Source organism: Mastigoproctus giganteus, chromosome 1 (assembly GCF_048544385.1).
Source record: "Mastigoproctus giganteus isolate SK-2022 chromosome 1, ASM4854438v1, whole genome shotgun sequence".
NCBI classification, from domain to species: Eukaryota; Metazoa; Arthropoda; class Arachnida; order Uropygi; family Thelyphonidae; genus Mastigoproctus; species Mastigoproctus giganteus.
This window is the reverse complement of record NC_143575.1, coordinates 6,469,184-6,757,541: the sequence shown is the minus strand read 5'-3', so window position 1 is coordinate 6,757,541 and position 288,358 is coordinate 6,469,184. Positions and strand designations below refer to the sequence as shown.

At 37.4% G+C, this 288,358-nt stretch overlaps 2 protein-coding genes, 1 non-coding gene and 1 pseudogene across 3 annotated transcripts; 2 read left to right on the top strand and 2 right to left on the bottom strand.

Moving 5' to 3' along the window:
• The window catches only part of LOC150090517 (zinc finger BED domain-containing protein 5-like), a 78,166-nt pseudogene extending 6,268 nt beyond the window's left edge, over positions 1-71,898 (bottom strand).
• TRNAT-UGU (transfer RNA threonine (anticodon UGU)) lies at positions 62,518-62,590 on the top strand. The gene has a single exon. It is a non-coding gene; the product is annotated as a tRNA-Thr (tRNA).
• Positions 71,899-184,129: 112,231 nt separating the features above from the next.
• On the bottom strand, positions 184,130-283,767 carry Dus3 (Dihydrouridine synthase 3). Its single transcript, XM_090378281.1, has 12 exons — positions 283,563-283,767; positions 260,522-261,305; positions 257,059-257,100; positions 254,293-254,445; positions 253,692-253,808; positions 241,153-241,335; positions 231,189-231,285; positions 224,003-224,081; positions 218,644-218,779; positions 209,211-209,263; positions 196,980-197,108; positions 184,130-184,202 (listed from the first exon to the last, which is right to left on the bottom strand). Exons 1-12 carry the CDS (start codon positions 283,625-283,627, stop codon positions 184,130-184,132), a joined length of 1,911 nt encoding a protein of 636 aa, XP_090234407.1. The 5' UTR covers positions 283,628-283,767.
• Positions 283,768-284,003: 236 nt separating this feature from the next.
• On the top strand, positions 284,004-287,220 carry LOC150090515 (GPI ethanolamine phosphate transferase 2, catalytic subunit-like). The gene has a single exon (XM_090378271.1). The coding sequence runs from the start codon at positions 284,128-284,130 to the stop codon at positions 287,218-287,220; it is 3,093 nt and encodes a 1,030-aa protein (XP_090234397.1). The 5' UTR covers positions 284,004-284,127.
• Positions 287,221-288,358: the final 1,138 nt, after the last annotated feature.

The window sequence follows — 288,358 nt, the reverse complement described above, 5'->3', positions numbered from 1 at the left end:
CTTTTGTTTTAAAAGTCTGGAATGTAAGGAGGTAGAGGTACTGCCTATGTGAATACTATTATGTCTTTGACTAAGTGTAGTGAAGACAAGATTGGTGATCTGGGATTGTTCTTTTTTTTTTTGCTTTTCATAAATAAATTGAAGGGAAAGGTTTGAATGTAAGGAAGATCTATCCATGGTTGACTTCTTTTGGTTTGTAGCCTATCGTTATCATATTTTTTATAGCTATTTGTAAAGTTATTTAACAACCATGAGGAGGAGTCGTTATTTCAAAATTTTGTTAATAGTACTATTTCTTCATCCATGCCTTCCCTGAGGAGAGAGTATTTAACTGCATTGGTTAGTTGGACAGTAACCATCGATTTTTGTGCATGAGAGAGAGAGAGAGAGAGGTCTGTAACTATTAAAATACAGGTAATTGCCTTTGTGGTTTTATGACAAATCTTGGTTAATATTCTGTTTTCACATCAGGCTAAAGTTAAATTTAAGAAATTCAGTTTGCCATTAGCGATATTATGTTGTTGTTTTTCATTGACACTTAAAACTGCCAGATGTCTCCAAATATTGCTCTGCCAGTTGGAAGCTAGAAGGATGTCCAACGTGCTAATTATATCACTTACTGATATATGCAAGTGCTGACAATGTGCTATTTATATCAGTAAGTGATATAAATAGCACATTGTCATTCTTAGAAAAAAAAGTGCTGTATTCTTTAATAGATTTTTAGTAGCTTGTAATGCTTTCTGTAGATGAATGTTTGTGTGTGATTTAATATCAGTGGAGAACAATCTGTCATGGGTGTCTATTATAAGTCTTTGACCAAAAGATGTTCACTGTTTCCTATTCTGTAATCAAATCGGTCTATCAATAGCTTTAAAATTTGTGTAATGCATTTGTCTAAGTTAGCTGTAGCAGTATTTCTAATACTCACTATGGATCTTAATAATTTCTCAAGTTTATGTAAGTGATAATAATAAAAATGTTTGGGGGACTTCTTGAATGACCTAGTAAATCATACTGGAATTTTCATGTATTTTACATTTCTGATTTAGCTGTTTTATGCACTTTCAATGTGAAAATATTTTTGGGACAGGGTTAAATTTCACACTGATGTACATATTATTGCCTTGAAAACTTTTATTCAATTTATCAACATTTTGTTCATTTTGGATGACCATAAAATCATTTTTGTCCACTCTGTGTTATACTATTATTTTCTCATTTTTTGAAACTAGCCATTTTTTTTATATTAGTTAAATTTGCTGCCAAACTTAATTTATTAGTAGCAGTACCCCTTTGCAATCGGTAGCAGAGTTTTTCTCTAGCTGTCATAAAGAAATGTAGTCTGTGTTTGTTGGTCGTGAGCAGGTAAGCCAGTACATGCTTTCTCATTTCTATTTCTATAAAATAAAACTATTCTTTATTTTACGGTAGGCACTGCTAGTAGAGAAAATTAGCCCGTTCTGTAAAATAAAACTATTCGGATTTTTTACTATTCGAAATTTTTATATTTTCCCATGTTTCTGCACACCTAGGAAGAAATATCTTAAATTTGAGACCAAATCAGTTAGGCCTATTGAACGCAATGACTACAGCCAGCTGTACCCATTGCGAAAATTTTGCAATTGGTATCAGAGTTTTATTATTTATTTATTTATTATTATTTTATTATTTTATTTTTTTCGGAACAACAGACATGATTGTGCGAACATGAAAATTGTTAATCAGAAAAAAATGCCTTATCAACTTTGACAACTGTTTGTTTAACAGTTAAAAATCTTCATGTGGCTCCATCTATGAAGTGAATGTTAAACTATTCTCATTTGTACTCCAAAACTGGCCAGTTCTGTAAAATAAAACTATTCGGAATTTTTAAATTTTAACAACTTTCTGCACACCTAGAAAGAAATATTTTCAATTTGAGACCACTTCCAGCCTGATTGGTTAAGCCTATTAGCATTAGCATTAGTAGAGGCATTTGATGCAAGAAAGCAAGCTTATGCAGCATCAGCCAAAAAAAAAAAAAAAAAAAAAAAACCACTTCCACTTCACCCCCCCTCTGTTCGTTCAAAATACCTGTCCAGCTGAGCCTTAAACTTATTTAGGCTATCAACCTCCACCACAAGGGATGGAAGTCTGTTCCACCAACCAACCACCCGCTGGCTAAAGGCAGATTTCCGCACGTCTATCCTACAGCTGTCTTTCCTCAATTTGAATTTATGCCCTCTCAGGTGATTATTCTGAGCTAGAGGAAGAATCCCATCAGCATTGAGCATGCTTAAACCATTCAAGGCTTTATACACCTCTATCAGATCACCTCGCTGGTGCCTAGTCTCCAGACACTGTAATTTGCAAAACTTAAGCCTTTCTTCGTAAGAGCACCCCTTTGTTCCATTCACTAATCTTGTTGCCCTTCTCTGTACTCGTTCCAGCAGCTCTACATCCTTCTTGAAATGAGGCCTCCAGACCTGTATACAGTACTCTAGGTGTGGCCTGACCATCGCCTTATACAATGGAATAATCACCTCCTTATCCCTGCTGGAAAAATTCCTGTATATCATTGACAGTACTCCATGAGCTACTCTTGCAGCCCGTCTGCACTGCTCAGAGAACTTCATATCTGCCTGCACAATCACCCCCAAGTCCCTTTCATTCTCTACCACTGTCAGTGTTGTACCATAGAGTTGATACGTTGCTCTGGGGTTGCTGTTTCCCATGTGTAGTACTTTACATTTGTCAATGTTAAACTTCATTTGCCACCTCTCAGCCCATCTGCTCAACCTTTCCAGATCCTGTTGCAGAAGCATAGTGTCAGTAGTGTCCTTGACAACCCTGCCAACCTTTGTATCGTCTGCAAACTTGGACATTAATCCCGATATACCATCATCAATATCATTTATAAATACAGAAAACAATAATGGACCCAACACTGAGCCCTGAGGGACTCCACTAATAACATCAGTCCACGATGAGCAGTGTCCATTGATTACCACTCTCTGTCTTCTCCCCCTCAACCACCCCTTTATCCATAGCAGCAATTTGCCTCCAATGTCACACTGCTCCAATTTGTGTAGCAGTCTTCCATGTGCAACAGTATCAAAAGCCTTTCTAAGATCCAAGTATATAATATCAAAGTTATTCCCTGCATCCAGTTCTTTTGTGACTGCATCATAGTATCCAATCAAGTTGGTCAGGCAAGACTTCCCCTTAACAAAACCATGCTGTCTGAGCTATAACTGAAGTCTTGTCTAAATGATCCTGCAGTGCGTCTTTAACCAGTGCCTCCATTAATTTTCCTGGAACAGAAGTCAAGCTCACAGGTCTATAATTACTTGTGTCAGCCCTTGATCCTCCTTTGTGAATTGGGGTCACATTTGCACATTTCCAGTCTATGGGTACCTCCCCTGAGTCCAAGGAAGCTCTCATAATTATGGCTAAGGGTTTGCTTACTTCCTTTGCTGCCTCCTTTAATATAACTGGATAGATCCCATCCACCCCGGGTGCCTTTCTTGTGTTTATCTTCAACAGTTTCTCCTCCACTTTACTCCCAGTTATTTCAAGATTCTGTAACTTACTGCTAGAGTTGAATACACCTCTGGCATTCCCCTCGCTGAATAACTCCTCATGTGTGAATGTCGATGCAAAATATTCATTTAGTTTGTTAGCCACCTGAGCAGGATCATCAACACTTGACCCATCAATATCAAGTGGACCAATCTGATTCATCCCTTTCCTTCTAGAGTTTACATAAGTAAAGAACTCTTTGCTGTTTTTCTTTGCATCCCTTGCCAAGGATTTCTCGTAATCTGCCTTCGCCTGCCTAACCTCCTTTGTAACTTGGTTGCATATCAACTTGTATCTATCATAGGCTTCTGTGTCATGTGTTAATTTGTAAGTATCCCATGCATTTTTCTTCTCTGCCATATGCCTCATTAGTTCATCTGACATCCATTTTGGCCTAAACCTTGAACAATATTTCTTAGTTGGTATGTAAAGCCTAGTAGCTTCCAAGATAAGTTCTTTGAATGCTTCCCATTTTGAATTTGCTGTTGGTAACATCATCAGTTGGTCCCACTGTATAGAATTTAAATACTGTCTCAGTCCATCGTAGTCGCCTTTACGAAAGCAATAACCCTTCCCTTTACCCCTAATGGTAGTTACCTCTTTGAGTAAATCCCACTTCAGCACACTGTGATCACTGCCACCTAGTGGTTCATTTATCTGCAGATTCTTGATGCATGAAGAATCACTGCTGATAATCAAATCAAGAGTATTACTCCCTCTAGTTGCCTCCCGAACATGCTGATGTAGAAAACAATCATCCAATAAATCCACAAAAGCCCTGCTAGTGTGTGAGTATCCAGCCCCCAAATTCCAGTCAATATCTGGGAAATTAAAATCTCCCATTATAAGACACTCTGATTTACTGGCCCACTCTATTTCCCTATTGTTCACACTGACTGTTGAAAGAAAACAGCTTCCATATTATAGTTTATTATTGATAACATTCTTAATTATTTTTTTAAATAATAGTTTCCTGTTTGGGTATTATACAATCTTATATCAGTATTAATGATGATGTCTCTGTGTGAATTTTGTTTTGGGATAATGCTTTAAATGCTTATTTAAAACTGAATATTAAGAGGTGTATAGGGGGATAAATTGACAAATTGCATCACTTTGAGAAAAAGTTGTTGTAACACAAGTCCTCATAGCCAACATTTTACTGATTTCCAGTTTAAACTCTGTTTCTCTATTATGTATGTGTGCAGCATAAACAACACTGAAAATCTGTTTATTGCCAATGAGTTTAGTGTTTTTTGGGTTTAATCTATATAGTGTTTTATTGGTTGCTGAAAATGGTAAATTATCTTTTTTTCTTAAATAAATTGAAGAGAAGTTTGTGAAAAGGTTGACTGTAAGGAAGACCTGTCTGTGGCTGACTATTTTTGCCTTGTGTCCTCTCATTATCACATTTTTTTCTATTTGTGAGGCATTATTTAACGACCATAAGGGTTATTTCCTGTTTTGAAATATGTTCATTAATAGAGCTATTTCTTCATCTCTGTCTTTTTTAAGGGAAGTGTATTTAACTGCATTGGTCAGCTGGGCAATGTTAATTTTCCTTAGGAAGACAGTGATAATCTGATGATTATCACTGTCTTCCTGGGGGAACAGAAAGTGGGATGCCAATTCATAGATTTTCTTGATGAAAGAACCCTTAAATGGGTAGAGGAGAGATTTGGCTACAAGAACTTATATCTGATTTATGTATATATTCCATTAAGGGAAGAGTTATATGCTTCTGTATGTTGCAACAGAAATGGAGAAATTTCAATACATATAGGTGAATTATCCTCATCTTCATTATCCAATGAAGGTGCAGTCTGGGTGTGAATTCCTTACTAGAGACTGATAATTGTAGTCATTGTAGTGTTCTGATTATTGTTAGATTCATTATTAGGGATGGGATCATTTCTCAATAAATTGGGAATGGTGTCTCCTCTGACTAAGAAATATCTCCTTTATTTGACCAAATGTGCCATTTAATTAATGAACGGAGTGTGAATTTCCAAGATTCTAAAATTTATGGTGATAAATTTATGGTTACTTCATAATTCAGAATTTACTTTTTTGCTTTAATTTATCTTTCACCTTGGTTATTAAGGTATTATTCAGTGAGACAAAATAACCTATTCTAAGGGGTTTGAACCTTTAAAAATGTAGTACTTGTTAATTTGGCCTACCTGATCTAAGCAGGTTGAACTTTGTAGCAATGTCATCAGGAATTTGGCATCTGCCTAAACCCTGTGTCCACATTTGTGGAGTATAGATAATCTGAAAGCCTATTTGTACATAAAAGATGATGTAGTTTCTCCTTGCTATTATGAATAGTAGTATTGAAAGTGAACAACACCTGAAAATGATAAATGTTCCATTTCTTGTGTTGGAAATAGGAACATAAATGTACCTATTTATGTTCAACACAAAGATTTGGATAGGATATCTTTCTGTATCTGTTCATCTTTTCTATTACACTGTGGATAGAATGGTGTGAAAAGAGTTTTTTTTCACCTTTAAAATCTTAGAGCTGCAGGATGAACTCAGACTGAGCTGACAGCTTTGGTCCCTTATTACAAAGCAGGATCTCAGGCACAAAATCCAGTCTGTTACGACCTTGGCAATTGTCTCAGGCTTTTGATTTTGTTGACTATTCCATTGAAATAACTTGGCACTAGGTGTTGTCAAAACACCTGGTGCTGAAATAGAGAGGGAACACTTTTCAAAGGAGCTTTGCTTTGAAAACCATCTTATTTGGTTGTCATTATAGGTCTTCATGAATTCTTAAACATGTTATTTAATAGTGTTCCAAAAAAAAATCTCTTTTATTCTATTGTGATATATCTATCACAAGATGACCCAAATGGTTCCTGACATAATAATTATTAAAATATATGAAATCATTTATGGTATAATGACCACAATAGGTCATCACTTCTAGAATCTCACTTCTTTTTAAAGATTCCTTGATTGTCAAGATAGAACCTGTGAAATAGAATCATTTTGTAGGGATTGATAAATGTCTTCAGGTTGAATCAGTTCTCTGAGAATCCATCCTCCTTAGCTAAATGAATTACTTTATACCACTACAGAATGAGAGTTTGATGTTGGTGGGGATAATTGTGATATTAAGTACCTGAGAAGAAATCATGCTAGGCACTAACTTTGTAGAAATCCCAACTTGACATTCCTTGACATTCCTCCTCTGGTGTGACCACACTTAGGAGGCATAATTTGCTTGTATCAAATAGTACCACCATTGGGATCTGATATCCTGCAATACTGATGAAATCCTTTCTGTAGTTAAGTTTAACAACAGGCTTCTTAAAAAAAGGCTCATCTACAATAACATTAAATTTTAGAGCAGTGGTTCTCATCCTATGACCAATGGGTCAGCTAGTGACCCTCAAGAACATTTTGTTGACCCACTTGAGAAATTACAATTTCTTTCTAAAAATCAAATCATGTAACATTCCATTGTTACAATAGTTTGAGAAATTTGTTTGCATTGAATGATACTTTTGTCTAAATTATATTAGATAATTTAGCCATATAAAAAAATGAGAAAGTGTTTATTATAAACACTTTTCTCATTTTCAATGATAATTCAAGTTGAATATCTATGCAAAATTTAATATTTATGAATCAGTGAAAAGATAGTTCTCACCAATATATTTATACTCTTATTTTATTTCTGCTGGAGTACCTCAACTCTGTGGTCAGAATTAGGGCTGCACCGACTATTTAGCACCTACCAGGCATCGGTACATCCAAATGTAAAAATTTGTCATAGTTGTAGGCTCTAAGAAAATCATGTTTTTTGAAGATAGGGAAATTGTAACAATTATTCAGTATTTGAATGCTTATTAATTTGTAAAGATAGAAATATTTTCATTATTTTATTGATGATAAGGAGATGTAGCTTTAATAAATTTAGAAATGGTTGTGAATGCATCTGAGAGAAATTTTCGTGGTTTTCCTTATTCTTTTTTATAATTGGAGCATGAGTGTAAAAAATTATTTCATTTAGATTTTCAAGCTACAAATGTGAGCAAGTATTTTCACAAATGAATTTTGTTGTGACTTCTTGAAACAGGTTAACTATTGGAAATTTAAATTCTTACGTTTTGCTGAAATCATCTAATTATACTCCAAATATTTCAAAGGAAAAGAATCAGCAGTAAGTCTATTTTACTAAAAAGTCCCCTTTTTTTTATTTTATAGATATAAGGTTATTACAGTGCATATATGTATGTAATTTGTACAAATTCTGTAATATCATAATATAAGAATTGTTAAATGTACAGATAAAAATTTCTTTGAATACTGACTCAGCTTAAAACCCAGGATCAAACTGACAAAAGTTACTCACTATAAAAAAGTTGATGACCACCGTTTGAGCATTCTGGTTAGAAGTAATGTAAAAATCTGTCCTAATTCTGTTCACACAGGCAGTGGCATTAGTATTAGTAGTGGCATATGATGCAATAAAGCAAATTTATAAAGCACCAGAAAAAGAAAAAAACTTCCCCATATCACACATGTCAATCCTCTCTGATATTTTGTCTAGTTCTTCCTTGAATTTATTGAAACTACCCACTTCAATAACAACAAATGGAAGTTTGGTCCAATAGTTAACCACCAACTCGCTGAAGTTGATGGTTGATTATTGGAATAGATTATCATAAAATGTGCAGAACGTAAACTTCTGCACATCTATCCTGCAACCATCCTTTGTCAGTTTGAATTTATATCCCATCATGTGTGTAATCTGAGCAAGAAGAAGAATGTCATCAGCATTGAGCTTGCTCGATCCATTCAATGCCTTAAACCCCTCAATCAGAACGCTTTGTGGGTGCCTAATCTCTAGACTGCTGTTTGCAGAATTGAAGCCTTTCTTTGTAAGCCAACCCTTTTGTTCCCTTTACCAATCTCATTACCTTTCTTTGCACCCGTTCCAGCAGATCTACATCCTAACGAGTCCTCCTGGCCTGTATGCAGTACCTCAAGATGTGGCCTAATCATTTCCTTGTACAATGGGATAATCAAGTCTAGCAAAGTTCCTGTATATCACTGACAAAATCCTGTGAGCTCTCCTGGCAGCCTGTCTGCATTGATCAGAGAACTTCACATCTGATTACACAATTACCCCCCCCCCCAGTTATTTTTCATTTTCCACTACCATAAGTGTAGTATCACACACTATGTATGCACATTTGTTCACATTTGATGTGACTAACTAGCCTTGAATTTGCCAATGTTAAACTGTTATTTCTCAGCCCATCTGCCTAAGTTTTCTTGACAAGTTTTTGACAGTTAGTATATGTGAATTAATTTATCACATTTAAACTAGTTTGATTGTTGCTGTTGGCTCTTATTTGAAGAGTTCCTTGAAATATTACCAGGTTCATAGAATATATTATTGTCACTGAGGCATAACTGAATTGATTATTTTGAAAAGTGTAGGTACAAGTCATGAAAACAATTTTTCAGAACCTGAAAATAAATTTCTTCTTGCCCAGTGAATTAAGATTTCTGCCAAGTTTTAAAAATGAATCTCTCAACTTATTGTCATTTAGTGAAGTATTTCTTTAATTTATTATACTCTTTGTGGTCATAGTAATTTTTTAAAAACAACTTATACAATTTTCAAAATAAAATGGTTTCATTTAGATAGGGATATACTGAAACAATAACTAAATTGTATTTTTATAAATAAAAAACAACAGTATTGATAGATTCAAACACAATAATTTAGACACAGCATGCGTTTGTTAAGGGAAAGTCTTGTCTGACAAATTTTATTGGTTATTATGATGTGGTTACAAAGGAACTGGATGCAAAAAATAATTTTGATATCATATACTTGGATTTCAGGAAAGCTTTTGACACTGTTGCGCATGGAAGACTACTGTACAAATTGGAGCAGAATGGTATTAAGGGTAAGTTGCTACAATGGAAAAAAGGATGGTTGAGTGGGAGAAGACAGAGGGTGGTAATCAATGGGTGCTGCTCTTCGTGGACTAATGTTATTAGTGGAGTCCCACAGGGTTCGGCGTTGGGTCCACTGTTGTTTTGTATATTTATCAATGATATTGATGACGGTATATCAGGCTTAGTATCGAAGTTTGCAGATGATACAAAGGTTGGCAGGGTTGTTAATGACAGTAATGGCAGTGTGTTACTGCAACAGGAACTAGAAAATTTGGGCAGTGGGCTGAGAAGTGGCAACTGAAGTTTTAACATTGAAAAATGCAAAGTACTTCATATGGGTAGAAGTAATCCCAGAGAAACGTACCAACTGTGTGGTACTACACTTAAGGAGGTAGAAAATGAAAAAGATCTGGGAGTAATTGTGCAGTCAGATATGCAGTTTTCTGAGCAATACAGACAGGCTGCCAGGGCAGGTCGTGGGGTTTTGTCAATGATATATAGGAATTTTGCTAGCAGGGAAAAGGAGGTGATTGTCCCTCTGTATAAGGCAATGGTCAGGTCAGGCCACGCCTTGAGTACTGCGTACAGGTCTGGAGGCCTCATTTTCGGAAGGATATAGATTTGCTTGAGCGTGTACAGAGGAAGGCAACAAGATTGGTGAGGGGAATGAAGGGATCCTCTTACCAAGAGGCTTAAGTTCTGCAAATTGCAGTGGCTGGAGACTAGGCACCTGCAAGGTGATATGATTGAGGTGTATAAGGCCTTGAATGGGTTGAGCACGCCGATTTCTGATGGGATTCTTCCACTTGTTCAGATTACGAACCTAAGGGGGCATAAATTGAAACTGAGGAAGGACAGATGTAGAATAGATGTGCGGAAATTTGCCTTTAGCCAGCGGGTGGTTAATTGCTGGAACAAACTTCCATCTGTCGTTGTGGAAGTTGATAGATTAAATAAATTTAAGGAAGAAGTGGGCAAATATTTAGAGGGGATTGTTTTGTAATTTTATTTTATTTTTTTCTTTTGGCTGATGCTGCATAAGCTCATGCTTGCTTTCTTGCATCACATGCCACTACTACTAGTGCTAGATGTAAAGCAATCAAATTTACATTTTATAGATTCGGTGTACTTTTAGCAATGTACTTTCCAGTTCACAATCTTGTAAAATTCTGTGTGCTTCTAAGACTCATAATGTAGTAGTTTTTTAATAGCAATAGTATTAATTAGTAATATAATGGCTAAATAATGCAAGGAAGTGGGCTTTGTTTGGATCTGCCAAAAAAACCCTATCATTCATACCTTCCTTGTTGCTAAACAGTGCCTATCCAGTTCTGCATTGAATTTAATCAAACTACCAACTTCAGTAACAGATATTCATTCCAGCGGTCTACAACAGCTGCCCAAAAGTCAGCTTCATGAGTTCGGCCTTCTATTACTTCCCAAAATTTTGTATTTGTGCTCCATGGTTTACTCTCTTCTGCCAGTAAAAATGCCCCTCTTGTTCACTTTACTGATTCCCTGTCTTTTAGCCAGCCCTTGATTAAACAAAGGGTCTTGCCATTGATCCCAATTTGCTTCAGTTTTTATAATAGCCTTTCAAAGGGATCCATACCAAAAGCTTTAATGCTTCAAAAGGTTTAAAGCTTTAATGAAGTCAAGCAAAATAATGTCGAAGTTGTAATGTTCTTGTTTATACTCTGGCATGACCACCAGGTCAGTGGAGTTTACAATAAATCATCAATACAAATGTTAATCATATTTAGATTGAACCCCAGTCCACTCAAAGAGCACGTGCTACTGCACTCATGCTCCTGACCACTCGGTTACATCAGGCTTCTTGCTTCCAACTGTTTTCTGACTTTGTCATAATAATTAACTAGGTTTGTCAGAGACGACTTTCCCCTCATGAACCCATGCTATGATCCATTAATGATACCATTCCTATTCAGATGGTTTATTTGTGCGAACAGTCAGCCAGGAAAGCCCATGGTGTTTTATTGATGATTTATGAAACGCTATCCTGTAGAGATGGGAAGGTCATAATCCAACTGTATAAGTAATTGTAAGTCCACATTTGGAATACTGTGTTCAAGTATGAAGCCTCATCTGAAAAAAGACATTGAGCTTCTTGAAAGGGGCCAAAGATGGGCAATTCAAATGGTGAGATTGACAGAAGGACAACCATATTAGGAAAGACTGATTATGTGGTCTACAGAGCTTTGCAACCAGGCACCTGAGGTTATCTGATTGAGGTTTATAAGTGTCTGAGGGATTAGTAAAATGAATGAAGGAATTCTCACTGGGTGGAGTTGGGGAAACCTCCTGGAGCCACTTTACAATTAACACTATGTTCTATAGAATTCCAGAACTAGGGGTCATAAATTCAAATTACAGGGTTTGAGGTTAAGATTAGATTGGAAGAAGTTTTCTTTTAGCCAGTGAGTCATTGATAGCTGGAACAAGTTGTCTTCGCAAGTAGTTGAGCTGACAGGTTGAATGAATTCAAAAGGTCAACTGGATACTTACCTGTGTGAGGAGGGAAGCATATAATTTGTGTTTTCTTATCTACTTGGTTTTTTTTTTTTTTTTTTTTTTTTTTTTTTGCTAGTGCAGAAAAAGCCTGTGGCTTCCTTGCACTATATAGTTATTACTATTACTCACCTTAATAAAATTCATCACCTATCTCTGGATCGCATTAGGCCTCTCAGCCCTATTATAACAGCACTGATGACTTCATCAAAAACTCAAATTTGTTTAGTTTATTTATACTATACCTGGCACTACTACATAAAAAACAAATAAAATTTCATATCTTTTGCCTTATTACAACCCTGATGCATCTTGAATGGTTGCTTAAACATGATTTCCTTTTGGTTTATGGCTGCTGATGGTTTTGAACTTGTGTTTCTTTTTGTGTAGAGGTAATTACAGGTTTGATACAAGAATATAAGAAGGGTACACGCGTGAATTTGGCCTATGTCACTAACCTTTGCCATTCCAGTGGCTCCTCTCCCAAATTCGATTATCTGAATCCTTAAGGTTTCCTTAATGATACTAGCAAAAAAACTCTTGCACCTGTTCTTCAAGCGAATTGCATCTCTGCAAAACAAATTTCTTTTATTAATCAGAGTAGACCACACAGAAAAAATCACCTTATAAGCCTTACACAGTCTCTCAAGTCTAAAATTAATCCGCACGACTTTCATCATGCAAAATACTCATTCAGTTTATCAGCTACCTGAGCATGATCATCAATAGTCAGCCCATCTATGTTAAGTGGTCCAATCTGATTCATCCTTTCCTTCTAGAATTTACATAATTAAAGAACTCTTTGCTGTTTTTCTTTACATCCTTTGCCAAGGATTTCTTGTAATCTGCCTTCGCCTGCCTAACCTCCTTTGTGACTTGATTATAGACTAGTTTATATCTGCCATAAGCTTCTGTGTCACCTGATACTTTATATGCATCCCATACATTTTTCTTCTCTGCCACAAGCCTGATTAGTTCATCTGACATCCATTTAGGCCTAAACCTTGAACAGTATTTCTTAGTTGGAATGAAAAGCCTAGTAGCCCCCAAAATTAAGTCCCTGAAGGCTTCCTATTCAGAATTCAACATTGGTAACATCATCAGTTGATACCACTGTACAGAATTTAAAAACTGTCTGAGACCCCAGTAGTCACCTTTAGGAAAGCAAAAGCCCTTCCTTTTAGTCTTGATGGTAGTTACATCTTTAAGTAATTACCACTTCAGTACATTTTAATCACTGCTGATAATCAGATCAAGAGTATTACTCCCTCTGGTTGCGTCTCGAACATGATGCTATAGAAAACAGTCATCCAATAAATTCACAAAGGTTTTGCTAGTGTGCGAGTGACCAATCCACAAGTTCCAGTCAATATCTGGAAATTTAAAATCCTGGGGGATTTTAAATTTCCAGATATTGACTGGAATTCTGATTTACTGGCCCACTCTATTCCTCTGCACAACTGCTCATTGTGCAGAGTCCAAACAGACTCAAATTGCATTGTGTGTTTCTTAACTAACATCATAACCCCTCCTCCCTTCCTGTCCTGTCTATCCTTTTTGTACACATTGCACTCCCCAAATTCCAATTCTGCACTGCTTATGTCTGTATGACACCACATCTCTGATATTCCAACAATATCTGTCTTTGATGTCTTGACTAGCAATTCAAGCTCATCAAATTTATTAACTATATTCCTAGCATTGGTGTACATGCAAGTATACATGCACCTGTTTCTGCTCTTAATTACCCTAACACAGCCCATGTATTTATTTATTATTCCACTATGACTCCCAGCAGTCGTGGAAATCTCCATTGCCTTGCTTTCCAGACTGGTGCTCACTCTAATAGAAACGCAACATGCTACAGTGAGTACAAGTAAAAAGGCTGTAACTTACAGGTGAATTGTCAGTGACAATTCTCTTGTCAGTCATGACATCCAGTGACATATTATACATACCTTTCTCAGTTGAAACCATAATTTAGTGAACATAAAGTAAATATTTTAAAAAAATAATCAAAGTATGCATTGGTGAATTACCTTTAAAAGTTTTCTCCTTAAAAATTACTGAAATTATCATAATATTCTGGAATAAGGCTTAAAAATATTTTGTGATAAAATTGTTTACACTGTTTACTGAACAAGGCTTGTAATATCTTCAGTCTTCTTAACCTGGCAGCAGTGGCATCACAATTGTAAAATAAACATCATGTGCTCCTGAACAGGTGGCTGACCTTATAATTCCTTGAAAAAGTTTTTGGATTTTTTTATTATGCTTACAGTATATCAGTATTTCATCCTTTCTTAGTGGATTACAATACTTATTATAATTTTTAATAAAAAAATTTAATTATATAAAAAACATTACATTCATGAAATATAAACATGAAATTATTAGTCCTATTTTCCAGTTTATAAAACTGTTAAACACATGAAATTTCAAACATGCACTTACACATAAATTTCTGTTTGATATGTATAATAAATACATTGAAAAAAATATATATATATACAGGCATACCTCGAATAACGAATAGGATGCGTTCCACGAAATTACTTCATTAACCGAATCTTCGTTTTCAGAGGTAAAAATACTATGGCCAGAATAGGGATACGTTCCTACGTAAAGAAAATGAAAAGCTTTTTTTTCGAACAAAGAAAAGTTTTATTAAATAAACAGTCAACTTACATACAAAGTGAAACCACATTTTAAAATAAGAGTCTAAAGTTGATTGTTTATGCTCTTTTTCTCTTTCATTTAACAATTGCCTATACGGAGTTATTGCATTTAACACTGATCGCTTAACAATAAAACTTCTTCCTAAATCAGGATCATTTTCACTAAAAAAATTTAAAACGTTTTCATTTAAGCATGTCATTTAAGCACCTTTTTAAATCTTTGGTTGTTAACACTTTTTCGGCAGGAACTTCTTTAACTTCGTCATCATTATCTTTGTCTTCGTTGCTAACAAGGTTTTCTAAATCTTCCACTGAAAAACCATCATCTTCTGCATTCAATAAATTTCTAACATCCTCTTCATCGACATTTTCGAAACCTATTGATTGAGCCATCTGGATAACTTCATTTCTAATTTCTTGGATGATGTTATTTTCTTCTTCTAGTACAACTTCTGGCCATATTTTGCGCCAAACTCGATTTAAGCATTTCTTAGTGACTTTTTCCAAGAACTATCAATGTTTTCAATTGCGTTTTTAATGGTGTAGTTTTTCCAAAAAGTTTTAACTGTCATTTCCTCTTTATCCTCTAGTTCAGTTAAATTGCTTAATGTTCGACGCAGATAATAAGCTTTAAATGATGCTATTACTCCCTGATCCAATGGTTGAATCAGGGAAGTTGTGTTTGCTGGAAGAAACACAACTTTGACAGGAATGCATGTGTCCAACGTGTTAAGATCAGTAGGATGTCCCGGAGCAACAACAAAAGAGCTTTTTCTTCAAAGTTGTTTTTTTGACAATACCGTTTTACTTCAGGACAAAAGTGGTTAACAAACCAATCAGTAAATAACTCCTTGGTAACCCACGCTTTTCTATTTGCTTTCCATATTACAGGTAAATTCATTTTTATGTTACCTTTTAATGCCCTTGAATTTTCTGAATGGTAAACTAATAACAATTTTAATTTATAATCGCCAGAGGCATTTGATCCAAAGAGTAACGTTAAACGGTCTCTGGCTGCTTTGAACCCAGCAGCTGATTTTTCTTCAATAGAAATGAAGCTTTTTGTTGGTAGCCGTTTCCAGAACAAACCGCTTTCATCAACACTGAACACCAAATTTGGAAAATTTTCACGTTCAATTGTTTCCTTTAGTTTTTTTGGAAACTTATTTGCAGCTTCTCCTGTTAATTTTACACTATGAATCCTGGCCCGTTTTTTAAATTTCTCGAACCAACCACGAGAAGCCCCAAAGGTTTCCGTAATTTCTTCAGTTTGTTTAGATTTCAGGTGATTAAACTGGAATATTTTTTATGTTAAATGGGGCTTGAAATTGCCGACTTCGTTATATCGAAGCTTCGTTATCAGAGGTTACGTTAAGCGAGGTATGCCTGTATATATATATTTTTATTTATTATTATTTTTTTTCAGTACTTTTAATCACTTCCATTTCAAAATTTCTTTAAAATTTGGTGCACTATGTAACCTTTGGTGTTCAAGTAACCTTGAACTGTAAACAAATAATTTAAAATTTAATAGTGTCAGCAATAGTCTGGTCTCATGCCACTTTTCAGGAAAAATAGTTACAAAGAGTTAAAGGTCTGGGATAGAAATGGATGGCTGATGCAAGTGAATGATTGATTGTGTAGGTATTTGGTTTAGCACACTGCACCATCTACATGTACAAGAAAAATGAGATTGTCATCTATTATTGATATGAAAATGGCAGTGGATAAGAGTGCTCAGAGTTATCCTTCATGAAGAATTCCATTCCAACTTCTTTGGTGATGCTACTGTTGTACAATGACAATTAAAAAATCTTTTGGTCAGCATATTTTTTAATGAAGCAGTGTAATAACCAGATATTTAAGATTGAGTAGTAGTAAGAGGGTGCAATCTGAATAGAGTAAAATACAGCCTTGAGGTCTAGAAAACCATGTTTTTATTCCCTGCATGAAGAATTTCATTGGCAACACCTGAAGACATGATTGTTAATCGTTGTAGGGTAAAAATCTCTGATTCTGACGACCCGGAAAATATAATTAACTGTTATGTATTTATATAATTATTTGTCTGAAGTTTGATTCCTATCATAAGATTGCAAATTCTCTATAATGGCTTTTTTTTTTTTTTTTTTTTTTTCACACAGGGCTTTAGTATGCCACTGATGTAGGCCTTTCCTTATGTAAATACGCATATTTTTTGAGAATGCATTCAATGTTTGCACAAAACAGACATTTTCCAACTCATAAATTCTTCAGAACAACTTAAACAGCCAGTCTCTCAAATAACCATATTAGTTGATTGGTTGACTGGATCGAGGGATGCTAGTACTAGGAGAGCATTAATAAGTAATTATTATTTTGTGTTCATGTGGGAAAGCCATGTGAGAAGTGTTTCTCAATTGCATACAAAATTTTGTTTGTTTGTTGGTAAAATTGTTGCAGTTGCTGGTGTGCTTTGAACATGTCTGTGTGTTTCTAAAAAGGTCATTTTTTTTTTTAGTTTAGTCTCATTTAAAAAAAATTAAATTGAAATCAGCAAGAATCATAGTAGTAATATTTTACCGCATATTTCCATTTTGAGACATGATAGTACAATAGATGTCCGCCTCATATTCCATCTCTAGTATTATGGTGAAAATTTACGTTTTTGTTTTTGCTATCTTTTTCCCCATTGTTTTGTTAATAATTAAAACATAAAGACAAATCATAACTTAAACTTGCGAAAATTAACCAGTTTTAGTGTTAGGAAGATTTCAAATTTTTAGTTATGGCAAACTTATGTTACTTGCACAGTATCAAGTTATTTTTTGTAGATATGCATAAAAATAAAATAATTTTCAGTTGTGAAAATTATTTGGTATCATTTTGACAATAAGAATCAATTTAGGAATCATTCCATAAAAGAAAAATCGAATGAAGTCCATAAGTAGTAGTACAAGTAAAAAAGTATATTGAAATTCTAAGTAGTAAAAAAAAAAAGGAAATCAATGCAGCCTCCAAGCAGAGTTTAAAAGGTGTTATTCAAGTCACTGTTTTTTTTGCATAATTCAAATGGTTTAAGAGATTACCGATTACATGCATGTGAAATAACTGTGTATAAGTTCCTAATTTTTACTGCTAGGCTGACTTTCAGTAGGTTAATAAAAACAAAAACTGTGTAATCATTATTGAATAAGTGGATCTGATGTTAAGATTATTGTAATTTTTCTTCACTGTGTTATTGTAGCCTTTTATAGCTAATACATTTTATGAACAACTAATGTGATAATTAACCTTTGATTTAAAAAATAGGTGACTGATGCTCAATGAATTGTTTTAAAATGTGTTAAAATTTGCAGAATCGAAAGTTAATACAAATTAACGTTGCATGTTGAAGATTGTAATTAGTCATGCAAGTCATTTAAAGTTCACATAGGATGAAACCATGCATTGAGAAATGTGAATTTTCTTAGGTATACAATTGGTAAGATATATTTAGCATTGAATACTATTCATCCATTTATTTGAAGGCTAGCTAAATTATTAAAAAATTTCATGCACATCTTATGTTTATAATACTATTTGTTTAGGTGTGGAGACTTTTAGAACTACACAGTTGGCATTGAATTATTACTGACCAGAGCAATTAATATCTTATGATTATCTGATATTGTTTCAGAAAGGAATATTTTCACAGTATAGTTCTGATATTGTACCTACCATGCTTCCTTTCCACTCATCCCATATTTGCATACACTTCAAAACCAATTAAGAACTAAATGTCATACTGTGCAGCTGAGTCACTTGGGTACAGTTGTACCTAATTTTCAGAGCTTTGGAAACAGCTAGAAAATATGCAAAAGCACTGAAGAATACATGCTGTTACAGATGCAACATACTGACCTTATAGCTTTAGTTATTTTCATGCTGAACGCATACCTAACCTTTCAAAACAGTCAATTAAGTCACATTGATGTGTGCCTTAACTGATATAATGTCAATAAATGCATAAGATGTGTATCTATGGATATTACATAGTTGGTGATTGGTTTAAGCATGCATGCTCAATTAGTTTTTCAAATGGTAGATGAACACCCTTCATTGCAACAAGTTGTGTTCATACTATGTTCTATGAAGTTGTAATTCAAACAGCAAAGAAAGATCAAATTTTGTGTGCATCTGGGAAGTCATGTGAAGTCTTTCCCAAATGCACCTAAAATTTTATATTTACTTGTTCAAATTGCAGTATGCACATGTGCCTACCACACACCCCTTCATTTCATGGACAAACCTACTGAGATGCATGCCCAAACCAGTTAATTGCATACATATCTCCTTCATATGCAATCATAAAGTTTTGCACACCACCACCACTACACCTTTCAGCAGTCATTTCTAACTTTTTTTTTTTACTCTGCTCTGTGTGCCAAAGTGCTTTTGCAAATTTGATATTTATGTCATAGAAACCAATTTGTAGTTTAAATATTTTGCCAGTAATATTTAAAAATGGATGATTCTTTCTCTGCTGGAGAAATATTCATTTTGTGAAATTAATTTTTTCTCTCCTAAAATTCTCCATCCTCCTGTTTAAGAAAGACTACAAATTTTATTCCAAAATTTCTAGCAGTGGAATAAAATTGGGTAGTCTTCCTGTGTGGTTTTTTTTTTTTTTTTTTTTTTTATGAAAAGGGCTTTTTGTCACAGGTTTATGACTGTAAAAGCTGTTATGCTCAAGATATCTTTTGTAGTAGAGTAAGCTGTCCACAAATGCTTATTACTCAGTGTGAATACATCTAAATATAATACATGTCATTCTACATTGATTATGTACAATTAAATTAATTTTTATTCTACTTTTAGCATTTGTTATATGCCAACTTGGACTTTATGGACATTTATTTTATATATTGAACTATCTATTGGTGGATTTTACTTAAATTCAGTTCACTGTAGTGGCTATGCCATTCAGTAGCTGATTATATGGTTTGTGCATTTTATAGAAGTCACATAATATTTCATACTATCCAGACATTTTTTTAAACGTATATGTTCGTGCATAAGCATGTTTTTATTTGAAAAATTACCTGATAATGTACTTTTATAAAATTGGACCCAATGTTTTTAAAAATTCATGAATGTTTTTAAGGAGAAACATGACCTCATGTTTAGGATTTATAAATATTTTTGTGTAGATTGTATTAAAGGGTATAATGGCCACAAAGTATTCCTGTATAATGTTTAGATATTAAACTGAATGCTTTTAGAGTAACTTTTTTCCTTGTTATTTATTTAGAGCAATTAATATATGACCAAGTTTCTCTACAACAGTAAATCTGAGTCAAATTGAAATTAAAATTCATCTGCCCTTATCGGCGGAATGGTAAATCTGCCCTTATCGGTGGAATGGTGGTTATAATCACAGTCTTTGCATAAATGGTGGAAAAGGCTAGAATTTAATTCCTTCAGTCACGTGAGGAATTTTTATTGGCTTTATTTCACAATGTGGAATATTCACATTGTGAAATTCACAATGAGTTAATTGGTCTCAGGCAAGGGTCACATGTTCTTTTCTCCCAGAAACTTGAGTTTTCGTCTCGCTAACTGACTTTGAAATACACACAATTACAGACAAAATACTGGTGCCTTAACTTCAGTTGTTTTGGTGCTTAACACACATATCTAACCTAAATAATGTGGTAAATATTTGGTGGATAAATGACCCTCAACCCTGTATTGCTGCTATTATGTTAAAATAGTGTTGTTTTTTTTTTTTTTTTTTTTTTTTTTTTTATGAAATCTTTAAAATATTAAGTTTAGTGAAATTCAAACAGAACCTAAAATTAAAAAAAAAACATTTCCCATAACTAATAAATATATACACACACATACAGTTCCATTTCCTAAACACAGTTTTATAACTGAAAAGCTTGTGAAAGAAATCAAGTTTCAGTGTGTATTTATTTTTTGTGGTTTTTTTCAATCTGTAAATTTGAATCGAAATATTTCTCTTAAGATCTTGATTTAGAAATTTCATTTATTAGATCCAGAATTTAAAGGCCCTGCATTACCATCAAAGCTACCCTCTGCCATGAATTCTTAAAGATTGCAGCTGATTTTTGAGTTCAGAGACAAAATGAGATTATGCACTGCTATTTGGATATTGAGGGGGGGAAGCCCACTGTGCACAATAAAAACACTCCTCACACCATTGCACTGTCTGTCGGTTGCATTGACACTAGCAGAATGAATCCATGGACTCTTGCTGTTCTCAACATATTTGTTACTTTCACTGTTGGATTCAACATGTTTTTTCCCCATTACCATGAAACTGCAGGAAGTGGGATTTGCCAGACTGGGCAATGTTTTTTTCAGTCCTTCACTTTTGTTGTCTCTGAACCCACTGTAACCATATGTTGTATTTTGCTGACAGGAGTGAAATCATTTGGGTTTTCGCTGTGATACTCCATTTTTGACATTTGGGTTGTGCATTCTGAAATGCCTCTTTGGTACAATACCAATTGGTTGTCATTTGACTGACTATCCATTCTCTTTTACCTTGCACAATTCTTGTTGGCTTCTTGCATCAAAAAGCTATTTCTGACTACAGGATCACCATTGGTTTAAAGTTATTGTTATTTGGTTTTGAACCAATCTCCATACACATGAGACAGTCTTATGTTTTGCATTTTCCAAGATATTCATATGAGTAAGTCTGGTGCTGACAACCATTCCACATTCAAAGTCACTTAGGTCTTTTATCCTGCATTGAACTGTACTGTACACATACAGCATCTTGTATATTCCCCACCTGCTCTGCTGTGCATGCTACAAACACATGATGCTGTTATTAAAGGAGCACTTCATTTCTTAAATGGGTAGATGTACCTAATAAAGTGGCCACTTGGTGTATGGTAAACTGTGGCAAACCAGAAGTTTGCACAAGAAGGAAAAGATGGCTTTTCATATGTGGCATTTGAACTTTCAAATTGTAATCCTGTCATTATAATTTGTGCTGTCACCCACATAATTTGGGGCTGGTTTCACGATTTAGAAAAACTGGGACATGGCAAGACAGTAGTAAATTGCCCTCCACATTGGACAGGTATTTACTAGGTCATGAAAAAACTGGGAAATGGTCATTTGAGAAAAAAAAAACACTGGGAAATGGTCATGCCATTTCCCAGTGTTTTTTTTTTCTCAAATTTGAACAACTCCAGGATTTAGTTAAAATTATTATTAGCCATATGGTTAAGGAAGTCTGAGGCTTTTGCTGCACCAGCCAAAAAAAAAAAAAAAATTTCTGAGTTACCCTGAGAGAGAGAAAAACAGTCAGAAGTAGAGGGGAATCACCAAGAAAGAGAAGAATTATGATATGCAGCTCAGGATCCTGGGCATGCCAAGCATGTACTCACCAGAAGTGGCAACTGAAGTTTAACCTTGACAAATGCAAAGTACTGCATATGGGTAGAAGAAACCCCAGAGAAACGTACCAACTGTGTGGTACTACACTTAAGGTGGTAGAAAATGAAAAAGATCTGGGAGTAATTGTGCAGTCAGATATGCAGTTTTCTGAGCAATACAGACAGGCTGCCAGGGCAGGTCGTGGGGTTTTGTCAATGATATATAGGAATTTTGCTAGCAGGGAAAAGGAGGTGATTGTCCCTCTATATAAGGCAATGGTCAGGCCACGCCTTGAGTACTGCGTACAGGACTGGAGGCCTCATTTTCGGAAGGATGTAGATTTGCTTGAGCGTGTACAGAGGAAAGCAACAAGATTGGTGAGGGGAATGAAGGGATCCTCTTACCAAGAGGCTTAAGTTCTGCAAATTGCAGTGGCTGGAGACTAGGCACCTGCTTGGTGATCTGATTGAGGTGTATAAGGCCTTGAATGGGTTGAGCACGCTGAATTCTGATGGGATCCTTCCACTTGTTCAGATTACGAACCTAAGGGGGTATAAATTAAAATTAAGAAAAGACTGATGTAGAATAGATATGTGGAAATTTGCCTTTAGCCAGCAGATGGTTAATTGCTGGAACAAACTTCCATCTGTCGTGAAAGTTGATAAGTTAAATAAATTTAAGGAGGAACTGGACAGGCATTTGGAGGGAATAGTGTGATGTTTTTTTTTTTTTTTTTTTGGCTGATACTGCATAAGCTCATACACTTGCTTTCTTGCATCACATGCCACTACTACTACCACCAGATGTGAGTCTGTGGGGTTAAATTATATTATGGAAAACTGAATATAGAAAGAAACAGTCAATGAAATTAACGTTTATTTATGTTTATAAAAGTTTAACGATTTATTTATGTATAAAATTTAAACATGTTTAAATTTAGCCAAATGGTGCAAGGAAACCTGATGCTTTTGCTTTGCCAACAAAAAAATAAAAAAATAATTGAAGTTACCCCTGAGAGAGAGAGAGAGAGAGAAAGAAAAAACAAGAGTCAGAAATAGTAGTGGCATGTGATGCAAGAAAGCAAGTGTATGAGCTTATGCAGCATCAGCCAAAAAAAAAAAAAAAAAATCACACCATTCCCTCCAAATTTGAGGTTTTCACAGACATTCTCTCAGATATGACAGACGAGTTGTACTTGCTACCTGGGAATCTAAAACGCCGATGGAACTGATATTCGGGTGATACTCAAGTCAAGTCGACCCCATATCGGCGAAGTCCGAACAGTCTGTGACAGCCAAATCCTCTGCTTGCACCTTCACGATGGTAGTAATCCTGGGTATAACCTCCATGCACAAGTACATGGTGGGTGACCACCCGGGTGTGAACCAAGGTAAGCAGGGGTCGAGGTGTGGCACCCACACCACATGGAGGAACGCTGCTCCTCTATGTTATCAGGCAGTACTAGGTGGTAGATGACTCTCATCAACCGGTGAAATACCACCACTTTGCTTATTGGAGGCTTGAAGTGGTGGAACCCATGTTTAGTCTCTAGAGATAAGTTATGGTCAACCCTTTCCTATCTCTTCCATCATGGAGTATGATTGATGACTTTGGAGATTATGATGAACGTTGTGGCGAGATCCAATATTCCTTACATTTCGAGGGTACAGCTCTAAAACGGTGTTCGCAGGCCGGCTGCTAGTTAGTACACTAGACCGAACCTATTGGTAACTCTCTAGGAGGCTTCTGGATCAGCTAGTGTATAATCTTGCTAAAGATCTAAACCTCCCAAGCACTTCCTAATTCATTTCACAAATATACGTGGTCTCAATTCTAATCTCAACGATGTCCATTTCCACTTGAAGTCTGCCAAACCCCGTGTACTTTTTCTGACAGAATCTCAGTTATCGGTTGATTCAACTACTCATCTCAGATGCCCAAATTGTTTGCTGTATGATTCCTTTTGCCTCAAAGGTGGTACTTGTGCATATGTCCATTCTGATATTCCCCCTCAGAGACTTGGCAATTTGGAATCTCCTCTCTTTGATTCTTCTCTGGTTTAAAATCTCTCTACCTCATTGTGTTAAATTCACCTGTTGTCTCTACCGTTCTCCCAACTCCACTAATCACTTGGAGCTCTTTGACTTCATCTCTTTGCAACTTGACTTACTCCAGTCCAACTTTCCTAACAGTGAGGTAATTTTCCTTGGTGATTTTAATGTTCACAACTCCAGCTGGCTTCTGTTTTCTAGTCACACCGACCCAGCTGGTCGAGATTCTGAGGTTTTTGCAATTACTAATGACCTTGCACAGATTGCTCATCTACCTACAAGAATACCGGCCAATCCTAATCATACAGCCAATACATATTTGATCCTTTTCTTTTTCTCACAAACAACCCTTCTAAGAACACGGTCGAAGTGAGAGGTCCTTTAGGCACTTAAGATCACAACTTCGTGATTGTCTCTTCTCCAATGGAACCTTTATCTCATGGCTATTCCCAATCTCGTGTTGTTTGGCATTACAAGAATGCTAAATGGGATGACCTGCGAGACTTCTTTTCCTTGGTCGGATTACTGTTTCAAAACTTCTGATGTCAACGTTTGCTCAGATCGTGTCAGTGAAGTTATTCTTGCAGGAATGGAATCCTTTATCCCACACTCCACTTTAAAATCTCGTCCTTTATATAAACCTTGGTTTTCCAATAAATGTGCTAAGGCTGTTCAAGAGAAAAATGTTGCATATCGTAATTGGCTTGTTTCTAGTTCTTCAGTTTCATTTTCTGCCTACACCAAAGCTCACAACAATTGTAAAGCAGTTATTAATCAATCCAAACTAGAGTTTGAACAGGCTAAGAGTAGAAAACTTGCTTCTTGCCCTAATGGTAGCCGAGCATTCTGGTCTCTTGCCTAAGCTATTGGCTGCAACTTTTGCCCATTTCTGCTCCCACCTCTGTCCAAACCAGATGGTTCTGTTGTTGCTTCAGCCAAGAATAAAGCTGACCTGCTAGCTTCCCATTTTTCTTCCAGCTCATGTATTAATGATCTTGGTAAAATACCTCCCACCATTCCCAACACGCTCCATTCAATGCCTCCTGTGGTCTTCCGTCAAAAGGATATCAGAAGGATTTTGATGAATCTTGATGCTAAGAAAGCTCCAAGTCCTGATTGTATTTCTCCACTTGTTCTCAAAACCTGTGCTCCTGAACTTACTCCTATTCTTTGCCGCCTTTTTTCACTTTCCTATTTCAAAGGTGTTTTTCCTTCTGCTTGGAAATTTTCTCATATCCAGCCAGTTCCTAAAAAGGGTGCAAATCCCTCCCATCCAATTATCGTCCCATTGCAATTACTTCTACTCTTTCTAAAGTAATGGAGAAATCAATTAACCGCCAACTCTTAAACTACCTAGAAACGTTCCGTCTGATCAACGATCGCCAGTATGGATTCCATCAGTGTCGATCCACTGGTGATATTCTGGCTTTTGTTACCCATTTATGGACAAATTGGAGTGAAATACAATTTCACCAAATACAATGTTTGGTGAAATACAAGCAGTTGCTCTTGACATCTCAAAAGCTTTCGATCGTGTTTGGCATAAAGTTCTTCTAAACAAGCCTCCACCTTATGGTTTGCCAACTGTTTTTAGTAATTGGTTATCCAGTTTTCTCTCTGATCGCTCACTGAGGGTGATTGTAGATGGCTCTCTGTCTTCTAACTTCTCCACTAATGCCGGTGTCCCCCAAGGTTCAGTTCTTTCCCCCATCTTTTCCTCTTGTATATTAATGACCTTCTTCCATTGATTGGAAATCCTCTCCATAGTTTTGCTGATGATAGCACATTGCATTCCACTTTCTATTTTGAGAAACCTTGTCCTGCTCAATCAGCTTCAACTTCTCGAAAATCTGCTCCCAATTCCCTAAATGCCGATCTTCAGGTAATTCTCCAGTGGGTCAAAGACAACTTAGTTGATTTCAATCCTTTTAAAACTTAGTCTTGTCTTATATCTCGCAAAAAAGGATTCTTCTGCTCCTATGCTTATCTTTAGTGACACTCCGATTTCTAGGCAAAATGATATATCTCTTTTGGGGATTACTCTGACTTCTAATCTCTCTTGACACAAGCACATTACAAATATTGCTTCCTCTGCATCTGAAAAACTTGGTTTTCTCTTTCGCTCTCGGCGTTACTTTTCTTCCAAACAGCTGCTGACTCTGTATAAATCGCCAATTCGCCCTGCCATGGAATATTGTTCCCTCATCTGGGGTGGTTTCCCCAAAACCTCTCTCTCAGGCTTCTTGATTCCATTCAGAAGAGGGCAGTTAGGTTAATTAATGATTCATCCCTAACAGAGTCTCTCCACTCACTTTCTCATAGACATACTGTTTCTGCTGCATGCCTCTTCTACAGATACCTCCATGGGCACTGTTCTTCTGAATTGGCTTCTATAATTCCCGCTCTCTCTTTCAAAACAGTCCGAACATGTGCCGCCATCAGCCACCATCCATTTACTGTCCAACTTCAAACCCACCAGAACCAACTTTACATCTTTCTCATTTATTCATTCAACTGCCGTTTTCTGGAACAACCTTCCTTCATACATATTTCCTGAAAATTACAATCTACAGAAGTTCAAGTCCAATGTCAACAAATATCTTCTTTCGTCTTCTCAACCTCCAACCAAAGCACGTTACTAAGTGCTATAGGTTCTAATACCTCTCGTGTTTGGGGTTCACATAAAAAAAAAAAGAAAAAAAAAGTGATTTTTAAAATGTTTAAAAGTGACAGACTAAGAATTGTAAATGACGTCTCTCATATGGAGTCAATTTTTTTTTCTCTCCCTTTCTTTTAATGGATAACTCCAGCTTCACTTTAGTTATCTAAAGTGAAGCTGGAGTTATAGAAAAAAATATTTTTTTTCTTCTATAAATGGCACAGCTTTGCATATGCCAGCTTTGTAATGTCACTTGTGACTTTTCAATCTTCAATATTTGAAAAATTTTGTTAATCATAGACCAATTTTCAAGGGTGGCTGAGATGGTGCATGTAGAATGTCCAAATTTTCAAATAGCGATAAGACAGGACTCAAAATTAGCTTGCATGGTGTTCCTTAACCAGTGTCCTGTCAAATATTTTTGTATACTCATAACTACCACAATAACTGCTGTCCTTTGACAACACTGCAGAAAAGGTGTCTATAAGATAGACTAACTCAGTTATTACCATAACTGTGTTAGTCTGTCTTTTGCAATAATTGTAGGGGTTTATATATATCATACAAAACTTCAAGCTGATAATCAAATACACAATATATAAACATGATATACTGATCAGTCTTTATTGCAATTGCTATGTCAGCCATTGCAGAAATGCTGGTAACTGACATTTGAACAGTCCTCCATTACAGTGTTTCACTGCTTGTTACTCATTCGGAGAGGCCTTGGTTCAAATCTCATCAGACTTTCAGGAATCTTCAATTGGCGCTGTAGTTAGCTGAACTCTTTTAGAAAGAATAGTGTTTTTAATCCCATATAACAAATAGGCCTGTGAATGCACAATATATTTACTGGGCACTAGGGTGCTCTATATAAATAAGCCATTTGTCTACATGTAAAGAAAGGAACAACATTATTTACAATTTCTATATTTTCTCCAAATGAGTAACAAGTAGTGAAACACTAATGGAGGACTGTCCAGATGTCAGTTGCCAGCATTTGTGCAATGGCTGAAATAGCAAGGACAATAAAGGCTGGTCAGTATATCATGTCTATACACAGGGTCATCGAAAAAGGTGTCCGTGATTTCCCTTTTAGCATTAGCATTAGTAGAGGCATTTGATGCAAGAAAGGAAGCTTATGCAGCATCAGCAAAAAAAAAATAATAATAATAAATATAAATAAATAAAAAATAACCACTTTCACTTCACCCCCTGTTTGTTCGAAATACCTGTCCAGCTGAGCCTTAAACTTATTTAGTCTATCAGCTTCCACGACAAGGAATGGAAGTCTGTTCCACCAACCAACCACCCGCTGGCTAAAGGCAAATTTACGCACGTCTATCCTACATCTGTCTTTCCTCAATTTGAATTTATGCCCTCTCAGGTGATTATTCTGAGCAAGAGGAAGAATCCCATCAGCATTGAGAATGCTCAAACCATTTAAGGCTTTATACATCTCTATCAGATCACCTCGCTGGTGCCTAGTCTCCAGACACTGTAATTTGCAAAATTTAAGCCTTTCTTCGTAAGAGCACCCCTTTGTTCCATTCACTAATCTTGTTGCCGTTCTCTGTGCTCGTTCCAGCAGCTCTACATCCTTCTTGAAATGAGGCCTCCAGGCCTGTATACAGTACTCTAGGTGTGGTCTGACCATTGCCTTATACAAGGGAATAATCACCTCCTTATCCCTGCTAGAAAAATTCCTATATATCATTGACAATACACCATGAGCTACTCTTGCAGCCCGTCTGCACTGCTCAGAGAACTTCATATCTGCCTACACAACCACCCCAAGGTCCCTGTCATTCTCTACTACTGCCAGTGGAGTACAACAGAGTTGATACTTTCCTCTGGGGTTGCTGTTTCCCATATGTAGTACTTTACATTTGTCAATGTTAAACTTCATTTGCCAACTCTCAACCCATCTGCCCAACCTTTCCAGATCCTGTTGCAGCAGCATAGCGTCAGTAGTGTCCTTGACAACCCTGCCAACCTTCGTATCGTCTGCAGACTTGGACACTAAGCTTGATATACCATCACCAATATCATTTATAAATACAGAAAACAATAACGGACCCAATACTGAACCCTGAGGGACTCCATTAATAACATTAGTCCACGATGAGCAGTGTCCATTGATTACCACTCTCTGTCTTCTCCCCCTCAACCACCCCTTTATTTATTATCCAAAGCAGCAATTTGCCTCCAATGCCACACTGCTCCAATTTGTGCAGCAGTCTTCCATGTGCCACAGTATCAAAAGCCTTTCTTAGATCCAAGTATATAATATCAAAGTTATTCCCTGCATCCAGTTCTTTTGTGACTGCATCATAGTATCCAATCAAATTGGTCAGGCAAGACTTCCCCTTAACAAAACCATGCTGTGTCCGAGCTATAACTGAAGTCTTGTCTATATGATCCTGCAGTGCTTCTTTAACCAGTGCCTCCATTAATTTTCCGGGAACAGAAGTTAAACTCACAGGTCTATAATTACTTGTGTCAGCCTTTGATCCTCCTTTGTGAATTGGGGGTCACATTTGCACATCTCCAGTCCGTGGGTACCTCCCCTGAGTCCAAGGAAGCTCTAATAATTATGGCTAAGGGTTTGCTTACTTCCTTTGCTGCCTCCTTTAATATAACTGGATAGATCCCATCCACCCCAGGTGCCTTTCTTGTATTTATCTTCAACAATTTCTCCTCCACTTTACTCTCAGTTATTACAAGATTCTCTAGCTTACTGCCAGAGTTGAATACACCTCTGGCATTCCCCTCGCTGAATAACTCCTCATGTGTGAATGTCGATGCAAATATTCATTTAGTTTGTTAGCTACCTGAGCAGGATCATCAACAGTTGACCCATCGATATCAAGTGGACCAATCTGATTCATCTCCTTACTTCTAGAGTTTACATAAGTAAAGAACTCTTTGCTGTTTTTTTGCATCCCTTGCTAAAGATTTCTCGTAATCTGCGTTCTCCTGCCTAACGTCCTTTGTAACTTGGTTACAGATCAACTTATATCTATCATAATCTTCTGTGTCAAGTGTTAATTTGTATGTATCCCATGCATTTTTCTTCTCTGCCAGATGTCTCATTAGTTCATCTGACATCCATTTAGGCTTAAACCTTGAACAATATTTGTTAGTTGGTATGTAAAGCCTAATAGCTTCCAAGATAAGTTCTTTGAATGCTTCCCATTTTGAATTTGCTGTGGGTAACATCATCAGTTGGTCCCAATGTATAGAATTTAAATACAGTCTCAGTCCATTGTAGTCGCCTTTACGAAAGCAATAACCCTTCCCTTTACCCCTAATGGTAGTTACCTCTTTGAGTAAATCCCACTTCAGCACACACTGTGATCACTGCCACCTAGTGGTTCACTACTGATAATCAAATCAAGAGTATTACTCCCTCTAGTTGCCCCCCGAACATGCTGATGTAGAAAACAATCATCCAATAAATCCGCAAAAGCCTTACTAGTGTGTGAGTGACCAGCCCCCAAATTCCAGTCAATATCTGGGAAATTAAAATTCCCCATTATAATACTCTCTGATTTACTGGCCCACTCTATTTCCCTGTACAGTTTCTTATTATACTCATCGGAGTCATTAGGCCTATAGCACACTCCTACTCTCAATTTTGTTCTCCCAATGCTTATGTCACACCAAACTGACTCGACACTGCACTGTCCAGCGATGTACTGGCTTCACTTCCTTGTATTTTATGTGTTTCTTAACTAATAGCATAACCCCTCCTCCCTTCCTATCCCGTCTATCCTTTCTGTAGACATTGTACTCCCCATATTCCAGTTCTGCATTCCTTATATCTGTGTGACACCACGTCTCTGAAATCCCAACAATATCTGCCTTTGATGTTTTGAGCAATACCTCAAATTCATCAAAGCTATTTAGTAAGCTCCTAGCATTGGTGTACACGCAAGTATACATGCACCTGTTCTTTTTCTTAGCTACCCTAACACAACCCATGTGTTTACTTGTACCCCAATGATTCCCAGCAGTCTCTGAAATATCTTGCATCTTATTTTCCAGGCTGCTGCTCATTCCAATAGAAGCAGTGCAAGAATCACTTTCACCTCTGCCAGTGGCTACTGTTAATCTATTAGTCCTTGTATCCCCCCAATCTAGCAGTTTTCCCACCCACCTAACACTGCCCCGATAGCATCAGCAAACCTTCTTGCACCCTTTCTATTTAAGTGTATCCCATCCCTGTAGAAGCAGTCTCTCCTGTTAACAAGTACAGACCAGACTGAAAAAAATTCTACCCCTTGAGCCTTGCACAATCTTTCCAGGGCCAAATTGATCGACAGGGCTCTCATCATATACTCCCTCCTATCGTGTCTGGGCAGAATTGTAGACACTTTCAAATTCAACCCTCATTACCATTAGCATTAGCTTTAGTAGAGGCATTTGATGCAAGAAAGGAAGCTTATGCAGCATCAGCCAAAAAAAAAAAAAAAAACCACTTCTACTTCACCCCTATGTTCGTTCAAAATACCTGTCCAGCTGAGCCTTAAACTTATTTAGGCTATCAACTTCCACGACAAGGGATGGAAGTGTATTCGACCAACGAATCACCCGCTGGCTAAAGGCAAATTTCCACACGTCTAACCTACATCTGTCTTTCCTCAATTTGAATTTATGCCCTCTCAGGTGATTATTCTGAGCGAGAGGAAGAATCCCACAGCATTGAGCATGCTCAAACCATTCAAGGCTTTATACACCTCTATCAGATCATCTCGCAGGTGCCTTTTTGGCTTTTTTCATGGCTTTTTTTCAACAGTGCCCTGTACTTGTTAAGTAATCCCGCCGGTCTCCTACTCTTAATATCATTAGTGCCAACGTGTACAACTATATCACCTTTTGTGCCCTTTAAAGATGATATACGCTCTACAACCTCATCAACCTTTGCCCCTGGCAGACATACCCTGGTCCTGTTCCACCTATCCTTTTTACAAAGCATGTTTCCCTGACAATAGAGTCACCAACAACTACTAGTTCCTTTGGGACCAGCGCATTCTGCCTTGGGGGTTGCCGCTGTGTTGCATGATGACCAAGTGCAAGCTCTGGCATTGGTGTGGCAGCTGAGTGCTTGATGGGCCCCTCACTTTTAATCCTTTGAGAGCATCCACCCTGTCCTTCATGCTCTCATATAGGCCCATAACAACGCTGAGTTGTCGCCCGATTTCATTACACTCCTTGCATCGCGCGCACACACAAAGACATCCCCCATGGCAGTATCATGTCCTGTACCGGACTGCCCAACAAACATCAAGCAAGTAGTGCATTTTAAAAGGCTGTGATTCAGAGGGCAAACGCCCCCCCCCCCCCTCAGTTCTCCCCTGATCCACAGCACTCCCATTAGCTTGAGCCTTTTGCTTTGCTGCTCTGGTCTGAGTCATGAATTCGATTTAATTTCAATAAAATTTCAATTTGAGTACAAAATTAAAAACCCTAAACTTGTATCCCAACACAGTTATAACGCTATATTTATGTTTCAGTATCGAGTGTTATCTACGAAATCCCTTTGTATAACTTCCGTATCAAGTTAAGTATTAATTATTTATTTTTACTAATTATTTATGTTACATAACCTAAGTCGTTATATGCATAGTTAAAAGTACAATTTAATTGACAATGAAGTTCAACAAGATTAATAGATTTTACTGATTAATTGACAATATTATGTACTATACTATAGTATATTAAGCTTATGCTATCTAGTTCGAGATATTTTGTATCGCGTAACAATGGCGGCAAAGTACGAACGGTAAACACGTGGATTTGATACCCTTTCCGATACTAAGTAATACCTAAAAAATCTCTAAGTTACTTTAAACTAAGTAACTTTATATTCGTAAATAGGAATATAAAGCTACTCTAGAAAATAAGTGAATATGCCAATTTAAGCTAATAAAACAGAAAAAACTTCTCTGTTCCAGGAGCGGCAAAAAGCTACGTCCGCACAGGTTACCCTCGTTCTCAAAAACCCTTTTAATTATCTTCGGAAACATTTGATCGATTGCTGTGATTGTAGCAGCAAATAATGTAATTCACTAAGTTTTATTTGATACCTCAGCAATGACCTTGGCAGCCCGTGAGTGTGAACAGAATGACTCCTACACGCTGCCTCAGTCAGTGTCGGTAAGATGGCTGCCATGCAACAGAAAGCTTAGTGTGTTGTGGTAGGCTGAATTTAAATCTGTCATAACGGTGCAGCATCAATACCGACGTCGGTTTTGTGTGTTTGATTATCACTTGAAGTTTTGCAGGATGAAAAAAAAACCCTTACAACCTATGTACAAGACAGACAGTTGGTCCTTGAGGGTGTTGCAGACATTCTCTCAGATATGTCAAACTGTGCTTGCTACCTGTGAGTCTAAAACACTGATATCTGGGTGACACTGAAGTCAAGTGGACCTAATTTCGGTGAAGTCCAGTCAGTCTGTTGCAGCTAAATCCTCTGCTTGCACATTCATGATGGTGGGACTTAATAACCCTGGGTATAACCCCCTGAAATGCGACACCTAGCACGCTGTGGGTGACACCCAGGTGCAAACCAATGTACGCATGCCTTGAGATGTCGCACCCACCACAGAGAAATGCCGTCCAACTGTGTTACTAGGCAATACTAGGTGGTAGATGATTCATCAACCAGTGTAATACCACCGCTTTGCTTATTGGAGGCTTGAAGTGGTGGAATCCATGCTTAGCCTCCAGAGCTTTGCTCTGGAGGCTAAGCATGGATTCCATGCATATAACGTCGAGGCCACGTTATGCCAACGAGCTGGGTATATACTTACCATGTTTAGTATAAGACAGCTACAATGCTCAATAAGTTCTATGTTGTATTTCAATATTTGTTGAAGAATAAGAGAAATTTAGGTCAATATGATATTTAGAACACTTCCTAATGACACTCCAGCAAATAAACGAAAATAAAATTAACAAATTAATTACAGTAAAAATTAATTAAAAAACAAATTAAAACAATTTATCTAAAGCAGAATCCTTTATTGAATATTTATAGGCATTGAGAAATTTATTTAAAATAATAGACCTCTTGTGGGCGAACGGCTGATAGCTGTTTAATGCAGCAACATACTGGTGTTTGTCAGTTTAATTTAAGTTAAATCTATGTTTAATTTGACATAAATTGGACATAACAAATTCCAATTTAACATCTAACGTAACCCAACAAACACCAGTATGTTGCTACATTATAACAAGTTATCACCCGTTCACCTACAAGAGGTCTATTATTTTTTATCAATTTCCCATTACCCATAAATATACAACGATGGAATCTGCTTTCGACTCAGATCTAATCTGCTTTAGACTCAGACTCATTAAGGAACCCATGTCCCGTTCTTAAAATCAAGAATTCCAAACTTGGTGTAAACCATTTTGTAATCTGTCACTGTTTAAATGTGTGACTTCGGGTATAAACTGCAGGCCATCCATCCTCAATGTCTGGTCTATTTGCCTGTTTTGCTGGATGAAAAACCCCAGTTTCTGAGATAAAAAAAAAACCCTTGCTATCCGACTAACTCACCAACGAGTGAAAAAAAGCCCCTGAAAGTTTTTCGCATCGGGATAAAATCCTAACTAGGAGTGCAGATAGCGAGAGCTGGGCATAATCTTTGTTTAAAATATATAACTACTTGAATACAAATAAAACTCACCTCATCAATCCTCACATGCAGATGATAACTTCGTACTTCCCTCTAAACCAAACTAAATTCACATCCAATGAACAAAAATTACATTCACGGTAATCACCCAATCACAGAACTCGACCGTACTATATCTCCAGTGGTTTAAGACCATGCCCACTGCGCAGAGAAAATTTGTACCAAAATTCTGGAGTATAGCCCAAGGTACGATTAAAGAGTTATACTCTAGTAGGCTATGTATGATCTTATTGTGACGTGACTGTAGCTTTAGTGACGTCAGTGCATTTATTTCCGGTTAGCTCCACTGCGGTCTGGAATGGTTCATTTTCTTTTTAAGCGATACACTTCAACTATAATTGTAATTACCATTTAACGAATATTAATGTCTAAACGTCAAGTTTCCAATTTCTTGAGGTATGCCATTTTTTAATATCAATTAATTCGTTTGGACACTTGTAATAAAACTGCGATAAGCCTAATGCATTCCCATCGTGAATGCATTAGGCTTATCGCGCAAATGTATTATAACATTTCGAATATATAATTAAGTTAACAGATTGTATTTTATAGAGTTCTTAATCCAATCTAATTATAAAAGAAACTTAAAGTAAATAAGGACATACTTACATTAATACGATCGCCCGAATGTTATGCAGCAAGATAAAATTAATTTATTTTTCCAAAAAATATATATCTATATATTAAAAAAGTTTTCCTGCTAGTGATATTTATTCGAACCAATGGGAGAAGAGGGCGAGGCAATTACGTCACTACAAATGCAATTAATTATTGACAACTGCCTCCATAAAGATCACCAACCTTGTGCTTCTCTGTCTAACATTTGATGTTCCATTGTAACTTTTTTTTGTATATTAATGAATATTCTATATTTGCAAATATAGAATATTCATTAATATAGTTTAGTATTCTGTAAATGTTTCGGATGCAACAATATTCCTCATTTATATTATGGAATCCAAAGCAAAAAGCCTTTTCCTAAGTGACCTATGTAAACGCAGGTAAATAATTAAAAAATTTGTACATAGTAATATTGGCTGAAGTCCAGTATAGTATACACCGGCAGGTACTTCGATGTAAGCGAGGAAGACGGCGATAATTGACAGGTGAAGGCAACTTCCTTTTCTGATTGTTTTGTGTCGTCGAGGAGGGGGATTTAGCTTAGGTAGGGTGTTTATCCTCCATCCAGCTGTTTTAAAATGGGAAAACGAGTTCCCGATTTAAAAACAGCGGCAATGTGGGGGAAAAACACCCTAAGAATATCAGCCTAGGAGGACAGTGGGTGGGGAAAGCAGTGGCATCTGCCAATCACTGCTTTGTTCTTGTCCGTTTGTCGAAATATGAGTCCCAACTTGTCAATCACTGTTTTGCTTGCCGCCATGTTGGAGGGTGTACACCGTTCTGGAATTTTACCGTGATATTTATTCGACCGTGAGAATGCCGCGCACTACAAATGCACAGGTAAATAATTACATAGGTAACTATGATTAGATATCGACAAGTGTGCCTTTTACGTAGAAAAGATTTGACTTACTCCGTATGCTTCTACATTTTACGTAGAAAAGCGTGCGCGGGGATGGGCGAACCCCCCTAATAGATATAAAAAAAAAAGGCTTTTGGTGTCGGGAATCATGACATGATGTTTCTTTTGACAACCGGCAAATACTAATACTAGAATTAAAATCAAAACTTTAATAAAAATAAAAGTATAATAGTTGCATACACAAGTAAAGGCACTAAGATAAAATATATTTAGTAAAATTAAAACTAATTGATTTAATCTCATTAATGAAGATGAGGTTAGAACAAATTAAGGTTAAGATAAATGAAAATTAAGTAAGATTAAAATAAAAGTTTAATTTTAAATTAAGTAAAATTTATAGTTTGACATAAGGGGTCCATCAGGAAAGTAATGAGATTAAATCAATTGTTTTGAATTTTATGCAGAATAACAATGGTCACCCTCAAAATGACTTTCCTTTGCAACTATGCAGCATCTCCAACGGTTTTCCCAGTCGATGGAAATTCCGTTGGAGCCATTGCAAGAGTGGTAGTCTTTATATGTCATCTTCTTTATAATGTCGATTACTGCCTTTTGAATTGCCTCTATCGACTTTTAAGTTTTGGAAACGAAAAGTAATCACGTGGAACGAAGTCCGGAATATACGGCGGTTGTGAGAGGACTGGAATGTTCTTCTACTCTAGAAATTCTGTAATGGAGAAGGCAGAATGGGATGGTGCATTGTCGTGGTGGAGGATTCAATTCTCACTATCTCTGATCGCTCATGAAGGATTCTTTTCCGTAACCGTTCTAGAATTTCTCTGTTGTAATTTTGGTTCATTGTTTGTCCTTGTAGCAGAAACTTTGTGAATGATTCTTCGATAATCAAAAATAAAATACACAATCATCGTTTTCACTTTTGATTTAGTCATTCAAGATTTCTTCGGATGTGATGTGTTTGTGCGCCACTCCTCATTAGCGTTTGATTCTTGATCGTACTGGAAAAACCAGCTTTCGTCACCAGTAACGACTCATTTCAATATGTTTGGATCTATTTCTAACCTTTCTAGCAAATCATGACCTGCGGAACCATTTTCGTGTATACTTTTCGCATGGCCAAATCTTCACTTAAAATTTTGTGAACAGCGTCTCGATTTAAATTCAGTTCGTCGGCTGTCATTCTGATTGCTAACCTTCGATCTCGACAAATTAATGCAGTGACTCTTTGGACATCTTCAATTCGAATGATTACTGTCTGTCCGGCACTTGTCTCATCTTCCACTGTTACACGTTCCTCCGAAAACATCTTGTGCCAAAGGAACACTTGCGATCTTGACGTGGTATCCTCTCCAATATGCCGTTCTCAATTTTTCGTACACATCAGTTGCACTTTCTTTCAGTTTCACACAAAGCTTGATCGCGTATCGTTGTTCAATATTTTGTTGTTCCATAATTATAACACACTTAACAAACACGCGATTACTATAACTGCACTGGCGTCAGATGTACTGCCTCTAACGAGTTCAAACACACAGTGAGGTTAGGGGAAGAAGGACAACGCTACATGTTGCTGCACCACTACACTTGTTACAAAAATCTTATTACTTTCTGGCAGGCCTCATAAATAGAAGAGATATATACACCTATAAATAGCTTGTTACAAATAGAAGAGCTATGTGAACTTGTATCTTGAAATTTCTGCATCGCAACGAGTTGAGACTTGTCTCAACGTGTTCATCTAAACGTCAGTAACGCATGAATCACCCGCTTATCTGCAGTCAGTCTGAATTAGAGCACTTTGAATATAAAGGTCTTTTATGCGGTATCATCGCATTTTATGAAGATCACCTAGGAACAATCTGGGAAACCAAGAATTTATAGTTTACTCAGGAAAAGTGAAAAGAAAGCAAAGGATTGAAAAATAGCTTTCTGAGAAGGTGTGACTTGTCATCCGAAGGCATTTCAGTGGTTCGTAATGTTTAAAGAGAGCCGCTTGTCTGTCGAAGATGATTCTCTCTCCGGCACCCTCTCACTTCAAAACTAGCGATTCAACGCTTGTTTGTGATCTGATCTGATCAGGAGTGATCAACGTTTAACTGGCCGCAAAGTTGTTAGTGAATTAGTATTTTCTTTTATGAGACATGTCAGTGAACACAAGATTTAGAAATGCGACGCATTTCAGCTGCGCTCACGGTATCACAGTTAGAAGAATTGTCGTCTTCCCCACACTGAGTGGAAAAGATCTAAGTTCGAATCCCGTCGATGACATGAGGAAGTTTTATGGGCCTTTTTCACAAGGTAACTGAGTTCGTCCAGCAAACATAAAAATGGACCACAGAACACAATTTACAGACATAATGTATAGGGTTCAATATGGCCTAAGTCGCTGATGCATCTAAAACCCTATAACAAACAAACAAGCGCTTCAGCCAAGTTTCTGCCTGGCATTCTTCAGTTATAACTCGGACACAGCATGGTTTTGTTAAGGGAAAGCCTTGCCTGAACAATTTGATTTGATACTATGATGTGGTCACAAAGGAACTGAATGCAGGGAATAACTTTGATATCATATATTTGGATTTTAAAAAGGCTTTTGATACTGTTGCACATGGAAGACTGCTGAACAAATTGGAGCAGTGTGGCATTGGAGGCAAATTGCTGCTATGGATAAAGGGGTGGTTGAGGGGGAGAAGACAGAGTGGTAATCAGTGAACACTGCTCATCGTGGACTAATGTTATTAGTGGAGTCCCTCAGGGCTCAGTGTTGGGTTCATTATTGTTTTCTGTATTTATAAATGATATTGATGGTATACCAAGCTTAATGTCCAAGTTTGCAGACGATACAAAGGTTGGCAGGGTTGTTAAGGACACTAATGACAGTACGCTGCTGCAACAGGATCTAGAAAAGTTGAGCAGATGGACTGAGAGGTGGCCAGTGAAGTTTAACATTGATAGATGAAAAGTACTACGTATGGGAAGCAGTAACCCCAGAGTGATGTATCAATTCTGTGGTACTACACTGACAATGGTGGAGAACGAAAAGGACCTGGGGGTAATTGTGCAGGCAGATATGAAGTTTTCTGAGCAGTGCAGACGGTCTGCAAGAGTAGCTCATAGTGTCTTGTCAATGATATACAGGAATTTTTCTAGCAGGGATAAGGAGATGATTATCCTCTTGTATAAGGCAATGGTCAGGCCACACCTTGAGTACTGTATACAGGTCTGGAGGCCTCATTTTAATAAGGATGTAAAAAGTTGAGCAGATGGACTGAGAGGTGGCCAGTGAAGTTTAACATTGATAGATGAAAAGTACTACGTATGGGAAGCAGTAACCCCAGAGTGATGTATCAATTCTGTGGTACTACACTGACAATGGTGGAAAAGAGTACAGAGAAGGGCAACAAGATTAGTGAATGGAACAAAGGGTTGCTCTTACGAAGAAAGGCTTAAATTTTGCAAATTACAGTGTCTGGAGTCACCTGCGAGGTGATCTGATTGAGGCGTATAAAGTCTTGAATGGTTTGAGCATGCTCAATGCCGATGGGATTCTTCCTGTTGCTCAGAATAATCACCTGAGAGGGCATAAATTGAAATTGAGGAAAGACAGATGTAGAATAGATGTGCGGAAGTTTGCGTTTAGCCAGCGGGTGGGTAGTTGGCTGGTGGAACAGACTTCCATCCTTTGTTGTGGAAGTTGATCGCTTAAATAAATTTAAGGCTGAGCTGGACAGGTATTTGGAACGAGTGGAGGGGTGAAATGGGAGGGTTTTTTTTTTTTTTTTTTTGGCTGATGCTGCATAAACTTGCTTTCTTGCATCATATGCCTCTAGTAAGGCTAATGCTAATTCTTCAAGATGATCACAGAGAGCGATGAGTTCTTAAGTGTCAGGATCTTTGTCAAGGTGCTGCTGCAGACCCACACTTTGTTTCTTCTGTCATTAATGATGACGAATTGACTGTATGGCTATGACCTGTAAACAAAGACCCAGTCCTCAATGAAAGACACTCTTTTCTCCGAGACCCCAAAAAAGCCAGACAGTCTTCATAAAATGTAAAGGTCGTGTTTGTCGTATTTTTTGACTCTCAGGGCATTGTTCACTATGACTTTGTCCCGCATGGTTAAACAGTGAACCAGGAACACTAAAATGCAATTCTTCGAAGAGTAATGCTGTTCGGAATAAACGAACAGAAGGGTGGGTTTCGGGTATTTGGTGCTGGGATCATAACAACGCTTCTGCACACATGCCGCTTTTCAGTCAAGAATTTCTTGCGAAGCACTCCATCACTGTGGTCCTCAATCCGCTGTACTCACTGGGTTTAATCCCTGTGAATCTCTCTTTGTTTGTATCCCACGCTTAAATCTCTCTTTAAAGATCATAATCGAGGGAAATTATTTGAACGCGACACAAGAACTATTAGAAATACCAAAAGAAACTGATCAGGAATGCTTCCAGAAGTTGTAAATTGTTCAAATCGACGTTACAATGCCAAGGAGACTACTTCGAAAGAGATCCATCCGAATCGCCGCTAATTTTCATCATTTCCCAAATATTAGTTCAGTTTCCGAACTTTTTGATCACACCTCGTATATATATTAAATGTTTAAAAAACCAAGGAAACTAATTTCTTTAGGAAGTACAAAATATACTGAGAGTACTAAACCTTTACGAAATCCTTACTGGAAACCCTCACGGAAAGCAAGCAAGTTAAATTCCTCAGAACTTTTGGAAGAAGCATGTGATAAATAAAGTAATCTTGAGTCAAGATTTGACCATCACAGTTTTCATGCTGAATGTATTATATCTTGGTTGTTTGTTCCAGCTGATCTTTTATTGATGTACCAGCCATCTGGTATATCATCGATAATACGAATAGACTCGATAATCCGCAGTATACATTGAAAAACAATTCCGAATCATCGGATGGTGTAAGATCTGCTGACAAAAAACCAGATGCCATAAACTCCTGATTGAAACACTTGGATCCATAACTCGATAACGGTGCTTCAAATCCGTATTTCCGCCAGACATTTATTTCTGTTTTCCTTTGCAACATTTACGGACCTATATTTCTGAATAATTGGCATAAAAAGAATGAATAACAATTATTTGTAATTGCTCTATCACCTGATATAACAATTACATCGGTTCATCGCGCATGGCATTATTGCAGTTTTATTTTCACTGGTTACCTGTTGCACAAAATTGCATTTTCAGTTAAGTAGTCAGATTTTTCCTCACATTTTTCAGGACTTGGTCGTCTGCCCTTGCTCTCATGCCCCAACTCCCGTAAGTAGTATCCAAATAAATAAAATTTATTTCTAAATCATATCCCGAAATTTTTGCGAAATTCCGGTATTGATTTGTTACGTCTGTTCCACATTTCTGTAGTACGGGGAGAAGGAAGGAAGGACAGTCACCAAAAGAAATGACTACTAGCGATGTGTGTTGTCGCTTCCAGTTATTATACGAAGAATGTAGATGGTATCATAACGGCGACATCGTATTGTGTGCGTGACCTTGTGAATTCCGAAGCTAATATCTCATAAATTTCTACCGTTTGGCATTCGCCATTGAATTTCTTCAGTAAATTGACTTGACAGGGAAGTCTTAACATCGTTTGACTTCATTGAAAGCTCAACAGGTCACACGAAACTTAATGATGTGACCGGCAGCAGGTACGAACGGCATTCCGCTTCTTTTTTCATCTAATCTTTCTCCGCAAGGCATATCAGGTTTTATTCCGTAAACAGGTAACGCATCTCTTGATACGACAGTTGTCGCAATCATATCTATATTAGGAACATACTCTTAGCAACAGTGATCGAAGTTAAACAGCACTCGTGTGTCTGGAAATTTGCCTCTCGCTTCGCTGTCGTATATTGCTTTTAGCGAAGGTCTAGCCGGGGAGGGGGTGGTGGACGTCACAAGACACAAATAAAATAGCTTTCATGAATCGTGTTTCTGATTGTTCCATAATGAAGTAGTTTCCACCAGAGATTCGCTGCTGTTGTTATGGCAACGCGAAATCCGCAGAAGTACAGAAACATGGGCAGACGAGAAAAATTATGGCTAGATATGTTCCTCCCCCTGCTTTTTTTTTTTTTTTTTTTTTGGATTTTGTTATGTACATATTGTAATTAATTTATTTAAATAATAAGTTTATTATTTAAAAATAACACATTTTAAATTAGAAACATGAATTTGATTATACATGGAATAATAGTGACGTAATTTTCCATGCAATATTATCCATGCGTAGATGATTACCTCTAAGTGGTTTCCTTTTATACATTAATCCATAAAAGCAGAGCAGAAGTTATGTTTTTATCCTTTGCTATATTTGACTTAGGACTTTGAATTCGGACGCATTCTGGATTCCAAAATAAGAAAAAAGTCACATAAACGTGTATCCGATTCAGTTGGACTGAAATCATTGTTAATGGCAGTACATATTTTTATGTATTCCTTGAAGGAACTCTCACGGCTGTAAGGTATCAAGAGATTTCCATATGTTCCCGCCAGATCCCGCACCTCAGTTCAACAGATTATGAGATGCTCTAGGAAGGGAGGTCGTCAGTCAGGTCTTCTTCCAGAGACTTCACTGGAAGAAAGCCTGTGATTGGTACATGAATGTTGATATCAGCATTTAGTTTACTCAATCCATTGAAAGCCTTAAACGCTTCAATCAGGTCTCCTCGCAAATGTCTAGTTTCAAGTGCTGCAATTTGCAGAACAGAAATCTTTCTTGGTAAGAAAACTCTTTGTGTCCTTTCATTAATCTTGTTGCTTTTCTCCGCATCCGTTCCAATAGATCAGCATCCTTCTGTACGGCCTAAGATGTTGCCTAAAGATTGCATTATACAAGTGATTATTATATAAGCATGTATTTCTATATACACTGAGTGGCTAGTTTATAAGATACACCCCCGTCATCCAAGGAATCGACTACTCTTTTAGAGGTAGTGTTATGTGTTCTTACAGGCAGTAACAATGGTGTGTTCAAAGGAGTATATCGGCACACAGTGCGTGAAACAAACCCTCGTGGATAGGGATATGGCAATGACACCGCCGAGTTCCACCCTCTTGTCAGATAAAACACGCTGCTGGTACAGTAGGAGGAGAGGAAGATGGTCGTCTGGACCGATCCCAACGCAGTTGTTCCATGTTGATGGTAGATTGTCATATCTTAGTCCCGCCATCAATTACATATTGATGGCGGGACTAATTGAATAACACGAAATAACAGCGAAATGAGTTGTTATTGTTGTTGTGGTTTTGTGGCGCAAAAGCTGCTTCGGCTATATTGCGCCTAGCGGAATGATTCAATAGATCCATCGTGGCAGACATCAACGCTGCAGGTGGTGGAAGTGTGATGTTGCGGTAGTACTTTTGTGGCACACGTTGGCTTCCCTGATACCGGTGGATTAACGTCTGACTTTCACGTACACTGCTTGACAAAATTAACAGAAAATGTTTTTCATTAATATTTTACTGTGAACAGTGCCACCGAAGGTGAATATTTGATATAATAAGCATTCTGGCATGCAAATTTGGAGTATCCAATAGAAATCGATCTACCATCTTACAAAGCCGAACATTATGCGAATTACTTATGCCGATAAAAACACGGGTTTCTACCACATTACTTCATTCCTGTTTTTTGGCTTGCTCAGTGGGACAGCCACATCTCCAGTACTCAGGATGGCAATTCATCATCGTTTAGATGATTCTTTGAGATGGCGGGCCGTTGGACGACTTTAAGCCGGACAGTCACAGGCGGAGGTGGCACGTTGGAACCATTCCAACGGGACCATTCTTCAGGAACCATTACAAGAAGAGCTGGCCAAGGAAACCTCCTTTCTGGTCACTGGACACTATTCCCTCAACCAGAAACTCCACAACTAAGTATACTAAACACCGATCTCTGTTTCTGTGGGTCTGGCGAGAGTTCGGCACATCTACTCTTTGAATGTACTACCTACGAGGACCATAGACAACTCCAGGCAGCAATTTCGGGATTTTCTCCTGACTAAGTAAAACTCCTGATACAATCGTAAAAGAACTTAGGTGCGCTACAGCACTTTGCGGCAGAGGTATTCAAACGTAGAAGGAAGATCGTCCTAGCAGCTTCTGCAAATCAATAAACTAGTGGCTGCTTGGCTTAACGCCGAATCACTACTTCTTTCGTCTCGCATGGGAAGAAATTCCTTCTGCAGGAAGAAATGAATTTTTTTTTTCCCCTGTCTCTCTCCTCCCCGTCTCGCGATCTGCTCTGCGTGTGGGGATGTTCTCTGACCTGGAGTAGCCATAGCACTCACCTGCTAGTTTTTCTCTATCCGTCCCGTGCCGGATGAAAAGCTTTTTTTTCCCTCTCTCTATCATTCTGTCTGTTGGCATCCTAGCCGACGCTTTCTTCCTTTCCTTGACCAGGTTGCGGGATTTAACTTTCTCTCTTTTTTTTTTTTTTTTTTTTTTTTCTCGCGTTCAGCTCTGGGCTGGGGCTGCTCAACCAGGCCAGCTCCTCCCTCTCTCATCCTATATGTTTTAATTTTATTTTTTAAATTTTATTTATTATTATTTTTTATTATCTATTTATTATTTTTTTTTTTTCTGTTGTTCTAGCAATCCATCATGGATTGGGGCTTCCCTGGACCGGGGAAGTCCTTCTCCTCGTTTCTCCTTCCCTCTCTTCATCTTTTCTTTCCTCGCCGGGGAACGAACGAGTTTCCCAGGGAGGAAAGCGTGCAGATAGAAAGGGAGGCTTTGTCCTCCCGCTGCTAGGGACGAGTATCTGGGGGCGATCGTCCAGGTGATCATTGCTTCCAGATAGCCAAAAGGCCAAAACATCACACTACAGAACACACACATAAGCTCACAGTTTTTCTTTCCTGTCACTTTCTCCTGTGAGGGATGAAAACTTCTTTTCTTTTTTCTCTCTCTCGCCTTCCTTCTCATCTATCTTCATCCAGCATGGGACATTCTTATGCAATGATTTTTTTTTTTTTACAAGACACACACTGCCCTTACCTTGACAGACTATAAAAACTGAACAGAGCAACAAGGCGGAGATGAACTTTTGTTCTAGGAGCCACCCATACAAAAACACACACAAAAAAAAAATATATATATATAAATAAAAAAATAATAATAACAAAAAAAAGGTCGCCCGAGAGTTACGTCAACCAGAAGGGGCTGCTATCTGAGTCCAGCAGCAAGACGGAACCCTATGATATTGTATCATCAGCTGTCTGTTGAGGTTGCTGTGGTCACAGGTGAAAATATTTCCATGGACTGTGTTAAGAAGGCTCAATTCAAGTGGACTCTATTCAAGGAAGCCAATGGTTTGTTTCCCATTAATCCCAAACCACCCCAGAGCTCGTCGAAAATGGTGCCGTGAACATGTAACTTGGATTCCCTGACAAATGGGGTACAGTTCTATTCTCTGATGAGCCCCGTTTTAGCCTGCAAAAACGTTTTAGATTCATTGCGCTTTCTGTTGCACGGCCATCTTACTGACACTGACTGAGGTGGTGTGCGTAGGAGTCATTGTGCGAAGCAGCAAGGTCATTGTTGAGGTGTCAAATAAAACTTAGTGAGTTTCCACACTGTTTGCTGTTCGTCCTAATCGAAGAGGACATCTACAAAGCATTTACCCAGTTCGCCCAGGACCTCTTCACAAGAAGACCGACATACCTACAGCCACAACTGCAACAATAATCAATCAATTGTGCATCCTGCATCACTGACTGAACCACTGGACCCTGGCAAATCACCAGCGAACAGCAAGCCTCTCCCTGCCTACAAATCGTCCCCGATCTCACACCTCAACAGAAACAAGCCCACGGACTTACACCATGGACAGGAGTCAACCCCATGCACGTACATAAATCCTGGAGGAGATATCATCCCATGAATGACTATCGACAAATCCTGGACGGGACACCATCCCATGAAGGAAGCATACCAATCCCAGACAACACTATCAATCCTGGAGGGGACACCATCCCATGAAAGACTTCACATCAACCCTGGATGGGACATCAGTCGTGGACGGGACATCGACCAAAGAACTATTGTCCTAAAATCCTGGACGGGACATCATCCCACAAAAGATTATCCATGATTCTGGACGGGACACTATCCCATGATGACTTCTGCAGCTCGCTATACGCCTCTTGGCAATCTGAGCTGGGTGCCCTTGCCTGGCTCACTTTCCCTCCTTTTCCCTGGCGGTGGGGGGGGGAGGAGACGTCCTCTACGTCTCCTCCCCTCGCCGCCGCCCCTCTTTATCCTCCCCGTAGCGCATGGGCTGCACCACAGGCCACTTCTGGGGATGCCTTCTCTATTGTCCTCATATTTCTGACTTTTCCCCCCAGTCTTCAGTCTCTCTCCCCCTGGCACCTCCGTAGCCAGGTGGGAAGGAGCAGCAGTGCGTAGCACACTCTTCTTGATTAGACCGGGGTTCGAGCCCGTGACCACCAAATACGGAGGATGCGGAAAGGTCAGGGAATGACCACTGCATATTCCCGGAGCAATATGGCCTTAGTTGCTAATGCTCCTAAACAACAAACAAACTCTCCCCCCCCCACTCTACCTTCACACAAGCGTACGTCCCACACAGTGGAAATTAGAAATATCCAAATTCAAATCGCTCACGACCCTTTCGGCCTAGCAAAATTCTAGCGTAATTCTCCCCCCCCCCCTTTTTTTTCTCACATTGGCCCTAGCCACTGAAATCGCAGGAAATTAGCTGGCAGTGCCTGCCAGAGTACCTTTTAAAATACGAGTGTACCTGGTCTACCTCCACGGGGCCAAGTGTGGGCAACGGTGGGCCCCCAATAGGGGTCCAACGGCTAAATGACCAGATGAACAACGGTACACGACACTACACATATACAAACTCCATACACTTTTAAACCTCTGGCATTGACAGTGTTCTGTTTCACACCCACAATGTATACTACACGGAGATGGGGGAACCCCTGGTGCCGTTTGACCCTAAACACACTTTGCTGCTACGATCATAGCAATCGATCAAATATTTCCGAAGATAATTAAAAGGGAAATCGCGGACACCTTTTTCGATGACCCTGTATAAAGCAGCCTTCCTCCCTGTAATTACCTCTGGTGTTGGCAGTGGGTGCCCCACAGCAGCCATAGTCAGCAATAAACAAAATATAGATTACATCAACATTATCCTACTGCTAAAAATAAACCAAGAATGCGCCGTACTGAGCACGCCTACCCTGCAAGTACTCGCCAGGATCTAGAGATAATCAAAACTGGACTTTATTACAAGTTAAAAAGACAAATACCCACTGATTTCATAGGTATTAATCTAAATTTTGACAATCCTATTAAGCAGGAAAGAAAAATAGACACGAAATTACTTCAAACGTGGCAGGACAACCGGGACCAGACAACCAATACGTTTATCTCCCCAACTTGACTTAGTATACCCGAAATCCTCAACTTGGTATGCACCTGAAATGTAAACTTTATTTTGATCGGGCATGGCTCTTTCAGGGGCTAAACTTTTTGGATTAGGTGAGATTGCTGACGCCTTTCCAGAAGTAATGTCGACTGCAATGTTCTCGCCAACTGTTTGGTTTGTGTAATGCGGATGTTGAGAACCCTTTTGATTGGTTGGTGACAAATGACGAATGTTGGGTGTACCAGTATGATCCGCTTTGATTCGTCTCAGGAAGTCATCAATGAAGTGGAATCGTGGTTTCAAGCAAAAAGTTCGGATTTCTATAATCAAGGCATTAAACAAGTGATCCATAGATGGGAGAAATGTGTTACTATTAATGGAGAGTACATAGAAAAGGATTAAAGTTCCTGTGAAGTTTCGCCTTTCTAGGTACGAACTTTTTGATACCCCCTCGTAATCCTTTATGACTACCCCCTCTATGATGACCATAGAAACAGGCATATCACTAAATTTGCCTGCCCGTTACCCAGAAATCAAGAACATGTCTTCATAACCGAAGAGCCATATTACAAAGCAATGACTGAGAATTCTTGGGCAGTCTTTGAAGCTCAGATGGAATGTGACTTACCGGCACAAACAGTGCCCTTGGAACAGTATAGTATGAATCCCCATAGTTTCCTGCTATTCGTATATGTATTTTTTTTTCTGACACCCTTCTGTTTGGGGGCAGAATGATGATAGATGACTTTGGTTGGTTGAAGCTAACGAAAATATAGAAATATTTGCAATAACCCACTAGAACTTAACTGCCAAGCCGATCACACCAAAGGATATCAGTATTTAATCAAAATAAGTCCCTCATTCTGAATCATAACATTCAACACTTTATGCTGTAAATGCTTTGAAATATTAGTGTTAAAATAGACTACAGTGATCAAAGGAACTCTTACTAGAAGACGAAATTGTAATTAGTGAGAGTATAACCTTTTAGGTTACACGCAAGAAGCCATTCCCTATGTGTTGAAGGACATTCTACGTTCCGTGCTTAGCTTTTAATTACTACATCTTTAAATAACTACAACCATTGCAAAGTCAATTGTTAATTACTTTCTTTTCAGGTCATGCAGGTAGAGGCGATCGGTAAGAGCATGCCAGTAGTACTTCTCTCTTTCACTCTCCTTCTCTCTTTGATGTAATAGCATATCATTTCAGGTGAACTTAACGATGTTTTGGAATCCCCTCGAATCTTCAAATACTCACAGCAGCAGGTGGCAGAAAGAACATTTTCCTCTGACTTCACGCTCAGGTTTCATCTATAATTTTATTTTCTTTGCGATTATTCCACGACTTTTTTTCTTTTCTTTCTTTTTATGATTTGTATATTTTTTGGTGCTGATTTTCATTTCTTAAATAAGCAAAAATTTTCCATCTTTTTGCGATTAACAGAAGTAAAAAGTAAATGAATAATTAACCTTTCGGCAATTAATTGCTATTTTATTAACTAATGACATATATAAAAGCAGTTTACTTCACTTCACTTCAAAGTAATATGCTGTCAACATTTATATAATGAACTTTACTTGTTTCCCCCTTTAATGAACCATTTCCTCTATAAATATCGACGTCGATTTAAAGTACACCCTGCATAATTTCAGGAAAATCTGTTCATTGGGAGTTGAGTTATTACATTCGGACGGACAAACGGACATGCTGAAGTTAATGGGCGCCCTTCCACATTTGCAAGGGCGCCTAAAGTCCAAAGTAGCCTGAATAACGTGTTCACTTTTTCACTGGAATATAGAAGGTTGATTCAGTTTTCATGTTCTTTTGTTATAAAAGTCTTTTATTTCGTTTTCCAAAAGTTTTTCATGCCTTTGGTTTCTCAGAAAGTGCATAAATGAGAACAGTGTGTTGTTTCACAGTAAATGTTTGCCAACAAAATTAATTTTTCTTTTGTTGAACTCTGTGGTCCATTATTTGTGATCACTGGCTTTCTTCTTTTAGCTATTACATTATAAAAATGCAGTAATATTTTTTTATCTGACGACCACTCCCAGCTATACACTCGTTAGCAATTTGCAATCTAAATTACAATACAGAGAGAGAATTTACTGTTGGCATTGAGCTTTAGTAGTAAAGGCCAAGGGTCTGGTTTCATTGAGATGCTAGAATTTACATCACAGTGTTTCTGAAAATGTAAACAATTATAAGGCATGACGAAATGCAATTAAAAGATACTGCAGTTGTCTAAACAACGGGGCGCACAACTAAATGTCATATAGAACTTTAAATATTTCACTCAGTCATTTTCCCAGAGAGACAAAGTGTAGTGTAATCTACCCCACATGATTTTTGCTTTTTCCACCACCTGAGAAAATTTTTGTTCTCTCTAAGGCAATAAAGGGGATTAGAACAGACTTTTTCTATTTCATGAAATCGTTAATAATTTTCTAATGGCATGTATTGCTATTTGTTTTGCATAAGATCTGATCAAAAAAGTGCTTTTGAGAAAAGAATGCTGCTGCAAGGTCACCATCATCTTGGAAAACTACCTATTGATATTCACCATCACCCTCGTCGGTAGTACAGTTGGTAGGATCGCCGACCTCCACACACCGAGTGGAAAAAAACCTGAGTTCGAGTCCCGTCGATGACATGAAGAACTTATATGGTCCTTTTCGCAACGTGGCTGAGTTAGTCTGTCTCAGGCGAGTGTAGCATGGTTTTTTCTCCCGAAAACTCGGATTTTTCGTCCAGAAAATCGACCACAGAACACACGCAATTTACAGACAATATAGAAGGAGTAATATGATCTTAGTTTCTGATGCTCCTAAAAGCTCTATTACAACAACAATATTCACCATCAACTGGACACATTGTGTCATCTCTTGTAGAAGTTTTAAACCATAAGTTCCGCCAAAATGAGTGTAGTGATTTTGTATTTTCTAAACTAATAACTTTTTTAGATCAAACATTGAATATGTATACTGTCCCTAGTTCTTTTTTCTCCTACTAGTAAAAATATATCTACCCGTTTCATTTTACTGAACCTCTTCAGGATCTTATAGACCTCAATCCCCCCCTCTCCAAGATGTCTAGTTGTTAGGCTTTGAAGTCCGCACCATCTAGCTAGTCTCAGTCTTCGTATAGGTAGCGATTTGGACCTCCAGACCTCAACACAATGTTTCTAAATACGAATATTGCATTGAGATCTCACAATCTCACCATTGTCTTTTATAAATGATGGTAATGGTACTTGTAATGAAATTTCCATGACAGTTCGTTAATGACATCAAAAATTTGTGTGGTCAGCATCACTGCTGCTTCAATATTACGGCTTTGGACCCCGTATTTGCTTAATTTTTTGAACTCTGATAATTCAAAAGGTGTACGTAGATTGCAGGTTTATTAAACTGGTTTCTCTTGAAACGAAGATGCAAAAATTTTGAATTTATTAATTTCAGAGACTCCAAATTATGCTTGCAGGAGTAGTAACTAATATCAACCGTGGCGTCGTGCTGTTGAACACGCTGGAAGTGCTTCTGAACAAGTGACTGGCGATGTCATTACCTTTCTAAGTTATACATTTTATGTTAACTGTAATCAAAGATTCATTTTAATGGGCAAGGAAAGAACTTTCGGAAAAAATAACGTGTAGCGTTCATAAACAACATCAACAATACATTAAAAATTACTTCTTAAGTTTATGAATAAATAATAGAATTGTAAGTGCAAATAAGAAGTTAATTTGCAAAGAATATCGAATAATTAAAGACAAGGAGACACGAGATATTCTAGCAAAGGATGAAAAGAAAACAAGGGATTTTTTTTCACAGATGTTTTTTGGATGCTGATACAGTGTATAATTATCGAAATAAATTAATTAAATTAGCATGAAATATTGATTTAGACTTTTTATTTTGACAATACAACTGCTTAGGTTAATTCTTGGAATTAAGTGATGATTCAGTATGCACTCATGAACCAAAAATAATATGACCACAAAAATAATAGAGTTTTCGGCCGCGTTTCGCCATGATATCCCATTCCATCTGGGGGCATCGACTCCACGAAACCGCGGATGATGTCCTCAGATATCCTGGACCAGCTAGACAGTAGGACATCGCGGAGCGAAGCATCCTACAAATGTTCACTAGGATTGATGGGGAAATTTGGCGGCCAAGGGAATACACGAAATGCTTGTATATGATGCTCGATCATTCCTGCACAATGTGGGCCTTGTGACACTGGGCGTTGTCTTGTTGAAAGAATCCAGTGGCATCTGGATACATGATCACCATGTAGGGCAAAACTTGGTCTGAAACAATTCCGAGGTAGGATATAGCGGTGAGGGTGTGTTCAGTGAGGTAAGGGGACTCAGTGATGTCCATAAAAACATCCCCCAAACCAAGATACCACCACCGCCGCCGGCCTGTTTTCGTCTAACCGCGAAGTGAGGTTACAGTTGTACACCTGCTCGCCGTCGAATACGCATCGCCACGTCCATCGGCGTGATGGAGCTGAAACCTTGATTCATGAGACCAGGCGTTTCTTTGCCAGTCGTCCAATATCCAGAAACAGTGCTCCCGTGCTTACTGCAAGCGGAGATGTCGATAATCGTTGGGCACATGAACAGGTCACCTATTCTGTAGGCCTATTTACAAGAGCGTCATCTGGATGGCGATTTCTTTTTGCGTCCGAGTCGTAGTCTGCCGTTAATTAAGGGATCGTGAGCCGTATCTTGTCCCGGATAGCACTTGAAAACCGACGTTCACCTCGACTGTCAGCCAGTTGTGGTGGTGGTCTCAAACCATTCTCCATTCAAACTCCGCCAGGTCCTTCCCTTTCCCCATTGCATGGGCTTTACTGACGGGCACTACCGTGCTGGCACTATATATGCTCCATCGGTCGGTGACGTCAATCCTAGGTGTGCTGTAGGATGCGTCCACTAATGGAGACAGCGGTAGTCGTATGTTTTGGCTCATAAGTATATACTGTTTATTTTAACTTTTTTTACTTAGTACTTAGTACCGTGCATGGGTTGAAGGTTGAGAAGATGAAAGAAGACACTTATTAACATTATACGTGAATTTCTGTAGATTATAATTTTCAAGAAATACATATGAAGGGAGGTTGTTGGAATAAATGAAGAAGAATAGTTGGTTCTGTGAGTTTGAAGTTGGACTGTAAAAAGATGTTGACCGGTTGCGGCACGTGGTCGGACTGCTTTGGAAGAGAGAGCGAGAATTATAAAAGCCAATTCAGAAGAAAAGTGCTCATGGAAGTATTATAGAAAAGGCATGCAACAAATAATTTTAACTTAATTTTGCGCAACAGGTCGACAACCGGTTAGAATGTACAACAAAATACAGAGTTATCAAAAAGCTTTTCCTGCTTTGAATTTCTTATTCTGATATCACACAACACTCATAATGCACGAATTTGTTACTATTATTTATTTTTTTTCTTCTCCTAATGGGTTTTTTTCCCATCCTACGACGGGTAATGGTACCAGGTCCGTGGGGCGGTTATGTCTGGTTACTATTGGTCAAGAAATGACTAGCCTTCAGGTGTTCAGGATCGCGATTTTCTGGAGTTCCACGTAAGTGTTCTCTGCGAGGGTAATTGCTGCTGGGTTCTTATGGAGGCTCTTTGGCACCATGCCGGTGGTTGACACGGTGATCGGGATGATCATTGCTTGTTTTATATGCCACATTTATTTGACTTCCTGTTTGGGTCTGTGTACTTCCTGATATTTCCTGGAAGGTTTTCTGGAGGTAGGTAGTCATTTCCTTCCTGTCGATGGGGGTTATGTTTGGTCTGTTGTGCGCGGTCCTGGTATAGTTTGCGATAGGGGATTCTGGTATGGCCTGAGGTTCCTACTTGTAATACGGTACACTTTCTTTGATAAACTGGTATGTCTTCGCTGGCTTCCGATGTATTATCTTAGCGACCTGGTCATGTCTATGAGTGTACTCTGTCTGGGTTGATAACCCTGCATCCCGCGGTGATGCGCTGGATTGTTTATGGGCCTAGGTGACATCGTCGACATGTGTCATCTGTCACTCCGGGGTCCTTGGCGTTGTTTATTATTATTATTGTCTATTTAGTAAATACATTACATTGTCCCCGCAGTACTCATACACTAGGAGGGCTTTCGCTTGAATTTTTATTCATGCGAAAATATTTTTAGTATGTAACTTTAATGCCTCCAATGGCATATTCAGAGAGCGACATAAATTTTTCATATTCTTCTGTGAAATTTGCTGTCTTTAAGAAATATCGTACGGATTCAAATCTGGCGATTATGGTAGCTAGCCCTATTCCTCTCACTCCAAAGAATTCTGAACATTGATTTCAAGTTGACTCCATAATAAAAATATTTATGTACTCTATGAAAATATGAACCGTATTTGATGTGCCCACCTTGATGCATATTGTTTGAAAAATCTTTAATTGTTGATGCTTTTTTGCTGTCAGATCCAACTGGAAACTCAACAACTCCCAGTCCAAAAGACATACATTTACATGTCCTGCATTAGGTGGCACTAGTCTGCTATCTTTAGAATTTTTTGAATTATAACTTTTAATTTATTAGCCCGTTCTATATTTACTTCGATTTATTTTAATACATGACAATTCCACTGCAATGTTAGATTACGAAAAATAGAATTATAAATAAAATTATTAGTAATCATAGCAAAACCAAAATTTTGCAAAATTTCCTTAAATTTTCAGAGATAGAGAAATTTAAACTAAAATAAATAGAATTATCTATTTTTATTGATGTCGTTTGAATAACGAAGAGGTAGCGCCACCATAAAAGTTTAAGAAATGTGCCATCTGCCGTTAAAATTTAATAGTAATAAAAATAGAATTTATGGAAAATGTACTGTTAAGAAATTATTACAAATTGAATTACAGCAAAATTTAAAAATTTTCAAATATCCATTACAAAACGAACGTCATAATTTCTTCTATTGATATTGAAGGTCACACTGAAGAACTTTTAACAAGAAAGAAGTGTAATTGCCAACCAGACGCCAATGTTTACTTTCTCCTGTCTGTCTTTTGGTCATGCCGACGTTGGATTAACAATTGTTTCCCCATCTTCGCTGTTGAATGGTGGCCCGTGTTTGCCGACATTGTAAAGTTTACAGTGCCGTTCTCTCAAACAATGACTAGTCGGAAGAGTGCATTACCAAGAACACACTGCGGTGGAAAGAGAAACTGGCGTTTGTAAGTACGATTTGGAGACTCGATCTGCTGGTATCGACCTTACGCTGGCAAACAAGAGTGTCTATTATAGAATCATTTCAAGCATATATCCCATTACAGCATCCACGGGGCACTACGGGTAGTTGTTTACATTTTGATGAGACATCCCTTTTGCTCAGGAGCACAGAGCGAAACCCGGATGTCGGTATCTCCCTGAGCACACACCGAATTCATTTTACCCCATCTTTGTTTTGATAAATGTTTCTAAACTGTAAACTTTGTGTAGGTTGCTAGGGAAAGAGGACTGATGGAAACATTTATGTAATTGTAAGCTTTGTTGCTTCTGTAAAAGGGCACTTCAAAAAAAAGAAAAAGAAAAAAAAAAAGGAAATAGGTGAGAGTCGTAATGAACTGTTACTTTTAACTTTGAAAACAAACATAAGGGCATTTAGTAAATAGATTTTTAGCTCCTTATAATTTTTATCATTGAAAAGTTTTCCACGGTAACCGCTTATACTGTGAACGATAACATAGTCTGAATGTTGATAAATAATTTACAAATGTAGACAGAAATGTGATGATTTATACTGTTGCATCAACAAACCATTTGTTGGCGTTAGTAGTAGTAATAGTAGAAGGTTTTAGAGGCATCAGTAACTAAGGCCATACTGCTCCGTGTATATTGTCTGTAAATTGCATTTGCTGGACGAAAAACCCTAGTTTCCGGGAGAAAAAACCATGCGACCCTTGCCTGAGACTTGACTAGCGATGTGTCAAAAAAGTAGAAATTCAAAAGGACTGAATCGCACTTGAAGCTTCATTAGCATAATCATGGGTTATTCGAAATCAGAAAATTTTAATTTAATCGAAAAGACTTTGGCAATATGAATCTTAACCTGAGCCACCAATATGTAACCGTTTAGGGTTATGTGATGAGTTTTGGGTAGATTGGACAAAGAATGGTAAGCGTATCTCAAACTGTCGCGAAATTTTTGAAAAAGTACAAGGCTATCTATAAAAATAAAATATAATAGGTAATAATAAATAAGTACTCTTAATTTTAAATTATGTTTATAATTTACACATGGAAATTTGAATTTAAATAACGTGAAAATACGGACCATGGGCCAGGTCCGACTCTCAACAACTCTTTATTTGGCCCACGAAAGAATTTTGAACATTATTGCTAGTCAAATTAGATATCCTGGAGTCAAAATAGAACTATTCTCGTAGCTTCTCACGATATCAGTCATTCTTGGAACAAGTAAACTTCAAGGCTGGCACAAATACGCATGTATCCCAACGTTTTGATATATTCATTTGAATAGTTACGAGTGCCTCTAATTGATTTCTGAAAGTTTAAATAGTAAAGGTTTTTCTACTTTAAAAAGTAGAAATTTTCTATTAAAAATGTCTAAGTACAGACTCGATTGAAGAGGACTTCAGAAATTCTTCCACTCATTGACTGGAATCGAACTAGGATCTCTCCAAACAAGCGGCAGACTGCGATGTATAGTCTTCCACGAAGGACAATTATGCTAGGACTATACCACCGCCATTGATGTGAGGATAATGTGGATATCCATTTACTCGGAAGATGGGGAAAACGAATATGTGCATATGATGTAGCATACTAATCTTGGAAATGCAAGAAGTTAATGAAAAAAAAAAAAAAATTGAACACTTGCTTCCTTATGCTACTTGCTGAAATATTCTGACATAATTTTAAGTACAAATAAATATATCTCATTCTTCAAAGTGATTTCTAGTCTCCTTTACAAACGGACCTGAATGTGCTGATAGACGAAGCCTTTATTTACTGAATAGTGGTGAGGGAGCGATTGATTGCTCGCAGTTTGTCTTGTATTCTTCGAAAACGTTGACATCTGTTTGACTTCGTATGGAATAAATCAAACCACAAGGATCACGTCGGGAAAGTAAAGAGGTTACTTAAGGATTTCCCATTGCCACTACTACAATTACGCCTTCACAGACAGCTGCATGATATCCTGTATTGTCATGGAATATGACTAGCGATCTCCAAGAAATAGCAGCGCTTTCATCTTATTACGGCGTCTTTCTCTAGGAAAGGAGCGTCTCCGAATGGTAGGACGCGGCATTTACAGCATTCGCTTCTCGAAGAACATGATGCAAAATTATGTCATCCCAGTCGTACGCAATGATCAGCTTCTTTTTCACTTTTCCTGGTTTATGTCTGGATTTTTTGGATTGGGAAAACTTAGATGCCACCATTCATTACATGCCCCCTACAAACCTTTTGCGTTTCTTCCCCATGCAACTTCGATCTCTATCAAAGAGCACTAGGTGGGAACATCTGGAGCACACTTACGTTTTCTTAAATACAGTTGCGAGAACTTTTAGTGTAAATGCCTATATTCTTATAAGCCACGTGAGCTTCCAAAGCTTTCACCCAAATCGAATTTGGATGATCTTATAAGAGAAAGAAAACTGCAAACATAACTCATTGTATAATATTCGAAAGCAGTTACTTCACTTATCTTAAATGAGAATAAAAGCAAAAGCACTTAAAGTGAGGCAACATTTTTTTTGGAATAGGCTATATTGCTATGCTGATTGCAAGCTCTCGGGTTTGAAGTTCTTGGAATTCAATGTCCATATTTGAGATTTGTATATTGTACTGTTTAATAATTTGAGTTGCTGATGGTAAAATGGAAATTCCGAAGAGGAGCCGAGTTCATACGATCTGGATCGTGTTTCAGATCATTTTCTGAAGAAAGAGAAAAGGCAGCGCATCACTGCACTATATATTTTCATCGTAGTAATATCTGCCTTTAAAATGCAGCTTTTAATATAGGATTGAGTGCAACCGAACACCACGAGCTGGGATCAGCTCGTGGCCTATTAACTGAGGTTACAAATTGCTCCTCTCTGTTGCTGTCGACTCCCTTCTCTGCGCTGCACAAACACTTGTTAACTCTCCTTAATGAAACATTTCCCGTGCCGTATTGTTAACTAATCTCTGCATAATGGAGGCGTAATGGAAGTAGCAATAATCGCAACCTAATGAATATCCTGCAGAGAGGTCGAACTACTGACGTGCCGTAACTCAAATCCAACCCTTGAGAAGTTACCAAAGAGCGGACGGTGTTGCGTTACTTCGCTATTCATCTCGCGCAGAAACTTGACACCACGTTCTGTTCGACAGAGCTTCTCTCGGCGATTCTGCACTTCAAGTAAGGTTTCATCAGTCCTCTTCCCAAAATAGGATGCCAAGAAAGCGCAAACTGTGAGATCCGGAGAGCGGAAATAACCTAGGGGAATATGAAAGAACATTTTGAAATTAAAAGGCATTCATTACATGGCAAAGTGCTCGTTTCTGACCTTGGATCAAGGACTGGCGACTTTTATTACAAAGCAAAAGCTAATTATTTATTGTATGGCGAAACTTGCTTTTAAATAGGAAAGGAACTACGCCGTAAGGAACGAACATTGCCAATGCGCTGTTGTAACTAGAAAAATAGCCATTTACAAAAATAAAATGCTAGCAGAGTATCTAAAGAGATAGATACAAGGTAAAGGTGTGTATTTTGTGCCAATGAAGATAGGGCTATGAGGTGTCAATATACACTGGTGTTCAAAGTGCATCATCCCTTAAAATTGTAGGCGCCTCCGTAGCCAGTGGGCAGGAGCAGCAGTGCGTAGCACACGCTTCTTGATTAGACCGGGGTTCGAGCTCGTGCCCACCAAATACGGAGGATGCGGAAAGGTCAGGGAATGACCATCGCATATCCCCGGAGCAATATGGCCTTAGTTGCTAATGCTCCAAATAACAAACCACAACCACAATCCTTAAAATTGTAATTGTCGTCCGAATAACATAAGTATATGGCAATATTTCTTACAGATTGCATCAGATAAGATTGACACGCGTAGGTGATGACGTAATATTCCATCGGCTGTTACTTTCAGCTATATAAGCACGCTCTGCAAGAGTTGCAGTCATTCCTTGCTTGTGTCAGGATGGCGAGTTACGTGTAGTTGACGCCACGAAGAAAGAGTGCTATTGCTGCTTTACGTGAGGATGTTCTTCCCGTCATATTACTTTTAGAGTGTTTTGTAATCAGTCGACAGTGAGTAGATTTCTTTGCAAACTCAAGAATACTGGTTCTGCTGATAGGAAAAAAGGAACTGGACACAAACGAATCTCTACGCCAGAACAGGACCGCGTTTTGAAGCGCTTATGCCTTAAAAACGAGAATGGGAAGAACATACAGGAGCGGTAGCAAGTGCAGTAACAGTCATAAGACGCCTCTTCAAAAATGGACTTGTAGCCCGTCGTCCTAAGAAGAAGCCCTTCCTCACACAAAAAGTAATGTGTGAGTAAAGGCCCGATTAATTTGGTGTAAGGAGCATGTCAAATTTTTTCCATTTTTCCATTTATTTACACACACAATTTTATGTACATTCTCATGATATAAACAATTTATATACAAGATTATATACAGTTTTATGGACATTATCATATATATATATCCATTCTATATAATGTTAATCAAGGTACTGTGTGTGTGTTTGCATGTGTGTTCTTATATCGGGGTGGCTCCTAGGCCTTAGCCCATCTCCACCTTTCTACTCTGTTATGGTGCAGAAACTCTGCATAATGGGCCTGAAAAGTGTCAGTGTATGTGTGTTGTTTTGTTTGTGACAGGCTATTATGCCACCAGGGTGGGTGCAGCCAACGTATGGGCAGCTGCTGCCTGGTGCCCATCCCTAGCACCGGGCCTGGGTCAACAATCCTTCTATACCGGTGTTATTACCACCGAAAATCTCGCACCCGCCAGAGGGAGTGCAATACTGGCGAGTGCCTGCAATCCCGCTCCCAGGTTGCCCTTACCGGAGAGCCAGCTAAAAAAAAAAAAAAACTAGTAGTTATATACATGATGTTCTAGCAAAACAATTGTAACAATTATATTAACATATATACATGATTTCCTAGTCTTAGTCTTTTTCACCACAGTTCATTTATTCTCAGTACATTTTCCTATTTTCAAATGAAGTCACAAGTTGAACTGTCCAGTTTGATTTCATTCAAGAAAAAGAAGTCAGTTCCAGTAGTCTTCCCCGGATCTCAGCTGGTTGGAAGTCGCAGATTGGATGCCTCGATAGAACTCAAATGGGAGGATATACAGGGACCCTCGGGTGTTAACAAGATTTTCATAAGAATGTTGATTGATTCTGGGGCATGACACCTGAAATCAAAAACTAAGGAACTAGATGGAAACATAGTTTACAAGCACAACCTCCTCTGAAACTTTTGGAGTTATACCTTGTGTGGTCTTAAGTGACATCTAGATCTGTGACCATATAGATATGAACTACATTCTCTTACCCATGGACTGTCACTGGAATTCCAAATCATACACAAGTTAGGACTCTCGAGAAAAAGAATAATTAGAAGTCTTCAGCAACTAGAAGAGAACCACCTAAAGAAGAGTTTTAAGACATGCTGGCACAGAACGGAGAAAACCACCGTGACTATTAATTAATCTGTACATCCTACATCTAATTTCCTCGAGGGTGAAGGGATCTTATTTCTAGTCTTCTTTTAAAAACAGTCGCTGAAAATGTCTGTAAAGCATTAAAATTCCTACAGCTTTCTACTAAGGGACTTACGTTATCTTCTGTCAGATCCGATACACTGCTAAACAACACTAAACGTGCCTGAAGATACTGTGGGCAGTCAAATAAAACATGAGACCAAGTTTCCACACCCCCACAAGTGCAGTAAGGGTCTGGCTCAAGTCCACGTTCGTGTAACTTGGCTCTAAGGGATCCATGTCACGTTAATAAGTAAGGAGCATGTCAAATGGAACCCCGAGCAGTGGAAGTCAGTTATTTACTCGGATGAGAAGAAATTCAACCTGCATGGCTCTGATGGGAGACAAACGATTCCCCGTAGAAGTGGTGAAGAATACCATCCAGACTGTATGGTGTCTACAGTGAAATTCTCTACCAATTGATATGGGGATGCATTTCGTATCCCGGGCGGAGTAGGTCACTTTCAGTTTATAAAAGGTTCCGTAACTGCCAATGGATACCTGGCTATATTGGAAGGCAATATAGCCAGGAAGCTGCCAACCATCAGAAACCATTTCAACCTGCCAAGTAATCTTTCAGGACGACTCTGCTCCTTGTGATCGGGCAAAAAGTGTAAGTAGGCGCTTCTGTAATTTCATTTCTGCATTAGAGGTTCGACTGTAATGTGTTTACATTTGTTACAGGTGAAAAAATGGTTGGAAGAACGGTCCATTACAACTGTTAGCTGGCCAGGAAACAGTCCGGACCTGAATTCTATAGAGAACTGTTGGCATCGTGTGGAATCTGCAGTTCCTAGAAAGAAACCAAAGACCCTTCGTGAACTTCAGGAAGCCATAATTCGTGTTTGGAACCACGAGCTATCAGTTGATTATCTTCAGAAATTGATTTTGTCAATGTCTCGACGGTGTGCTGCTGTCATCAGGGCTTGAGGCGGTTCAACTAAATATTAGTTTGCACCTGGTGAACTTTTCATTTTATTTTCCATTTAAAATGATAAACTGAAGTAAATTGAGGGCTTCTGATAACATTTCAGCCATAATTGTCGTGTTTACCAAAACTGTTGTATTAAGGTTGCAAATGCTCATTTTGGAATATTTTGAGAGAACCTGCCAAGTGTTACTTAGCTTTGCATTAACTATTAATAAATATCTTTTGTTTATATTCCTATTTGTGATGCTAGTCATTAATGTAACATACCGTCGCGAAAAAGGGGTAGAAATGTGAAATTCCTAGGTGATGCACTTTCTTTGAACACCAGTGTATTCTGCTTGTAATTGCATACATTGTTCTGTCGGTTTGCTGGATAAGTTTCCGGGAGAAAAAAAACTCATAAAACTTGCCTGAGACCAACTACCTGAATGGTATTTTTTCTAACCACGTTAGGAAAAAATACCATAAAAGTTCCTCGCGTCATTGACGAGATAGATTCGAACTGAGGTGTAAAAGGACAGTGATTATAGCTACTGCTTTGCTACTCACGAGGGCTCACTTTGCTGAACTCATCACATAACCCTAAATCGGTTACATATTAGTGGCTCAGGTTAGGATTCATATTGCCCACGTCTTTTCGATTAAATTAAAATTTTCCGATTTCAAATTATCCATGATTATGCTAATGAAGCTTCAAGTGGGTTCGGCCCTCTCGAATTTCTACTTTTTTACACTATACTGTACGTATAGTGTTTGTATAGTTCAACGACACATAGGAAGACAATAAAATTAAACATGTGAGGTAACTTAGTTATGAAGTAGCAGGACCCCTAATTCTCCAACAAAAATTTTGTGTGTGTAAGGAAGAACATGATTCCATTTTTACTATAAAAGTATCTACTTAAATTATTTATTAAATACATGAAAATCATATAAATATTACAATATATGTATTACTGACGATAAAAAAAACACAGTACAATAAAATTATTTATATAATATATGTGTGGATATATTATATCCACACATAGTTAACTCACAAAATTAAACTATATACGTAGAGTAAAGGCATCGTTTTAAATATATCTCATATTGTGGCTACCTTCACAACGAGATACCAGGTATTGCACTACTTCGAACAAGTAATGCTTCTCTAGTAGAGAAGACTACTGTTACTTATTCTCAGTGGGCATCACCATCCAGACGGCACCGGTTCAAGGCCTATCATCGGTGGGTGGGCAAGTACCTGGTAATGCAAACAATGTCATCACAGTTACGAAGTTAATTGCACAATATGAGAGATGCCAAATGTCGATAGACAATAGTGACAAACCATATAACATTTATCGCCTCCATAGCTCAGTGGTAAGAGCACTGGTCTTGTAAACCAGGAGTCGTGAGTTCGATTCTCACTGGGGGCTGAAGTAAGTTTTTTTTTTTTTTTTTAACTTTATTAAGCGAGTATTTCAAAAATTTTGAGGCCTCCGTAGCAGAGTGGTCAGTTGCGAGGGTGCATAAGTACACGTGCTTTGAGTGACCGGGGTTTAAGCCCATGGCTGCTAAATACGGTGCTGTTTCTTGTAAAATTTCATCTTGTGGACTCCTCTGACCGTGTGATCGTCCCGGAGTATAAAACAGAAAAAATATTATTATTATTTTCCTGCAGCATCGAAGATCGTAAGTAATTATATACCGGCGCATTAGACCTAAACGTCCGCCCGCGGACGTCTAGGTCTAATGCGCCCCTGTCATGCTCGGCGCTTGTGTGCAGTCACACACGACCGGCCCTGTGAAGTAGCTTACAGCGAAAATATATAGGTGATACATACTTTAACATTCAAATCGCTAAAAGGGTTGTAACTTTTCATCGGATTGTTGCAGAATCCCTGAGGATACTCAGTTATGTTACATAGAAGTCCAATTGCGTTGGTGTATACCGTAAGAGGACAACTTTGATATATTATCATTCCTAAGGCCGAGAAATTTCATCGCACTGCCATGCATCAGCAATTAACAATTCCAGAGGATGTAGGGAAAGTGAGCGGTTTGTAAGCTAACAGTTGTAGCGGAGAAACAAATGCCCAAGGTTACTGACGATAGCCGCGAAACAGGCTTTCAGTCCATATTTACATTCTAAGAGCAAGACAGGCAGCTGATCGTTATCATCACAACAAACATTTGCTATCCTTCTAGGTCACTGACTTTCATTGAGCTGTATTAGTTAATCTGTAATAGGTGTAAACACTTAGACTGATTTTTTTTCGGCTCTTCTGCATATTTGCATTAAATGGTTTTACAATAGCATAAAGTGGATACATTATGTTACTAAAATATTGGGACACTAGGAGAAAATACAACCGTTTACAGAACCGATTGTAATGCTGAGATGGCGCTTATTTGGCGTTCACCCTATTAAAATATGATACAACATGTAACTTTCATGGAACACTTTCCAGTTTATGACACGTGCTCACAGCAATATTTTTATATTTCCCCCACTAGCCACTGAAATCTCAGGAAATTGGGCGGCAGGACCTGCCAGAGCAAATAACTATAATACTGGTGTACCTGGTCTGCCTCCACTGGGCGGAGTGTGGGCAACGTTGGATCCCTTTAGGGGCCCAGCGGCTAAATGACCAGAGGAACAACGGTACACGACACTACATATACAAGATCCATACACCTTTAAACCTCTAGCATTGACAGTGTTCTGTTTCACACCTACAATTTATACTGTGCAGAGATGGGGGGAACCCCTGGTGCCGTGTGACACTAAACACACTCTACACACTGCACACATTCCTCCATTAGACAGATTTTCATTAGCAAGTGATAGTGGCCTCTTGTGACAGGGATGATTGAGGATATCACAATCTCGCTCCTTCTGCAAATCATATCAACCACTAAAACTACTGGTTCAACCTTGATGTATTGCTTTGTATGATTCGCTGGCAACTTTTTTCTCGGGTCTTCCGCACTACAGGATCATGCTACCAACTGTCCGGAGAGCTGTTTTGGTACTCTAGCATCCACTCAGGCAGAGTACGGTATTCTTTGTTTTCAGTCCGCACAACATGCAAATCGATCAGTGAACTTGTGCAGGCATATGCAATGACGGATAATTGGATTAGGATCAGGAGTGTGTTAAGCACCAAAATAACACAGGGTATGAGATGTCAGTACGTCTGTAACTGCGTGTTTGTTTTTCGGTGGGTTTGCTGTTTTCTGAACGAAAACCCCAGTTTCTGGAGGTAAAAAACGATGTGACTCTAGTTTGAGGCAGACTAACAGCCAAGTTGCACAAAAAGCCCATAAAAATGCAGTGAGAAATTCGAACTCAGGCCTTTTCTACCTACTTTGGTGTTAGCGGTAATCGATGTAATCGCATCCATTGTGCTACCTGCGAGGGCAAAATGACGCATTATGGTCTTAGTCACTGATGTGCCTAAAACAATGACAATTTTCACCCTGGTCGATTTTTAACTTCTATAATTTAATGTAAAAATGGTGTACCACGTTACCAAATATACTGGGCCTTAATCAATAAGCACATATGAAAATTATTGATATGTCAATATTTTAGACAGCTGCAAACCAGACCTTATTTACATTAAATTACGTAAATTTTTTGAACAATATTCCTCTTTGCTTTTAGTAGCAACGTGAATATTTTAGTTATATCTGAAATACTGAAAGTGTGCGATATTTAAAATTTTAAGAATTTTAATTAAAATTCATAATACGATATCCTTATACAAAATTCTTCATTATTAATTATTAAAATTAATGTGGCAAAATATATTTTAACTTCTCTTTTAGCTGGAGGGCGCTTATTTATTTAGTTATTATTCACGCCGCCATTTATAGTGGAAGGTATGCGTTGTAGCGTGAAATTTTAAGTGTACCTTTTTATCTGGTTAATTTTTTAATCCTAGCATGTACTTCTCTCAATATCAGTAAAGATAGTTATGTAATTTTAATCATGAGATAATAAATGAGGCATATATTCAGTATTTAACGGAATTCGAAAAGTGATAGCTGCATACGTCGGCTGCTGCTTTGGACAATTCATGAAGCTGTTAAGAAACGTAATTATTAATTAATTTCAGAGCAGACCTAAAGATGGCGTGTTGAAGGTGATCAATACATTTAAAAGAAAACAGACAAGGTAAAGTAAGTTTATATTAAAGTGATATTTCCTCTTTTAATCGTAACTTCAACCACTGTGGTTAAATGGCAATTAGCTCAGCGCAAAAAGCTTTCCACTTTGTAGTAATTTTGAATAAAAGTTATGCTATGAGTAAATCGTAATATAGTATTGTAACAGATGGAATAATGGAATATTTTCCTTACTTAAAATCTGAAGCCGGCGAAAAAAAGACTGATAAATGTGAACACCACAAATTAAGGGGGGGGGGGGAAATAAATAAATAAAAAATCGCATTCATACAGTTGCGAAAAGGAAATTTAACCTTTTCTCTTTTTAATTTATTTCATCCATTTTATTTTTTTCCTCCAAATGGATAGAATGGTCCCAGACGAAAATATTTAATACATCTCTGTTTTATTAACTGAAGTCCTAAATTTCAAATTTTGACGCTATTCATCCCTGAGGTGAATGATTTTAGTTTATTCCTTTTCCATCGATTATTGTGATTTCATTACTCAGTATTTGGATTGTCAACTAACTATTGTAAACGCGAACCCACTCCTTGGTCTCTTTTAATAGACGGTGATTGTAACCAGGAAGCACACTGATTACTATTGCCATCCTTCCACATTGTGTGTGGAAAAGGGTTCGATTCCCTCAGAGACGGAAAGAACTGTTATTCGATTTTTTTTTACGCACTGTATCCGAGTTGGTTTCAGACGAGGTTAACATGGTTCCCTCCTCCTCCCGAAACTCGGATTTTTTGCCCTACAAAACAGGCAAAATGCATTGATTTAATTCGTAGAAAGGAGGGTAGAAAACTTAATTTACCGTGTATGGTACAGTCTAACTTCGACACAGGATCACAAGAAGCAATTAAATATAAACGATGCTTGTTGAAGTCAACCTTCGCAACCAACCAGCACAGTAATTGTGATTGTCATTCCGCGTTGGTAGAAGAGTCATAGTTCCAGGAACACGAGTGTGAATTCAGCCTACTGCGGTGGCCTCTCCAATCACGAGATCCAGCTCAATGTAATTGAGCATCTGTCCCAGCGGTTCTCAGACTTCTTTCTTCTGAGTAGAGATCCGCAACTATCCAATTTGCGACAACTGGGAAGCATTTGAGTCAACGCGGACCAGCATCCTGATTGATTACACAACCCTATTACTCCTGGCTTTTCTGAGCGCTAATGGGGAACCTGCTCGCTATTTGGTATGTGTACCTAATAAAGTGACCACTCAGTTTTTATAAAGAAGTTTATAGAGACAAACTAATATTTGTATGCTTTATTGTATATATTAGCGTCATACTGCTTAGTAAAAGCCTTTGGGGATAAAGAAACGTGCACATAGGAATGTATCAACTAACTTTAGAAGATACTTTTTAAACTATTATAGATTAAATTGATTTCATATAGAGTTTAAAAAATCTAAATGTAATCTAGATATGAAAAAGTTCGTTTTTATAATCATTTAAAGTGATCTAGCGTCGTCTTTTTTCTTTTTTTTTCCTGGTATAACAAAAAAAAAAAAAAAAGAAAAAGACACATTCTAAGAAATATCGTTTGATCAACCAGAAGGCTGAAGTGCCTATACGTAGATATGAAAGGCCACGAATTGTTTTTTATTAATTTGATACTGAGTTGAGAAAAATACCTGCATTTTTATTGCAGAACGTATTCTATCGATTTGGAATTAAATCTCAGCTCTCTGTAGTTGCTGATAGGACAATGGCGACTGATTGACTTGAGTTTTATTTGATACAGATTTACTTATTTCAAACAAACAACGTACAGAAAACAATTCCAACGTAGGTGGAAATTATATACAAATATGAAGGAAAATATACTTCTTTCAAGAGTAAAGGGAGATGTTTTGCTTTCATAAAGGTGGCTACAGTGGTCTCAAACAGTTTTTTAATTCTGTACAGTGGGACTAACTGATGATGTTACCATCAGCAAATTCTAAATGGAAAGTGTTCAAGGAATTAATCGTAGAAGCCACTAGACTTTTCATACCAAGAAATACTCTTCAAGGTATGGGTGTCATATGAACTGATGAAACTAGTTGTAGAGAAGAAAAGTGCATGGGATGCATATAAATTATCGGGTCACACATATGGTAGATATAAACTAGTCCGTAATCAAATCTTTTGCATCCTTTGGCAAATAAAACAGCAAAGACTTCTTTATATATGTAAACACTAGAAGGAAGGGGATAAATCAAATTGGTCCATTCGATATCGACAATTTGATTGTTCATGATCCTACTCAGGTTGCTGACAAACTGAATGAGTATTTTGAATCTACATTCGCATATAAGGAATTCTTTAGGGAAGGGGTAGACAGCAGTTGATCAAGCTCTAACAGAGAGCTAAATAATTTTGCAATAACTGAGAGGAAAGCGGAAGAGAAATTGTCAAAGTTAAACATAAGAAAAACACCTAAGGTTAATGGGATCTATCCAGTTATACAGAGGGCCTCTGTAGCCGAGTGGTTAAAAGCGGGAGTGTAGTAGCATACGCTCTTTAAGTAGACCGGGGTTCAGGACCCTGACTGCTAAATACTGTCGATGTGTCAACCTGCACTAGACCAGCATGGTAGATTATGGTCCATTTCCCTCAACACGAATCGTTCAGGAGGCTTCCATCCTGCAATGGGTTGATAATAGCTGCAGTTTACCTTTTTTGACGTGAATACGTCTTTAAATTCGGTCCGGTATAGGGAAGGGGTGTCTACGAAAACTCTAGCGACCAAAAAAATGGCAAGATTTGTCGCGCTTATATCTCGTAAACTATAAATGATAATCTAATGATTTAAATTTTGTTGGATAGAGGGTTTATGTTCTTATCTAAAATGGTGGGTAGTGGGGGTGCAGCGGTGAGGGAGGGAGGGAGGGGTAGCGCTTGCCCGTGAACACTGAAAATGGTGATGCCGCGCGGCGTTTGGGCAGTGTAACTTTGTATTACGAAGAGCTAGGATGTTGAAATTGGTGTAGACATGTAGAGAATAACAGGATCTACAATATTATTTAGCAATAATAACCAATAAAATAAAATTTGTAAAGTTATAAGCCGATAAGTGTGCTGAGTTGAAGAAAATTTTCATAATGTCGAAAAAATTGCAAAGGAAATATGAACAGAAATGTAAGAAACGTATATCATTGGAAAGAAAAATTCAAAAGTTCAACGTGAGTTCAACTTGAGTACATTTCTACATCGCCCACTACTCTGGGCAACACTTGTATAGCTTTAACCTTTGTAAGAAACATCGATGTAAATACTATGCCATATGAATCTTACTTCTATCACCGGCCTTTGATAAATAAAATTACACTTCACTTATAACCCCCAAGACTTTATTCATTTACATCTTACCCTTCCTCTAATAACACAAAGACGGATTCGCGCCTTAAATTATTGCGGTTGTGTTCCCGTACACAACCCACCCCCTTTTTTTTTTTTTTTTTTTTTTTTCAGTCAACCTGTATCCTGTCAACCCGCACTAGACCAGCGTGGCAGATTATGGTCCATTTCCCTCAACATGAATCGTTCAAGAGGTTTCTGCAGTTTACCTCTTTTTTTTTATCCAGTTATATTAAGGATGGCAGCGAAGAAAGTAAGCAAACCCTTAGTCATGATTATGAGAGCATCCTTGAATTCAAGGGAGGTTCCCGAGGACTGGAGATGTGCGAATATATCCCCAACTCACAAAGGGAGATCACAGTAATTACAGACCTGTTAGTTTAACTTCTCTTCCAGGGAAAATAATGGAGACACTGGTTAAAGAAGCATTGCAGGATCATCTAGACAAGGCCGCAGTTATACTTCAAACACAGCATGGGGAAATCTTGTTTAACCAATTTGATTGGATGCTATGATGCAGTGACAAAGGATCTAGATGAAAAAAAAATAATTTGATATCATATACTTGGATTTCAGGAAAACGTTTGATAATATTGCACATAAAAGAATGCTGTACAAATTGGAGCAGTGTGACATTAAGGGCAAGTCGCTACTATGGATAAAGATGGTTAAGTGGGAGAAGACAGAGAGTGAAATCAATTGATTCTTCATGGACTAATGTTATTAGTGGAGTCCAACTTATTAATGATATTGATTAAGGCATATCAGGTTTAATGTTCAAGTTTGCAGATGACATAAAAAAATTGGGGTATTAGTTAATGACAGGAATGACGGTATGCTACTGCAACAGAATCTAGAAAAGTTAGATAGATGGGCTAAGAAATGGCAACTGAAGTTTAATACTGAAATACTAAATAAGAAATACAAAGTACTAAATATGTGTAGCAGTAACCCCATAGTAACGCACCAACTGTGTGGTACTAAACTCAGAGTATTGGAGAATGAAAAAGACCATGGTGATAATCATATATGAAGTTCTCTGAGCGATGCAGACAGGCTGCCAGGACAGCTCATGGGGTTTTGTCAATGATAAACAGTAATTTTGGTAGCAGGAATGAGGATATGATTATCCTTGTGTTAGGCAATGGTCATGCCACATCTTGAGTACTGCTTATAGGTTTGGAGGCTTCATTTTACGAAGGATGTCGAGCTGCTGGAAGGAGTATAGAGAAGGGAAATGAGATTGCTGAAGGAAACAAAGGGAGGCTCTTACCTAGAAAGTCTTCAGTTCTTCAAATTGTAGCGTCTAGACTAGGCACCTTCCAGGTGACGTGATTTAGGCGTTTAAGAATTTGAATGGATTGAGCAAGCTCAATGCTGATGAGATTCTTCTTGCTCAGACCACACACACATATGAGGGGGCACAAATTCAAATTGAAGAAGGACGGTTGCTCAATAGATGTGCAGAAGCTTACCTTTAGCCAGCGGGTGGTTGATTGCTGGAACAAACTTCCATCTGTTGTTGTTGTTGTGGAAGTTGATAGTTTAAATAAATTAATGGAAGAACTAGATAAACTGTTGGAGGGAATGAATAGGTGAAATCGGAGGTGTCGTGTTTTTTTTTTGTTTTTTTTTTATGGCTGATGCTGTATAAGCTTATTTTCTTGCATCATTTGCTACTGCTATGCTAATACTAATGATAAAATGAAAAATACTGGAAATCTATCAGTGTGCCCAATACTAAATAAGCATATTTTAAATTTCTAAATTAGCGTGTAGAATGTCATATATATGACCACATACTGCAGTCTAAGCAATACTTATCAAAATTAATTATTAATTACACTTACAATTTATTTTTTCAATTTGAAATTGGTAAAGAATACGTCCCAATCATTAGCTAATCGCATAACTCTCTTAAAAATTATGAGTCAATCATTAGCTAATCGCATAACTCTTAAAAAGTATGAGTTTAAATACCCAATTTTAGTAAATATAGGCTTGAATGATTTATGTACCCAACTGGTTTACGTTGATCGAGTCTTGAATATTTTCCATTATTAAGTTATTCAGCAAACTCGGTTATAGTAACTTTCGCCTAGAAAATGCGTGCACCGATCCTAATGACGTCTAGATACCCTTGTCTGAAAGCATAACCATATTCTTTCGAACATTTTTCAATAATTAGAAAACCCACGCTGCCACGCAATCAGTTTGCTTATGTGTAGCTCAATTGTTCCTTGGCTCCATGCCCAAACTGCTTTTCGGATGGTGGATAGATGGTGGATTGATCTCCTTCCCTGCATCAAACGGCTGCAGATCGCTCACTGAACCCGTCATTGTACTCTTTGATGAATCTTTCCCGAAACGGATGTTTTTAGTTTTCTGACTCAGTAGAGTTTGCGCCAATTTTTCGGATTGTTATCGTTGGTCTTTGCTATTTGATACCTGTCTTGCGTTCCTGATTCATAATTATGTGGTTCATTAGATTTCATATCTAAAAATTGGAGCATACATACACTGAGTGATCACTGAATTATGGCCACCTACCTAAGGCCACTTTTACGTGGCCTTAGGTAGGTGGTCATAATTTTTCGCCAATGAATTAATCGCTTCGTTGAATGACTTTATTAGTTACAGACTCATTGAATCTTTCATAGATTCAGCTGGCCTACAAACGTTCAAAAATGAATATAAAATTTAAAAAAATAATTGCAGATTTCTAACTGAAATTATTTGTTGATAATTATTCATTTCAGTTTTCACATTGAAAATACTGTTATGTGAATCGTTTCAATGGATCCATTAAATCCTTTCTCTTTCATTCCAGTCATTATCAATCTGTCAATTCCTTTTGAATATTTTCGGACGGATTGTGAAAGCTAAGCGTAGTAACCAGCGAACTACATTGAGCAAACCAAGATTATCCATATATATATATTTCTGTAGGGCCTTTCCAGCCCACAAATTTGTGATCGATAACGAATAGATGGGGAAAACATTAGTTCAGAGAAGTTCATTTCTTCAATAATTTATAAAAAAAGTGCAGAATAATTTCTGCTCTTTAAAAAAAAAATTAAAAACCAGAAACTTGCAGCAAGATCGTGATGCTGAAGGGAACGGGCAAAATATTTCAATGCAAGCTCAGAGCCGTCAGATAATGTGTCAGTAATCAGCACGCGATGTAACCTACCTCTGTGATACATCCCCATATTCTATGACTGTGTCGGTATTTTCAGATGGTAGAGGTACCCTTCTCGTAAGTAAATCATATCTGTGTCGGAAGTGGTAGCAGATTCTCTATGATTACGAAACTGAAGATTAGTTTTATATTCTGACACGAAGGATACTGACTGGGGTTATTGACTTTATCAGATCTTCTTCCTCGAAGAACTCTGCCTACAAGCGACTCGCCTTCCAGATCTCCCATCATGCTTTGGCGACATAGCTAAACAAGATTAGAAATTAGAGACGTCTCGTTAAAGGTGAGCAGCAGGCCTAGACTGAATTGGATTGCGTTCATCCACTTATCGCTAGACTGGATAGTTAATGACCTCCTGCCCTGCATCAAACGGCTGCAGATCACTCATTGAACCCGTCATTGTACTCTTTGGTGAACCTTTCCCGAAACGGATGTTTTTAGATTTCTGACTCTGTAGAGTTTGCGCCAATTTTTCGGATTGTTATCGTTGGTCTTTGCTATTTGATACCTCAGTCTTGGGTTCCTGATTCATAAATATGTGGTTCATTAGATTTCATAACGAAGAAATGGAGCATACATATATAAAAGGAAGAGACTCTTTAATACATTACATAGTGTCATTACAGATGTATTAAGTGATGTCCTGAACAGAGAATAACTTACTAGTTGTATATCTCTATTTATAACATAAATTACAATTAATTTGTTACATAACAAGTATAAAATTACTTTATGTATCAGGTAAAGATTTCTTTTTATTTCGAATACGAACCAAAATTAAAAATACTCGAAAATCATAAGTTCTAGTCGGGTAGCCATTATGCTAATTGATAACTAGTGGGTACAGTAGTGGATATAATCACCTTCCTCCCACAGTGAGTGCAAAAGGCCTAAATTCGAATTCCGTCAATAACTCGAGGAATTTTTATAGGCTTTTTATCACAATGTGGCTGTTAGTTGGCCTCAGGCGAGGATTGCATAGTTTTATCTCCCGGAAGGTCTGATTTTTTGTTTAGCAAACATGAAACTCGACCATGGGCAGTTCTACAGACAAAATTTATTGACACCTCATAGCCTTAGTTCACGGAGAAGTACCCGGCGTAGCTCAGAGAAATTCAAAACTATATTGAAGTAAAATGTTTTTAATGGAGAGAAAAGTACCGTTCGGGATTGAGAAAACTTGATGAATAGAGCTGCTCGATTCTTTCGATCATATATGTATATGTATAATTTTGTCGTTGGTGGCACCCAGGCTTACGCCTATCTCCACCTGTGTTCACTATATACAAAAGAAAATTCTCAACCGTATTGACCTGGCCTGTAAGGGTATTAGGCCTCTCTACCACCAGGGAACAGCCAGCAAATAGACAAACGCAACCCGGCTCCCGTCCCTGGCACAAGGAGCCGGGCCTGGGTTCACTATCTCATTCTGTGCAGTTAAACACAATCATCCTGGACCCACCAGTGAAGTGCAAGACTGGTGGGTGCCAGCACTTCCGCACCCAGGCTGCCCGAACCCGAAAGCCCTCAAACAAAAAAACCAAAAAAACCCACAAACATAACAAAAAAAAAAAGAAAAAAAACCACACGCGGAGACATACACATACAAACATAAAAAAACACACACAGACACACATGCGCGCGCACACGAAGACATACACATACAAACATAAAAAAATAATAAAAATAAAAAATACAATAAAAAAAAACACACGGAGACAATACACATGCAAATATAAAAAAAAACACAACGTATACATACACTTACAATATAACATAAAATATATATATATATAATAATCAACCCCAACCAAAACAATGTAACAAAAAAAACAGCGTTTATCCCCTACAGTAAGAAACAGTAACCTTCATTATTAACCCTTAATGTGTAATTGTAAGGAAATCCAGTGTCTTCTCCTCTTGAACACGGCAACACAATTGTTGCAATGCTTCGAATGTAAATTTACTAGCCAAGTAAGTACTTTCATTACCATGGTTAAAATCCTCAATTTGAGACATCAAACTTTCTCTTTGCACAGTATATAAATTACAGTCATAAAGAACATGGCTCCAAGTTTCAGGCAATCCACAAATACATAATGGAGAACTTGCCAAATTAAAATAATATGTAGATGCAAAATACCCGTTTAGTTTGTTAGCCACCTGAGCAGGATCCTCAACTGTTGAACCATCAATATCCAGTGGACCAATCTGATTCATCCCTTTCCTTCTAGAGTTTACATAGGTAAAGAACTCGTTTTTTTTTGTGTTCCTTTGCCTCCTTTGCCAAAGAAAGTTTAGTGAGCCATGGCCAGGAAGGACATATGATGTTTACATTGCCGTGAAAAACCATTTATTAATTGTATTAGAAAAAGTAATAGTGACACTGGGGACAAATAACCTAGTTACCTCTCCAGTGTCACTAGAATCCCATCTTTCTTGCCATTTACGTATCAACTGCTGTAATATATCCTTCCTGGCCATGGCCAAATCACTAGTTGGATCACAAGTAATGTTCATGAACGAGACAGTCACACCTTTCTTAATAAAATAACAATAAGCCCGATAAACTATACACAAATCCAGTGGTAAATGGCCAGCAAGCACCTGCATAGCATTGGTTGAAACCGTCTGCATACATTCATAATAGCATAAAGCATAGACCTCTGAACTGACCACAATTTCTGTTTAATCTTTACGATAATTACTCTGTGATACCACACAGACGCTCCATATGTTACAATTGGTAATAAAAAACAGCTTTAGTATAAATTGAGTACCCTTCTTTTCGAGCCCATTCCGACCTTGTTATTCTGGTTATAGCAGAGGTAAACATTTTAACTTTATCATGTAAATGATTTAAGTGTGACAAAAATGAAAGCTGTCGTCTGTTCTTAAACCCAAGTACGTACTTAATCTCTGCTACCAAGGGACTCTGTACCCCAATTAATTCTGGCTTTATGTTGCCTTAGGGGGACGCTGATAATTTAACTTCCCTTTTAAAAGCATCATTACTGTTTTAGTTCTGGAAATTACTAGTTTATCCAAATTAGCTCACTTGGCTAAACTGTCTAACCCTTGAGACAACCTGTTCTCTAACATTGACCTAGAATTACCCTTAACACATTACACCAAATCATCAGCATATGCAATTTTATGTACGTTTGGAACCTGTAACTGTAACCATAGGTTAAGCACCAGGTTCCAAAATAGTGGTCCCAATACAGATCCTTGTGGGCGGCCTCTCCCAAGACTTCTCTCATATTTTAAATGCTTTTCCTTAAGTATAATTTTTCCTTCAGTTAAATAGCTTGGTATAGTTTGATACAATAGTATTGGACATTGCATTTCCCTAAGTGGCATTAGAATACTGTCATGCCAGACAGTGTCAAAAGCACCAGTAAAATCTATAAATACAGCCAGAACATATTTTTCTGTAGCCTCCCTAGTAAAAGACATTAAATCATCCTCAGCAGAGTGTGCTTTCTTAAAACCATATTAACATGGCAACCCTTGTATCCATTACCTGATTAATCCTTAAAAACAACAGTCTTTCAAATACTTTGCCAAGATTAAGCAAAAGAGAGAAATAGGCCTATAGCTCCTTAGATCATTCAGTGCCTTGCCTGGTTTCTGAAAAAGCTTTACCAGTTCCATCTTCCAGATTCCAGAATTCTTTCGATCAAGTTTCTCTTTCACAGGGATGAAAAGTTTGTATCCATTTAGTCTTCGACTTTTCCCTTAAAAGAGGATATGCAAATTTTGTTTCGCTGCTATCTGTAGGATAGGATTCAAGTAGATAATGAACAGAGAAAGATTTGGCCAACGTTCACCAGATTAACTTCTCTAAGCAGCGAAATGTTAGTGTGCTACCATGTCATATGAAAAACGACCTGTAAAATTAGTGTCTGTGATTTTCATTATTTTCAAACAGTTTTTAGCTACAAAGTTTTTAATATTTTTGGATTTACTGTTTTAAAAACATCAGTAAAGAATCAATAAAGACTTCGCGGTAATTAAGCAATACGTATGAGCCCTCTGAACAGTGCAGACAGGCGGCTAGAACAGCTCATGGAGGTTTTGTCAATGACATATAGGAATTTTGGCAACAGGGATAAGGAAGTGATTATCCCTTTGTGTAAAACAATGGTTACGCCACTCGTTGAGTACTGCATACAGGTCTGGAAGCCTCATTTTAGGAAGGATGTGGGTCTGTAGAAACGGATGCAGAGAAGAGCAGCGAGATTAGTGAGGGGGGAAAAGGGTACTTTTACCAAGAAAGCTTTTAGTTTATGGAAACTAGGCTCCAGCGAGGGATCTCATTGAGCGTTGAAGGCTTTGAATGGATTGAGTGAGGTAAATGCTGATGTAATTCTCCTCTTGCTCAGACTACACGCGAGAGGGCATAAATTTAAATTGGGGAAGGATGTTTGCAAGATAGAGGTGCGAATACATGAGGGTAGATCATTGTTGGAACAAAACTCCATCTGATGTTGTGGAAGTGGGTAGTTTGAATAAGTTTGAGGAAGAACTAGAGAAACTATTGGAGGAGAAGAATTCACTCGATACTATAAATGATTATGTAGCAAATGCTATTTACTATAATAACATTTTGAAATTTTTATCGAAGCTATTGATATATAAGATATTTTTTTAATTTAAACATTTGTAAATAATACTGTCAACAACTAAAATGTTTGGTAATAAAATTAGTCAATTTCGACCAATATTAATATGCTAACTACGAAGATGACAGTTAAAATGGATATTAGCTCTATAGTTTTGACGATACTGTGCATGTCACCTTCAGCGCGTGTTATCTTGATACTTAGGGAAATTTGGCCTTGGGGCACAGTTTGTGTGGCAACATTGCAGCCATTGGTGTTGAGGCACAGTCAGTCTGAGACAGGCATCTGTCCGTGCTACACTTGTTTCCGACTAAGCAAAAACTTACAATTTAGCATGCCGCGTAAGTGTGTAAATAATGCAGGTCATTTTTGTTATGTTTGTAGTGAAGTGATATTTGCATCGCAGAAGATTGCCATTCCTCCGATAATAATAATAATAATAATAAAAAAAAAAAACATACAACTGTTATTTTTCCTGCAAGGTTGGGGACCAAGACAAAAAAAAAATTATGATATTAGGGTTCCCTGTAAATGACTACATCTACCCGTAGATTTATTTTGTCTCTGTAAATTGCATGTGTTCTCTGGTCGAATTGCCTATTTGCTGGACAAAGAAACCTTGCTATCTACGCCTGAGACAGAGTGAAAAAAGCCCATTAAAGTTCCTCGCGTCATCGATGGGATCCGAATCCGGGCCTTTTTCACTCGGTGTGGGTGAAAACGATACCACTCTGCTACCCCTGCAGACAGTCCAAGACAAAAGCTGGGCGCCTCATATTTGTTTCAATACTTATGCTTCTTCTAATCTCTGCAGCTGGTTAAATCAGAAAGGCCGCTTAATGCCTTTCGCCGTGCCTATGATATGGAAAGCGCTTTTAGATCGTATAATGGCCTGTTATTTTTATTCGGTACCACCTTTTCAGCAGGAGATTTCCAAGAAGAAAAAGTGGACCTTAAGTTACCCGAATATACCATCTGCTATTCGACCGGTACCCCACAGAGAAAGACTTCCCGTTCGTGAGCACACCAGCTGAATATGTTTTAGAATCTGATGAAGAGTGAGGTGATGGCCGAGATAAAACACCTGAACCCTCCACATCAAGAGATCCAGATTTTATTTCCAATTTATCCTCTGTAGAAGTACACAAAAATATGCAAAATGAATTAAATGATCTTATCAGAGGCCTTTATTTACCAAAAAAAATCAAAAATTATTATATTAGGGCCGTAATTTCTTACATATACCCGTATATGTATTATGTTATAAATTGCGTGTGTTCTGTGGTCGATTTGCCTGTTTTGCTGTACGAAAAACCCCAGTTTCTGGAAAAAACCTTGCTATCTACGCCTGAGACCGACTAACTCAGCCACGGAGTGAAAAAAGCCCATTAAAGGTGGGCGACAGGATTCAAAACCGGGCCTTTTCCACCCGGTGTGAGGAGGACGATGACGATACCACTGTGCTACTGCGCAGACACCAAAAAAATACGGCAGAACTTTTAGGCTCAAGACTGCAATAGTGAAATATCCTTCAAGGTAATGATAAAGTGTCTGTTTACCGTGCCGCCAAGTGGGTTTTACCCAGTTTTTAAAATGGAAAATAACTTTCTTACCTGCACTGACATCAATGATTTGATGAACTCATTTAATATTGACCACAACCCTCAAGACTAGAGGCTCTTTATAGATTCTTCTAAATATTGTATTATTGCAAGTAGTATTGCTTTGAGTTTAAAAGCAATACTACATAATGGCAATGCACTACCACTAATTCCAATAGGCCATGCAGTATATATGAAAGAACCATAGGAGATGATAACATGAAGCTTCTTATTGAATCCATCAACTACAATGAGTACCAATGGCAGATCTGCCGTGAATTTAAAGTTATTGCTATCTTGTTAGGAATTCAGCAGGGAAACAAAACTTTGCCGTTTTCTTTGCGAATGGGACAGTAAAGCATTGTCTTTTCTTGCGTAATCAATTACTTCAATTACTCGATGCAGGTGTAAAAAAGACCCAGATGTGGGGTACAAACGACAGGCGAAGAAGAAGAAGAATCGTAAAGTGTGAATCAAGTAATATTATGTATTTTTCTGATCAATGTGATTTGCCTTTTTTTTTCAACAACTAAAAATGCAGATATTTTCAAAACTTAAGCAAAATAATTTTTTTAATGCTGATTTCTCAACTCAGCACATGCAAAACAATACAGAAAAAATACTTTCATCAAAGAAACAAAAAAATATTGAAAATTTGTTGACCAGTGTTATCAACAGAGATTTATTGCAACTATTTTCTTTATGCATGGTCGGATGATAACTACAATGTCTCATGGTAAATATTTTCAGAATTTATATTCTCGTGTTTCATTTCTTAAAAAAAAGATTTAAGTCTATCATTTTCCATGCCATTATTGGAATACACTTTCAAGAACTTTCCCGGGTAATTGAATCCACACTCATCATTTTGTGTTTCATGATTTTGATAGATGGAGAGAAAGCTGCTCATGGAGTTGCGCAGTCTTCTTTGACCACAAGATGTATTAAAGAAAAAAAGGAATGTCTCGCCTGCTAATTCACAATCCGATTAACTAGAAGCCAAGCTTAATTTTATATTCCGTTTTTCTCAAGAAAAGTACATTGTATCCAAGGAAATTTGCTTTTTTATTCAGAAAAAAGCCGGGAGTATCTAAGCAAGTTGTGGTAAAGGTATTTGGCTTTGTCAGCTCCACAATTATTTCTGAAAAGTGTTTAATGAAAGTTGACAGCAGACGGCGCTACATGTGCAAGCGAATATCTTCTAACGCTCTCCTAGGAACGAGAACTTTTGATGTTCAAGTCGGAATTTTTGTAGCCACAGGCGATGTGTGATGCTTTCAATTACATTAGCTGAATGTATTCATTCCCTACCTCTTTCTCTCCCCGTTATCGTTCTTTCTTCCTTTCTTGTCTAATGCTAATGTCGGCTCTCTTTTTCATTCCCCACTCACTGTATTAAGGAAAAAAATGAAATTACGGTCAGCTACATGCCGTATGTTCTGCAGACAGATTGTTCTCCGTGCTTGAGGTGAACACAGTTTATAACATGCGTGCTGTTCTGTGACACACTGGTCTCAGCTTCAACAACAAATGAATATCATTCCGAATGGTGTACATTGTATCATAGAGGGGCGTGAACCTGTATGGTTGCCTCCACTGTGTTCCATGCTGCTCATGCAGCAACGCTATCCATGGTAGTAATGTATATCCCTGGTTTGACCTTTCTGCTCCATACTGCATCACTTCATAGAACTCAGGTTGCAGCCGGAGCGATGATCCGTTTCCATAGAAACGGCATGAGGTGTTCTCCTTACTGTTGCACACGGGAAGTCTGGCAGACCGGAGGGCTGCTCACGCACGTGTGAATCACTAAGGGTTCAGAGAACATGAGAGAGAGAGAGAGAGGGAGAGAGAGAAAATTGGCAGCAATGGTATCTTAGTTGAGTTTAGAGGCAATTGCCAGAAAATTTCGCCGTCTAGCTTCCACTGTTTCAAATGCACCACAGACGTCTGTCCATTCATCGGTAGGTTATCCTCGGAAGACAAACGTTGTCAATAGTCTCTACTGGCTGTAGAAATATGTGATCGCTTTACTTTTCACAAGTTCGGTCCTTACTGAAAGGCTGCAAAGCTTTCAGATGAACAACGGATTGGCTAAAACTCGCTGCTGAAAATGAGAATCACTTTGCGCACTGATTTTCCGTTTGATATTGAAAACAAATTGGACATTTAGTTATATAACCTTAACACCTGAAATTTGCTATCAGCTTAATGAAACGTTCCTCTATGTTTAAATCATTATCAACCTAATTATCTTAAACTGTTCCTAATTATCTTTTACTTCTACCAAAATTATGAAATCATTAATGATCCTTATTATTAAACATCTTTGAGTTATCCTTAAACGGTTGTTAAGTATAGTTAACATTTTATTGAGTTATCTTTAAATTGTAGTTAAAGTTTCTTGAATTATCTTTAAAATGTTCTTTTTGTATCCATAAACAATCTTTTTAATTAATCCTAAGTTATTTACCCGTGCTGAATTTTTCATCATTAAATAAACTCTCAGTTATCTTTTAAATTTTACTAAAATTATCCTTAAATTTCGAAATAATAAAATAACTGATGCTGTTTTGTCCTTTTCGCCACGAGTTGCCTTCGTATTGCTACTACTGTCGCACCGCTTTTAACAAATGCCATCGTCAAATGATCAATCTGCAATTTATTTAAAAGGCGAGATACTATTACGAATTCGGCAAAAGGTAATTTAAATTATCCTTTACTTAGCCTTTGTCTTCTGGAATAGCATAATGGTTATACTCGTAATCGTCGTCCTCGCATCGGGTGGACAAGGCCATGGTTCTTCGTCAGTGACGCGAGGAACTTTTATGGAGTTAATGTGTATCAGGCGTGGATGGAAAAGTCCCTTTCCCCGGAAACTCGGGTTTTCTACCAGAAAAATAGACAAATCGGCCTGGGAACACGCACAATTTAACAACATTAATAGATGAGGTAATCCTTGGGTGGCCCTAATATGACAGATTTTTTTTTTAAATTAACCTCTGATGTGTTTACTGCAAGTTGGATACAATAACGGCCTACGTGCCGAAGAAATCGGTAGCTCACTCTTGCTCTATGAAAAATGCAGAATACCAAACATCCTGTAAATCAACATTTTTTCAAAATGTTTGGCTTTTATACTTTCCTATCTTATTCATCACTCAAATTAAATTCACGTTTTCTGCGTACTTTCCTTGTTTATAGATCTGTTATGTAGTTTTTTTATAATAATCTAAGTCCTTCATTTAAAAGGTAATTTGTATCATTTTGTTATTGTTTGAGTTGTTGTTGTTGTTGAAGGTTTTGGCATAAGGGCTATAGTGGCCATATTATGTCTTTCAAATTATTAATATAATAGTTTCAACTGTGTAAGTTTTTAGAGGTGAGAGAACATCCTTATCTTATACATCTAGGTTTGCTTCATTTTCCAAGATGTGCTTCATTGTAATAGGAAACTTCTGTCAGATGGGAATGTTTCTAACCTTTCTGCTGATAATAGGAGCAGTCAATTAAAATATGTTTTACTCTGAGAACATTAGTCAGTGAATACACCATGAAGGGCCTTCGCTTCTGATAAGGTAAAGATTAGTTAAACGAGAGTGTCCAAAGCTCTTGCAAGAACCACTTCTCTTCTTGCTTTTCTGGTGCTGGAGGTCCAGAAGGATGGCTGGATCTTAATTTCCATAAATTTATTGTTGCTACGTCTCCATATATTTTTACATTTGGAGGTTTTTTTTTTTTTTTTTTTTTTGTTAGTTGTTGGCACATCGGCTTCTGTAGCCATATTGTACCTCCCAAGGTTTTTGCATTTTCTACTCTGATCCAAGCCCGAGGTGGGATTCGAACCCGCGACCTTTGGTTTGCCAGGCAGGCACTTTACCCATCCGGCTAGCCTGGTCGGCTCCATTGGGAGTAGTAGGCCTTTCGTATAATGGTTTTGCAGTCGTGGACAGGAATCTACATATCAGTTATATTTGAATTTATTGGTTGTTTTGCTGCCTGATCTGCGTTTTCATTTCCGAGTATTCCACAATGAGCTGGGATCTAGCAGAATACCACTGTATGTTGTTTGTCTTCAGCTGGATCAGTTCTGATTTGTTTCAGCAGGGGTGGTAATTGTGTGTTTCATCCTGAGAGCTAAGCAGATGGAAAAAAGAGCTAGGTTTCATTAAGAGCTAGGTAGATGGCAAAAGGTTCTGTTGAGAAATTGCTGAACTCTGCTGGTAGAGAAGGAAAACAATGAAAGCAGGTAAGACTTGTTTGCGATATGCAGAACACTAATTTAGTGTTGTCTACGTATTGCTTTGAATTTATAAAGTTTTCAGAGTAGTTTTGTTGTGTTTAACATAAGAAAGCTACCAAAAAAAAAAAAAAAACATAAGAAAGTTTGAAATATGAAACACCATTAATAAAAATGGAGTTTTTTTAATACTAACAGTTTGCATTCCCTAAATTATTACTCGCTATCCTAAGGAGGGCGCTTGTAGTTTATCAAACTTCCTCATGAGAAACGCTGATAACAAACGGCGAAATGGATTTCTTCATTATATTTTTTAGGTATTTTATCGAAAGCTATTTACATTATTGGACCTATTATGGTTTTCTTTTCCTCGATGAATAAAATATATCCGCTTTCTTCTTCTTCTTCTACTTGAACGGTACTATAGATAACTCAGCTGCAATAGACGGGTAGGTTTTCGCTTCGAAATGTTTCTCTTTTAAGTTAGCTTGAAGCAATCTTAAAAAAAAAACAAGTTGGAGTTTAATCATTGATGCATTTACGTATCCATTATAATGATTAAAAAAATAGGCTTTTTTTTTGTGACGAGGCGAAGCATTCTCAGCGAGCACAGTGGTTACCCTTGCTGTCCTTCCATATCATTTGAAAAAGGTTTAGGTTCGAATTCCATCCAGATGAGAGAAGAGGAATGTTTTTGGCCTTTTCACACACACAGTGGCCCAGTTAGTCGGTCTCGGAATAAGGTTGCATGATCATAGAATATTCATAACTTCACAATCACAGTCCTTATCTCCTTGTCATTTTGGTTTGGTACATAAGCAGAAAAACAATTGACATCGGTTTTTCATAGCATTTCGCTTCGTTCCATCGCGACTTTCCATAACGAACTGCCCAACCCGATCTATTATAACAAAGAGGTGTTGTTACCAAGAAGGATTCGGTTCTGCAAATTGCAGCGTCTTGAGACCAGGCACCTGTGAGATGATCTGATTGAAGTGTTTAAGGTTTTGAATGGCTTGAGCAAACTCAGTGCTGACGGGATTCTCCCTTTTGCTCAGACTATGCACATGAGGGAGCATAAATTCAAATTGAGGAAGGATGGGTGCAGAATAAATGTGTAGAAGTTTGTGTTCAGCCAACGGGTGGTTGATTGCTGGAACAAGCTTCCATCCTTTGTCACGGAAATGGATGGTTTGAATAAATTCAAGGAAGAACTAGAAAAACTATTGAAGTGATAGATTGGAGTGATTTAATACTAATATTAAATATTATTCTCAGGTACAACGGTTTCTAAAGGTACAGTTGAGTTCACATTCATGCTTTGATTCCATCTATCAGGAAGTGATCGCCCAGAGCCCGTCACGTTTAGCGGGGAGGGAGATTACAACCTTGGTACGCAGCTGTGTGCTTGTCGACTGTATCGTTAAAAAAGTAGGACACAACACGGTGCTGTCCACATCATAATGTGTGGAGTTGCTGTCTGCTTCAAAAAATACCAATCAATTTCTTTGAAAATAGCGCATTCGTGTCCGAAACAAGTGTACACACTAAGGCAAAAAATAAACAACTCTGATAGCTACCAATCTTCCATTGGCCTGATCCACTTAAGAACTGACGGTTAGTTTACCCTATTATTGCCACATTACGTATGAAACGCATGTAAAGGATTGTTTTCTAACGCGGAGGAAGCAAAAATTTTAACTGAACCCTTCTTAACTGCTATGTCCACAGCGACTAACTAGAACAGCTTTTCAAGGCTGCCACTCTGAACTTTTTTTTTTTTTTTGACAAAAACTCTGCTGGTGAAAATACTTCCAATACACTGATTAAAGTGAATAAAGGGATAACATATTACACCCGAAGTCGTACGATTCATCCAATCACTGGCTGCTGTTTTCGCTCCTATTCATTCCATCCTTCATTAATTTTTCCTTTTCTTTACTCATCTAATCCCAATATAACTAACTGGAAAATATTTTTCATTTCTACTTTCTTTGGCTTCTAACCAAGTATTTTTTCTTAAGAGAGCTCTCAGAGAAAGTCACTTGGCCGTTCTTAATCAGCTCGATTTTTCGAACCTCTCTCTCTCTCTCTCTCTCTCTCTCTCTCTCTCTCTCTCTCTCTCTCTCTGGCGCCTCCGTAGCCAGGTGGGAAGGAGCAGCAGTGCGTACCACACGCTTCTTGATTAGACCGGGGTTCGAGCCCGTCACCACCAAATACGGAGTATGCGGAAAGGTCAAGGAATGACCACCGCACCGGAGCAATATGGCCTTAGTTGCTAATGCTCCTAAAAACCAAATAACAATAACAAATAACAATAACTCTCTCTCTCTCTCTCTCAATACAACAGGCCAATAAAATGAGAAAAAAAAAATGAGGCAAAGTCACACGATTACTATTCACGACGATGAACATTAGAATTTTTAGCGAATCTAAGATTTGTAAAAAGGGCAACGACAGCGATCTATGCAATTTAATTGTGATCTGAAATCGGATTTTTAGGAGAGGGAGGGTGAAAAAAATATGTATCTATTCAACATTTTAAATGTACTCATCGATGTAAAGGGGTTAGATTAAGTCTCAGGCTTTATTTACACTCGTCTGGTTGCAAAATATGATCACATGTTGCTTGTAGTCCTACAATTCTTACAAATTGTAGAAATCTGCGTCAAGAATATTTGTAATTAGAAATCTTGACAGTTGTAGGCATTACTTGATAGGGCAGAGGGCAGGCTTTGCTCTAAGAACTCGATGAACTCTCTGTAGCATCTCCATTCAGTGGTTTCCGAGCGTTACTCTCCTGGGTTTTTTTCCACACCATGGCTGTGTTAGTTTATTTCAGGCGTGGGCTGCAAAGATTTCCCCTCCAAAAACTTGGATTATTTTCGTCCAGAAAAAAGCTGGCAAACCGACTAAAGAACACACGCAATTTACAGAAATTACACTTGATGATGTAGGAGCTACTGCTGGAGTAATTCATAACTTAAAAATTATTTTGTTTGGCCATTTTAATGATCTCTATGAACCGTGCTCTATCAATATGTGTAGTTTAATTAAAATAACCCTGGATGTCTGCAATTCTGAATGACTCCAACGTTCGTAGGCAATCAACTTCAAAAGCCAAAGTTCGTCTGCGAAGGTGTTACAGATGATGCTCATATTCATATCATATATGTGGTGGATAATTATTTTGATATTGTATATTTAATAGTGGTATTCATATCCGAGATGTGTAGTCAGTGCTTTGTCTTATTGTAGAATCTCTGCATGCAGTTTGGCCCTATGAAAAATTAGCTTGGGATCATAAGCTAACTTCACATCAGACAGAGAGCGCCTACACCGATGAGCTAAAACATTATTACTACCTACCTCCTAATATGCTGTTGGTCCTCCATGTGCAGCCAAAACAGCTCGTACCCGGCGAGGCATGGACGCTACAAGATTTCTGAATGTGTTTTGTGATATTTGGTACCAACACGTAACCAGCAGATCCTCTAACTGCTAGGTCCGTGGTTGAGACGCCGCTGATCGGAGTTCCTGTTTCAACACAAACCACAGATGCGCGATGGGATTGATGTCTGGGGAATTTGGAGTCCAGGGCAATACCTAGAAGTCTTCCTTATGTTCCACGAACCAATTTCGAACAAAATCCGGGCGGTGTGGCATGGCGCATTATCCTGCTGAAAGGCGGCACCGCCAGAGAGGAAGACCGTTGCCATGAAAGGTGTACCTGGTCAGCAATGATGTTTAGGTAGGTGGTAGACGTCAGAGTTCCCGGCACCTGGATGACCTGGTATCCCAGCAGAACATCGCCCGAAGCATGAAACCGCCGCCACCGGCTTTTCGTCCCATGATGCATCCAGGCGCCATCACTTCCCCAGGTAAACGACGCACATGTACCCGGCCGTCCACATGGTCCAATAGGAAACGTGATTCATCGGACCAGACGACCTTCTTCCAATCACTCAAGATCCAGTTTCGATGCTCGCGTGTCTATTGTAGACACTGTCACCGGTGAACCGTGGTTTCATGGGCACTTGTAGCGGCTACGCAGCCCAATTTTTAGCAGGGTTTGATGTACTCTGTGTTGTGACACGTTACTCCCGTCACCAACATTCCAATTACCGGCTAGTTGTGCCACAGTCGTCCTTCTGTTGCCACCTACCATCCGGGAGAGTCTTTCCTCACCTCGAGCATCGATGAGCCGTGGTCGTCCAACACCTCGCCGGCGGTTCGTGTGTTTCCCCTCTTCGGACCACTTTCGGTAGGTACTAACCACGGCTGACCATGAGCATCCCACGAGCCGTGCCGTTTCAGTTATGCTCTGACCCAGTCGTCTGGCCATTACAATTTGGCCATTGTCAAACTCGGTTAAGTCCGCTACCTTTGCCATCTGAAGAACAAAAGTAACATTGATTAACGGAGCTCAATATCGAGTGTTTGCACAAAGGTACCTCCAGCATATTTGACACAATAAACACGTCACATCTGCCACCCTTTTGGAAAGGTCTGGCCGTCTATGAAGCAGGAATTTCTAAAGTCCTCTGTAATCATGTAATGAAACTGTAGCAGCCGATCTCTAGCAGAGGGTGAGAGGTTCCCTCCGTAAGTTATTCCGGTTTTCCAGCCGACAACCTGCAACTTCTGCAGACAAATATACCCTCGCAGATTGCACAGTAAATATATTCAGTATGCTCTCCACATCGAATGAAAAAGGCCTGAATCCGTTAAGGACGCGAGGAAATTTTATGTCCCTTTTTTTTTTTTTTTTTTTTTTCATAACGTGGCCGAGTTAGTCGGTCTTCAGCAAGGTGTCATGGTTTATCTTCCAGAAGTTTGGGTTTTCGTCTGGAGAAAAACAGAGAGTGAAGATAACTAATAAAATATGCATAATAATTACATAAAAATTGATCAAATGAGGATGTTGCCACACAGCTTGCAAAACCGGCCTCTCATCAGGTGCCAACGGCCGGAACTGTAAACAAAATAACAACGTCGTGTCTTCATTTCTGATGTAAACCACAAGCCAATGGAAAAAAGCATAAACCTAAATGAAAATGAAATATTTTCAGTTATCAATATAAATGAAAGTGGGGATAAAAATTTTTAGTTGCCAAATTAAAGAAAGATGTAAAATAACTAGAATTAAAAGGGGAATATTTTAGAAAATGGCTTCTGAAATTTACAGTTGACACAATGAAGACGCAAAATTAAAACCGGAAATAATAATAACTGAAATTTCTAGAAACATTTTAGCCTAATACGAGTTAAACTAAAGAGATTTTAAAACAAAAATAGAAGTAAATATAGAGATAAATATAGAGATATTACAAATATAGCAATGTGAATTTATAATAACTGAAACAGAATTTTGGCCAATGAAATTATACATAGGCAAAACTGTAAACAAGAGTTTGCAGCAAAAATAAAAGGAAATAATAGCGGCACCTGAAAATAAATTTTTTATCAGAATCTAGAAATTTCGAAGAGTAAATAGCATGTTATGTATTTTTTCAGGGAGAGAGGGAGATATGTTATAATTGTTATGTCGTTTACTGTATTTTTTGCATATACAAATATTTGGATATTCCAAGTTTATTTTATTAGTGTTTCTTTTCTGAATTTTAATATTGCGTTATTTTACTTTGTTTTTGCGAACTGTGCACAAAAAAGTTTTAACCATTAAGTTGTAAGGGTTTTTGCTGGAAGTATAAAATAATAATTATTAATTTTCTATTTTTATGTTTTTCAAATACGAATAGATATATTCGTATTTGTATCTGGAATAGATATGGATATGAAAAAATATGTTTATTTGTAACCCCTAATACATAGATACACTTAACGAATTCTGCAGTTTCTGTTGTCGTATAATTTATACATTAATAACAGTAATCCTTTATTTGCAAATATGAAATAACCTTAAAATAAATTCGCTTGTATCTGCACCCCTTGACATAAGATTGGTTTACAAGACAATTGAGATTAAATATAAAGTAAACAATTAAATAAAATTTTTAAAAGTTTAAAAATTCAAACCCAGAGTAAGAATGGTTTCGATTTTAATGATGAACTAGATATTCGCGAAGGATGGATAAGTTGATCATTTAATTCTCGGAATGGACCTACCGTAATTTTAATCTTCCTCGTGAGATCTGCTGGTGCTTCCTGCTTTCGAAATAATCTCCTTCGAAGTAGGGATATTTGCGCCATCGATGAACCCACTCCTAGAAGCACTCTCGGAAGCCATTGCTTGATAAGCCTTTGAGTGGTCGTTGTGGCCACAGTTCTCGACCTTCCATGCCACTTGAAAATCGCATTTTCTTCAAACACTTGTTTTCGTAAACCTCTGACATTTCTCTCGTAGTCTCTTTAGCATTCATATAAAAAGAACACAATGGCGAATAACAAACATTGCTCACTCTTCAAGCCTTCCATTATGCAGCTCACAAAACGGTTTGCATTAATATCATGTGATGTAAAGCCATTTTGCAACCAAACAAGGTGTCAGAACTTGCAGCTCTGTAGCATATTCCTGGACATAGTCTCCTGCCCTATATTAACATTTCGTCGATACTTGAGTGTTTGTACGGTGGCGCTGTCATTCCGCATATTAAATGATCAACCTTTAATCTATATAGTTTCAAATATACAAATAATCAGTAATACCAGTAAAAATTTAATTTCACAAAAGTTGAATAATTAATTACTATCTACGATTCATATGTCAAGGCATTTCAGTTGTCTCGAGTGCACAATTTTTCATTTCATTTCAGATTTTTTTTTGTTTTTTTTAAATTTAATCTGATGATTTTGTATATAAAATTGTGCAACTTCCTATTGAGCAACATAAGTCTTCTCCTGGATTTTTATGCATCCTAGAATTTTCGAGGAATCTTCCGCAATAGAAATTGAAAAAGCTTACAAGACAGCAATAGAGCTGGTTATGTCTTTCCTGAAATATTTGCCACTCAAAGTAATCCAGAAGGATTTTAAAAGCAGAGATGTTTAAGTAAGAAAAACAAATCACCAAAAAGAGATGACTGAGTGTAACATGTTCAAATAATAAAGTTAAAGGAACCTTATTTTAGATTTTGCTCACTTTGATGCAAAATTTTCAATTTGTTTTTGTTATCAAGGTTTCTTTTATATAAAAAGTGAATATTTACGTATTATAATCCTTTTCATAATCCACATTTCATATTTATGTTTTATGTTTTTATTTATAATTAGTTGAGTTCAAAGAAATACTGTGAATATTTTTAAAAAATTTTTGACTGTTAGGTTAATATCTCTTTTTAAGTGCATTAGCATACATTCCAGTCACATAGTTCCTTGAGGAGCTGTTGTGGCCACCAACAAATTTCTCCAACAACACCTAGTGGATGAATTTTCATGACTTTTTTTTTTATATTTGGATCTTTTACAAAGATTTGTAAAGCCATCCCAAATTTAATTAAAATCCAACAATTATTATTGTATTTCTTTGTCCGTCCTCATGTAACAATTCGACTCCTAGTGAATGAATTTTCATGAAATTTTATATTTCGCTCTTTAGAACGTTGTATGTTGACCCTTTCCAGATTTCATTAAAATCGAACCAATAGAAATCTGACAATTATTTTTTTATACGTATCCCATAGGCTATCCATATATTGTATATTGGAATTAACTATATGATGTAAGGAAGCCTGAGGCTTATACTCCACCAGCCAAAAAAAAAATTCTCAATTACCCTGAGAGAGAAAGAGAGAGAGAGAAGTAGAAGGGAATCACCAAGAAAGAGAAGAATGATGATATCCACCTCAGGACCCTGGGTGTGCCAATCCCATACTCACCAGATGTGAGCCCCTGGAATTGAATCACTGGATGTTACATTTGTTGCTATGTGCTGGTTGGAAGAATCAATCGACAATGTAGCGGATACGCCGGAAACGAAATTTTCTCGTTTCGAAAAAAGTCACTACTTTTTACTTTTTTTTGTTATAAATCATGGTTTGATTTGATTCTGGCGCAACAGCAACCTAGGTTATAATGCGCCAACCATATAAATCATGAATAATTACTATTTGCTACCCTGCCTGAAATGTCTCACATATGATTTATAATGTGGTTTTTTTTTTTTATTTCTTTTAGAATAAAATTTAAAATCGCGAATTAAATATTTCTTCGATTTTTTTTCTTGAAAACGTTACATAAAATACTCTTTGCTATTTAGTAAATATCTACTCCTGAAAATCATAAAATATTTACTGTCCTATCTAAAAATTTATGAACTTTCGGCGTTATTAATCTAAACGATTAAAATTCGAAAATAGTATTTCCATTTGGATCATAAAAACTGAAATGATATTTTAAGTTTTAATACAGCAGTTTGTGTTACTTGTCGGGGGAAATATTTCGGAAAAATTAAGGAAAACGATCAGTTACCGTACAATCATTAGAGATCCACTTTCTAATAGTCTATATAGTCTTTATGAATTATTTAAATGCTTAATGATTATCTACCATGAATCATTATACTAATACATGATCTCAAGTAAATCTGAAAATCTTATTTGAATTTTACTTTTACTTCTTTAATTACCGGTAGCTTATAATGTCTTAGACAATCGAACATGCATATATTTTAGTTTTATGTTTAAGGCATTTCGCTGAATTTTAATACCCTAATGTTTAGCGACGTGCTTATTTTGTTTATTACACAAACAGAAGTTATTCCTTTCAGGCACTCGACAGACATTTAGGTTTACATTTGGGACACGTGAAATTTTGGGTTCGTCTTCATCTTGGACAAAGTGAAAAAAGTGCAGTTTCGTAAGAAGTGGGTGCAGTGGGACATCCATTAATTGTTTATAGTAGGGTTTTAGGAGCATCAGCGACTAAGGCCATATTGCTCCCTGTATATTGTCTGTAAATTGCGTGTTCTCTGGTAGATTTTCGGTTTTTTGGACGAAAACCTGGAGTTTCCGGGAAAAAAAACCGTGCTACACTCGCCTGAGACGAGTGTAGCTCAGCCACTTTGCGAAAAAGGTCCTAAGAGTTCCTCACGTCATCGATGGAACTCGAACTGAAGTATTTTCCACCTGGTGTGGGGAGGACGGCGATCCTACCAACTGTCCTACCCACGAGGGCATCCATTAATTATCTGATTTCTTCATACAGAAAGGATTTTAGGGATTAACAAAATACGTCAAAGACAGTAAAGAGATTAAGCTCGGGTGATATCCTAGCAGAAACTGCAAATCCCAACCATTCAGGCATCTAGAGCAGCCATTCTCAACGGGGGCCACAGGACATTTAAAGGGGATCACAAACGGAAAACTGTAATATGGGGCCAAGGTTTATGGGGGGGCGAGTCATGGAAACTGAATGGATTAAACATTTTTAGAGGGAGGAAAAAGTCTTTGCTGCTAGGATAATTTTTTCTTTCTCCCAGTTTTATGTAGGGGACAGGAGGAGAGACATTGAACTAACTCTTGTAAGAAGTGCATTCGTTCTGTAATAGTTAATTTTTATTACTTTCAGCAATAATTTTACCCCTGAGTTCCTCGGCAAAAAAAGAAGTGTCGGCAGTATTCAATGGAACACAGCGTATGGTTTTATTACATCTCTGCAAAACCCTTCGCTGCCCATGTGTTTGACTTGTATGAATACACTTTCAAATGAAAGCATGAGGCCAGGCAAGCTAAAACAACATGTAGAGACTTGACATAAGGGGAAGAAAGATAAACCCTTGGATTACTTCAAAAACATTCGAGAGAAGGCCAACGCTCAAACAGATATTTACTCAAACGTCACAGAAATTAGAAAACGGTCTTCTTCCATCATACAAGATTAGTAAATTTATTGCTAAAAGTGGAAATGCTCATAAGATCGCTGAGTCACTTATTTTGCCTTCAGTGTCCATAATAATATCTGACATCATTAACTTAAATGCCAAAGAAGCTATTCAGGCCATATTTTATTTGGCAGATATGTTTGACAAACTTAATTCATTAAACAAGACCTTACAGGGTAAACACAGTAACCTCATAGATAGAAAGAAGGCATTGTTTCATTCCTTAAAAAGCTTGAAGTCTATTGGAACAATATCGGACGTCGGGAATTTTTACAATCGCAGAGGCACTGTAGGACGACGACATTAATGTTTATGTGAAACACCTAAAGCAAATACACACAGATCTGCAGGAAAGATTTAATGACCTGTTAAACTTCAATATCCCGTATTGGATTTTAGATCCATTTGAGGAACAACCCACCAATGTTGAGGCAGAAATTCATGAGAGTTTAATTGATCTTCAGAGTGATATAATTGCACGCCGTAAGTTCAATCAATTTAAAAAAGATTTTTGGGTCAAGAGTGATGTGCTGAATAGATTCCCAAAACTATTGGAAAAGGCCCAAATATTTTTAATTGCCTTTCCCCCAAAAAATTTGGTTGAATGGGGATTCAGCAAGGTAGTTTCCTTGACAAAATCTAGGAACAGACTTGATATCACAATAAGAGGTGACCTTCGACTATCACTTTCCAATTTTGTGCCGGACATCAAAAAACTTGCACAGGAACATCAAGCTCTAGGATCTCATTAAAATTTTCATTTAATAAAAATCTCATTTAATTTTTTGTAATATGTTTGTTTATGTTTTCTTCTTTTCTACATGTTCAACAAAAATTATTTCCTATTTGTTTGTTTTTTCCGGAGTCACTTACAAGCCACAGTGCACGTATCCTTTAAATATTCCGTAAAAATCCAATATTCACGGGTAATATTAATGACTTCTTGCTTCTTATTAGTTAATTTTCAATAGTCTTGAACAGAACTGCTTTGATTTTGATGCAAAACATGTTTCGACTAAAACCTTAATATGAAGTGATTACATAAATAAGCTTTTTTTGAACAACTGAAACGTATTGTAATCGGTAGGAGAGAAGTACAGAAGAAACTTATCAACTAAACTTGACTGCTTCACAGGAGATCCATAGAATTTGAGAAGAGCCCTGAGGGGGGGGAGTGATTGGCAAAAAAAGATTGAGAATGGCTGATCTAGAGGACCTCTTGAAAGTTATAGGACAAGGGGAATATCTACAGTAGTGACACTACATCAACGGGATTTATTTCAGAATGGGGCATACTGCACACTTCAGAAGAAACTCATACTGAATTGCAAAACCAAAAAGTGACTGCTGCTAAGCTCATTTTGATACCACGAAAAGGAAATGCAGTCCCAATTAGAAATATTATCCTGGTGTTTAATATCTCCAAAACGCCAAATATCAAAGCTCGACATTTGAGATGCCCAGTTCAAGCATATATCTCCAATCCTCTAAGACGCTTCTAATGTCAGAAATACGGACGCTCGGCCTACAGAAGCACAGCTACATGCCCGCAGGGCGGCTATAAAGACAATAAAGATTATTCACTTTCAAAGCCAACATATCTAAACTGCAGAGAACATTCTAGAAACACTGAAAACATGTGAAGTATATGAACTGAAACTGTGTGGCAATCTCGCCGTTAGAATCCTCTGGTTTCTAAACTTTGTCAGTCATTAATGCCATGGAACAAACCAGGACAAATAACGGTTACTTCCATCTCTATTCTCCCAAATAATGATATAGGTTAAGCCAATCAAAACTCAAATAAAATGGAAATAGACCGAAAAGCGAAGACCGATGAATCAGTTTTCAGGATCTTTGGTGAAGAAGATATAGATTTAGGACATCCATCTATTTTCCAAAGGATAGATCTAATTCAGAACAACAAAAGAATGCAATCAGAACTGTACTAGTTTTCGTCACAACCTAGATATAATCAGTTAGGGTTAGGCAGGTCAAATGTGTGTTAAGCGCCAAAGCAACTAAGGATGTGAGATATCAATATGTGTGTGTAATTTCGTGAATTCTTCAGTCGGTTTGCTATTTGCTTGACGAAGAACTTGAGTTCTATGAGAAAAAGCTATGCTATCCTCGTCTGAAACTAAATCAGTCACGTTGGGGTGGGGGACATAAAAATTCCTTGCATTATTGATGCGATTCGAGCTCAGATTTTTTTCGCCCATTGTGGTGGACGATGATTATAACCACTGTGCTATGTGAATGCTTTTAACCTAGAATATGTAAAAGTTCCCATCCATAATTATGAATCGGTCCTTGTTTGCTTGCAAAAAGCATTTTTAAAACTGCATGTTTTAGAGATACAAATTATCTAAAGATCTAATCTATACATCGAGGAGTAACGCTAGTCTTGTTCAACAAATTATAATCACACCTCTATGCAAGTTTTAGCTGTACGTTTACCAGTAGGCTTTTTTTCATAAAAATATGATGGTTTTACTTTCGACCTGAAATTAATATTCTCCCTAGTGACTTTTATAAAATTCTGTACCAGCTCCCACCTCCTCTTCACCTACCAAGGCCCCCGTAGGTAGCACAGTTAGTAGAATCTTCGTCCTTCTTACACTTGATAGAAAAGACCTGAGTTCGAATCCCGTCAATCACGCGAGGAATTTTTATGGGCCTTTTTTCACAACTTGGCTGAGTTAGTCGGTCTCAGGCGAGGGTAGCATTTTTTTTTTTTCCTGGAAACTCGGTTTTTCGCCCAGTAAATAGGAAATCGACCACAGAACACATGCAACTTACAGACATATTATAGACGGCACAGTATGGCCGAAGTTGCTGATGCGCCTAAAACCCTACAGCAATCAATCAATTAATCATTCTCCTACAAAGAGATCTAATTGGTTATAATCCCCTGTGGGGATGGCCGCAATTTATCGCTGTACACTGTATGCTGTTCTCCTTCCAATATTAAACTGCAAAATAGATGAAGCCCAAGAAATAGTGATTATTTTCCAGTGATCACAGTTTTTCTTGGTGGAAAGCCGTGTCGATTCATCAAAATATCTGGAAAATTCATAAAAATTCAATTTGTTTGGATTATGATAGTTCTATATGAATCAATAGATGCTGCAATGATAGACACAGAAGAAGGTATCATTCGAGATGCTTAGCAATCCAAAAGACATCTACATGTCTTCCAACTCATTCTGAACTATGGTGGAAATTCAAACTTTAGGAAAGCTAAAAAAAAAAGTCCAAAACAAGCACGGAACCATATTTACCACTATCCTTAGAGAGCTTTATCAGTTTCATGGGCACGTGCTAAAACAGGATATTTTCGGCGACAGCGTCTACCAGTAACAGAGTTATCTAGGACAAAATGTGTAAAATTATGGGAAAGTACCTTTCCGCCATTCCCTAATAATTGAATATCAAGGAAACATGATTTCAGTAGCAGTTATATTAAGCAAAATAAATCTTTGCCTGTATTTCAACATAAAGATCATACTCTGCAAAATTCTTATCCTTGAAAAGTAAAAAAACGCATTATCTAGTCCCACTGCACTCAAACGTGCAGTGGAACTAGATAATGGAATTACAGAAACACCTTTGAAACATATCACTACGCTAACTATTTATTTTGTATATCGGGATATTTTTAGAGGAACCATACCAGAAGCTTGAATCCATGCAATACTAAAATTTCTGAAACCCGGAAATGATCAAACGAAATCGAATAACCACTTTCCAGTTAATCTGAAGAACTGAATCTGTAAAGCACTTGATCATGTGGTAAATACCTGTATAATATCGTTCTTAGAAACAAATAATTTAGTTTATTAATCGTGGGTAGCACAATGGTTATAATCACCGTCCCCCTCCCATACTAGGTAAAAAAGAAAAGACCTCGGTTCAAGTCCTGTCAAATGTCCGAGGAATTTTTATGGGCTTTTTTTGCAACATGGCTGAGTTAGTCGGTCTCAGGTGAGGGTTGCATGCTTTTATCTCCCGAAAAAATCAGGTTGTTTCTTTCAGCAAACCAACCGAAGTAAACAATTACAAACACTGTATACTGACTCCTCATAGCCTTAGTTGCTTAATACACGCCTAATCTTCAGGCAAAACTGATTAACTTTAGACTACCCAATACGAATAGAAGCGTTCATTTAGAGTGACTACATAAAATAACTATTTTAAAGTAGCTCTTTTTCTATTTCAAAAAATACCTAAATTAGTAGCTATTTTCTGACATAGAAAAAGCTTATGATACAGCTGAGAGATCTGTAGTTCCACAAGGCTGAAACTATCATGGTTTTCCACAACGTGGCTGAGCTAGTCGGTCTCGGTCGAGGGTTTCGGGGTTTTACCTCCCTAAAGGTCGGGTTTCTTGTCTAGCAAACAGAATACACGTAATTTATAGACATATAGAAATGGGCAGAATACACGTAAATTATAGATATATATAGAAATGGGCAGAATACACGTAATTTATAGGCACAACATACAGTCGCCTCATAGCCTTATTTGTTTTGGCGCTTATACACACACACACACGACAAAATGCATGAAAAGCATAAACACTTTACGCATCCTCTCTTCTACCGCTTGAGAATTAAATCAATGCACAGTAGTCTGTCTGTATCAAACTGAGTTCGATGCAAAGTAGATGTGGTGCCCCAATGTATGACTATGCCAGGAATGTACCCTACGTGGCTTGATCCTGTTCACTACAGTATGTGAAAAGTAATTAGATACCTTTGTACTGTCGAAGACACCAATTAACTTTGCAACACGCCTTTAAGGTACAATTCCTACCGGACCGTCCTTCCTGGTAAACTATCTTTAAATACCGATTGGAAGATCTATATAATCATTATACTATAATGGATGGCCAAATGCTAAGTAATCTTTAACTAATTTAAACAAGTAGCACAATCACAACTTTGTATTCACCTTGAGATGTTAAGTCTTCATATTGGGACTCTTTTCTTGCAGAAAAACTGTCCAGGCCCTTGCTTTGCCAATATCTTTACTCTGCCTGCCGTACTAATTTGCCAGCATATATGCTAACCTAATCGTATACCGACAGTTCAAACTCTGAAACGTTACTAGGATCTATATCAGTTTTTTTTTCAGACATAATATCTTTTCATATTTTTTCGGAAAGCATATGTTTAAAATAAACAGTATAATACAAGGCGCGTTTGAAACGTTCGTGGCCAGAGTTTGAAGGGTTAACTGTTACTTTTCAACATAGTCCCTTTGGAGGCAATACGCTTTTGTCACCGATGCTGGAATGCGTTGATTCCAGCTGCGAAGAAAGTTTTCTCCTGGGCCTCCAGGAATGCATACACTTCAGCAATGACGTTACTGTTGGTGGGAAAATGGATGCCAGCCAGGTATGTTTTCAAGTTCTAATTTGGAAACGTACCTATTTCCTAAAATAGGTGAAAACCTGCTGGTACTAGATCTGCTGAACCTGGAGGGTAGACCAAGATTTCAAAGCCGCGCACTCGTGCAACCACGGCAATGACAGACAATATGCCCTGTGGTGTGACTGTCTGGCCTTTCTGAAGGTAATCCAATAGCAATACTCCATCAACAATCCCCTCCCAAAAACCGATGCTCATCACCTTGCAAGCAAAAGGAATAACTTCCCTTTCTTTGAAGGGGAAGATGCGTGTTTCCACCGTTTGGACAGTTCCCTTGTCTCTGGCTGAAAGTGATGGACCCACGTTTCATCCATAGTCACAAATATTGCAAGGAAATTTGCTGTATCTGCTTGAAAACGAGACAAATCTTCACTTGATTTGACAATTCTTGTGTGTTTTTTCATCTGCTGTCAACAACTTTGGAAACCATCGTGCTGATTCCTTTTTCATAGTGAGAACATTTGTGAGATGTCCAAAACGCTGGCAATATACCGAACTTTTACTCGTCGATCATTATCAGGTCATGCACACTGTCAACAACTTCTGAAGTGATGGACTTCGCAGGTCTTTCATAGTGTTGGTCATTTTTCAAGCTCTCCCTCGCTGGTTTAAATTTTGTCCCCTTATTGGGGTAGGATGGATGTCCCTTCCACGTAATAGAAAGGGGAGCAGGAAAGGACATTCTGCCCCAATGAAGTAACCGTTTCTTCATGAATTTCCTTTGGCGCTAGTCCATTTTCCCTAAATATTGGAACACTGCACCTTCACTGATTTTGTCCATCTTTCCTTATGCACACAACTTTGTTGATTTGAGGACCTGTAATTAAAAATACGTTATTGAAACTGCATGAAAGTTGGTGGGTTGCTATTTGAAGTGTTATACATTAAGTAGAGAATTTTTTAACACCGTACTACTACACTTTCATACGCAGGCAACGAACTTTTCTTTCCTAGAGTTCTTTTTTTTTTTTTTTTTTTTTTTGGTTTGGTAGTTGTTGGCGCATCGGCTTCTGTGGCCATAGTGCACCTCCCAAGGTTTTTGCAGTACTTTGATCCAAGCCCGAGGCGGGAATCGAACCCGCGACCTTTGGGTTGCCAGGCAGGCACTTTACCCACCTGGCTAGCCCGGTCGGCTCCTAGAGTTCCTTATGCACACTACAGAATATATGGAAACATCAATTTACAGTCTTCTGTTCGAGAAAACAAGTACTACAAGCAGTTTTTGAATTAAAATTTGAAATCCATTTCTACTGGATCCCAGATCATATGAGAATTAAAGAAAATGAGATCGCAATGAACCTGCAAAGTCATCAGTGACGCGCGCAGTATACCATTGCTGTTCTTTACAGTTCAAAGAGTGCTTTCTGAATTTATTATCAGAATAACATTTGCAAACTTCCAATTATTGTTTTGGTGAATCTCATATAATACAGTGGCTGAACATTTGAAAGATTTGGCTTTTTTTTCGGAATTTCAGTTCTTGTGACATTAATTCGATCATTCCTCTCTATTTAATAGGTCTTTTCATTTCTCATTGCTCTTAGGTATGATGAAATGTTTCCGAATTTTTAAAATCGGAAGTTACGATATAAAGTTGTACAAACAGTACAACTGTATAAATCCTGGTTTACAGAGCATTGAGGGCATTGCTGATTTAATCACTTCTATGTAACAGATCACCCCCCCCCTCCTCCCCCTTCGCCAGACACATCACCGGGATAGACCAATAAGCAAGATTCCCTTGACGATGATAAAAAAATATAAGCGTGCTCCAAGTTTCCAGTGTACATTATTATTTCATTATTACCAGCATATTGATTATCTCACAGTTTACAAAAGTTAGCGAGATTTTAAAAGGCATCAAACCTTGCTGCAGAGCGATTTTTGTTAAGCTTTTAATGGACTTGAATCAGCCGTGGATTCGAATTTGCACTTAAATCCTTTATGCTGTCCAAGGTTGCAGCGACTACTGTATTCTCCCACAATACAGAGAAAAAAATTATTGTTCAGTTTGAAGTCTCTCTCTCTCTCACTATAGACACGAGGAGAACACAATACGATGCAATCGAAGGAATCCTTAAGATCGGTTTCGCTTTTGATTAAACACGTAACTCGAGACTAAAAACTCTATCGAAAAAGAAAATCCTGATTTTCTATAGAAATTTTTCTTTCATCCTCTAAACCTTAATTTATTAACGTTCGTTTCTTAAAACCTGTGTAGTGAAATCCTTCCATTGGAAAAAATAAGCAGTAATGAAAGACCAGAAAGAGACACTTAACAGGACTTATTTGGCTATACTGGAAAGAAGTTGGTAATTGCTACTTCTTTATATTTATTAATAGAGTTCAGAGAATAATTTAGGGCTAGAGCCTCAGGTTATGAAAGAAGTTAAGTTACGTACAATTTAGTGCAATAGCATCATCATCTCTGTACGTAGCCAACTACTTAAGTAGTTATGAATTGGCATCATTAAGTATATCTCATATTGTGAATACCTTCACTACCAGAAGGTATTCACAATATGAACTGAAATAATTAAATTTTAATAAATTTTTATATAAGTAAATATCAAATTTATTCAGCATTACTTAAAGCAGTTTGATCGTTTCGCTGTTAAAGTGCTTTTTATTCATTCTTTTATTTTTAAGATTAACAGTATTCATTATGGAGTACACAACAATCTGAAACTGCAACCATATAGTTATTAGTACACTGTGTAAACAGACAATATTTCTTTTTATAGGTGTGGTTATCAAATATCCTGAATTTTATATCTTCAAAAGTACTTTTAGTTATGTTGAGGTTTCGACTGAGAACGTGTTCCTTCATTTAACAGTACATATAAACAAATTTTTTTACCATAAATCAATAACAATAGAGTTCCTTTTGATTTATATTTATAAGATTCATTCAACATCTCAATTACCTTGTAATCAGTTATAAAGAAGGACTGAGGATGGTTATCGAATAAGAATGATTAGTAAGGGGAGTATGACCAGTTATCTTCTGACGCACAGAAACTTAATTGCCCTTTTGAAAATGTCAGAGTTCTGCTTAAGGTCCATAAATCAATGTTTTAAAAGAAATTCAAAACAATTTCGTGTACAGAAAGAAACATGCCAAATATTACGGTGCACGATATTCGTTAGCGAGATATCTTAAAGCATTAGCAGAGCGCTGAGACAGACAGCGCCATCTACAACACCTACAAACATGGCTGTGGAGGTAATTGCTGAGATCAACAAGTGGGGCGAGAGGGCGTACAAAGCCAGTAGGGGGTGGCACGTATCTGCTATTACCTGTCTACACGGGCAGGAAGGATGTATTTAGACCATGATTGGCAGCTGTCTTCAGCATTCGCAAAAGGCTCGGAGGATGGAGAGGCAGATGCTGTTACTATGGAAACTCACACCCTAATACAGATCAATAAAGTCAAGCAGCATCCCGTTGCAGCAACTAGAGTTAGTCTCGCTCCAGCAGTTAGCAACAATGGAGGCACGCGCATGGACGAAATACCTGCAGCTGTGACAATCACTACCTGGCATGTGGATGGGACAAAACACGCATCTTCGAGGAACCTGCCTTCCTTCGGCCATGAAGGAAGATGGTGCCGAAATCTTCTAAGCAATCCTTTTTCTCGACACAATTCTCAGCCCGTTTGTTCTTCGGTAGCGGCCGGAAAACAGTTCGCCCAACGTGAGTTGGAATGTTTCTATCTTCGTAGTTGAGGAGTGACTGTTTTGAGTGTGTATGTAAGAGTGAAATTGCGATGTTTGTGGTTTCTTCTGTAAAGTAATCCGATGTTTTTGTCCTTGATATTACTAAGAGATACGGAAACAAAAAAAGATTTTATAATGTTTTGGCTTAGCCAATCGACAGTACTTTAAGAATGGGCTGAGACAGCAGATATACCCACAAGAAATTATTAAAGGTCACCATCATTACAGAAACAGCATAAGTTCCAAAAAGTTTGTAAACTATCTACATGTCCTTTTTAGTACTCGCATGAATTTAAATAGTGAATTATTTTTAACGATTTTGGTAGTAGAAAAATATTAACATAATTTTCATGATGTTGTTTCTGTTGACTTTTCTGAAGTACAATATTTTGAATTTCTTTAATTTTAAAAATTTCCATTTTATGATTGACTCACCCTTTTTACTTAGTTTTTATATTCTAGTATACCGGAGAATAATTGTAAAATATTCTTCCCTTTTAATTGAATTATCATCATTACGGTCTAATGATCATTTTTAAACATAAACATTTTTGATTTAGAATTGTATATTTAAATTTAGTTTAATTTGAATTAATGTGTAAATTAAATTAAAATATTATTTCTTGTTCACCTGGATGTGTCTCGTGTAAAATATATTATTATCCATCTATTTTAAACCTTAATCTAAATTTCAGCGCTTTTAAACTGCCTGTACGTGATATGATTCGCTCATTGTTTATATGGAAAAAAATGTAAGGATTTTCATCTTGTAAGGAGTTACATCAAAATAATGTATCGGATAGCTACTGGCAAAGAAGAGATGTGGTTATATAGGGAGAAAAAGATAGAAATATAAATCCCCAGATGATAAACGATACATAGATAAACAAACTTGGATACGTAGAACGAATAGAATGCAAAAATCTGCGTTGTAATATCTTTGAGTGTCTGCAGATGTTCAAATGGTGATTATTATGATTATAGGATTTGAAAATGGCATTTAAAATGGTAAAAGTGTCAATAGAGAATGGTTTGCTAGCATTGTATCTTATTATGGCCTGCTTATCTTAGAAAGTTTCGAAATGAGGTCTGCAATAAATTTAATTTACGTCAGCTTGGCCTGCGAAGCAATAAACAAAAGATAAAATTGATCAAGTTGTGTTTGTGACGATGGAAATAAATCGATGAAGTGAAGGCGTGATTAATAGAGCGTATTCAACCAACTTTACAACTCTTAACCAATATTTCTCTTCTCACAAGTTTTTAAGAGTGTTATGTGATATGGAGGAAGATCGATCAGTTTCAGATTATTAACACAAATGATGATTGTAAATCCATTTTTGTTCATCCTTAGAAATGTTTCCTCGCAATCATGTGTAGTTAGAAGGCGAAGTTACATTTACAGGAACATCGATGAACAATTCCATCATCATATGCTTTATATTTTAGTTAATATCAGAAATACTTTACTATTGTAAGCACGAAGGACAATGTGACTACCTTAAAAACATTGTGATATTCGTAGGATAATAATGGAAGTTAATATGGCACAACATGACTTGATGTTTCTCAGAAGTTAGCATAATCCTTGTCAGAAACTTCTTGGAGATGCGAATTCACCTTTAGAGATATCTCCCTTTTTTCTTTGGATTTCTGCTGTTATAACTAAGACTTTTAGCTAATACCGATGATGCCACACGAGTCTTGGTGTTCCCATAAACAGTAATGAAGCGATTACATGCGTTAGCAATTTGTGCGTGATACCATGGCCTGCAAGTTACATTAACTCTCTTGGAATGAGGCGGGGGTTACTTCAGAACAGGAACCATTGGGCATTGAGTTCCTTGTTTGAACAAGTGGTGCTCTACAGTATGGTTTAAAGTACAGGAACATGATCCGTCTGCTCTTCGAGAGATCCTATGATGCTATTAAAATCTACAATCAACTTTCCGATTTAGGAAAGTTAATTGTCAAACCTGAATTCTTCATGGTATATGGAACACCCTAGGGAGATGACATCCAGTTTAGAATACACTGAAAAATGGACCTTGATGCGCACTGACCTGACTATTATTACCTACTACTGACTCTCGTGTTTTCCATCTAAATCTTATAACTTTGCATTCTTTTGTACATTAAAAATCTCTGTTGTACCTTCTTGCATGTGTGCACTTTTAAACTGTGTTTTCTAGGTTCAATGCCGTGCCGTGATGGCATTTAAATTTCGTTTTTAATAAGAGAACAGTGTCATCTTTCTCTGTATTATGAATTTTTTAACGTAGCAGTTATTTATTAAATGTTTGTTTTAAACAACAATTTCCCGGATATTTACTTATGCGTAATTGCCTCATATAAAGCGATATAAATTACCAGTAAATTGTTTTACCCATTCCTCTTATTGTTTTCAAGATATTTATATATTAGTTTCCGCCTGTCGAAGTTTCCTGAAAGCTGAATTGAATTAAACATTTTCGGGTGTCCGAGTTGTAAAAGTTGGTTTGTCTAGAGTTAAAACTGATGTTGAGGGGATACATGTTAAAATAGCACAATAATGCAAGGATGTGAACTTCTTCTGCATCTGCCAGAAATTATCGTATTATTCCCATAGTCAAAAAATGCTGTCTATCAAGTTCTTATTCTAATTCTCTACCTCAACCATCTTTGAGGCAAATTATTCTAACGTTCAACAACACTTGCCAGAAGGTAAACTTCAAAAGATCAAGTCAAGTCTCTGTTACTTCCTAATATTTCATAGCTGTCTCTGGTTTATGTCTCACTAAATAAATTTTCTAAATATTCTTCCTTCGATTAATTTTATTAATCCCCCTCAGGACCTCATACACCACAGTCAAATGCCCCTTAAGATGTCTAATGACTAAGTTCTGCAGACCACATCTTTTAAGCCCGTCTAAGGTACCCCTGGGATATAGCACTTGGGTTTCTATTCCCCAAGTGCTATATCTTACATTTGATAGCATTAAACTTTAGCTGCCATTTTGAAGTCGGTCCAAATCCTTTTTTGAAGAGTACCCTAGTTTAATCTTGGTCTTTAACTGTCCTCATCCTTTGAGTCGTCATAAATGTAGAATTGTCACTCGCCATTCTGCTACAGTGGGCTATCCTTTCATATGATCAGTCCAGTGTGACAACTTAATATCAGTCTGGTAGACCGCTCTGTACGGAAACATTTTATATACTTGTATTTCAACGTATTTCATTGTATGTTGTTGAACAACATTTATTTATTTACAGCTATTTATTTAACTTTGGTTGGTTAGATGAGGTAGATTAGGTTGGTTAGTTTGTTTTGTATTTTTTAATTAAAAATCGTTGTATATGATAATTGAAGACCAACCGAGCGGTTTGAATTATTGAAATAAATACTAGCCAACAATTTGACCAAAAATGTGTTGTTCACAACAATAATTATTCGACAGCATTTCAGGCTTATATCCATGTTGCTGGCCAAAATTTAGAAATGGATCTCAAATCATATTGGATTAAATTTGAAATGTTATAATTTTCACTTTAGCCTGCCTATAGCGTCCCTTAGAATTTCATTAAATATTTCAATAAGTGTAACTGCATTACTCTAAACTCTGGTACATTATGACCTCAGATGCCGCTGTTCCATAAAAGCACAACCAACGAACCAACCAGCCTCCAAACCTGTATTTAAATGTAACTTGAAATTTGGATTCAGCTGCTCATCAAAATCCACGAGATCTACTATATTTCGAGAGAAAAAATGTCAAAAGCTTAAAATTTATTTGACTGTATCGAGATTTTACAGTACCTTGCATTTGGACACGTTAAAATATACACTGAGTGGACACTTTATTAGATACACCTACCTAATAGCCAGTAGAATCCCATTTAGCTTTCAGAACAGCTTGGATTCGTCGTGGCATGGATCTAACAGGGTGTCGAAAGCTTTCCACAGTGATCTGACCCATGTTGATTCAATTTCTTCCCACAGTTGTTTTAAATTGGAAAAAAAAAATCTAATTATTATTTTAGTGTTGCTCGTAATTAAATACGTTAACCCGTATTTGTGTCTGTAAATTGCGTATGTTCTATTGTCGATTTGCCTATTTTGCTTGACGAAAAAACCCCAGTTACTGGGGAGAAAAACCTTGCATATCTACGCCTGAGACCGACTAACTCAGTCACGGAGTGAAAAAAAGCCCATTAAAGTTCCTCGCGTCATCGACGGGATTCGAACCCAGGCCTTTTCCACCCGGTGTGGGGAGGACGGTGACGATACCACTGTGCTACACGCGCAGACTTTCAAATTGAAAAGTTGCGCGATCACTACTTCGAAGACTCATTCCACCTCATCTCACTGATGCTGATTGGAATTGATATCTGATGAAAGGGAAGACCCCTGCAGTAGGCTGAATTCACTTTCGTGTTCTGGAGCCAGTTCTGTACAATACTGGCTTTGTGACACGTCGCATTATAGCGTTCTTCCACTGGCAGATGTACACCTGGTGATTACTGAATTGTAACCACCTACCTAATACAGTGTTCGGCCACCGTTTGCACAGATAACAACTGCTATTCGCATAGGCATTGATTCCACTAGATATCTGAAGATGACCGTAGGGATCTGCAGTCATGCTGCCTGCAAGGCTTTCACACAGTGTCGGAATAAATGACGTTTGAGTGTCCATACGCCATCCCACAGGTGTTCAATTGGATCGAAGTCAGATGAATTAGGAGGCCAATCAAGATGGGTGATATCTTCACTGTGTTCTTCGAACCACTCGTGCACAGTGCGAGCCCGATGACACGGCTCATTATCGTCTTGGAAGGTCCTGTTTCTGTCCGGAATGAAATGCAACATGGCAGGGTGCATATGGTCTCATAAGAGCTGACGGTAGACTTTACTAGTGAAACTTTGGTCCATACGCACCAGAAAAACATGCCCCATATTAAGAAATTTCCGCCATCTGCCTGCGGGCTTTGCGGCATAGTCCATTGCGGATGGGGTGGTCACAATTCAGTGATCACTGACTGTATATACTACAACCATGAAGAGATGCACTCGAAAAAAATTTCCAGATATCCTGTGACATCCAACTGTTGGGTGCCACGCTGGTATCAAGGGGCCACTGTGCACCATGAAAACACTCCCTACGAAATTAAACCACCACTACTTCTGTCCTATATGACATCTGGTAAGATGAGTTCATGATGGACTCGTGCTTTTTTTCACCAAATTGTGGTCCTCCCTTCAGTGTGAAACAGAAAGAACCAGAATTCGTCAGAAGAGGCAACGTTTTTCCAATCTTCCAGTGTTGGTGTCCCTAAGCTCACTATAACCATATCGCTTTGTGTTTTTGGTGACAGGAGTGGAACACAGTTCGGTCATCAACTACGAAGTCCCATCTGTACGACGAGCTGTTTGCATTCTGAAGTGCCTTTCTGTGTCCCCGCACAAGTGTTGCCTCTCGCATCAGGCTGTTTCCGACCACAGAATCATCGTTGTCTGGATATTATTTGGTCATTGGACAAATCTAGATACTCCCGAGACACAGTCGTACATGGAAATCCCCAGCAGTGTTGTAGTTACTGAGATAATCATGCCACTGCGTCTAGCGTAAACTACCATGCCACGTTCAAAGTCACTTGTCTTGTCCGTTCTCGCAGTGAATTGCACACATTTACTGCATCCCAGAGCATCTGTCCATCGGCTTTATATGGCATTAATTTCATTTCACGAAAAGGTTACGTGTAGTTGCGACATATTGTATCTGACTATCTCTGAAGCCTGTCCAAATTATTTGGAATGAGCTTTGCTTGAAGTCGTCATTTATTGAGATCAAACTTGAAGAAAAGAAAACAGAATTTTTTTTTTCGAAATGCTGCATTTTCCTGTTGGAAGACCCCATTCGCAGATGAATGCACTGAAGCCACCAAGGGTTGCGCCTCTCTGAAACAATTTCCAGATAACCTGTATCATCCAAATGTTGCTGCAGTGCTATATTTCGATTCGAGTTGAGAGACAGAATATTGCGATAAATCAATTTATATGAGAATTATAAGCGTGTATTTAATAAAATCGCAGATAGAGTAGGGGTGAATGGTGTATATCCTGTTATACTAAAAAAGAGCTGTATTTGAGTGCATCGGGGAATGTTAATGATATATGCATTATATTCCAGGATCATTCCCTTGGGCTGGAGAAGTGCTAACGTTTCCCCCTATTCACAAAGGAGTTGCGAAAGAGGTAATGGTAAACTATACAAAGTAGTCGGGCGAATTTGACTCCAGTGGTGGCTAAGATCATTGAATTTGAGATTAACAATAAGAAAGATACAGTCACATGTCGATGGAAATGGTATTCTTAATGGGTCACAGCATGGGTTATTAAAGGAGATGCATTGCCTGAAAAGTCAAGTTAATTATTAGTAAGTTATGAAGCAACTGGATACAAGAAAAACTTAGGAAAGGCTATTGAACAAACTAGAGCAAATTAGGATTACTGGTAAGATTCTTCGTCGGATCAGAGGTTGAATAAAAGACAAGACTAAAACGGTAGTCATAAGGTGGCAATTCTTCAAAATCAGTATTAGGGGCGGGGGACTCCTCCTGTTACTAATCTCCTGATATTGACGAGGGAGAGCTGATATTTTAAAGGTAAGAACCGTATTTGACGACAAGAACCTTGTCATGTTTCATAATGACTTGGATCGGTTGCAGATATGATGCGAAAAATGACAAAAAATTAAGTTTAATACTTCAAAATTTAAAGTTTTGCATTTGGAAAGCAGAAATGTTGGAGTTACTAATAATCTAGGGAAAGAGGAATTAAAGGTGATTCAGGACCCAAACAACATGAGTATTATGCAGTTAGGTTATGATACAATTAGATATGGAATTTATAATGCAGTTGGGGCGACTAGATTGGTGAAGTGGTGAAGGCGACTAGATTGGTGCTTTGCAGGTATAATCTGCAAAGCTTGGCAACAAGATATCTTATGGAAGGGGTCAAATTAGGAAAGGGATGATCAATTCTCCCTAGTAGGAGAAAGGGAGGCACAAACTTAAAACCTTAGGGCGTAACAGAAGGCTTGATCTGGTGGAGTTTACCCTCGATCTGTACCTTAAAAATTCAAAGTTTGGTAAAATTTAGAGCGGAATTATATAATCACTTTTTTTGAGGAACATATAAATGATTGAAAATTTTTTATTTTATTTTTCTTTTTTACGACAAATGCGAAAAATGTCCACTTGCTTTCATCATTTAAATATTTTAATATTAAAACTAATTAATCACTCTACTAAAACTAATTAACCACTCTACTAATCTTCACACCATCTACAGATTTTGATATCACTGTCCTGCAACCCTTCGTTAATGTCATTTGAGGAAATCAGAAACAGGAGCAGTTCAACCACAGATCTCTGAGAGACACCACTTCTAATCTAAACCCATTCTGATGAGTAACCATTAATTAACCCTTTCCCACCTACTTGCCGCCTTCCAGTAATCCTTCTAAGGATCTTACTGATAATCCCAATATGTTCCAGCTTATATTGAAATCTTAAATGCATGCTAAAGTCCATACAAACCATGTCATTTTCACAATGTCAAAGTTATTTCCTGCGTACAATTCCAGCAACGTTTCCAGGCATGGTAGAGATGTTGGGGATGTGTATAGGTTATTTTTGTCAAACATCGTTCCCTCTCCGGAAATGTCCATATTTACTTCAATAGAAAAATAACAGCAACACCACTGGAGAAATCTCATGGTGTTTTGGTAAGCGGAGGGGTATTCTGGAGATTCGTCGCTTTCTTTAAACTTTTGGATTTTTTTTTTCTCATTCCCCTTAGAGAACTTTGTCAATTTCATGGCAGCGCTTATCAAGCGTTTCTCAGCCGTGAGGACATAGGAAGTGCGAAGGAATGACAAGAGTGACAGGCGACACGGAGAGATGCCAGCTCTACTTGTTGAATGTGGCAGACAAAAAAAAACAGGGAAAAAAATAGAAGTGAGTGAACGTTACTGGGAAGGCAGAAATCAAGGTTTACGCGCCGTGACTGAAAGCACCCCACGACAGGACAAGAGCAGAATTGAGGGCACAAAAAGTACAACAATATACAGGTCGTTTAAAATGAAAATAAAACGATGATTTAATGCAAATAGTTGCCGACAGAGTGTGGGTGTTGAGATTAAGTCTAAAATACATTGCAGTATTTTGATATTATCAATGATAGCTATTCCAAAATTATCTTTACAAGTTGATAGTGCAAATAATTTTTCGACGGTAAATATACAAAGTGAATTTAATTTACTGAAAACGATAAACAATAAATATACACCGAGTGGCTGCTTTATTAGGTACACCTACCGTTTTAATGAAATAGCGCTTCAGTAGCTGTGCTAGCCTCGAAGGTAGGAGGGGAATAGTGTCCGATCACTACTGTGGTTGCATCTCTAGCAACATTACATGCTCGTGCCACGTGTTATAAAGTATGTGGGAAAGTTGTATGTGTATAATTCAGTGCAAGACTGGTTAAGGTGAACGGTTTAAGTGATTTTGAACTTGGCATGGTCGCGCCTGTATGAGTACCTCGGAAACTACAACCCTGCTGGAGTTTTCATGCACGACTATTTCTCGAATGTATCGAGGTTGGTTCAGTAACCAAATTACATTCAGCCAACGATGATCCTGTGGTTGGAAAGAAACAGTTCGTCGAAGCTAACGGAGGCTGACAAAACTTGCGCAGGGTAAGGTTACAGTCATTAAAATAACAACTCGGTGCAGAGTTGTACAAAAACTTGTGACATGGCACATTATCCTCTTAAAAGAACCCATTCATAGGCGGTACTCCTTAACCATGAAGGGATGCCCCTGGTCAGAAACAATTTCTTTCGAAGTAAACCGTAGCATCCAAATGTTGCTCCGGTGGTATCAAGGGCCATTTGTAAGCTTTGAAAACACTTCCAACACCATTACACCGGCATCAGCAGAATGCATTGTTGATACCTGGCGGGATGGGTCCATGGACTCATCATGGACCCATCATCATACAAACAGACAGGACACAGGCTCCACCTAAATGTGGACAATTATCAAAACAATCAGATTTTTTCAATTATAATACTAGTGACTTGGCATTCACACGCATTCATGCAGCTTAATCTGGCGCCTCCGTAGCCAGGTGGGCAGGAGCAGCAGTGCGTAGCACACGCTTCTTGATTAGACCGGGGTTCGAGCCCGTGAGCCACCAAATATGGAAGGATGCGGAAAGGTCAGGGAATGACCACCGCATATTATGACCTTAGTTGCTAATGCTCCTAAAAAACCAAACAACAACTTAATCTGCAAAACAGAATGTAATGTTTTTTAAATACAAATTCAGAGTAAAATTTAAAGTGTCCAATTGAACACTCTCGTGCACCCACTCACCTTACAGTACCCTAAATAAGACGGCACATACGGTTTTTTTTGTAGGTTAAGTGGGATACACACGCACACACACACATTCGCAGTCAGATAATCACTTGCTCATTAGTTATTTACATATACATAGAAGGGGAGCAATAACTTTTATACATTTGGACTTTGCGTCACACTCTGGAATAGAGAAACACAATGGGGGAGGGAATTTATCACTGTTCACAAGGCATATACAAAGATATAAGCTCTCTGTCAAGTCCGGATACGCGGACGCGATTGAGAGCGCCAATTAAGCTTACACTGTCATTCCTTACAATTATTCATACAAAGCGGTGTCCATAGCTAAGTCCAATGGAATTCAACCATATGAATACATACACTGATGCATCCAAAATATATTTACACATTAATACCTACTTATGCTCATAAACCAAATCCACGCATTCATAACATATACACATTTAAGTGTTATACTCGTTTAAGTGTTATTAAGAACATAAATGTTACGCAATAGCCAAGTGGTCAGGCGCGCGGGTGCATAAGTACACGTGGCTTGAGTGACCGGGGTTCAAGCCCGTGACTGCTGAATACGGTACTGTTTCTTGTATTCTCTCTATCTTGTGAGCTCCTCTGACCGCTTGGTCGTCCCGGAGTATAAACAGAAAATTTATTTATAATTATTATTACTCTAATGCATTAAGGGCTTAAGCCTCAAGCTGCGAAAGAGATTAGACTATGTGTATTTTAGTGCAATTGCATCATTTACACACAGCTAATTATAGATTAGCAAATTTGCAATAGCGGCATCGTTTAAGTTACATCCCATATTGTGAATACCTTCTCTTATTCTCAGTAGATACCACCACCCAACGGTGATATCCACTGAGAATAAGTAACAGCAGTCTTCTCCTTCGGGTGAAGCGTTACTTATTCGAAGTAGTGCAATGTCATGGCAACTCGTCGTGAAGGTATTCACAATATGAGATGTAACTTAAACGATGCCGCTATTGAAAATTTGCTAATCTATAATTAGCTGTGTGTAAATGATGCAATTGCACTAAAATACACATAGTCTATTATTATTATTAAAATCAATTTATTTCCCAAGAAACCTTGGGTCACCCCGGGACGGCTCTGTGCCAGAAAGGTGTGAATATTTACAGACTAAGGTGCGAGGAACACGTACAATAAACGTGTTCCTCGTACAAGAACACGCACATGCGTGCTCGACCCGAGACATTTACAGGATTAAATATAGAAAATTTACAATAATATACAAAATATACAGTAATATACAAACTATGCCGACCGGGCTAGCCAGGTGGGTAAAGTGCCTGCCTGCTAACCCAAAAGTCGCGGGTTCGAATCCTGCCTCCGGCTTGGATCAGAGTAAAATGCAAAAAATTTTGGGAGGTGCATTATGGCCACAGAAGCCGATGCGCCAAGAACTAACAAAAAAAAAATATATATATATATATATTTTTTTTTTGCAAATATATATATATATATACAGGGTGTTTCAGTTAAACGTTTCAGAACTTCTAAGAGGGGTAGGGTACATCCTGACAACTCGAAATCATATAGCAATGTGGGGTCGGAAATGCTTTCCTGAAGCGGTGTTGTACACAGAAGCACCATAAAGAAAAGAGACGGTAAGTGAGAAATCGTTTTAATAATACAAGAAAAGAAGCAAAAGGTACATGGATTAAAGTAAGTGTTCGAAGTTTCTTCAACCTCGTATTGCTTTCGCACAGTGGTACCTTGGAAAATGTGCTACAAATCCCCTTTTTCCTGCTGAAGTGTTGTTTTCCGATGAGGCATCCTTCACAAGGGAAGGAATTTTCAACACGCATAACGACCATATCTGGGCGGTCGAGAACCCGCATGCAATACGACGTCGTGCAGCACAGATTCGATTTTAGGTCAATGTATGGGCCGGTATTATGGGAGATCACCTCATCGGACCTTACCTGTTACCGTGTCGTCTAACCGGACCTATGTACTTGATCTTTCTGCAGCAAGTATTGCCACAACTTTTGAGAGATGAACAGATTTCTGCATCGACGCAACAGACAATGTGGTTCCAACACGATGGAGCCCCTGCCCATTATAGCGGAGATGTTCGTAACTACCTGGATGTCACATTTGGTCAACAGTGGATCGGACGTGGTGGTCCCGTGCGTTGGCCTGCTCGGTCACCCGACCTATCATGTCTTGATTTTTATTTCTGGGGTCATATGAAATCGCTAGTTTATGACACCCCTGTTGACAATGCTGAGGAGCTGGTTGCAAGAATCGCAGTAGCTGCCGAAGAAATTCGAAATTCGCCTGGAATATTCCAGAATGTTCGGATGTCCATGCGTCGGAGATGTGAGGCGTGCATTGTAGCCCGTGGAAGAAACTTCGAACACTTACTTTAATCCATGTACCTTTTTGCTTCTTTTCATGTATTATTAAAACGATTTCTCACTTACGGTCTCTTTTCTTTATGGTGCTTCTGTGTACAACACCGCTTCAGGAAAGCATTCCCGACCCCACATTGCTATATGATTTCGAGTTGTCAGGATGTACCCTACCCCTCTTAGAAGTTCTGAAACGTTTAACTGAAACACCCTGTATATAATTGCATGAAGACAAAAAGTCTTTGTCAGAGGCTGCCGTAGCCTAGTGGTCAGGCGCGCGGGTACATAAGTACACGTGCCTTGAGTGACCGGGGTTCAAGCCCGTGACTACTGAATACGGTGCTGTTTCTTGTATTCTATCTTGTGAACTCCTCTGACCGTTTGGTCGTCCCGGAGTATAAACAGAAAATTTAAATTTGTTTAAATACAAATAGGAAAGTTAAAAAAAAAAAAAAAAAACAGTCAGTCTTGTCCAGGAGCAGGTGAGTATCATAGATTCATTATCTGGTAGCAGTTCTTAAGGATTTCCTTCCTGTAGAGCTTGTCTTCACAGACCCTATCAGGGTGGATCCTAAATTTATTGAAGATCCGAAGACAATTGGCTGGAAACATATTCCTCAGGGAATCAATGCTTGACAACGTAAGACGCAGAGGGAGACAGGACCCGGGGTGCTCTCGTCTTGCCCTCCTCGGGCCAGAGATTAATGTGGATACTGATGGAGCATCAGTACATGAACATAGAGGAACCTGAAGTAAAATACATATTAACATGGATATTTCTTGCAACATATAAACAATTTCTAATGTAAACATTCTATCTGAGTGAGACATGTTCTAACAGACCAGGTCTCGTTTTGGTCTGTCTATATCAGTAGATGTCACAATCAGGTAAGCGTGATTGTCTAAGTGAGGGAAGTCGCAGTCAGGGTTTCCATGGCATGGTTGCTTCTCCTGGTCTCAAAAACGTTTTGAGCAAATTCAGAGAATGCCATGTAATTCATCAGCGATGAGTAGATGCTCATCTCTGCGTTGTGGGTCTAATCTTGTACATAAGTCTATATTTGTGGGGATGGTAATTGGGTAATCATATATGATATGTGCCCAGTCCTCATCAGCTCTACAGGTACATATATGATCCTGAGTGAGCCCCAGTTGGCACAACTTTGCATTCAGGGAACCACTGTAAGTAAGTATGTGGCATAGAGTACTGGAGCAAACCGGGGAGGGGGAGATAAACTAGGGTTGCTTTCCCTTTAGGTGTCGTTCCCATCTGCTCTGCATTGCTGGTAGAGTGTGGATAGAATCCTTTTCTTCTCTGAAAGTCAAGTTTTATGTCAGCCTTAGTATTATTGTAATCCCTAAGATGTTATAAGTTGAGATATGCTATAAGTTGGGATATGTTATAAGTTGGGATATGCTGCTTGAGTCTATAACTGAGGCCTCATCTAATTACTTCTAAGTCTAGTGGCAATGCCCCTGTCTAGACCTGTAAAGCGAGTGTATTGACAGAGGAATATGCCCTCGTGGTGGTTAAGAGTATGATCCCCTGTATGGATTCTAGCTTTCTTTCATTTTTTAGGGTGACTCTATAGTACCATATGCCTGCGCCATAGGTAGCAACTGGGAGGAAGATTGCCTTATAAATAAGTGCAAGTGTCTTCCTTTTTAATCCCACTCAGCGCTGCTGATTTTCACCTTTTTGGAAATATGTCCAAGATGTGGGAAGAATGTCAGTTTGGTGTCAAAGATGACACCAAAGTACTTGAGTTCTGTCACCAGGTCAAAGGAGTTCACAAACTATACAGATACGAGAACATTACCGTATTTAATAGTCACCGGGGCTGGAATCACGATCACTCAAAGCGCTTGTACTTCTCTACCCTTTTCGCTTAATCACTCGGCTACGGCAGCCTATTGTATGTTGTTTCAAGATGACTTGGATAAATTGTTTAGATGGTAAGAAAACTGGAAATTAAAATATATTGCTGTAAATGCACTTTGTTAAAATTAATGCCAGATTAAGCTATTAGAAAACAAACAAAAAAATTGTAAGTTAGATGACAATGAAAACGACTTAGGTGTAATTGTATGTAATGTTCATGAGATGAAGTTCTCTCTCTATGATGTACAGAAATTTCTCCAGTAGGGACAAAGTGGCGATTATCCAGTTGTATAAAGCAATGGTTGGGCCACATGCTGGATGTCGTCTGGAAACCTGATTTCAGAGTAAATCCACATTGTTTCTATTCTTTCCAGTTTTGAAAGTTTAAAAAAATGTAGAAGCTGGGCGTCTACGATGGTATCTGATTGAGTTTGAAAGATCATTAAGGCTGATTCTTTACAAAACTAAATTTCTTAAATAATTGTAACCATGTATAGCGCCAATACTAAGTCGTCACTGCTGTTGTTTTCTCTTAGTGACAAACAACTAAAATATGAGGCATCAGTGTACTGTGTCTTGAATAAAAAAAAAAAAAAATGTGTCATTTTAGGGCCACCCGAAAACTACCTCATCTACCCCATAAATTGCGTACGTTATCTGGTCGATTTGCCTGTTTTGCTGGACGAAAATCGAGTTTACAGGAGGAAGAAAACCTTGCTGTCCACGCCTGAGAATTGACTAACTCAGAAGTGAAAAAAAATTCCTCGTGTCATTGACGAAATTGTAACTCGGGCCTTTTTCCAAAAGGTGCGCCCTCTTGAGTAGCACAGTTGGTAGAATCGCTGTCCTCCCCACACCGTGAGTTCGAGTCCTCGATGACCTGAGGAATTTTAATTGGCCCTTTTTCACAACATGGCTGTTAGTCGGTCTCAGGCAAAGATAGCATGGTATTTTCTCCCGGAAACTCGGGTTTTTCGTCCAGCAAACAGAAAATCCATCACAGAATACACAATTTAAAGACAGTATGGCCTACAACGACAACAACGCCACCCGGTGTGGGGAGGACGGTGATTGTAGCCCCTGTGCTACCGCGTGGTTTGTGAATCCTATAGTCAGTTTGTCTGTTTTGCTTGATGAAAAACCCGAATTTTCAAGGAGACCATTCATCGCTCGTTTCTGAGATCCGACTAACTCAGCTACAGTTTAAAGTATGTCAGGCATTATTTGTTCATTTTTCAAACCACTCTTAAATTCTTATAAAAGCTTTATAAATCGCGAAGAACAAGTTTGGATTCAGTTTAGAAATATAGGTACAAAGGTAAATATGTTTTTTAAGGAGATAGTAAAATATATCTGAAATTCATTAATAGTAATAGTTTTTTTATTAGTATGTTTTCTTAAAGTAAGGTGCGTTGGGCTCACCAGTTAGATTTTTGAGGAATTTGTTGATGAATGTGGTTGTAAAGAGATAGGTAATGTTCACATTGATTCCTGATTTTTTGTTCGCACAATTTTGTAAATACCAGTATCACACTAGATCACAGATATCATACTAGATCACAGAAAAGATAAAAAAAAAAAATGATATTGGAATTCAGGTTTCAGAAATTGAATGTCGCCTGTATTTTATGGAATTCCCACTTACAGACTGTACGTTCCCTGGACCACTAACATTTGCACGATAAAAACTGAAACGGGTTTATTGTACAAATCTTCTGGTCCAATGTGTATTTGAACGCATGTATTTTCTCAGATTCCGTCATTGCACATCCCTGCCCTTTATCCAATTGTCCCCTTAAACGTTTTGGTGACACTTACCCAAGCGTTCTATTGACGGGCGTGCCTCTGACGTATTTTATCATTAAAATTGTCCGCTCTCCTCTCCTCTCTAATCTGCTGCAGGCAAAGTCTGTTTCGGTGGAATCCGCGGGATTTAAGATGTGCTGCCGTAAGCAAGTGCTTGGCGAGCCGAACCCTACAGAGCGCTTCGCCATCAAACTAATGGGCCACCAGTGACTACCGGGGACAATATCTGTCCCGCTACGATCTATCTGTTGCACGCGCTATTCTGCTAGCCTAATGAAAACAGAGTGGACGACCGCGCTCGCAGGCACAGAGAAGACGCTGGCGGAAGGAATCTGTAGAGACGCTTTTAAGTAATCACTGCGGCGGGGATTCGCAGTTCGCGTGTAGCGGTGTCAGTCAGGGAGACGGAGATTGCCTGTCTTGAGGGCAGCGCCAACGCCAGAGTCTGTCAGAAAATGTCAGCGCTGGGTGTCATGGCGCGAATGTGGTTGTGGACAGAAAGGTCAACACACGGGGAGACGCTGGAATCAATGAGATGATAACCCGCAGAGATGAGAGTTGGTGCCGATAGGAGCCTACTGAATTGCAACTCACTCCTTTCCTTACCGTGGATCTAACTTTGCCCGTGACCCCAGTCCTCCCATTTGTCATTCCTCTTATATTCTCTGTCTCTTAGAACAAAGTCAATACTGGCCTTTTCAGTTTCTGCAAATATAAGATAAATGCTAGTACTCTATTTGGTTTCTTCGCTATGCTCTAAGATACGTTCGGTTGTTTTTTCAATCTTCTTTTGTACTTACATATATCTTGTCAGATGCAAGCAATGATACGTGTAATTTTGGGAAGCAAAATTTAATTCTGTAAAAAACATATACATTATTTTTTGCGATTAATCTTTAGTGGATATGGTCGCCTTCAAAGTACTGTCCTGACTTTAAACACACTTCTCAACTCTGTGTATAATAAAGTGTTGTGCCTTTGAAATATTTTCTGTGAGTCTTTTGAGTAGTGTGGTTACGTTGCTTTGAATGTGTTCACCTGTTTAAAAAGAATTTTAAAATTTTTAGAACGTAAAAAAAAGTTACATGGGGCAAGATCAGGAGAGTACGGTTAATATTTCAACACACGTTTTATTTACTTTTTTAAAGCACGTTCAGAAATGCGTAAGCAACTATTAGCTTCGACATGTCTGTCCGTCCGTTCACAGGTAACGACTGGACTCCCAGTGAATGGACTTTTAAAATTTTATACCACTCGACTCTTTTAGAAACATTTCTATAGTCATAATTTCATTGAAATAAGACAAACAGAAAGTCGACAATCTTTTGGGCATATTTCTAGTTATGTATTTATCTATTTAAATAAGGTCATCATCAGGTCCCCTGAAAAGAATAAAATATCCAAGCTCGAAGTCATTTTGGGCTCTTTCGGAACAATGAAGCAGCTCAGATCACGAGGTATCGGTGTGTCATTTCGGTAAATTATGTATCTGCCAAAAAAGGGGGAAATTTTTCACAATCATTCATACTTTCCTCTGCTAAAAGTTGACTATCTAATTCCGCTTTGAACTCTACCCCTCGACCACTGTGGTAGTTATCTAATTCGAGCGATCTACAACATAGTCCTCCTTAAATTTTTGTTTGTGCCCCCCCCGGTTTTTTTAAATTTAATAATTTAAAACAGTAATTTAAATCGTAACGCATTCGTTTGGTTCAGTGGCAGCACCGTTTCATTTAAAAATAAACCCTCGAAGTCACAATTTTTGGACACCATTGCTGCTCAAGGGTATCCCAAACAGTGATTTTGTTTTGATTCGATATCTTTTTTCAAGATGGCTACAACTCAAATTATACACAACGTATAACGCTAAAATAACACCATCGCTTGTTTACAAAAGTCCTACATGGTACCAGCATCAAATATAGAATTGGTTGCTACTCACTCCAACAAATAAGTAACTGTTTGTCCAGTCTTCATTGAAACCAACATTTGACTGTAAATTTACCTTCTTTTTTTTTTTTTTTTTTATTGGGGGCCGATAAATTCTTGGCTTTTTCCGACTCCTCCGAATTCTGTGATATGGACACTGCCTCTCTGGTTTTGTAGTCCAAATGACATAGACTCCAAAGATGAATTCTTGTTGGCCATCCTAAAATGCATAATGCGCTAGTAGGGCTTTATTTTGATGTACAGTATTATATATATAATTTATTATCAAGTTGCATTTCATATTACAGCAATTAAACTGGAAGTGGTCGTAGATAGAGGATTAGATTCGCCACGTTAATCCTAACATGTCGTGAACCTCCAGTAAAACAATCTCACCCCGAGATCAACTCCCCCGAGTGTTAACCTTATAACAAGCAATTTCTTAAAAGGAAAGCAATGAACACATTTTTATTACTTTTTTTTCTCTCTTCTTTTTCGACACCTTTCTGGCTGTACCTAGGGCATCGAGAACGAATCAATCATGCTCAAAGCACGCGCCCAGTCCCAGGGAGATTAGTAGCGGACAAAGGATGCTCATTGTTCGTCTGTCCTAGTACGGTCGCGCAAGCAGATAAAACCACACTTCCGTAGGTGGTGCGTCAGCAGTTTGTGGCGGCATGGCAGGACTTCGGCAGGCGAAGCATAGCATGATAGGGATTGCTCGCTGCAAGAACGAACGAAGTAGTGTAAAATCAACATTTTGTCCTCAGCGTTATCACTCAGCCATCTTGTCGCGGCTGCTGGCTTATGAGACGGTCCTGCACTCGGATCCACGACCAATAAAGAGACAGGCGTAATTATTCCATTCAGTTGGGTCTCCTTAGCCCAACCTTCCCCCCTCCTAGCTTCCGTTTGCGTCGATAGGTAAACCAGAACCTCTGGCAAAGCACATTTCTGACAGACGTAAATCTTTAGTGGAACATGCTAGTTTGTTTTCAATAAATTGCATCACTAAATATATGTAAGCGGTTTTAAATGTTTATATGTCTGTTATATTTTTAATAAGTTTAATGATAAACGCTTATTATAATTATTACCAAGGCCAAGAAACTTTATTTTTAGCATAACTTTGGGTGATCAGTACCCCCCCCCCCACACACACACACCAAGAAAGGTTTCGCATTTCTCAGCTCCTTTTACCCTCCATCCCTCCCTCAGTTTGTCTGAAAGCATATAACAACATCCTTGTGGATCCATGTATATTGCTAAAGTTGGATAAACTTTAAAGAGGCTCCTTTTTGGTGCCCTTATGTTGTGTTATCCTTTATATTAAAGATATAACAACTGTTATCTAAGATTCGAATAGAGGTATTTCACAAATGATCGAAAAATTTTTCATGGTATTTCATACGAATCCCATTTTCTTCTTCAGGGAATGACAGATTGACACCTATAGAATTTAGACAAATCTAAACTGTTTCATTGGACTCTATCGATGTGAGTTTATTAGAAGTTTCATTAATTCAGGTTCTGTACTTAAACCCATTCTAAAAGGTATTATTTCTTCTTTTTCTTCTTCTGGAATTTTTGACGTATCGCCAGTCCTTATTCCAGAACGAGACTCTATTTGTTTACAGACGAAGAAGCGTAGAAGGATGAGGGAAATTGAGAATTTTGGAATATGAAGTGAAATGTTTTTCCGACGTTAACCGATGCTAATAGGTGCAGAGCTGTGTAGAATTAATTGGTGTCTGAGCATGTGTTAACCAGAACCAGCGAAGCTGGAATTGGTGTAAACCAGTCGAGTCCAGCAGACGACTAGAGCATTAATTAATTCCACTGATCTGCCCCATGTAGAACTGTGCACAAATCACGTCCGCGCCCAATTACAGTTCTGTTAGAGGTATTAAAAAATCAATCAAAATCTAGGGGAAACACAGATGGATAGAATCCGCCATTTAAGTCTTGTCGTGCGCTCGAGGTTAAAAGGGAGGATTATAAAGGAACGCTGGCTATAGTTATTACGCCATTACGACTTGCTGGAGCAGTAATTGGCAAGGGTTGCCTGCAGGGATTTGCGTAATAGTCAGATGTTGTGCCAATACGGCAAATGCATTTTCATTTTTCCTTTGTTAGCGTGCGTAGGAAAAATGGGAAAATTGGATTAAATTGTTGCTAAATTATGTTCGTCGAAAAGCATGACGTCTTGTAGGACAAAGAAGAGAAATTAGTAATCTACGTCTGCTTTATAAACTATTCCAGACAGATAATGAACATCCGGATTCATCGGGGAAACTTATCGAGATTGAATTGATCTTTTTGGAGGTTTACTCTTTCTTGTTTCTGAAAATCATAAATCCAAAGAAGTTTCTTTTAGGAATGAATTACAACTGAATATTCCTGTCACTACAACCCGCATCTCTAACTATTGGTGTGTGTCAGTTGATAAGCCTGTTCCTTGGCTTTCCAAAAACTTGACAGCGAATCAACCTATGGTTCTAACCCCCAGGACCTTCTCGATGAGCTTGAATAAATATATTTAAAGGAATACCCAGCCTCTCTCTTCGTTTATTTCTCCTGTTCTAGGTACAGAAAAATATTTTCCAACTTGTTTTCGACGTAATGGAAGCTAAATCAACTTTGCCGAAATTACCAACAACAAGTGTGAAAAATATATTTAATTTTTTTCTTTTTCGTCTGCTTTAAAATGAATTTGTGCCTAGAAGAGAACAGGGTTCTCTCTGTCTCTCCCTTTCTCATGCTTGTATTAGCGTACCCCCAAATTTACCCCCTAGTTATCTCCTCAAAAATACTTCAGCAACACCACATCAGCATCAAAGACTATCATCGAACTCGACATAATCAAGAAATCGCAAAAGTCGCGTCACACACAAGTCACAATTTCGAAGGAGCATGATGAACACACCTGTCAGTGGAGGTGTCTGCCGTATATCCGTAGTTTCGATACAAAAGATCATTCCTTCCTAACATCCTGAAATGCTTTCGTTTTCTTCTTCACTGCTCTCACTTAACCCCTATTTCACGGCATCTGGCATGACAAGACGCCAACATTCGCCAGTAATGGCATTCATTCCACGAGATTGAGGGTGATGTGATTGCTTGCGTGACGTCACATTGTTCTTCTGTTTCTTCTTCGATTGAGGCTTTGATTTCTTTCTGAAAACATTGTTGTGTAAAAGGTTATGCATTCTTTATCTTCAGTCCACAAGGGCTGAAGATAAAGAAATTGGCGCAGACGACCTTTCTTCCTGGATCGAGTATTTCATAGTCGTTTGTTTATTGACAGTCTTGTTATAAAGCGACCTGTACACTCTACAGTAAATTATCGAGTGATTAGCTGCCCTAAATTGACCTATGATCCCATCTAGAGATCTCAGACCATCTACTGCAATGGTCTGAGATCACTAGAGCATCGCCAAAAATAAATAAATAAAAATATTTTAAAAGAAACTAGAAAAAAATCAAAGCGGAAGTGACTTCGAATAAAGTTACTTCCGGTCACCACAAGATACATTCTGTGCCCAGTGGAGTCTGAAGATATGAGAAATCGTTGCGAGTTTAGTTTCAAAGCTGAAGATTTCATTTCAGCTCATCCGACTTATAATGGAATTTTTAAGGTGAAGTTTATTTCTACTTATTAGAAGGGTCTAGTCAAAGGCATAGCCATTTGTACTCAGTAATTTAACCTATATTCAAATCATAGAGTACAGATGAGGAAGACCCTCCTATGATAGACGCGCCATGAAGCATTTAGAACGCCAAATCAGTAGAGGCCTCGTTCATATTCTTGCAAATTCAAAGGCAAAGATTAGATTAGGTTATGTCAGTGTTAGTAATTAAAGATCCTAAGAAAACTATGCTTAGAATAGGTGGAACTATTTTAATCAGCTCAAATTTTCTATATACTATTTTTAAATTAAAACTAAACTAATTTTAAACTAATTAAAAATGTTGCACATTCTTAAAATACCACCGTGCTGTGGGTAAACGATATATACTCTGACTGTAAATCTCTGCTTTGGTGTCACAAGAAAATTACCATTTGGTCTGTTAAATACTTGCCTGTAAAATTACATCACACAGAACGCCATCTGGTAGCGAACATCGTCTTGGAATATTCAATTTAGCTGGAGAAATACAAAAGGGATTTATCTTTTCGTTTCAATAGATATCTGGCTTTAGAGAATCTTCCTTTGGCCGCCAATCTAATGTTCAATTCTTCGAAGAGTATTTGAGGATGTGGCATAGCTCTTTGCGCTGAAGACATGTCAGACGAGTAACAAATGACCTTCCAACACCTCAATACCATTCTGGCTTTGGTTTGATGTCCAGCTGTATCTGGTCTTGTCTTTGAACTGAATTCACCTCTGGTCTTCTCCTTTAAAGTAATGAAACTTTTTATACATTTCTTCCAGCTACTCTCGCTGTTAATAACATTTCTCGAACTATTCTTTGAATTTTCAAGAAAAAAATGCTATTCCTCCTGGCATTCATGCTAGAAAATCTGTTCCCTTTAATGGAGTTAAACAAACTTAGGACAGGGAAATTTTAAGAGGAGAATAAATGCAACAAATAAGACGGTAATAATCCAAAAAGTTCTCATATTTTTTTTTCCAAAAACCCGCTTTAGTTGTGAATTAAACATGTCAGAACATGTCTCTGAAAGTAATACGCTTAAGTCTTTATGATTGAACTGGAATACCGAAATAGCGATTTCTTTTAAATCTTTCCAAATATAAAAATTAAAATTAAATTTTCTTTTTTTAAAAATCGTAAAAAATAAACATTCATCAATACTGAATTTTTTCTTTGTAGTAATATCCTCTACGATTATATATGTATTATTTGATTAAATTTTATTAACTTCTGGATTCGAATTCCAAATAATTTCTTAAATTTCGGCCTATATGGCCCCCACAATGTTCGAATCTGGTTAAATGGGCCACACCCTCCTACGCCGATTTTCGAAACTATCATAAATATGAACACGGTTACTATTACTTATAAATACAGTTGATAAATTGCAGAATGTCTCTATTGAGTCTCAGGAGGATCTAAATGAAACTCCGGTCTTCGGGTGTTAATGTTTCCTGTGTTCTAAAGCGGGCCTATATACTTCCGGAAAAAAGTCGTCTCACTTGAAAAGTGTCTCGGAGTTTTTCGCATCCTATACGGGATTCGAACCGAGGTCTCTGTAAATAAGGGGGATGAGCAACAAATTCACTCAACCCCGAAGTCCCGGCGATTATAAAACACAACTGTAATCCCTGCAGTGTTTTGACATAAATCCTATGTCGCCGAACATATTTCCTGGTTCTACAAAGGCAGAGAAATTAGAGAGAGCTAATTAAATGTACACAAGTGAAATTAATGAGCACAATGGATTATTTCATGCAGTCCGTACCTTTGTTTGGTTTTTAATTAAATAGCCGGATTGGTCTGTCAACGGACGAGCCAATTAATTAAATACAAATGCTAAATCTGAAGCTACGTCAGATGCAAGACAAAGATGTTTGTATTAAGCAACATAATAAATTGATTTTTAATAAGGACCGAATATAGCGATTGAATGACATATTAAGAAGAGGCCATGAGATCCTTGGTCCGCTTTAGCCCTTGTCACGGTTGGATTTGTCTTCCATACGGATTCCATTTGTTTGGCTGAGGTATAAAAAATTATAATGAAATAGCAAACGAGTCTGTTCGCAAATTAATAGGACCAGGAGTATAAATTGAAGTTCGGATAGTACCAGTGAATCTGACTTAGGCTTCCTTAACTGAGTAATCCGTAACCTAGTCTAATTCTACTTCAGACTCCATAAAAATCTTCAAACTTCACAAGAGTTCTATCTGTTCCAATTTTTACTTAAATTGACAGTGTATTTAGGTCGTTATAGTGAGGTTTTCGCAGTAAGTCGAACTCATTATAGTGGCCTTTTACTATTTTGTTCTCTGATATGTAAATCCTTCTGTATTTGTTACAGTGATATTTTTGTTGTCCTTGTAATTTTTAAATAATTTCGTGGGAAAACACCTAATTTTCTATGTATGAAACTGTGCTAAGCTTTTATTTGTTCCTCCACACCATTTTAAACTTTTTGCATTCTTTTAAAGTTTATAAACAATTTAAACCTTTTTTCACTATTTAAAAATTTAAAAATTTAAAACGTAAAACAAAACACCAAAGTCATTAATACATTGTTTTTAATTGTGACGTATATGGACGTAAACGGGCGTCCGAAATCAGTTAATCAGTTGACAGGAAGACATTATGTTGAAACTACTCTAGGACCAGTGATTCTATCTCTTTGCACTCCACCATTATCCAGCCAACTCTCCGGCCCAAAGGTTATTTCTTGTCTAGCTGGCTATTCCGCCTCGGACAGTCATTTATCACTAAGAAAACTCTAAAAACCATAAGGAATTAAAAAGATATTGAATACTGAATACTTCCAGACGAACAAAACTTGTCGTCTTCCATGATAAAATGCTCTTTCTGTTAAAACTGTAGTATAAAAATTACTCAAGAGATGGCGCCAGTAACATACCATAATATCGCAAACGCGTAGCCTCCCCCTCCCTAGTGATGCTGTATAGTTTCAATGAACAAGGCTGCTCTATTAAAAACAGGTGCAGAAAACAAATATGAAGAATCAGGGAGATAAAACTGCGATCTTTTCTTCCAAAAATTGATTGTACTACAGAAATGGCATTTTGAGCTGGAACGTTGTAATATCGATAGATTGGTTCATTCAATTGACCTGCGAGGCGGGGTTCAAAAATGATTTGTATTCATCCAGAACTAGTTGTGATAGAAGGTTGAAACAAACGCCATGTATTAGACTTTCAACATAGATCCAGACAAAATGACATTTTTTCCACCTCTCAATATACTTCCGCAGGCCAGTTTTGTAGAAGTCATCTGACTGTCCTTCAAACCATGACTCTGCAGCAGAAATCACCTCACTTGGATCCATTGTTTTGACATTTATTTAGTTTCGGGATCATAGTGATGGATCCAAGTTTCATCCATGATGACTAGCCGTGAAAAAAACTCCTGCTGCTGCTTTTCCTGTCACATCGACAACGTTTCATGTGCACATTATGCCCTTTCCTTCTTCTGGTAAGGGGTCAGAGGTCTGGGAACCCGTGTAGCGGACACTACACATATGCAATTGTTGATGGATGATGTTGTCCACAGCGATATTCTAGGATTTATGCCTCAATTTTTGCAACAACACTCTCCTCTGGGCGCCTGGGATTTCTTCATCATGCACCGAGGTTTTTCCACATTTGAATTGTTTATACCAATGTGCAACAACCCTGTAACCTGGGAGGGCTTCTCCATAAACAGCGATCATTTCTTGGTCGATTGTTTGGGGGTTTTTTCCCTGCAGAAAGAAGAACCGAATCACTGATCCGGTGGTCCACTGTGTCACTTATCCATTGTGACACTCCACTTCATTTAGCGCGGCAAAGAAAAAAATGAATTGTCAGATCGAAACCAAAATATTTGATGGTTGCTATGGAGATTTCAAGATATCAAACAAAAAAAAATTCATCTTTTTATCACAACTACTTCTGGGTGAGTAGAAATATTTTTGAATTCCCCCCCGTACCTTTCCCTTTGCGAGAAATAGACCCTGTTTTAAAATTTGCAATTAATAAACCTGATTAACTGTTCGATATTCGTGAATGAATTTCAAATATTATTGATAAAGTAAGAACAAATCATTGTTGGTTATTGAATACCTTGACCCAGAGCTCATGGAATCATCTGGAAGAAACTTTACTCATATTCAATTATTCCATTAAAATTATCATTCGTTTTTAAGACAAAAAAAAAAAAAAAAAGTCGTTTTCCCTTTCCAATAGCTAGTAATGAGACCAACGTAATCATAATCAAGGATCCATTTGTTCTAACTGAATAATCTCTGAAGTAAAGGAAGGAAGGATCCAGTTGGGAAACTTCATCCCCTCCCCACAATATCATCACCTTTGGATAGTGGAATATGAATTATACTCGCCCGTTCTACAGCAAAGACCCTTCACCTAGTAGCCTATCCCTTCTCTTCACCCGCTGCCGGCACCAAATCAGTTAATTCTTCAAGTGGAAACACAGAAAGTTCGATTCTATTTTTAGTCACTGTAAACGAGGAGGAAGTTCCTTTTACATTTCGATAACGTTCGTGGTTTATTGCGGTTTTCTGCTTTATTTTGATGTTCGCGAACAGAGTTAAAAGCTACTACTCCATTTGAGATTCGTGTTTTCTATTTACATTTCATTACAAACTCCAGCAGAGCAAATATGCAGACATTGCCACTACCATTAGTAACGCACACACACTCTGCCAATAGTTTACGTCTAGATTCGGAATGTATCGCTTATCGATCGGGCCATTCTTGTTTCTAAGGCTCCATGGATGTTTACCACATCACTAAGTCCGTGTATGTAAAGCTTTCGTTTTGGCATTTCATTTGCTTGCAATGCGCTCACTTCATACGAATCTTCCTTTAGCTCTAGGCTTTGAGCACATCTAAGAAACACGCTCCTTTTATTTTATCCACAAACAAATAGATCTAAGGCAAAGTGTCCAAACAGGTCCATCATCCATTGCTAGTTACTAACGTCGAAGTTCTGCGTACAATGTTTAACAACGAGATCGTCCCTTTAATCATACAAGCGTATTTTTACATGTTTTCCGGAATTAATTAATTCTCCATCAGTTATTTGTGCAATTGATGGAAATTCGAAATTTTCGGATTCATTGGGTGGTGATGAATTGAAGAAGTCTTTCTACATTTTTGATGAAGCTACATAAATATTGTCTGAACGTAATGAGGCCGTCCCTGGATTTTCAGAAAAGCATTTTATACGGCGTATTCCTTCTCATAAGAATTTTTTTATTTTCGCAAAGATTCTGCCCGAATATAAATTAGAAATTTTATACTTGGTAATTGGAGAGTATTCATCAAGACACCGTATAGTGACAACCAGCTAGGCAACCATAATTGCGAGAATAAAATTAAGGTGCGATTAGTGATATGCGTTAAGTACCAAGACAGCTAAGGCCATGAGGCGTTGAGAATTTTTGTTTGTAATAGGGTGCATTTTTTATTATTAATAAAGTCTGAGTTTCCGAGAAGTAAAACTATGCAACTTTCTCCACCGACTAACTAACTTTTATATCAGTAGCATTTTTTTTTCTTGGTATTGCACTAAGTTAAAAAATAACATCGCCATTTATTTAAAATATTTCGTTAAGATTAGTATAATATCAAAGATAACGCGTTCTGTTTCCCACTCTCTATGAGAGGCCATTTTGAGATTTTGAGCTTCTTCGACCATAAATTAAAACATGTTATCAGTGTCTCTCTCATCTTTTGGATAAATGAAAGATTGGCGATGACATCTTTGAAGACTACAAGGGCAAGGGCAACTGTTGTGAAGGCCACGTTTAGTTCTTTTGTGAGTATTGACCATATGCAGTTTAGAATCGTGATGGCTGCGAAACACTTGAAGGACATGTTAGAATCCATAACATTTATAAATAAGAGTTTTGCTTTTACAATTATTTTCTCCTTCCACCAGAAAATAGAATAACTGTGAAACGAAATTTTTGTTTCAATACAAATTTCTGTTGGTTTTGTAATTTTGAAAATATTTCGTATTCTGAAGAACTTTTCTTTACAATCCTGAAACTGTTCATCAACACAATGTATCGTCTACCAGTTCCATTTCTGTAAAATGGAATCACATGAAGTTTCTGAAGATTACATACCTGCATGCATATTAACGAACAATCTCCATCTGTTATTAACTTTAAATATCAACCAAAATCATCTCACTGGTGTCTCCAGATAATATTTACCCAACTGATGATGACTGATCCATGAGCTTCACTAAAAACAATGCTGGACAGAGTGTTATGCTTGGACAGTGCTATTAGAAAAGGAAAGACGCGTTACCATTTAAAGTGGCTTAAAAGTGGAGTGTTTATATTTTGCTATGGCAACGTGACGGGCGTTTAACTAAAACGGATGCTATTCTCGCTAAGGGATATTGACAAAGATGGCGTTTATCACCCAACAATATAAACTATAAATTGCTACTTGAAACGAGGAGTGGGAGAAAGATAATCATTGGAGATAGACAGGATGCAGAACTCTTTAACGGGTCTGATTTCAGTAGGATAAAGGTAAAGGCGAGAAGTGTTGCTCAAATTGAAGTGTCAAGTTTCAAACTTCAAATAAGAGTGTCTTCTGTTGCCCGATGAACAAACAAAACTTGATCAACTCATTCTAAAAAGATTTTAATTCTTCCAATCAGACAGATAGCAATTAAAAACAGACTGAGGGCAATTAATTTTAACTTTATAAAGATGACAATCCCTGTTGGCTATACCAGCTGAAAATAATCTATACGGAATGCGGAATAACCACGGGATAATTTTAGCTGTGCAAGTGCCCTCTGTCGTTTCACCCCTTGGAGACCACTGCAAAAAGGACATTTCATTAAAGAGCCGTGCGACCTGGCCGGAGGGTGACTGCAAACAATCCATCACGGCTATCACTCTGACCATAAAATAAGAGTGAGAAGATCGAGGAACTGAGAAAGATGGCGCCTCTATCTATCATAATGCAAATTCCTCCGCCAGTTCAACTGACCACACGTCCGTATTGCCTTCCCGTATTGCATTCAGGACTCTCATCTGTCGCCTCTGAGCCGCTCATAATCGCTGAGTCAGCACTTTCCCCGAAAGAGCTCGGTATTTAGCGTAACAGGAGAAAGAAGGTCTGGAAACGAGGTTAGGATTTTCGATTTATGACCAAAACATAGAAACGTGGTAAAGAATCTTTGCTTTATCAAGGTTTGTAAAGAATTCTGTAAATAAATGTATCGCTGTTTGAATTCCTCTTTGAATCATCAGATCATACCGCAAATGGTTTTTGATTTTTTTGGAAATTAAATAAGTGGAATATCTTTAGCAGGATTACAGGAATTGCACTAAAATATAGATTTAAGGACAAGTTGACATGGATAAGTAATGTCGAAAAACTCACACATCAAGGACCATATTAGATTTTGCGCTCAGTTTCTTAGATTAACGATATTCATTTCTATTTGTCTTTGAGATAACGAACTGGAACAGTTTACTTACCATATAAAGTAAATAAAATCTACCCAAATACTTTATATTCTCGAAGTTAATATTTTGGCACAGTGTTTACGATCGCCTTTCTTCCACACGGTTATAAAAGGCCTGGGTTCGAATCCTATCAAGATGGGAGTAATTTCTATGGCTTTTTTTTTTTTTTTTTTAATATTAATTTTGGTTAGATAAGGCGAGTGCGCTACTCTATGCATTTTCTCTTAGTTTTGATTTCTTACATGTATTAATCATCCCAACTATTGCTTATTGACCTTACCTTAGGAGCGTTTTAGCTCAAAACCTCCTGAACATTTGCACCCATTATCTTTGCATATTATTGACGCTTTACTGACTTTTAATTTGTGTAGAAACATTAGGAACACAATATTAGATTAGCAAGATGTAGATCGCAACATTCAATCGCTGAAGATATTTTAATTTAGGCAATCAACAATAATTATCGAATTTTAGCTTAAGGGAACTAGTCATACCGAGAGGTACTTCTTTTTCACGGGACTTATTATGTAGTATTTAAATTATAAGATTCAGATGCAGATCCTTGTCCTTGAGGCTGTCACAGACATTCTCTCAGATATGCCAGACAAGCTGTACTTGCTACCTGGGAGTCTAAAATGCTGATGGAACTGATATTCGGGTGACATTCAAGTCAAGTGGACCCAATTTCGGAGACGTCCGGACCGTTTCTAAGAGCCAAATCCTCTGCTTGCACCCTCACGATGGTGGGACTGTTAGTAATCCTGGGTATAACCTCCATGCACAATTACATGGTGGGTGACCACTCAAATATGAACCAACGTAAGCAGGGGTCGAGGTGTGGCGCTCGCACCACATGGAGGAATGCCGCCCCTCTATGTTACCAGGCAGTACTAAGTGGTAGATGACTCTCATCAACCAGTGCAATACCACCACTTTGCTTATTGGAGGCTTGAAGTGGTGGAACCCATGTTGAGTCTCTAGAGCTAAGTTCCGGTCAACCCTTCCCCATCTCTTCCATCACGCACAGCGGACCGAACCTATTGGTAACTCTCTAGGAGGCTTTCGGATCAGCTAGTGTATAATCTTGCTACCTCTACTCTGTCAGATAGTGACTGGAGGGAGTCCGAGTAGTGTGTATGGGGGGGGGACATTGTCGAGGCCACGTTTGTCAAGGATCTGGGTATATTCTCACCGTGTGTAAGTCATATCCAAAAATTTCATTACTTCATACAGCATGTCCCACCCACTTTTTCTTACTATTGAATACACCGTGAATTGTCAAACTAATAAAGCAAGCTTATCTGTAAAAAGATCTAAACCTCCCAAACGCTTCCTAATTCATTTCACAAATAAACGTTGTCTCAATTCTAATCTCAACGATGTTCATTTCCACATGCAGTCTGCAAACCCCACGTACGTTTTCTGACAGAATCTCTCAGTTATCGGTTGATTCAACTACTGCTCATCTCATTTGCCCAAATTATTCGCTGTATGATTCCTTTCGCCTCAAAGGTGGTACTTGTGCATATGTCCATTCGGATATTCCCTGTCAGAGACTTGGCAATTCGGAATCTCCTCTCTTTGATCTTCTCTGGCTTAAAATCTCTCTCTACCTAATTGTGTCAAATTCATTTGTTGTCTCTACCGTTCTCCCAACTCCACTAATCATTTGGAGCTCTTTGACTTCCTCTCTTTGCAACTTGACTTTCTCCAGTCCAACTTTCCTAACAGTGAGGTAATTTTCCTTGGTGATTTTAATGTTCACAACTCCAGCTGGCTTCCATTTTCTAGTCACACCGACCTAGCTGGTCGAGATGCTGAGGCTTTTGCAATTACTAATGACCTAGCACAGATTGTTCATTTACCTACAAGAATACCGGACAATCCTAACCATACAGCCAACACGCTTGATCTTTTTCTCACAAACAACCCTTCTAAGTACACGGTCGAAGTGAGAGCTCCTTTAGGCACTTCAGATCACAACTTGGTGATTGTCTCTTCTCCAATGGAGCCTTTATCTCATGGCTATTCCCAACCTCATGTTGTTTGGCATTACAAGAATGCAAAATGGGATGACCTGCGAGATTTCTTTTCTTCTTTTCCTTAGTCGGATTACTGTTTCAAAACTTCTGATGTCAACGTCTGCTCAGACAGTGTCAGTGAAATTATTCTTGTAGGAATGGAATCCTTTATCCCACACTCCACTTTAAAATCTCGTCCTTTATCTAAACCTTGGTTTTCCAATAAATGTGTTAAGGCTGTTCAAGAGAAGAATGTTGCATATCGTAATTGGCTTGTTTCTATTTCTTCAGTTTCATTTTCTGCCTACACCAAAGCTCGCAACAATTGTAAAGCAGTTATTAATCAGTCCAAACTAGAGTCCGAACAGGCTAAGAGTAAAAAACTTACTTCTTGCCATAATGGTAGCCGAGCATTCTGGTCTCTTGCCAAAGCTATTGGCCGCAACTTTTGCCTATCTCTGCTCCCACCTCTCTCCGAATCAGATTGTTCTGTTGTCACATCAGCCAAGGATAAAGCTGACCTGTTAGCATCCAATTTTTCTTCCAGCTCATGTATTAATGATCTTGGTAAAACACCTCCCACCATTCCCAACACGCTCCATTCAATGCCTTCCGTCAAAAGGATGTCAGAAGGAATTTGACGACTCTTGATGCTAAGAAAGCTCCAGGTCCCGATGGTATTTCTCCACTTGTTCTCAAAACCTGTGCTCCTTACTTACTTACTCCTATTCTTTGCCGCCTTTTTTCACTTTCTTATTCCAAATCTGTTTTTCCTTCTGCTTGGAAATTTGCTCATAACCAGCCAGTTTCTAAAAAGGGTCACAAATCCCTCCCATCCAATTATCGTCCCATTGCAATTGCTTCTACTCTTTCTAAAGTAATTGGAGAAATCAATTAACCGCCAACTTTTCAACTACCTAGAAACGTCGTCTGATCAACAATCGCCAGTATGGATTCCGTCAGTGTCGAGCCACTGGTGATATGCTGGCTTATGTTACCCATTTATGGACTAATTCAATGGAAAGGTTCGGTGACACAAAGTAGTTGCTCTTGACATCTCAAAGGCTTTCGATCGTGTTTGGCATAAAGGTCTTCTAAACATCCATCTTATGGTTTGCCAACTGTATTTTGTAATTGGTTTTCCAGTTTTATCTCTGATTGCTCACTGAAGGTGATGGTAGAGGGCTCTCTGTCTTCTAACTTCTCCACTAATGCCGGTGTCCCCCCAAGGTTCAGTTCTTTCCCACAATCTTTTTCTCTTTTATATTAATGACCTTCTCCCATTGACTGGAAATCCTATCCCTACTTTTGCCAATGACAGCACATTGCATTCCACTTTCCATTTTGAGAAACCTTGCCCTGCTCAATCAGCTTGAACTTCTCGAAAATCTGCTACCAATTCCTTAAATGCCGATCTTCAGGTTTTCTTTGCCCCACTGGAATTCTCCAGTGGGGCAAAGACGGCTTCGTTGATTTCAACCCTTCTAAAACTCAGTCTTGTCTTATATTTCGCAAAAAGGATTCTTCTGCTCCTATGCTTATCTTTGGTGACACTCCGATTTCTAGGCAAAATGATATATCTGTTTTGGGGATTACCCTGACTTCTAATCTCTCTGGGCACAAGCACATTACAAATATTGCCTCCTCTGCATCTAAAAAAACTTGGTTTTCTCTTTCGCTCTCGGCGTTACTTTTCTTCCAAACATCTGCTCACTCTGTATAAATCGCAAATCCGCCCTACCATGGAATATTGTTCCCACATCTGGTGGTGCCCCCAAAACCTCTCTCAGGCTTCTTGATTCCATTCAGAAGAGGGCAGTTAGGTTAATTAATGATTCATCTCTAACAGAGTCTCTCCACTCTCTGTCTCATAGATGTTCTGTTTCTGCTGCATGCCTTTTCTACATGGGCAATGTTCTTCTGAATTGGCTTCTATAATTCCCGCTCTCTCTTTCAAAACAGTCCAAACACGTGCAGCCACCAGCCAACATCCATTTACTGTCCTACTTCAAACTCACAGAACCAACTTTTCATCTTCCTCGTTTATTCATTCAACTGCCGTTTTCCGGAACAACCTTCCTTCTAACGTATTTCCTGAAAATTACAGTCTACAGAAGTTCAAGTCCAATGTCCACAAATATCTTCTTTCATCTTCTCAACCTCCAACCCCAGCACGGTACTAAGTACTATAGGTTCTAATACCTCTCGTGTTTCGGGTTTACATAAAAAAAAAAGATCAGATTTAAAACATTAAATTATGCTAGTGATGAAAAGCTAGAGAACAAACGCAAAATCCTACGTAAATTTAAAATATTTTATTAGATTATGAAAAAACGTTAATGCTTCATTTGGTTTAATGTATCATACATAAAGATCTATATTTTGTTACCCGCGGAGCAGCTATCATACAGGCGTGACATGGGCTCCTCACTGCCGTTGAAACCATAGTGTTCATCGGTGAAGAGCGAAGAAGAGACCCTGGTTCATTGACCCTAGGTGCAGCATATATGCCATAAGGGCCAATTTGAACAGGTTCCTTCGTATATACGAGTCAGGGACACAGCTGGTCGTTATATATAAAGATCCCTCATACATGAAGCCTTCTGTAGATGATATGTGTGGATACAATCTCCTCTGTTGATCCAGGAGCTTTGAAGTCTGTCATTGATGAATGCTTTGTTGTTTGCCTTGGATCTATTCTGCCAGATGGATGGATCTCTGGCCTGAAGGAAGATTTCTCTACACTCGGATCACAGTTGCTTTTACAACTATGTTAAGTGCATTTTGTCTGTAAACCGTGTGCATTCCCTTTACCTGATCCTAGAAGAAAAGCCCGAATTTCTAAGGTCGGTAGGAAGGATGATGCGACCCTTCGTCCAGACCGACTGGAAAAATGCAAAATAGTTACTCCTATCCGGAGATGAAGTAATTTGTAAGTAATTCCACAGGGTGAGAGAGCTACGTAAGATTGTGCATCTTTCATTAATGGACAGTTGTGTCACCTTCGGTTACCTTGACAGAATGGTGCCACGTTGATAACCTTTGATAAAATGGCGTCACATTGTCAAAGGTTGACAACAAATGAATAAACAAAAAACGTTTCAGTGGCCAGAACAAATAAAGAATTGGCCATAGCATTCCTGATTATAAAAAGCTCAGCTCGATCTCAGCTTCTAGCGAAAAGCCAAAATGCGCATCTGAGTGATAATCAGAAGTAATTGTCCGAAATTATCAAAGATAATCCTCCATTATTTACTGTAAAATAAAAACTAGCTCGTGCCAACCGTCGCTATTCAAATGTTCAAAAGCTATTTGGACATTTGAATAGCCACGGGTCCGAATTATCGACATGGCTATTATGTTGGAACACGATTCCCTAATCGCTGCAGAAAATGAAGCTTATTTTCAGTTTCTGTCGAGCAAACAATGTATCTCGTTGCTGTAATGGCTTCGTATTTAAAATGCATTCATTTTTTTTAATTAGTTCGCCAATTATTGTGGAAATTGCATCTTTGTCAGTCGCCATGATGTAATTCGCAGCACACATTGACATTTTATACTCAAAGGAAACTTTTCAATAGAAAACCGCAGTCGAAATCTACAAGATTTGCATATTAATGAAATTTGAATCATTTCCTCCGGTGTCTTACCATTGAAAAGAGGGCTGTTTCCATTATAAAATCAAAAAAAATTGATTGGACTTCGCGAATCCTTAGATTAAGTTGCAAAAATATTAAACATCTAACAAAAAAAAAAAGAAACGAAAAGATTTATTTTTTTTTTTTGTACTGATGCTGTATAAGCCTGAAGTTTGCATCATTTTCCAATACTAATTCCATTCAAATTCTTCGTAAGGCCAGTTGAAAGTGTTGTTTCTTTTATCTTCATTATTTATGTGAAAGTCACCTAAGCAACCAACTTATGTCTGTTGAACTCAAAGTTTGGCAATTTCCTAAAATTCGCTAACAAATACCAGTTTTGTTTCATTACTTATGAAGTTTCAAGTTCTATTCCGCTAAGCCCTTTCCTGATTACCATGGTCTCTTTGCTAATATGTTCATCAGTGTTATTGGTGATGAGTGCTTCATCTCTCCTCAGATGTCCCACAAGGATAACTACCAAGAATCTGCTCTCGTGGGTAGCACAGTTAGTAGAATTGCCGTCCTCCCTACACCGGGTGGAAAAGACCTGAATTCAAGTCCCGTCGATAACGTGAGGAATTTTTATGGGCCTTTTTCGAAATGTGGCTGAGTTAATCGGTCTCAGGCGAGGGTGGCATGGTTTTTGGTTCCGGAAACTTGGGTTTTTCGTCCAGCAAACAGAAAATCGACACGCAGTTTACATGGAGCAATATTGCCTCAGTCGCTAGTGCTCCTAAAATCATACAACAACAACAACAACAACCGTAATGTTTAATGTCAGTTATTCGTTCTCAAGACTTACAAGGCCATTTGCTCTCTTGCAAACTTTACTTGTATTCACAAAACTCTTGCCTTCCATTAGAATTGGTTGACCTTTTACTTCGAGGGAAGAAATATTTTGATTATAAAAGTAATTTAAAAACTAGAAATGCAAAATAAAGACCGTCTCCATGTTTGTGTTGTCCTTTTTCATAGTCTTTTTATAACGAAGGAATTATTCATTCAAATATAAAAATATCAAACTTTACATTTAATGTTTTATGAGGTGTGGAAGCCAACAAAAAGCGAATGTTACAAATGGGTTAATAAGCGTGTAAATAACAAACACAAGTATGGAAATGCTTCAAGATTTGTCATATGCGTTATTACATTTATGCATGTAAGTACATACTTTTACCCATTTGTTTTAGAATAAGAACATAAAATTGATGAGGCGTTAAACATCGTACGGCACAAAATAAAATTCACTGAGCAACCTCCTACAAAGGAGAAGCTTAAAAGCATTCTCACATTTTATTCTCATAAATTGTTAGCTAGAGATAAAAATCATCGTATATATATTCACCACCAGAAAGAAAATATCTTTTTAAACGAGATCTGAAATGCCTACGAGCCGGAATTTTATTCATGATTAACAGTTTTTTAAAAAATAAGCACAAACCGCGTGTATTTGTGAAATTTGGTCTTGAACTTACAAAGCTTAGTCGATGCAAGACATCACTATAAACTATTGCGATCTCCTCTGCAAAGATTTCGAAAAAACTCCTTTCTCCGTACAATTTAAGAAAAAACATTAAAAAATCAAAAATGTAGTTGTGTTTTGACCTTTGATATCTGGAAGAGTAGTGCAGAATTACTGATAACTTCGGCAGTGTTATTGGTGGTGAGCGCGCCTTCTGTCCTCAGTTGCTTGGTAGAATTGTTGTCCTCCCCACACCAAGTGGAAAGACTTAAGTTCAAATCCTGTCAATGATGTAAGGAATTTTTGTGGGCCTTTTAACAACGTGGCCGAGTTAGTTGGACTCAGGCGAGGTAGAGCATGGTTTTTCCTCCCGGATACTCGGTTTAGCATTAGCATATGATGCAAGAAAGTAAGCTTATGCAGCATCAGACAGAAAAAAAAACAAAAAAAACAAAAAAACGCTCCCTTTTCACCCCTCTGTTCGATCCAAATACCTGTCCAGCTGAGCCTTAAATTTATTTGGGCTATCAACTTCCACAAAAAGGGATGGAAGTCTGTTCCACTAACCAGCTACCTGCTGGCTAAAGGCAAATTTCCGCACATCTATCCTACATCTGTCTTTCCTCAGTCTGAATTTATGCCCTCTCAGGTGATTATTCTGAGCAAGAGGAAGAATCCCATTGGCATTGAGCATGCTCCAACCATTCAAGGCTTTATACACCTCTATCAGATCACCTCGCCGGTGCCTAGTCTCCAGACACTGTAATTTGCAAAACTTAAGCCTTTCTTCGTAAGAGCACCCCTTTGTTCCATTCACCAATCTTGTTGCCCTTCTCTGTACTCGTTCCAGCATCTCTACATCCTTCTTGAAATGAGGCCTCCAGACCTGTATACAGTACTCTAGGTGTGGCCTGACCATTGCCTTATACAAGGAAATAATCACCTCCTTATCCCTGCTAGAAAAATTCCTATATACCATCGACAAGACACCATGAGCTACTCTTGCAGCCCGTCTGCACTGCTCAGAAAACTTCATATCTGCCTGCACAACCACCCTAGGTCCCTTTCATTCTCTACCACTGTCAGTGTAGTACCACAGAGTTGATGCGTTGCTCTGGAGTTGCTGTTTCCCATATGTAGTACTTTACATTTGTCAATGTTAAACTTCATTTGCCACCTCTCAGCCCATCTGCTCAACCTTTCCAGATCCTGTTGCATTAGCATAGTGTCAGTAGTGTCCTTGACAACTCTTCCAACATTCGTATCGTCTGCAAACTTAGACATTAAGCTCGATATACCATCATCAATATCATTTATAAATACAGAAAACAATAATGGACCCAATACTGAACCCTGAGGGACTCCACTAATAACATTAGTCCACGATTAGCAGTGTCCATTGATTACCACTCTCTGTCTTCTCCCACTCAACCATCCCTTTATCCATAGCAGCAATTTGCCTCCAGTACCACACTGCTCCAATTTGTGCAGCAGTCTTCCATGTGCAACAGTATCAAAAGCCTTTCTAAGATCCAAATATATAATATCAAAGTTATTTCTTGCCTCCAGTTCTTTTGTGACTGCATCATAGTATCCAATCAAATTGGTCAGGCAAGACTTACCCTTAACAAAACCATGCTGTGTCCTAGCTATAACTGAAGTCTTGTCTAGATGATCCTGCAGTGCTTCTTTAACCAGTGCCTCCATTAATTTTCCAGGAACAGAAGTTAAACTCACAGGTCTATAATTACTTGTGTCAGCCTTTGATCCCCCTTTGTGAATTGGGGTCACATTTGCACATCTCCAGTCCATGGGTACCTCCCCTGAGTCCAAGGAAGCTCTCATAATTATGGCTAAGGGTTTGCTTACTTCCTTTGCTGCCTCCTTTAATATAACTGGACAGATCCCATCCACCCCAGTGCCTTTCTTGTGTTTTCTTCAACAATTTCTCCTCCACTTTACTCTCAGTTATTACAAGATTATCTAGCTTACTGCTAGAGATGAATACACTTCTGACATTTCCCTTGCTGAATAACTCCTCGTGTGTGAATGTCGATGCAAAATATTGATTTAGTTTGTTAGCTACCTGAGCAGGATCATCAACAGTTGAACCATCGATATCTAGTGGACCAATCTGATTCATCCCCTTCCTTCTAGAGTTTACATAAGTAAAGAACACTTTACTGTTTTTCTTTGCATCCATGCCAAAGATTTCTCATAATTTGCCTAACCTCCTTTGTAACTTGGTTACAGATCAACTTGTATCTATCATAAGCTTCTGTGTCACATGTGAATTTATATGTATCCCATGCATTTTTCTTCTCTGCCATATGTCTCATTAGTTCATCTGACATCCATTTAGCCCTAAACCTTGAACAATATTTCTTAGTTGGTATGTAAAGCCTAGTACCTTCCAAGATAAGTTCTTTGAATGTTTCCCATTTTGAATTTGTTGTTGGTAACATCATCAGTTGGTCCCAATGTATAGAATTTAAATACTGTCTCAGACCATCGTAGTCGCCTTTATGAAAGCAATAACCCTTCCCTTTACCAAACCCTTCCCATTAATAAAAACCCTTCCCATTATAAGACTCTGATTTACTAGCCCACTCTATTTCCCTGTATAGTTTCTTATTATACTCATCAGAATCATTAGGCCTATAGCACACTCCTACTCTTAATTTTTATCTCCCAATGCTTATATCACAATAAACTGACTCGACACTGCACTGTCCAGCGATGTCGACTGGCTTCACTTCCTTGGATTTTATGTATTTCTTAACTAATAGCATAACCCCTCCTCCCTTCCTATCTTTTCTGTACACATTGTACTACCCGAATTCTAGTTCTGCATTCCATATATCTGTGTGACACCACGTCTCTGATATCCCAACAATATCTGCTTTTGATGTTTTGAGCAATACCTCAAATTCATCAAATTTATTTACCAAACTCCTAGCATTGGTGTGCACACACAAGTATACATGCACCTGTTCCTATTCTTAGCTACCCTTACACAACCCATGTGTTTACTTGTACCACAATGACTCCCAGCAGTCTCTGAAATACCCTGCATCTTGTTTTCCAGGCTGCTGCTCATTCCAATAGAAGCAGTGCAAGAATCACTTTCACCTCTGCCGGTGGCTACTGTTAATCTATTATTCCTTGTATCCCCCCAAGCTAGCAGTTTTCCGACTCATCTAACACTGCCTCGATAGCATCAGCAAATATTCTTGCATCTTTTCTATTTAAGTGTATCCCATCCCTGTAGAAGCAGTCTCCTGTCCAGCAAACATGCAAATCGACCAGAACTCATGTACAGCAATTTACAGACAATATATGCAGTGCAATATGGTCTAAGTCGCCGATTAGCTTTAAAACCCTACAACAACTGCAGAATAGATTCGGTTTTTGCTCCCGCGACCAATTAACGACCACAGAAAAAAGGCCAAAAAAGTATTTTCTATCAAAAGAGTTGATTTAAACCGTGACCTTTTCCATATCTTGTAGAAGAACATCGGACGTAGACACAAATTGATAGTACCTCCCTTTAAAAAGGAAGTGGAAGTTTCTCGAAACAATCGACCAAAATGCAAAGCAATATGTATACAGAAAAGGCTGACACCACCATTTATTTTGGTTGAGTAGTGAATTTAAAGAAGCTACGCTTTTAACGTTGAGTATCATACGTTGTGGGTTCATTATCTCCCTTTAAGATGTTGAATATCAGCTCTGTTGGAACACCCAATTTACTAAGAAAGGCGAAAACTTGAAATACACAGGTATCTAGTTTTTACCCAGCATGTCTCTCAAGAGCTACAGAACTGAAAAGATCAAAATTACGGAACAAAAATGAAAATTATGAAGACAGGCATTATTGTTGCTATAGAAATGGCGAACGACTTCTGATTCCATGCTTGTTTATATAGATGATATTTTCCGGTTGCTACAAACTTAAAAGTCACGATGAATACTTCATTAAGTCCTTTTCATCTTCACAAAGGTTTTCATAAAACAGCTTAAAACGTTTCTTGGAGCAGACCAAGAAAAAAATTGCTTGAGAAAAAGCTACGTTACAGAGCTATCTTCTGATACATAATTAAGACCACTGTTTCCACGGACTTTCTGAAACAGCAGGGATCTATAGAGCTGGGAAACGAATATACATTTCCAAAGAGAACATTTCAACAGACGTCACTGACAAATACACAGAAGTTCTTGTTTGCATCACCTGCTTATGAGAAAATGCTAGAAAACGTCTGAAAACACTCCAAATATTGTTCTAAATATTTCAAAAGACATTTCATCGTGTTTTGTATAAAGGCTTCTAAAAAAGCTCCCATCCTAATCAGTCTGTTGTCTTTTTCAGCTAGTGACCGGATTTTTCTCTCTGGGCATCCGACCACTATTGCTGATGCTGTTGGTTTTTTTAGGTGTATCAGCAGCCTAGGCTATATTGCGTTCTTTTGTATTTCTTATATCACTACAAGGTATTCATGGGCGTGTTTGCATGTTGTGTCGTCTGAAAATCGTGAAAAACAAGTGACGTGAAATCACTATACCGTCATGGACGGCTGTTCACTCCAAATGGTAGTTGATAGCTCTGTTCTTTCGCCGGTCCTTTCCTGGTATATCAGTGATCCTCTTCCACTGACTGAAAATTTTGTTCAACCTTTACAGAGATACTCTTCCTTCGTAAACCAAACACAAACATTTTCCTTGGCAAAATATTAATAGCACTAAAAGCATTCAGATTAAATAAATTGATTTCATATTTTTGTTTTTGGGATCACACTGAATTTCACTGCTGGAACTACAACTTCTGCAACTTTAGTCTATACCCATTGGGCTCAAGACATGTTTCAGTACCATTTCGCCGTCGTGGGTAGCACAGTTGGTAGAATCGCCGCCCTCCCCGCACCGGATAGAAAAGACCCCAGTTCGAATACCGTCGATGACGCGAGGAATTTTTATGGGTCTTTTTAACAACGTGTCTGAGTTAGTCGGTTTCAGAAGAAGGTGGCATGTTTCTTTTTCTGTCCCGGAAACTAAGGTTTTTCTTCCAAAAAACAGCAACTCGACCACAGAACATGCGCAATTTACAAATATTGTATACGGCGCATTATGACCTAAGTTTCTGATCCACCAAATTCCCTATAATAACAAAGTACCATTTCACCTGTCTCGTCCGAAATCTAAACAGAAAGTCTAAACTTTTTACTTCAACTACTTCCAGCCAAAAGGTATACCTCCAGTCCTATATGTCGCTTACTCCGTGGACATTATCGCTGGTGGGGTTGTTTTTACATTAAGCGTCGAAGCAGCTTGGGTTATGAGGTGTCAGTATGTCGTGTCCCATGTCCAATCCCGTCTCGATATGTCTGCAATGGCGCTGAAAGTTCTATCACAGATATAATATTGAAAATGCCATAAGGATTTCGCTCTTGTAGGTTGCACAGTCGGTAGAATCGACGGACACCCCACACCGGGTGGAAAAAGTCCTGAGTTCCAGTCCGTCAATGACGGTAGGAATTTTTATGGGTCTTTTTCACAACGTGGCTGAGTTATTAAATCTCTTGAGAGGGTAGCACGGCTTTTTCTCCCGGAAACTCGGGTTTTTTGTCCAGCAAAACAAAAAATCAACCATATAAACACACGATTTTTACAGACAATATATACGGAGCAATACGGCCTTAGTCGCTGATGTTCCTAAATCCCTACAACCATAAGGATTCCTCCCGTTCACTTAGGATTCAAAGGTAGACCTTTTGCGCTTGTCTCTTAACTTTGTAGGGGCTGTGAAGTTGTCCGTAGATGGAACCTCCTTATTCCTGACAGAAGGTGTCGGAATGAACACGATGTAGAAGAATGTTGTAGTCGCTATGCTAGTGGCAAACCGCATAGTTACCTCGTCACATCATGTGGAAAGAGACCCTTGTGAGCAGCACAGTTGGTATAACCATCGTCCTCCCCACACCGGGTTGAAAAGACTCGAGTTCGAATTCCGTCAGTAATGCAAGGAATTTTATGAGTAGTTTTAACTGCGTGGCTAAGTTAATCAGTCGCAAGGGAAAGTAACATGGGTTTTCGTGTTGTACACAGCAAATCAACCACAGAACACACGAAAGTTAGACATATTATATACGGCGCAATATGGCCTAAGTTGCTGATGTGCTAAAACCCTGCAACAACAATGTGGATAGGGCTAAGTTCGCATAAGTCTTGACAGGAGGGAATTTCTACTGTAGCCGAGCTAGTAGATCCTGGGCGAAAGCACCATGATTTTGCTCCAGAAAACTGCGGTTTTTCATCCCTCAAAATAGGAAAATAAAGTATAATATACTGAAGTTAAAGATATATACTGACCATTGGCGATCTTCTTTGCCTAAACGAAATTCTGAAACATCAAACAAACAAAAACAAGGCTGTTTCGATTGTTGCATTTACATTTTTAATAGAGAAACTGAATTTAGAGCCAATACATATATGCTTGTATTGTTAAAATTTGTTCTTGTTTATACTCCGGCACGATCACTAGGCCAGTGGAATTTACAATAAATCAACCAATACAAATGCTAACCGTATTTAGCAGTCACGGGCTTGAACGAGTGGTCAGGAGAGCATGTGGTACTGCACTCGCGCTCCTGACCACTCGGCTACGTCAGGCCTGATTTCTCGAGTAAAAAAATAAATGATTGCTATTGCTGCATTCTGGTCATTTCATTTATAGTAAATTATTAGTGGCCTGCCGTGTTACACCTCTTCTGCACTGTGTGACTCTTCCAGTGTGTAATTTTGGTATTTCTGTCTCTTTATCCATAATCACTTGGCCAACCCTGAACTACGCCATTAAATTGTTCGTATATCGCCACATAAGCAAGATTGTTCCTAATGTTCACATAATCAATGCATATTTCCAACTTTCGAACCAATCCGTGCTTATAGTTTGAATGTGTTACTGAATGTGCTCATGTAGCGGGTTGGAATCTGTAAAAAATCCCTAAAATAACCAAATAATTGATCAATTATCCTGTTATCATCCATGTTATGAAATGTTAGTCGTGAGTTGTGTGTGTGAGGTTTATGTTTCAGCATAAATCCATAAAGGATTATTGTAGGATTGATCAGTTATTGGAAACCTCGTAAAAAAACAACTCCCGGACACTGGCACAAGCGGTCGATTGAAATTCGTCCATCGTACAGGGAGGGTCATTATTTCATAAAACAGGGATCTGGATGAAAAATTAATAAGAGGATTGTTTAAGGGAAGACAGAAGCAGTGAAGTGAACAGGGGCAAGAGAAAACCCGCATCCGTATATCCACTGATCCAGAGCACTCTAATCGGAAGAGGAGGTTGCACGTGTTATCGCCTGCATCTATCTCTGGGCTGTCATTTTAAAATATTCTCCATTTTCGCACTTTTTCTTCCGGCCCTCTTGCTTGTCACCGTTAGTTCGTATGGGGGGGGGAGAGAAATACGAAGCGTTCTTTGTCCTCAACCGCACGATGGGAACAAATAAGCTCAGCATCCATTGACAGAAAGTGAGGTGACAACTGAAAAGGCTTCAGTGATCTCCTCCAAGAGCTGCCTCCTGCTCCACACATGCTCTAATAACACGCCCATAAGCGGGGGTGCAGTAATGGGTTCCTGGCAATAATGGTCGAAGCTTTCTTGAAAGGCGATACCCGCGGGACATGAATGGAGCCGAAAGATACTCGTTCGGCACCGGGAGAATATATATGCACACGGTTGCCATGGCAACGAGGGGTATCACCGCTTTCCATATTGTTTACTCGAACCTGGCAAGTTTGCTTTGAAAATTAGTAGGAAAAGAATAAGCCGACGATGTATTGCAGACAGTCAGCGCGAGAAGCTACCATATCTTCTGAAAATTGTTTTATTTTTAGACCGGGGCGTCGAATAAATGAGTTAATTTTTACCAAGTCTCAAATACAGAACAGCTTTCCTGTGTCTCTATGTCATCGCTACAGAATGGTGATGATAATCGTTGAATTAAGTTAAGGTAAGTTGAAACCGCCCACATAGTTGATGGAATGCCCATTGCTGTTTATGTAAGGCCATTATGTAAACCTAATACCTCAATCATGCAGGGACACTTACTGATCTCATATTGATTTAATATAGACTGCTCGTCAGTTTACAAATTTACAATTAACCAAAACCAGTTTTACCAAAATACTTCCTTCTTGCGTATAAATTTCTATTATAACTCGATTGTATTATATCATAATCTGTCTTTTTTTACTTCAATCATCTGAAATTTAATGATGTTTTTATTCAAAAATTAATAATCATCACAATATTAAATAACAATTAAATTTAAATTAAGTATAAATTTTTAAAATGTTAAGGTTATTTTTTATCTTGATTTAAATAAAATATTTAAATTGTTTTTATTTATAAAATATTTAAATATTAAATGTTTTCATGCTGTCGATCAGTTGCCGCCAGGTGTCATATTGTGATCCAATGAAAATGACTATGGGCAGACGAAAATGCATTAATCTGTTTACAAACTAAAAACAAATTGACTTCTGTATATTTGAAAGTAAAATACAAATTGTTTAATAAATAAGAATGACTATTCTAAAATGTCTGAAATTCGCTAAGCTAATATTTACCATACACCAATTTTATAAAATATTTCCTTCTTTCTTATAAATTTCTAAACTCGATTGTATTAAACCACAATTTGTCTTTTTTATTTTTCTCTAGTCAGAGAAATTTAATCGTGTTTTTATCTGTAAAAATATAATCATTATAATATTAAATTACAATTAAATTTAAATTAAGTATAAAATTTTAAGATTAATTTTTTAATTTAAATTAAATATTTAAATTGTTTTTATTTAAAAAATATATATTAGGTGTCATATTGTGATCCAATGAAATTGACTATGCCATGGCAGACGAAAATGTGTTGCTCTGTTTACAAACTAAAAACAGATTGAATTCTGTATATTCGAAAGTAAATTTCAAATTATTTAATAAATAAGAATGATCTTTATAAAATAATCTGCATTTAATTCGGATTTATTTAAATCCGAAATAATTCAGTTACAAGAAACTATTTATTCGCTTGGTTTTTCGTTGTATGAAGTTTAAGTTTACTGAAATGCAATAAAATAACATTTATTTTTAATGAATATGCAAATGAATCAAAATAAAATATTTATAATTTTGAGTGCAGTGCAGTATAACGTTGTACACTGTACAAATTAACCAACTCTCATATGATTTATAAATCACATCACGTAGACAGATATCGAATAATTAAAATATTTAATCAGGCCCCATGAAGAAAGTATATTGATCATCTTGAAAACGTCATTGTAGTAAAAATAGTTTCGCTTACTTTATAATTTACCTTTAGCAAGCCAGATGCTCTCAAAGGATTCAACAGGATTCCACTCTGAAATTTGTTTACCCGAAATCTGCGATCATTTTTGGGACTGCTGCAATTATATAGAAATAAATTGCATAGTCACAAAACTGATAGTCGATAATCAGGATAATCCACGAGGGATGTTTGTCTATTGGCGAAAGGAACAGGGTTCGTCATCATCAGTGAGGTAAGAGTATCAAAATTAATTTTTGCTAATTACTTGTAATTACTTAGTTTTTGGGTGTATCATTTTAGTTTGCTAAAATTTAAATATTTACTAACTTTAAAATAAGTGAATCACTTAATTAAAAAACATTAAAATTAAGTTTATTTCAGTTATTAGCTAATTGTATTTTAATGAAAGAACAGGTGTTCTTTATCTCTACCCTACCAAAATATTAGAGACTGAAAAAACCTGATGTGCGAAAGCCACCCCCTCATATCTAAATGGAATAGCCGGTCACTTAATACTTTACTATTGGAAAATCGGGCAATATCGGTGATTCCAAAAGAGAGATATAATTATTGGTGTCCATCAAGTGGAAACTTTCTTAAGGGTACTTAAGGAAGCTTATCCTTGATGCGAAAATGATCCATCATCAGTGCGATCTGTCTCATGGTGCTACAGTAGTTGTATTGACTGGAAAATCCCCCTAATTCACGATTAGGGGCGAACAATTTTTCGTCCCTTTATATTAAATACAATAGCAATTTCTACTGGGCAATACTGTTTATGTTTCCCCAGCGAAATAAACATATTCGTTGCAATGGTGTCGTGAACGGCGATAGTGGTTGGAATAGTGACAAAGAGTAATGCGCTTCAATGATTCTCTTTCACGCTTTATAACCGGACCCATATGTCTATGGACGAATCCATACGGAGCAATGGATTCAAAGTATATTGTGTGCTCTCTATTCAGGCAGTTTGTTTCTGTTATGATACTGATCCTTTTAAACATGTTTGAGGGCTCTGTCAGCTTTCAAGGATTGTGCAAGGGTGGTTTGAATGGCACTTTGAATGTCATTGTCAAGGAGGCTCGCTGTTATTATCATCGATAAAGAAAAACCAACTCCATTATCTGCATTCTCTAATACTTCGGTAAGATAGTATATTTTTATGCCTTTAAAAATAGACATTTCAAATCCCTTTATTCTCTCACAAAAAATAGTTATTAGTATAAAGACATCTTCAGAGGTCATTAAAAAATAAAAATCATAAAGATTCACAGATCTTATATCTGCAATTATATATTGCAGATAAAAAATGTAGGAAACTCCATTTTATTCAGCGACTAATAAAGTTTTTTGCAACAAAGGTTTAAATCGTGCCAGTTTTCTTCTGAAAATTACATCTATACCTTAAGAAGTTTTTAGGGCTGTCGAGATGAGAGCACTTCAGTTCAACAAGTAATTTAGATATTCTGTTGAAGTGTTTTTTGCTCGATAAGACCCCAAAAGATACAAGTTATTAAAAAAATAAAAGAACGAAGGCAAATGTTCTGAGGAAAATCTAAAGCAAAAGAAAAAGCAGAACTCAGGCATCTAGTTATTTTTTTATATCATAAGTAATGTGTGTGTGTGTGTGTCTAGCGATCCAAATTTATTCTCTTCATTGAGATATGTAAAATTTAAACGATCAGGATTTGGAAAATAATGGTAACAGCTGGATGATAACAATAGTTTTCCCTCTGCATGTTATTGAAGTGCAGTATTGAACAGAAATTGGACACGATCTGTTGAACGAAGTGTATGATCGTAAAGAATACGAGGAGGAAATTTTGAAAGTAAAATAGATAACACAGAAAGAGAGGTCGATACTTGAAGGCTCGTTAAAGGAATATAAAGAGTTATGCAGAAAATTGCGAAGGGAATTGGTCCAAGTAACCACTTTGTGTTAGCTGGTATTACGATATTGTTAAATAAGCCTCTACGAAGTGTAGAAAATTGGACCATCCAAAGCGCTTTCTTAAGCCCAGTTTAGCTGGTCCACTTAACAAAACAACACAACAAATGCTCGCTTATTTTATTAGCTTTGGTAAAGCGTTCGAACGAGGAAATGCGAAGAATTTAAAACCTTGTACATGTTGCAGTGGAATCAAAAGAGAGGATTACACCATTATTCGGAGTGTCTTTCGAAGCGAGATCCCATTTTTCCTTAACTCTACCGAGAGAAGAACAGGATCCAGTAATTTCATAGTGAAGGCGAAATCTTCTGGTGAATTAAACTGTTTTCATGAAAAGAAGATTGCTTCCTCATTAACGGAGACTAGATCTCCAGGTTGTTTAGGGGAGGGGCTTGTATTTCGCAATTGTTATCGATTATTCTCAGATTGTTAACGAACAATGTCTAAATGTAAGTAAAACATTTAGAAATGAGTTTTTGAACTCGTGTTCGGAAATTCATCATTTTGATATTTCAGTTTATATTTATTTTTTAGCATATTATTATTTTTTAAGAATGACAGCTGATGAAAGTTCAGTGTGCAGCATTGAAATTTCTCGCCTATAAGATGGGCCCATCTGTTTCAAAATTTACGCGAATGGTATTCACGTAGTCATCGTGAACAAGGGTTGTTCACAAAGTAGTGGTACTTGGCTATTAAAAAAAGAGCTTTATTCACAAGTGTTTGACAGCTACATCTTAAAGTATTCCCTGGCTTCGTGTACAACTTTTATCCCAAACATGCGTCTAAATACCATCAGCAACCCAGCTTTGTTGAAGAGTGGCAAGACAGCGATCTGCTGTACGCGTTTTTCTAAAATGCATAATTGCGCTGCGTGAAATCTGTACATGATCTCAAATGTCAATTCAATGACTGGTTCAGTCCAAGTTTTTCACATCAACAAAATAATGGAAAGAAGCAGGTAATTCGAAAGTGGTACTGATTATTGCCACCACTAGAATCGTCATGCCGTTCCACAAGCCAATACTATAAATTCCGCTATAAATTGTACTATCTCCCTTTCCTTGATTCGCGTTCCTATTCCTAGTAATACACAGAAAACATTGGAGATAAGTCATCTTCCACATGACAATACAACGAATGTCCATCTTTGGACCCTTTCAAGAAGCTCAGTCGTTTTTCATACTTGTACATTCCAAGAGTAGTACAGCAATTTTCTTATACAGTGGGATAATGACCTCCCTATTTCTACAACAAACGTTCCATAAATCATCAATAGGACACGTTGAGTTTTCCTTGCTGCCTGTCTAAACTGCCTGTAAGGTCTTCATAACCGCATGTATCATAACTACCAGATCCCTTTCTTCCTCTACTGTTTTAATTAAACCTCACCAAATGTTTTAAGTTATTTCGGAGCTGTTAGTACTCAACTTTTATACCTTTCACTTTGCTGCATTAAAACACAGTTGCCACTTTTCTGATCGTACTTGAAATCTAAGTTGCCCTAAAGGAGTGCTGCTTGGTGGTCGTCATTAACTCTACTCTCCTAATCTAAGTCATCTGCAACTCTTGACGAAATTCTCTCTATTCTTTCGTCGTTCCCACTTAAGAAATTCAGAAGTGACATTGCCCCCAGAACATGTTCATGGGGTAGCCCAATCTGAAGAGTAATCATTAATCACGACCATCTTGTTTTCTACATTGCAGCCACCTTGCATCCATCTTTGTCTTAACTCTGAGTCCAGCACGTTCCGATTTATACAGTAATCTCAAATGCTTTGCTGAAATATAAGTAAACAATGTCGAAATTATTTCCTACATACAGCTCATTAGTAACTCTCGAAATAGCTAACAGGTTAGTTGAGCATGATTTTCTTTTAAAAAACCGTGTTGTTTATCCTTCAGAATTCCATTTCTATCTAAATGTCCATGTACTGGATCTTTACCATCGTCTCCGCGATTTTCTCTACCACTGAAATCAGACTTGACCGGTCTGTAGTTTTACCTACTTCATTCTTAGAACCACCTTGATGTATTTGCTGTGCATTGGCACTTCTTCGATCCAAACAAATATCTCTCTCTCGAGTCCAATGATGCCATCATAATTAACACTTTGAGGTTTAATACACTGTCTCTCTCGCCGCGTCCCTCAGAATTATTTGGTATATGCTATCAAATCCAGGAGCCTTAATTGCCTTAATTTTGAAAGTTTTCTAATAAACAATTATTATTAAACAAATATATCTGCATTAGTGTAATTTTACGGTTCAGCTCATTATGAAGGGTATTGCATCTGAAAAAGATCAATGCAAAGCACCGATTTAATTCATCAGCAACATAAACTAGATTATATAAAACTTTTCCATGTCCATTACCCACGGGTCCGATCTGATTCGTTTTCTTCTTTGTATTCTCATACATGAAAAACTCCTTGTCCTCCCCTTTTTTTTTTGTTCTCTTAACCAGTGATTTTTCATACTCAGCCTTTGCCAACCTCACCTGTAGTATCACAGATCACATCAATTTGTTGCTGTTGAGGGCTTCTGTACTTTTCATCATTTTGTAACTTTTCCATGCCATATATTTAGATTCGCCACCTAGATTCATCCATCTCGGCATCCTCCTAATTCTATATTTTCTTAATGATATATATACATTCATGGCTTCTGCGATTATTGCTTTAAAGAACTGCCCTAACTACCCAACTATGTAGTGCCTTAAGCTGTCACAGCCTCCTTTCAGGAAATTAATCCTTTTGCTTTTACCTTTAATAACTTCAAGCTCTTTCATCAACTTCCAACTTTGAACTGCATGATTACTTCCTCCTAATAGTCCCCACACTGTCATCCCTATGATGTTATCTGGTTTGTGGATGATGATCACGTCTAGAATCTCTTACCCCGGTATTTTTTTTCTAATTGATGAAAAAAAAATAATCACCCAGTTTATTTAAAAATCTTATCTTCAACAGGGAGGTTCTATACATTGACTTTGATATTTTGACATTGTCTGGGAAAATAAATATGATTTGGTCTTCTCGCATGCTTTCAGTTTCCGTTTTGTCTGAAGATCATTTCCATTTCATAACGTCCATGTTCAAATAATATTATTCGAGCATTAGGTGGAATTTATGTGCATATTTTAATTTTTGGTATACGTTCAAACTGTCTTCAGTGGTGGAAAAAAGTTAAACTAAATATCTCCTAATACACCGTTGTGCAAAATTTAAGGACCGGTCAATTTTTAACCTGTAGCTTCTCATAGGCGTGGCCTGAATATGGGAAAAGCATAACAAAGGAACTTCGTGAGGTACAGAAATGATGAAGGAAACAACACCGAACACAACAACGGAAACAAAACGGTACAGAGGGACTTTATTCAAAAATGGCAACATAGCACTGGCTGCCATGATACAGATGCATCACTGCCAAAGATGAAACAAAGGAAAGAGGTGGTCTTCAGTAGGAGATATGGCCACCCCTAATGTCGATGCAGGCTTTGCACCGCCAGTCTATACAATGTTGTTGATAAGTTCTTGCGGTAACATCGTCCATTCCTCTGTCAGCTGGTGAACATTTTCTGGTGGGTGTGGGTGTGCCGCTAGGTGTCTCCCCAGAGCGTCCCATATGTGTTCGATGGGATTTAGATCGACAGGGGAAATGAGCAGGCCAATCCATACGAACAATGTCCTCACTTTACGAAAGAATATAAACAGCTGCAGTGCGATGGGGTGTGACGTCATCCATAAACACGAACTCGGGCCCAATGGCACCTCGGAACAGAGCACATGGGGATGGATTACCTCAGTACAGTAGCGTGCACCGGTTACAGTACCGCCTTCCAGTATCTGGAGTTGTGTACGTCCATCCAAGATAACGCCTCCCCAGACGAGAACACCTCGATCTCTTTCAGTGATGTTTATGGGGTGATACTGTGTGCCAACCTCTCACCAGATTAGCTGACGTCCAGAATCGCTGCTGAGACTGAATCTACTGACGTAGCCCAGTGGTCAGGAGCGAGAGTGCATAGCACGCGTTCCTTGAGTAGACCGGGGTTCAAGCCTGTGACCACTAAATACTTGTATTGACGATTTATTGTAAACTCTACTGACTTGGTTGTCGTGCCGGAGTATAAACAGAAAATTTATTTATTACTCTCATCAGTAAAGAGTACCTTAAGTAAAGATTTTGTGGTTGTAACCTTTAGAAATAGTGTTGGTCCTTTTTTTTTTTTTTTTTTTTTTTGATAGTTGTTGGCGCATCGGCTTCTGTGGTCATATTGCACCTCTCAAGGTTTTTGCATTTTCTACTCTGATCCAAGTCCGAGGCGGGATTCGAACCCACGACCTTTGGGTTGCTAGGCAGGCACTTTACCCACCCGGCTAGCCCGGTCGGTTATTGGTCCTTAAGCCTTGCACACCAATGTATTTTCTGTTTTCGTCTCTAAAGATATTTTCGAATGTAAAATTTTGGAAATTTTCTATTCGAAGATATAATGCTTCATGATTTATACCTGCTAAAGTAAACCAAAGAATTTCCCTGTCATTCGAATTTCGGATGAACTTTAGCATTAGTAGAGGCACATGATGCAAGAAAGCAAGGTTATACAGCATAAAAATTCTATTTCACGTAACCATTCGTTCTAAAAGTTTTCCCAGTTCTTTCTTGAATTTATTCAAGCTATCGACTTCCACAACGACAGATAGAAGTTTGTTTCAGCAATCAACACCCGCTGACTAAAGACAAATTTCCGAACATCTGCTCGGAAATTTGCCTTTAGTCAGCGGGTGGTTGATTGCTGTCCTTCCTCAATATGATTTTATGCCCCCTCAAGTTGGTAATCTGAGCAAGAGGAAGAATCCCATCAGCATTGAGCCTGCTAAACCCATTCAAGGCCTTATATGCCTCTGTCTAATAATCACGCAGGTGCCTAGTCTCCAGACGCTGCAATTTGCAGAATTGAAGCCTTTCTTTGTAGAACACCCCTTCGTTCCCCTCACCAATCTTGTTGCCCTTCTTTGTACTCATTCTAGCAACTCTACATCCTTCCTTAAATGAAGCCTCCAGACCTGTACGCAGTATTCAAGTCGTGGCCTGACCATTGCCTTATACAAGGGAATGACCATAGTAAAATTCCTATATATCATTGATAAGACCCTATGACCTGCTCTTACAGCCTGTTTGCACTGCTCAGAAAACTTCATATCCGACTGCACAATTACCTCCAGGTCCTTTTCATTCTCTACCACCCTGAGTGTAGTAACGCACAGTTGATACGTTACTCTGGGGTTACTGCTTCCCATATGCAGTACTTTACATTTGCCAATTTTAAACTTCAGTCGTAAAGAAGAGACCATTTTAATTGGTGTTATGAATGTGCAAATTGAACCCAAGGCAAATGAGTCGAGATTCAGTCTACAGCCTACGAAGAAATAGAGGCAAGGTCGGAAATGCAATCCTCACCACACTAACATCTGGGTGAAAGCTGCGTTTCTCCTGTCCCGGGTTTGAACGTTTTATAGATACTATGGAAGAAGAAGAAGAAGAACGATCATAACCACTGTGGTAGACACGTGGGACATCATGGTTTTTAATGAGATTTGAGCTTCCCATCACGGATTGAAGGCTGCACAAATAACAAGTTGCATTGTTAATATTGTATAAGTTGGTGTTGTGTGATTTTTGATAAACGTTACTCAGGCTAGCTACGAGGAGTCAACATAAATTTTCTGTATAAATAGTGCGTTCTAAGGCTAGTTTGTTCACAGGAAGAAAATTCAGGGAAATTTTAGGATAAACTGTGCAGTTTCTGAGATTATCTAATTGTACTGCACTTAACTGATTCGAATAAGTTAGTCATATCATCGACAGAGCGGGTTCGAACCGAATATTTCTGGATCACACAGCTATACTTAAAACTAAACACTTCGTTAAGCGGACATTTTCTTGAAAATAAAAAGTTTCCTGTAATTTTATATATAGCGGTAATAATAATCGTGATTCGTTTGGCAAGCTGCTTTCAATTAACATGGAGATTTTAATTAGAGCGTGGTGGAAGGTTATGATCCCTGGAGAGAAAATAATGAGGAATAAAATGATATCCAATTAATATGTTCATTAACGTAATGAAGTCAAAAAGAAGGTAAATAGTCAGCGTATAGAGGGTTAAATTTACATGATTAAGCTGCTTTAAGATTCCTAAGGGGAATATTTAGGGTTAAAAGAGCGACAGCGAAGTATACCGATAATCAAATTACATTAGTTGAGGCATATGATGCAAGAAAGCAAGCTTATACAGCATCAGCAAAAAAAAAAAAGAAAAAAGAAAACTTCTCATTTCATCCATTCATTCGCTCCAAACGTTTGTCCACTTCTTTCTTGAATTTATTTAAGCTATTAACTTCCACAACGACAGATGGAAGTTTGTTCCAGCAATCAACTACCCTCTGGCTAAAGGCAAATTTCCGCACACCTATTCGGCAACTGTCTTTCCTCAATTTGAATCTATGCCCCCTCAGGTTTGTAATCTGAGCAAAAGGAAGAATCTCATCAGCATTGAGCCTGCTCAATCCATTCAAGGCCTTATGCACCCCGATCAGATCAAACTTTCCCGTCCTTATCATAAAAGCTTTCTGTCGGAACATTCATATTAAGCATTCCATGAAAGCCGAAGTGAGAGAGATCGAATACAGTTTGAAAACTTGCATAATATACCCATTGGATTCTCAGATCACTTGAAAAAAAAAATTATTCCAGTACGTGCTTGCTTTTACTACACTGCTTGACAAAATTAACAGAACAAAATGTCTTTCATGAGTATTTTATTGTGAACAGTGTCGCCGAAGGCGAATATTTGATACAATCGCCATACTGGCATGCAAATTCCGAGTATCCAATAGAAATCGAAACACCACCTTACAGAGCCTACATTATGCGAACTATTCATGCCTATAAAAATGCAAATCATCGTCGTTTAGATGATTCTTTGAGATGGCGGGCCGTTCGATGACTTGAAGTCCAGCAGTCGCAAGTGGAGGGGGCATGTTGGCTTAATGTGTCACTCAGTGTCGTCTCGGCACTATGGAAGCAGCTTCAGAAGGCAGATACCATTACAAGAAGAGGTGGCCAAAGTCACCCGAGGCTACGTCTACTAGAACAGACCTGCATGATTATTTTCTCCTAATAGTCTCCATATTGTCAACCCTAATCTGGCTCTAACCGACCTATGGATATGGAAGCAGCTTCAGGAGACAGATACCATTACAAGAAGAGGTGGCCAAAGTCGCCCAAGGCTGCGTCAACCAGCTATGAGCAAACCAGAACAGACCTACATGATTACTTTCTCCTAATAGTCCCCATACTGTCAACCCTATCTGGCGCTAACAGAAAGACGGAACCTACGACGTCCTGTCATCAACTGTCTCTTGAGATTGCTGCGGCCACAAGTGCAAACATTTCCAACTGGACTGTGTTAAAAAGGCTCAATTCAATGGTCCCTACGTAAGGAGGCGAGTGGTTGCATCCCATTAACCCCAAACCACCACAGAGCTCGTCGAAACTGGTGCCATGAACATGTGACTTGGAGCCCTGACAAATGGGATACAGTTCTGTTCTCTGACGAGTCCCGTTTTAGCCTACAAACTGATTCTGTACGTTATTTCATCTGCGGTACCATTCCTCCAACATCACAGAAAGGGATACGTACGGTGAAGGTGGTGTTGTCGTTTGGGGCAGAATAACGATCAACAGCCGCACCCCCCCCCTTCATATTTTTGCTAGAAGTACTGTAACTGTTCAGCGGTACCGAGAACAGATCCTCGAAGATGTGTGGGACGCCCTTGGCCGTCGCATTACACGCCGACAGCCAACATGCTCGGTCACTTGGTGAGGTAAGGTCTGCACTGTTGGAAGGATGGGATTTGTTGCAACAGAATCTTATAGACACCCTTATATCGAGCATGATTCGCCGCTGTCAAAGCTGTTTAGCCGTTGGAGGGGATCATACGCCGTACTGATGTCATGTGACCTCATTATCCTCCATCGACTTCTGCAATGTGACCTTATTGGTAATTCTTATACAACATCTATAAATGTCCCTTACACCTGTCTGAAGTTTCTTGCTGTCTCCTCATTTCATCGTTATTCTATGGTACACCACTATACGAAATTTTGTCCCGCTTCATCGAAAGCACCACGTTTTCTATGTGTTCTGCTAATTTTGTCCAGCAGTGTAGAAAGTTTTGAAGACTTAACTTCTGTTAGTAAAGTTTCAAGCAAATTAATATATTTTTTAAATCCTAAACACAGCAAAAGCCTCAAGTTAATGCTCTGTAAGATCTGTAGATGTCTGGTATATCCTCTTTCTGTACATTGCTATGAGCAAACCAGGTTTGCTACTTAGTAATCAATGTCGTATTGTGGAAGCACTTCACCACGACTTGTCTTGGTATTGCACTATTCTAAATAAAAGGCACCGCTCCAATAGAGAAGTGTATTGCTTTTGATGAGTAGTGGCAATATATTTTAAAGAAAACTTTTACAATTACTAATCAGTAAAATAGAATTTTAATTATCCTTTTAACAGCACTTTATTTCGAGCATCAGAGACTCGGATTATCCTAAACTTTCGCACGCATTTCACTTTTTATTGGCTGAGAATATTCGTCAACCAATATTTCTATCTCGGGTGATTTCTTAATGATGGTTGTAAATTTTACCACCAGTTTCATACCCCTAATGCCGAGTAACGACTGCTCTAGACCAGCCAGCAGCAACTGGCGCCCTGGCAAACCATAAAATCGACGCCTTTGGCGAACAATGCTTTCTTATGCTGAGTCCTTGGTGTTCTTTCATCCCCCTTTGGCGCCCTAAGCGACCTCCTATTCACCTATATTATAGATGAACTAGGAGGTCGATATGTTTATAGAAACATATCTCGATCAGCATATGATACGTCTCTATATGCTGATAGAGTTTGACAAATAAATGCTGATTTAAGGAAATAATATAAGTACAGTATAAAGGATGAGTGTAAAAAATTTTCAGACATAAAAAACTCCAAAATGTCAGAGAAGGTCTTCTTTGTCAACTTAATAAGCTATCGCAAGCTGAAATTATGAATTTAGAGAAAGAATAGAATAAGGTCAAAAAAGAAAAGAAAAAAAAAACTGTCATATTAGGGCCACACGAGAATTACCTTGCCTACCTTTGTGTATTACATCTGTAAATCGCATGCAATCTCTGGTCGGTATGCTTGTTTTACTGAGTGAAAATTTCAAGATTACAGAGAAGGCAACCTCGCTATCCGTCCGAAATTAACTCAGTCATGGAGTGAAAAAAAGCCCATAAGAGTTCCTTTCATCATTGACAGGATTCGAACCTGGACCTTTCCTACCTGGGGAGGACGGTGATTATATGCTACCTGCCTTGACCAAGAATAGGGTCTGCAGTACAAGAGGGGGTTCACATCTGGTGAGTATGGGCTTGGCACACACACACAGGGTCCTGAGCTGGATATCATCATTCTTATCATTCTTGGTGGCTCGTTTCTACTCCTCTCTCTCTCTCTCTCTTTCAGGGTAACTCGGGATTTTTTTTTTTTTTTTTTTTTTTTTGGCTAGTGCACCATAAGCCCTACGCTTCCTTGCACCAAAAAAAGAAAAAAAAACAAAACCCAAACTATTATATTTAGGCCACCCGAATAATTAAATTCATCTCCCGTGCTGTGTGTCTTATGTCTGTTAATTGCGTGTGTTCTATGGTCGATTTGTCTGTTTTGCTGGACGAAAAACCCTAGTTTCTAGGGGGGAAACATTGCTATCTACCTGAGACCGACTAATTCAGCCACGGAGTGAAAAAAGCCCATTAAAGTTCCTCGCGTCATCGACGGGATTCGAACCCAGGCCTTTTCCATCCGGTGTCTGGCTTCCTTGCACCATATGGCTAATAATAATAATAAAAATAAAAGAAATTAGAATATCAGGGAGAAAGTATAAAAGAGAATTCGACCGCCGACATCCTATTTCTTTCATTCTATTTCTACACCCCACGAATGAAGGAAAAACGCGGTTTCCATTCGATAACCTCTCACTTAGAGCCCTCTGGTGAAGATAAAAGATATAATTCTCTTCAAACTACATATGGTAAATATTAGAATATAAATTGCCTAAAATGAGGTTAAAATTTATAAGAATAAAGAACACGAAAACTATTTCGTCTTCTCTAAATTTATATTACACTTTGTGATAACTTTATTCTGATAAAGGAGACACACCGTCTCATCAGTTCTGGGTGTTCACTTCTGGAATTTCTTCCACTTTGAATTTATCTCTTTTATAGATGGGGAGACTTTGATTACTTTATTTGAAAGTCTCTGGTCAGGTGCGAGGGTGCAGTAGACTTGCCTTGAGTGACCGGGATTCAAGCCCGTGACTGCTAAATACGGTGCTGCTTCTTGTATTCTCTATATTTTGTAGATACCCTTTGACCGTGTGGTCGTCCCGGAGTATAAGCAGAAAATTTATTTATTGCCGCTAACCTTTGCGCACTTAACGTGTTTCAGCTTTTGCTTTTTATTCTTTAATTTTACTAGGTCCCGTATACTATAATATAAAATCTTATACGATTCTTATATCTTGTCTTTTCCAGTCTTGAACTTTTCAAGTTTTTGATCGCGCCTTCAATACTTCTTTCACCCGTTTTGCATTCACCCGTTTGTCTGAATCCCTGCTGTTCAGCCCACTTTACATCTTCTATTATTATCATTTAATTTTTTTATAGCAGTTAAAATTTTGCATTTTTCGATTTTTCGTTCTTTTTTCTTGTAAATTTTAGAGATTAGAATATAAAATTTCGATTGCAATATTTACCATTCAATAACAGAGTTATATATTTTATCCTCACTAGAGGGGCTGTTAGGATTTATATTTGAATCCGCGCGTTTATCTGTTTTAAAAGTGCGTATAGCCTCCTTAATTATATACATGAGGGTGTTTGAAAAAAACGAGAAGAGTTGCTACTTTAGTCACAGAGCATGTAAAAACTAGCATCCTTGTAGTGACTAACAGAGAAATTCAGATTTTATGTTGATGGATACTGATTTCTACTTCGGCTGAATTTAGCATTAGCATATGATGCAAGAAAGTAAGCTTATGCAGCATCAGACAGGAAAAAAAAAAAAAAAAAAAAAACGCTCCCATTTCATCCCCCTGTTCGATTCAAATACCTGTCCAGCTCAGCCTTAAATTTATTTAGGCTATCAAATTCCACAACAAAGGATGGAAGTCTGTTCCAACCAACTACCCGCTGGCTAAAAGCAAACTAACGCACATCTCTCCTATCTCTGTCTTTCCTCAATTTGAATTTATGCCCGCTCGGGTGATTATTCTGAACAAGAGGAAGAATCCCATCAGCATTGAGCATGCTCAAACCATTCAAGGCTTTATACACCTCAATCAGATCACCTCGCAAGTGCTTAGTCTCTAGACACTGTAATTTGCAAAACTTAAGCCTTTCTTCCTAAGCGCAACCCTTTGTTCCCTTCACTAACCTTGTTACCCTTTTCTGTACTCGTTCCAACAGCTCTACATCCTTCTTAAAATGAGGCCTCCAGACCTGTATACAGTACTCCAGGTGTGGCCTGACCATTGCCTTATACAAGGGGATAATCATCTCCTTATCCCTGCTAGAAAAATTCCTGTATATTATTGACAAGACACCATGAGCTACTCTTGCAGACCGTCTGCACTGCCCATAAAACTTCATATCTGCCTGCACAATTACCCCCAGGCCCTTTTCGTTCTCTACCACTGTCAGTGTAGTACCATAGAGTTGATACGTTACTCTGGGGTTACTGCTTCCCATACGTAGTGCTTAACATTTGTCAACGTTAAACTTCGGCTGCCACCTCTCAGCCCATCTACTCAACTTTTCTAGATCCTGTTGTAACAGCGTATTGTTATTAGTGTCCTTAACAATCCTGCCAACCTTCGTATCGTCTGCAAACTTCGACATTAAGCTTGATATACCATCATCAATATCATTTATAAACACAGAACACAACAATGGACCCAACACTGAACCCTGAGGGACTCCACTAATAACATTAGTCCACGATGAACAGTGTCTATTGATTACCACTCTCTGTCTTCTCCCACTAAACCATCCCTTTATCCATAGCAGCAATTTGCATCCAATGCAACACTGCTCCAATTTGTTCAGCAGTCTTCCATGTGCAACAGTATCAAAAGCCTTTCTAAGATCCAAATATATGATATCAAAGTTATGCATCTAGTTCCTTTGTGACCACATCATAATATCCAATAAAATTGGTCACGCAAGATTTTCCCTTAACAACCCCATGCTGTTTCCGAGCTATAACTGAAGTCTTGTCTCGATGATCCTGCAATGCTTCTTTAACCAGTGCCTCCATTAATTTTCCGGGAACAGAAGTTAAACTAACAGGTCTATAATTACTTGTATCGCCCTTTGATCCTCCTTTGTGAATTGGGGTCACGTTTGCACATCTCCAGTCCATGGGTACCTCCCCTGAGTCCAAAGAAGCTCTCATAATTATGGCTAAGGGTTTGCTTACTTCCTTTGCTGCCTCCTTTAATATAACTGGATATATTCCATCAACCCCGTGTGCCTTTTTTATGTTTATCTTCAACAATTTCTCCTCCACTTTCCTCTCAGTTATTACAAAATCATCTAGCTCACTGCCAGAGTTTAACTCACCTCTGGCATTCCCCTCCCTGAATAACTCCTCATGTGTGAATGTAGATGCAAAATATTCATTTAGTTTGTTAGCCACCTGAGCAGGATCATCAACAGTTGAACCATCAATATCCAGTGGACCAATCTGATTCATCCCTTTCCTTCTAGAGTTTACATAGGTAAAGAACTCTTTGCTGTTTTTCTTTGCATCCTTTGCCAAAGATTTCTCATAATCTGCCTTTGCCTGCCTAATCTCCTTTGTGACTTGGTTACAGACCAGCTTATATATATCATAGACTTCTATGTCACCCATTAATTTATATGTATCCCAATTAGTGTGAGTTTATTCAAGTTTATACATAATTTATTTTTCTGTTAAAATATTTTAGTATAATTAGTAAGCTGAATCGATATTTTAGCCAATTTATGATCTTTATATTTTCTACAAAAATAATCGTTAGACTAAACACCTTAATTCATCTGATTAGTTCATATTAATAGACAAAGAATAAATGTTTTGGATTTCTACTCCAATTAGAATAATGATATAAATGGAGGGAGAAGTTAATAAGAAGTTATATCAAAATCTTAAAAAGAAGCTTCCTTTTAACGTTTATATTTGAACATAAGGAAGTCGCTAAAACAAACAAAATAAATGTTTGAGAGATAATTTAGCCGTTTTATTTGTCTCACTCTAAAAATATAAACAAAAAAATATATATATTCATTAGTACTTGCTGATAAAACAAGTTTCTAATTCCGGAAATTGTTTGCTATATAAGTTAAAATTTTATAATTCCAGGTTCTTACTATTCAGAATTTTCAGAATAAATGAACCTTTCCTGAATACATGATAATAAGCAGCATTAATGTATTTATGTTAATTTATATTAACCTTTCAAAAATGAAAAAAAGTACTTAGCGAAGTCGTTTTCTACAAATTTTAAATCGACAGTGAGATCCAAAAAAAAATTCGGAACTGGTTCCTCCCGGGAAAAGGACAAAATTCCCTCTAATCTACGTTAATGGTCCAGACAGAATCATAAAGAAGAGAAAGCAAAAGGCGGCTATTTGAGACGAGCAAAGGGAATCGGAAGGTTGATTTTCTGAATAATTGAACGCGTCGATAAGAAATGTTCCAAAGTTCAAGAAATGTTGAAAAGCTTTAGTTTGTTTCTGCCAAAGGGTGAAAAAGGATGGTAATAAAATAATAATAGCTAGTTAATAAATATCGATCGCTCTTTCATTTTACATGATATGTTCCCCTACATCTGAAATTTACTAATGTATCTGTAGGATGGGAGTCTTAAGATTTTCAAAACTCGGTGATTTTAAGCAAGATTTGAGGGATAAATTGTTGTTTTCTTATTTCGAGCTGAAAGTATACAATAAGACAATCAAAAGTACCCGCTGGCTAAATGTAGTTTTATAGATGCGTTCAGTTGAAGTTGGAAATGTAATTCAAATTTGATTTGGTTCTACTGAAGTATATACAGGGGATGGACAAAATAATGAAAACACGTGAAATGAAAGTAGCAGTTTTTGTAATTGCTGTATGACGTGATTTTAATTAATTTATTTTTATTTATTTATTTTTTGTTTGTTTCTTGCAGGTAGTGGTGTAAAGGAAGAAAGACGATAAAAGCTGATGTTTATTTAGAGGTAATATTAAAAGGTAAGTCAGGAAAATGTTGATCAAGGACATCGGTGAATAAAACTGCTGATTTTTTAATGTATTCAGAGAAACTATATTGAAACAGGGACATAGGACATACATTTTGACCAACTGTATCGAAAAAACTATTAAATTAGGGTCACTAGGAAAGATAATTCATATATTCATGTGTATTGTGTCTCTAAATTGTGCGTGTTGTCTGGTCAATTTGTCTGCTTTGCTGGATGAAAAACCCCGGGTTCCGAGGGGGGAACCTTGCTATCTAAGCCTGAGACCGACTAACTGAGCCACGGAGTGAAAAAAAAATCATTAAAGTTCCTGGCATCATCGACGGGATTCGAACCGGGGCCTTTTCCACCCTGTGTGGGGAGGACGGTGACGATACCTCTGTGCTACCGCGCAGACGAAATGTATCGAAAGTGACGTCTGCATTCAAGAAGTATGGAAAAACAAAATCTTATAGAGCGAATTGTGGCAGAAATTCGAAGCTGACTGAAATAAATCGCCGAACACCGAGAAAGATTGTAAATGTAGCCCGAAGACATAAAACTACTGCTTCAAAAATAAGTGCAGAACTTGGTGTGAGTCTCACCAATCCAGTTTCTAGCAAAACAGTTCGGCTATAACTTTATAAAGCTGAAATTATGGCAGAGCCGCTATTGCCAAACCACTCGTTACTGATGGTAAGAAGATAAAACTCTGGAAAGAAGATGCAATGATGTAAGGAGCATAAAAACTGGACACGATGATTGGAAACATGTCACATTTTCAGAAGAATCATTCCAACTCTTTTCCAACATCAGGGAAAAGTGTACGTTTGACGAATTCCAAAGAAAACGCATCATCCTGACTGTCGTGCCATCCGTTGAACACGGAGGGGTTCAAAAATAGTTTGGGTGCAATATCTTGGTATTCTTTAGGTCCGATCATCTCTGAATTATTATTATTATTATTACCAGTTATGTCTACATGTCTTGGTTTACGGTGCAAACGCTCTGGATTCAACACTGATCGTAATAACCACAAAACTATTTAAAAACATTCTTCATCGACTTCAAAATGCGTACTAAAGCACAGGCTAACATTACACAAGTTCGGAAGCAGGGAGGAGGATAGAAATGGGGTTTAAAATGGCCTGGGATAAAGTTAATTTTTGCGCATTATTCCCTTGTTTTCCATCAAACTTTTGGCCATTTCTCTGTGAAGTGATTACGTCTTATAACTAAAAGTTAAAACATTTAGAATGTTTTCCGGTATTCAATATTTATTAAATGGAGAGTATTATTTGCAAAAAAATAAAAATAAATAAAAATAAAAAATATAATAGTAGTCAGATAACATAGTAGTATACAAAAACTGCTGAGAGAGAAGACAGTTGTCAGTTCTATGATTTGTTACGAGGCAAGATTTCTGCAAATGAATTATCGCAGCGCCTCCAAACTACTGAATCGATTTCGGCTTGTTGAAGTTTTAAAATTAATTAGGTCAAAACTATTTTTAATATACGAGCAGAACCATAACTATATTTATTTATTTATTAATGTAAAAAATATATATTTATGGGAAAATTTTTATTTTGCCTCAGATTCAAGAATATTTTGTTCGAGTACCATATGATCACAGCTACCATTGGAGTTGGTAACTGCTAACAGGATTTCCAAAGAAACCCCCAAAGTGGGAAACACTTACTTGCTGTACGGAATCCCGATTTCAACAGGTCCAATGTAACTTCCGGACAAAGAACGTAGCTCTCTGTTTTCTTTTAGTAAACAGCACCTTGCGGTCAGTAATGTTCCGACGTTCATCATTTCCGTCAGTGTCACTTTGATAACAACTTCCCAAGTACTGTACACATCTTTTTCACTGAAATTCTGATGAAACTCCAGACGACAGTTGCTATATTAAAAAAGATTCCAAACAGAAAAGAAATCTAGACCTCGTAAGAGGGAAAGTTTTGCAAAAAGTGACCAATTTTTCAGAAATGAACGAGGAAATTGAATCAGCATTTTAGCAATAATTAAGTTCCTCTTTTAGTTTCAATTGTATTTTATTGTCTGCTCATTTGTTCCAGTAATTTCATCAGTTAATCTTGAACAACTTTCACAGTTTTATCTCTTGCTGATGAGAGTTTCAGATTTCATTTTTACAATAATACCAACTTCCACTTTGAGTTTCTCGTAACAAGTTGAATATCAGAGTACAACAAGTATCCCTAATGCACTCTGATATTCGCCCTCGTGGTTAGCACAGGTGGTAGAATCGCTGTCCTCCCCACACTGCCTGGAGAAGACTTAGTCCTGTTGATGATATGAGGAATTTTTTTGGCCTTTTTCACAGGAACACCTATCAAATTTTTATTGTGACTGTGGCAGTTTAGAAACAATGCTTTGATATTCTTGTTCAAAATTCTTTGTTTGATACCGGAGATAGCCGGTCTTAAATAGCAAGGCCGGATTTAAACTTATGACCCTAAGCTATAACATTTAAGAGGTCCTTCTCTCTTACAGTTCATCTTTGACAATATTAAAAAATGATTTTTTAAGATGGAGCGAAGCCCTAAGCTGTAGCTTGTTTAGCTTATTTGTAAAGTGGGATTCTTATGATTCCAATTTTTTGTGACTGCATTTGCTATGCTGGCACTGTCTTCATGAATTTTTATGAAATTAAAGAACGATTCTCTGACCTCTGCAGTCCTAGTTTAGAAAGTCAACATTAACAGAAAGAATCATCTCAGTAAGCCGCTTCCAGTGAACACAGTTGGGTGTCCACTTGCACGATAAGCCATAGTCTGCTTCTGCGGGTGGAATAAAGCATTGGTTATTTACATCAGAAGCTAACAGATTTATTAAATCGTTTTTAATTTTAGAAGACAGATTAAGATACTGAATTGGGCAAGTTCTATGTGTTTTAAACTGGTGGACAAGTTTGATGGATAAAGATTTTTTTAAGTATTATCTTTTGAAATTAGAATTAATTTCAAAATTCTATAGGTGCACAATCGAACTGAGTGACATACGGTCAGAACATAGCTTAATAAGAACATAGCTTGTAAGTTTGGAGCAAACCATTTGAATTTTATCGAGGCTGCATTTCTTAAATCTGGGAAAAAATTTTGTGTAATCTGACCTTTATCACAAACACTCCAACGCTCTTGCCAGACTTTTACCAAAGCATCCCAGATTCTTGTCCTTTCCTTCCTGGGATCTGCCAAAATGTCCACCTGTATATTCAGAAGAGAACAGGGAACGCCACGGCGGATGAAGTAAGCCAATGCACAATACAATAAATGCAGATCAATAGGCAATTTTCCAGTCACAATCTGCAAAGCTGGGGTCGACACAGTTCTGCATGCCTGAATATTAACTCAATCTAGATATGTAAGTAGGATAAAACAAACTGTAAAAGGTCAAAAGGACAAATAGCAATGGAAATATATGAATCATCCTATCCATAAAAACAGGTAATAGACACTGGTCTCTAAAGAAATTCTAAATGTGAACTTTACCAAATTCTATTAAGTGTGTAATACCCTGTCAAAAATGAACCTACAAATGTAGATTATTAGAATTAACCCCCAGGGCAGCACTCTTGTTCTGATGCCCTGGGAGACATAGCTGTTTGTCTTGTTTGCTGCACCTATGGGCTAAACATAAGATGACAAATGGTACTTTCCAAACAAAATCTGAATGTGTACATTGCCTAAAACAAATATGTATGTAATATCAAATCCAAATCTATTTTGACAAAGTGGATAATCAGCATATGGACTTATATGTATTATCCTACCCACAAAAATATGTATTAGGAACTACAATACCTAAATCAAATCTGAATGTATACTATATCCAATCCAAAAAATATGGATGTAGGAAAAAGCAAACTGTAAAAAGAAAACAGGATAAATAGCATATGGACTAATATATGTATTATCCTATCAATAACAAAGTGTCCTAGGGGTTATCATATCAAAATCCAAATGTGTACAATACCAAAATAGAATTGTGTGCAATATCCTGTCTCAACTATATCCATATGTGTAGATTAACAGAATCAAACTCCAGTCAGCACTCTTGTGCTGCCCTGGAATAACATAAAATAACACACCCAAATGTGTTATCCTACCCATGATGGAGAGTACAGGGCACTTCAGTATCCAAATCAAATCTGAATACTAACTCAATCTAAACATGCCTCATACCTTGTTCTTGGATAAAAAGGGGAAGGAAAGGAACCCCATTGTCGTGAAAATCCACAAGAGTCATCCGCAAGCTGTTAAGGTACTAATGCGAGACAAAAATAACTGTAGATTGAACGAAGGATAAACTGCAACTATTGCACATTGCTGTGCACACTGTGAGCTTACAGTGATGCGCCCAGATACCACTTGTGAGCACACTAATATTGTGTATATTGTATATTGTAAAATTATATTGTATATTGTACAACCTACATTGTTGTGCATACTCAGCTATGACAAAGATATATCACCCATAAGAGTGCTGGGCTCCCCACTAGGACAGGATTGGGCCCTGCGAGTGTGGGAGCCCGGACAAATGACAAAGTGCCAGGCGCGAGCTCTAGGCCAGGATGTGCCCTGCGAGAGCTTGGTGCTGGGATAAATAGGAATAACTTTAGAATTTTAATTTTAGAAAATTGCAAATTAAAAAGAAAAAAAGAAGAAGAAAAAAGGGAAAAAAAACAAGGAAAGAGAGAAAAGGAAATGAAAGGGAAGAGAAAGGAATAATTGAATTGCACGTCCACTCTGGGCGGGTTGGGCCCCGCCCGGAGGGGACAATGCAATGAAACCTCACGCGTGCCCCTTCTAGGTCAGGACTGTGCCCTGCGAGAAGGAGCATGTGTGTTCCCCCCTCTGTAATTAGTGAAGTAGAATCTGGCTGCCTCCACGTGGCTAGGGATGGGAGCGGGGGGTTGGGGCACATCTTGCCCTCGACTCCCTGCTGCTAAATGCCAGATGCCAGCCACAAACAACAGGAACAACATACTACACACACTTAAAAATACAAATAAGCTTAACCCTAACGGATTAGAATAAAGTTCAAAAATTATTCTTAGAAAAGAAAATTTTAAAGTCTAAAGTTTAAAGTTTTAAAGTCAAAGTCTAAAGTTTTTTTTTTTTTTTTTTTAATTAGAGGAATTTTATCGTACTGCTGGCAACTAAAATCGCTTAATAAACGGCGGACATAGGGGACACCCTGGATACCGCCAGTATCATACAAAATTACTTTGAAGACTTTGAAGTTCTGCATGCCGTGCACATCCTAAGGAGCATTACCCTTAGAATGGAACTGAGCTTTCTAGTAAATACTTTTCCACTTACACGTTCAAACCAAATTGGTGCACCATACGTTACCATGGGGATGAATACACATTCATATAGCAAGTTCAGCGCCTTACCTTTTATTCCCCAGCCAACTGTAGTGATTCGAGTAATCATCCCAATAAATTTCCTCACCTTTTCTGATAGATAAGTAACATGTGAGTTGAAAGTCAAAGTTCCGTCAAACATAATTCCTAGATATTTTAATTGCCTTGCAGATCTTAGGCGCGACCCATTCATTCTAACAACCAGGAGTCTTCTACTCGAAAATTGATCCTTGAAGACCATTGTCCTTGTTTTGGTTCCTGATAGAGTCAGTTTATGTAACCTACACCAGTTATTAAGTTCAAACAAAATCTGCTGTGACTTGGTTTCTAGTTGCATCCGTGTATTTCCTTCAATAAGCAACACGATCATCGGCATATATCACCATCTCTGTATGCTCGAAGTCCCTATGCAACCAGTCCTCCAAAACTAGGTTCCACATTAGTGGTCCAAAAACCGATCCTTGTGGCCATTCCCTGGTCACCTCTCGTAAAATAGAATCAACCGATGACTTAACAGTCACTGTATGGTGCGTGAAGTAGTCCTTTACCACCCTAAAGTTCGTAGTTGAACAGCCTGCAAGTCTCAACATCATAAGAACGCTGCTCCATTGAGTGGAGTCAAAAGCTCCCTCAAAATCAATAAAGATTCCAAGGACATACTTGCTGTTCGAGCCTAATATATAGTTTCGCAATGCCCGAAGCGCATCTTCTGTTCCACGACCTGGAGTAAAACCATATTGTATGCCAGACCAGCCTAAGTTTTTTTCAGTATAGTCAGTAATTCGTCTCGCCAGCATCCTTTCAAACACCTTTCCTAATCCAGGGAAGAGGGGCAAGTCGATAAGATCGTGGTCATTCTTTGGCCTAGATGGTCCTTTCAGTATCAGCTTTAATAGGGCAACCTTCCATGGTGATGGAAAGGCCCCGTCACGCAGGCAGCTATTAAAAGCTTCAAGAAGGATCCCTGGTATCAGTCGATGAGCCCGTTTAATGACCTCTCCTTCAATGAGGTCCATTCCTGGGCATTTGCGTTGTACTTTAATGAGGCCCATTCCTTATGCGTTGTACTGCATCACAGAGTTCAATCAGGCTAAAGGGATCCTCGTCATGTACCCCAGAGTAAGCATGATTAAGCCTTTTCATCAACATCTGTTCCTCATCGTCTTGCTCAGAGATAGTATCTCCAATCAAATGATCCAAAATCGCAGACATACTTTCTCTTCAACTCGTACTTTCCTGGTCAACACCTCCCATATAGTATGCTGTATCTCCATTATATATTTTAGTCTTGCCAGTACATGGCTTATATACAGTTCCCCATGGGTTCTCACTGCCCACTGTTCTAACCAATGTTCTCCAGGCAGTTAATTTTGATTTAGATATCTTATGCACCTATGCACTCCGTATCCTCTGATACTCTACTTTAAGTACATTAACTTCCTTCTCCCCATTGTTACGCTTACTTCTTTGGTACCTTTTCCGCGCTTCATGAACCTAGGCTTCCGAAGTTGGCTTAACTCACCAGACCACCATTTAACTGGAATCCTATTACAGTTCTTTTGCTTCGTGGATGTGCTGGAAGCCTCAAAGAGAGAAGTAACTCCACTGCATTCTCTCCAGACGTCTGACTGAATGCCCAAATACCCAGATTCTCAAGTCGGACATGAATATATTCGTCAAACCTATTCCTCTTTGCATTTTCGATAGCAAATCGTCGTAACTGTTCCTGAGACGGAGCTAGTTTTGTTATGTCCCTGACAGAAAATACAATGGCCCGATGATCAGAGCAGACCCAGTCTGCTCTTCATCGCCAATCGTCCACGATACCAGCTGCCCTTACGTTACGGATTGTCAAGTCAATATTTGATTCTCCATTAACAGTGAAGAAAGTACTATCTGAACTTGGTAGATTTTGTATAAATAATCCACAACAAGCCAAGAACTCATCTAGTTGACGACCACGATCATTTGTAATTCTATCAAACCACGATTCTGATCTTGCGTTAGAATCCTTTGCAAATATTACTGAATTACTACCGAAGCGATTTTGAATTAGTTCCATGTACCTGATGTAGAAATTGATGTCTGTTGAGTGATGACAATACATACAACATAGAATGATGCAAGATATGACTCTACTCCTATGCACACCATCTGTGAAGAGCACAACGAATTTATAACAGTAATAACTATGTCCTTATTAAACACTACAGTTGCAGCTCTTAAGTCTGGTTCATCTGCACAGAGTACACGAGCTGAAAGTGGATATCCTGTAGGCCGACCTTTCACTAAGTATGGTTCCTGTATGCAGGCTATATCAATATTCTCTCTGCTGCACACTAATCTAACTTCATCAGCCACCGATTTTGATCTCTGAGCATTAATCTGTAGTGTACGTAGGTTACCATTCGATTTTGCACTGTACTGATTAAGAATTAAGTGATTATCAATATTTCCAAGCCAGAAATGTTTTTGGTGTTGACAAGTATTATCATATTTTACTGTCGAAAGCACTGCCAAAAAGATTCACATCTACTCTGCATTGGAATAAATCAATTAGAGTTGGTTTTGTCCATAAATTAACAATATGGTAGCTAAGAAAGTCTGATTATGGAAATCCGGAGTTGCCAAAGTGAATTTATAATGATAAAGGCTGACGCCGTAGTTAGTTAATTTTGGACTTTTTATTGACATATTATTATTTATTTGTCCAATATTTAATAATAATAATACAAGTGAGTGGTTTAAAACTTCATAGTTCATATCCTCACAATTCTGAGAACAGTCCATATAAGTGCATGAAAGGTAGTCTGCTAACTAGTTGTTTACGAGAAATAAGGCTTACCTGTCAGAATTTCTTTTGCTGTGTTTTGATAATAATAATAATAATAATAATAATAATAATAATAATAATAATAACTAGGAGCCAATGCTACAGTGGCGGATAAAAAAAAGCTGCATCACTTGTGAATTTTGCAAAGCATTGTGGGTTGCAGAAATGTTCGAAATGCATTTGTTAGATGGGATATATATCTCTGTGAAATCCAATAAAAAGACTCCACCTGATATACCTAATTGCCATAAATATCTTCTCAAAGGGTAAAATGCGTAATTAATGGAAATATGAGAAATATGCAAATGGAAATCATGACAACCAAACGTACATTTTATTGCATTTACGTGTACAAACTGAAATGACAAGTTAACATAATAGTATTATGTACTGTAAATCAGCAAAATAAGTCCTCAATATTTTGTTGTTCCTCCTCGGGCTGCAATTACAGCCTTACAACGATCTGGCCTAGAGTTAATCAACTTGTGGATATACGGTTGCCCAATTTCGTGGTACTGCACCCTTACAATGCTCTCCTGTAGCTGAATCTTACTTGTTGGCTTCTGCTGAACAATTTTAGACGACATTATGTACCAGCAATTTTCAATAGGGTTCAAATGTGAACGGTTTCCAGGCCAGTCCAACACTGTAATGCCAACATTTCTGAGGTATGACTGCACCTTAAGGGAGAAAAACGAGGGAAAACATTGGTGTATGTTTTAAGCCTTGTGAGACAAGAAGACAAACTCATCATTAAATCGGGTGGTTGATTGTTGGAACAAACTTCCATCGTTGTAGAGGTTTATAGTTTAAATAAATTCAAGGAAGAACTGGACGAACTTTTGGAGTGAATGTGTGGGTGAAATGGGGAGTATTTTTTGGCTGATGCTGTATAAGCTTGCTTTCTTGCATCATATGTCTCAATGCTAATGTCTCATTATACAGTATATTTTATATCTCATGCTTGCCAGTCCACAGTGCAGTCCTGTGAAATATGTTTTTCAGCCAGCAGAAATGAAAGTGAAAAACACCATTAAGGCTATTTCTACAAAGGTTGCGAAATCTCCATTTTGCGAGTCTTTTATGCTACCTTCATACATTTCCTGGAAGAGCATTTAAAATCGTCTTTAGCACAATCTTCTCCAGTTATATATATGCATTTTATTCAAACAGTGAATAACGTGAAATGAGATTATTTGTGCTCCAGGGCCCCGGACTAACTAAAGGCAGCATTATTAATTGGCAATGACAGATATACCTAGTCTGGGGTGGGGGGAACGCACATAAATATAAAAGCTAAAAAAAAAACAAAAAACTTTATTTTAACAGTAATTGCGTTGGTCCAGGTACCCTACGTGACTTTTGGGAGCTTCTGAAGAAATTGCGCCCCGGTAAATCCGGTGTTGCTTATTAGGCACAAATTATCAGTGCATAATTAGTTAATTTTAGATACCTCCCATGTTTTCTGTAGTTGCTTCGGAACGTTACTTTTACTAATGGACATCTATTTGCAACAACAGAAGCCAATCTTGTTGTTTTAAGAATAACGGTGATAAATATCGAAATCTATATTTTCTTTTACTGAACGTAAACCAGTACTTCTTTTGCCTTCTAGACATGCACTTTCAGCGCGTTATTCTTGTTTGGTTCTTTCCACAGTTTACTGAATCCCTCAAAGATGGAATAATGTAGACGTTGCTTTGCTTCTCAATGTTCAGCCACTTAAAGTATGTGCTGTTCGGATGTAATGCGTAACGCACTACTTTCCATTTTTGTTTTTCGTCCTAAAGCTGAGAAAAGTTTTACCAGTAGCCGAAGCTGTGCTGGGTGGGGTTTATCTTTTCTCAAGTAATTGGATGCAGAAAGTTGACGTGAACATTTTATGAGATAGCTGTAACACGCTTTTATTTTTTTATGGTTTGTTAAAAGCTTTCAAATATAACTTTCTCCTGGCCTATATTGCTGTATATCTTCTACATCCATTTTTACCTTGGGAGGGGGTGGAAACAAATGACGTAGTGGCAATCCTACCTGTAAGGTATGATTGCCACTACGAGATTTCTTACTGGGCGAGAAAAAACAATTTATGAACAATGGAACCTGTTTTATTTATTTACTAGAAGATATATAACGACAATCTTGCTTTTAATGCAAAATTAAAAAATATTTAAATTACGTATCGACCGCATATTAAATTTGAAATTACTTATCTCTTATTAATGTTCAAGGCTTAGACCTACATAGATGTCAGATGAACTATTGAGACATGTGGCACAGAAGAAACGTGCATGTGATGCATATAAATTATCAGGTGATACAGAAGCATATGGTAGATATAAATTAGTCTGTCACAAAGTCATCAAGTTACAAAGATTACTAATAATCTGCATTAGGCAAGCTAATGCAGATTATGAAAAGCCTGTGGCAAAGAATGCAAAGAAAAACACCAAAGACTTTTATGCTTATATTAACAGTAGAAAGAAGCGATTGAACTGCATAGGGCCACTTGATGGCCGTGGGTTAACTGTTGACGACCCTGCTCAGGTTGTGGAAAAATTGAATAGGTATTTTGCATCAACATTCACACGAGGAATTCATTATTATTAGCCATATGGTGCAAGGAAGCCTGAGGATTATGCTGCACTAACCAAAAAAAATTTTGAGTTACCCTGAGACAGAAAGAGGAGAAGAAGGGAATCACCAAGAAAGAGAAGAATGATGATATCCAGCTCAGGATCCTGGATGTGCCAAGCCCATACTCACCAGATGTGAGCCCCTGGTATGAAATGAGGAGCTGACTTTGTGATAACTAAGGAAAGTGGAGAAATTGTTGAGGTTGGACATAAAAATGGCACTTCAGCAGATGGAATCTATCCAGTTATATTAAGGGAGGCAGCAAAGGAGGTGAGCAAACTCTTAGCCATAATTATGAAATCATACTTGGATTCAGGGGAGCTCCCTATGGACTGGAGATGTGCAAATATATCCCAAATTCATAGAGGGGGGATCAAAAGGCAACCAACAATCACCCACCCTCTGGCTGAAGGCAAACTTCTGCACATCTATCCTCCAACCATCCTTCCTCAACTTGAATTTGTGCCCCTTCATGAGTGTAGTCTCAGCAAGTGGAAGAATACTATTAACATCCAACTTACTGAATCCATTTAAGGCTTTAAACACCTTAAACAGATCTCCCTGCAGGTGCCTGGTCTCGAGATGCTGCAATTTGCAGAACTGAAGCCTTTCTAGGTAAGAGCACCCTTTTGTTCCCTTCACCAATCTGGTTGCCCTTCTCTACATCCATTGCAGGTCTACATCATTCCTAAAGTAAGGCCTCCAGATGTGTATACAGTACTTAAGATGCCGCCTAACCATGGCCTTATACAAAGGGATAATCGCCTCCTTATCCCTACTAGCAAAGTTTCTGTACATGATTGACAAAACCCCATGAGCTGTCCTGGCAGCATATCTACACTGCTCAGAAAATTTCATGTCTGACTGTTTGTTTGGGGATTTCTTAGGCACATCGGCATCTATGGCCATAGTGTGCCATGTCTGACTGTACAATTACACCCAGGTCTTTTACCCTGAGTTACCACACAGTTGATAAGTTACTCTGGAGTTACTGCTACTCATGCAGTACCTTGCATTTGTGAAGGTTGAACCTTTACTGCCATTTTACTGCCATTTCTCAGCCCATCAACCCAATTTCCTAGATCTTGCTGCAGTAGCTCACCCTGGTGACTATTGTTCACCATCCTGCCAACCTTTATCATCTGCAAACTTAAGGCATTAAGCCTGTTGTACCTTCATCAACATCATTGATAAATATTCAAAACAACAATGGACCCAGAACTGAAACTTGAGGAACTCCACTAATAACATTAGTCCATGAAGAGTAGTACACATTGATAACCACTCTCTGTCTTCTTCTTCTTCTTATTATTATTATTATTACCCTTATGGTGAAAGGAAACCTGAGACTTATGCTGCACCAGCCAAAAAAAATAAAAAATCCCCCCATTACCCTGAGAGAGAGTCAGAAGTAGAAGGGAATCACCAAGAAAGCAGGAAAGAGAAGAATGATGATAGCCAGCTCAGGACCCTGGGTTTGCTAGGCCCATACTCACCACATGTGAGCCCCTGTGGCTAACTTCCACTTATTCACAGCAGTAACTTGCCCTTAATGCCACATTGCTCCAGTTTGTACAGCAGTCTTTTATGTGCAACAGTATCAAAAGCCATCCTGAAATCCAAGTATATGATATCAAAATTATTTTTTGCATTCAGTTCCTTGTCAATGCATCATAATAACCTATCAGATTGGTTAGAGACTACACTCATGAAGGGGCACAAATTCAAGTTGAGGAAGGATGGTTGCAGGATAGATGTGCAGAAGTTTTCCTTCAGCCAGAGGGTGGTTGATTGTTGGAACAGGCTTCTATCTGTTGTTGTTGTAGAAGTGCATGGGTTGAATGAATTCAAGGGAGAACTAGTTAAATTCTTGGAGGGTGTATGGATGGGTGAACTTTTTTTTTGGCTGATGCTATACAAGCTTGCTTTCTTGCATCATTTGCCATTACTACTACTACTATTTTAATTATATTTTGGCATTGCCTTTTCAATTTTTACCTGTCAAATTGATTTTTAAATTCAGATAAAATCCAGAAACATTAGTTATACTAAAACAATTACTATTTTTCTTTAAGGCCAGATTCAACCTTCATGCTTTGTGAGTATAACAGTATACGAAAAGAAAGGAGATCCAGCCTTTGGATGAGGGTAACATCGCAGGAAAATTGTTGCATGGAAATAATGCAGAGTTGCTTAAAGACAGTGTAGAAGCATAACATGTGAAAACATGCTTTTGGAATAAGAGGTAATTTATAAATTTATACCCTCCACCCAGGTGGGCAGGAGCAGCAGTGCGTAGCACACACTTCTTGATTAGACTGGGGTTTGAGCGCGTGACCACCAAATACGGAGGATGCAGAAAGGTCAGGGAATGACCACCGCATATCCCTGGAGCAACGTGGCCTTAGTTGCTAATGCTCCTAAAAACCAAATAACAACAATACCACCCCCCCCCCCATCCTCCTTTGAGTTGGTCTGTTGACCATGAATACTTAGTGGCATATTTTTATGGAAGCTATAAAAAAAGAAAAAAAATGTCATTATTTTTAGACATTGTGATAACTGTGAACAGCATGGCTGTGACCTCAATTTTAGGTGAGAAATGTAAAATTGACAAAAACTGGTTATATCTTCCCTGCATGACACAGCTAGGGCTCGTCGCCTAGTCATTCATCACCATTCTGTTCATGCTTTTTATTTATTTTAATTTATTATGGAGTGAAGTCAGATAATTTCACATTATCTGACATTATCTGAATTTAGACATATCACAGAAAGTCAACACAATCATCACAGCCGACCGGGCTAGCTGGGTGGGTAAAGTGCCTGCCTGGCAACCCAAAGGTTGCGGGTTCATATCCCACCTCGGACTTGGATCAGAGTAAATGCAAAAACTTGGGGAGGTGCATTATGGCCACAGAAGCCGATGCACCAACAACAACAGAAGTTGTGTTGACTTGACTCTCTTGTCATATTAATTTTATATGAATAGACGAGAGAAATCTAAAAGTTTGTTTGAGAAAGACAAAAGCCTGTTTTTTTTTACATAGAACTAATCTCTGAAATTGAGAGGCTATCATGAATTGGTTCAGCTACACCTCCAAGAAATATGATGCTACTTATTTGGATAAACCCAGAGACAAATTTATAAATTTGTAAGTCGTAGACAAAATAAACACTGTACAGAGATCTAGGAAAAATTTTTTATTTATAAAAATAGCTATGATTTTTGTGTACTGTGACAAAATAATCACATTTGCCTAATTTACGAAAGATAATCTAATTGACGCATCAGAACTGGTCATGGTATTGCTAAGCTGCAGGATCTGGATAATTTTCTTAATATTTAGGCTTAAGATCAGTCCTGGGTAAACTAGAAGTATGGCCCAGACTGCTACAGTTTACCCATTTTGAATTTCTGAATGATAGATTCACAAGAGGTTTAACAAAGCAATATTTGTTTCTGTACCTCAGGAGGTTCCTTTGGTATGCTTTTCCCATATCCAGGCCACTCCTATGAGAAGCTACAGATGAAAACCTGACTGGTGCTTAAATTTTGCACACCAGTGTATTTCATGAAGACAAACAACTGAGAACATGAACTTACGTCCGTTGATTCATCAACTTGAAAAGAAAACAATGGAGAAACTGATTTCATTCAAAACCTGCTCTTACACGTCTACGGACATATTTGAAATGCACTTCTGAATAGTGTTATTGGACAGAGATATTTGTCGCATCTTTATCTCGCTGGCTTCCCAAGAATTAACTTAACCATATTCAAAATGCAGAGTTTGATGACTGTTTCTACAATCGTGTAAGGTATTTTTTGTTTGGCAATTTCCAATGCGACTTCATATGATGCTTGCACTGCTGCTGTGCTCTCTTTCTGAAAACTTCCTGTAGGATGAAGTCTCTGACATCTGAGACCAGTTTCATGGCGTCAAAAGAACTCCAAATCCTTTTTAGTATGTTCTGGATGTTTTGTCTCTAAGTGACGTTTCAGTTTTGAAGGTTTCATAGATTCAGCACTGAGAACGACACTGCACAAAACGCATTGTGGCTTCTCTATGCCGTTGCTGATCAAGGTGATAAAGCCAAATTTTAGATAGTCTTCTGAATATTTACATTTTTTCTCCATGGGTACGGATTTAGCATGGACTGATGACGATCTACTCAAGCTCTTTAAATTTTAGAAAGTGCAAGCAGTAGCTAACCCGTGCTCGACAGCGAGTGGCTGGTTTCTATCATGGTGCCAACTAAAGGTGGTTGACTATTGGCGAACTAAGTTCGTGCCAGTTTGCGTTAGATGGCCTATCGTGGACATTATTGAATTACATTGCAAACATGGCAACGTCAGCAAAACATATGGGGTGATCTTCAACTGTGTTAAGAGGGCAACTCACCTTTACTCGGCAGTCTGTATTCGACATCAAGACACCGATTAAAAATGAATTCTGATATGGAATTTTGCATCATAGTGAATATTTTTTTCAGTTTACTATTTGTAACATAGAATTTTATTCTAATGATAATCCTGCATTTGTATATTTTATTTTTAGGAAGTGAATCAAGGTCCGCCGTGACAGAAATTTGAAAAAATATTAAAGGCCCGCCATAGCAAATAATTAAAATCTAAAATGTTTAATATGTATGAACATGGTGGGTTTTAATATTTTTTAAGTATCCGCTGCGGTGGACCTTAAGTCACTTCCTTTCATTTATCAAAAATCAGTGTTACGACCACTAGTAGAATATTGCAGTGTAGCCATATGCCATATTGAAATAAATGTGTTGAAAACCTTCGTGGTGAAATTCCCTATAAAAATAATTGCAACTAAAAATAACCACAGCGACCCCCCAGAAAACACTTTGCAACCCCCTTGGGGGTCGCGACCCACAGGTTGGGAACCTGGGCATTAGACCATGAAGAGCAGTGTCCATTGATAACCACTCTCTGTATTCTTCCATTGAACCATCACTTTAACCATAGCAGTAACTTGCCCTCAATGCCACACTGCTCCAATTTGTACAGCACTCTTTAATTTTTTTTTTTATGAAAACCCCAAACACGAAAGGTATCAAAACCTATAGTACTTAGTACCGTGCATGGGTTGAAGGAGAAGTATGGTGGGAGGGGGATGCCGGAAACTTTGCTCTAGAGACTAAACATGGGTTTCACCACTTCAGGCCTCCAATAAGCAAAGTGGTGGTATTTCACCGGTTGAAGAAAGTCATCTACCATGTATAATGGCATCAAAAACTTTTCTGAAAGCCAAGTATATGGTATTAAATTTTTTTTATTTTGCATCCAGTTCCTTTGTTGCTGCATCGTAGTATCCAATCATACTGCTCAGAGAATGCTCCTTAACAAATGCATGCTGTGACTGTGGTATAATTGCATTCCTATCTAGATGGTCCTGCATTACTTCTTTAACCAGTGATTCCATTATTTTCCCTGGAGTTGAAGTTAACAGGTCTGTAATTACCCATGTCACCTTTTGATCCCCATTTGTGAATTGGAGATATAAATGCCCATATCCAATCCATGGGATCTCCCCTGAATCGAGATGCTCTAATAATTATGGCTAAGGGTTTGCTTACCTCCTTTAATATAACTGGATAGATCCCATCCACCCCAGGCACTTTTTTATGAAAAAAGTGCCTGGGGTGGATGGGATCAACAATTTCTCTTCCACTTTCCTCTCAGTTAACACAAAATCATTTAGCTCTCTACTAAGAGTTTGATCAACTTCTTGCACCCCCCCCTTCCCTATAGAATTACTCAAGTGAATATAGATGCAAAATACCTATTCAGTTTGTCAGCAACCCAAGCAGGATCATCAAAAGTTAAACCTTTGACATCAATTGGACCAATATAATTGAATCCCTTCCTCCTACTGTTAATGTAAGCAAAGAAGTCTTTGCCACTTTTTCATTGCATTCTTTGAGACTTCTTGTAATCTGTCCTAGCTTGCCTAATGTCTTTTGTGATGGGATTACAGACTATTTTATATACATCCCATGCATTTTTCTTCTCTGCCATAAGTGTCATCAGTTCACCTGACATCACTGCCCCGTTCTTACCATTTACTGTAGATCTAAGTCTTGAACAGTATTTCTTAGTTAGTATAAAAGCATAGCAGCTTCTACAGTTACTTCTCTGAATGCTTCCCATTTGGAATTTACAATTGGTAACGTGATCAGTTAGTCTCACTTAAACTGAAAAGAATTTAAAAACTTGTCTATGACCATTATAGTCTCCTTTATGAAAGCAAAATCCCTTACCCTCTCTTTGCCCTTGACAAAAGGCACAAACAGTTCCAAAAAATTACACCAGGGTGTACCTAGCATTTCATGTAGTCCATATTTCAAGTAAATTTCATAAGATAACTAGTGATGTACAAGTTAGTGCAACTGCATCATTTCAGTACATAGCCAACTACTTAATAGTTATAAATTGGCATCATTAAGTATATCTCATATTGTGAATACTTTCACGAGTTGCCATGATATTGCACTACCTCGAATAAGTTAACACTTCACCATAGGAGAAGACTACTGTTACTTATTCTCAGCGGATACCATCACCCATACGGCACTGTTTCTGAGCTTATTGGCTCTTCATCAGTGGGTGGGCAGGTACCCTGGTGTTGCAATGATGACAACCCAATTGTGAAGCATAAATCCACAATATGAGAGATGCCTGATGGTGTGGAGTAAAGTAAATTATGATATAGTTTAGGGCTAAAGCCTCAGATTATGTAAAGAGTTTAACTAATGTACAAGTTAGTGCAATTGCATAATTTCAGTACATAGCCAACTACTTAAATAGTTATAAATTGGTATCATCATCATAAGGCATCTCTCATATTGGAATTTATACTTCACAACTGGGTTGCCATCACTGCAACACCAGGGTACCTGACCACCTACTCACTGATGAAGAGCCAATAAGCTCCGAAACGGTGCCATATGGATGATGGTATCCGTTGGGAATAAGTAACAATAGTCTTCTCCTATAGTGAAGTGTTACTTATTCGAGGTAGTGCAATATCATGGCAACTCATGAAGGTATTCACAATATGAGATAGACTTAATGATGCCAATTTATAACTATTTAAGTAGTTGGCTATGTACTGAAATGATGCAATTGCACCAACTTGTACATTAGTTAAACTCTTTACATAACATGAGGCTTTAGCCCTAAACTATATCGATAACCAGTGATACATTTTAGATGTGATAAAAGCAGATATAATCATTAGCATACCAAAGAGAGAGTAACAATCTTGGCTCTTTGGGGTACCACCATTTGAAAAACTTAAATTTTTAAAACCCATATGTACAATAGATAGTAGGCATCTGGTAGTTGTGCATGTAAACAATATTGTTTATTAGGTCAATCACTTAATTCTCCTGTTGTTCCTCAGTGGTGATGTCACTTTCTAGCAATATATGCTGCACCAACTGACCAGAAATGTGTAGATATTTTTTAAAGATATTTAGAAGATACTTTCCTTTCTTAGATGGTGATCTTTCCAGATCTCAGTGCAATCAAGCTTTTAATGGATGAAGTCAAAAAGAGTTATCGGTGGATTTACTACCATCTATAGTACTTCAAAAAAAGGTTCTGTGGAGGGGGTGGCAGGCCATACCTTAGGTAGTATCTCTTCATCTTGTACAGTTTATGGCATCGGAGATAGAACCATTATCCAGGTTCGGGGTGAAAGAATATTAAGTGGGTATTTGTATATCAATGGTAATAGCATATATATTTCATGAGCACGGAAATTTTAAAAATGAAACAAAAAATAAATAAATAAAATAACTGCTGAAACAAATTTAAAAAAATTGCAGCTGTTGAATGAATTCCTGATATATATATATATATACAGGGTATCTCAAAAATACATGCCATAACTTCAGGAATGAGTTCCTCATATGTAGACAACAAAAATATTTTATATCAACATAGTTCCGGAAATGCTTGGTTCCCGAGTTATTAACCAGGATGTCTTATCTCCCGCAGGCGATTTCCATCATCACAAGGTACTGACAGAATCTGGTGGTTTTCCATTCCAACCATGTACTCAAATCAGGAGCAAGCGAATATGCACTTTATGTACGATTTGGCAGACGGCAATGCTCTGGAGGCTCGTCGTTTGTACCACAAAAGGTTCCCAGAACGAAGATGTCCAGACAGGTAAACGTTTGAAAATATCCATCGCCACCTTTGTGAACATGAGACCATTACACCTCGTGCTGCCGACAGAGGACGACCAAGATCTACAACTCCTGAAGTAGAGGAGGAGGAGATTTTGAATGTTGTGCAAGCCACTCCTGGAATCAGCACATGCAGAATAGCAATGCAACTGGCTGTTCAATGTTCGACTATTTGGAGAGTGTTGCGAGAACACCAAGTATCCTTACAGGACCAGGGTATGTCTGCCAGGGGCAAAGGTTGATGACGTTGTAAAGCGGATATCATCTTTTAAGGGCACAAAAGGTGATATAGTTGTACACATTGGCACTAATGATATTAAGAGTAGGAGACCGGCAGAATTACTTAACAAGTACAGATACCTGTTTAAAAGCCGTGAATTAGGGCTGAATTTGAAAGTGTCTGCAATTCTGCCCAGATAGAATAAGAGGGAGTATAGAATAAGAGGGAGTATATATGATGAGAGCCTTGTCGATCAATTCGGCCCTGGAAAGATTGTGCAAGGCTCAAGGGGTAGAATTTTTTTCAGCCTGGTCTGTACTTGTTAACAGGAGAGACTACTTCTACAGGGATGGGATACACTTAAATAAAAAGGGTGCAAAAATATTTGCTGATGCTATCGAGGCAGTGTTATGTGGGTCGGAAAACTGCTAGCTTGGGGGGATACAACAACTAATAGATTAACAGTAGCCACTGGCAGAGGTGAAAGTGATTCTTGCACTGCTTCTATTGGAATGAGCAGCAGCCTGGAAAACAAGATGCAGGCTATTTCAGAGACTGCTGGGGGTCATTGCGGTACAAGTAAACACATGGGTTGTGTTAGGGTAGTTAAGAATAGGAACAGGTGCGTGTACACCAATGCTAGGAGTATGGTAAATAAATTTGATGAATTTGAGGTATTGCTCAAAACATCAAAGGCAGATATTGTTGGGATATCAGAGACGGGGCATCACACAGATATAAGGAATGCAGAACTGGAATTTGGGGAGTACAATGTGTACAGACAGGATAGGAAGGGAGGAGGGGTTATGCTATTAGTTAAGAAACACATAAAATCCAAGGCATTGAAGCCAGTCAACATCACTGGACAGTGCAGTGTCGAATCAGTTTGGTGTGACATAAGCATTGGGAGATCAAAATTGAGAGTAGGAGTGTGCTATAGGCCTAATGACTCTGATGAGTATAATAAGAAACTATACAGGGAAATAGAGTGGGCCAGTAAATCAGAGTGTCTTATAATGGGGGATTTTAATTTCCCAGATATTGACTGGAATTTGTGGGTTGGTCACTCACACACTAGCAAGGCTTTTGTGGATTTATTGGATGATTGCTTTCTACAGGAGCATGTTCGGGAGGCAACTAGAGGGAGTAATACTCTTGATCCGATTATCAGTAGTGATTCTTCATGCATTAAGACTCTGTAGATAAAGGAACCACTAGGTGGCAGTGATCACAGTGTGCTGAAATGGGATTTACTCAAAGAGGTAACTACCATTAGGGGTAAAGGGAAGGGTTTTTGCTTTTGTAAAGGTGACTACGGTGGTCTGAGACAGTATTTAAATTCTATACGGTGGGACCAACTGATGATGTTACCAACAGCAAATTCAAAATGGGAAGCATTCAAAGAACTTATCTTAGAAGCTACTAGGCTTTACATACCAACTAAGAAATATTGTTCAAGGTTTAGGCCTTAATGGATGTCAGATGAAGTAATGAGACATGTGGCAGAGAAGAAAAATGCATGGGATACATATAAATTAATGGGTGACATGGAAGCCTATGATAGATATAAGCTGGTCTGTAACCAAGTCAAGGAGATTAGGCAGGCAAAGGCAGATTATGAGAAATCCTTGGCAAAGGATGCAAAGAAAAACAGAAAAGAGTTCTTTACCTATGTAAACTCTAGAAGGAAAGGGATGAATCAGATTGGTGCACTGGATTGATGGTTCAACAGTTGAGGATTCTGCTCAGGTGGCTAACAAACTAAATGAGTATTTTGCATCTACATTCACACATGAGGAGTTATTCAGGAAGGGGAATGCGAGAGGTGAAGTAAACTCTGGCAGTGAGCTAGATGATTTTGTAATAACTGAGAGGAAAGTGGAGGAGAAACCCATTCTAAATGCATAACCATATAGCTATCCACATACAAATTCAAAAATTAAAAAGGAAATGCAAAGACTATAAAATAATATATTTATTAAAAACATTTTTTTACATCACAATATAACAAAAATTTCAATGCATAATAATTTCTGTACATTTACATAATTCAATGATATGCATTAGCTTTATGCTTCGGCAAGAAGATAAAGTTCTCTGGAACAGGGCCAAGGAGCATCTCACTAAAATGCAGCAAAAATAATGCAATTTATAATTTATTACAAACTGATTTATATTAATTCTAATATAAATTATAATAATTTATTACCTAATAATCAAATAATTGCAAGGGCATTTTATGTAAAAATTTTCTAAACAATTTACAAGAAAAAATTTATTGTGCAGAAGAATACAGTGGTTCTCAACCTTTTTTAGCTGAAGTATCCCCTCCCCCTTGAGTTCAGCAAGGTCCTCAGGTACTATTTTTCAAACGTAATTTTTTAACTTAATAGATATAACTTAACTCGGTGGGAGATAAAACTCCATACTGAAATATATATATGTATATATATAGTGTTATAACTGCTTTGGGATATAGGTTTAGTGTTCTATTTTTATATATTTAACTGTATTGAAAATGAATCGAAATCATACCTCAGACCAGAACAGCAAAGCAAAAAGTAGTGGGAGTGCTGTGGCTCAGGGGAGAACTGAAGGGGGGGGTTGTCCTCTGAACCACAGGCGTTTGAAATGTATTTCTTGTATAATGTTTGTGGAGCTATTCAGGAATGGGATATGATATTGTCAAGGGGAATATCTTTGTGTGTGCGCGATGTAAGGAGTGTGAGAAAATCAGGTGCCAATTCAGCATTGTTATGGCCATTTATGAGAGCTTGAAGAACAGGGTAGATGCCCTTGAAGGATTTAAATTGAGGGGCCCATCATAGCTGCCCACATCAATGCCAGAGCTTGCACTTAAACATGTCAGTGGCAATCCCCAAGGCAAAATGCACTGGTCCTATAGGAACTAGTTGTTGTAGGTGACTCTATTGTCAGGGAAACGGGGAATATTTTGTGCAAAAGGTGGAGCAGGGTATGCTTGCCAGGAGCAAAAGTTGATGATGTTGTAGAGCAGATATCATCTTTTAAGCGCACAATAGGTGATATTGTTGTACACATTGGCACTACCGATATTGAGAGTAGGAGAATGGATGAGTTACTTAACAACTACAGCTCAATGTTGTAAAAAGCCGTGAGTTAGGGCTGAAATTGAAAGTGTCTGCAATTCTGCCCAGACATGATAGGAGGGAGTATATGATGAAAGCCTTGTCAATAAATTCGGCCCTGGAGAGAGATTGTGCAAGGCTCATGGGGTAAAATTTTTTTCAGCCTGTTCTGTGCTTGTTAACAGGAGAGACAGCTTCTACAGGGATGGGATACACTTAAATACAAAGGGTGCAAGAATATTTGCTGATACCATTGAGGCAGTGTTAGGTGGCTCGGAAAACTGCTAGCATGGACTATTAGATTAACAGTAGCCGATGGCAGAGGTGAAAGCGATTCTTGCACTGCTTCTATTGGAATGAGCAGCAGCCTAGAAAACAAGGTGCAGGGGATTCCAGAGACTGCTGGGAGTCATTGTGGAACAAGTAGAGCGGATATTTGACGTTGTAGAGCGGATATCATCTTTTAAGGGCACAAAAGGTGATATAGTTGTACACGTTGGCATCAATGATATTAAGAGTAGGAGACCGGCGGAATTACTTGACAAGTACAGGTCACTGATGAAAAAAAGCCATGAATTAGGGTTGAAATTGAAAGTGTCTGCAATTCTGCCCAGACACGATAGGAGGGAGTATATGATGAGAGCCCTGTCAATCAATTCGGCTCTGGAAAGATTGTGCAGGGCTCAAGGGGTAGAATTTTTTTCAGCCTGGTCTGTACTTGTTAACAGGAGAGACTGCTTCTACAGGGATGGGATACACTTAAATAGAAAGGGTGCAAGAATGTTTGCTGATGCTATCGAGGCAGTGTTAGGTGGGTCGGAAAACTGCTAGATTGGGGGGATACAAGGACTAATAGATTAACAGTAGCCACTGGCAGAGGTGAAAGTGATTCTTGCACTGCTTCTATTGGAATGAGCCGCAGCCTGGAAAATAAGATGCAGGATATTTCAGAGACTGCTGGGAATCATTGGGGTACAAGTAAACACATGGGTTGTGTTAGGGTAGCTAAGAAAAAGAACAGGTGCATGTATACTTGTGTGTACACCAATGCTAGGAGTTTAGTAAATAAATTTGATGAATTTGAGGTATTGCTCAAAACATCAAAGGCAGATATTGTGGGGATTTCAGAGACGTGGTGTCACACAGATATAAGGAATGCAGAACTGGAATTTGGGGAGTACAATGTCTACAGAAAGGATAGACAGGATAGGAAGGGAGGAGGGGTTATGCTATTAGTTAAAAAACACACAAAATCCAAGGAAGTGAAGCCAGTCGAAATCGCTGGACAGTGCAGTGTCGAGTCAGTTTGGTGTGACATAAGCATTGGGAGATCAAAATTGAGAGTAGGAGTGTGCTATAGGCCTAATGACTCTGATGAGTATAATAAGAAACTGTTCAGAGAAATAGAGTGGGGCAGTAAATCAGAGAGTCTTATAATGGGAGATTTTAATTTCCCAGATATTGACTGGAATTTGGGGGCTGGTCACTCACACAGTAGCAAGGCTTTTGTGGATTTATTGGATGATTGTTTTCTACATCAGCATGTTCGGGAGGCAACTAGAGGGAGTAAAACTCTTGATTTGATTATCAGTAGTGATTCTTCATGCATTAAGAATCTGCAGATAAATGAACCACTTGGTGGCAGTGACCACAGTGTGCTGAAGTGGGAGTTACTCAAAGAGGTAACTACCATTAGGGGTAAAGGGAAGGGGTATTGCTTTCGTAAAGGGGACTACAATGGACTGAGACAGTATTTAAATTCTATACAGTGGGATCAACTGATGATATTGCCAACAGCAAATTCAAAATGGGAAGCATTCAAAGAACTTATCTTGGAAGCTACTAGGCTTTACATACCAACTAAGAAATATTGTTCAAGGTTTCGGCCTAAATGGATGTCAGATGAACTGATGAGGCATATGGCAGAAAAGAAAAATGCATGGGATACATACAAATTAACACGTGACACAGACGCCTATGATAGATACAAGTTGAACTGTAACCAAGTTACAAAGGAGGTTAGGCAGGCGAAGGCAGATTACGAGAGATCCTTGGCAAGGGATGCGAAGAAAAACAGCAAAGAGTTCTTTACTTATGTAAACTCTAGAAGGAAGGGGATGAATCAGATTCGTCAACTTGAGATCGATGGGTCAACTGTTGATGACCCTGCTCAGGTAGCTAACAAACTAAATGAATATTTTGCATCAACATTCACACATGAGGAGTTATTCAGCGAGGGGAATGCCAGAGGTGTATTCAACTCTAGCAGTAAGCTAGAGAATCTTGTAATAACTGAGAGCAAAGTGGAGGAGAAATTGTTGAAGATAAACACAAGAAAGGCACCTGGGGTGGATGGGATCTATCCAGTTATATTAAAGGAGGCAGCAAAGGAAGTAAGCAAACCCTTAGCCATAATTATGAGAGCTTCCTTGGACTCAGGGGAGGTACCCATGGACTGGAGATGTGCAAATGTGACCCCAATTCACAAAGGGGGATCAAAGGCTGACACAAGTAATTATAGACCTGTGAGTTTAACTTCTGTTCCTGGAAAATTAATGGAGGCACTGGTTAAAGAAGCACTGCAGGATCATCTAGACAAGACTTCAGTTATAGCTAGGACACAGCATGGTTTTGTTAAGGGTAAGTCTTGCCTGACCAATTTGATTGGATATTATGATGCAGTCACAAAAGAACTGGATGCAGGGAATAACTTTGATATTATATACTTGGATCTTAGAAAGGCTTTTGATACTGTTGCACATGGAAGACTGCTGCACAAATTGGAGCAGTGTGGCATTGGAGGCAAACTGCTGCTATGGATAAAGGGGTGGTTGAGGGGGAGAAGACAGAGAGTGGTAATCAATGGACACTGCTCATCGTGGACTAATGTTATTAGTGGAGTCCCTCAGGGTTCAGTATTGGGTCCTTTATTGTTTTCTGTATTTATAAATGATATTGATAATGGTATATCAGGCTTAATGTCCAAGTTTGCAGACGATACGAAGGTTGGCAGGGTTGTCAAGGACACTACTGACACTATGCTGCTGCAACAGGATTTGGAAAGGTTGAGCAGATGGGCTTCGAGGTGGCAAATGAAGTTTAACATTGACAAATGTAAAGTACTACATATGGGAAACAGCAACCCCAGAGCAACGTATCAACTCTGTGGTACTACACTGACAGTGGTAGAGAATGAAAGGGACCTGGGGGTGGTTGTGCAGGCAGATATGAAGTTCTCTGAGCAGTGCAGACGGGCTGCAAGAGTAGCTCATGGTGTATTGTCAATGATATATAGGAATTTTTCTAGCAGGGATAAGGAGGTGATTATTCCCTTGTATAAGGCAATGGTCAGGCCACACCTAGAGTACTGTATACAGGCCTGGAGGCCTCATTTCAAGAAGGATGTAGAGCTGCTGGAACGAGTACAGAGAAGGGCAACTAGATTGGTGAATGGGACAAAGGGGTGCTCTTACGAAGAAAGGCTTAAGTTTTGCGAATTACAGTGTCTGGAAACCAGGCACCAGCGAGGTGATCTGATAGAGGTGTACAAAGCGTTGAATGGTTTGAGCATGCTCAATGCTGATGGGATTCTTCCTCTTGCTCAGAATAATCACCTGAGAGGGCATAAATTCAAACTGAGGAAAGACAGATGTAGGATAGATGTGCGGAAATTTGCCTTTAGCCAGCGGGTGGTTGGTAGGTGGAACAGACTTCCATCCCTTGTCGTGGAAGTTGATAGCCTAAATAAGTTTAAGGCTCAGCTGGACAGGTATTTCGAACGAACAGAGGGCAGAGGGGTGAAGTGGAAGTGGTTATTTTTATTTATTTATGTTACTTTTTTTTTTTGGCTGATGCTGCATAAGCTTGCTTTCTTGCATCATATGCCTCTACTAATGCTAATGCTAATGCTAAAGTAAATACATGGGCTGTGTTAGGGTAAATAAGAGTAGAAACAGGTGCATGTTTCTCCTAGAAATTGTGTATACTTGTGTGTATACAACTGCTAGGAGTTTGGTAAATAAATTTGATGAATTTGAGGTGTTGTTCAAAACATCAAAGGCAGATATTGTTGGGATATCAGACACTGTGTCACACAGATATAAGGAACGCAGAATTGGAATTTGGGGAGTACAATGTGCACAGGAAGGGAGAAGAGATTATGCTATTAGTTAAGAAACACAAAATCTAAGGAAGTGCAGCCAGTTGATATGAGGTGAACAGTGCAGTGTTGAGTCAGTTTGGTGTGACATAAACAATGACAAAACAAAATTGAGAGTAGGAACGTGTTATATACCTAATGACTTGGATAATGAACAACTGTACAGAGAAATAGAGTGGGCCAGTAAATCAGAATGTCTTACAATGGGGGATTTTAATTTCCCAGATACTGACTAGAACTTGTGGGTTGGTCACTCACACACTAGTAAGCCTTTTGGGGATTTATTGGATGATTGTTTTCTACAGCAGCATGTTCAGGAGGCAACTAGAGGGAGTCATAATCAGATCAAGAGTATTACTCCCTCTAGTTGCCTCCTGAACATGATGCTGTAGAATACAATCATCCAATAAATCCAGAAAAGCCTTGCTAGTGTGTGAGTGACCAACCCACAAGTTCTAGAAAAAAATATACATGAAGTGAGAAGTGATTTATGGAGAAATCACTTAACTTCACTTTGGCACTATGATAGGCCGGGCAGTTTGGTTTTCTGAAAACATGATAAATTCTAGGGCATCAGAAATAAATAAATACATGGCAAAATTAATAAAATTTCACAGCAATTAGCTGATAAATATTTTACTAAAAACTAAGCACATGAAAATCCACCATTTTGGATGCAACATACAAGGTTCCCCCCCCCCCAAGGGTATGTATACTCTTGGTTGCTATTAAGTGAACATATTATTGCCGTGTATTAACAGCAATAATATGTTCACTTAATAGCAAGTGATATCACTGTTCTGGAGGTGTAACTGATTTTGTAAATGAGTAAGAATTAATTAAAAAAAGAAAATTCTCTGCTTGATAATGAGTAAACATTTGCAAGTACCATTATCCCTTTGTGTGTGGCCTCGCGCAGTGAGTCTTCCTCAAGTATTGGGTTCTGCAAATTGGCGTTTTTATGGAATTTTTAAGATTTGTAAAAAATGAAAACTTTGTACGTAAATGCTTTCTAATATTAATTTGTTGTTATTTTGACTTTATTGCCCAACATCCAAGTGAAACTGCAAAAAATCAAATTGTAATTTTTTTAAAAAATCATAAAAAAATAAGTAAAAAAACCTTTTTACTTTTTCTTTTTGATGCAATAATATCATCTACATCTATTTATTATTTATTTATTACTTTATTCAATTTCAGCAACTTCTAGAAAAAAGTTAATTTTAAAGAACTTCAATTTAAGGCCAAAATCAGATAATTGAGACTGATTAGCATTATTAGAGGCATACAATGCAAGAAAGCAAGCATATGCAGCATCATCCAAAAAAACGCTCTGATTTCACCCCTCCGTTCGTTCCAAATACCTGTCCAGCTCAGCCTTAAATTTATTTAGGCTATTAACTTCCACAACAAAAGACTGAAGTCTGCTCCACAATCATCAACCCGCTGGCTAAAGGCAAAATGATTGAGGAAGAAAAATAAATCTGTATTTAGATTTGAGGAAAATAAATTATTAAGTTAAATTTTAAACGAATGAGTAAACATTTTTATTCATTAAACATTTTTTATTCACAGTGATCTCCTCCAATTGGAAAGCTATTTTTGGTCTGCCATATGTTAAAACTGTTATTAGTTGTAAACACAACAAATAACAAATGCCAGCACATAGTGGAAGATTTCAACACAATTTGTTCATAAACACATAATTTAAAATGTAATATATATGTAGATGCTGTATGTACATGTAATTAAGAAAGAAAACATGCCAAAGATGTTAGAAGCTTAGGTGGAAATGAAGCAGTTGACATGATATCAAAATAGCAGCTAAATAATAACTATAAATTAATTCAAATTAATTTATTCTCTAAGTAAAATAGAGTGAAAGGAATGGGTATGAATAGCTTTACAACTAGTTTGGAAGAATTTAATTGACAGAAGCATTATCAGTAGAATTATGCTCTGGTAAAATTTAAGTGGAAAGTTGATTGAAAAATTCTTTCTATGTACACAGACTGCTGATTATTTAATTTGCAGAATGGCAGTACAACCACTGAAGTTTTGACAAACTAATGTCAGAAATGTAAGAAGACTAGTGTTCGAATAAAAAGAAGATTCTTATAGGCTGGAGATGTGCAAATGTGTTTCCTGTTCACAAAGGGAGTTCAAAGGGCAACACAAACAATTAGACCTGTAAGCTTAACTTCTCTTCCAGGAAAAATAATGCAGTGAGTAGTTAAAGAAGTATTGCAGGATCATCTTAACAGGAATGGAATTATATGGAATCTCAGCATGAGTCTGTTGGGGTGGGGAGATCCTGCCTGACCAATCTGATTACCTACTATGATACAGTAATAAAGGAACTAGATGCAAATAATAATTCTGACATCATATCTTTATATTTCAGTAAAAAATTTGACACTGTTCCACACAAAAGACTGCTGTACAAATTGGAGTAGTGCGGCAATAAGAGCAAGTTACTGCTATGGATAAAGGGACGGTTGAGTGGTAGAAGATGGTGTTATAAATGGGCACTGCTCTTCCTGGACTAATATTATTAGTGGAGTCCCTCAGGGTTATACTGAGCTCTTTACTGTTTACAGTATTTACAAACAATATTGATGAAGGCATATCATGCTTATTGTCTAAGTTTGCAGTTGATATGAAGGGTGGTTAATGAGAGGAATCAATGCATTTTTCTGCAGGAAGAGCACGATAAATTAGACAGATAGACTGAGAAGCGGCAATTGAGGTTTAATATTGGTAAATGGAAGGTACTGTATATGGGTAGCAGTAATCCGAGAATAACATATCAATTATGTGGTACCACACTCGAGGTGGTAAAGAATTAGAGAGAGACCTAGAGGTAATTACAGTCCAACATGAAGTTCTTCTCAATAGTGCAGACAGGCTGCCAGAACAGCTCATGGGGATTCTGTTAATTATATACAGGAACAAAGAGGTGATTATCCTACTGCAGAGGTTCACGGCACTCCTAGGCCAAAAGAAATACCCACAGGTTTTTGACCTGTGTTATATATATATTAAAAGGTCAAAAACCTTTTAATATATACCTATATAAAAATTTTATTCTTTATATAGAGGTACTAAATAAAGATCAATTATAGATCACCACAAAATTAAAAAGATACACAGTACAATGGATACCATACACCTTTTTGTAATGAAATAAATGTATAAATTTCAAAAAAAAAATAATAATAATAACTTTAAGTAACTTGAACCGAAATTACACAGCACCTCAAGAATGTTGTTGCAGCACCCCAGTTGAAAACCACTGTCCTACTGCATAAGGCAATGATGAGGCCACACCTTGAGTACTGTGTACAGGTCTGAAGGCCTTATTTTAGGAAGGTTGTGGATCTTGGAATGAGTGCACAGAAGAGCAATCAGGTTAGTCAATAGCATAAAGGGATACTTTTACCACAAAAGGCTTCAGTTCTGTGAATTGCAGTGCTCAGAAATTGGGTGCTTTGAGGAGACCTGATTGAAGTGTAAGGCTTTAAATGGATTGAGTAAACTTAATGATGACAGTATGCTAACTCTTTCTCAGACAACACATAAAAGGGGGACATAAATTCAAACTGAAAAAGGATGGCTGCATGGTAAATGGGCAAACATTTTCTGTCAGCCAGAGAGAGATGTTGGAACAAACCACAATCTTGTATTATGAAAGTGGGTAGGTTGAATAAATTTAAGGAAGAATTATATATATTACTAGATGGGATGGACAGATGGGGGGGAAGGGTATTTATTCATTTATTTTTCTGATGCTATATAAGCTTGCTTCCTTGTATCGTGTGTGTGTGTGTGTGTGTGTGTGGTGTGTGTGTTATGGGGGTTTAAGGGCACATATGCTGCCAGGGCTATAGTGCGCCTATTCCTTGTATCATTTGCCAATACTACTGCTGCTACTACTACTAATAATAATAATAATAGAAACTGCAATTTTCAAGTGGCACAGGTGCGTTAAAGAAGGTTGAGAATCTGTGGCCACAAAAAATACTCTCAAAGACTTGTGAAGAAATGGTTTCGGTTTTTTGAGGTTTGGTTTATCGTTGAGGTTTATTGATGTTACAAGTGTATACACTTTGAAGATCATTTCAAAAAGGAGATAGCACCAGCAGGCTTCAGCAGTGAAGATTAAGTCCATTCCACTAAATGGAATAGGTCCATTCCATTAAATGATCAATGGTGTATCTGGCCCAGTTCGAGGCCATAAAAAAAATAAAAAATAAAAAATAGAATAATTAATATCTTTAAAAAAGCAGTAGAATCAGATTTACATCTGATGATCATACTGGCCACGGCAGTCTTTGGATATCTTTAGTTTCAAGATGAAGTTCTATGTGCAGTGGCATTCTCATGCATGAAAGGAAAAGCTGGGTGAACAGCACCCCTGAAAAGCCACACATAGGGTTCAAAGATCAGTACCTCTGCACAGTTACAGTACCGCTATCATAAACATGAAGACTGGTGCAGCCACTGATCATTATTCTGCTCCACATAAGAACACCGCCTCCGCTGTAAGTGTCCTTTTCTCTGATGCAGAAGGATGGTACTACATCCTCATGTCTCCAGATAAATAACATCTAGAATCTGTTTGTAGGCTAGAACAGGTCTGTACCTCATTTTGCAGGGCTCCAAGTCACACATTCATGGCACCAGTTTCAATGCAGAAGGATGGTACTACATCCTCATGTCTCCAGATAAATAACATCTAGAATCTGTTTGTAGGCTAGAACAGGTCTGTACCTCATTTTGCAGGGCTCCAAGTCACACATTCATGGCACCAGTTTCAATGAACTCTGTGGCGGTTTGGGGTTGATGGGATACAAACCACTGGCTTCCTTGTAGAGTTGACTTGAATTGAGCCTTCTTAACACAGTCCAGTTGGAAATGTTTCCACCTGTGGCCACAGCAACCTCAAGAGACAGTTGATGACAGGACATCGTAAGGTTCTTTTTGATGTTACAACCATATAATGGTCTGTTCTGGTTGACATAACCTTGGTCAGCCCTTCTTGTAATGGTACCTGTCTCCTGAAACTACTTCCGTGGTGCTGAGAAGACACTGCATGACACATTAAGCCCATGTGCCACCTCCGCCTGCTGGGCTTCAAGTCGTTGAATGGCCCACCATTTCAAAGAGTCATCTAAACAAAGATGACTTGCCATCCTGAGTACTGGAGATGCAGCTATCCCACTGAGCAAGCCAAAAAAATGGGAATGAAGTGATGTGGTCACAAACTGTTTTTATAGGCATGAGTAATTTGCATAATGTGCAGCTCTGTGAGGTGGTAGATCGATTTCTATTAGATATTTGGAATTTGCATGCCAGGATGCCTATTATATCAAATATTATTAAAAAACATTTTGTCAAGCAATGTATTATAAAATATCTGTAATACAATATGAGGATATAAGTCAGTATTACCACATATTTCAGCAATAAGTTGGCTTTTGAAGCACTAAAAAAAATTATCTAAATTTAAAGGTACAAAATTGAATTAAAGGCAGATGCTTAGTGTTAGAAATGTAGAATTAATACAAATATATTTATAATTTATTTTTACACAAATATACATTTTTGATTACCTTTTAACACCCAAGAATTTGTTACCTTTTCATCAGACAAAAACAGTTCATGAAATTCAATGGATTGTTTACATTTCAAGTTCCCAAAATGTAAACTCTGAAGATGTTTAGATTCCAAGATCAGAGAAACCAAGTCAACAAAGAATGGCTTGACTACATAATCAAAGCTTTCTGTATACATCAATACAGAACAGCATGAGTACAGCATCAATATGAACAATGCCACATCTTTGCTTATGCCTGTATGTTTTGGTTTTTTGACCATCTACATGTTTGTTTGTTATTTAGTTTTTAGGAGCATTAGCAACTAAGGCCATATTGCTCCGCGATATGCGGTGGTCATTCCCTGACCTTTCCGTATTTGGCGGTGACGGGTTCGAACCCCGGTCTAATCAAGAAGCGTGTGCTACGCACTGCTGCTCCTTCCCACCTGGCTACGGAGGCGCCCCCATCTACATGTATACGGGAGTACTTGTATATGCTTAATACTTTCTTTACAGATTACTGTGTGGTGTAGTAAAATGTTAAAAGAAAAAGCTGAAATAACTGAAATAAAAAGTAGACAGTAGTAATGCAGATTTTACTGTAATACACCACTACATGAGATGAGAAACATGGGGGAGGTTGATATATACTGCAAATACACGATTAAACATGAATTATCAAGGCATAGTGACTCACATCTGTGCAATGCTGGTTAATTAATATGTTCACTTTATACACTGATGAGCCAAAACATTATGACGACCTACCTAATATGATGTTGGTCCTCCATGTGCAGCCAAAACAGCTCGTACCCAGTGAGGCATGGACACTACAAGATTTCTGAATGTCTTGTGGTATCTGGTACCAACACGTAACCAGCAGATCCTTTAACTCCTGTAAGGTCTGTGGTTGAGACACTGCAGATCAGAGTTGCTGTTCCAGCACAAACCACAGATGCTCGATGGGATTGATGTCTGGGGAATCTGTAGGCCAGGGCAATACCTAAAAGTCTTCCCCATGTTCTGCGAACCAGTCTCAAACAATCCAGGCGGTGTGGCATGGCACATTATCCTGCTGAAAGACGCCACCGCCAGAGGGGAAAACCGTTGCCATGAAAGGGTGTACTGGTCAGCAATGATGTTTAGGTTGGTGGTAGACGTCAGAGTACCTGGCCCCAGGGTATCCTAGCAGAACATCATCCAAAGCACAACACCGCTGCCACTGGCTTGTTTTCGTCCCACGATGCATCTAGGCATCACTTCCCCAGGTAAACAATTCACATACCTGGCCGTCCACATGGTGCAACAGGAAACGTGATTCACGGACCAGACGACCTTCTTCCAATCACTCAAGGTCCAATTTCGATGCTTGCCTGCCCATTGTATGCACTGTTGCTGGTGAACCATAGTTAGCATAGGCACTCAGAGTGGCCTGCGGCTACGCAGCCCTATTTTCAGAAGGGTTCAATGTACTGTGCATTGTGACACATTACTCCCATCACCAGCATTCCAATTACCAGCTAGTTGTGCCACAGTTGCCCTTCTGTTACCACATACCATCCGGGAGAGCCTTTGCTCACCTCCAGCATCAATGAGCCGTGGTCATTCAACACCTCACTGGCGGTTCGTGGGTTTTCGCCTTCTCGGACCACTTTCAGTAGGTACTAACTACAGCTGACTGTGAGCACCCCACCAGCCGTGCCATTACAATTTTGGCCTTTGTCAAACTCGCTTAAGTCCACTGCCTTTTCCATCTGAAGAATAAGAGTAACACTGATTAACGGAACTCAGTATCAGGAGATTTTTATACCATGTCCTGACCATCGCACGCTCCGTAGTTCACCTGCAGTTGCTTCGATTTGCATAACTCACTGGTCATAATGTTTTGGCTCATCAGTGTATAATATCTACTACAAAAATCATTCTATTTCTAGTAAACTCCCAATTTCTTAGACACTGACCATAATTTCTAAAGGCAAGACATATTAATCATTAACAAGAGTAAGTTTCTGTTGTGGTAATGAATGACTGTTACCTTATTTTTATCCAGTCTGCACAACTTGGACTTGACATCAAAGTTTCCATTTCATTTCGACCAAAATATAATGGAGGTCTTTCATTAATTTTCTGTGGCACTCTTTCAAGGAGACCAACTGGAATATATCTAGGGTAAGGAAAAAGTAGTTTAAAAATGAAGAAAGCTTGGCAAGCAGGGACAATAAATGTATGCTATAACAATTATGTCCTATAATCATCTGATTTTGCTTCTTCCATATATATATAAAAAAACATCTTCAAAATAAACTACAATTAAATATACACATCAAAAAAATCTATTAGTGATAAGCAGCAATAAAATTATGTATTTGATAATACACACAATATGTGACTCTGTTAATGTGTTCTTTTAAATACGTTGAATTGATATTCATCCCATTCTCCAATTTGCATATCAACAAGAGAAGTGATAACTGTCTAATTTATTATTTTAAGCTGCATTTTTACATTAATCAATGCAACTTATTACATGCATACAATAAGTTGCATTTTTGTTTCATTCTGTCATACATTACTAATAAAATGAATGGTCCTATTGCTCTTTTAAACTGTTTTGTTTGACAATATATATATATATGACAATATATATATACAGGGTATCTCAAAAATATTTGGTACAAACGTTTAGGGGAGGTAGGTAACATCTAAAGGAATGTGAATCGCATAGGAACCCATAATCGGAAACGTCACGGGAAAGTAGTAGCAGAGGCACAAGAAGCAGAAATGACACAAGACAGTAATTAGTGGCAAACATTTATTTCACATAATATTAACAATGGAGTATGAGATGGATGCATTTCATGACGTTACAACAGATGCTCGCAGGTTCCACCATGAGACGCGATGCATGCGTGACACCGACGGAGCATGGATTGGCGGACACGGTCGAACACACCCGGAGTTTCTTTGACAGTAGCAGCAGCGCAGATGAGTCTCACCACGAGATCCATTTCCGTCTCCACAGGCGATTCATACATGATAGATTTGAGGGGGCCGCCCCACAGAAAGAAATCAAGGCTCGATAAATCAGGTGAGCGTGGGGGCCAGGCAACGGGTCCACCACGGCCAATCCATCGAAGCCCAAAACGCCTGTTCAAATGGTCACGAACACACCTTCCATAATAGGCAGGCGCCCTGTCATGTTGAAACCAAATGTTGCGTCTCACACTTGCTGGAACATCGTCAAATAACCCTGGTAGAACTTGTTCAAGAAAGATCCGATATTTAGCGGAGTTCATGCGGGATGGTAGCAGGTATGGACCAACTAAGCAGTCACCGACCATACCTGTCCACACATTTATTGCAAAGCGATATTGTGCTGCATGGGGACGCACACCGTGTGGGTTGTCGTGAGCCCACACATGAGCATTGTGCTGATGAATAAGCCTTCCCGAGTGAAATAAGCCTCATTCCTGAACAAAACATAGGCTGGAAAATTCAAGTCTTGAATTTTCCATTTCTCCAAGAAGTGTGCCATGCCACACTTCTTGGAGAAACTGTGCAAAAGCCACACGTGCAAGATGATCTTGGGGGAGCAGTAACTGAACCCTTTGGAGATGAAAGGGGTGTAAGGAATTGTCGTGCCAGACACGCTGTATACTTCAACAAGACACTCCTAAGGCAGAGGCAACGGCACGTGTGCTGGTAGTAGGATTATTCTGGATGGCATTCAACACACTTAATTCCATGGCGGGACTTCGCGTTGAACGTGGTCTGCCCGCACTATTCCTGTTACCTCTAAATGACCCATAATCACAAATTTTGATGCACACGCGCAAACAAACGGTGGTCTGGTACATGTCTGTCTGGGAAGCATTCTCCATAAATTCGTTGAGCGGCTCATCCACTGCCCTCTCCTAATCCATACACTAGGTGCACGTCTGCCAGCTCACAGTTCGTATATCGATACATGCTCTTCATGCGGCGACTACTGCTTGAATGAGTAAACCAGAAATTTTCCCTCTTGGGAACTGATGAACAGCGCTGTCTACCGACTTACGGTGACGTTTCCAGTTATGGGTTCCTATGCAATTCACATTCCTTTAGATGTTACCTACCTCCCCTAAGCGTTTGTACCAATATTTTTGAGACACCCTGTATATATAACTGTATATTAAGTTATGTAGAAGAATATAAGAAATAGAAAAGGAGAAAGAGTGGCAGAACAGATTAATGCCATCAAATTTATGATTGTACATTACATCTGTCTGTATACAGAGTGTTTCAGTTAAACGTTTCAGAACTTCTAAGAGGGGTAGGGTACATCCTGACAACTCGAAATCATATAGCAATGTGGGGTCGGAAATGCTTTCCTGAAGCGGTGTTGTACACAGAAGCACCATAAAGAAAAGAGACCGTAAGTGAGAAATCGTTTTAATAATACATGAAAAGAAGCAAAAGGTACATGGATTAAAGTAAGTGTTCGAAGTTTCTTCCACGGGCTACAATGCACGCCTCACATCTCCAACGCATGGACATCCGAACATTCTGGAATACTCCAGGCGAATTTCGAATTTCTTCGGCAGCTACTGCGATTCTTGCAACCAGCTCCTCAGCATTGTCAACAGGGGTGTCATAGACTAGCGATTTCATATGACCCCAGAAATAAAAATCAAGACATGATAGGTCGGGTGACCGAGCAGGCCAACACACGGGACCACCACGTCCGATCCACTGTTGACCAAATGTGACATCCAGGTAGTTACGAACATCTCCGCTATAATGGGCAGGGGCTCCATCGTGTTGGAACCACATTGTCTGTTGCGTCGATGCAGAAATCTGTTCATCTCTCAAAAGTTGTGGCAATACTTGCTGCAGAAAGATCAAGTAGATAGGTCCGGTTAGATGACACGGTAACAGGTAAGGTCCGATGAGGTGATCTCGCAGGCCAACGCACGGGACGTGGTGGTCCCGTGCGTTGGCCTGCTCGGTCACCCGACCTATCATGTCTTGATTTTTATTTCTGGGGTCATATGAAATCGCTAGTTTATGACACCCCTGTTGACAATGCTGAGGAGCTGGTTGCAAGAATCGCAGTAGCTGCCGAAGAAATTCGAAATTCGCCTGGAGTATTCCAGAATGTTCGGATGTCCATGCGTCGGAGATGTGAGGCGTGCATTGTAGCCCGTGGAAGAAACTTCGAACACTTACTTTAATCCATGTACCTTTTGCTTCTTTTCATGTATTATTAAAACGATTTCTCACTTACGGTCTCTTTTCTTTATGGTGCTTCTGTGTACAACACCGCTTCAGGAAAGCATTCTACCCCTCTTAGAAGTTCTGAAACGTTTAACTGAAACACCCTGTATAAACACCCTGTACCCTGTAATTTATAGGGTACAACAAAGAAGTCCAACTTAGGTTACCTAAATACTTGGCCCTTTGAACTAATGAGTATAGTTTTCACCCCTAATATTTTTATGCTAAATTCTCCAATTTATCTAGTTGGTATTATAATTAACTAAAAAATTGTTATATATAAATATATTTTGCTTCTAAAGTATTTTTATTATATATCTCTGTTCTCTAATCCAAGTCCTTTGAATCCATTTTAAAATACACTGTTTATTGGCAAGTTTCCATTTTTGCTAAGACATTCTTATTCATTGCTGACACCCATGCGGTTTATCATTAGGCATGTTGCTTATCTTTCTCCCACTATCCCCTCTCGAAGGGTTATAGACATCAACTGGATTCCTTCTAACTGGTTACCAAGGTCTGTAGCCAACCATCTGAAGTCTTTCCTTATTTGAGTGCTTTCCCCCACTATCCCCTCTCGAAGGGTTATAGACATCAATTGGATTCCTTCTAACTGGTTACCAACCTCTGTAGCCAACCATCTGAAGTCCTTCCTTATTTGAGTGCTCTTTTACCAATCTCATTAGGCATGCCACTTGCCTTTGCTTTTCAAGTAGAGTTCTGTGTCCTTTTTTTTTTTTCTTTCTGTGATCTACACACACATGGACACAGTATTCCAAGTGCAGTCTCATCATTCCCTTATACAGTAAGATTATGAGATCCCCATCTCTATAAGAAAATGTCTTCTAGATCATCAAATGATACCGTGAGCTCTCTTTTTGCCTTTTACAATGGAGAACTCTACATCTGTCTGGATTGCAACCCAAAAATCTCTCTCCACCTCTACTGTATTTAATTCAATTCCTCTTAATATAGAAGTTATTTTAGGGTTATTTCCCCAAGTGTAAAATCTTGCATTTTGCAACATTAAAATACAATTGCCATATTTCTGATCATCCTTGAAGCATCAACATAATTTTGTTTGAATCTTAAAGAAGTTGCCTTCAAAACAGTCTTTTTATATTCCAGAACAGCCATATGACAAGCCATTACAGTGTCTGGGGACTAGGCACCAGCAAGGTGATCTGATAGAGATGTATAAAGCCTTGAATGGTTTGAGCATGCTCAATGCTGATGGGATTCTTCCTCTTGCTCAGAATAATCACCTGAGAGGGCATAAATTCAAATTGAGAAAAGACAGATGTAGGATAGACGTGAGGAAATTTGCCTTTAGCCAGCGGGTGGTTGGTTGGTGGAATAGACTTCCATCCCTTGTCGTGGAAGTTGATAGCCTAAATAAGTTTAAGGCTCAGCTGGACAGGTATTTCGAACGAACAGAGGGGTGAAGTGGAAGTGGTTATTTTTTTTATTTATTTATTTATTTATTTTATTTATTTATTTTTTTTTGGCTGATGCTGCATAAGCTTGCTTTCTTGCATCAAATGCCTCTACTAATGCTAATGCTAATATGAAGAGGAGGATTAAGAACTTGGAAGAGAGTGGTGGAATTACAGGTACCAATTCAGAGAGGTTTTGGGAGCTCATTTCAGTATTCCACATGGTATTTGAGATTTGTACAGTAGCTATTTAGAAAAAAAAAAAAAGTAAAAAGAAAACCTAGTTTTGTCAATGCAGAGAAGCAATATTTGTATTGGCTTCCCCAATAAAGAGATATAATTCTGTCCAGAAATCTGAGTGCTATCAAAGATGAGAATGGGCATAGCAGATTTTTGGCAAAAATTAAAAACAAACTGAGACTCTGAAGGACTGAAGTTAACTACGTTTTTTTTTTCACCACACTGGAGATTGGCATTTAAGGATTGGTGGTGTATGTTCAAGAAGTTGCAGTGCAAACTTCTGTTTGAGCGGAGCAAAGTTTCTCAAACTGGAAGGTGAAATGCAATGTGCTATAATAGAACAGGATTTCCAGTCAGTTGGAGGTCATTAATATGCCAAGGGTAGTGATGTTTCAAATAGGAAGCTAATGCTAGGGAAACAAGCTTAAATAACTTCAAGGGGTGTGTCAGGGTAGTAACTATACAAGGATGCTTAGTCTTAATTGGGTCTACATTAATTTTAGTGAGGATGAAGAAAGATATGCCCCCAGGGGTTGACAGTATTAGCATTAGCATAGGCACAGGATGCAAGAAAGCAAGCTTATGCAGAATCAGCCAGAAAAAAAAGAAAAAAACAACAACTTCCACTTCACCCCTCTGTTCGTTCGAAATACCTGTCCAGCTGATCCTTATTTGTCAATGTTAAATTTCACTTGCCACCTCTCAGCCCATCTGCTCAACCTTTCCAGATCCTGTTACAGCAGCAGCATAGAGTCAGTAGTGTCCTTAACAACCCTGCCAACTTTTGTATCGTCTGCAAACTTGGACATTAAGCTTGATATACCATCATCAATATTATTTATAAATACAGAAAACAATAATGGACCTAACATTGAACCCTGAGGGACTCCACTGATAACATTAGTCCATGATGAGCAGTGTCCATTGATTACCACTCTCTGTCTTCTCCCCCTCAACCACCCCTTTATCCATAGCAGCAATTTGCCTCCAATGCCACACTGCTCCAATTTGTGCAGCGGTCTTCCATGTGCAACAGTATCAAAAGCCTTTCTAAGATCTAAGTACAGGAGGGCCTCGATTAATGCGATTAATTCGTCCTGCGAGCGCATCACACAAAATGGAAACACGTTAATCGAATATAATAACCAATAGGAAAAATTATAATTGGTCCTTGACCTTCTGGAATGTCCATAAAGAATTTTGAAAATACTTTTTAAATAACTTTTTAACTGTATACAATGTAAAAGATAATGAAAATAATTATGGAATTAAATGTTTATTGCATAAAACAGTGGTTCCCAAACTGCGCGCCGCGGAATATTTTAAATTTTCGAGGGAAACACAGCGATACTCGACATCTGTCGGACACCGTGCGAACTACTAGCTCGAAGTAGTTCACAGTTTCAACATTTCTTATTAAGTTGTTTGGACCTAACAACTAAGCGGAACTGTTAGGTATTTCTTATGGTCTGAGTGCGCCTTGAAAAAATTACTGAGACACTAAGAGCGCCGCGAACCGAGAAAGTTTGGGAACCTCTGACATAAAATACACAATGAAGAAATGACTGTTGCGGAAATAGTAGTAGTAGTAGTAGTAGTGGCATGTGATGCAAGAAAGCAAGTGTATAAGCTTATGCAGCATCAGCCAAAAAAAAAAAAAAAAAAAAAAAAAAATCACACCATTCCCTCCAAATGCCTGTCCAGTTCCTCCTTAAATTTATTCAACCTATCAACTTCCACAACGACAGATGGAAGTTTGTTCCAGCAATTAACCACCCGCTGGCTAAAGGCAAATTCTTTTGCCTTTAGCCAGCGGCCATCTTTTTATCCATTGTAGCAACTTGCCCTTAATACCATTCTGCTCCAATTTGTACAATAATCTTTCATGCGCAACAGTGTCAAAAGCTTTCCTGAAATCCAAACATATGATATCAAAGTTATTTTTTGCATCCAGTTCCTTTGTAACCACATCATAATATCCTATCGAATTTGTCAGACAAGACTTTCCCTTAACAAACCCATTCTGTGTCTGAATTATTGCTGCAGTCTTGTCTAGATGATCCTGCAATGCATCTTTAACCAGTGACTCCATTATTTTACCCAGAACAGAAGTTAAACTAACTGGTCTGTAATTACTCGTGTCACCCTTCGATTCCCCTTTGTGAATTGGGGATACATTTGCACATCTCCAGTCCGTGGGAACCTCCCCTGAGTCCAAGGATGCTCTCATAATTATGGCTAAGGGTTTGCTTAGTTGCTTTGCCGCCTCCTTATCCTATCCACCCCCAGATGCTTTTCTTATGTTTAACTTCAACAATTTCTCCTCCACTTTGCTTTCAGTTATTACAAAATCATTAAGTATCCTGCTACAATTTGATAACCTTCTGCCATTTTCAAACCTTAATAATTCCTCATGTGTGAATGTAGATGCAAAATACTCATTCAGTTTGTTTGCTATCTGAGCAGGATCATCAACAGTTGAACCATCGATGTCAAGGGGACAAATCAGATTCATCCCCTTCCTTTTAGAGTTAATATAAGTAAAGAAATCCTTGCTGTTTTTCTTAGCATCTTTTGCCAAGGATTTCTAGTAATCTGCATTCGCCTGCCTAACCTCCTTTGTGACCTGATTACAGACTAGCTTATATCTGCCATAGGCTTTTGAGTCGCTTGATAATTTATATGCATCCCATGCATTTTTCTTCTCTGTTACGAGTCTCACTAGTTCATTAGATAACCATTTAGGCCTAAACCTTGAACAATATTTCTTAATAGGTATGAAACATTTAGTAGCATCCACGATTAATTCCTTGAATGCTTCCCACTTAGAATTTACTGTTGGTAACATCGTCAGTTGATCCCACTGTACAGAATTTAAAAACTGTCAACACTGTTCAAATATTTTAAATATTTGAACAGTGTTGACTTTCTCTTTTCATCAATTAATTTCTGAGAGCTGACAACAATCTTCTCTGGGCCCTGACGAAATAAATATCGCAGAGAACCTCAAACCTTTTGTTTGAGGTTCTATGCGTTACGAAAGATTTCATCTAATTCTTTTACCGTTATCTCCTTCCCGGTAACATTTTCATCTGGCTCATTTAAAAATTTGAATTTTTATGCAAGTGTGCATTGACTTTATGAGCAGGAGACAAACAAGTAACAAGTCTTCCGATGGAACACACCGAGGAGGGCAGCAGGCAAACGTTTGTTTATTGACCGTACTACTCGCAGTAAGCTTAACGCGCGACTCAGATCTCTTTCAACTATCGCATAAAAAAAAAAAGGGCCGCGTTAACTGAAAATTTGCATCGTGTAAAGTGAAAAGTGGTATAATTTTTCAAATAGCGTTAACTGAAATTCGCGTAATCGAACTCGCGTTATGCGAGGCCTTCCTGTATATAATATCAAAGTTATTCCCTGCATCCAGTTCTTTTGTGACTGCATCATAGTATCCAATCAAATTGGTCAGGCAAGACTTCCCCTTAACAAAACCATGCAGTGTCCGAGCTATAACTGAAGCCTTGTCTAGATGATCCTGCAGTGCTTCTTTAACCAGTGCCTCCATTAATTTTCCTGGAACAGAAGTTAAACTCACAGGTCTATAATTACTTGTGTCAGCCTTTGATCCTCCTTTGTGAATTGGAGTCACATTTGCACATTTCCAGTCTATGGGTACCTCCCCTGAGTCCAAGGAAGCTCTCATAATTATGGCTAAGGGTTTGCTTACTTCCTTTTCTGCATCCTTTAATATAACTGGATAGATCCCATCCACCCCAGTGCCTTTCTTGTGTTTATCTTCAACAATTTCTCCTCAACTTTATTCTCAGTTATTACAAGATTATCTAGCTTACTGCCAGAGTTGAATATACCTCTAGCATTTCCCTTGCTAAATAATTCCTCATGTGTTAATGTCGATGCAAAATATTCATTTAGTTTGTTAGCTACCTGAGCAGGATCACCAACAGTTGAACCATCGATATCAAGTGGACCAATCTGATTCATCCCCTTCCTTCTAGAATTTACATAAGTAAAGAACTCTTTGCTGTTTTTCTTGGCATCCCTTGCAAAAGATTTCTCGTAATCTGCCTTCGCCTGCCTAACCTCCTTTGTAACTTGGTTACAGATCAACTTATATCTATCATAGGCTTCTGTGTCACGTGTTAATTTATATGTATCCCAAGCATTTTTCTTCTCTGCCATATGTCTCATTAGTTCATCTGACATCCATTTAGGCCTAAACCTTGAACAATATTTCTTAGTTGGTATGTAAAGCCTAGTAGCTTCCAAGATAAGTTCTTTGAATGCTTCCCATTTTGAATTTGCTGTTGGTAACATCATCAGTTGGTCCCACTGTATAGAATTTAAATACTGTATCAGGCCATCGTAGTCACCTTTACGAAAGCAATAACTCTTCCCTTTATCCCTGATGGTAGTTACCTCTTTGAGTAAATTCCACTTCGGCACACTGTGATCACTGCCACCTAGTGGTTCCTTTATCTGCAGATTCTTAATGCATGAAGAATCGCTACTGATAATCAGATCAAGAGTTTTACTCCCTCTAGTTGCCTCCCGAACATGCTGATGTAGAAAACAATCATCCAATAAATCCACAAAAGCCCTGCTAGTGTGTGAGTGACCAACCCACAAATTCCAGTCAATATCTGGGAAATTAAAATCCCCCATTATAACACTTTCTGATTTACTGCCCCACTCTATTTCTCCGAACAGTTTCTTATTATACTCATCAGAGTCATTAGGCGTATAGCACACTCCTACTCTCAATTTTGATCTCCCAATGCTTATGTCACACCAAACTGACTCGACACTGCACTGTCCAGCAATGCTGACTGGCTTCACTTCCTTGGATTTTATGTGTTTCTTAACTAATTGCATAACCCCTCCTCCTTTCCTATCCTGTCTATCCTTTCTGTAGACACTGTACTCCGCAAATTTCAGTTTTGCAATCCTTATATCTGTGTGACACCACGTTCTCTGATATCGCCACAATATCTGCCTTTGATGCTTTGAGCAATACCTCAAATTCATCAAATTTATTTACCATACTCCTAGCATTAGTGTACACGCAGGTATACATGCACCTGTTCTTTTTCTTAGCTACCCTAACACAACCCATGTGTTTACTTGTACCGCAATGACTCCCAGCAGTCTCTGAAATATCCTGCATTTTGTTTACCAGGCTTCTGCTCATTCCAATAGAAGCAGTGCAAGAATCACTTTCACCTCTGCCAGTGGCTGCTGTTAGTCTATTAGTCCTTGTATCCTCCCATGCTAGCAGTTTTCCGACCCACCTAACACTGCCTCGATAGCATCAGCAAATATTCTTGCAACCTTTCTATTTAAGTGTATCCCATCCCTGTAGAAGCAGTCCCTTCTGTTAACAAGTACAGACCAGGCTGAAAAAAATTCTACCCTTTGAGCCTTGTACAATCTTTCCAGGGCTGAATTGATCGACAAGGCTCTCATCATATACTCCCTCCTATCGTGTCTGGGCAGAATTGCAGACACTTTCAAATTCAACCGTAATTTAGTGTATACATCCAATTACACTAAAAAAGCTCATGTGAGTGTATAAAATCATTATTAATGTTGATAAAATCATTATTAGAGACTGGGATAATCTCCTCAGAACAAGAAGGGCTAGTGTTTCCCCCTATAGGTTTCTGCAATGGGCAAAATCACAAGGCATATGATTAAGGACAGAGTATAGGAACACCTCAATAAGAATGGAATCTTAAAAGATTATAGCATGGGTTCGTGAAAAGGTCTTGATTAGCTAATCTGGTTAACCAATGTGACAAGAAGAAAAAACAACTTTGGCATTATATATCTAAACCTTTGTAAAGCTTCTAATATGATCCCTGTGGAAGAGAGTTATTTTACAAATTAGGGAAAAGTGGGATCATAGTCATAAGAAAGATACTTCAGTGAATCAATAGCTGGCTTAATGGTAAGAGCAGAGGATGGTTGTAAATGGTCATTTTCAGAGTACACTTGTGTATCAGGTGGATCAATGCTGGGACTTCTCTTATTTCTTATCTTCCTTAATGATACCGATAAGGGAGTATAAGGAAGCTGCCAAAGTTTACTGATGATGGTTGAGAGAGTAGTTAAAAGGGATTTAAACCTTTTACAAATAAGATCTGAAAAATAACAGGTAATGATTAATACTTCTAGATGTCAAGTATCTGTATAATATTCCTTTGGGTTAAAAGTGGTTCAGGATGAAAAAAAAGTTTAGGCGGTTATGATATGGTTGAATATGAAATTTACCAAGCAGTGTAAACAGGTGGCCAGGTATTATAATCAATGATTTATCATATCTTTGTAAATAGGAAAAAGAATTTCATTATTCTTCTGTATAAGACAATGACAAGACTACATGTGGAATGCTATACACGAGTCTGGATGCTGTACTTAAAAAAAGACAGAATTTCTATAAAAGGTAAAAGAAGGACAACTAGACCCGAGAGGAAATCAATTTTCCTTAAAAAGAACAACTTAGAAGGTGTGGATTGCAAATCTTGGCAATCAGACAGCATAAAGTGATGTAGTTTAAATGTGTAAGGCACCAAAGGGGATGAATAAAATGAACAAGGCAGGTATGTGTTCACTGGTAGGAGGAACAAGAACCCGGGAGGAAAAATATAATCTTAGGTGACAAAGGAGCAGCAGAAGGTCAGATCTCATGAAGCCTACCTTTGGGCAGTGTATTGTAGGCAGATTGTTAAAATAAGTTACCCTCCCCTCCAATGTGGCTGAGGTGAAAGTCTGATAAAGTATAAGACAAAACTGGATGGTCACTTTCTGTTGACAGAAAAATATGAGTGACTGAGAAATTATTTTTTAAAATATGTAGAAAAAGTGCTTTATTGCATCATTTGGCTATTCTAATACTAATCAAAATCTCAATCCTATAGATTTTAGCTGAAGAGGAGACTTGAAAAATTTTATTCCAGTTTTGTGAAGATAGCAGCTAACATCTGCAGTCATAATTCTGTGGATCCAGATTTGTTTTGGGGCAATAATTACTGTAGGACCTTAACTGAAACATCTGCATTGAGATGATATATTTAGGACTGCATTTCTTTGTAGCTACATACTACAATGTGATTTTATTTTAATTTTATATTTGATGTAACCCACTGATGTTCAGGTGTATGCTAGCACTTTTGCTCAGACAAATAGAAGAATTTATACATGTATATTTTGGAATGCAGTTTATCATGCAACTCTTGGTTTGATGTGATTACATTTAATCAATGTAGCCACTCTTCATTTGAAACAAAAGTTATTAAGAACAAAAATCTCACCTGTATAGGAATGACAGCCATTCTAACAAAAACCTTCTTGTCTTTTCTACTCCCTAAAATAAATCCAAAACAAAAATAGTATTGATATTACTGATATTGAAAAACCTATTGTGTAGAACAAAAATATTCATTACAAGTTTTAGAAGAGCATTAGGTTTATAAATCATTTTAAGTAAATGACTTTCAGAAAATAATGTACTCATACTTAAAATACAAGATGGTTATAAAGTCCTGTGCAACTTTAAACTTTAACTATGAACGTACACATGATAGAAGCAAACTGTAGATGACATATAAAAGATGAATTCTTAAAAGTTTTTTTTATGTATTAGCATTGTTAATTTTTGGATGAACACTTTTTTCAAGAAAAGGGTGAACAGAAAGTGGACATGGAAGAGTCCAAATGGATTAACAACTAATGAAATCGACTTCATCCTCACTAACAGAAGATATATTGTGAATGATGTTACCGTCCTGAATAAGGTAAATGTTGGAAGTGATCACAGAATGGTAAGATGTACACTTGATATAGATGTAGGAAAGGAAAGGAAAAAACTGACTCGAGTAAATAATACAAAGGTCTTTGAAATAACAGAGGAGGAGAAAAGGCAGTATGTACTGGAACTTAAGAACAAGTTTGAGCTTCTGCAGACTGCTCAGGACCAAGATATCGACGAGGAATATTACAACTTTCTGAAAGTGATAAAGCCCAAGAAACCTATAGGGAAACAGAAATCCAAAGAAGAAAAAATTAGTCAAGAAACACTTGTCATGATGAACCAAAGACGACAAATGAAGAGCAAGAAAAACACTGACAGGGAGAAAACTGAGTATACTGAGTTATGCAAAGCCATTAGAAAGAGACTCAGAGAGGACATAAGAAGATTTAACACAAGAAAAGTAGAACAAGCATTAAGGGAAAACAAAGGATTTAAATCAGCAGCCATGAGCAGTAATATAGAAAGACAAATGATACTGAAACTGAAGAATAGCGATGGTGTACTTATAAACAGCAGAGACGGCATAATTCAAATAGCAGAAGACTACTATAGAGAATTATACAAGGAGCGAAGGAATGATACCAGCAGTGGGGAAGATGGATTGCAAAGTAGCAACACATATGACATACCCGATATTCTTCCTGATGAGGTAGAACATGCATTGAAGAAAATGAAAAATCGGAAAGCCCCGGGGGAAGATGAAGTTACTGTAGAGTTGTTAAAATTGGGAGGAAGAGACATAACACAAAAACTGGCAAGGCTCTTCACAAAGTGCATTAGAAAAGGTGTGATGCCTAAGCAGTAGAATAATGCAATCATAGTTTTGCTGCATAAGAAAGGAGATAAATCAGAAATTGGAAATTATAGACCAATTAGCTTGTTATCCCAAATCTACAAGTTGTTCACAAGGGTCATTACTAACAGATTAGAAAGAATACTTGATGAGAATCAACCGAAAGAGCAAGCTGGCTTTAGGACAGGATTCTCAACTATGGATCACCTTCACGTAATATCACAGCTAATGGAGAAAGCAAATGAATATAAAACACCATTATGCCTGGCATTTGTGGATTATGCAAAGGCATTTGACTCCATACAGCATAAGGCAATGTTTCGGGCACTAGAAAGACAAGGCATAGATACTCCATATATTATGATTTTGAAGAAAATATATGAGAGTGCTACATCCTTTATTAGACTAGACAAAGCCAGTAGGAAATTTAAAATCGAGAAAGGAGTTCGACAAGGAGACACAATATCTCCGAAGCTGTTTACTGCTGCCCTTGAGGAAGCTTTCAGAAGATTAGACTGGTCGCAGAAAGGAGTCAATGTGAACGGAGAGTATGTAAACCATTTACGATTTGCAGATGACATTGTGGTCATAAACCACGATCCCAAAGCACTAGAGGAAAATCTTAATCAGTTATGCACAGTTAGTAAGGATTTTGGACTAAAGATGAATATGGCTAAAACAAAAGTAATGATGAACAAGTATGCCACGGAAAGGGAAATAATGATTGAAGGAGCAGTAATTGAAAAGGTGGAGTCATATACTTATCTGGGACAAGTTATTAGCTGTAATAATGATAAATGGCTGGAAGTCAAGAGAAGAATAAATTTTGGATGGATAGCATTCAGGAAATATAGTCACATACTGAAGAGCAATATCCCAGTTTGTCTGAAACGTAAAATAATGAATCCATGTATACTCCCTACCATGACTTATGGAAGTGAAACTTGGGCACTCACCAAAAGAATGGAAGAGAAGCTAAGAACTACACAGCGAAGAATGGAACAAATTATATTGGGAATTAGAATGTTAGATAAGAAGAGAAACACATGGATTAGGCAGCAAACTCAAGTAAAGGACATTCTTATCAAAACTAAAGAACTAAAATGGTCTTGGGCAGGACACATAGCTCGAAGACATGATGACAAAAGATGGACTAAGAAAATAACAGAATGGTACCCAAGAGAAGCTAGAAGAAAACCTGGAAGACAAAGGCAGAGATGGATAGATGAAATTCATGAGTTTTTGAGTAGTAAATGGATGGCCAGTGCTCAAAACAGAAGGAACTGGAACGTTGCTGGAGAGGCCTTCATCCTGCAGTGGATTGAAAATGGCTGATGATGATGATGATGATGAATTTTTGGATAATTAATTTTTATTTCTTTTCAGATCCTTCAACTTATTGAAAAAGCCAACAGTAGAAGAAAAGGTCAACTGTGTGTTATGGCTCACAGAATTGAAGTCCATAACAGCTGTGAGACGAAGATTCACTGCTCATTACAGTAAAGATGCACCACATAGGAATTCAATTATATACTGCACCAGCTTGCATGGACTCCTTTCAAATGCTACCTGGTCTGTGGCCAGAGTCTCTTTGCTGATTCATGGCCTTCCGGATTGTGGTTTGTCAATCATGGGCAACAGAAGGGCAACAAGATTAGTGAATGGAACAAAGGGGTGCTCTTACGAAGAAAGGCTAAGTTTTGCGAATTACAGTGTCTGGAGACTAGGCACCAGCGAGGTGATCTGATAGAGGTGTACAAAGCCTTGAATGGTTTGAGCATGCTCAATGCTGATGGGATTCTTCCTCTTGCTCAGAATAATCACCTGAGAGGGCATAAATTCAAATTGAGGAAAGACAGATGTAGGATAGATGTGCGGAAATTTGCCTTTAGCCAGGGGTGAAGTGGAAGTGGTTATTTTTTATTTATTTATTTTACTTTATTTTTTTTTTTTTTGGCTGATGCTGCATAAGCTTGCTTTCTTGCATCAAATGCCTCTACTAATGCTAATGCTAATGGACCCAGTTTCTCTAAACTTTTTCAATCAACTGTTAATTGAGTTCCTATGCAGTGCATCTTTCCTGTAATGAGCAAAGAATATTCTTCTTACAGCTGTTATAGACTTCAATTCTGCGAGCCATAACACACAGTTGACCTTTTCTTCTACTGTTGACATTTTCAATCAGTTCAAGATCTGAAAAGAAAAATTTAATTAATCCGAAATTAACAACAATAAAATTAATATATAAAATTTTTTTTAAGAATTCACCTTTTATATGCCGTTTACAGTGTGCTTCTATCATGTGTACATCCAAAGTTATTAAAGTTGCACAAGGACTTTATAACTACCCTGTATTTTATAATTCTTAGTAATTAAAATAGCTCTGAGATATCCAAAAGCATTAGCATTAGTAGAGGCATTTGATGCAAGAAAGCAAGCTTATGCAGCATCAGCCAAAAAAAAAAAAAAAAAAAAACCCACTTCCACGTCACCCCTCTGTTCGTTCAAAATACCTGTCCAGCTGAGCCTTAAACTTATTTAGGCTATCAACCTCCACCACAAGGGATGGGAGTCTGTTCCACCAACCAACCACCTGCTGGCTAAAGGCAAATTTCCGCACGTCTATCCTACATCTGTCTTTCCTCAATTTGAATTTATGCCCTCTCAGGTGATTTTTCTGAGCTAGAGGAAGAATCCCATCAGCATTGAGCATGCTTAAACCATTCAAGGCTTTATACACCTCTATCAGATCACCTCGCTGGTGCCTAGTCTCCAGACACTGTAATTTGCAAAACTTAAGCCTTTCTTCGTAAGAGCACCCCTTTGTTCCATTCACTAATCTTGTTGCCCTTCTCTGTACTCGTTCCAGCAGCTCTACATCCTTCTTGAAATGAGGCCTCCAGACCTGTATACAGTACTCTAGGTGTGGCCTGACCATTGCCTTATACAATGGAATAATCACCTCCTTATCCCTGCTGGAAAAATTCCTGTATATCATTGACAATACTCCATGAGCTACTCTTGCAGCCCGTCTGCACTGCTCAGAGAACTTCATATCTGCCTGCACAACTACCCCAAGTCCCTTTCATTCTCTACCACTGTCAGCGTAGTACCACAGAGTTGATACGTTGCATAATTTAAAATGCATTTTTATTAAATACATAAGTGACGAAGAAAAAGAATTTTGTACTTAACCCTTTGACTGCTATGAAGGAATTTATGTGTGGACATTTTCAACACTCTTAGTATACTAAGATGTATTGTGTTTTGAATTTCCCTCTATTAATGTAGTTTGCTTTCTGAGCACAGCAAAATCCTGTGTGATATTTGTTGTGTATGCCATATGCTTTTAACTGTTCTGTGAACTTGCTTTTTTTTCTGCAACTAAACTGTCATAATAGAATTAAAATATTCTATCAGAAATTTTGAACAGAATTCCAGCTTCCAGCGACTTCAATAAGGGAATCAAGAATCTGAAACTGGTACGTTTTGCACCAGATGCAAAATTTACCATCATATAATGCTTTTGCACCAGGTGCAAAATTTACCATAATGCATCATATATCATACGTTATGTTATGTTATTTGGTTTTTAGGAGCATTAGCAACTAAGGCCATATTGCTCCGGGATATGCGGTGGTCATTCCCTGAATGACCTTTCCGCATCCTCCGTATTTGGTGGTGACGGGCTCGAACCCCGGTCTAATCAAGAAACGTGTGCTACGCACTGCTGCTCCTTCCCACCTGGCTACGGAGGCGCCCATATATCATACACGTGGATAACAGTTCAGTTACAAGTGATAATGATCATGCTGTTGTTCCTGTAAAGAAATAAGTGATTAGAATCACTTATTTTTGCAGAATAATTTTCAACAAGGAATATATATATAAAAAAAAATAATAATAATAATAATTATCCAATATATTCTGTTATTTTTTGTTTGTTGGTTTGCTTTTCACTTTCCTTAAAAAATTTAAATTAATTTTTTAATGCTTTTTAAAAAGACTTGAGCTGTTTGTTAAACTTAATCACTGTGCCAATGCAGTCATATCAGCCACAGGAAAGCACAACTAACATTTTGGATGAAAAAAGCATCTGGTCAGAATGTCAAGCTCATATACTACTTAAGTTATGTTTCAGTGAAGTTACTGTTTCCCAAAGGCTCAAGAAAATATACCCCACATAGAAGAACAAAAGTTAAAGGCTATGCTTCCTTTATGTTGTTAAAAATTTTACACCATTAATTGAAATTACTTTGCTACTGCTGACATGTGCAACAGGTCATAAAAATTTGCTATGAAACATGGCCACAATGTGCAGAAGAAGAATAACCAGATCCAACAGTATAAATGAAGCATGCTTGACTTACTCATGTAAAACACTCTGTATCAAAATTAAAAGTCACTTATTGCTTGAAAATTTTTAACAATGGCCCAAGTGGATATCCTGCATAGCAGAGCAAAAGTTAAAAGGCACGTATTCTCTTAAGCTGTTTCTCATCAGTTTTTCATTACTGACAAACTGATGACAAACAACAGTTTGCCATTATTGACAAATGTAGTAGGCTGCAAAAATTTGCTGTGAAACATGGCTGTAACACATGCAGAGGGAAAACCAGCTCCAACAGCAATAATGAAGCATGCTTGACTTTCGCATATAAGAGCTCTTACTGAAAATAAAATGTCACTTTTTAACAATGCCCTTGCATAGAGAAACAAGTGGTACAAGCTAGGTATCCTCTTATGGTAAAAATATGACATATCACTTTGCCACTTCCAAGGTGGGGTTCAAAAAAATGCAGTGAAACGTGACCATAACAAACATGGAAATAGAACCAACTCTAATGGCACTTGTGCAATAAGCCTCAGTAGTATGTATGAGTTCCAATGGTAGTTAAAATTCAGTTCCATTCAATAATTTACACGTTTACTGAATGTAGCAACACTTTCAATAAATAAAAAAGAAACATCGTTTATCGAATAAGCATACAAAAGTACAAAAAAAAAAAAAAAAAAAGCAAATTTCTGTTATAGCCCTATTCAATTTAATTTATAATGATGTTTGCTGCAGCTAATTTTGGCAATATTTTTGAATTAGACAAGCTATTCACAAATTATGGGACCTGATTCAGAATTCAAATTTCATTGCAAATGTATTTTGAGTAACACTGCAACATTGGTCGGAGAATGGTAACTAAGTGACTTCAAAATACATCACATTTCAAATAATCCAATATCAAATTAATGATATACTGCAATAACTATTAGATGAACAATTCTTGTCTAAGTCTTTGTGGAAGTCCACATTTCAAATTGGATTCCCCTAGATTATTGTGAAAATTTCAGTTGAGTACTTCTGTAACAAGAAGATGATTTGAGTAGAATTATTCAGTGACAGCAAGCTTACATGAATGACAATAGGTACATAGAGATGATTTTTCTGCACGGTTCATTCTGGTGATATCTTGGCCAGGTTAGGAGGTGATGGTGATTTTTAAGTCACTAGCATATACAGAGATACTAGAAGCAGATTGCAGGAGTGCATCTAAAAATTACTTTAAATAGTACTCCTTGTGGCATTCCTATGGTAGTTGAGCTGTCACATCCTTAGTGCTGCAAGGAAATATAAATGGTAGTTGAGCTATCACATCCTTAGTGCTGCAAGGAAATATCAAAAATCTGGAAGAAGCTGTATTGCAGGTGGCTATTGCTGAACTAATAGTGAAGTTAACTTTCGGCTTTTTAGCACTTGTTTCAAGTTTAGATTGTCAAATGCAGATCTGATGTTGAGGTAGAACACAACACATTGAGCTTTTTCTTGAAATGCATATTGTATTCTTATTCCTGTAGGCACAAGGCTGCTGATGGAAGACATTTCTCTAAAGCCATGACATGACATTGTTATTGATTAAGTTCTGCAGATAAAGAAGTGACTTCTCAGCTAAATAGAATTTTTTAGGAAATCTTAATTATCAATAATGTTCACAAATGACATCAAGTACACTCTGCTGACTTTTAATTAAATAATGCAAGCATCACTATATTTAAAATTAAGTCTAGTCAGAAATTACACAAAGTATATATGTGACTGTAACACCATCTTTGACAATGCTAACAATGTATACTGTTTACTGACAACAATATTCTATTATATAAAAACGGTTCTTAGCTAGTTAGTTGTCTGAGGATTATTTGACAGCACAGACAATTTTGGTCACAGTGGTGTGCTGTTCGTATGGTACTATAAGAGATCTTTTTTTATTGTGCATTACATCTCTACCGGTGCGTGTCACAGACCAATCTGCATGTTGTGCAGGCTAAAAACCCAGAGTAAATTAAGGAGAAAATCCTACTCCCTCCACTTGAGATCAGCGGTAACTACAGCTTCAACTGAAGACCCATCTTTAAGAATTCTTCTGGTTTCTGAAAGAATTTGAAGACCACTTCCTATAAGCAACAAGGGTAAACTCATGGTACATGGAAGATCAGATCTGGCAGAGAATGCTAACAAATACAGGTGAGCAAATATGCTCCCATGAATCAAATGATGAAGATAATGCAATTACTATTACAGCATAAGCACAATGTTTATTTTCTCTTTAAAATTTAATTTTTTAAATGACATGCATTAATATTGCATAAATCAATTCCTTAATGTAAATTATCTATGAGGTGTGGAAATAAAGTTCCTGGACTGGTGCAGTAAAAAGGACACAAAGTGTAGTAGCTCAAAAACAGTTTTATTTTTATTCAAAGTAATCCACCTGATTGAATGCACTTATTACACCATTCTAAAAGTTTCTAAAAAGAGTCAGCAAAGGCATCCAAAGAAATGATGTTAAGTTCGGCAGTTATTTCAAGAATCCTCAAAGAAAAACTGTCCTCAAAGGAAAGAAGTTTCAAGATGTCTTCAATATCTTGAAATCTCTTTTCTTTGAATACAGTTTTTACCTTGGGAAAGGAAAAGTCCATTGGTGCTAGATCGGGAGAGTAGGGTGGATGGTTGATCTGTACAATGCCATATTTTGTCAGAAATGTTTTCACAGGAAGTGTGGAATGGGTAGGGGCATTGTTGTGCAACAAGAACCAGCTGACTCTCTCTCAAAATTGTGGTCTTACCTGGGAGATGAGCGTCATCAATCTTTGAAGCATCTGTACATAGAATGCAGCTTTGTCTCTCTTCCCTTCAGGTACAAATTCCTTTTGAATCACACTCTGTTTGTTGAAAAACATGACCAGCATTGTCTTGACCTTGGACTTCTGTAAACAGAACTTTGAGTCTTGGTGATGATTTTGAAGTCCACTGCATGCGCAGAAATTTCGTCTCTGAGTCATACTGAAACACCCAACACTCATCTCCAGTGACAATATGGTCAAGGAAATTAGGACTGTCTTAGCACATCTGAATGAAGTCTTCACTTGATGACACTCCTTTTCTCTAATCTTCATGCAGAATTTAACAAATCATCTCCTTACGTATATCCCAATCATTAGCCATCATTGTGAGAGCCAAATGCCGATCTCCTCCTACAATTTCCTGAACTTTTGCAATGCTATCCTCATTTCAAGAGGTCATTGCAGATGCCCACTTCTTGGGTCATTGTGAACATCCTCAGGTCCGTCTTTGAACCACTCATGCCATTCAAACACACTGGTATGACTTAACATTTCATCCTCATAAACAGATTTTAGCATTTAATATATTTCTGTTGCAGATTTTTCCAGTTAAAAGCAAAATCTGATAGTCATTTGTTGCTCCATTGCAAAATCATGACATGGAACATTAACAACTAACAAAACTGGTTGTTACTTGCACCCTGTCAGCCTATTGGACATTCTCTATACCACCATCTGTTGGAGGAAATTTAAACTAGAACATACTACTTCGGTCTATTTTCAAGTCATTCTCATTGAACATGACTACAACAGCACTAGTCCAGGAACTTTACTGCCACACCTCATATACTGGATGAACAAAAGACAATAAGAACTCAATAACATATGTCATAGTTAAAAAAAAAAATTTCTAATTTTAAAATGATGAGCTATAAACAAATTAAAAATTAAAAAAGAAAGAAACATACTATACAATGCCAATAAAGTAAAAACAAACATAGGAGCATATTAAAAAAATGTTTACTTCTGTATCTGAGCCCCAGTGCTCCAAACCATAATTTACATAACGTTTCACAATGTCAAAACGTTCAGATGATGAAATATCCCAATGTCTTTGTTCTTTTATTTCAGTAAAAATCCATGGCTTTATAAGGGCACCCCTGAAAATGAAAATAAAAATTTAAAATTAAAAAAAAAAAAGTAACAGCAAACATCATATGACAAATCTTGTCATTACTAAAAGTCCTGCTAACTTTCTAAGCACAGAACAGTGCAAGGGATAACAAATGATTTAGATTCTTCCCATTATTATTTTAAGGAAACATATATTTTGTTACTGGAATCTACTTAATTTGTTAGTACAGTAGTATTTGCATTTTCACTCTAATGATGATTTCAACTTACTAAAGGAAACAGAATTTAACTACTGAAATTTATGTGTTTAAATAATTTAATTAAAAGAAAGTAAAAATTATGAGCTAAAGCTCCATGCTAGGATCTAATGAAAATGCTAATGCTTTTTGCTTAATTTAACAAATGCCACTTTTTTTTTATAGCAGAGCAATAAGTTTATTTAGGTCACACTGTATCTTATGTAGCTCAAAACTGCCAATTTTTCATAAGTTATGTGATCAATGTGCAGATTTTAATAATATCAACTGACATTATTATATAGTTCATTAAATATTAGATAAAATATTTATAAATGAAAACATTTGTTCATTATATTGAATAAATGCATGAAGTTTTTAGAAATAATTTATTTTGTACAATAGGTATATTTTTTCAAATAATCAATGTGATTCAAAGTGTAACAAATAAGTTACTTTCACATAATACTAGACATTCTACATTAAGCATCACTCCTTTCATGATTAATGGACTGGATTATAGACTTCATTCTGATTAGGTGAACTTGTGTGCACATTTTTTTTCTATACCAGCAAACATGGCAAGAGCTGCACATATTACATTTTTTCATTTCAAAAAAAGAACAAAAAAAAAAAAAAAAAGAGCACATCCTGATCACTTTAAAAACTAAATTACTTTAAAGCTAATTACTACTGAAACAACTGTCAGTGTGATGGCTCTGGATTATAAATAAACTGCAATATTATTCATACTGCAATAGTGTCTTCATGTCCTTCAGAATTGCAAATCTTATTCACTACTAATATTTTCATAAACTGAATATGAAAATGTTTAATGTATGAAAATATTTTTGAAATAACTGTACATATTTCAAAGATAAAGGTGGGTATAATCAATCTGTAATGTAGTATTCTAAAAGGTAACAACTCTGACTAAATAAGTGCTAAGCCATGCTGACAATTTCTTGCAATGCAAAAATGCCATACTACTTAGTTGATAAACTAGTCCTTAAAATTATATCAGCACAATTAAAAACTGATGAAATCACACACTTCCATCTATGGCATTACATGCTTAACATAACTTTTTTTTTGCCTTCTCTCCTCTCCTTCATATAACAATTCGTTCATAGGTCAGTAATCAGAAATTAAAGAAAATCACTATCAGCAGAAAAACAGGAAGTGATGTCAAACTACTGTGTAGACAGTATGAATAGTAATAAAAGAAAAGGAAATAGACAATCTATGCATTTCCCTCCTCCCGTAGGTAACTATCCAGCTGATAGTTTGGGGAAATTAACTTATTCCAATAATTTATAACTCGCTGACTAAAATAAAATTTCCTGTAATCCAATCTAAACATCTCCCCCCCCCGTAATTTTAATTTATGGCCCCCAGTTCTAGAATCATTTATAACTGTGAAAATTTTGTCCTCATTTATTTTACTTTTGCCTCTCAGAGCCTTAAACACCTCAATCAAGTCTCCTCTAAGGTGCCTAGTTTCCAACCCACATATTCGAAATCTTTCCGCCGATCTCACCAGGCATGTTACCTATCTTTGGAACATTTTAGGAAGCCTGGTGTCTTTTTTTAAGTGCTGTCGCCACACTTGAACACAGTATTCCAAGTGTGGTCTAACAACAGCCTTATATAATGGAATTATGACTTCCTTATCTCTACTAGAAAAAGTTCGATAAATTATCAGTAGGACACCGTAGGCCTTTCTTGCAACCTGTCTACAATGTTTGGAGAACTTCATGTCTGACTGTATCATAACTCCCAAGTCCCTTTCTTCCACTACTAACTTTAGTTCAACTCCACCAAGTGTATAAGTTATTTTGGGGTTGCTGTTCCCCAAGTGTAAGACCTTTTGCATTTTGCTGAATTAAAGCATAGCTGCCACTTTTCTGACCATCCCTGAAGTCTATCTAGGTCACTCTGAAGAAGCTCTGCTTGGCAGTGATCATTAACTATTCTACCGATCTTTACATCATCTGCAAATTTAGACATCATGCCCTCTATCTCTTCATCGATATCATTTAAGAAAAATCAAAAACAGTGGTCCCAATACTGATCCTTGGGGAACTCCACTTCTTACATTAAAAGCCAATCTGAAGAATAACCATTTATCTCAACCCTCTACCTCCTATCCTGAAGCCATCCTGCTATCCATCTAAGGATTTCCCCTGTGATACCAACCTGTTCCATCTTATAAAGTAACCGCTCATGTAGGACTGAGTCAAATGCTTTACTGAAATCTAAATAAACAATGTTAAAATTATTCCCTAAATCTAGCTCATGAGTGACCCTGTCAAAATAGCTAACCAGATTTGTTAAAAATGAATTTCCCTTTATAAAAGCCATGCCATGTATCCTTCAGAATTCCATTTCTATCTAAATGATCCTGAATTGCACCCTTGATCATTGCCTCCATGATTTTCCCTACTACTGAAGTCAGACTGACCAGTTGATAATTTCCCATTACACTCTTAGAACTTTGCCTTTATGTATTGGCAATACACTGGCACTTTTCCAATCACAGAATCTCTACTGAGTCCAGTGATACTCTCATAATTTGCCTTAATGGTTCAATGCACTCACTTGCTGCCTCCCTTAAAATTATAAGGTATATGCCATCAACCCCAGGAGCCTTACTTGCCTGTAGGCACAAAAGTTTTTCATTTAATTTCAATGAATTTAATCATTGAGTAAATGCTATAAAATATCAGATTATAACCTGCTATTTTATGAAATTATCCTAAAAATTGCAAGAGAGGTATGCAATCATGTGATATTTCCAAATTTAAATTAAAACATTTCTTCATTACTTGCTGAGCTCCAGTTATTATAAGCTTATACCTGCCTATAAAATTGTAAATTAAGTTGAGCATAGGATTATGTGCTCCACTTAATTATGCTCATATATTTAGATTCATTTTTCTTACAAAAATAAAAACTTTCACATTGCACATAATGCATGATTCAAGGCATTAACATCAACAGAAAAAAATTAAGTTAAAATTAATTTAAAAATTGAGTTATTAAATTAACCTAATTAAATTAAGTAAAAATTTAAGGAGTTCAAATGATTAACTAAAGGAAGATATTCATACCTTGTCCAAAATCTCAATGGCACTAGAACACTAGAATTTTTTGCTGTGTTAAACTTTTGCCAAAGCTACCAAAAATCTTCCCTCAGATTGAAATTGATTATTTTTATAGAGAAACTGCTATTTGCAAAATTGAAATTGAAATTCTAAAAAATAGCCTAAAACTGGTTTTGCTGGATTTTTGCAATGACACTGTATTTGCTTATATGAATGCCCAATGAATGTATTTCTTCTTGTATGGAAACCATATTCTGCATGTATTGGTTATTGCACTATTGAAACTAATGGTTATTGCACTAGTGCAATAACCATAAGTTTCTGCATTTTCGCTAACAGTTAAAAATAGGAAAGGACTAGAGTATCAAAGAAAAAACATGGAGCAATCACAAACAGTTCTGGGTCACAAGAGAAAATGCTCATGGCAACACCCACCACATGATCCAGAATCAGAAGATACAGCAATTCATATGATGTGAGGAGAATTATGAATGGGCCATCAACAACTAGCAAAAGATTTATGCCTGCCTTATAAATCAAGCTCTCTTTTTGTACCTTGCTGAAAGTAAAGCGTATGGACAACTGAATTCCATTGACTCTGTGCACAATGAAAACACAAGATGACAGAAATGTTATGGTCTGGAAATTGTTTTGTTGAGGATCTCCATAGAGCTATAAATATTATGATAGCAATGACTTTTTTGAATGCAATTGTAGATGAGGTGCACCTGTATCAATCATGACATTTTCTAGAGGATAATGCAGTATGCCAGAAATGAACAGATATGGAACATTCAGAAGACTGTACCCTCCTTCCTTAGCTGACCAACTCCTCAGATTTCAGCCCAAATCACACATTTATGGGCAAAAAGTCAAAATGGTTTTCTTCACTATAAATCACCATCCATCCACAGTAACAATGTTCTGCAATAGGCACAATAGGTCAAACCTCAGTGGAATCTATGAAACTCTAGATCAAGGTACTCGTTTCCAGGGCCTAGTGAAACTCAGCACACTGTTTGGCATTAGTATTTTAATTATAGGCTAATGTAAAATAAAGTAGTAGGTGTATACTGTGCCAATATAGTAGGTACACGTGTGTTAAACAAAACAATAAAGTTTGAAAATTACTTCAACTATCAAAATTATTACTTAGATAGTATGAATCAGAGCTGTAATACTCAATATGTTCTACGTTGATAATAATATTAGTAAATTAATAAGAGGAGTTTACCTCAATATAGTACGTGGAACACTTCCGTATGATACCCTCCAGAAATTAAAACGGAAAAAACGAAAAAATCGACAACTTACCGGTACATTAAAGTAAAATATAAATAATTAAAGTAAAATATAAATAATTAAATAATCAATTTAACACTGTCGTGTCACGACAGTCGGTCGAAAAGCATTGTCAGCTTCAGGAAGGAAAATCGTTTTGAATATTTTCGTTAGATTCTTTTAATTGCGCTAATTTGAATTTTAATTGTTTTGAATTGATTTTGAATTGTGTTAAATTGATTATTTAATTATTTATATTTTACTTTAATTATTTATATTTTACTTTAATGTACCGGTAAGTTGTCGATTTTTTCGTTTTTTCCGTTTTAATTTCTGGAGGGTATCATACGGAAGTGTTCCACGTACTATATTGAGGTAAACTCCTCTTATTAATTTACTACCAAAATTATTACTATAAAATCGCACCTTAAAATACGAGTAATTCCCAACTGTTTTTTAACTCTAGTATTGCTATAAAAAAACTATAATTTTCTTGCATGATTGTTTATTTCATAATAGCATAAATGACATTTTTTCCCACATATAACTGCACTGCAATGTATAGACCATCAGTGCTACAAGTACCATATGAAGTTACCTTAAAGCAAAATGAAAATTGTTTTACCTTGCTATCATGAATCCTGACACATTGGTGTGTTCTCTATGAAAATTGGCTTCTTCAAAAGATAAAATATCTCCACTACCTTTAAAATTCAAATAAAAAAAAACATGCAATCAGAAAATAACACAGATAAACTTCAGTTTAAATAACACTGACCAGCAGAAAAAAATTATTTTTTTTCGTACCTCCAGAGCAAAGTGGTAGATTTTATAGGAAACATCCACTGTTTCCAAAAATATCAAAATTATGTCTCTATCACATCTCCATTGAAATTTTAGTAATTGAATAAATGTTGTTACTAAAATTCAAATATCAAATACGATACAGATGCTATCTTAAAAATGAGTATTATTCAATGCACTACATGAATTCTTACAGAGCGATTTTCTTATACAGTAAAATCCCATTATAATAAATTTTGTGGGGTGCACAAATCATTTCAAAAGAACCATTATTTGTGCAAATAAATTCTGCTGTGCTTTGTTGAAAAAGCAAGGCCTGTTTTATTATCGTTTCTGTAGGTTTTCTTTGATTTCACCATATTTTTTTTAAAAAATTTACCCTACAAAATAGGGAGAGAAAGAGAGTGCTAACTACAGTTATTAAAATTTGTAATCACACTTTCTTTTTTTTTGTTGTTGTTTTGTTTGTGAAACACTCAGAACACTTTTGAGCTCTCACAAGATAGCACAATTTCAGAAATGTGGAAAACATATTGATATTGAATTCTTTTGCTGCATTTTTTTAAATTTCCATATTTTTCTTCAAGCAAATGCTCCCATAACCTTATGGACTGCTAAATTGCATTTATAATTTTTCAAAAAAACTTCTTTCATTGAAAAACAATACAATTTAGGCATAATTTGAAAATAATTTGCTGTACTGAATTTTTCTTCAAACCTATTTCACTCAAATGATACTGACAAAGCACTAATAGTAATGGAAGTGGCCAGAAGCTACAAATATTTTTATTAATATTGAAAATTTTATTAAAATGGTATTCATGTAACAGGGATTTTACTGTAGTTCATTTTGCTTTCCCTCTTAAGAAATCAGCAGTAATCTACCGTGATGGCAGCATCCCAGCACATATAATGAGACAAAGAGTGGAGAGACTTTGTAAGATGTCATTAATTAACCTGACTGCCCTCTTGAATAGAGGCAGGAAGCTTGAGAGAAGTTTTGGGGTACCGCTACAAATGTGGGAATAATATTCTATGGCAGGAAAAATTTGAGATTTTTACAGTTGGTAGCTATTTAGAAGAAAAGTACAACTAAGAGCAAAAAAGAATTTTTTTTTTTTTTTGCAGAGAAGTAATATTTGTGATGTGCTTATGCTAGGATCAAGGTCTCAGTAGCCAAGTGGTTAGGAGCAGAAGTGCAGTAGCACATGCTCTTTGAGTAGACTGGGGCTCAAGCCCCTGACTGCTAAATATAGTTGATTTGCCAACCCACACTGGACCAGCATGGCAGATTATGGTCCATTTCCCTCAACATAATTGTTGAGGAGGTTTCCATCCTGCAGTGGATTGATAATGGCTGCAGTTTACCTTTTTTTTTTTTTTTTTTCCCTTCAAAGTCTTGATGGATGATGCACACTATGTTACAAAAAAAAAAGAAAAAGATCTACAGTTTTGTATATATTGTCAGGAGGAAACAATGACACTTCTCGAATTTTTTTTTCTGATGACATTATTGAAAAAAATAATCTTTTTATGTAAAAATAAGTTATAAGATTTAAATATAATACGTTAAAATTTCAACATATGGTAATACTACTGATATGTAAAATTGACAACACACACTGCTAACTGGAGAGAAAAGAACAGTTATCAACAAAATATGATCATGCCATTGTATAAGAGACAACGAAATACAAGAAAATAGATGCATTCTCAGTTTTATGGCATGCCAATATGTTTGTTTAATTTGATGGAGACCACTGCTCCATAGCCGAGTGGTCAGGAGCGGGAGTGCAGTAGCACACGTTCTTTGAGTAGACCGGGGTTCAAGCCCCTAACTGCTGAATACGGTCGATCTGCCAACTCGCACTGGACCAGCATGGCAGATTATGGTCCATTACCCTCAGCATAAATTGTTGAGGAGGCTTCCATCCTGCAGTGGGTTGATAATGGCTGCACTTTACCTTTTACCTTACTGCTAGATCATAAATTTTAAGGAACACAGTTTTCTGGGGTTAATAACTGTGATTGACAAAGAAGGTGGCCTTTAATAATTTATTGACAGGAAAGGGTGGTGTTTTTGGTTGTATTTCTAGACTTTCAATTCTATTGGTAACATGAGTTAGAAGTATTGCCATCTCATGCATTTCTTTTCTTTGAAAATAAATCTATTGATATCAGTTTTTAATACACTTTAAATTTTTGATTAATCTTTATTGCTTTCTAAATTTACAGAGAATTTGGCATCGTGTGCTGCACTGGAAATGAAAAACCTGCAGAACAGAGTTTTTACAATATATATATACAACAGGCCCTCATTATAATGCGGTTCTAAGCTGATTCGCTATAACACTGTTCTTATATTATAACCCATATCTCACTCTAACACCGTCACAACTCACTATAACACTTCAGCGTACAGATTAAATTTTTGGCATGTTTAATGAAAATGTTTCATCTGATGTAGTCGATAGCTTGAAAATGAACAGCAAAACAGCATTAAAACATTTCCCACGCCGACTTGCAAAATTTTTCCATGCTCAGTGAAATTTTCTTCCACGCTAATTTAATTGCAGTACGGTGGCCTGTTACGTAGTTCTGAGATCAAAATTTTAAAAAATGATCAATATATTGCTTGTAATATTTGCATTATATGCATTTAGCTGAAGTCTAGTCATCACTCAGTACAGTGTTAGGTAATGGACAGTTTATTCGAATATTGTATAATAATTAATGCAATGCAATTACATTTTTGAAGATTAATAATGGCCGATAAGAATTAAAAGCAACAATGTCTAGACACAGTATGAAGACTACTAAGGTAAGAAAAAGACTGAATTTGAAAGTTAAATTATACATTTTGAAGCGAATCGATTCCGTTCAATGACAAGTAGATGTGTGCAATCATTTAGGACTAGCACATTCAACTGTAAGAACAATTATAAAAAATAAAGAATTTAATTTTAGCAGCAGGAAAGACAGCCACTGCAAGCAACTAGATTGGTTAGAGCTAGGCCAGCTATTATAATTGAAGTGGAGAGACTTCTAATTAATTTTATTGAAGATAATATCCAATGCACAATTCCATTAAGTTAAATATTATTAATTAAATAAAAAGCAATTAGCCTATATAATGATCCGAAGAAAGCTCACCTTAAAAGAAAAAAAAAAAGTGGAACCATTTAGAGCTAGTAAGGGGTGGTTCGGTAAGATTTAAAATTCAGGGAGAAGCCATAAGTGCAGATCAAGAAGGGGCTGAAACTTTCAAAAAAGAACTTAAAATTATTGAAGAGAGGTGTTATATTTCTCAACAAGTTTTTAACATAGATGAAACAAGACTTTTTTTGGAAATGAATGCCTAAAAGAAGTTTCATATCAAAAAAAGAAAAAAACATGCCAGGTTTCAAAGCGGCAAAGGATCAGTTGACTTTATTGTTGAGTGGTAATGCTGCGGGGTGGATTTTAAAGTAAAACCCCTTTTAGTTTACTAGGAAGAGATCCAAAGTACAACCCAAAATCAGCCAAAGATATGAAGGAGCCCAGGGCCATAGGATTAATAAATTCATGATTTTAATTGGAATTTTAAGTTTAATTTTGATATGTAATGCAGTTACTTACTGCATAATTATATACATATGTAATGGAGAATATTTTATATGTACAGATTTTTAATTAATATTAAATATTTTGACTGACATTTGCCGCCTTTTCACTACCATTTATTATTTGTGAGTTGCGGTGGTATAGACCGCGACTCACAAATACATGTTACATCACAGGAATTCTGCACTCGCTTAGTGCTGATTCACTTAGTGCTCTATTTTTCCGTTAAGTGGGTGACCCCCGCTTAACGAATTATCAGTGTTAAGCGGGGGTCACCCGTACATAACTAACTGAACAATTATGGCTAACTTTTCCAGGTGTTTATCACTGCTATATATTTGTTAATTTTGCCTTTTTAATTACTTACTGCACAGCTGTTTAATATTTTGGAAAATCAAACAGGCAAATTTGTACTGTATTAAATGTATCTGCGCTGTGGAGAACTTTTTTCTTGATTGCCCTTTCCAACAACAGCACAGTATATGTGCTGTCCAGAAAACTAGCTTTATTCACATCCCAAACTTTTTGGATAAGTTGTTTGACACCTTGTATTGCTTAGAGATTATGACCCAGATTCCATATTCTCAATAAAATGCATCACAATGTATTTTGTTGTGTGGAATGACTATTAATTCACTTTGATTCTAGAGCAACTGTAAAATGTGTTCCAATGGTTACAAACACTTCCCCCTTTACTTTGGCCACCAAAGTAAAAGGGGAAGTGTTTGTGTGATTCACAAAAAAAAAAAAAAAAAAAAATTAAAATGCATTTACTGTACTTTTTATTCCTGTATGCAGGGTACTCTTGGGCTGTTGGTGAAAATAAACAGTGCAGTAATAGGATTTCTGTTTATTTTTTCACCTCATTATTTTCTTTTTTTTTTTAAATGGAACAATTACTGAAGTGATTTTGTGAACAATTGCTTTGGTAATGTAATCAGTACCTTTACTGTGCCTGAGTTTCTTTCTTTTTTTTTTTTTTTACAAATTTTTTACTGATGAACCAAAGGATTAAAAGAATAAAATAATATAACTGATAAAATTGATAAAAAAAAGTTAATCATGCAAAGAAATTAGCAAAACGTTGCAGGCTTGGCTGTAAGTGCATTCTCATTTATCTGTATTTGGATTTTGATGGTTCCTGCTTGGTTAGATTTATTGTATAAAAAACCAGCACTCTCCAGGTCCTTAGGTTGCCAATTTTCAGGCATTGCACCTGTATTATGTTCACTATAAATTGCTATATGATTTTTGTATTTCTCTCTACATGCACATTGTCCTTATGCTTATTTATTTGCAAATGTCTAATTACATCATGTTTCCTACTAATTGAAATTGAAAAATCATATCAATTTTTCTTTCTGCACTTACAGTGCAGAAAGCAAATATGTTACCTCTTCCAGATTTGATATATAGCAAAAGTCCAAAAATCCGGATTCCAGAAATCCAGACCACCCGAGAATCCGGATGTTTTAAAAACTCACAAACCTTTAAAATTTAGTGGACTTTTGTGTGCACGTGCATATGCGTGAGTGCCACAGATGCCCAGCGACAACAAGTGAGCTCGCAGTCGCCATTTTGAAATGTATTTAGCAAACGTATTTACAAGCCCATAATAATGGCTCCTAAAATAGATAGATAAACTTCATGGTGTGAAGAGAAAGAAGAACACGTTGAAACTGAGTGACAGACGAAATAATTAAGAAACTAGAAAGTGGTGTGAGCAATACTGTTTTAATGGAAACATACAACATCGGCAGTCTACAATTTAAGATATAAAAAAGGCAAAGAATAAAATTCTAGAATTCACAGCCTCGTCTGAGCCTTACAATAAAATTGCTGAGAGAAAAAGTTTACATCAGCCAAAATTAGGGAATCATCTCGATAAAGTGTTGTACGAATGGTTTTCGCTAAAACGATTGGAAGGTATGGCAATTTCTGGGCCAATGCTTATTACCAAAGCAAGGTCTTTTCAGGAGCAAATGAACATTGAATCAGAGAGCACATTTAGTGATGGATGGCTCAGGAATTTCAAGACTCGTCATGGTATTAGACAGTTAGATATTGCCGAAGAAAGACAATCAAAGATGCAACATCTTCACTCGCGACTGCATGGAATGCAATCAAGCCTGTAACTCTTTTAAGAGCGTGGCGAAAGTTATGGCCAAATGTGATGTTTGCAGATCTACAATCTGATCGAAACGAAGATTTTGAAGGATTTCACATAAAGCCGAAGGCATCTGAAGTGAAAGAACTGATGGAAACTGTTAAATTAAGTACGGAAAATAACCCTCTACGCAAACCTAATGCTGACGACATAGAAGAATTGATACGCATTGAAGATGATGTTGAAGTTGCAGCGACTTTCACTGATCAAGAAATTATTCAAACCATTATAACTCCTGATAAGATAGAAGAGAATTATTTAGAAGAATCTGGTGAAGAAAACGACAAAGTTGAAGAAGAAAAGATATCTTGGGCTACTGCAGAAAAGTCCATTGAAGCAGTTATTAAATTTATGGAACAGAACCATAGCTTCAGTCTTCAGGACATCATGCATGTGCACATGGTGCATAATAATTTTTCCACAAAGAAATTACAAAGTCGTAAACAAGATGATATACAAAAGTAAAGAAAGCAATAGAAGTGTCAAGCAGTGCAGCAGATAGAGTAGAAGCTGCAAGTGTTCCATCCACAAGCAGTGCAACAGACACAACAGAAATCTCAGAAAAGAACGAATAAATATTTGTTTGTTTTTTGAACTTTGTATTTCGTGTGAAAATGTTTCGTTAATAATTATCAGTATTCTTCGGTAATTCTCAGGCAGTACTGAGAATTACCGAAGAATACTGATAATTAGCCACACACACACACACAAAATATATGATGAACATTGCAGGCACACCAAATGTAACAGAGAATATCCTGCATTCCAACTTTCACACACTCCAAGCAACATAAGTTAGTACACCTGATGTCCAATTCATTAACAAAAATAAGCAGAAATTTGCAGAATTTAAAAAAAAAAAAAAAAAAAAAAATCCAGATTCAACAAACTATACTATTTTTTTGCAAAAAAAAGATGGAGAAAAACTGTTATGACAGGGAAGGGGGGTTATAAGAGTCAAAAATGTGGATTCTCTTTCATAAATCTGCAGAGTTGACAGTTATGCAATGAAAATAAGTGCAAGTTCATATTTTTAATGTTCATATGTTCATAATGTTCATATTTTTTATTTAAAACTCTAAAGAAGCTTTATTACTTGCTTTTCTATGGAAATACAGAGAGGTTAAAATTTGTTTGGCAATAAAGATTTCCTTCAATAATGAAAGAACTTTTTCTCTTTAATACTTATGATTCTTAAAAACATTAATATAAAATTTAAGATGAAAATAAAACATACCAAAGAGAGGAATTGGATGAGCAACACTTGCACATTCATTAATGTAATTCCAATCTGCTAACTTGGTATAACGCTGCTCCCTGGACCTACCATGCAACTAAACATATTTACTCAGTTAAAAACAAACATGTATAATAATAAACAAATATTTACTGTTATAAATACCATTTACTTTTTAAAAATTGAATAAATAATATAAAATAACTCAGATTATTTAGTGTAACCAAAACTTTTAATTAGTGAAAAAATTATTAAAATACTCCTTAGGGGAAAAAAAATCAAAACTGAAATTACTAGATACACATACTACAGGAACTCCCCGACTTACGTAATACTCGACTTACAGAAATTCGACTTTACATAAGTTTTTGCCAGCTGGTGCAAACTTAAAAAAATCATGGAAACGTATTTTGCATCCCGTAGAAATAAATGGAAGTACCATGAAAATATCATAATGTGAACCCAATAACACGTTGCATTTTTTTTTTTTGTAATTCATTCCAAGTCCTTGGAAGTTGAAATTTCACTATATTACTAAGCTATTTATCTCTCTAAAAGGTCATGTTTATAATGGAAATTGCATTAACCTTTCATCGTTATCATATGTTTCCGTTATAAGAATCAATTTTAAATGCCTTTATGATATTTTTCTAAAACACGTTTCTGGAGGTCACAACCATAAAACAATAAAAACAATTTGCACTTTCTAGTTTATTGGGGTTTTCTATTAGTGGAAAAAATATGAGTTTACTACCCAATTATAAACGGGTAGTAAACTCGATCTTATTGCATTTGTGATAATCCTGATAACTGCAATTATGTGGGTTTTTACACTATTATGGTGAAATATGTTCCCCTTCACTGAAATCTTCAATCGTATAAAAAACAAATTTTCAGAAACTTCTCTTCATTCACGTATTACTTATGTAATACAATGATGAAGGGAAAGCAACCAACGAAAAGTGCAAGTGACGGCAGTGCCAGGAAACGAAACAAAATTGATTTAGAAATGAAGATGAAAATGATTAAGAAGTACGAAGCAGAACAAAGTTTATCGTCAAAAGCAAGGAAATTAGGTCTTGCTGCTTGAACAGTGAATACTATTTTAAAGGAGAGCATGCGTATAAAAGAACATCGTGTCAAAGGATCAACGCACTTAAGATCAACAGTGATCACAAAACAGCATTCAGGAGCTATATCGAAGATGTTAATAATATGGATGAAAAATCAGATTCAAAAGTGAGTGTCCTGATGTCTAATGACCAGTCAAGCAAAAGCAACAAGTATTTATAAAGATATTAAGGATAAGTATGGCGAACCCCAACCCAAGTTCGTGGCAAGAAACGGGTGATTTAATAGGCTCAAGCATTGCACTGGTTTCCACTATTATTATTATTATTATCTGTTTATTTCCATAAGGAAACCACCCCGGGACAACAAAGTGCCAGGACGTTAAAGTATGTGGTGAAGTCACAAGTACTGATTCTGCAGCTGCAGAGAAATTTTGTGATGTGCTGAAAAAAATTATTGATGAAGGCAGCTATTCAACGCAGCAAATTTTTAACCGTGACGAGACTGCTCTGTATTGGAAAAAAAATGCTGGATCAAACATACATTGCCAAAGAGGAAAATACAATGCCAGGTTTCAAGGCGCCAAAAGATAGGGCCACGCACTTTCTTGGAGCTATTGCATCGAGAGATTACACATTAAAACCACTGCTTGTGTACCATTCTGGAAATCCTCGTGCATTTAAAGGTATCAATAAAGCCGCTTGACCTGTGCATTTCCGATCGAACCAGAGAGCATGGATAACAATATCTCTCTTTGAGGATTTGTTTAAATGCTACTTCATTCCCAAGGTTGAAAAATATTGTAAAGACAACGATGTTCCTTTAAAGATTTTGCTTCTATTAGATAATGCTCCTTTCAATTCAATCGTGAGTCATATTTCTACCACCAAACACAACTTCATTCATCCAACCTATGGATCAGGGTGTTATTTCGAATTTAAAAGCATAGTATTTACGCACAACATTTGCTCAGGCATTGTCTGCAGTAGACAACGAGAAAAATTTTACGTTGAGACTTTTGGAAATCTTACGATATTTACCACGCCATCTTAAACATTAATAAGGCCAGGACAGAAATTACTAAAAGTTGTTTAAATGGTACATGGAAGAAAATATGCCCACAGCACGTAAAAGGCTTCGAAAGATTTGTAAAAGACGAATTATATGAAAAGGTTACAGATCAGATTGTAAACATTGCAGAGCTACTTCAGTTGGAGATTGATGCCAAAGACGTGGAGGAGTTAATAGAGGAAGAAGAGAAGGAATTATTTAACAAAGAACTTATTGACTTGCAGGCAGGGAAAGTGAAAGAAGAAAATGCTGACAGAGCTCACGATGAACCAAATGAGGAGCCAAGACGCTTCATCACCAGAGAGAGAGATGGCAATGGCATTTCGTGAAATTGCATCGGCAATGGCAATGTTTGAGAAGATGGATCCCGACAGCGAACGATTCTTAAAAGTTAACAGAGGGGTGAATGATATGCTTGCTTGCTACAAAGAAATCTATGATGAAAAGAAAAAAGCCACTGTCCAGTCATCCATTAATACGTTCTTTCATAAGGTTGAGCGACCGACTCCTTCTAAATCTCCACAGCCCTCAACCTCTGCAACGGCGTACTTATCAGCTGAAGACATCGATTCTGGCAATGATGCTCGAGAGGTAAAACCTACTGACATTGTGCCTGTCACCTCTTTTTTGTAATTTTATAATTTTTAAATTTTTTAAATTGCACACTTGTGTAATTTTTCCTGCGCATAAGACAAAAAATTGAATAAATATAATAAATAAATAATTCTATTTACATGTTTGTTGAACATTTCTTTTTTGATTCAATCAATTCAGCGAGCACAATTGCAAGTGCTGCACAAGCATGGGGGAAATTCCAACTTATGTTCATTCCGCGGAACACAACTCTTATGTTAAGTCGGGGAGTTCCTGTAATCAGAATAAGATACAAAGCAACTATGGGGTAGGTATGTTTTCTTTTTTACGAAATGTGAGTAGGGATTTTAATTTTTCTGGGCTATCAATTATGGTTTCTTATTATTAGTTATATACACACATCCTCCTCTCAATTTCAACTCAGATGCTAAACAATTTTTTGGTTAACAGCTTGCTTGTTATTGAGAATTGACAATCACCAAAATATCTAATTGCTTTCTATTTTTTAAATCTTTTTTTTTTTTTTTTTTTTTTTTTCAGGTTGTAAGAGGTGGTTTTCTCTGTGTTTGGTGTTTTATTTGACTAGTATACAAGAAACCAATGCAATACATTTAAAATAAAAGCAATTTTATTAACCCTATCATTAAAATCTATTTACAAGATATGCAAGACATAAACTGTAGCTCACTTCGGTTTTAACTCTAAACATTAAGCTGCAATTTTACCTATAACCTCACACACACACCATACATTTACCCCCCCCCCCCAATTTCTTCTTTTTGCAACAACCAAGAAATCTTATGGTGGAAGTCACAACCAAAAACTTCTTGTTTACTTTGGTTTTCTAGCCTACACAACTCACAATTTCGGTTTCACTATGGTTGAATTTCAATACCATTCTAAAACAACATATTTTATCATTCAGTACAGTAATCATCCATAAGGCATTCATTTCATTAATAAATATAATAATTTAAACATGAATATTCCTATATTCTGATTTATATTCCCTATTTCATTAATCTAACTTGCTTGTACCTTAAGTACTCAAGCAACCTTCACATTAATTAAGAAATTTATTATTGTTTTCTGCTGGTAAACTATACACATACTTATGGTATTTACTCAATTATCTCCCATCCCCGTTTACAAATATCTTAGAATAATTTTCCACTTAATTCATCCCTTGTAAACATTTTTTTTTTTTTGGCTGTGTTCTATTACTGTGTGTACAGTGGCTGTTGATTTTTCTGCCCTTCAGTAGTTTATCTGTCACTCAACATGTATCTGAAGGAAAATCTTTCTAATCCTATTTAATTCTTTTTATTCTGGGTTTATTTTAGCCAGAGCTACAGATTAAATGACTCTGTGACTTAGAAACTACTGCTAGATAACTGAATGTTTAATCCTTTTATTTCGTTTGATCCCTCATAGCTCTTCTCTGCACCTTCCCATTCAACAGATTTTTTTTTTTAACTCTAAGAACTACTAAATGCTGTAAAAAATGGCCACTATAAACTTTATCCTTTCACATCTAGACTATTAGTCAAGTAAACAGTGGACTATGATAATGGCAAACAAGTTTTATTACAAAGGATTTGTAATAAAAATTCTTATTTGGCTTTGACTTTGTTCACTTACCAACCCACATGAAAATATGGATGGGCAAGTGATCAAACAGAAAGCCTGTGTGCTCCTTTTATTCAGAAGCAGTTTCACTTACAAAAATTTTCAACCCACAGCACTACTCCACTAGACATAAGCATGACCAAACTTAAATAATCTTTGTGGGCACATTAAAGAATGACACAACACTGCAAAACTGTATAAGCTGAATCAGAAACCTACCTTCACTGCTCTTTTTTCCTGTTATATTTACTTTTATCATCAGTTCATTTTGTTGATAAGTATTTCTTAAAAGCATTTCATTTATTAGCATTAGCATTAATAAAAGCACATGATGCAAGAAAGCAAGCTTATACAGCATCAGTAAAAAAAAAAAAAAAAAAAACAACCCTTCCCATTTCACTGATCCATTCATTCCAAATGTTTGTCTAGTTCTGCCTTGAATTTATTTAAGCTAGCAACTTCCACACCAACAGATGGAAGTTTGTTCCAGCAATCAACTACCCACTGGCTAAAGGCAAACTTCTGCACATCTATTTTACAACTGTCTTTCCTCAGTTTGAATCTATGCCCCCTCAGGTTTATAATCTGAACAAGAGGAAGAATCCCAACAGCATTAAGCCTGCTCAATCCATTCAAGGCCTTGTACACCTCAATCAGATCTTCTCATAGGTGCCTAGTCTCCAGAAGCTGCAATTTGCAGAACTTAAGCCTTTCTTCATAAGAGCACCCCTTTGTTCCATTCACCAGTCTTGTTGCCCTTCTCTGTACTCGTTCTAACAACTCTACATCCTTCCTAAAATGAGGCTTCCAGACCTGTATGCAGTACTCAAGGTGTGACCTGACCATTGCCTTGTACAAGGGGATAATCACCTCCTTATCCCTGCTCGCAAAATTCCTGTATATCAACCTCATGACCTACTCTGGCAGCCTGTCTGCACTGCTGAGAAAACTTCATATCTGGCTGCACAATTACCCCAAGGTCTCTTTCACTCTCCACTAACCTGAGTGTAACACCACATTGTTGTTAAATTTCTCTGAGGTTACTGCTACTGGTATGCAGTACTTTGTATTTGTCAATGTTAAAATTCAGTTGCCACTTCTCAGCCCATCTACCCAACTTTCCAGATCCTGTTGCAGCAGCATACTGTCATTACTGTTAATAACAACCCAGCCAACCTTTGTATCATCTGCAAACGTTGACATTAAGCTTGATATACCTTCATCAATATCATCGATAAATATACAAAACAAGAATGGGCTAAACACCGAACCCTGAGGGACACAACTAATAACATTAGTCCACATACAGCAGTACCCATTGAACCACCACTCTCTGTCTTCTCCCACTCAACCATCCTTTTATCCATTGTAGCAACTTGCCCGTAATGCCATACTGCTCCAATTTGTGCAGTAGTCTTCCATGTGCAACAGTATCAAAAAATTTCCTGAAATCGAAGTATATGATATCAAAATTATTTTTTGCATCCAGTTCCATTGTGACCACATCATAGTATCCAATCAAATTGGTCGACATGACTTCCCCTTGACAAACCCATGCTGTGTCTGAATTATTGCTGTAGTCTTGTCTAAATGATCCTGGAATGCTTCTTTAACCAGTGACTCCATTATTTTCCCTGGGAGCGAAGTCAAACTAACAGGTCTGTAATTACTTGTCACCCATTGATCCCAATCTTTGAATTGGAGATACATTTGTACATCTCCAGTCCGTGCAGGACTTCCCGAGTCCAAGGATGCTCTCATAATTATGGCTAAGGGTTTGCTTACTTCCTTTGCTGCCTCCTTTAATATAACTGGATAGATCCCATCCACCCTAGGTGCTTTTCTTATGTTTAACTTCAGCAATTTCTCCTCCACTTTGCTCTCAGTTATTACAAAATCAATTAACTCCCTGTTCGAATTTTGATAAATATCTGGCCCTCTCCTCCTTGAATAAATCCTCATGTGTGAATGTAGATGCAAATTACTCATTTAGGTCGGCAGCTATCTGAGAATGATCATCTACAGTCAAACCATTGATATCAAGTGGACCAATCTGATTCATCCCTTTCCTTTTAGAGTTTATATAAGTAAAGAAGTCTTTGCTGTTTTTCTTTGCATCCTTTTCCAAAGATTTTTCATAATCTGCCTTTGCTTGCCTAACCTCCTTTGTGGCTTGATTACAAAGTAGATTGAATTTACCATGGGCTTCTGTGTCACCTGACAATTTATGTGCATCCCATGTATTTTTCTTCTCAGTCTCATTAGTTCTGCCACGAGTCTCATTAGTTCATCTGACATCCATTTGGGCCTGAACCTAGAGCAGTATTTCTTAGTTGGAAGCCTTGTAGCTTCTAAGATTACTTCCTTGAATGCTTCCTATTCAGAATTTCGGTTGGTAGCATCATCAGTTGGTCCCACTGTACAGAACCTAAAAAATCTCTGAGACCACTATAGTTGCCTTTATGAAAGCAAAAACCCTTTCCTTTACACCTGGTGGTAGTTACATCTTTAAGTAAATCCCACATCAGTACACTGTGATCACTGATACCTAGTATCAGTGATCACAGTGTACTGATGTGGTTCCTTTATCTGTAAATTCTTAATGCATGAATAATCACTGTTGATAATTAGATCAAGAGTGTTATACTCCCTCATGTTGCCTCTCTAACATGCTGCTGTAGAAAACAATCATCCAATAAATCCACAAAAGCCTTGCTAGTGTGTGCAAGTGACCAACCCAAAAGTTCTAGTCTATATCTGGGAAGTTAAAATCCCCCATAATAAGACACACTGATTTACTGGCCCACTCTATTTCTTTGTATAATTGTTCATTGAACTCATCAGAGCCTATAACAAAGTCCTACCCTGATTTTTGCTTTCCCAGTACTTATGTCATACCAAACTGACTCAACATTGCACTGTCCATCTATATCAACTGGATACACTTCCTTAGATTTTATGATTCTTAACTAATAGCATAACCCCTACTCCCTTCCTATCCTGTCTATCCTTTCTGTACACATTGTACTCCCCAAATTCCAATTCTGCATCCCTTATATCTGAGTGGCACTAAGTTTCTGATATCCCAACAATATCCACCTTGGATGTCTTAACCAGCACTTCAAATTCAAATTTGTTTACTATATTCCTAGCATTGGTGTACTTGCAAGTATACATGCAACTGTTCTTACTCCTAGTTACTCTAACACAGCCCATGTATCTCCAGCAACTGGCTTTCTGGGTTGCTGCTCATTCCCTTTTTTTTTTTTTTTTTTTTGTTAGTTGTTAGCGCATCGGCTTCTGTGGCCATAATGCACCTCCCAAAGTTTTTGCATTTTACTCTGATCCAAGCCCGAGGTGGGATTCGAACCCGCAACCTTTGGGTTACCAGGCAGACACTTTACCCACCTAGCTAGCCCAGTCGGCTGCCCATTCCCTGCCCATGTGCAAGAATCATTTCCACCTCTGCCTGCGGTTACTGTTAACCAGTTCCAGATCTCATGGAGGCTAATGTAAACATGATTGTGGAAAATAAAACTAATTTCAAGGCATTACAGATTTCCTCCACCTTGGCTTTCACAAGAGGAGAATTGAGCTGAGAGCTCAAACTGCTAGGCAATTCACTTAATAGATCTTTAAAATCTAAAGTAATAGATGGAAATCGGCTTTGGGGCATAGTTGCCATATTGTGACACATCACCTAACCTAGAACCCAAGTATAAAACAACGGGTGCAATTTCTAGATCTGGTGTAAATAGGACTCTATTCCCAGTGACTTCTGGGACGTAAACTTCAGGCGAAATGCGTTCAACAGCTCTGTATACTATTAACATTGCTGTTTTGGACAAAACTGGAGACAAACGAACTTTCTGCTTTTTCTGGGTTGGATATTACCTATTGGACACATCTGATCCGCTTTGGAGACTGAAGCAAGCATGTACTAATTACAATTAAACTACAGCTATGATTTGTGTAAGTACATGGATCTGTGCTGAGGACTCGTAAAGACTCCTTCAGTTTGGGAGAAGACATTAAACATAAGATGCTGTGTTGGTTGCCACTGTGTTTACCTGAGTTGGACCTCGGCAACAACTAACTGTTTATACTGTAAATAGTGTATATAATGTAATGTTAAAAGCTATACTTGTTTTGGTGCTACTGCAGGCCTTGTTTGGACTCGGCACTATTATGAGTAAACTTATAGCTTAAGTTCTGCAAACTGCAGTGCCTGGAGAGTAGGCACCCGTGAACTGATCTGATTGAGGTGTATAAGGCCTTGAATGGGTTGAGCAAGCTGAATGCTGATGGGATTCTTCCTCTTGCTCAGATTAAGAACCTGAGGGGACATAGATTCAAATTGAGGAAAGGCAGTTGTAACAGAGATGTGCAGAAATTTGCCTTTAGCCAGCGGGTGGTTAATTGGTGGAACAGATTTCCATCTTTTGCTGTGGAAGTTGATTGCTTAAATAAATTTAAGGCTGAGCTGGACAGGCATTTGGAACAAATGGAGTGGTGAAATGGGAGGGTTTTTTTTTTTCTTGTCTGATGCTGCATAAGCTTGCTTTCTTGCATTGTATGCTTCTACTAATGGTAATGCTAATGCTAAACTTAATAACTTTTGTCACTTCAGCCAAGGATAAAGCTGACCTGCTAGTATCCCATTTTTGTTCCAACTTGTGTATTAATGATCTTGGCAAAACACCTCCCACCATTCCCAACTCGCTCCATTCAATCCCTCCTGTGGTCTTCGTCAAAAGGATGTCAGAAGGATTTTGACAAATCTTGATGCTAAGAAAGCTCCAGGTCCTGATGGTATTTCTCCCCATGTTCTCAAAATCTGTGCTCCTGAACTTGTTCTTTGCCGCCTTTTTTCACTTTCTTATTCCAAAGGTATTTTTCCTTCTGCTTGGAAATTTGCTCATATCCAGCCTGTTCCTAAAAAGGGTGACAAATCCCTGCCATCCAATTATCGTCCCTGCAATTACTTCTACTCTTTCTAAAGTAATGGAGAAACCAATTAACCGCCTACTCTTAAACTACCTAGAAACCTTCTGTCTGATCAACGATCGCCAGTATGGATTCTGGCTTATATTACCCTTTTATTATATAGTATCGGTGTAAATACACCATAGTTAACCCAAAAACTTGAACTACATATATAGCGTGGAGGGTATCGTTTTAATTGTATCTCATATTGTGGTTGCCTTCACAACGAGATAGCTGCTATTGCATTACTTCAAATAAATAACGCTTCTCTAGTAGAGAAGACTACTGTTATTTATTTTCAGTGCTACCACCACCCAGACGATCGTTTCAAAGCTATTGGGCTTCATCATCAGTGGGCGGGCAGGTACCCAGGTAATACAACAAACCATCACAGTTGCAAAGTTATATCCACAACATGAGAGATGCCAAACCCTTTTGGCATCTCTCATATTTTGTGTTTATTAAATGGAGTTAAGTGTCTTATTACTCTAAAGTTAATGCATACACTACTTTTACAAACAGGAACTGTTCTTAAGAATATCACAAGAAACACTCTACTCTATAGCTATATATAACTTTCAAATGCTGCTGAAATTTTAACTTGGACACTTACTGTAATGAGATCAATTGCATTTCTCCATTTCTGAATTTGAACAATAACATTATGGGCTAAATGTTTGTTTTCGTGAATTCCTGTTCTCATTTTGACAGTCAGTGGAACATTCAGTACCGAAGACATCCCAAATACTATTTCTTCCAGCTTCTTCATTCTACCCATTAAGCCACATCCTGCACCCTATTAAAAATATAAAATAAACAATTTATATTCAATCATAACTATGTTTAATTTCCTTAGATGAATCTTAATGTAGCTGTGTGTTACATTAAATTATGTGGGCACGAGTGCAATAACACTCGTGCCCACATAATTTCTAAATACAGTACCAATTGTATTACTGTCAAAATGATTAGCTGTAAACTTCTCTGACCTAGGTTGTTATGCTGGAGTATAAACAGAACATTAAATTGGCTGGTCTGATTCATAATAATTGCAATTATTATAATACACCTATAATAATACACCAACATCATAATAATACACCAACCGTATAACTGAAATTTTATTAAAATAGGAATAATATAGTATAAGACCGGATCAAATTAAAATGATAAAATAAAATAAAATACACTGATTGTACAATAAAAGAAATAAGATAAAACAAAAGTTGCAGTTATTATGAATCAGAATATTCCCAACCCCAGAGGCCTATTTGAAGAATTGGCTGGTCTGAATTTCACTAAACATTTATAGGCCACCAATGTAAATTTGCAATTTATGATGCAGTATTTCCACAAAAACTATTTCTAATGACTAGCAATCCAAATGTTTCTCTCTTCTTTTTTTATTTTTTAAACTGTTTTCTGAAAAAATATGCATATACTTCTTTAATTTAATTTTCATAATATCTATTAGAATCTACAGTAACAATTACAGTTTTGTTTTATGATAGTTATTTGAAGAAACTGCTTAGTTAACAAGATGTGGTACAGGATTATACTTTTTGTTTTTCCAAAGTGCAGCATCATTCATAAATTAACACACTAATTTAGTAGTACTCGTTAGTGCCAAAGTGGAACCAAGAATGTCTTATATATTGAGAACCTCACCTTTTTTTTTATAGGGGTTTGAAATTCATTATTACTGTACAGTATTTATTACATATGGTAATTGCTAGAATACAGAGTAATTTTAAATTTTTTTTATTAAAGGAAATATAGCATGGCAGTATGTGTAAAATGTTGTATGCACTAAATTAATAAACTTGTAACTTTCCTCTTTCTTACAAAATTTAATAAAAACTGTCTGAAAATTTAAAGCTCTAAATTCACTGGTTAATAGGCTTACTTTTTTTAAATTAAGTGCAAAATGATCTGGTTGTTTCATTTTTCAAAATGATAAGATTATCACTGCTGATCACAGTCGAAGCATATATGTAATTGATACTGCAACTGAATACCAGAGTGCCAATCAATGTATGTAATGAATCATCTTATTTTGCAAAAAATATATTTAATCATGTTTTTGTTGCCAAATACACTAAAATCCTATCATAACAAATTTTGTTTTAATAGAACTTTCACCATAACAAAAATATTCCTGGATTCTGGCTGACTTGCCTTATTAATAAAGATTTTAAAAATCTTGTTTGAGAGAAACAGTTTTGATGAAAAATTACAGCAAATTAATTTTAAAAGTCCACTAAAATGTATAGTGAACTTTTAATATTCCACTAAAATTATGAGTGGCACTATGAATGAAGCCTCATATTGTAAATACAAGTGTGGGATGATTTGATTAATGAAAAAGAAATAAAAGTTTTAAAGGATGCAGTAAATTAATTCAGTTTCACACTCTACCAAGTTTTCTGCACTTTTGAATGATTATGCTCAAATCCAATTAGCACAGAGTACTGCTCTTCTCAAAACAATGGATGAGCTGAGATGAATTTGCATATCTACTTACTTTTAATAGTTAACTTTTTTCTCTAGCAGAAGAAAGTTCCTTCAGTTGAAGAAAGCAGTTCATTCCTTTGCCAGAGAAAAAACAGTCACAGAATTAGTAATTTAATTTAACTAAGTGCAACCTGAATAATCCACACATTTTTGATTGTATTAAAGTTGAATTTTCAAATTCATAAAAAAAAGTTAAATATTAAATGTAAATATTGATGTATTAATACTTTCAAAGTAATGGCAAGTTATATTTACTGTATCATATTTCTGAAGGGGTGGATCACTAAAATTTTATACAATACAGTTTCTTATAAATACAATATGCCTTCAAATGATAACCTCAGAAAAAATAGTTTTACTTTTATGGTATGTGTTTTGTCATTTTATTTATTATTGATTTTAAAGTCAACATATAAGTAAAATAAATTGGAAACTGCTACTTCTGTATATTAGAAAAGCGCAGCAGAATTTATTTAAATAAATAATGGTCTGAAGTTCTTTGAATAATTTTAAATGATATGATAATATACACTTATCATATCATTTAAATGATATGATAATATCATTATCATATTTTATTTTGTATGTAAATACATAAAATATTTTGTAATTTAGTTTGTACATCACCATATACTGCACAAATTATATTTCAAATTTGTACAACATAAAAGAAAATATCCAGCTTGTTGTGATATTCTAAACTTGGCACTTAAAAGAAAAAAATGATTACAGCAAAAGAATTAACTTACTTTTCTGAACAATCATTAGAAATCAATCTGCAATACCAGACAGCCTTCAACCTTTTGCCAAAAAGAAAGTGAAATCTTTGTTTCCACTTTTTTTTTTTTTTTGGAAAAAGGTTGAAGGCTAATGAATCCTTCTACTTCTCAATTTCTGTATAGCTTTTACCCTTCTTCAAACAGAAAATTTGACTGCTCTACTGAGAAGCAGCATCAAGGTTTGTGAAATTATTTGCACTTTTTTTTTTTTTTTTTTTTATGTAAACCCCAAACACGAGAGGTATTAGAACCTATAGTACTTAGTACCGTTGACAAGACGAAAGAAGATATTTGTTGATATTAAACTTGAACTTCTGTAGACTGTAATTTTCAATAATTACGTATGAATGAAGGTTGTTCCAGAAAACGGCAGTTGAATGAATAAACGAGGAAGATGAAAAGTTGGTTCTGTGAGTTTGAAATTGGACAGTAAATGGATGTAGGCTGGTGGCGGCAAGTGTTTGGACTGTTTTGAAAGAGAGAGAGTGGGATTTATAGAAGCCAATTCAGAAGAACAGTGCTCATGGAAGTATCTGTAGAAAAGGCATGCAGCAGAAACAGTACGTCTATGACACAGCGAGTGGAGAGACTCTGTTAGAGATGAATCATTAAAAAACCTAACTGCCCTCTTCTGAATGGAATCAAGAAGCCTGAGAGAGGTTTTGGGGGCACTATCCCAGATATGAGAACAATATTCCATGGCAGGGCAGATTTGCGATTTATACAGAGTGAGCAGCTGTTTGGAAGAAAAGTAATGCTGAGAGCAAAAGAGAAAACCAAGTTTTTTAGATGCAGAGGAACCAATATTTGTAATGTGCTTCTGCCAAGAGAGATTAGAAGTCAGGGTAATCCCCAAAAGAGATATATCATTTTTCCTAGAAATCGGAGTGTCACTAAAGATAAGCATAGGAGCAGAATAATCCTTTTTTTGCGAGATGTAAGACAAGACTGAGTTTTAGAAGGATTGAAATCAACTAAGTTGTCTTTGCCCCGCTGGAGAATCGGCATTTAGGGAATTGGTAGCAGATTTTCGAGAACTTGAAGCTGATTGTGCAGGGCAAGGTTTCTCAAAACGGAAAGTAGAATGCAATGTGCTATCATCGGCAAAACTATGGATAGGATTTCCAGTCAATGGAAGAAGGTCATTAATATACAAGAGGAAAAGAGTGGGAGAAAGAACTGAACCTTGGGGGACACCGGCATTAGTGGAGAAGTCAGAAGACAGAGAGATATCTACCATCACCCTCGGTGAGTGATCAGAGAAAAAACTGGATGCCAAACACGATCGAAAGCCTTTGAGATGTCAAGAGCAACTACTTGTGTTTTCCCGATCCTTTCCATTGAATTAGTCCATAAATAGGTAATATAAGCTAGAATATCACCAGTGGATCGACACTGATGGAATCCATACTGGCAATCGTTAATCAGACGGAAGGTTTCTAGGTAGTTTAAGAGTTGGCAGTTAATTGATTTCTCCATTACTTTAGAAAGAGTAGAATTAATTGCAATGGGACGATAATTAGATGGGAGGGATTTGTCACCTTTTTTAAGAACTGGCTGGATATGAGCAAATTTCCAAGCAGAAGGAAAAACACCTTTGGGATAAGAAAGTGAAAAAAGGCAGCAAAGAATAGGAGTAAGTTCAGGAGCACAGGTTTTGAGAACAAGTGGAGAAATACCATCGGGACCTGGAGCTTTCTTAGCATCAAGATTCGTTAAAATCCTTCTGACATCCTTTTGAAGGAAGACCACAGGAGGCATTGAATGGAGCGTGTTGGGAATGGTGAAAGGTGTTTTACCAAGATCATTAATACATGAGTTGGAAGGAAAATGGGATGCTAGCAGATCAGCTTTATCCTTGGCTGAAGTGACATCAGAACCATCTGGTTTGGACAGAGGTGGGAGCAGAGATGGGCAAAAGTTGCGGCCAATAGCTTTGGCAAGAGACCAGAATGCTCGGCTACCATTAGGGCAAGAAGCAAGTTTTTCACTCTTAGCCTGTTCAAACTCTAGTTTGGACTGATTAATAACTGCTTTACAATTGTTGCGGGCTTTGGTGTAAGCAGAAAATGAAACTGAAGAATTAGAAACAAGCCAATTGTGATATGCAACGTTCTTCTCTTGAACAGCCTTAGCACATTTATTGGAAAACCAAGGTTTAGATAAAGGACGAGATGTTAAAGTGGAGTGTGGGATAAAGAATTCCATTCCTACAAGAATAATTTCACTGACACGATCTGAGCAAATGTTGACATCAGAAGTTTTGAAACAGTAATCCGACCAAGGAAAAGTAGAAAAGAAATCTCACAGGTCATCCCATTTTGCATTCTTCTAATACCAAACAACACGAGGTTGGGAATAGCCATGAGATAAAGGCTGCATTGGAGAAGAGACAGTCACCAAGTTGTGATTTGAAGTGGCTAAAGGACCTCTCACTTCGACTGTGTAGTTAGAAGGGTTGTTTGTGAGAAAAAGATCAAGCATGTTGGCTGTATGATTAGGATTGTCCGGTATTCTTGTAAGTAAATGAGCAATCTGTGCAAGGTCATTAGTAATTGCAAAAGCCTCAGAATCTCGACCTGCTGGGTCGGTGTGACTAGAAAATGGAAGCCAGCTGGAGTTGTGAACATTAAAATCACCAAGGAAAATTACCTCACTGTTAGGAAAGTTGGACTGGAGAAAGTCAAGTTGCAAAGGGAGGAAGTCAAAGAGCTCCAAGTGATTAGTGAAGTTGGGAGAACGGTAGAGACAACAGATAAATTTGACACAATGAGGTAGGGAGATTTTAAGCCAGAGAAGATCAAAGAGAGGAGATTCCAAATTGCCAAGTCTCTGACAGGAAATATCAGAATGGACATATGCACAAGTCCCATGTTTGAGGCGAAAGGAATCATACAGCGAATAATTTGGACATCTGAGATAAGCAGTAGTTGAATCAACCGATAACTGAGATTCTGTCAGAAAAAGTACATGGGGTTTGGTAGACTGCAAGTGAAAATGGACATCATTGAGATTAGAATTGAGACCACGTATATTTGTGAAATGAATTAGCAAGTGCATGGAAGGTTTAGATCTTTTCGCAGATAAGCTTGCTCTATTAGTTTGACAATTCATGGTGTATTCAATAGTAAGAAAAAGTGGGTGGGACATGCTGTATGAAGTAATGAAATTTTTGGATATGGCGTACACATGGTAAGAATATACCCAGATCCTTGACATAACGTGGCATTGACAATGCTCCCCGCATACACACTACTCGGACTCCCTCCAGTCACTATCTGGCAGAGTAGAGGTAGCAAGATTATACACTAGCTGATCCGGAAGCCTCCTAGAGATTTACCAATAGATTCGGTCCGGTGTACTAACTAGCGGCCGGCCTGCGAACACCGTTTTAGAGCTGTACCCTCGAAATGTAAGGAATATTGGATCTCGCAATGATGTTCATCATAACCTCAAAAGTCATCAATCACAGTGCATGATGGAAGAGATAGGGAAGTGTTGACCTGAACTTAGCTCTAGAGACAAAACATGGGTTCCACCACTTCAAGCCTCCAATAAGCAAAGTGGTGGTATTGCTCTGGTTGATGAGAGTCATCTACCACCTAGTAAACATTTGATGTAAGGAAATGAGTGCACACATGATAAATTGGCTATGGATATTAAAGAAATACTGTAAGATCAATGCAAGGAGTTGGCACAATTGGAGGAAGGAGTAAATTCTGTCCCTCCCCCCCTGCTGAATTATTCCAAGATTCCAATCTACACAAATCAAACTGGCCTGTAAAAACATGCACACTTAGAGATCTAACATACACTGACTATTTCAGGAACTGCATTTTATTGTGTGTCAGGGAATGCTACTTCTTTTCCTTTAACCCAGACCTTTCTGTATATGGGAAGCAGTAACCCCAGAGTAACGTATCAACCATGTGGTACCACACTGACAGTGGTAGAGACTGAAAAGGACCTGGGGATAATTGTGCAGGCAGATATGAAGTTTTCTGAGCAGAGTAGATGGTCTGCAAGAGTACCTCATGGTGGCTTGTCAATGATAATCAGGAATTTTTCTAGCAGGGATAAGGAGGTGATTATTCCCTTGTATAAGGCAATGGTCAGGCCACACCTTGAGTACTGTATACAGGTCTGGAGGCCTCATTTTAATAAGGATGTAGAGCTGTTGGAACGAGTACAGAGAAGGGCAACAAGATTAGTGAATGGAACAAAGGCTTGCTCTTACAAAGAAAGGCTTAAGTTTTGCAAATTACAGTGTCTGGAGACTAGGCACCTGTGAGGTGATCTGATTGAGGCGTATAAAGTCTTGAATGGTTTGAGCATGCTCAGTGCGGATGGGATTCTTCCTCCTGCTCAGAATAATCACCTGAGAGGACATAAATTCATATTGTGGAAAGACAGTTGTAGGATAGATGTGCGGAAGTTTGCCTTTAGCCAGCGGGTAGTTGATTGCTGGAACAAACTTCCATCTGTTGTTGTAGAAGTTGATAGTTTAAATAGATTCAAGGCAGAACTAGATAAACATTTGAAGCGAGTGGATGGGTGAAATGAGAAGGGTGTGTGGGTGTGTTTTTTTTTTTTTTGGCTGATGCTATAAAAGCTTGCCTTCTTGCAACATGTGCCTTTGCTAATGCTAATTCTGTCCAAACATGTGACAATTGTTTGAAACCATTATACTGTTACGAGCCGCTCACTGCTGGTCCAGCAGTGAGCAGCTTGGCTATGAATCTAGAAGAAAACCACCTCTTGAATGGATATGCCAAAAACAAACACACACAAGAGAAGGTGTGTTGTTTACTTTATATACCATTGAGTTTGAAATAAAAAACAAGGAATAGTTGAAAATGTACTTTATTTTGACACTATGTTGGATAAATGTTTTTAGCAAGAAAATTTGTTATCAACAAAAAAAAAAAAAAAAATATCCCAACTACTTTACTTTTAACACACCAAGTAACAAAGTGAGAAAAAAGAAGCTAAAACCAAAGCTCAATGGGAAAAATTGACAAGGTGTAGGTGCATGGAGCACTTTGTACACAAAGGGATTTGTTTTGACTCTACCTTTCCGATTAAAAACTAATCAATAATGCAGATAAACATTGAACACTGTACTGAAAGAATACTAAAATTTACACGATATAATTCTAAAAGATATTTTAAGTTTCTTGGTTTTGAATATACACTGCTAGATGGCTATGTGATGAAGAAACAACATATCACTTCCTATGGTAGTAACATAGAGGGGGGGAAAGAGAGAGAGATTGTTAACTAAAGGTGGAATTCATTTGATGTGTGACTTGGGGCAGGGCATTTGTTAATGTCACAGAAGACCTGGGTTCAGGAAAACTGTAAATAGCGTGTGTGTGTGTGTGGGGGGGAATTAGGGAAGTTACTGGGGCCCATGTTAGCTCTTGACTAATCTGCTGACATAATAGAAATTTCAGACAAGTTTTGTTATCAGAATAACATCAAATTAATCTACACAGACTAGTAGCTTAACAGTAGTCGTTGGCAGAGGTGAAAGTGATTCTTGCATTGCTTCTATTGAAATGCAATTGAGCAGCAGCCTGGAAAGCAAGGCAATGGGGATTTCCAGGACTGCTGGGACTAATAGTGGAACAAGTAAATACATAGGCTGTGTTAGGGTAACTAAGAGTAGAAACAGGTGCATGTATACTTGCATGTACACCAATACTAGGAGTATAGTTAGTTAATAAATTTGATGAGCTTGAAGTGCTAGTCAATATATCAAAGGCAGATATTATTGGGATATCAGAGATGTGTGTCACACAGATATAAGGAATACAGAATTGGAATTTGGGGAGTACAATGTGTACAGAAAGGATTGACAGGACAGGACGGGAGGAGGGGTTATGCTGTTAGTTAAGTAACACATAAAATCTAAGGAAATGCATCCAAATGATCTTGGTGGACAATGCAATGTTGAGTGTGTTTTTTTTTTTGGCATGACATTTCCCAGTGCCAAAAATGGCACTGGGAAAGGAATAATGATAGGTGAGTGTTATAGGCATAATGAATCTGATGAGTATAATGAGCAACTGTGCAGAACATTACAGTGGACCAGTAAATTACAGTGTCTTATAATGGGGGATTTTAAATTCCCATATATTGACTGGAATTTGTGGGCTGGTCACTCACACACTAGCAAGGCTTTTGTGGATTTATTGGATGATTATTTTCTACAGCAGCATGTTTGGTAGGCAACTAGAGGGAGTAATACTCTTGATCTGATTATCAGTAGTGATTCGTCATGCATTAAGAATCTGCAGATAAAGGAACCACTTGTTGGCAGTGATCACAGTGTGCTGAAGTGGGATTTACTCAAAGAGGTAACTACCATCAGGGGTAAAGGGAAGGGTTTTTGCTTTCGTAAAGGTGACTACGATGGTCTGAGACAGTATTTAAATTCTATACAGTGGGACCAACTGATGATGTTACCAACAGCAAATTCAAAATGGGAAGCATTCAAAGAAATAATCTTTGAAGCTACTAGGCTTTTCATACCAACTAAGAAATACTGTTCAAGATTTAGGCCTAAATGGATGTCAGATGAACTAATCAGACATGTGGCAGAGAAGAAAAATGCATGGGATACATATAAATTAACAGGTGATACAGAAGCCTATGATAGATATAAGCTGGTCTGTAACCAAGTCACAACGGAGGTTACGCAGGCAAAGGATGCAAAGAGAAATCTTTGGCAAAGGATGCAAAGAAAAACAGCAAAGAGTTCTTTACTTATGTAAACTCTAGAAGGAAGGGGATGAATCAGATTGGTCGACTTGATATCGATGGTTCAACTGCTGATGATCCTGCACAGGTAGCTAACAAACTAAATGAATATTTTGCATGTATATTCACACATGAGGAGTTATTCAGAGAGGGGGAATGCCAGAGGTGTATTAAACTCTGGCATTAATCTAGATAATCTTATAATAACTGAGAGAAAAGTGGGAGAGAAATTGTTGAAGATAAACATAAGAAAGGCACCTGGGGTGGATGGAATCTATCCAGTTATATTACAGGAGGCAGCAAAGGAAGTAAGCAAACCCTTAGCCATAATTATCACAACTTCCTTGGACTCAGAGGAGGTACCCATGGACTGGAAATGTGCAAATGTGATCCCAATCCACAAAGGAGGATCAAAGCGAGACACAGGTAATTACAGACCTGTTAGTTTAACTTTTGTTCCAGGGAAATTAATGGAGGCACTGGTTAAAGAAGCATGGCAGGATCATCTAGACAACACTTCAGTTATAGCTCGGACACAGCATGGGTTTGTTAAGGGGAAGTCTTGTCAGACTAATTTGATTGGATACTATGATGTAGTCACAAAGGAACTGGATGCAAAGAATAATTTTGATATCATATATTTGGATCGTAGAAAGGCTTTTGATACTGTTGCACATGGAAGACTGCTGCACAAATCGGAGCAGCGTGGCATTGGGGGCAAATTACTGTTATGGATAAAGGGATGGTTGAGTGAGAGAAGACAGAGAGTTGTAATCAATGGACACTTCTTTGTGGACTAATGTTATTAGTGGAGTCCCCCAGGCTTCAGTGTTTGGTCCATTGTTGTTTTCTGTATTCGTTAATGATATTGATGATGGTATATCAGGCTTAATGTCCAAGTTTGCAGATGATATGAAGGTCGGCATGGTTGTTAATGAAACTAATAACAGTATGCTGCTGCAACAGGATCTAGAAAAGTTGAGTAGATGGGCTGAGAGGTGGCAACTGAAGTTTAACATTGACAAATGTAAAGTACTGCATACAGGAAGCAGTAACCTTAGAGTAACGTATCAACTGTGTGGTACTACACTGACAGAGGTAGAGAGTGAAAAGGACCTGGGGGTAATTGTGCAGGCAGATATGAAGTTTTCTAAGCAATGCAGACGGTCTGCAAGAGTAGCTCATGGTGTCTTATCAATAATATACAGGAATGTTTCTAGCAGGGATAAGGAGGTGATTATCCCTTTGTATAAGGCAATGGTCAGACCACACCTTGAGTACTGTATACAGGTCTGGTGGCCTCACTATAAGAAGGATGTAGAGCTGTTGGAACGAATACAGAGAAGGGCAACAAGATTAGTGAATGGAACAAAGGGTTGTTCTTATGAAGAAAGGCTTAAGTTTTGCAAATTACGGTGTCTGGAGACCAGGCACCTGTGAGGTGATCTGATTGAGGTGTATAAAGTCTTGAATGGTTTGAGCATGCTCAATGCCGATGGGATTCTTCCTCCTGCTCAGAATAATCGCCTGAGAGGGCATAAATTCATATTGTGGAAAGACAGTTGTAAGATAGATGTGTGGAAGTTTGCCTTTAGCCAGCAAGTGGTTGATTGCTGGAACAAACTTCCATCTGTTGTTGTAGAAGTTGATAGCTTAAATAGATTCAAGGCAGAACTAGACAAACATTTGGAGTGGGTGGATGAGTGAAATGAGAAGGGGGTGTGTGTTTTTTTTTTTTTTTTTTGGCTGATGCTATATAAGCTTGCTTTCTTGCATCATGTGTCCTTGCTAATGCGGACGCTTATAAAGAGTGGAACAAAAAAGACTGACAGAAGGGTTACGCTAGAAATCTAATTAATATTTTAGCTTCAGCATGGTGCAAGCACTAGGTACTTATTACTAGTACCTACCTACATACTGTTCTCAAATGGAATAATTTCTAGTGATGGATTCATGAGGTGGTTTCCATGATTCTCAGATTTGTCAGCAGTGGCTTCTTTATTGTGGAGTTACTTAAAAGGAGAGAAATTATATATCAACAAGTGATGGCTACTAGAATATTTGAAAGATATGAAAAAAAAAACAGAAATTAATGGCATAACAGATGAAGTTTTGACTTTTCCAATGGAAAGTGTTATTCTTAGTGTGTAAATCTGTGAATGTTGTAGTTAGTAGGTATTAGTAATAAACCCTGTTTTCCCATTGATGTGTACAAAATGAGAATATGCCCTACTTGTACACTTAATGCCCACAATAAATGTCAATTTTGATGTATGTTCTTGTAGCAAAAAAATTGTTTTCATTAATACTTTAAAAATAGAATAATATAAAATTCCCATACTTCTTTTGGTGAATGTTGCATGTAGTTCATGATAAATTAATATTGCTATGAATTTAATGAGTTGTAACATGTAAAATTTAAATTTCAGCTAATGACTGACTGATCCTTAAAATGTAGGTGAATGCCAATTTGGTTCACCTTTTTTAGTATTTACATTTTATTTAGCAAAACTATTAGGCCAATTTATTTCATAAAATTTAAAATAATCAATTAAATATTAAATATTATTATAAAATGCAGCAGATATCAATGATTTCAAAACTTTGATCATACCAGAATAATGCAGGATCTCAATTTTTTTTTTTTTTATTTAAAATAAAGATGTCATAAAAAATATTTGTTAAGTGAGAGAAGTGGGTATGTTTATTAAAGTGAGTACAGTAGAGTATTAATTTATTTACTATATTTAATGTTTGCCTGTAAGTATAAAAAAAAGTATTGTTCTATTTAATAAATAGAACGAAAGGTTTTGGTTCATATTTTTTTTTTATCTTGGAACTGAATCCTCTCTATAAGTCTGATGATTTCCCTCAACACGAACTTCCACAATATGGTGTCTTTCCAGAAAGCTGTGAGAAGCATTTTGAAATTTACAGAACAAATCAGATGCAGTTTCACTGCATCTGATTTGTTCTGCAAATTTCAAAATGCTTTTCATTATATCAAAAGTATAAATGGTAGCACATTATGAATAAACTATTCTGGTTTTCTAAACCAGATATAATACAAAATTAAACAAAGAGGGAAATTTACCCTTGCAAACACTAGATCAATTGGACAGCCCATGTTGATGTCTACAAAATTCACATCTATCTCTTCTGATAAAACTTGAGCACAGCGAGTCATTATATCAGCATGAGGTCCACAAAGCTACAGAAAGAAATATAATCTTATGTTATTTCTAGTTTTAAATGCATTTTATAAAATTACAGAAATCAAAAATGTTAAAAGTCGTGTCATAAGCTTTTTGAGAACTTACTACTTTCAAATATTCCAAAACTTTTCTTTCTTTCCTTTTTTTTTTTTAACCATACCTTGTAAGGTCATGCAAAAACTATTGTATATAATAATGGGAATGAAAAAGACATTCAGCTGAACAGTGCTGAAAGCCAAGTGTGCTTTTCATACGTACAGTAATTTCTATCAATTTCACGGCCAAACACTAATGTGACATTGGCTACTGAATGCTAAAATCATTTATCTGAAATGCCATATCATTAAGAACCATAATTCATCTTTATTATGAGTATAATTTATCTATCTTAATTATGATTCTTAATTTTTGATTAATTCAGAATTAAACTGATGACAAGGTAGTTAGAAATTAAGAAACAAAAAACATAAGGTGATCTACCTGAACTCCAAAAATGTCTTCTGATGAATGCCTTTTAAGCAAAGCCCATTCAGACTGCTGTCCCTGTAGAATATTCTGGGCCATTGCCATTTCTCCACAAGTTATGTCTGCTCCAAATTCTTTACATATTCGTCTGAAAGGAAGATTACCAACCTAAAACAAGAACAAACAGAGAAAAAAACAATGTTTACAGCACTGTGTACGAAAATAAGTCAAGAGAATCCATAAGCTGAAGTTTGCTATCAAATAAGAAATCTCAGATATTCTATCTTACAAAGCAGCTCTAAAAAAGTAAATACTTCGAAATACAAAAGCTACATTGTTTTGGGTTACCTCAGCTTCTCTGCAGATACATTGAAGTATTAAAAAAGACTTCTTGTAGTACATATTCAAATTCATTCCCAAAGAAATTCAGTGCAATTCATTTTACACTAAGTTAGATTTACTATCTATCTTATTATCTATGCAATATCTGAATTCACTCATTATTTGGCTAAATGGGAAGAAATCATGATGTGACACTTCTGATAACTTCATATATTCTGCCCTTACTCATGTTTCACTTTTGACAACTGCAAATAGCACATAGATTGTAAAGCCATTGTGCATGTCAGGCATAGCTTCTTTTTGTACACTTCTTCTTCTAGGTTTACTACTTAGTGCAGCTATCTCATATTGTGGAGATATTTTGCTACAAGTATTAGTATTAGCCATATAGTGCAAGAAAGCCAAAGGCTTCAGGTGCACTGACAAAAAAAAGTAAATAAATAAAAAAAATAAAATAAATAAGTAAACAAAATAATAATAAATAAAAATAATAATTATTAAAACAATAATATATAAAAATAATAATGAAATTAAATTTTCTTGTGTTCTTTCTCTGAGTAGCTTTCATAGCTTGAGGCTTTGTCAATCTCAATTGACAGGTAGTTTTATTATCAAAGTGTAATACTCATAACAGCATGCAATATATTTCAAAACCTGAGCCACAGCACTCCCATTAGCTTGAGCCTTTTGCTTTGCTGCTCTGGTCTGAGTCATGATTTCAATTCAATTTCAATTCAATTGAGCTTGTGCTCAATGTGCGTGCGTGCATGTGTGTGTGTGATCAAGCACACGCATATATTTGCATACTCCACAATGGCAAAACTTGACTGATGTCTGCGAGATATTCCTAGAGTGTGCAGTTGATTACTTGATAATTACATCAAGCTGTCTTGTGGTAGGCAGAGTATGCTCTTCTAACATGCAATTCTATACCAATGTAACGAATACTTCTCAAAATATTTAGTTCAAGGCATTTGAAAACATTATAAAAACATTTTTACTAATTTAGAACTGTGCACAGAATACTGTGCGCAACCAAAAATTTGTTTAAAAAAATCCTAGTGTCTGATTGACTCAGTACTGTGTATTTCAAAAATATTCTCAAGAATACCAACTGAATGTTATGCAAATATACATATCTTGAATTTGCCTAACACTTGAGAGATGCCTTTATATGCATGATCTGGTACATCAGATCTGACCAAAACTAATATCATGAAAGAAGAAAGGTGTGCAGTAGTGAAATACTTTCCCCCCTAAAAGGACCATTGGGAAGCAAATAATTAAGGATTTTAGCAAAGCATATGGCAAGATCCCACATCAGAGGTTGCTGTACAATGGTCTATGTGTGCGGGGTTGATTACACACAAAATCTTGAGTTGGACTGAGGTTTCAATGTGGTACCTTTTATTCAATGAGTACAGAACCCTGCAGATGAGATAAAGGTTGAGCAGATATCTAAAGATACAAGTCAAACTGAACATATACTGTATATGCACTCCTTCATGATGATTTGGAAAGACTTTGCAGGTGGACAGAAAAATAACAGTTATGTTTTAAAGCTGATCAATGCAAAGTTTTTGCAGCATGATTTGGGAAATAATAACCTGAGAGTAGCTTATATGTGAGGTGAAGGGGGGAAGAACTGCAGTGTGTAAATGAGGAGAGTGACTTGAGGTGCTATGACACAGTCATAAAGGTTACCATGCAGATGAACAAGTGGCCAAGAAGGTGTATGATGTTTTACACCTTCAAACACCTACATTCAAAGGCGTAGCAAGTCAACAACTTACCGTACCTTTGAATTTAGGAAGAAGTTTTGGTCCTGTTATAGAAGTCTATGTGCATTTAAAATATCATATCCCGACGAGGAGAGACTCTAAAGATGTGGGTTATTAGATGTCTTGTGGAGATATAAGTGGGAAATGAAGGTGGAATTTTCATATTAAAAAGAGACACAAAAATAAACTATTAAGGAAGGTAACAGACTTGATCTCAAAAGTTTATATTTGAAGAACATGTCAACCACTGAAATGTTAAGAATACAAAAACAGTGGATATAGGTTTTACAGACATTTTTTTTTTTTTTTTTTTTTTTGTATAAAGCAACAAAAGACTAGCTTCTTTGCATCTTCTTGTCTTTACTAATAAGTTTTTATATTAACTAAAAATAAAATTTTCTGATTTCACTGCTATGGAAAAACTAAAATTACAATACTACAAAGCATTTCAATATTTTATAGCTTTCATTCAATGATCTAAAATAAAATTTAGATACAGATGCTAAAGTAATGAAGGTAGCTTTTAAATGAAGAACTAGAATATTAATGAAGTTTGGTAAAAATATCTAGATATTGCAGCATCATTTTTGAAATACTGGTGAATTTCAAAAATGATTATGCAAGTTAAAAATCTACAGTTAAAAAAAATACAACTTACTGTTGTTAATGGTGCCAAGTACAGCTTATCTTTGAAATCAACCTGAAATAACAAAGGAAAAAGTTTTAGTTTAAGAGAAACTTTCAATGCTATTGCAAAGCAATTAGACATTATGTAAGCTGATTACATATTCTTAAATATAGATTGTAAATTTTAAATGATATGCAAACTAATATGAATATTTATTTAAATCCAAATTATATATCTGTCTGGATGTGTCTCTCTGGCTGAAAAGGAAAATAAAGAAAAATAACAGGTAAAAAAAAAAAAAAAAGAAAAAAAAGCACATCATTTTTCATTTTTTTACGATGTGCCTCTCATTTGTTTTTATTTTATATTTCATAAAAGCAAAATGTGCTTCAGCAATTCCTAAGCTGCGAGTTGCTAACTGCAGTTATCGCCTGTATTCAAAGAGCAGTACAGTAAATAATCATAGCTCAACAAATGATTCTTTTCTTTGTTGCAAATGTAAGGAGCATACAGATGTAAATTTAAAACTAAATGAATTTGCATCACTGAAAAAACAAGTTACTGCCTTATTTTTTATTTGTCAATAAAAAAAGAGGCCCAGTATCCATGATGCACTCCACCCTCAATTTGAGCCTCAGTACAGAATACTCAAGTTCATATAGTATTAGTATTGACCAAATGGTGCAAGAAAGTCTATGGCTTATGCCATAGGCAAAAAAAAAAAAAAAAACCCGAATAAAACAATGATTAAAAAAATAAATAATAATAATTAATAAAAGAAAAGGAAATTAAACCTATCATCCTATGTGCTTCCCTCACCCGAAGGTACTATCCAGATGACCTTTGAATTTCCCCAAACTGTCAGCCTCTACCACCCATGTAGGCAACTTATTCCAGTAATTTATAACTCGCTGGCTAAAATAAAACTTCCTAAACATTTCCTCCCCCCCCGTAACTTGAATTTATGTCCCCTAGCATCATTTATAATCTTGAAAATTTCGTCCTTATTCATTTTACTGATGCCTCTCAGAGCTTTAAACACCTCAATGAAATCTCCTCTAAGGTGTCTAGTTTCCAAACTCTGCAACCCACATATTTGAAGTCTTTCTTCATAAGGATGCCCTTTTGCCAATCTCACCAGGCGAATCTTATCTTTGAACCCTTTCAAGCTCAATGTCTTTCTTTAGGTGCAGTCTCCATACTTGAACACAGTATTCCAAGTGTGGTCTAACAAAAGCCTTATATAATGGGACTATCACGTCCCTATCTACTTGCAAAAGTTCGATAGATCATCGATAGGACACCATGGGCCTTCCTTGCAACCTATTTACAATGCTCAGAGAATTTCATATCTGATCGTATCATAACACCCAAGTCCCTTTCCTCCAGTACTGGGTTTAGTTGAACTCCACCAAGTGAATAAGTTATTTTGGGACTACTGTTTCCCAGGTGCAATACCTTACACTTTGTTGGATTAAAGCATAGCTGCCATTTTTCTGACCATTCCTGAAGTCTATCTAGGTCTCTCTGAAGAAGCTCAGCTTGACAGTGATCATTAACTACTCTACCAATTTTAACATCATCTGCAAATTTATACATCACACCCTCTATCTAAAATACTATACATTAAAAACGTTAAACTCATACTATTGTAAAACTGAAGCTTTCAGCAGCATCTGCTGCCTTCCTCAACATAAGTAGTGCTGCATCAACAATTCATTATAAAGTACTAAGCCTTCCCAGCAGGCCCAGGGCATACTATGGTACCTGCATATGCTCCATTTCCTGTATATCAGCACCGGAAGTGGCATGGGGGCTGTACGACCTTAAAATGGTGGAACATGCCTGGGAAACCAGGCATGTTCCTGGGAAACCAGGCGCTGTAATTACAGATAAAGTAGAGGGTTTCTGGAACCAGAAGTGGCTGGAGAGCATAAGGATTTGTTCCTTGGGTGATAATAGCTTGAATAGGGATAAGGGTTGTAGGATCAATGTAATGTTTGAGACCGTTATCCTGGATAGGGATGAGCGTTTTAAGGTCATACAGCCCCGTGCCACTTCCAGTGCTGATAGACAGGAAACGGAGCATGCACAGGTACCATAGTATGTCCTGGGCCTGCTGGGAAGGCTTAGTACTTTATAATGAATTGTTGATGCAGCACTACTTATGTTGAGGAAGGCAGTAGATGCTGCCAAAAGCTTCAGTTTTATAGTAGTATGAGTTTAACGCTTTTAATGTATAGTATTTTAAAATTTTTTATAGTAATAAGGGTTTAAAGTTTTTAATACAATATATATAGTTTATATTCTTAGTAAATTTATATCATCTATTGTATTTTAAATTATATTATATTTTACAGTCGATTCTATGTATTTTATTTATTTATTTTATATTTTTCTTTGTAATTTTTTATATTTTTTATTTGTAATTTTATTTTAATTATGTTTATAAAGTTATAATTGGTCAGAGCTGACGGTATCAATTATGGATAGATTTCCTGACCACAGAGGCCTTTTTAGTGAATCTATCATTTTTCATATTTTTTTTTTATTTTATTTTAATTCTTTCTCATAAGGAAATATAAACTATGCATACTTAGGTGAGTTACTTGCAAATAGAAGCACATATATTTAATAAAATTTAAGGTTGGCACTAAATAACTCTGGCTTAATTATTTATTATTAACAGCTTCTAGACAAGCTTTTTTCTAACAGACTTTTTTTTTCTATCATAAGTAAATATTAAAATCCATTAATCACATTAGGAGAAAACCACCTGTAATGACAGCAATCAGAAACAAACACACCAGTCATTTTTTCAGGTGAAGACATTCCTTTATTGCAGGGGTGGCCAACGAGTGGATTGCAGATTTAATTTCGGTCAATCACGATGAATTTTAAATATACAGTTATCCCTCAATTTGTGCACCTTGTGCAATGAAATTTTTGAGATGGTAGATCGTGGCACATTTTGAAGGATAAAAAAAAGTAGATCGCATCACAAATTAAGTTGGCCACTCCTGCTTTATTGTATAGTACAATATAAAATGACTGGGAATGTGGAATCCCCATTCATTTGATCACAGAATTAACAACATGCTACTTAAGAAAATCATATTGTACTTTCAGAGGTATTTTTGCTTAATATAATAATATGAATAGATAGCAGTATGATTTGATTTTCTAATATGACAGATTACTAGCACTCTTTATCATGCAGGTTCTAGTTGAATTATGGTTCCAGTTCAATTGATGTTGTTGTTGTTTAACCCCAAAAGAAGATTCTGAGAAATGATTTGTAAGATAAGGTAACTGTATTCAAAATTATGAAATGTAAATTATTTTTTTGAATTTATTAAACTCGGTGTTACATGTACTAAGTGTTGTCATTCCATAGTTTAATTTTCTTACAAATAAGAAATTCATGGTCCCCAATGAAAGCTAATGTATTCACTTAAATTTTACATCCTGTAAAAAGATATTTTTTTATTACCTTTTTCTTTTCACAGGATCTTAACTTGATGAAGGTGTCATCTGCTTCTACCGCAATAGTTTTTAGAGATGATTTTACATCTTCATCTTTATTGTCCAAAAGGTTTAGATCCTGATCATTGGTTGTTAAAGATGTCTCAACATTGCTGCTATCAAGGCATTCAGAAAACTTGGAGTCAGCCCCATTACGAAATACATGAGCAGACTTCACAGTACTATTAGAACATTCAACGTTAAAAGGAAGTCCTTTTAATGTTCCCGATTGCACCAACTTTTGATATTTTGCAATTTGTTGCAAAATATGTTCAGACTTTTTGAAATTGTACTTTTTTTTTCTTAAATTAAACTGTACTTCCTTTGATAACAGATTTGACAGAGAATGCACATTTTTAAACTTATTCCATAGTTCATCATTTACAAGATTTTTATTCTCATTTATGTGTTGAGATGCAAATCTGCATATAAAGCCATATGGACACTTTCCAAAAGTTTCAAACAAATAACAACTGTTACCAAGATCTGGAGGCTTGTTTGCCAAAACAGATATAACATTATGACTAAAACAACATGCATCACCATAAGGACATCCACCATCAGACATAAATTTGAAACACAACTTCTCAGCCTTTGCTAATTTGGCCTCTCGTGGTCGATGCTTATTCTGGCCTTTCAGTTTCTTTTTTACAGGTTCTGCTTCATTAATTTCCTCATCACTAAGCTTTGATTTATCTCTACTAGCAACAAATTCCAAGTTTAGTTGTCGAACATGATCAGTAACAAGATACCTATAAAAAAATTTAAAAAATTACAGAAAAAGTCACAAAATATATTTTAAAGTAGACTAATACATTAAAACATTGTTTCTGGTAACAACTGAATATAACCTACAAGCTACTTAATTAAAGTTATATCTGATATAAATACCAGTTTCAAAGAAATTTATCACATAATTCTACACAGCCCGTAGAAGAAATGAGAATTTAATCACATTAAAGAGATAATGGTTGTGGATGGGTACACAGGAAGATATAATTTTACATTCAGAAGAACAGTAGGGGAAAAAAAAAAAACATTGAATCTGTTCCATGTAGCTAACAAAAGGTTAATAATCAATAAAAGAAAATAATCAGCAACTGTGGTGTGGTTCAAAATCATCAGTGAATGTAGTACATCATTAATTGGGATAATTTTGAAGAGCAAGAGAGAAAAAAAGTTTATTTATTTATTTTTTGGAATAATTATAAGTATCGTGTTAAGTCTGAAGAATTAGCTATATGAACTCAGTATTAATATTAACCATATAATGCAACGAAGTGCCACAGGCTTTGCTGTGAGTATAGTCATATTGATACAAAAATGAACATGAGGTCACCACCATATGCAGTCTATTTTAAGAGAAAAGGCATGATAGGGTGATTGGGAAGGGGGGGGGTCTTTGATCTTCAGATTACTTTTGTTTAAAATTAATCATATAAATGTATAATGAAATAATTAATAATCATAGGAGTTACCTCTATTTCTTTCATAGGACTGCTTCACTTCCAAACTTTCGTTATTACCACACGATTCAAAATTTAGAATGGTTAAAAATATATCACACACTAAAATCTCTAGATGTATTCAATTCCCCTAGCTCATGAATACCTAGAACTCACTGGGACCACAGCCAAAGGCCCACACCCCGATCCATCAAACACACCTCACAACATGAGGAATTGAACTCATTGTGTCAAAGTTATCTAAAAATAAAGCATCAATAAAATTCACGGATATATAGATGTACAATAATAAATACATTAAAATTTTAAAATTACTTTCCTTCCTGAAGGGATAAAACTTTGACTTTATCATGATCATGGGTACGAAACTGATTACTGTGAAATAATGCTATTTATTGCTTCTAGATTACTTACTAACCCACATGCGCGTAAAAGTCCACGAATGCAATATGAGGAAAGGCCTCCGAATGTTTATCACATTGCTTTTTATTTTAATTTCTAAGGTTTCAGCTATTAAAAATCTTGTGTAATCATTCTGTATGTTCAAAACCTTAACTTCATTAAATAGAAAGATGTCTTTGTTTATCGAATGAAACGATAGTCCTGATGCCGTGGCCCTCATTGCCCTAACCGAAGCCGCATGTTGCTTCAAACAGAATTTGTCTGCTTTCGATATATCTTAAACTGTAATTTGTTATTCTCTCTCTCTTATTAATGTAAAGTTTAAGAAGTTAATTGTCTGTTCTTGTTCATCCCCCTTCTCCAATGTAAAACTTAGTCTCGCATGTACAGGCAAACGTTCAGTTTACCTATGGGGCTTAGTTTAAGCTGTCTGATCACTGAAATATACTTAAACAGAATTGAACAAATACATCTAACTCCATTTTTACCAAATATCTCTTTTTATGGGAGATATTTAGATAGCATTCTTATTATTACAGATGAGCAAATGATGGACAATATTTTAGAAACATTTAATAACGTGCATGCGAGACTCTAAGTTTTACATTAGAGAAGGACGAACAAGAACAAACAATTAACTTCTTAAACTTTACATTAACAAGAGATAATAACAAATTACAGTCTAAGATTTTTTTTTTTTTTTTCAGTTGTTGCCGCATCGACTTCTGTGGCCATAATGCACCTTCCAAGGTTTTTGCACTACTTTGATCCAAGCCCGAGGCGGGATTCGAACCCGCGACCTTTGGGTTGCCAGGCAGGCACTTTACCCACCCAGCTAGCCCGGTCGGCTACAGTTTAAGATATATTGATGTTGTTGGAGTTTGGCTTAATGACACAAGGGCTACTGAGGCCAAATTGTGTCTGCTCATTGTTTATTCAGTCAAGATATACCGATGTAGACGTTAAATTAAATACTCCTGTATAGGACAATACATTTTAAAAAGATTATAAGTTCTTCTATGTTTGCATAATTTCCAAGGTTAAGATATATCGAAAGCAGACAAATAAGGGTATGCTATTACATTATTCTAGTTATCATCCATTCACTTATAAACATTCTATTATTTTAAATCAGTTCAGAAATGCATTTAAATATATGACAACACAGACGGCATTAGACCATGATATTGAAGTACTCACTTACAGGTTTCTAAACAGGGGATATTCATTAAGTACCATAAACAAAATTAAGATACAGGCCAAAGATAGGTTGGGTAATAATGGTAAAAATAACAAATAGGGCAAAAAACATTTTATTATAATTCCATATATCCAATAATGGTATAATAAACTCAATAGTCTTTTTAGAAACACTGATTTCAAAATTATAGCTCAATTTTTTGCCTCTTCAGTTATAAAATTGCATGATGTGGTCTATAACATTCCATGTGGTAACTGTGATTCTTCGTGTGTCAGTTCTACTCAGTACCTTTTAAATATCCATTTAAAGCAACATGCAGCCACAGTTAGGGCAATGAGGGTCACGGCATCAGAACTATCATTTCATTCGATAAACAAAGATCACATCTTTCTATTTAATGAAGCTAAGGTTTTGAACACACACAGCATGATTACACAAGACTTTTAATAGCTGAAACCTTAGAAATGAAAATAAAAAGCAATGCAATAAACATTCGGAGGCCTTTCCTCATATTGCATTCGTGGACTTTTACGCACATGGGGGTTAGTAAATAATCTCGAAGTAATAAATAGCATTATTTCACAGTAATCAGTTTCGTACCTGTGATCATGATAAAGTTGAAAAGTTTTGTCCCTTTGGGAAGGAAAGTAATTTTTAAATTTTAACATATTTATTATTGTACATTTACATATCCGTGAATTTTATTGACGTTTTATTTTTAGATAACTTTGACACAATGAGTTGAATTCCTCATGTTTGTGAGGTGTATTTGATGGATCTGGGATCGGCGTGTGGGCTTTCAGCTGTGGTCCCAATGAGTTCTAGGCATTCATGAGCTAGGGGAATTGAACACATCCAGAGATTTTAAGTGTAATATATTTTTTAGCCATTCTAAATTTTGAATCATGTGGTAACAACGAGAGTTTGGAAGTGAAGCAGTCCTATGAAATAAATTGAGGTAACTCTTATGATTATTAATTGTGATTTAAACATAGGATATACTGAGCCTGGTTGCTCTTGGTTTATAGGAAAATGAAATAATGCATAACATTGATTCTGATCCCAAAAATATCTGCATTAGCCATTTTTCCTACTTCACTAATTCCTCTGCTTCTTAAATACGCTGTGTATAGTAGTAGTAATGGCAAATGGTGCAAGAAAGCAAGCTTATATAGCATCAGCCAAAAAAAAAAAAAAAAACCCACTTCATCCATCTGTACCCTCCAAGAATTTGTCTAGTTCTCCCTTGAATTTATTCAACCATCCATTTCCACAATAACAGATGGAAGCCTATTCCAATAATCAACCACCACCCACTGGCCGAAGGCAAACTTTCACACATAGCACATATAGCCTTGAGTTCATTCTTGTTACAATAAAACTATAGTTAACTAACTCCACACAATACAGAAATAGTTGCCATCATATTATAAAAAAAAAAAAACTAGAGAGAAAATTTCGTGGTAGCTATGAGAAGCATTGGTTCTAATAGTGTGGGAAGACCAAGTGCAAAATAATTGAAAGGAACAAAAAATTTGTATTCAAATAGTCTTTCTCATAAACAAATAAAATAAAAATAACAAAATGTATTCAAAAAACAAATGAAACCCACTGACTGACAGAATATTTCTTCATTTCTGTCTTTCAGATCATAAAGTACAAGAATCGCATACAGTCTGCAACAAGGAATATTTATTTTAGAGAGTTACATTATATATTGGTGTAATGAAGCCACCAGAGAATTTAGAGGAAGAGGATAGCAAGCTAAAGTCTGGTACACAATTTTGTGATAGTCTACATTACTTTTTTAGAGAGAGATAACCAACAATAAGTTAATTTTCCACTGTTCAAACATTTATGAAAATAAGCACCCTCAGCATGGTTTCCATGTGATAATGTGGCTGATCGTGCCTCTTATGCCTCTACTGGCATAGTCAAAAAAAAAAAAAAAAAACAGTACCAGCATGCTCAAAAGAGGAGGGAACAAATAAAAAAAATTCCAGTTTTCAAGGATAATTTACTAATTAAGAAAATTAATACACAAATTAATGCATAATTAAATGTAATTAATATGAAACCAATACAATTTTAATGAATTTAAAAGTTATAAATATATCAATTAAACTAATTTTAATTTATTAAAATATGACCTTTTTCTCCAAGAATATTTGATACTCACATTAATAATATTATTAATGCTGACATACAAGACTTTTGACAGCAAAAATCTAAATTAACTAATGAAATCTTTGTCTTTTGTTTTTCTGTGCACTCCCTCTGACTGGTTGTAGTGTTTACATAGGATTTCTATTATAATCCATTATAAACCTAAAGAGAGACTAAAAGTGTCTGCTTTTCACTTTTCCAACACTATTTATTTTTATTTTTCAAAATAAATAACCCAATGAAGCAAAAAAAAAGGATATAATAAAAGCAATTATGATCTTCAACATCTCAAGACTTATCAATCTGCTTGATTTAGAATACTAAATCCCATGTGAAAGTCATCTGTGATTTTTTTGTTTCTGTAAGTATTCTTCTACTTGGAATTGAGTTATTATATGTGGATAGATGAACAAAGAAATAATTGACAGATTTCTATTGGTGTGATTTTAATGAAACTTGTGATACGTTTTGATACATTGTTTTGTTCTTTTTTATAACTAGTTGAGAATTATAAGTCTACCAACATTACACAGGTGCTGGACAGGGCTGTGCAAAGGTACTTGGAGACACGGATGCAAAAGGTGTTAAGGGTCCTCATTCATTTATGTTGAGACTTTGATGGTTCCCTTGATTGGGGTCCCTAGTGCGGCACATCCAATGCACCACCCCTTATTTACCGATCACAGCCCTGGTGCTCGGTAAATAAGCTTAACACAAATAACATGCATAACTTTTTTTTTTTTTTATGTGAACCCCAAACACGACAGGTATTAGAACCTATAGTACTTAGTACCGTGCTTGGGTTTGAGGTTGAGAAGACGAAAGAAGATATTTGTTGACATTGGACTTGAACTTCTGTAGACAGTAATTTTCAGGAAATACGTATGAAGGAAGGTTGTTCCAGAAAACGGCAGTTGAATGAATAAATGAGGAAGATGAAAAGTTGGTTCTGTGAGTTTGAAGTTGGACAGTAAATGGATGTTGGCTGGTGGCGGCACGTGTTCGGACTGTTTTGAAAGAGAGAGCGGGAATTATAGAAGCCAATTCAGAACAGTGCCCATGGAAGTATCTGTAGAAGAGGCATGCAGCAGAAACAGTACGTCTATGAGAAAGCGAGTGGAGAGACTCTGTTAGAGATGAATCATTAATGAACCTAACTGCCCTCTTCTGAATGGAATGAAGAAGCCTGAGAGAGGTTTTGGGGGCACCACCCCAGATGTGGGAACAATATTCCATGGCAGGGCGGATTTGCGATTTATGCAGAGTGAGCAGCTGTTTGGAAGAAAAGTAATGCTGAGAGCAAAAGAGAAAACCAAGTTTTTTACATGCAGAGGAAGCAATATTTGTAATGTGCTTGTGCCAAGAGAGATTAGAAGTCAGGGTAATCCCCAAAAGAGATATATCATTTTGCCTAGAAATCGGAGTGTCACTAAAGATAAGCATAGGAGTAGAATAATCCTTTTTGGGAGATATAAGACAAGACTGAGTTTTAGAAGGGTTGAAATCAACTAAGTTGTCTTTGCCCCACTGGAGAATTACCTGAAGATCGGCATTTAAGGAATCGGTAGCAGATTTTCGAGAAGTTGAAGCTGATTGAGCAGGACAAGGTTTCTCAAAATGGAAAGTGGAATGCAATGTGCTATCATCGGCAAAACTATGGATAGGATTTCCAGTCAATGGAAGAAGGTCATTAATATACAAGAGGAAAAGAGTGGGAGAAAGAACTGAACCTTGGGGGACACCGGCATTAGTGGAGAAGTTAGAAGACAGAGAGCCATCTACCATCACCCTCGGTGAGCGATCAGAGAGAAAACTGGATAACCAATTACTAAACAGAGTTGGCAAACCATAAGATGGAAGCTTGTTTAGAAGACCTTTATGCCAAACACGATCAAAAGCCTTTGAGATGTCAAGAGCAACTACTTGTGTTTCACCGAACCTTTCCATTGAATTAGTCCATAAATGGGTAACGTAAATCAGAATATCACCAGTGGATCGACACTGACGGAATCCATACTGGCGATCGTTGATCAGACGGAAGGTTTCTAGGTAGTTTAAGAGTTGGTGGTTAATTGATTTCTCCATTACTTTAGAAAGAGTAGAAGTAATTGCAATGGGATGATAACTGGATGGGAGGGATTTGTCACCCTTTTTAGGAACTGGCTGGATATGAGCAAATTTCCAAGCAGAAGGAAAAACACCTTTGGAATAAGAAAGTGAAAAAAGGCGGCAAAGAATAGGAGTAAGTTCAGGAGCATAGTATTTGAGAACAAGTGGAGAAATACCATCAGGACCTGGAGCTTTCTTAGCATCAAGATTTTTCAAAATCCTTCTGATATCCTTTTGACGGAATACCACAGGAGGCATTGAATGGAGCGTGTTGGGAATAGTGGGAGGTGTTCTACCAAGATCATTAATACATGAGCTGGAAGAAAAATGGGATGCTAGCAGGTCAGCTTTATCCTTGGCTGAAGTGACAACAGAACCATCTGGTTTGGACAGAGGCGGGAGCAGAGAGGGGCAAAAGTTGCGGCCAATAGCTTTGGCAAGAGACCAGAATGCTCGGCTACCATTAGGGCAAGAAACAAGTTTTCTACTCTTAGCCTGTTCAAACTCTAGTTTGGACTGATTAATAATTGCTTTACAATTGTTGCGAGCTTTGGTGTAGGCAGAAAATGAAACTGAAGAATTAGAAACAAGCCAATTACGATATGCAACATTCTTCTCTTGAAGAGCCTTAGCACATTTATTGGAAAACCAAGGTTTAGATAAAGGACAAGATTTTAAAGTGGAGTGTGGGATAAAGGATTCCATTCCTGCAAGAATAATTTCACTGACACGATCTGAGCAAACGTTGACATCAGAAGTTTTGAAACAGTAATCCGACCAAGGAAAAGAAGAAAAGAAGTCTCGCAGGCCATCCCATTTTGCATTCTTGTAATGCCAAACAACTCGAGGTTGGGAATAGCCATGAGATAAAGGTTCCATTGGAAAAGAGACAATCACCAAGTTGTAATCTGAAGTGTCTAAAGGACCTCTCACTTCGACCGTGTACTTAGAAGGGTTTTTTGTGAGAAAAAGATCAAGCGTATTGGCTGTATGATTAGGATTGTCCGGTATTCTTGTAGGTCAATGAACAATCTGTTCTAGGTCATTAGTAATTGCAAAAGCCTCAGCATCTCGACCTGCTGGGTCGGTGTGACTAGAAAACAGAAGCCAGCTGGAGTTGTGAACATTAAAATCACCAAGGAAAATTACCTCACTGTTAGGAAAGTTGGACTGGAGAAAGTCAAGTTGCAAAGAGAGGAAGTCAAAGAGTTCTAAGTGATTAGTGGAGCTGGGAGAACGGTAGAGACAACAGATGAATTTGACACAATGAGGTAGAGAGATTTTAAGCCAGAGAAGATCAAAGAGAGGAGATTCCAAATTGCCAAGTCTCTGACAGGGAATATCAGAATGGACATATGCACAAGTACCACCTTTGAGGCGAAAGGAATCATACAGCGAATAATTTGGGCATCTGAGATGAGCAGTAGTTGAATCAACTGATAACTGAGATTCCGTCAGAAAAAGTACATGGGGTTTGGCAGACTGCAAGTGAAAATGGACATCGTTGAGATTAGAATTGAGACCACGTATATTTGTGAAATGAATTAGGAAGTGCTTGGGAGGTTTAGATATTTTCGCAGATAAGCTTGCTCTATTAGTTTGACAATTCATGGTGTATTCAATAGTAAGAAAAAGTGGGTGGGACATGCTGTATGAAGTAATGAAATTTTTGGATATGGCGTACACATGGTAAGAATATACCCAGATCCTTGACATAACATGGCCTCGACAATGCTCCCCGCATACACACTACTCGGACTCCCTCCAGTCACTAGCTGGCAGAGTAGAGGCAGCAAGATTATACACTAGCTGATCCGGAAGCCTCCTAGAGAGTTACCAATAGGTTCGGTCCGGTGTACTAACTAGCGGCCGGCTTGCGAATACTGTTTTAGAGCTGTACCCTCGAAATGTAAGGAATATTGGATCTCTCAATGATGTTCATCATAACCTCAAAAGTCATCAATGATACTGCATGATGGAAGAGAAAGGGAAGGGTTGACCGGAACTTAGCTCTAGAGACTAAACATGGGTTGCACCACTTCAAGCCTCCAACTTGGTTACATATATTATCTGTTATAAAGGATTTTGTATGTGTCACTAGTCCTCTAATTGACTGGTTAGCTAGAAAAACAAAAATTCTTTCTCATTCTACTTGTCCAACACGGAGATAAGTGACGAGTAACTTGTGCCTTAGTGAAGTGGAGATCAGAAAAAAATAACAGTTCTACCACACTGTGCTATATGACTGGTGAATATTTTGCAACAAAAGAAAAAAGTAAAAACTCACTAATTCAGGTCCCCTAAATTCCAGACTGCTGTTTTTATGCTTAAATAAGAAGAATAAAGATTTTTCCAAAATGAGAATTCAGTGACAGCTATAAAATCCTTTCCAAATGGTTTCACAATCACTCTATAAAAGAAGTAAATTCATTCAAAATTTGAATTTTTGAATAATTTTACTTCATTAACTCCTAAATGTTCACACCAGCATTTTTTGAAGATCACATGTACATTTGGAAAAAGTAACTTCATTCATAACCTAAACAAATTAGTTAATGCATGCAGTTTGCTACACTTCAAGAACATTAGCAAATAGTAATAATTCATGAATTACAACAAAAAAATGAGCATAAATAGTAAAAAAATTACTTTTATGGGCAAATAGGGGACATTTTGCTTCTCCACATCTGCCATATTGCCTGCTGATCCAGTGCTTCAGCTACAACATACAATATATGGATAGTCAATGTAATATGCATTTTAAAATAAATCGGGCAACTACTGAGAGCCGGGCACTCAGGATAAAGGGTCCGTAGTCACAAATGGTCGTTAGTGTAATATCTCAAATAGAGAGCTTTATGGTAACTGAAAAAAGTTTCTAGTACCCCGGCTTGGCCTAAAACTGAGGGACTAATGAAAATGTTGTCTATTTGAGTCTTTCCAGTTGTTGTGAATGACAAGGGTGGGAGATGCGACTCTGACTTCTTCCTGGAGAAGCGATTAAAGCCTTGGAGGAGAAATGACTGGCAAGTGAGGGCTGTTCAAGACTCCGCGCAGGCGCCTCCCCACCACCATCACCTCAACACTGGCTCTCTGAGTACCTCATTGCCGGGACAACTCCAGCTTTGAAAATTGTTAAAAAATACTTCTCTTTGCAAAATATATAAATGACCTTTATAGAATTATTAATTAACTATTGAGCACCAAACCTTTCTGTCACCAAAAGGAGAGTTACTTAGTACAAAGAAGTGCGCTATCAAAGTGCAATAAAAAATTTGTTTTCAATTTTAATACAAAAAGTAAATGAAAGATTTCAATCAGAATAGTTTTCGCTTGATAAGCATTGAATAATGCATAGCTAATGTGATTTTAAAATTTTTAGCTCCATTAACGATGGAAATAGGGGGGGGGGGCCCAAAAATTACATTTTCCTGTCTGGCGCCGCCATTTTTAATTTAAAAAATATTTTAAAATTATATTTTAAACCTACTCATTCAGCTCTTTCCTATGGTGTATAATAAGCTATAGGTTGTTGACAACATTTTTGCCCCCCCTCCCCACATTTACCCCCACACACATTCAAATTTTTGTCAATAACAATCAATATGGCGTTATGTTGGCCCACATGATGTACAAACCCATGCAAAATTTCAAGTCAATAGGTTGAATGGTTCCAGAGATACAATGCTGTGACAGACGTATGGATGGACAGATAGACACCCGAGTGACGTTATAAGGGTCCTTTGTTAGACTATGGACCCTAAAAAGAAATAACTGCCAGATTTCTATTGGTCAAATTTTAACGAAAATTGGGAGGGCCTGACAACTCTTTCTAAAAGAGTCAAATATAAAATTTCATGAAAATCCGTCTACTTGGAATTGAGTTATTATATGTGGATTATTGAAGAAATAAATAATTAACAGATTTCTATTGGTCTGATGAATGATGTTACCATCCTGAATAAGGTAAATGTTGGAAGTGATCACAGAATGGTAAGATGTACACTTGATATAGATGTAGGAAAGGAAAGGAAAAAACTGACTCGAGTAAATAATACAAAGGTCTTTGAGATAACAGAGGAGGAGAAAAAGCAGTATGTACTGGAACTTAAGAACAAGTTTGAGCTTCTGCAGACTGTTCAGGACCAAGATATCGATGAGGAATATTACAACTTTCTGAAAGTGATAAAGCCCAAGAAACCTATAGGGAAAAAGAAATCCAAAGAAGAAAAAATTAGTCAAGAAACACGTGTCATGATGAACCGAAGATGACAAATGAAGAGTAAGAAAAACAGACAGGGAGAAAATTGAGTATACTGAGTTATGCAAAGCCATTAGAAAGAGACTCAGAGAGGACATAAGATTTAACACAAGAAAAGTAGAACAAGCATTAAGGGAAAACAGAGGATTTAAATCAGCAGCCATGAGTAGTAATACAGAAAGACAAATGATACTGAAACTGAAGAATAGCGATGGTGTACTTATAAACAGCAGAGAAGGCATAATTCAAATAGTAGAAGACTACTATAGAGAATTATACAAGGAGCGAGGGAATGATGGGAGCAGTGGGGAAGATGGATTGCAAAGTAGTAACACATAAGACATACCCGATATTCTTCCTGATAAGGTAGAACATGCATTGAAGAAAATGAAGAATCAGAAAGCCCCGGGGGAAGATGAAGTTACTGTAGAGTTGTTAAAATTGGGAGGAAGAGACATAACACAAAAACTGGCAAGGCTCTTCACAAAGTGCATTCGAAAAGGTGTGACGCCTAAGCAGTGGAATAATGCAATCATAGTTTTGCTGCAAAAGAAAGGAGATAAATCAGAAATGGCATTTGTGGATTATGAAAAGGCATTTGACTCCATACAGCATAAGGCAATGTTTTGGGCACTGGAAAGACAAGGCATAGATACCCCATATATTATGATTTTGAAGAAAATATATGAGAGTGCTACCTCCTTTATTAGACTAGACAAAGACAGTAGGAAATTTAAAATCGAGAAAGGAGTTCGACAAGGAGACACAATATCTCCGAAGCTGTTTAGTGCTGCCCTTGAGGAAGCTTTCAGAAGATTAGACTGGTCGCAGAAAGGAGTCAATGTGAACGGAGAGTACGTAAACCATTTACGATTTGTAGATGACATTGTGGTCATAAACCACGATCCCAAAGCACTAGAGGAAAATCTTAATCAGTTATGCACAGTTAGTAAGTATTTTGGACTAAAGACGAATATGGCTAAAACAAAAGTAATGATGAACAAATATGCCACAGAAAGGGAAATAATGATTGAAGGAGAAGTAATTGAAAAGGTGGAGTCATATACTTATCTGGGACAAGTTATTAGCTGTAATAATGATAATGGCTGGAAGTCAAGAGAAGAATAAATTTTGGATGGATAGCATTCAGGAAATATAGTCACATACTGAAGAGCAATATCCCAGTTTGTCTGAAACGTAAAATAATGAACCAATGTATACTCCCCACCATGACTTATAGAAGTGAAACTTGGGCACTCACCAACAGAATGGAAGAGAAGCTGAGAACTACACAGCGAGGTTGGTTGTTTGGATTTTTAGGAGCATTAGCAACTAAGGCCATATTGCTCCGGGATATGCGGTGGTCATTCGCTGACCTTTCCGCATCCTCCGTATTTGGTGGTGACGGGCTCGAACCCCGGTCTAATCAAGAAGCGTGTGCTACGCGCTGCTGCTCCTTCCCACCTGGCTACGGAGGCGCCACTACACAGCGAAGAATGGAATGAATGATATTGGGAATCAGACTGTTAGATAAGAAGAGAAACACATGGATTAGGCAGCAAACTCAAGTAAAGAACATTCTTATCAAAACTAAAGAACTAAAATGGTCTTGGGCAGGACACATAGCTCGAAGACAAGATGACAGATGGACTAAGAAAATAACAGAATGGTACCCAAGAAGAGCTAGAAGAAAACCTGGAAGACAAAGGCAGGGATGGATAGATGAAATTCATGAGTTTTTGGGTAGTAAATGGATGGCCAGTGCTCAAAACAGAAGGAACTGGAAAGTTGCTGGAGAGGCCTTCATCCTGCAGTGGATTGAAAATGGCTGATGATGATGATGATGATGATTGGTCTGAATTTAATGAAACTTGTGGTGGATTGATAAATCATTCTAAAAGAGCCGAATGTAAATTTTTATGAAAATCCATCCACTTAGAATCGAGTAATTATATGTGGATGGATAGACATGGTGAAGGAAATAGATGCCTAAAAATCAGTAAGAAATAATTAAAAATTTTTCACATTTTGATGTTGCCTTTATTTCATTCAATTATAAATACACAATTGTGAAAAATCCGTTTTTTTGTGACATCTTCCAATCAGAAAGTGGTAAACAATGTGACACGACAATGGTGATGTATCCTAATCAGCAGTGGCAAAGTCTTCCAGTGACGGGAGGCTCTGCGCTGTACTCGATACTAGACCTTTGCTAGCACTGCATACTGGTAGCAGTAATCCCAGATTAATGTAAAATGAAAAAGACCTGGGGAAATTGTGCAGTCAAATATGAATTTCTCTGAGCAGTGCAGACAGGCTGCCAGGACAGCACATCTATGACACAGTAATTTTTCAAGTAGGAAAAAGGTGATTATTCCTTTGTATAAGGCAATGGTCAGGTCCATCTTTAGTACTGCATACAGGGCTAGAGGACTCATTTTAGGAAGTACAAAGAGCTGCTGGAGCGGGTATAGAGAAGGGCGTGATTGGTGAGAAGAACAGAGGGGTGCTCTTACCAAGAAAGGCTTCAGTTCTGCAAATTGCAGCATCTGGAGACAAAGCACCTGTGAGGTGATCTGATTGAGGTCTTTAAGGCTTTTAATGGATTGAGCAAGCTGAATGCTGTGGGATTCTTCCTCTTGCTCAGACTCTGCACACAAGAGGGCATAAATTCAAATTGAAGAAGGATGGTTGCAGAATAGATGTGTGAAAGTTTGCCTTTAGCCAATGGCTGGATGATCGTTGGAACAAACTTTTGTCTGATGTTGTGGAAGTGGATAGCCTGAATAAATTCAAGGATTAAATGTAAGGCAGGTAGATTGTAGATTAAATGCTATACAAAATGTTACATGGGCTGGATAGGTGAAATGGGAAGGGATTTTTTTGGCTGATGCTGTAAAAGCTTGCTTTCTTGCATCATTTGCCATTATTGATACTAATACTATATACACTTTCACTGAATATAAATAAAATTTTAATTTTTACTTAACATATAAGCAAGGTTAACTGGAGGGAAGTAAATGTAATAGAAAAATTGAATAAAATAATGGCATTCTTATTTATGGCTATTCTAAATTATTGCTGTAAGTTTTACAAAAACCAGATAATTTGGCACTTCATTTTTTGAGATTGCCAGTATATATAACACACAAAATGGTCACTTAGAGAAAAAGGTAACATCAAGTGCTTTTAGTTCAACAAAAAATATTAACAAAATTAATAACAAACAGATCAATTTGTATACAAGACTTGCCACAATGTATATTAATTTGCTCTTTGTGTAAATAACCCATGACGGTTCATTTAAAAGCATATTTTATTATTATTATTATCAATTTATTTCTCTGTTGAAGAGACGCCCCTGGGACAGCCATTGGCTAGAAGGGTGAGAGAGTTACATTCTAAGGTGTGAAGCGGTCCCATGAGCAAAAGGTTACAAAATTCGTGGGACATTCACCCTGTAAGGCTGAATACAGAATTTTGGAATACATGAGTAATTATGATTTTATAATAGAATATTTACATTTTTGGCATCTTTGAACATCATAGAATATTTAAAACTTTGACATCATCTTAGGTTGGCATCTAGAGTACCGAGAATATATAGTTAAAAGGGATCAAAATTAAATGCAGTTTTTGGCTGTGCACTAGTTACAGGAGACAATAGGAGTCGGCAAAGACTTGCAATATGTAGGCTTTCTCATTACAGAGCTTTTCCGGTTCAATTCTTAGTTGATTGAAGAGTTCTATTGTGTTTGCTGGAAAAAAGCGACTTAGGCTGTCCAGGTTTTTTAAGTTGCTTTGAAGAGGATGTCTTGTTTCAGCAATTCTGGTGGCTTCTCAATGAGAGTGAAACAAGCCGTCAATACTGGGAGCGTCTAACCTTCCTGTTAGCAGTTGGGCTAATGTGAAAATGTTTCTTGTGTTGATTGTCTGTTTCCAGGGAGGAATGCTGAGATTGGAAAGTAGGATGGCTCTAGAGATAGTAAATGGGTGATTCGAGACCCATCTCAAGAGCCAGTAGTCAATACTTAGGAAAGCTTTCAGGTTGCTCAGTGGGGCAGAGGACCAAATCTGTTACACATACAGTGGGATGGGAAGTATACATTTCTAAGATATACTTTTTAACAAGATCTGGGTTTCTAATGCCAATTAACTCCTGTTTGGCAGCCCAAACCGCTGAATATGTTTTGGCTTTGATGTAATCAAAGTTCTCGGAGAATGTTAATCCCTCATCCCATTTTAGGCCAAGGTCTACGTGCGATTTAACCTTTGGAACTTCACATCCGCTTACCAGCATAGAGATATTGTTCCTGCTCTTTTTCTTTGTAATTGTCATCTGGGCAGATTTGCTTGGGTTTAAAAGTAGTCCAATACAATCGAGGTAATGCTCCAGTTCATTTATTGTGTTATTGGCTTGTTTGCTTAACTTGTTGTAGATCTTTAGATTTGACGAAGAATTTCAGCATATGTAATAAAGTTGTCTTTATGGGATGCAAAAAATGGTTCCAAAGCTGCAACAAATAACAGTGAGGAGAGAACGCCTCCCTGTGGCACTCCCTGCAAAATGGAGTAATGGGCAATAAAATCGTCATTACGAATTATGAGGCGTCTTTCCTTCAGAACGTTACATAAAATCTTCAGGAGATTGCCTTGTATTTTGAAATTAGTAGGTGGTAGATGACTTTCATCAACCGGTGAAATACCACCACTTTGCTTATTGGAGGCTTGAAGTGGTGAAACCCATGTTTAGTCTCTAGAGCAAAGTTTCCGGCATCCCCCCCCCCCCATACTTCTCCTTCAACCCTTGCACGGTACTAAGTACTATAGGTTTTGATACCTTTCGTGTTTGGGGTTTTCATAGAAAAAAAAAAAAAGTAGAAAGATAAAATTTGTTCCAGAGCCATTATCGAGATGTTGTCAAAAGCTGCAGATATGTCTAGGAAGATAATATCGAGCTGTTCCTTATTGTTGAGAGTTTTCTGCATCCGGAAAAGGGTCTCGAGGAGATTTGTGACGGTTGATCTTCCAGATAAGACGGAGTGTAGGTGCAGAGGACAATGCCCGAAGCAGTGTTGGCTAAGAGCTGAGAGAAGGGTCTTCTCAAAAATTTTCAAGATAGTGCAACTTATGGCTATGGGTCTATAGTCTTCGGTGTTTTTTGGTTTCTTTATTTTGGGAATGGGCCTGATATGTAGCTGTTCCATATACAGGGGAGAGTACCTTTTTGAATGATTTGATTGAAAGTGTAATGCAACACCTCAATAATGAAAGGGCTGCTGATTTTTGCCATGAAAGGAGGGAAGTTATCAGGACCAACAGTTGCTTTATTAGCAAGTTCATTTATGGCTTTCATGAGGTTTTCTTTGGTAATTGTGATGGTTGTTAGAGGTATCTTTCTTAGTAAGTTTGAAACAGATTCTTCTTTTTCTACAATTTGGTGAAGGGGGTCAGTTATTCTCTTTCTGTTTTCTTCTGTTGCTAATTGGTTGGGCACGGGAGGTTGTCCAAATGCCTTCTTGGACCATTCGGTAAATACCTCGGCAGTGATGAAACCCGTTTTTCTGTTATCACGAACAATCCTTTTTCCTTGTTTGAGCTTTGATAGTACAGCTACGTAATGTGCTTGTCTTTTCAGCTTTATAAAGTGAGCACTCTCTTTTTTGTACAGAATGTGGTCATTAGGATGTCCTGTCTTCAGCCACTTCCTGTAAAGTCTTTGCTTTTTACGAAAGACATTTTATCTGTGGATTAAACCAGTTTTTGGATTTCCCGGTTATCCTTATGACCTTCGATCTCCTTTATTGGCAATTTTTGTGAGTTTTAAGGCCAGTAGCTGGAGAGCTTCCTCTGCCTGCTTCGTGCTTAGTTCTTGCCATTTGTATTCTTGAAGTTCTTTGGGAATGATTTTTGGCTTGATGTATTTTAAAGAAAAGGTAGTTCTGTGCATGCTGTTAAAATTTCTGCCGTCCCTCTGATTGGTTCTAGCAACATTGAGTGTGGTCTCTACAGCTATGGGATTATGGTCTGACTTAAAGTGAAACAAGTTATCTGCTAATCTAATGCTGAGTGTATTGTAATAGACAACATCTAACTGTTGATTCCTTCTAGTTGCTGGAGTAACCAGCTGTTTCAGATTTAGTTGTGCAAAAACAGAGTCAAGATTTCTTTTTGCATCGGTATGTTTTGGAATTGGCATGTTAACATCTCCTAAAAGGATCGTATCTACAGCTGGATTGAGGTTAATGGTAAGCCATGCAAGGAGTTCATTTCTTGAATCTCTGGAATTTAAGGAAACTATCTGTACTAAAAAAAAATTTACACTTTTTTTCCCTTTTTTTTTTTATGTAACAGATTGTTCATAATTTCTATTGGAATAAGCAGCAGCCTGGAAAGCAAGGTGCTGGGGATTTCAAGCACTGCTGGTAGTCAACATGGAACAAATAAATATGTGGGCTATGTTAGGGTAACTAAGAGTAAGAACAGGTGCATGTATACTTGCATGTAAACCAATGCTAGGAGTATAGCAAATAAATTTGATTAATTTGTTTACTATACAATTTATTCACTATTCACTATATTAAATGGATGGGTGAAATAAGGGGTTTTTTTTGGCTGATGCTATATAAGCTTGCTTTCTTGCATTATGTGCCTTGCTAATGCTGCTTCTTCTTGAACTGCTGGTCAAGACATCAAAGGCGGATATCGTTGGGATATCAGAGACGTGGTGTCACACAGATATAATGAATGCAGAATTGGAATTTGAGGAGTACAATGTTACAGAAAGGACAGACAGGATAGGAAGGGAGGAGAGTTATGCTGTTAGTTAGGAAACATAATATCTAAAGCAGGTGCACCCAATTGTCAAGAGTGGCCAGTGCAATGTTGAGTCAATTTGGTGTGACATAAGTGCTGGGAAAGCAAAAATGAGGGTAGGAGTGTATTACAGGCTTAATGACTCTTGTGAGTACAACAAACAACTGTACAGAGAAATACAGTACGCCAGTAAATCAGATGTCTTTTATAATTTGGGATTTTAACTTCAAAGATATTGACTGGAACTTGTGGGTTGGTCCCTCGCACACTAGCAATACTTTTTTGGATTTATTGGATGACTGTTTTCTGCAGCAGCATGTTCAAGAGGCAACCAGAGGGAGTAATACTCTTGATCCGATTATCAGCAGTGATTCTTCATGCATTAATAATCTGCAGATAACAAAACAACTAGATGGCAGTGATCATAGTGTACTGGGATTTACTCAAAGATGTAACTATCATAAAGGGTAAAGTGAAGTGTTTTTGCTCTCGTAAAGGTGACTACAGTGGTCTCAGACAATTTTTAAATTCTGTACAGTGGGATCAACTGATGATGTTAACAACAGCAAATTATAATGGGACGCATTCAAGGAATTAATCTTCGAAGCTACTAGGTTTTTTGTTCCAACCAAGAAATACTGTTTAAGGATTAGACCTAAATGGATGTCATATGAACTAATGAGACTTTTTTGTGACAGAGAATAAAAATGCATGGGATGCATATAAATTATCAGGCAACACAGAAGCCTATATGGATAGGTTTTGATGCCATTTTCTAAAGTTATGGCACCAATTGTGCATTCAAAAAGTCATCTTGTCAATGATGACTTTCTTGAGACTGTTTTTTTAATTACTGATATTATACTATTCTGCTGTAAGATGAGGTGGTTGTTTGTTCAATACCATACAGTTTAATACTTGTTAAGTAATAACAAGTATTCAAACTGTATAACTGTGATAACTTGTTATGTGATACAGATGAATACAGCAATGCCCCGCATTGCACTGATAATTGGTACTGAAACTGTTCCATGTTATGTGAAACCATGCTGATTGAGGTATAATTATAATGAGTTTTAATTGAATGCATACCAGAGAAACAGTCTATAAACAAATTATAATAAATTTATACACAATTTGAGCTTGTTAGCCAATTAAAAGGATTTGAAATAAAAAATATTGAAAAAATTTTATTAATGAAACGGCAACATCATGAAAGATGAGATAAAAAGCTTTATTGTTTATTTTGGTATTTCAATAATGAAGTCTGAAGTCATCTTTTCTTTTTCCCAGCGTACAAGTCTTTGTAGCATCAAATCCCATCTTGTAAAATTTGACTTATTTTGATGCTATGTTCAACATTTGGATCTCCATTCATAATTGCCTCGCAGACATGTCAACCCCCCCCCTGAAAAACCTTCTCCAAAATTCTTTTGAAGCCACATCAGTGTTATCCACTTCAGAATTGTTTTCCTCTTCTTCATATGCAGTTTGCTTGTCAATTTCAAGAAAAGTTGAGTTATCTAAGTTATTTCCATGTGATTCAGTGCAGCCACATACATTGGCAGTGTCCAAAGTTTCGAATCCCAAATCTTTTCCGATCTTCACAATGTCTTCAAGATTTGCCTGAACTTGTGATTTAAAACCAGTGAAATCATTTTCCAAATGGGGTGAAACATGCTGCCAAACAGAATGCACGTTGTTGGCAGCGATTTATAGTGAAGATGCAGATTTATTTTCGATCGTATTTAAAGGAGTAAAAAATAAATTAAGAATACTGAACACTGTTGCAGGTTGCCGCTGACTGCCTGAGGAGAGCTTTTGGCACATGTGCATGTGAGACAAAACAGAGTTGGCACCACAGCATATATGTAAGCATACCTAGGCTATGACAATGCAGCATATATGTGTCTAGGCTATTGAATGAGTTTTAATGTGTACAGTAAATTTTCGGCTTAAATTTAATTGAAAACCGTGTTATAGTGAAACCCGTGCTGTTTGAAGCCGTGCTAATCGAGGTATTGCTGTATATTTCACAAAACAAAAATTAACTTGCGGAACATCAAACACAGAAAGGTGACTAATTAGTAGAACATATCTGTTACTTAGAGATTTGGTATACTGCAATTATTTCCAATGATTTGAAACAACTATTAAAAAACAAAATTAAAATTAAGACATAAATAAACTATAAAATTTCACTACAGAAAATGAAAAAAAGGAAGTATACCATCTATATAAAGTATGAGTAATAACATTGTAAAATGAAATTTTTCACTGAATACATATATAATATGGTACAATTGAAGATATTTCTCAAAGCAAAACAGAAATGTATTACAATATTATAACTTCAAAACTGAGTTACATCATTAGAATGAAACATTTTTATTCAACTAATTATTGGTTGTATTAGAATGTTTTTTTCCTAGCCTTTATTTCAGAAAAATTTATCAATTATTTAGTCGAAATCTAACTATTCCACCAATTCTGGTTCAATTTCCAAAACTAACAAAGATGATAATTTGTTTTGACCCATAAAATTTCTTAAATAATTTTTAACCCTTTTTAAGGTTGAAAAAGATTAGTATTACTAATATCTATGTTATATAAATTGTTACCAAAGTTTTTTGGCATGCGCATTTTGACTAAAAGCTACATTACAATTTGAAAGTATATTTTACTTCAAGTTTTATAAGAAACACGAGCACTCATGCTTGTCATTACACTACTGAATATCGCCGATTTTAGCTGTGTCCACTGCCACTTACGGGCCACCTCAAGGTACAGGCCCTAGGCACATGCCTAGTTTGCCTAGGCCTAAGGTAGGCCCTACCACAGACTGGAGATGGCAAATGAATCCCCAATTCACAAAGGGGGTATTCAAAAGGTGACATGAGTAATTACAGACCTGTTAGTTTAACTTCTGTTCCGGGGAAAATAAGGGAGTCACTGATTAAAGAAGCATTGCAGGATCATCTATATAAGACTGCAGTAATAATTCAGACACAGCATGGGTTTGTTAATTAAGGGGGGGGGGGAAGTCTTGTCTGATCAATTTGATTGGATACTATGATGTGGTCACAAAGGAACTGGATGAAAAAAAATAATTTTGATATCATATACTTGGATTTCAGGAAAGCTTTTGACACACTGTTGAACATGGAAGACTACTGTACAAATTGGAGCAGTATGGCATTAAAGGCAAATTGCTGCTATGAATAAAGGGATGGTTGAGTGGGTGAAGACAGAGAGTGGTAATCAATGGATACTGCTCTTCATGGATTAATGTTATTAGTTCTCCAGGGTTTGGTGTTAGGCCCACTGTTATTTTGTATATTTATTAATGATATTGATGAAGGTATATCAGGCTTAATGACAGAGTTTGCAGACAATACAAAGGTTAGCAGGGTTGTTAATGACAGTATGCTACTGCAAAAGGATCTAGAAAAGTTGGGCTGAAGTTTAACATTGACAAATGCAAAGTACTGTGCAGTCAGATATGAAGTTTCCTGAGCAGTGCAGACAGGCTGCCAGAGCAGCTCATGGGGGTCTTGTCAATGATATACAGAAATGTTGCTAATAGGGATAAGGAGGTGACTATCCTCTTGTATAAGGCAAAGGCCTGATGTAGCTGAGTGGTCAGAAGCGCAAGTGGGGAAGCACGTGCTCTTTGAGTGAACCAGGGTTCAAGCCTGTAATTGCTAAATACAATTAATGTTTGTATTGATTGATTTATTGTAAACTCCAATGACATGATGGACGTGCCAGAGTATAAACAAGAACATTTTTTTTTTTTTTTGGTCAGGCCACACCTTGAGTACTGCATAGAGGTGTGGAGGCCTCATTTTAGGAAGGATGTATAGCTACTGGGATGGGTATAAAGAAGGGCAACGAGGTTTGGTGGCAATTTGCAGCAACCAAAAAAGGGTTGCTGCAAATTGCAGTGTATGGCGACTAGGCACTTGTGAGGTGATCTGATCGAACTGATGGGACTCTTTCTCTTGCTCAGATTACGCAACTGAGGGGGCATAAATTCAAATTGAGGAAAGACAGTTGTAGAATAGATGTGCGGAAATTTGCCTTTAGCCAGAGGATGGTTGATTATTGGAACAAACTTTCATCTGTCATTGTGGAAGTTGACAGCCTAAATAAATTCAAGGAAGAACTGGACAAACTTTTGGAGAGAATGGATGGATGAAATGGGAAGGGTTTTTTATTTTATTTTTTTGCTTATGCTGTATAAGCTTTCTTTCTTGTATCATATGCCTCTACTAATGCTAATGCTAATAAGCAACCTCCCAGTTGCTCAGCATTGTACACTACTTCAGATAAGCAGCTCTTCCCAATTGAGATCACTAACATTTAGTTGTAACTAGGTGTTACCATTCTGTTAGTTGTTTCTACAGTGACGTCATCTTGTTAAATGGTGGGGTCAGGAAAGGTTTTTGTTTGCATTATAAAACAAATCAATACATAAGCAGGTTAAAAAAATAAAATTTGGGTGATATACGGTTATACTTTCCTTCCCCCCCCTACTCCTAGCAATGGAATAGAGTCAAGCACCGGATAAAGGATATTCACTTACTCGGCTTTTATCTTCGCAATGCCTTGTAGCTCACACGTTGTTTCTACTGCAGTTGTGGAAGTCATGCTTATTTATCGTTCATATTATAATCTCCGGCACGGATAACTATAGTACAATTACATTAATTGCAATAAAACATCGGAATACATAAATACAAACTAGTCCATACTCCGAACCTTCGCAAATACGGTTTGTAAACCTTATCTCCACGTGCATAGTTCAGTAATGAAGTAGCGCTGTTGGATTCAAAGCGCCCTCATTTCGATAAAATCAGAAATTAATGAAACAATTTTCGTCGCAATAGTTTATTTTTTGAAAATATAGTATATGTAGTGCATAGAAGGGGAAAAAATGTGCTTATTTACATGGTATTGTGTGTATTCATTATCATTTCATGATAATGAATAAACGGGCAACTTTATCTATGTTGTGATGTGACTTTTGTGTTACTCTGCAGATGTTTTCGGTGAGTCAGATGTAGTCGGTGGTGGCAGAAGTATTGTATGTAGTTTCAATTGTATAAGTCACAGAAATTCCTATAGTTTCACTACCGAAAGGCGGCAAGATGTTTACTTCTTTCTATGAATCAAATTTTTTACGGTACTTGGAACAACTCAAACCAAACGCACAGTCATTAAAATATGACTACAAGCGGCAAGCCTTCCTGGGTTTATTGCTAAGCATTCATTTTGTCGGTGTCGCCGTATTTATTTGGGGTTTCTTACCTGTAAAGAGTGTAATTCCTGGTTATGCATCATACAACAGCTTGCCAGCAGAACCGTTTCCAAACATAAGCTACAATTGTAATCTGAAGAATAACCAGGTGAGAAATGTGGTAGACCTTAAAGAAATATATAATCCATCCTTTAAAAGAGTCGTATTGATTGTAATTGATGCTTTAAGAGTTGACTTTATTCCAAGTATGGAATCGTTTATTTCCAATCCGCAGCAATTCAGCGCAATAACAATGCCATACGTAAAGACTCTACTTGAAAATGAACAGGCAGTTCGATTTGTAAATAAAGCTTTTGCCCCTACAGTTACTCTTCCCAGAATCAAAACTTTAGTAACAGGATCTGTTCCAAATTTTGTGGATGTACTGTTAAATTTACAAGCAACGTCATTAAAGGAAGATAGTATCATTTATCAGTTTCATCGCAAACAAAAAAAAATTGTTTTTTATGGGGATGACACTTGGCTTCGACTCTTTCCCAGTAGCTTTCTGCGACATGATGGAACATCATCCTTTTTTGTGTCAGACTACACAGAAGTTGATAGGAATGTTACCAAACATTTAGCAGCTAATCTTAATTCATTGGACTGGGATGTAATGATTTTGCATTACCTAGGGGTTGATCACATTGGTCATTTGGCAGGACCCAGTAGTCATCTTTTAGGACCAAAACTTCAAGAAATGGACAGCATAATCAAGTTTATACATACAACACTTGTAAAAAGTACATTGACTTCCCAGCTCCCAGATCTAATTATTGTATGTGGAGACCATGGAATGACTCCAAGTGGAAATCATGGCGGTGTGTCAGAAGCAGAGCTGACTACTCCGCTTGTTTTTATTACTACAAATAAGTGGAAGGTGCCTGATTATAAGCCAAATTTACAAGTATCACAGATTGATGTAACACCCACCTTGGCAGCACTCTTGGGTTTACCTCTACCTCAAAACAACCTTGGCTCTGTTATTTTTAGTCTGTTAGATGTAGCCAATATATCATTACGTCAGCAAATGTACACCTCATATTATAATGCTCTACAGGTATTAAATATCTCTAACCAGGTGGAAGAATCATGTCCTTCCTTGTTGGAAGAAGCCATTAATTTACATCAAGTGTGGCTAAAACATCATGCACATAATACTAGTCAGTTTTCAAAAGAAAGCAAAGAAATGGCTATGAAGGTATTAAAACTCTATGAAGAAGTTCTTTATATTTTAAGTCAAAGATTAACAGCTGGTGCAACTGATTATGATATATATGCTCTGGTCATAGGAATTTTGATAGCCTGGCAAGTTGCATTTTGCACAGCAGCACTATTTCTTCCAAGAAGTTTAGAAAAATTTGCACTTCTTTTACAACCCAAGGATATTTTATATGTTGCAGTGATTGCATTTATTCACATCTGTTGTTGTAGCATTACCAAAGCTGTCTTATGTAGATCTCCGGTGGTGCTAGTTATTTCAGTAATATTTAGCAGTATTTCAACGTTGATGTGCTTAAAGACCTTTACTGTAATTTATCACACAGCATCTAAAGCAGTTCTTCAAGGATTGATGTTATCTGCAGATCAGATGTTCCTAATATTTTGTGCAGCTTTACACATAGTGAGTTTCTCATCTTCAAGTTTCATAGAAGAAGAACATCAGACTTGGTATTTTGTTGCAATAACTTTTCTGGTAATGATTTTTATAAGAAGTTTCAGAAGTATTTCAGCAGAGAATGGTCTTTATGAACAAAGTAATGACAAGCTTCAGCACTACTATTTTTGTAACAGGACTCGTAATAAACTTAAAGTAACTTTACTTCATAGTAGCACTGAAAATATATCAGAGCAAGTAAAAGCCTCAGAAAAGGTGTGCAAGTGTATTGAAAGTGAAAATAAACATATTACTCAGAGTGCCTCACTATCTCTAGTAATTCTGATGACAGCAAGAATCTTGAGGACCTGGAACCGAACAGGAACTAAATGGGCTCATCTGCCAGATATTGGAGACTGGTTAACAATTCCTAGTCATAAACTCATACTTAGTGTTCTTATGGTTATTTCCCAGTTGTCTATTGTTCGTATTATTACTTATAATGCAGCATGGTTTCAAACCACCTTATTGTTATCTGGAATGTTATGTGTATATGTCTATAGATCTTACAGTGATATCCTGATTCTACCCTGGAATGTACTGAAAATAGGGAAGAATACTGCATCTCGACTTGTGTATTTTCACATTATTCTTATTATTCTAATTGGCATAATTAAGTTCATTTTAAAGATGTTGGCAAACAAAAATGATTCAACATCACGTGCGAAGCTAATTGAAGTGAAAAATGTTGTGTGTTCTCTTATTCGAAGTTGGGTGTTGCTGATAACATTACTTCATCGTCCACATAATTTGCCAGTATTGTTGGGAATTATACTCCAGGAAAATTTACTTAGTATTTTTTTATGGAAAACACCAGAAGAAATTGTCGTTCCGACACTGGCATATTTAGTAATGGCAATGAATTCTTTCTTTATTCAGGGTAATTCTAATAGTCTTTCAACATTAGATGTTTCTGCTGGTTACACTGGACTAACTTATTATAATCCAGTGATTGTTTGCATCTTAATGGTGTGCAGTACATATTCTGGGCCTCTTTACTGGTTACTTATGCTATTTTACCGCACGTTGCACAGTTGCGAACTAAAAACTTGTGATGTTTGTGTTAAAGAACGCTATATTAGCACAGTTACACACATGTCGTGTATATTATTTTGTTGTAGAGCCATAACAGTGGCATTTTATCTGTTAATGCTGTACATTCTAAAATATCATTTGTTTATATGGTCTGTTTTCACACCAAAACTTTTATACGAAGCATCTCATACTGTTATATTTTCTGCATTTATTTTGTTTTGTTTGGTAATATCTCGGTGGCTAGTTCTTTAAAATGGCTGTTGCAAATAAAAGAAATGTATGTTTTGTTATATGTTAGAACTATTTATCTAAATTATAAATTCTATTATGTAGGAAGAAGATTGGGTGGGAAAATTACTTTTTATTTGAACATGCTAAATGCCCTTTCTGTAAATTAAAATTTATAATTACTTAAGTCATGTGAGACTTAAGTGATTATAAATACATGTGACAAAATTATTTTAACATCTAAAGTAATTTCGTCAGAAAATTTTCATTATCTGAAACAGCAGATAATGAAAAAACACATTCATAACTTAATTTTCCTCTGAGATTGAAAATTTAAAGATGGAAAGAATTATATATTGTTAGATTTCAAAAAACATAGCAAGTAAAAACAGTAAATTGTGTTATTTGTTTATTTAATAAAATTAATTCTAAAATTTTTACAGGCCACTCATGAATAGCAGTCTCTACAACTTTTGTTGAAATCAAGTGTGCAAATCTGAAAGCTTGGAACCTCTGAATTGAAATGCATTAAAAATGTTATAAGTAATATGTTTCTGAAAATAATATTCTCTAGCAAAATCTCTTTCGGATGTTGTGTTTTATATAGAAATTAGGCGCCTCCGTAGCCAGGTGGGCAGGAGCAGCAGTGTGTAGCACATGCTTCTTGATTAGACTTGGGTTCGAGCCTGTGAGCCACCAAATACGGAGGATGCGGAAAGGTCAGGGAATGACCACTGCATATCCCCAGAGCAATATGGCCATAGTTGCTAATGCCCCTAAAAACCAAATAACAACAACAATATAGAAATTATTAAAAGAAAATATTTTCATATTATAATCATATATGACAATAATAATATCATTAATTTGAAAGGAGGAGGGATGAATGGGAATTTTTTTATGGATTTTGCTTCGGGCAACCCTGATTCTTGTCCTAGGATTTAGTATATTTTTAGTAAAAATCCAGTCATTGGTGTATCATCACTTTATTGGCCCATTATAGGGCGAAGGCTCTGGTGCAGCTGTACCATAGAGTAATGTGGATATTTGCTGCTAATATTTGTTAATATATTCTAATTTGAGCACTGCCTTGTTTTTCTACAATGAGTAGTAATAGTAGTAGTGGCAAACATTGCAAGAAAGCAAGCTTATATAACATCAG

What these genes read in the sequence shown, in the direction of transcription:
- Dus3 (XM_090378281.1), bottom strand. Translation starts at nt 283,627, where the DNA reads ATGACTTCCACAACTGCAGTAGAAACAACGTGTGAGCTACAAGGCATT. An exon ending in GATCCTGTGAAAAGAAAAAG is followed by an intron (nt 257,101 to 260,521) that starts GTAATAAAAAAA and finishes TTGTTATTTCAG; the next exon opens with GTTGATTTCAAAGATAAGCT. An exon ending in TCATCCAATTCCTCTCTTTG is followed by an intron (nt 224,082 to 231,188) that starts GTATGTTTTATT and finishes TGAATTTTAAAG; the next exon opens with GTAGTGGAGATATTTTATCT.
- LOC150090515 (XM_090378271.1), top strand. Translation starts at nt 284,128, where the DNA reads ATGTTTACTTCTTTCTATGAATCAAATTTTTTACGGTACTTGGAACAA.